This window comes from Trichoderma evansii (assembly GCF_050947405.1).
Source record: "Trichoderma evansii strain SZMC 28006 chromosome Unknown GGI43scaffold_6, whole genome shotgun sequence".
In the NCBI taxonomy this organism is placed as follows: domain Eukaryota; kingdom Fungi; phylum Ascomycota; class Sordariomycetes; order Hypocreales; family Hypocreaceae; genus Trichoderma; species Trichoderma evansii.
The window spans coordinates 663,109-889,406 of record NW_028145200.1 but is presented as its reverse complement, the minus strand read 5'-3'; the positions used below and the strand labels follow the sequence as shown (position 1 = coordinate 889,406).

The 226,298-nt window shown below is 47.2% G+C and overlaps 60 protein-coding genes across 60 annotated transcripts in view; 28 read left to right on the top strand and 32 right to left on the bottom strand.

Moving 5' to 3' along the window:
* Nucleotides 1-6,360: 6,360 nt before the first annotated feature.
* On the top strand, nt 6,361-9,017 carry GGI43DRAFT_401273 (bZIP transcription factor). The gene is made up of 4 exons (XM_083205553.1): nt 6,361-6,816; nt 6,939-7,448; nt 7,518-8,206; nt 8,266-9,017. The coding sequence occupies exons 1-4, from the start codon at nt 6,459-6,461 to the stop codon at nt 8,425-8,427; spliced, it is 1,719 nt and encodes a 572-aa protein (XP_083062163.1). The 5' UTR covers nt 6,361-6,458; the 3' UTR covers nt 8,428-9,017.
* Nucleotides 9,018-12,508: 3,491 nt separating this feature from the next.
* Nucleotides 12,509-14,146, top strand: GGI43DRAFT_401271 (thioesterase domain-containing protein). The gene is made up of 3 exons (XM_083205552.1): nt 12,509-13,038; nt 13,190-13,806; nt 13,863-14,146. Exons 1-3 carry the CDS (start codon nt 12,768-12,770, stop codon nt 13,968-13,970), a joined length of 996 nt encoding a protein of 331 aa, XP_083062162.1. The 5' UTR covers nt 12,509-12,767; the 3' UTR covers nt 13,971-14,146.
* A 1,128-nt stretch (nt 14,147-15,274) lies between these two features.
* On the top strand, nt 15,275-16,042 carry GGI43DRAFT_382385 (HAD-like domain-containing protein; the record flags this gene model as incomplete). Its single annotated transcript, XM_083203241.1, has 1 exon — nt 15,275-16,042. One exon carries the CDS (start codon nt 15,275-15,277, stop codon nt 16,040-16,042), a length of 768 nt encoding a protein of 255 aa, XP_083062161.1.
* Nucleotides 16,043-16,243: 201 nt separating this feature from the next.
* On the top strand, nt 16,244-17,611 carry GGI43DRAFT_333190 (uncharacterized protein). The gene has a single exon (XM_083202002.1). It carries the CDS (start codon nt 16,676-16,678, stop codon nt 17,393-17,395), a length of 720 nt encoding a protein of 239 aa, XP_083062160.1. The 5' UTR covers nt 16,244-16,675; the 3' UTR covers nt 17,396-17,611.
* Nucleotides 17,612-19,223: 1,612 nt separating this feature from the next.
* On the top strand, nt 19,224-21,213 carry GGI43DRAFT_333170 (2OG-Fe dioxygenase family protein). Its single transcript, XM_083202001.1, has one exon. It carries the CDS (start codon nt 19,807-19,809, stop codon nt 20,977-20,979), a length of 1,173 nt encoding a protein of 390 aa, XP_083062159.1. The 5' UTR covers nt 19,224-19,806; the 3' UTR covers nt 20,980-21,213.
* A 9,508-nt stretch (nt 21,214-30,721) lies between these two features.
* GGI43DRAFT_401264 (bZIP transcription factor) lies at nt 30,722-33,094 on the top strand (the record flags this gene model as incomplete). The annotated part of the gene is made up of 4 exons (XM_083205551.1): nt 30,722-31,494; nt 31,548-32,027; nt 32,081-32,730; nt 32,797-33,094. Coding segments are annotated over exons 1-4 (1,451 nt in total), but the record flags the coding sequence as incomplete, so codon positions are not given.
* Nucleotides 33,095-34,526: 1,432 nt separating this feature from the next.
* On the bottom strand, nt 34,527-34,987 carry GGI43DRAFT_382381 (thiolase-like protein; the record flags this gene model as incomplete). The annotated part of the gene is made up of 2 exons (XM_083203240.1): nt 34,527-34,813; nt 34,870-34,987. 2 exons carry the CDS (start codon nt 34,985-34,987, stop codon nt 34,527-34,529), a joined length of 405 nt encoding a protein of 134 aa, XP_083062157.1.
* A 1,031-nt stretch (nt 34,988-36,018) lies between these two features.
* On the top strand, nt 36,019-38,228 carry GGI43DRAFT_333142 (uncharacterized protein). The gene is made up of 5 exons (XM_083202000.1): nt 36,019-36,434; nt 36,489-36,869; nt 36,925-37,173; nt 37,221-37,709; nt 37,759-38,228. The coding sequence occupies exons 1-5, from the start codon at nt 36,138-36,140 to the stop codon at nt 38,146-38,148; spliced, it is 1,806 nt and encodes a 601-aa protein (XP_083062156.1). The 5' UTR covers nt 36,019-36,137; the 3' UTR covers nt 38,149-38,228.
* A 2,428-nt stretch (nt 38,229-40,656) lies between these two features.
* Nucleotides 40,657-50,091, top strand: GGI43DRAFT_433180 (amino acid adenylation; the record flags this gene model as incomplete). The annotated part of the gene is made up of 2 exons (XM_083209698.1): nt 40,657-43,155; nt 43,210-50,091. The coding sequence occupies 2 exons, from the start codon at nt 40,657-40,659 to the stop codon at nt 49,825-49,827; spliced, it is 9,117 nt and encodes a 3,038-aa protein (XP_083062155.1). The 3' UTR covers nt 49,828-50,091.
* Nucleotides 50,092-50,354: 263 nt separating this feature from the next.
* GGI43DRAFT_382378 (type I polyketide synthase) lies at nt 50,355-57,978 on the bottom strand (the record flags this gene model as incomplete). The annotated part of the gene is made up of 6 exons (XM_083203239.1): nt 50,355-51,224; nt 51,285-56,471; nt 56,524-56,636; nt 56,692-56,815; nt 56,894-57,407; nt 57,467-57,978. The coding sequence occupies 6 exons, from the start codon at nt 57,976-57,978 to the stop codon at nt 50,355-50,357; spliced, it is 7,320 nt and encodes a 2,439-aa protein (XP_083062154.1).
* A 1,686-nt stretch (nt 57,979-59,664) lies between these two features.
* Nucleotides 59,665-62,179, bottom strand: GGI43DRAFT_401255 (uncharacterized protein). The gene is made up of 5 exons (XM_083205550.1): nt 61,686-62,179; nt 61,246-61,626; nt 60,925-61,173; nt 60,356-60,844; nt 59,665-60,280 (listed from the first exon to the last, which is right to left on the bottom strand). Exons 1-5 carry the CDS (start codon nt 62,088-62,090, stop codon nt 59,882-59,884), a joined length of 1,923 nt encoding a protein of 640 aa, XP_083062153.1. The 5' UTR covers nt 62,091-62,179; the 3' UTR covers nt 59,665-59,881.
* A 260-nt stretch (nt 62,180-62,439) lies between these two features.
* GGI43DRAFT_401253 (class 2 aldolase adducin domain-containing protein) lies at nt 62,440-64,092 on the bottom strand. Its single transcript, XM_083205549.1, has 3 exons — nt 63,703-64,092; nt 63,288-63,532; nt 62,440-63,217 (listed from the first exon to the last, which is right to left on the bottom strand). The coding sequence occupies exons 1-3, from the start codon at nt 63,848-63,850 to the stop codon at nt 62,660-62,662; spliced, it is 951 nt and encodes a 316-aa protein (XP_083062152.1). The 5' UTR covers nt 63,851-64,092; the 3' UTR covers nt 62,440-62,659.
* Nucleotides 64,093-64,367: 275 nt separating this feature from the next.
* On the bottom strand, nt 64,368-66,381 carry GGI43DRAFT_333012 (uncharacterized protein). The gene is made up of 2 exons (XM_083201999.1): nt 65,675-66,381; nt 64,368-65,606 (listed from the first exon to the last, which is right to left on the bottom strand). The coding sequence occupies exons 1-2, from the start codon at nt 66,088-66,090 to the stop codon at nt 64,763-64,765; spliced, it is 1,260 nt and encodes a 419-aa protein (XP_083062151.1). The 5' UTR covers nt 66,091-66,381; the 3' UTR covers nt 64,368-64,762.
* A 921-nt stretch (nt 66,382-67,302) lies between these two features.
* Nucleotides 67,303-67,662, top strand: GGI43DRAFT_382374 (cytidine deaminase-like protein; the record flags this gene model as incomplete). The annotated part of the gene is made up of 1 exon (XM_083203238.1): nt 67,303-67,662. The coding sequence occupies one exon, from the start codon at nt 67,303-67,305 to the stop codon at nt 67,660-67,662; it is 360 nt and encodes a 119-aa protein (XP_083062150.1).
* A 1,637-nt stretch (nt 67,663-69,299) lies between these two features.
* GGI43DRAFT_401244 (mitochondrial carrier domain-containing protein) lies at nt 69,300-70,542 on the bottom strand. The gene is made up of 3 exons (XM_083205548.1): nt 70,456-70,542; nt 70,206-70,386; nt 69,300-70,117 (listed from the first exon to the last, which is right to left on the bottom strand). Exons 1-3 carry the CDS (start codon nt 70,471-70,473, stop codon nt 69,405-69,407), a joined length of 912 nt encoding a protein of 303 aa, XP_083062149.1. The 5' UTR covers nt 70,474-70,542; the 3' UTR covers nt 69,300-69,404.
* Nucleotides 70,543-70,645: 103 nt separating this feature from the next.
* On the bottom strand, nt 70,646-72,464 carry GGI43DRAFT_401243 (type 2C protein phosphatase PTC7). The gene is made up of 2 exons (XM_083205547.1): nt 72,149-72,464; nt 70,646-72,083 (listed from the first exon to the last, which is right to left on the bottom strand). Exons 1-2 carry the CDS (start codon nt 72,252-72,254, stop codon nt 70,933-70,935), a joined length of 1,257 nt encoding a protein of 418 aa, XP_083062148.1. The 5' UTR covers nt 72,255-72,464; the 3' UTR covers nt 70,646-70,932.
* Nucleotides 72,465-72,656: 192 nt separating this feature from the next.
* On the top strand, nt 72,657-75,061 carry GGI43DRAFT_332973 (dolichyl-P-Glc:Man(9)GlcNAc(2)-PP-dolichol alpha-1,3-glucosyltransferase). Its single transcript, XM_083201997.1, has 2 exons — nt 72,657-73,029; nt 73,106-75,061. The coding sequence occupies exons 1-2, from the start codon at nt 72,795-72,797 to the stop codon at nt 74,641-74,643; spliced, it is 1,773 nt and encodes a 590-aa protein (XP_083062147.1). The 5' UTR covers nt 72,657-72,794; the 3' UTR covers nt 74,644-75,061.
* On the top strand, nt 75,062-76,812 carry GGI43DRAFT_332974 (uncharacterized protein). Its single transcript, XM_083201998.1, has 3 exons — nt 75,062-75,573; nt 75,631-76,318; nt 76,406-76,812. Exons 1-3 carry the CDS (start codon nt 75,480-75,482, stop codon nt 76,599-76,601), a joined length of 978 nt encoding a protein of 325 aa, XP_083062146.1. The 5' UTR covers nt 75,062-75,479; the 3' UTR covers nt 76,602-76,812.
* Nucleotides 76,813-77,137: 325 nt separating this feature from the next.
* Nucleotides 77,138-78,047, bottom strand: GGI43DRAFT_401238 (ribosomal protein P2). The gene is made up of 3 exons (XM_083205546.1): nt 77,899-78,047; nt 77,572-77,739; nt 77,138-77,509 (listed from the first exon to the last, which is right to left on the bottom strand). The coding sequence occupies exons 2-3, from the start codon at nt 77,728-77,730 to the stop codon at nt 77,336-77,338; spliced, it is 333 nt and encodes a 110-aa protein (XP_083062145.1). The 5' UTR covers nt 77,731-77,739; nt 77,899-78,047; the 3' UTR covers nt 77,138-77,335.
* Nucleotides 78,048-78,482: 435 nt separating this feature from the next.
* GGI43DRAFT_332895 (uncharacterized protein) lies at nt 78,483-80,194 on the top strand. The gene is made up of 2 exons (XM_083201996.1): nt 78,483-78,600; nt 78,681-80,194. The coding sequence occupies exons 1-2, from the start codon at nt 78,595-78,597 to the stop codon at nt 79,722-79,724; spliced, it is 1,050 nt and encodes a 349-aa protein (XP_083062144.1). The 5' UTR covers nt 78,483-78,594; the 3' UTR covers nt 79,725-80,194.
* Nucleotides 80,195-80,456: 262 nt separating this feature from the next.
* On the bottom strand, nt 80,457-83,529 carry GGI43DRAFT_401236 (uncharacterized protein). Its single transcript, XM_083205545.1, has 2 exons — nt 82,080-83,529; nt 80,457-82,015 (listed from the first exon to the last, which is right to left on the bottom strand). The coding sequence occupies exons 1-2, from the start codon at nt 83,096-83,098 to the stop codon at nt 81,136-81,138; spliced, it is 1,899 nt and encodes a 632-aa protein (XP_083062143.1). The 5' UTR covers nt 83,099-83,529; the 3' UTR covers nt 80,457-81,135.
* Nucleotides 83,530-83,641: 112 nt separating this feature from the next.
* GGI43DRAFT_401234 (DNA-directed RNA polymerase III subunit RPC25) lies at nt 83,642-84,645 on the top strand. Its single transcript, XM_083205544.1, has 5 exons — nt 83,642-83,804; nt 83,867-83,965; nt 84,035-84,131; nt 84,191-84,341; nt 84,406-84,645. The coding sequence occupies exons 1-5, from the start codon at nt 83,793-83,795 to the stop codon at nt 84,626-84,628; spliced, it is 582 nt and encodes a 193-aa protein (XP_083062142.1). The 5' UTR covers nt 83,642-83,792; the 3' UTR covers nt 84,629-84,645.
* GGI43DRAFT_401232 (ER membrane complex subunit EMC3) lies at nt 84,646-85,814 on the bottom strand. Its single transcript, XM_083205543.1, has 4 exons — nt 85,623-85,814; nt 85,168-85,562; nt 84,951-85,112; nt 84,646-84,886 (listed from the first exon to the last, which is right to left on the bottom strand). Exons 1-4 carry the CDS (start codon nt 85,667-85,669, stop codon nt 84,711-84,713), a joined length of 780 nt encoding a protein of 259 aa, XP_083062141.1. The 5' UTR covers nt 85,670-85,814; the 3' UTR covers nt 84,646-84,710.
* Nucleotides 85,815-85,905: 91 nt separating this feature from the next.
* GGI43DRAFT_401230 (signal peptidase complex subunit SPC2) lies at nt 85,906-87,051 on the top strand. Its single transcript, XM_083205542.1, has 3 exons — nt 85,906-86,058; nt 86,136-86,419; nt 86,481-87,051. The coding sequence occupies exons 1-3, from the start codon at nt 86,022-86,024 to the stop codon at nt 86,811-86,813; spliced, it is 654 nt and encodes a 217-aa protein (XP_083062140.1). The 5' UTR covers nt 85,906-86,021; the 3' UTR covers nt 86,814-87,051.
* A 779-nt stretch (nt 87,052-87,830) lies between these two features.
* On the top strand, nt 87,831-88,974 carry GGI43DRAFT_401228 (P-loop containing nucleoside triphosphate hydrolase protein). The gene is made up of 2 exons (XM_083205541.1): nt 87,831-88,065; nt 88,118-88,974. The coding sequence occupies exons 1-2, from the start codon at nt 87,993-87,995 to the stop codon at nt 88,903-88,905; spliced, it is 861 nt and encodes a 286-aa protein (XP_083062139.1). The 5' UTR covers nt 87,831-87,992; the 3' UTR covers nt 88,906-88,974.
* A 1,517-nt stretch (nt 88,975-90,491) lies between these two features.
* GGI43DRAFT_332785 (Dos2-interacting transcription regulator of RNA-Pol-II-domain-containing protein) lies at nt 90,492-94,763 on the bottom strand. The gene is made up of 6 exons (XM_083201994.1): nt 94,308-94,763; nt 94,109-94,234; nt 93,979-94,041; nt 93,330-93,916; nt 91,584-93,278; nt 90,492-91,515 (listed from the first exon to the last, which is right to left on the bottom strand). The coding sequence occupies exons 1-6, from the start codon at nt 94,393-94,395 to the stop codon at nt 90,505-90,507; spliced, it is 3,570 nt and encodes a 1,189-aa protein (XP_083062138.1). The 5' UTR covers nt 94,396-94,763; the 3' UTR covers nt 90,492-90,504.
* A 9-nt stretch (nt 94,764-94,772) lies between these two features.
* GGI43DRAFT_401226 (ATP11 protein-domain-containing protein) lies at nt 94,773-96,139 on the top strand. Its single transcript, XM_083205540.1, has one exon. It carries the CDS (start codon nt 94,917-94,919, stop codon nt 95,904-95,906), a length of 990 nt encoding a protein of 329 aa, XP_083062137.1. The 5' UTR covers nt 94,773-94,916; the 3' UTR covers nt 95,907-96,139.
* On the bottom strand, nt 96,042-98,233 carry GGI43DRAFT_332820 (acyl--CoA ligase). The gene is made up of 6 exons (XM_083201995.1): nt 98,034-98,233; nt 97,488-97,960; nt 97,285-97,425; nt 96,814-97,233; nt 96,580-96,754; nt 96,042-96,512 (listed from the first exon to the last, which is right to left on the bottom strand). The coding sequence occupies exons 1-6, from the start codon at nt 98,128-98,130 to the stop codon at nt 96,178-96,180; spliced, it is 1,641 nt and encodes a 546-aa protein (XP_083062136.1). The 5' UTR covers nt 98,131-98,233; the 3' UTR covers nt 96,042-96,177.
* A 1,488-nt stretch (nt 98,234-99,721) lies between these two features.
* On the bottom strand, nt 99,722-102,989 carry GGI43DRAFT_401224 (Alpha/Beta hydrolase protein). The gene has a single exon (XM_083205539.1). The coding sequence runs from the start codon at nt 102,305-102,307 to the stop codon at nt 100,037-100,039; it is 2,271 nt and encodes a 756-aa protein (XP_083062135.1). The 5' UTR covers nt 102,308-102,989; the 3' UTR covers nt 99,722-100,036.
* A 743-nt stretch (nt 102,990-103,732) lies between these two features.
* GGI43DRAFT_332772 (AAA family ATPase peroxin 6) lies at nt 103,733-108,412 on the top strand. The gene is made up of 3 exons (XM_083201993.1): nt 103,733-103,986; nt 104,106-107,490; nt 107,558-108,412. Exons 1-3 carry the CDS (start codon nt 103,815-103,817, stop codon nt 108,159-108,161), a joined length of 4,161 nt encoding a protein of 1,386 aa, XP_083062134.1. The 5' UTR covers nt 103,733-103,814; the 3' UTR covers nt 108,162-108,412.
* GGI43DRAFT_332768 (uncharacterized protein) lies at nt 108,262-109,666 on the bottom strand. The gene is made up of 2 exons (XM_083201992.1): nt 108,854-109,666; nt 108,262-108,777 (listed from the first exon to the last, which is right to left on the bottom strand). The coding sequence occupies exons 1-2, from the start codon at nt 109,548-109,550 to the stop codon at nt 108,362-108,364; spliced, it is 1,113 nt and encodes a 370-aa protein (XP_083062133.1). The 5' UTR covers nt 109,551-109,666; the 3' UTR covers nt 108,262-108,361.
* Nucleotides 109,667-110,077: 411 nt separating this feature from the next.
* On the bottom strand, nt 110,078-112,865 carry GGI43DRAFT_401221 (S-adenosyl-L-methionine-dependent methyltransferase). The gene is made up of 4 exons (XM_083205538.1): nt 112,363-112,865; nt 111,648-112,134; nt 110,823-111,574; nt 110,078-110,766 (listed from the first exon to the last, which is right to left on the bottom strand). The coding sequence occupies exons 1-4, from the start codon at nt 112,477-112,479 to the stop codon at nt 110,548-110,550; spliced, it is 1,575 nt and encodes a 524-aa protein (XP_083062132.1). The 5' UTR covers nt 112,480-112,865; the 3' UTR covers nt 110,078-110,547.
* Nucleotides 112,866-119,418: 6,553 nt separating this feature from the next.
* Nucleotides 119,419-120,285, top strand: GGI43DRAFT_332740 (uncharacterized protein). Its single transcript, XM_083201991.1, has 2 exons — nt 119,419-119,785; nt 119,906-120,285. Exons 1-2 carry the CDS (start codon nt 119,592-119,594, stop codon nt 120,093-120,095), a joined length of 384 nt encoding a protein of 127 aa, XP_083062131.1. The 5' UTR covers nt 119,419-119,591; the 3' UTR covers nt 120,096-120,285.
* Nucleotides 120,286-125,344: 5,059 nt separating this feature from the next.
* GGI43DRAFT_332533 (uncharacterized protein) lies at nt 125,345-126,060 on the bottom strand. The gene has a single exon (XM_083201989.1). It carries the CDS (start codon nt 125,874-125,876, stop codon nt 125,391-125,393), a length of 486 nt encoding a protein of 161 aa, XP_083062130.1. The 5' UTR covers nt 125,877-126,060; the 3' UTR covers nt 125,345-125,390.
* Nucleotides 126,061-128,010: 1,950 nt separating this feature from the next.
* On the top strand, nt 128,011-131,239 carry GGI43DRAFT_401177 (uncharacterized protein). Its single transcript, XM_083205537.1, has 3 exons — nt 128,011-128,459; nt 128,539-129,246; nt 129,292-131,239. The coding sequence occupies exons 1-3, from the start codon at nt 128,214-128,216 to the stop codon at nt 130,801-130,803; spliced, it is 2,466 nt and encodes an 821-aa protein (XP_083062129.1). The 5' UTR covers nt 128,011-128,213; the 3' UTR covers nt 130,804-131,239.
* A 44-nt stretch (nt 131,240-131,283) lies between these two features.
* On the bottom strand, nt 131,284-135,308 carry GGI43DRAFT_401175 (mannose-ethanolamine phosphotransferase GPI13). Its single transcript, XM_083205536.1, has one exon. It carries the CDS (start codon nt 134,669-134,671, stop codon nt 131,471-131,473), a length of 3,201 nt encoding a protein of 1,066 aa, XP_083062128.1. The 5' UTR covers nt 134,672-135,308; the 3' UTR covers nt 131,284-131,470.
* A 440-nt stretch (nt 135,309-135,748) lies between these two features.
* On the bottom strand, nt 135,749-138,834 carry GGI43DRAFT_332480 (cytochrome b561 domain-containing protein). The gene is made up of 2 exons (XM_083201988.1): nt 138,539-138,834; nt 135,749-138,477 (listed from the first exon to the last, which is right to left on the bottom strand). Exons 1-2 carry the CDS (start codon nt 138,690-138,692, stop codon nt 135,980-135,982), a joined length of 2,652 nt encoding a protein of 883 aa, XP_083062127.1. The 5' UTR covers nt 138,693-138,834; the 3' UTR covers nt 135,749-135,979.
* Nucleotides 138,835-140,491: 1,657 nt separating this feature from the next.
* On the bottom strand, nt 140,492-143,805 carry GGI43DRAFT_401169 (Zn(II)2Cys6 transcription factor). Its single transcript, XM_083205535.1, has 4 exons — nt 143,671-143,805; nt 142,984-143,592; nt 141,646-142,617; nt 140,492-141,578 (listed from the first exon to the last, which is right to left on the bottom strand). The coding sequence occupies exons 2-4, from the start codon at nt 143,230-143,232 to the stop codon at nt 140,772-140,774; spliced, it is 2,028 nt and encodes a 675-aa protein (XP_083062126.1). The 5' UTR covers nt 143,233-143,592; nt 143,671-143,805; the 3' UTR covers nt 140,492-140,771.
* Nucleotides 143,806-145,547: 1,742 nt separating this feature from the next.
* Nucleotides 145,548-148,089, top strand: GGI43DRAFT_401163 (HeLo domain-containing protein). Its single transcript, XM_083205534.1, has 2 exons — nt 145,548-146,093; nt 146,167-148,089. Exons 1-2 carry the CDS (start codon nt 146,015-146,017, stop codon nt 148,017-148,019), a joined length of 1,932 nt encoding a protein of 643 aa, XP_083062125.1. The 5' UTR covers nt 145,548-146,014; the 3' UTR covers nt 148,020-148,089.
* GGI43DRAFT_401158 (uncharacterized protein) lies at nt 148,090-149,000 on the bottom strand. The gene is made up of 2 exons (XM_083205533.1): nt 148,760-149,000; nt 148,090-148,612 (listed from the first exon to the last, which is right to left on the bottom strand). The coding sequence occupies exons 1-2, from the start codon at nt 148,835-148,837 to the stop codon at nt 148,439-148,441; spliced, it is 252 nt and encodes an 83-aa protein (XP_083062124.1). The 5' UTR covers nt 148,838-149,000; the 3' UTR covers nt 148,090-148,438.
* Nucleotides 149,001-150,490: 1,490 nt separating this feature from the next.
* Nucleotides 150,491-150,889, bottom strand: GGI43DRAFT_332141 (uncharacterized protein). The gene has a single exon (XM_083201987.1). It carries the CDS (start codon nt 150,792-150,794, stop codon nt 150,573-150,575), a length of 222 nt encoding a protein of 73 aa, XP_083062123.1. The 5' UTR covers nt 150,795-150,889; the 3' UTR covers nt 150,491-150,572.
* A 1,251-nt stretch (nt 150,890-152,140) lies between these two features.
* On the top strand, nt 152,141-155,380 carry GGI43DRAFT_382348 (uncharacterized protein; the record flags this gene model as incomplete). Its single annotated transcript, XM_083203236.1, has 3 exons — nt 152,141-153,032; nt 153,107-153,204; nt 153,278-155,380. 3 exons carry the CDS (start codon nt 152,141-152,143, stop codon nt 155,378-155,380), a joined length of 3,093 nt encoding a protein of 1,030 aa, XP_083062122.1.
* A 333-nt stretch (nt 155,381-155,713) lies between these two features.
* Nucleotides 155,714-157,508, top strand: GGI43DRAFT_332092 (WD40-repeat-containing domain protein). Its single transcript, XM_083201986.1, has one exon. It carries the CDS (start codon nt 155,780-155,782, stop codon nt 157,280-157,282), a length of 1,503 nt encoding a protein of 500 aa, XP_083062121.1. The 5' UTR covers nt 155,714-155,779; the 3' UTR covers nt 157,283-157,508.
* Nucleotides 157,509-158,070: 562 nt separating this feature from the next.
* Nucleotides 158,071-159,317, top strand: GGI43DRAFT_421937 (uncharacterized protein; the record flags this gene model as incomplete). The annotated part of the gene is made up of 5 exons (XM_083208034.1): nt 158,071-158,088; nt 158,142-158,275; nt 158,399-158,551; nt 158,669-159,165; nt 159,241-159,317. The coding sequence occupies 5 exons, from the start codon at nt 158,071-158,073 to the stop codon at nt 159,315-159,317; spliced, it is 879 nt and encodes a 292-aa protein (XP_083062120.1).
* A 4,723-nt stretch (nt 159,318-164,040) lies between these two features.
* Nucleotides 164,041-166,038, top strand: GGI43DRAFT_332006 (insulin-induced protein-domain-containing protein). The gene is made up of 2 exons (XM_083201985.1): nt 164,041-165,305; nt 165,371-166,038. The coding sequence occupies exons 1-2, from the start codon at nt 164,415-164,417 to the stop codon at nt 165,749-165,751; spliced, it is 1,272 nt and encodes a 423-aa protein (XP_083062119.1). The 5' UTR covers nt 164,041-164,414; the 3' UTR covers nt 165,752-166,038.
* A 375-nt stretch (nt 166,039-166,413) lies between these two features.
* Nucleotides 166,414-166,709, bottom strand: GGI43DRAFT_382343 (uncharacterized protein; the record flags this gene model as incomplete). The annotated part of the gene is made up of 2 exons (XM_083203235.1): nt 166,414-166,427; nt 166,481-166,709. The coding sequence occupies 2 exons, from the start codon at nt 166,707-166,709 to the stop codon at nt 166,414-166,416; spliced, it is 243 nt and encodes an 80-aa protein (XP_083062118.1).
* A 407-nt stretch (nt 166,710-167,116) lies between these two features.
* Nucleotides 167,117-169,543, bottom strand: GGI43DRAFT_331983 (glycosyltransferase family 2 protein). The gene is made up of 2 exons (XM_083201983.1): nt 168,716-169,543; nt 167,117-168,626 (listed from the first exon to the last, which is right to left on the bottom strand). The coding sequence occupies exons 1-2, from the start codon at nt 169,223-169,225 to the stop codon at nt 167,313-167,315; spliced, it is 1,824 nt and encodes a 607-aa protein (XP_083062117.1). The 5' UTR covers nt 169,226-169,543; the 3' UTR covers nt 167,117-167,312.
* A 1,354-nt stretch (nt 169,544-170,897) lies between these two features.
* On the top strand, nt 170,898-173,207 carry GGI43DRAFT_331997 (glycosyltransferase family 31 protein). The gene has a single exon (XM_083201984.1). The coding sequence runs from the start codon at nt 171,401-171,403 to the stop codon at nt 172,946-172,948; it is 1,548 nt and encodes a 515-aa protein (XP_083062116.1). The 5' UTR covers nt 170,898-171,400; the 3' UTR covers nt 172,949-173,207.
* Nucleotides 173,208-173,873: 666 nt separating this feature from the next.
* Nucleotides 173,874-176,592, bottom strand: GGI43DRAFT_433170 (uncharacterized protein). The gene is made up of 2 exons (XM_083209697.1): nt 174,812-176,592; nt 173,874-174,757 (listed from the first exon to the last, which is right to left on the bottom strand). Exons 1-2 carry the CDS (start codon nt 176,525-176,527, stop codon nt 174,002-174,004), a joined length of 2,472 nt encoding a protein of 823 aa, XP_083062115.1. The 5' UTR covers nt 176,528-176,592; the 3' UTR covers nt 173,874-174,001.
* An 867-nt stretch (nt 176,593-177,459) lies between these two features.
* On the bottom strand, nt 177,460-179,392 carry GGI43DRAFT_401136 (PQ loop repeat-domain-containing protein). Its single transcript, XM_083205532.1, has 4 exons — nt 179,066-179,392; nt 178,986-179,008; nt 178,781-178,923; nt 177,460-178,724 (listed from the first exon to the last, which is right to left on the bottom strand). Exons 1-4 carry the CDS (start codon nt 179,122-179,124, stop codon nt 177,852-177,854), a joined length of 1,098 nt encoding a protein of 365 aa, XP_083062114.1. The 5' UTR covers nt 179,125-179,392; the 3' UTR covers nt 177,460-177,851.
* Nucleotides 179,393-184,126: 4,734 nt separating this feature from the next.
* On the top strand, nt 184,127-185,153 carry GGI43DRAFT_382338 (basic helix-loop-helix domain-containing protein; the record flags this gene model as incomplete). Its single annotated transcript, XM_083203233.1, has 2 exons — nt 184,127-184,751; nt 184,813-185,153. The coding sequence occupies 2 exons, from the start codon at nt 184,127-184,129 to the stop codon at nt 185,151-185,153; spliced, it is 966 nt and encodes a 321-aa protein (XP_083062113.1).
* Nucleotides 185,154-191,647: 6,494 nt separating this feature from the next.
* On the bottom strand, nt 191,648-194,133 carry GGI43DRAFT_331610 (DUF2841 domain-containing protein). Its single transcript, XM_083201981.1, has 5 exons — nt 193,726-194,133; nt 193,457-193,646; nt 192,937-193,389; nt 192,643-192,873; nt 191,648-192,580 (listed from the first exon to the last, which is right to left on the bottom strand). Exons 1-5 carry the CDS (start codon nt 193,942-193,944, stop codon nt 191,805-191,807), a joined length of 1,869 nt encoding a protein of 622 aa, XP_083062112.1. The 5' UTR covers nt 193,945-194,133; the 3' UTR covers nt 191,648-191,804.
* Nucleotides 194,134-196,485: 2,352 nt separating this feature from the next.
* GGI43DRAFT_331630 (uncharacterized protein) lies at nt 196,486-197,655 on the top strand. Its single transcript, XM_083201982.1, has 2 exons — nt 196,486-196,717; nt 196,794-197,655. Exons 1-2 carry the CDS (start codon nt 196,640-196,642, stop codon nt 197,277-197,279), a joined length of 564 nt encoding a protein of 187 aa, XP_083062111.1. The 5' UTR covers nt 196,486-196,639; the 3' UTR covers nt 197,280-197,655.
* A 9,275-nt stretch (nt 197,656-206,930) lies between these two features.
* GGI43DRAFT_331594 (ATP-binding cassette glutathione S-conjugate transporter YCF1) lies at nt 206,931-211,961 on the bottom strand. Its single transcript, XM_083201980.1, has 3 exons — nt 211,332-211,961; nt 207,343-211,273; nt 206,931-207,236 (listed from the first exon to the last, which is right to left on the bottom strand). The coding sequence occupies exons 1-3, from the start codon at nt 211,635-211,637 to the stop codon at nt 206,971-206,973; spliced, it is 4,503 nt and encodes a 1,500-aa protein (XP_083062110.1). The 5' UTR covers nt 211,638-211,961; the 3' UTR covers nt 206,931-206,970.
* Nucleotides 211,962-212,388: 427 nt separating this feature from the next.
* Nucleotides 212,389-213,758, bottom strand: GGI43DRAFT_401113 (uncharacterized protein). The gene is made up of 3 exons (XM_083205531.1): nt 213,261-213,758; nt 212,959-213,206; nt 212,389-212,902 (listed from the first exon to the last, which is right to left on the bottom strand). Exons 1-3 carry the CDS (start codon nt 213,609-213,611, stop codon nt 212,623-212,625), a joined length of 879 nt encoding a protein of 292 aa, XP_083062109.1. The 5' UTR covers nt 213,612-213,758; the 3' UTR covers nt 212,389-212,622.
* A 268-nt stretch (nt 213,759-214,026) lies between these two features.
* Nucleotides 214,027-217,554, top strand: GGI43DRAFT_401111 (armadillo-type protein). Its single transcript, XM_083205530.1, has 2 exons — nt 214,027-214,291; nt 214,342-217,554. The coding sequence occupies exons 1-2, from the start codon at nt 214,244-214,246 to the stop codon at nt 217,471-217,473; spliced, it is 3,180 nt and encodes a 1,059-aa protein (XP_083062108.1). The 5' UTR covers nt 214,027-214,243; the 3' UTR covers nt 217,474-217,554.
* A 38-nt stretch (nt 217,555-217,592) lies between these two features.
* GGI43DRAFT_331451 (NAD(+) diphosphatase) lies at nt 217,593-219,353 on the bottom strand. The gene is made up of 2 exons (XM_083201978.1): nt 218,581-219,353; nt 217,593-218,394 (listed from the first exon to the last, which is right to left on the bottom strand). Exons 1-2 carry the CDS (start codon nt 219,128-219,130, stop codon nt 217,712-217,714), a joined length of 1,233 nt encoding a protein of 410 aa, XP_083062107.1. The 5' UTR covers nt 219,131-219,353; the 3' UTR covers nt 217,593-217,711.
* Nucleotides 219,354-220,262: 909 nt separating this feature from the next.
* On the bottom strand, nt 220,263-222,281 carry GGI43DRAFT_331522 (uncharacterized protein). The gene is made up of 5 exons (XM_083201979.1): nt 221,523-222,281; nt 220,698-221,217; nt 220,578-220,634; nt 220,463-220,506; nt 220,263-220,402 (listed from the first exon to the last, which is right to left on the bottom strand). The coding sequence occupies exons 1-2, from the start codon at nt 222,183-222,185 to the stop codon at nt 220,744-220,746; spliced, it is 1,137 nt and encodes a 378-aa protein (XP_083062106.1). The 5' UTR covers nt 222,186-222,281; the 3' UTR covers nt 220,263-220,402; nt 220,463-220,506; nt 220,578-220,634; nt 220,698-220,743.
* A 1,356-nt stretch (nt 222,282-223,637) lies between these two features.
* Nucleotides 223,638-224,662, bottom strand: GGI43DRAFT_331447 (protein transporter TIM23). The gene is made up of 2 exons (XM_083201977.1): nt 223,843-224,662; nt 223,638-223,764 (listed from the first exon to the last, which is right to left on the bottom strand). Exons 1-2 carry the CDS (start codon nt 224,488-224,490, stop codon nt 223,702-223,704), a joined length of 711 nt encoding a protein of 236 aa, XP_083062105.1. The 5' UTR covers nt 224,491-224,662; the 3' UTR covers nt 223,638-223,701.
* Nucleotides 224,663-225,716: 1,054 nt separating this feature from the next.
* Nucleotides 225,717-226,298, bottom strand: part of GGI43DRAFT_401096 (succinate dehydrogenase iron-sulfur protein subunit SDH2) — a 1,475-nt gene continuing 893 nt past the window's right edge. Inside the window, exon 2 of the mRNA XM_083205529.1 lies at nt 225,717-226,141. Coding sequence (XP_083062104.1) covers nt 225,815-226,141 — 327 coding nt within the window. The 3' untranslated portion in view covers nt 225,717-225,814. The remainder of the gene's footprint in view (nt 226,142-226,298) is intronic.

Sequence of the window (226,298 nt, the reverse complement as noted above, 5' to 3'; positions counted from 1 at the left end):
TTTTTATAAAAATCTTCAAAATAAACATTTTAAAACGGTGTTTGTCAATTTTCCCTGTTTATTTAACCCCCCCCCCCCCCCCATCGCCCCCCCCCCCCCCCCCCCCCCCCACATCAGGCAGCTCCTCATCTCATCATGCTCCGACTCTATGGCTGGAACATGCATAAGAAAGGTATTTGGTAACAAAATTTAAGATTATAATACCGAAACCCGAAGTATAGCTGACCTATGTATACCCTAGTGGTAGTAGCGGTAATAGCAATAGTAGCAGGAGCATATGTTTCATCTTTCTGCCTGTCTTGTCTTCCTTGCGGAATTACCAGAGTGTTAGGACAGGAAGAGATGGTTAAAGTTATAAGTTGTTTCACTAGTTTTTGATACTTAATAATGGCTGCTAGTAGGATGCATCTCCCCTCGCTAATCGTTGCTTCATACTAAGGAGAAGAAGGGAGGAGAAAACAAGCTGCCCGAGGTTTTTTACTATGATATTTTTTTACTTTTTTTTTTAAAAAAAAAAAAAAAAATTAAATAAATAAAAATAAAAAAAGACTTCGGGTACGGTGGCATCTCCGCAGATGCAAGCCCGACTATCTTTGTTAATTGCCATATTTTATTTAAACAGCAGCCCAACTTCTTACGACAAGTATAGCCTCGAAATGTTCTCCGCAGTGCTACAAATAGCTTTAAACAGTCCCAGTCTAAATGTTTCAGTGTTCCTCATGGTTTACACTGGCTTTATACATGTACGTTCCCAATACATGCATGTTTCTCCCAAGTGACCCAGCATCAGCTCAAACATCTCACGTACTCGGAGCCTTGTTTGTTCGAGCCAACTACAAGAATATCCCGGAATGGCATCGTCCTTAGGCAAAGTCGTCTTCATAGCTCTGTATTCTAGTATTTCTAGGCTCTATTTGCGGCGTTATGCTCGGAGTGAGACAGTTGTTGTACGGCGATGGAATCACGACGTCAGGCCAGAGCCTCGGGGGCAGCCTACCCCCGTCCCATTCTAGTTTCGCAAACTAGTGCTCACTAATGCATTCGGATCGGCCCTTAATTCGAGGGACGTAAAGACAGATACGGAAGCTGTAGGTATGTTGATCAGCTCAAGCTAAGAAGCAGGTTGCCGCGGGAAGAATGTCCCCCCCTCAAGCTTCCTAGTGCTAACGGATGGCATAGTACGAATGTGGGGAGAATTTGTCGTTGTGAGGTCAAAAGAGACCCTTGGCAAACATATTCTGTCTCTTTTTCAGCTCTTCATGTATCCATATCTCGTGGTTTACCCATCACATGGACATATCAGGGCCTAGAACGCTTTCCCGCGTGCTTCTATGCAAGCCTCATTCTGAGGGTGGCAAATTGCCATCTGAGTCAATAAGTCTAGGCAGAAAACTGCAAAGGATCTATTTTTTTTATGGTGCAATAGCAGTCCTGGGTCACGGGAAGCCCGGCTGTAAGGGATATGGATCATTCACTGCATTGGTGAAGACAACAACAAATTTCAGCTGGTGCCAGTTTGTGTGGTATAATTTACCCTAGAAAAATTTCCTTCACCTTTATCTGGAAACGAAAAAAATAGGTACCATGCCACTTAAAACTACTGTAGCTGCTTCAAGATTCATGCTTCGGAGTGTCAATATGACGGTCATTGGGGGCGACCTAGATTTTCATGGAATTAGGCACTCTACGCTTACGCTCTGAAGGGATCTTAGTCTACTACATGTGCTTCAAAAGCTATACACAAACAAAACCCGCTCTCGAATATCGACTAGTTTGAGCTATTGCTGAAAGATATGAGGAGCATATTGAAAGAGCATAAAGCTCAAGGGCACTAACAATTACGAATAGCCCTATTCCGTGAAGTAGCGAACCAGAGCCTCTATAAACACAGATACAAGTAACTAGAGAGCTACTAGCTAATTATATGTAATCTAGGGGCTCGGCTGTTCACTCTCAGTGGTCTTTGTGTACTAATTAGTAGGCTTTATCACGGATTTTAGGCATTGATGGCGCGAGGAGAAAAGAAAAAAAGGAGGCGCCCGGGATTTTTTTCGCCGGTGCGCTATGCATTGCCGCCCGTCGTCGTTGTTGAATGCCTCTCGTTTATAAGCTGTGGCGTACGACATGAGCAATGCTTAGATCTTCCCCCGTCACTAGACCGGAACGACAGCATAAGCGCCTGGTTTAGAGGGGCTACATTTGTGCCAATTTCGATTAACATGATTATGTAACGCTGTGATTACTACCAAATCTGTGTGAAAGAGATGTTTTTGGCAAGAAAGTGAAACCAAGAATTGACAAGCCAACTTTCTCTCCCCGTAATTCACTACGTGGACTAGAAAAGAACGAGCTGTGAGTGAGACAGTTAGATACTAGCATTTTCTACTAGTTAATATTTATTCTCGATAAAGGCCAGAAAATCTGGCAAAAAGCACAATTTTCTCACGCCAGCCTGTAACATTGTCATGTGAGTGAGAGTTTCTGTATGTAGTTTTACAAAGCGAACAAGAGTAAGAAGAGGCCACCCCAAATACGGCTGCGATTTCTCTCATTCATCGCATACAGGGGTACTGAGATTCACTCTGCGGTCTGAGGGTGTCGCCTTCAGTTGTCTCTGCGAGAACCGATAGCTACCTGGGGCTAGCTGAGCTGCGTTTGCTGTCACAGACGATCACCTTAGAATGGGCTTGGCTGCTTGTTTGTGGATTCGGTGTTACTGTTACTGCGGGGCCAAGTTAAATAGAGAAGCGGCTGATGCCGTAGCGGCTTCTTAGCGGGGATCAGGAATCTCCCTTTCTCTTGGGGGCACCACCGTAGTGTGCTGATCTCTCTCGCCTCAGAGCATGGATTATGGGTGTGGACTCGAACGCTAATGCCCCAAATATAGGTTCGTAATTAGTCTATAAGGACGATAATAGTAGCTTTGTGCGAAGTGATACTGCTGCTGCGTGCTAGTATCAAGCAGTAGAAAAGGGCAATCGCTACAGCAGCATAAAGAGAGCACGAGCGGCGTTCTGGCTCGTTAGTGGCTCCTTCGTAAGTAGCCTCTTTGCCCTTCTTTCCACCACGTTGCATCCTCGGCCCACTCGCCTCACAAAGGGATAACACGAGTACAGTACATAGAAGCTGTACGAAGCAGTTAACCTGCTGCCACCGCCATACGCCATGAATGAGACATTGAGGCCCAGTCCTCAGAGGAACAAGCAAAGTGGAGAGCCGGGGCATCCTGGTTTAGCAACCGGTGAGAGAGAGTGGATGGCTCGGCCGCATCTAAGCGATCTCGATTGCTATAGGAGAAACCCACAGAGTCTGGTGGGCCTTGTCTGGCATCCCTTGGTGGTTCTATCGTTCTATCTAGATCATCATTATTGGGCTACGAGCAGCGCACCCGATGCTCATACAGTACGGGGGCGCATCGGAACCTAACAATGCGTATTATCGGTGAAGCTAGATGTGGTGTCACTTGGTGGCTTAATTATTATTCACTTGTCCCGAGCTGCTGTTGCAGTTCTTACCATAGGCCTCCCTCACCCTCTTCTCCCTTCCCTTTCTTGTTCCCCCATTATATTTTTCAAGCAATGAGGCTGGTTATATAAACTTTTCTAACCTGCGTATCAGCCATAACCTGGGTCCGAGCACCGGCATCATCTCAGCTGGCCATACGCACGAACAATTCACTTACAATGCCAGGCGGCGGCAATACATTGGTGTGTACCCTAAGACCGCTTTTCTTAGCTGTCTTACATTTCTTAGACAACTTTCATACTGCCCACCTCGCTTGATGCAGCCACAAAATGCAGCAGGGGAACCTAAAGCACCAGTAGGACGGACATTGATGCCTTCCGTGGGCTCCATGCCAGATGCTAGTTCCAGCTCTCGGAGCTCCTCATGCCGTAACCCTGTGTCTGGTATCAATCAGGAAACGCCTGCTTGAGATGAGGAGCTGTGCTGCAAGCCTTTACTCGTACCTGTGATACCATCCCTAAAGTCCCCAGGCACCATGGATGCGCCTGTAATGGTAAGGAGTTGGCTGAAGAAGCATACTACGTAGCATAGAGAAAATTAACGCTTTTCTTTTCTTTTCTTTCCTTTCCTCTGCCCCAGTTTTTCTCGGTAATGATTTACATTGTGTGTCTCTTAAGGTGGCGTGTTTTGCCCCCGAAGCCATCAACCTGGTGGGAACTGACTGGAAGCCATCATGGCTGCTCTATCCCATGGCCGATAGCACAAAGTTCCCACCCCGTCGTGGCATCGGAGGCGGAATATATTGGGCGAAAACACGGCTTCTATAACCGCCTCCAAATGCCATCCTTCGTCTCCTGCTGTGTAACCCGAAAGGCATGGACAGTAGTGCACTGACAGCCCGGCACTGCCTGAGGTTGCACATTATCTGAATAACTCTGGCCTAAGCTGGGGAGTCAAGCGCTGGATTGGCAGATTAAGTGGTAATACAGCCTCTCCCCATTCGGCGCTAGCAGATATGTCTTGATGGAGCGTATGATTTGCGTGACGGCATCCGTTTCTGGATGGCATAGCAAAAATGAAATGAATGCCGCCGTCTTAGGTGGCAGTGATCTCATATTAGCTAACCGCAGGCTTGGGAATGTAGTTGTACGATGAGTTCTGGATATGAGTCGCCATCTCACACCTAAAGCTCGCTAGTCCTGCGACATGCAGTTGACAAAGATTGTGCCGAGCAAATGCCAGCTCACTGCTTGGATACCGCAGAGCGCCTCTGAGCAGTTGCGACGTCACCCAATCACTGTAAGACATCAAGGGATAATAAGGAGGAAATATATGGACTGTGGGGCCGCGTGATTGAATCGGAAGAATCTCCGGGTTGGTCAATTAAAAAGGCGGAATAGATTCGAGATGAGACAGCATGTAAGTGGAAATTGAGTGGTGTCGGTGGCTAGCTGGACCAGAACACCCTTGATTTTTCGGTGTGAGCTGATCCAAAGACCCGGCAAATGGGACGTCGTACGAAACAGAATGGGTTGGATGCCCAGCTCTGGCAAGCAGAGAGCTAGACGCGCAAAAATGGACGTATAAAGTTCCAAAGAGATCGAGAGAGAAAGGCAGAGATTAAACAGAAGGAGAAAGAAGGAATCAGTAGTTGAAATGAGAACCAATTTCTACTTCTTTTGTTTTGATTTGCTTCATTCTATTTGTTTATTGAAGCCCCAGTGTTGCCATATGTAATCTGTGAAAGACTGCTTTTTGTGGAATAATGCCTCCTACTGTAACATTTTCGTCAAGAATTTATGAAATTCAAATCCAGTATTAATTCTAGCCTATATCGCTCTCAGATTTTTCCGATGTTCTCTTCTCCCAGATAAATTCTGACCAGCTAATGCTGCTAGATGCAGGACAGCGTGGGCTGGTATACTTGTAAGAGGCTGGTTCGAACACATCATCCGAACACATCACCGGAGGCGCTGATACACAGGATACAAGTGGACATGCAAGTTTACAGCACGGACAGCTACAATTTAGTGCCCTGCTCAAGCTATTTAAGCAGCTTTGTTCACTATACCCATATGCCCTGCAGGCCCTAATTCTGTGCCTGCGCTTGCGCCTCTTGCCACTCCATGGTCAACAACGATGGATGCCCAACGATGTTTTTGGAGCAAGAAGCGAGAAAAGATGCTTTCCTGTTCCGCTGTATGAGTAGTATATCCTTAATTTGGGACTAAGGTAGGTGCTAAGGCAGGTCCTACCAACCTATTACAGAATAATGCCCAGGTAGTCACATATCCACTGCGTACAGCAAGACATCTTTTGAGTACCTATGGCCATTTATGATTGAGTACCCCATTCGTGATGGTTGGGAAACAGGGCTTCTGCCGGACAAGGATATGTTGTGCCTGCCTGGTCATTTGAGAAGAAGAGGGTGTGGACATGCTTCTATTAGATCTACTAGTACCAAGAGGTAGTAGTAGTAGTAGATGTGCAGGTAATTCTCTCCGTGTGGATACATTAGTGAACACACACTTTTCTTGAGTGTATATATGTAAGGAGAGAGATGGGGGTCAATTTTCGCTACATGCACGCCATGAATTTCCCCTGGCCACAAGCTTCTGCGTACGCCCGCTAGCTGAGAATCATAGAGCGCGTATCTATACCTGATGGTTGCCTTGCTGTTTGCTTAGGCAAAGAGGAGCGCTAGGGTCTTGTTCCTGTACTGCGTACAGGAAGTTTGGGTACATGCATTTGCGCGATTCTGATAGGCTAGAAAGCTTGAGACGCCTGGCGTAGCCTGCGGGAACTTCACCTGTTTACCACTGCTTGAAGACCTCGTACTTATATCAGCCGTAGCCGCTATTCACTTGGAATCTGATCTCATTGACATCATTTTTCAAGGCTTTCTCGAGATATTCCATCTTATCTGATCTAATCCTACTTCATTATACCATCTGCTTTACTTTCAGCCTCCGTATAGCTCAACGGCGAGCAGTATGACCTTCTCAACGCTCGTTTGGGACTATTCCTCATCTTCTTCAGCCTCCCCTCCAGTCGCTTCAGCTCCCCCCACCTCAGTAACATCTCCTTCATCTTCACCACGCGACTCGGGCTACCAAGTACTGCCAGACCCCATGTCTTTAGAAATCGCACCAAAATACTCTACACCTCCAGATACGGTTGACCCTGCAGATATCACAACCACTCCCATTCACACCCCATTGGCCAAGAAGAAAAAGCAGGTAGTATTGCCAAACTACCCGGTATACATGCGAGAAGAGGACGACTGGACGAAAGTAAAAGACCCCAAGGAGAAGAAGAAGATACAGAACCGTGTTGCTCAAAGAACATACCGTATGCTTGCCCTGTCCTCTATATTCCCCTCTCTTATACCCATTGGCTGCTGAATGTTGACCCAAGGGATTACATTGGACATTAAATACGTTTTACTGACTGGTAATATGCTAAAATCACAGGCCACCGTATGAAGGCACGCCTTGGTGAGCTGCAAGCTCGTTTAGAAAGCCGAGAACAGGATAAACCCCAACAGCCGCTCCCAGAAAACAGCGAGTTATCCACTTCTGAGGGAGGGGTTCGCGGCTTTACGGCCATCAATCAAATGCCTGATACTGAGTCTCCTTCATCTCCTGTATCTCAGATCAAGAGATCTTCCAGCCAAATGCCTCCTTCAGTGCAGCCAGCCGTGTATGAAGAGCCCGCTGCTGATGGGATGGACTCCATGCTGCCACCAATGCCTCACAATGACCTGAACAGTCCACCACCACAAACAGAGACTCCCCCAGAAACTGGTAGCCTGCTATCTACACCAGACCAGCCCATAATAGATCAAATCTCCAGGGTGCCTCACGAATTTGTACTCGACTGTTTGCGTTTTCAGACTCACCTGCTGAACCGCCTTAATAGTCTTCAACAGCAGCTCAACCTCGCCCCTTCGTATCCTTCTAGCAATGGCGTACCCTCGCAAGGTGAGTTCCATCCTGATTCTTCTAGCCCTCCGTTGGCGAGAAGGGCCACGAGGCCTGACTTGGATATAGCCTTGGAAAGCATCACCCAAGCTGAGCAAGTTCCCTGCGTCGATGCCTTCTCGCCCGCCCATGGAGATGATATGGAATATTCTTTTGATACCAACGTGGAAGTATGGAAAACAGGTGCCATGTCGAAAATCCAGTCGCTATCGCCACCATCCAATGATGACAACAACCATGACAACAATAACAGTAACACGCTCCCCTACTCGGAACCTACCACTCCTAGCGCAGTTCTGGATTGCCCTGAGCTTACTGGTCCCGGTTCCAGTACTATATCGCCGCTACCTCAGCCAACTACGGAGAATATCTCTCTAGACGAGCGCATGGAAGGTATCATGGAGAAAGTTCGAGCGGCTGGCTTTGATAGCTTTGATGCCCTTGTATCTGCGTATTACTGTGGCAACTTTGGAGAGGCCTCTTTTCTAGCCAATGAACAGCGACTGAGCCGTAATAGGCGTCTACCTAAAGTTATTGACAATGTATTTCAAGCAACCAGGCAATGGAGCGCATGGGAGCGCCGTGGCTTCCAAGAGGAAATACTCAAAACAGCCGAGTCTATGCTGAAATCTGAGGCTGCTAGCGCCCACAATCCTCTAATGGCCAAGATTGCCCCTCTTCTCGACTTACACGAGATCACTAACCAAGCCTCCACTGCCGAAGCCCTTGTTGATTTGAAACGGTCTATTCAGGACCAGGTGAGTAAATTTGTGATGATTGTGTAATACTTCATAAATACAATCTAACTTTCATCAAGTTACCCAACTCATGGGCACTAGGGATGGCCCTGTCATTTGATAGCCGCAATTCATGGCAGAGAGACCGCTCAAATACAGCACTTGCAACAACTCTCCTCACCAACTTCTCAGGACGAATACCCAATGCCCAACTATTGCAGATTATTGGTGCATGTCTCTAAGGTAATAATGCGTACCTTTGACTTTGCTGTCTCAAAGTCTCATCTTGTTTACCGCGGTCGGTTCATCTGGCTATTCTTGCACAAATCGCGATGCGTCTCTATACGCAGTGATCTCAGTTTACGGCTGCATCCAACCCTCGGATCTACTTTATAGATCTCTCCCAAGCACAAAATATTTGATGATAGCGATATTTTTTTTCTGTTCTGCAAATTTTTTTTTATTTATGTCCAAAGAAAATACTTTTTTCTCTCTTCATCTTTGGTATGGTGGTACGCATATACACAGAGGCAAGATGTCTCGGAGACATCGCATTTAGGCAACTTTATGGCAAAGGTTAATGGTCAGGCGATATTGGGAGAAGTTTTGGTTTTTCACCTCTTTTATTTTAGTTAATATTTTGCAATACTAATTGCTATAGCTGAAAGCTAAAAATGACATCCTAGATGGGTTATTGTGGGTACAATATGGACAGGGACATTGGTGTGAAGCGCTTATAGGCAAGCTTATAGGCAGGCTTGCCATGCTATGGGAGTTTCAGAATATTAGTATGGAGTGGTAACGAGAAAAAGTGAGATTAGCTATTTTTAGCCAGTATTTAATTTATTATATATTCAATATAATCGGCCTTGTCTAGCGATCTATGCAAAAGAGAGCCACTCCATACTTCCATTCCATCACAGGTTATTGTAATTTTCGCCAAGAAGCCACACCAGGTTAGATGTATATTAAGCACACTGAATTTTATACTCTGCGTATGTGTAGCGATCCGTTATACCGTTAAGCCAAACAGGGCGAAAGATTAGGCCAATAATCGCTATTGTAGCAATTACTGTAACCGAACCAGCTGCTTATAAGGGATTCTACCTGTTACGCTAAATCAGGTCGTAACAGTATGTTATGAAGTGGTCCAGCCTGCCAACGGCCAATTCAACCTCGTGCCCTTCATACTTGTGTATATGATACTTATTGAAATACCAGCCTTAAAAGTCCAATCACACATACATAGATCAATAATATGCGAGTGTTTGACACTTCTTTTAAGAGCTTATTCTCCTTACAATTGAATATTGACCTACTCTATAACTTAGTATCAAGGTCTAAACCAAATGATTCTTAGATAGATATCTCACAACTGATTCGATGGATGGTATCTCTGAATCACTCGAGCTCGTTTTTATAATGATAATACGTACCTTTTTATCACCCTGATCTGGAATGTTCTCTCATAAACATTTTATTTTCTATTAATCCTAGCCCTAAGAAGTAGCGGAATGTATAATCCAGCGTAGGCTATCTAACATGTTGAGCGATGTCTTTTCTAGATAACGTCTATTATGCTCATAACGCCCTTCAAAGCGAATTTAAAGAGATGAACGAAGGTCCATTAATTGGCATTTTTGGCCTAAATTATGTAAATATGAGTAATTATATTGCACGATATATGCAGGCATATGACTGCCTATTTTGTCTATTCGCCACTGCTAGTTTGAGCAGAACAATTGACAGAGATATTAATAGAAAGCTTGTAAAGTCAAGAATATTGTTCTGGATTCTAGTAAGTAGCTCGAAGAATTGATATTAGGCTATTACTTGGAACTTGATCTACTTCGAGAGCCAACATTATCGCATCTTATCAAGGCATCTATTATGATAATCTGCATTAAGAATGTTAACATGTATTGGCCTCGAATGTATAGGATGGTCATTATTTGGATAAGTCATTAATTAATATATTTGGAGGTTTAGATTGTGAATAATAACGTTTTACAAGTAATAGTTGGTATTTTCGGTTGATGAGCGTGTGACCCTTTACTCTGGCCTAGAAGCCTCTAATCTTTTTAAAATACCATATATCGCACGCTAATATAATGAAACAGAAACATGGGAAGATTCAAGTGCGTGTCAAGCGACAGCTATGTCTATTAGCTTCTATGTTTTGTTTTAATTTACGTTATTAAGCTGATATCAGTAATAGAGGCCGATGTTTTGTGTAAGCGTCCCGTAGGCAAACGACATGACAACATGTATCCCAAGGACTACATGTATCAATTATTTGCAACATCCTGTAAGTATTTTCGCTGGTGGCCGCTGGGAGTTTGTTCTTTACCGTCTAATTAATACAAGCCGATAGAACTTCGATATATTATTCTGGAGGGCGGGGTATCTGGATATATACAGGCAATATAGATCTATTTAGATGGCTCAACTCGCTGATGAGTATTTGACATTATAACCTTGTTGGCTCTCTTCCCTTGCTTGAATTATGTCGTAAGAGCCAATATAACCTGCAGCCCAACCTCAATCCTTTGTTCCCTTCGGTACTTGCTCAGCCCCAAGTACAGCCGTAGACCCAAAGAGATATCACATTACTCATATGGCGGCGTACAATCTGAGTAATTCCCAGTAAATAAGGCTTAGGGCAAATATTAAAAGAGGGGTGGGTGACGTGCCATTCTCCCTTGTCTGCCCCTGCTCTCCTTAATCCTAATTAGTGTAGCGATCGTTGCGGGAAAAAAAGGAGATCTACGCCATAGTCTAATACTACTACATTGCTACTGCTGCTGCATAGTATCATAGTGCACTGCATATTCTCTCGTACTACGGGCTATTTTATACCATTCAATACTATGGTTTTCTCCATATTTTTGTCTTGCTTCCGACCGTCCACTTTTACCTATCGTGGAAGCAGTTTGAAAGCAGATGCGATGCAACCTCGTATATGCACAAGGAGCGTGGCGGTAGTTTTTGCTTGTGCCTTTTCTCCCTGCATATACACTAAGAACGTGGCAAAAGTGTAGGCAATTTCGGTACATGTAGGTAACGGATGTGGAACAAGCGAGAGGGCGCGAATGCAAAATATTAGTCGTACGAGACAATCACTTCTTAGGTAGGGAGAGGAAGCCTCGATTTTTTTCAAAGTTGCTATTGGCAACACAGAGCGGCCCCGAGCCAAAGGCGCACCTTAACACCGTTTTGAGACAAGACAGCAGCAAGGGAGAGTGGTTAGCCGGCTCAATAGTCCATGTTAGCCAAGCTGGACAGCGGAAACGAACATCAAATTACGGATCTTAGGATAAAGTGATTACTTGTCAAACTGTCAATCTGCCTGAATCGCCGATCGCGATTGAGGCAGGTTAGCTACCTACGGGATGGCTGACGATGATGGACACTAAAACTACTGGGCCTAGCTACTACTGTAACTGTTATCTGCGTAATGCGTTGGTGATGGGATACTATTCTGACTGGTATGAGAAAAACAGCCATGCTTTTGTATTATTATTCTGCCTTTTTTTGGTAGCAACGCAACATACTTGTCGAGACCAAGATTAGCTACATGTCTCTTCTTATTCTCCGAGTTGCTCTCTTGGCAGCAATTACAACTAAGTCGTAATTAGACTCGTTTCCAGCCCATTTATAGCGGAGCTCCCGCCCATCTGATCGCCGTGGCCACTTCGCTGACTTCGCTGGGCTCCAATTATGGTTGACTATACCTAGGTAACTGCTTGTGTCTCAAAATACTGTGCGCCTCACAGTGCATTTTTTATTTTTCACTAGAAATACCCTGCCAAAAAATAACATCCAATAACTTTAACCCAATTAAACCTTTATGTCGTAGCTGTAGACCCACTGTTCAATATCTTAGGTAGCCTTTTTAAATACAGTATATATTTGAAAATTTACACTATACGCTTGAGCTGTAGCTATGTGATTTTATAGCTATTTTTCACAGCTGTTTTTTTAAAGTAGATTTTTACAGCAATTTTAGTAAATATAGCAAAAGGAGGTGTTCAGTGTTTATACTATAACGAATATTATATATATAGTATCCATAATCAATACTATATTAATCCCCGTAGGGGTGTTTTTGCTTTTAGCTATTTTTATCAGCTAGCTGCGAAGCGTCATCGTAGCCAAAAAAAAGTTTTGAGACAGAAGTCGCTATCGTCAACCGTAGCGACCACTATCACGAGCGGCTGGTGTGTGAATATCGCGGATCCGCAGCGCATCCGCAATAATATCCCTGTATTTGATCATGGACTGTGGAATCTAGAGGGCGCGCGGGCTTACATAACTTCTATTGCTATTACTGTAAGACGACTGTCCCTTTGTAGAACAAGAATCTACCGGGATGGAATAGCTTTCGTCCGGTTAGCGATGTGGGACGTCAGACAGAGAGGAAGCACTTTGGGCTGCGGTTGCGGAGAGCCCGATAGATTGATGACATACGTGTTTTAAGAGCGTACGCATTAATTGCTCGTCAGTTCGCCTATCTCCATTGTTTAATTTTCTCTATTCTGTCCCTTTTATAAAATATTTATAACAATAGCGTCTCCTTATAATGCACGAAGACGGCCCCAACCCCCAGCAAGTCCAATTCTCGCCGGCTTATAAGCGAGCAAATCCGTCACCACCGCTGGTCTTAATTCACGATGGAGGTGGCACAACGTTTGGCTATTTCATGCTAGGAGATCTGTATCGCGATGTATGGGCAATTCATAACCCTCATTTCTTCGATGGAGGTGCCTTTGAAGGCGGCTTAGATGAGATGGCGCGGCTGTACATCGGATTTATGAATGATGCAGGCATCAAGGGTGATATCTTGCTGGGCGGTACGTGCACACTGAGCGACGCGTGCTATACCATACCTGCGCACATTATCCAGTGGGATTGCTGTCGGGTGATTGGTCTTAATGCGCGCTGTAATCCGTAACTCTCTAGTATCCCATCAGACTAACGTCTCTATGTTATTCTATGTCACAGGCTGGTCTCTTGGTGGATATCTGTCCCTGACTATTGCGCGCTTCTTGGCTGAGGACCCTGAAGCTCAGATCAGGATTTTGGGTATCGTTATGATGGATACGCCATATCACTCTCCATACAGCCAAGAAGAGGGGCTTACCGATGACCCAGTCATTGAAGATATCCCAGAGGTCGTGCAAAAATGTTTCGACCGCTGCGATGAGATGCTTGAGGACTGGGAAGTGCCTAAATGGGACGGACCTGCATGCGGTGGCAAATTTGTCTTCTTTGGTGTTGATGGAAGACGTTATTCTGTTCCACCTGGGAAAGTGCTTTATAAGCCCCTCAATGGAATATGGTCACCGATTGAAGTGCCACAGTCTAAGTCGTTGGAAGAATCACAGCCTGAAAAGGAGTCGCAGCCTGAGAAAGCATCACTAATAACGCCACCTACAGTCTTGCTTCGATGCACTGAGCCTATGCCTCTCCCTGAAGGCAGAACTGAACCGTTCTTAATAGACAAGTTTCGCAATGATCGTACGCTGGGCTGGTCAGGAAAAAGACCAGAGTTTATCAGAGCAGTAATTGATGTACACTCAAACCACTATGAAATGTTTGACAAGAGACATGCCACACGGGTAAGGATACTGCCTCTCTGAAGAATAAAATATCATATCGCTAACGTTGCATATAGATCAAAGATGTTACATCGCGCCTAATCCTGGCTCTGGAGATTTTAGATAGCATTGGTAGCCCTGCAAAGCCGGCTTCTGGGAACAAACCCACATTGGACTATTTTTAACCAGATGTCCAATGTGTGGTGGTGGCATCGTGAATCATAAAATCTGAGTCAAGTTTAATGATAAACCTATAAAGGCGCGAGCGGGGAAAAGTAGAGGCCATTGGATTATTTAAAATACGGCTCTTTCAAGCCTGCCATTCCATAGTGAATAGATTGAATAGATTATTAACACGGCATATAATCTCACATGTCATAACATTGATCATTGTAGCTTATTAACCTGATTAGAAATGCTAGATTTCGTACGCTTTGAGAGACTACTTGTGCAAAACGACCTGCCGAGCCACAGGGTAAAGGCTCAGGCTATAGTTTCAATTGAGAGAGATGATGTCTCCAACCATGATAGTATCTACTATCTCTACTCATGCGTAATGTGCTTTTTTTTTTTTTTTTGTATATCTACATCGCATGCGGTTAGACCTTCCATACGCTTTTCATAACGTACACGTTTTACTTAACACATTCCCTTAAGGATCTGCTTCCTGTTATCCTTTCTATCTTTCTGGCTCATAGATTTAGTTCAAATTCTATGTGACTGAAGCTTCTTACTATTGGGGCATCACAGCCGGTTGAGGTGTCCAGGTGCGCGTACGTAGCAGTTTGTTCATGCTGTCGTGTTGAATAGATGTATACAACACTACACTAGGGGCGGATATCAATGAACGCGATTGTATTCCTCCGGATGTTCTGCCTTTGCCCAAATTTTGCCCAAGTTTTACACAAGTTTTACCCAACTCGAGATGTAAGCTTATAGAGTTTTGTCTAACCTTTCCGCCTTGAGATCTTGGTAGTCGCATGCTACTTGTCTTAGTCTTTATATCTAAAGCTTCAATTAGATATATACTTCCACGAAATATAATTTTTGATAGCTAAAAGTATTATGGAAAATATTTAGAGCGAGAAATGATAATCCAATGGCGGTGGCCGCTGTTTTGGCGAGTTCTGCGAGCCACAGCGGGAGGCGTAATATGACTTCCCGATTAGGAATTGCCGTTTACAGCCACCCGATAGCCACATTAAATACTCAGCGCGCTATCATGGAAATAAGTCTAGAGAACGGCTTGAAAGAGCTGCCCCGCACTGAATACCCCGCGTGGCTCACATCGTCTACAGTAGAAATTGTAGGGGTATGATACAGTACGGCCCAAGGTTCATGCGATTACATTAGAGGGGATAAATAGCACCCACGAGTTTGATATCCTGCCGAGCTAATTGAGCAAAGGCAGTAGTTCCAATATTTTTCGAACCCGTAACCAAAAAGAGACGAAAAGATTGAGAGAAATAAAGAAAGACGGAAAGAAAACATGGCAACGACACGAGCAATCAACACTTTCAAGGCTCTCACATTCGATTGCTATGGTACTCTTGTTGACTGGGAGTCTGGTATTTACAACAACCTTCAGCCCTTGTACCAGCAGCTTGACGACTCGCACCCTCTCAAGAATGACCGTCTCGGATTGCTTCGTGCTATAGTTCGGCACGAGGGCCTCGTTCAGACTGCCAATCCGACCTACCTCTATCATACCGTGCTGGCTGAAGCTTATGGCAATCTCGCCGCTGAGCTAGGCGTTGCGACCGACGAAGAGGCTAAGGTCAAATTTGGGAACAGTGTTGGCAGCTGGCCCATCTACCCAGACACACACGATGCCCTAAGTCGGCTGCACAAGCATTTCAAGCTGGTTATCATCTCCAATGTAGATCTCGATTCATTCAAGCGCACTCTGAAGCAGCAGTTTCTGGATTTTCCCTTTGACGCTGTATATACGGCGCAGGAGATTGGCTCGTATAAGCCCGACTTGAGAAACTTCCAATACCTCATTGAGCACTGCGACAAGGAGCTAGGTGTGAAGAAGGAGGATATTTTGCATACAGCACAAAGCTTGCATCACGACCATGTGCCGGCGAAGCAGATTGGTATAACCAGCGCGTGGATTGAACGAGGGGAAGAAATTGAGAGTGTTATGGGCGGAGATCCGAAGGAGTATGAAGGGAGGGTCGCATATTCATGGAAATTCACGAACATGAAGGAGATGGCAGATGCAGTTGATGCTGCTTCTGCAAAGAGCGCCTAAAACTATCCTGAGCCTGGATCCTATTATAGTAAAGATAGAAGAACCAGACATATTTAATTCTAGCTATCTTATTTTGCATATTATCTTATTGTTAACGACCACAAATATGATCTGATAGGTATCGGCTCATTTCGTGGTTTATGCGCCGCAATTACCTTGGCTACGGCAATCCCCATTAAACCTGGCGAGGCAAAGTCAATCGTTCGATCATACATAAGCTTACTGATTCTACTAACCACCCTTAACCTTATTTATTTAGAATCCACGAGCTTTTCTTGAAAAGCAGCCAGATCTGTGACGCAATTAGCTTTGCAGTGTGGCTGTGCGGCGATCCTGCTAGCCTTGATGTGGCTCAACGCCTCGAACAGCGCTGCGTATTACCGCATTCGGCAACCATGACGGAGCTTAGGAGGAATTGAGCGTTTTCTTGCCAGCGAGGATGGAGAAAAGCGAAGAGTATATAAAGCAGCGATCTTGGAGGGAAGTCTGTTAAAATAATTTGCATTGAAAACCTCTTCTCTCTCAATAACATCATAACAGAATACGAATTGATTGATACTACCATTATATTTCTCATTTTACAATAATAGCACAAACCAGTACTGCACCCACTGCCAACTAATACCAGCAATCATGGGTGGCGCCGAGTCAAAAGCAGCCCACCGGAAAATTCACGAAACCACCCTTGCTGGAGTTAGATTTCCAAACACCTTTGAGCTTTACTACGAGCCCTCATGGAAGAAGCTTAAGCTGGGTCTCGGTCCCGATCCTTCCCAGCCACTCTACACCTTCAACCTGCCAGAAGGCTGGTGGGGGGATCTCATCATGTATGACGGCCCTACTCTGGAATACCCGCCACTGGCCGCTGTGCGCAACACTGGCAAATTGGGGATGGGAAATGCCGTCACGCTGCCCCCTCTTGGGCCAGGCCTAGAAGTCCTGGATGAGCAAATGTCTCGTCGAAGAAAAGGCCTGATGGATGTATTTTCCTTTGCTGCGGTTGTGGATGTGAGAGAGGGGGAGAAAACAACGCGACGTGTCGAGAGGTTTGAGTGGGTGGGCTCAGGACGCAAGGAGGTGAAGGATTTGCACGAATGGAGACACGGGTGGAAATTACGGCGAGTAGTTGCGACTGGTGCGGATGAAGACGACGATGAAGCTGCGAATGATATCCCAGCTGGGGAGGTATTGGCTGTCTGGGCGGATTCAGCTACTATGAGCTTGAGAAAGGCTGCCAAGTTCCAGTTCCTTAACAGTGGGGCGACCGGTGAGCTGGGGGAGGCGTGGGCCCTTATGGCGGTGATTACGTTTGTGAGGATATGGCAGAGATATATGCAGGTAGCAATGACATAGCGCGGAGAGTTGGAGGGACGAATACCGGTGTAATAGGTATAGGTGAGGGCGCGAATCCTGAATGGATAGATGGATGGATGCGAGAGCGGATGGTGACCCGGCTAGGTTCCCAATGGGTACTATATGAGCTTATGATAATATGGCTTTCAGATGACTACAGTTGTGCCCCACGCCACGGCACTTTTACACTAGTATTACTACTACAGTAGTGCTACAACTGCTGCGTCTAACATCCTAATAGCTTCATGTACAGGATGCTGTATCACGCAAAGCAGTAAGTAATACAGAGCAATTTTAAATATTTGGCCTGTTTAAAACCAGCTTCTCGATATGCCTTCGGTTTACAAAGGTATAATTCGCAGCATCGTCATAGCCCTATATAAGTATGCTATCAATCATGCCACAGCGCTTAATCCAATATATTGAGACTACATGTACGTGGGCCAACCAACCAGGAGAAAGAAACAAAAAGCCAGTTCATTTATTTCGTCCCCAGCCACCAAATTACGAGCCCTCTGTGCTGCCAAGAACTTCGGAATGCATACATTCGGTTGCATCACATTGATCAATAAAAACGACATTTACTCTCAAACAGGCACTGAGAATCGCTTCTCCTCGGCTCCAGCGTGCTGCATCACCCTTGCGCCCCTTATATGTCTAGCCAGAACGCCATGTTGGCGTACCGGGGCTTACATGGTATAGTGAGTGAACCAAGCCGCGATGAAAACACTGTAGTAGAGTGATTCACCTGCACTATGTCTCGGGCTATTTTTTAGTCGGTGAAGTATTTACTACATGCCGCTGAGCTACTGCAGTATGTGCTCACGGACATACAGCAGTGCGCTGTGTAACTCGGAAAGAAAAGTTGAAATTACCCGCGTTTCATCTCCATTTGGAAATAGTCCACGTATGTAGCTTGGTGATCAGGCTTGGCCGCTAGTCTGGTGATGTACCCGCGGGCATTAGAGGCCTTCAGCTTCAGACGCACTTTTGTCTCCTTTTAGAACTGCATTGAGCTAATGCACAAAACAATTTAGCGACGTTCACCGGCTGCCTGTCCACCGGCTGAGGCACCGGCAAGGAAATCCATTGGTCTGCCCTTGAAGCCACACAGTAAGACAGGCCTGCATGCTCCCTCGCGTGTCTATATCGCTATACCGGGGTGAGTGATGTCGCATGTGAAGTGTATGATGTATTTGCATCTTGGTATCACTTTTATTTTGGTCTGAGCCCATGATACCAGTAGCATACGTGGACGTTGAAAGCAACTGATTTGTTGGAGTTACTTGAAACATATGCGGGGTAGGTTTTCTTGTCTCGTTCCGAGGTGGACCCCATTGCATATTACTGATGAGAGGGACGGTCTCGGTAAAGTTCCAACATGATAAACCATAGTCCATAGATTCCATCGCCTCGCCTTGCTTCGAGAGCCGTAATATTTTATCCTACAGGTACAACTAAACGACCTAGGATATTAAAGTAGAGATACAAAGTAGCTGGCAATGCCATGCTAAAGCTGTCCAACTCTTACCCCTGGTTTGTGCTTGTAGTAAGCTGCAGTATTGGCAGACCAAATGCTTGTGCGATGTCTCGCGTAGACAAGAAACCATCAGAATACGACGCTAGTGTGTTCTGAGGCTGGCTGAAAGAAAAATACGGAGCTATTCCCAGCATGTCTCATTCAGGAACTCTGCGGAACCTATGAAGCGATGCTACTATGGTACTAGTACTCTCTGTGTAAGAGTACTCCCAAGGATTCGAGCCGAGGATCATGGTGTTAATGAGATTGATTAACACCATCCCCTCCTTGCTTTCGTCTTCCCATCATGAGCCGTTTGTCTCACAACCTCCTTTGCTCTGGGTGTGCGCCTTTGAGAATAAGAAGGCGGTGTTTCCCACCTTCTCATAGCCCATCTCATCTCCTAAGGTCTTACTGAAAGAGAAGCAAGGCAAATTTATATTTTTGTGCTCCTTTTACATTATTATTTTCTTCTCCTCCTCCATTAACATCTACCAGTTTTCAGCGTCAACATCATAAAGAGGGAGCTATCCTAGATTCCTTTTCCTTTTCTTGTGGAAGAACTTTTGACAGAGCAGATAAACAATTTTCTTTTCGTTTTTATTTATCTACTATTGAGGGCTATCCTGAGCCATAACAAACTCAAAATCCTGATTTCCTTTTGTTCCAGAGAGCTATCCTGAGCTACTCTTCAACTCCTGACAGAGAGCTATCCTGAGCTACTCTTACAAATCCTGATAGGGGGCTATCCTGAGCCACTCCTGAACTGACTCCTGATCATTAAAGATTTTTTGAAATCAAAATTGAAGATCTATTTGTTTTACAAATTTAAAGAAGAAAAAACAAATTCTTCTAAACTTTTATTTGTTATCACCCTTGACTCATCACCATCATGTCTACATTCAGGTATGCGCAGCGAACAGTCCGTGCTTCGGCACCTCTGCTTCGTTCTTCGCCTACCATCACCAACCGCGGTAGCCAACGATTATTTCATGAGTCCAGCAAAGCAAAGGCCATCGAGGCCATAGCCACGCAGACACCTCTGAATAATGGCCCGCCTCCTCCCCCAAATATGGCCCAGCAGTTACAGCAGCATCAACAATTTCTCGCAGAGCCTTTCCCCCAGCCGGAAGGCTACACCCAGCTTAATGTCAGGGAACAGGCATACAATCCAAAATTTTACGAGACACTTGGCAAGATCATGAAGCTCCGCGAGAAATACCTCCGTGATCGCTGCATCTTCGTCGAGTCTGATGATATGATCGATATTGTGTTGGGCCTTGGCGCCAAGGAGGCTGACCTCCCTAAGATGGCGAAGGTCTCAGACAATTTGTATCACGACCCTACTCTGCCCTTCCGCCTGAGTCGCAACAGCCGATTTTGCCTTGATTTTGATACTCACACTATCCGCCGTCTGGAGTTCCAGCCCTTTGTCCTGACTGTTGAGGAGGACTTCAATCGCTACGACTCTGGAGCCATTCGCCGCTTTGACGAGGTCCAAAACGACCTGCAGCTCAACTCAGTCTTCCAAGCGTTGTTTGCCTTCAAGGCCATGATCATCCATGGCATGCAGATTGCCCACCGTCCCAAGTTGGAGTATGGCATCAACAAGTGGGTGTGCACGCTGTTTAACCTTCGTACTGTCACCACACCCAACATTTTGGGAGAGCCTGCACTGGAGGGTGTGCACTCTGATGGTGTCGACCACACCATGACAACTTTTCTGGGGAGCTACAACATGTCGGATAACAGTGCCGCCACCTTTATGCACGACATGGATGAGAAGACAGGCATTCCCTTGGAAGAGATTGAACCTAAGCACTTGCTTGCGCGAGTCCAGCACAAGAGACTTCTTGATACGCTCATGATTGTCGACCATGAACGTAAACATAGCCTGTCTGCAGTTTATCCTGTCGATAAGACCAAGGAGGCTCATCGAGACATGCTTGTATTCTTCACTCGCAAGCCCGTCGAGCGTACTCATGTGTCTGGGTCTATTGACTCGCTCACACCTCACAAAGATCTGCCCATGGAGGTTCCTCTTTATCTCCCTGGTTCCAACTAATAAACACAAATACCATACTCATCTGGGGTTAGCCAAAAGATCATACGCACTAGGGGATAGTGCCTATGTATACAATTAAGCGGATGATCGCCTTCGATCTCATTAGTCGCATCGACCAGCGGGTCTCAGAGTGATGTGGGCTCTGCATAGCTTACTCGCCCCTCTTTTTCACTTTATTTTTGCCTACTTACCCCCTGGAGCATGAATTTTGAGGGGACACAGGGCAAAGATACAGAAGGGGATCCCTTGTTGGTTCTGGTGTTAGCTCGCAGGCGAGAGGATGATGGGTTGGATTGCTTTTACTAGTATGCCTTCGAGGCACATTCATGTCTGATGAACGCCGGGTTTATTTATCTATTTATTTTTCTATATTGAGTTCCAATGATGGACTAGAGTAGTTGAAGGGCTATTTTTTATTTATTTATTCACTTTTTTTACGATATCCACAGACTCGGTAGCTGCTCTCACTATAGCTGATAGTAGGATCTTTTATAACACCCAGGTACAGTCAGACAATATACCACGGATCGTAAATTAGTAGGCATAAAAATAGTAATTTTTATAGTAAAAAAAAATAATGTTATTAATACGATTTGCCCTGACTGTATGTATATGAAACCTAGCATTTTGTTATAGAAAAGAGAGAGCAGAAGGGCTTGGGAAGGCTTCACGTCTGGGGCATCGAAAAAACCCTGAACGATTAGATAAGATTGGTGACAACCCCACCATATATCATCACTCTGGTTGTTTGTCTTGGCAACTTTAGGTACATGTGCTAATTAATGTATATGCTTCGGACAGAATGCACATGAGCTTTGCAATGCTTTGCAGCGCGTGCTTTGCAGCTTTGCAGCTTTGCACTACTTGTATGCAAGCAATATGTTGCACGGTTTACAGGCATGAGCATACCATTATAAGCATATTTGGAGTATCTAAATACATATGTACTCTGTAAGTCAGACTAGTAGCTAGTCGGCCACCCCGGCTAGTCGGCCACGTGTTTTAGGAATTATAATACTAACTTCGCGTATATAACTCGCGTATTATTTATTTAGTTTTTATTTATTTATTTTATAATTTATATTATTTTAAAAGGAAATACCCTCTTATTTTAAAAATAATATTACATTTGTAATTAAAAATATATAAAATAGTATTTTATAATAAAAAGCTGCCTAGCGCTAGGGAATTTTATAACTAATACTATAAAAGAAATTAAATAATTATGTAATATAAAATAAAATAAATAAATATAAGTAATATTTTTCTAGGTATAAGAAATTATATTTTATTTAATAAATTTTATTATAAAAAGCTTTAAATTTTATTTTAATATATTATTAAATTAAAAAATTTATTATTTAAATTATTAAAACTAGTAGTAATAAAAAATTATTTAAAAAAATATAAATAAAAGATTTTTTATAATAAAACTTGGAAATTAAAATTATATAAAATAATATTAAGTAATAAAAAAACTAAGATATAACTAGCTAGAAATTAACTATTATTTTTTAAACTTAAATAAATATTTTATATTATATTAATAAACTTTATATTTTTAATTAAAAATAAAAAAATAAAAAATTTAATATAATTAATTAAAAGTTAATTATTATAAAAAAAAAATATAAAAAAAAAAAAAATTTAAAAAAAAAATAAATAAAAATAAATATAATTATTTAATAATACCTAGTAGTTATTTAATAATAAAAATACACTTAATTTTATTTAATTTTTTGTTATTTTTTTTATAAAACTTAACTTATAATAATTTTATTTTTTTTAATAAAAAAAAAATTAATAAAAATTAAAATAAAAATTTAAAATAAAAATATTTTATTATAAAAAGCTAACTTTAAAAAAATTAAATAATAACTAGTGTAATAGTTTTCAAAGCTTATTAAAGCCTTATTTAATTATATTATAAGTAAAAAAATATATATTAAATAAGTTCTTATAAACTTATTTAACTAATTATATAAAGCCTTATAATTATAAGCAAGTAAAGATTGAATTTATAATATAACTTTCTTTTATAACTTCTTATAAGCCTTATTATATACCCCTTAGCCTTTGCTTTAGCTGCTAACTACTAGCAGCTAAATTTGCCCCTGTAAGCCTAGGTAGTTTTAACCCAGGCTTAAACTTATAATTTTAAGTAACTTATTTAATTATAAAAAATTAATTTTAAAAAAGTTAAATAATAGCTAGTGTAATAATTTTTAAAGCTTATTAAAGTCTTATTTAATTATATTATAAGTAAAAAAATATATATTAAATAAATTCTTATAAATTTATTTAATTAATTATATAAGATTTTATAATTATAAGTAAGTAAAGCTTGAATTTATAATATTTATATATATTATAATTTACTAAGTTAAAACCTGTTATTTTTAATATATAAATAAATTTTAATATATATAAATTTATTTTTATTTTAAAATTTAATAAAAAAAAAATTTTTATAAAAATAATTTAATATAAAAATTAATTAATTATAAAAATTATAAAAAACTAATTTTAAAAAAGTTAAATAATAACTAGTATAATAGCTTTTAAAGTTTATTAAAGCTTTATTTAATTATATTATAAATAAAAAAATATATATTAAATAAGTTTTTGTAAACTTATTTAACTAGTTATATAAAACCTTATAATTATAAATAAATAAAACTTAAATTTATAATATAACTTTCTTTTATAGCTTTTTATAAGCTTTATTATATACCTTTTAGCTTTTATTTTAATTATTAATTATTAGCAGCTAGATTTATTTTTATAAGCCTAGGCAGCTTTAATTTAAGCTTAAACTTATAACTTTAAATAAATTATTTAATTATAAAAAATTAATTTTAAAAAAGTTAAATAATAGCTAATATAATAGCTTTTAAAACTTATTAAAGTTTTATTTAATTATATTATAAGTAAAAAAATATATATTAAATAAATTTTTATAAACTTATTTAATTAGTTATATAAAATCTTATAATTATAAGTAAATAAAACTTAAATTTATAATTATTATTATTATTATTTTTAATTAAAATATATAATATATTTAATATAATTAATTTTAAATAATATAATAATAAAAAATTAAAATTTAACTTGCTATTAAATAATTTTTTTAAAATTAAAAAAATATATAAAATTAAAAAAATTATAAATTATAAATATAATAATAAAAAATATTTTTATTATATTAAAAAAAAAAAGTTATTTAAATAAAAAAAATATTTAAATTAAAAAATTTAATTTTATTAATTATAAAATTTAAAAAAAATATAAAAATTAACTAGCTTTTAATTAATTAAAAAAAAATTATTATTAAAAATAATAATTTTTAATTTTATATTAAAAATTTTAAAAATTATAATTTTTAAAATATAAAAGTAAATTTTTAAAATTATAATTTAAATTTTAAAAATTATAATAGTTAAATTTTAATTAGTTACTAGCTAATTAAAATAATTTATTAATAATTTATTAGTAATTTAGTAAAAAAAAAATTTAATTAAATTTAAAAAAATAAAATTAAATTAATATTAAATTAAATATTAACTTTTAATAAAATAATAGTAAAATAATATATATTTATATATTATAATATTTTATTATAATTTTAAATATTTATTTAAATTAAAATTATTTTAAATTTATTTAAATTTTAAATTTAATTAATTATAAATTAAATATTAAAAACTAGTTAAAAACTAATTAATTTATTATTTATTATTTAAAATTTCTTTTAAAATATTAATATTTTCTTATTTTTTAATAATAATTTTAATAAATTTATTTTAAATTTTATATTTGTATATAATAATATAATTAATTTTATAATTTTATAATAAATTAATAATTAGTTTTAAATTATTTAAAAATTATTTATATTAATATAAGTAATTAATTTATAAGTTAAAATAAATAATAAATTAATAATATTAATATTAATTTTATAAAAGATATTTATATAAATATTTTAAATTTATTATTATTTAATAATTTTTTTACTAGTAATATATTTAATAATATAATTATATTTTTTTTTTATAATTTAAACCTGCTTTTATTTATAATACTAATATTTCTTAAATTTAATTTAATAAAAATTAATAATTAGTTAAAATTATTAAATTTTAAAATTTGTAAATAATAAATAAAATAAAAGCGCTAATAAAAATATAATTTTTATTAAATAATTTATAATAAATATATTTTTTAAAAATACTTAACTAGTAATTAAAAAAAAATTAGTAATTATATTTTTATTTACTTCTATTATTAAAATATAAATAAAAAAACTAATTTAATTTTTTTTTTTTATAATTAAATAACTTATAAAATAATATATATAATAAATATAAGATATATAATAATTAAAAAATAAATTAAAAATTAGTTTTTTTTAATTTAAAATAAATAAAAAAATATATTAATTAATATTATTAATAATTTTATTTTTTTAAAAATTATTTTAAAAAAATATAATAATAGTTTTATAATTAATTAGTTACTAATATAAAATTATTTAAAAAAAAATATATATATAAATTTTAATTTTATAAATATAAAAAAAAAAAAAAAAAAAATTATTTTTTTATTTTAAATTTTAATTATAAGAAAAATATAATTACTAGTTAAAATAAATTTATAACTAATAATAAAATAAATTTCAAGTAAATAATTATAAGTTAGCTATTAAAAAAAATAATTAGCTATTAAATAAATAAAAAAAATAAAATAAAAAAATTTATTTTAAATTAATAAATAATTAAATAAAAATATTAAAATATTATTAAAAGAAAAAAACATAAAAAAAATATTATAATTAATTAATATTTATATTATTATTTTTATTTTTTTTTTTTATTTTTTTATTTTTTTTATTAATTTTTAAAATCTTATTTTTTTTTATAATATTTTTCTTATTTATAAAAATATTTTTAATATACTCTAGCTTTTTTAAAAAATTAAAATAATAATAAAAAAAAAGTTTAATTTTATTAATAGCTTATATATAAATTTAATAATAAATTAAAAATAAGTTATAAGTAAAACTAAAATAATTTATAATTAAAATAATAATAGAAAATATAAGTATATTTAAAAAATTTATAATATTAAAATAAATCTAGTTTATAAAAATTAAATAAGCTTTATTATAAGAAATTAATAACTTAATAAAAGTTACTAGAAATTAAAAATTTAATTATTATTTTTTATTTTAATTTTATTATATAATTCTTATATTTTTAAAAAAAAAATTTAATTTTAATTTATAAAAAAAAATATAATAAATTAAATAAAAGTTAATAATAAAAAAATAAGAAATTAAAAAAAAAAATTATTATATTAAAAATTATTTTTATAATTTCTTATATTAATTAATAATATATTATTTAATAACTTTTATTTATAATTTTATAATTTTTTTTATTTTTATTATTATTAATATTTTTTATTTAAATATAAATAATATATTTAATATTATTACTTAAATAATAATTAATTTAAAATAATTTTAAAAAAAAAATAATATAAAAATAAATTTTTTATATAAATATAAATTAATTTAATTATCCCTGGTTTTTAATATTAGAAATAATATATATAATAGTAACAAGAGTTTTTCCTAGTAGCTTATAAAAAGCTAACCCTAAAAGAGTTAAATAATAGCTAGTGTAACAGCTTTCAGGGCCTGTTAAGGCCTTATCCGATTACACTATAAGCAAAAAAATATATATTAAATAAGTCCTTATAAACTTATTTAACTAGCTATATAAGGCCTTATAGCTATAGGCAGGCAAAGCCTGAATCTATAATATAGCTAGTTAATATAAAAATTATAAAAGAATTAAATAAAAATATATATTAATATATTATTAATAAAATTAATTTTAAAAAAACTAGCTTAAATATTTTACTTGCTTTTATTTTTAATAGTAAAATTATATATTCTAGTTATAGTAAAACTATTATTTAATAAAAAATTAAAAAAAGTAATTATTAAAAATATTAAAAAAAAATATTATAAATAAATAAAATAAAATATTTTATTTTATATTAATTAAAAATAAAAAAAAATAAATTAATAAAAAAATTATTATTAAATTATATTTAAGTTAAATATATTTTTATAATAAGCAGTTATTTAATTTAGCTTTTTTTATTTATTATTTTTAAAAAAAATTATATATAAATTATAAATAATACTAGGATAATATTATAAAAAAAAAGTAATATATTAAATAATAAAAAAACTAGGATATAATTAATTAGAAATTAGTTATTATTTTTTAAATTTAAATAAATATTTTATATTATATTAATAAATTTTATATTTTTAATTAAAAATAAAATAAAAAAAAATTTAATATAACTAATTAAAAATTAATTATTATAAAAAAAATATATATATAAAAAAAAAAGTAAAAATAAATATAATTTTTTAATAATACCTAGCAGCTATGTAATAATAAAAATATACTTAATTTTATTTAATCTTTTATTACTTTTTTTATAAAACTTAACTTATAATAAATAAGCTAATAAATTTATTAGATATTAATAATACTAGAGTTAAAATTATTAAGAAATTTTTTTAAAAATTAAATATTTAAAGTATTTAAAAAAAATTAAATAAATAATATTATTATTTTTAAATAATTATAAAAGATTTTTATTTTTTAAATAAAATTAAAAAAATTATTAAAATAATTACTTATTATTAATAATTATAAAAGTTATTATATAAATAATTTTTTTTATAAATATTATAAAAATAATATTTATTTATTATTTTTATTATTATATAATTTTTATATTTTTTAATTTTTTAATATTTTAATTTTTTTATTAATTAAAATATATTATTATTAAATTTTTATTAATTATTTTAATTTTAAAAATTTTATATTATATAATAAAATAATTTTTTTTATTATTATTATTAAGCCTAGTAATAAAATTTAATTAAAAAAAATATTTAAACTAGCTAACTAAACTTAAGCTTATAACCTTTTAATATAATTAAATTATTATTAAGTAAATTTATTTATTTTTAAATAAAAATTAATAAAATAATATTTAAAATACTATTATTAATAATAAAAAAAAAAATTAAATTTTATTATTTTTTAAATACCCTGTTAATTATAATAAATTTGTTTTATTATAAATATAATTAATATTATTAACCTAACCTAGTAATTATTATTTTATAAGATTAAAAGTTATTTAAATTATTAAAATATATAGATAACAGCTGTAAAAGTAAAAATTTAAAATTTAAAGTATTAAATTAATAAGAATAAAAAAAAAAAAATAAAAGGTTATAGAAAACTTAAATAGTTAATTTATTAAGATTAAGGATATAATAAATATAAGGGCTTAAATAAAATAATAATTATAACTAAAAAAAGTATATAAGTTATTAAATTTTATAGAATTTAAAGATTTTTACTATGAATGGCAGCTATAAAAAAAAACTAGGAAAAAAAATAATATTATAATATTGTTATATTAATTTTCTCCCTTGACCTTGATCCAGATTCTGACCAAATTAGGTGGCCGACTAGCCACTAGTCTGACTTATTTAGTGTCCCCTGCCTTGCATTACATTGCATCCATGTAAGTGAAACTGTAACCCTGCCTCAATGTCGCCTAAGCTAGACGACGTGGCAGAGAGGCTTGCTGCACGTTGTTTGCGGCGTTAGTCTGCTATTTGTCCACGCAATTGCTGTGGCGTATTGTGAAGGATGCAATGTATAATATAGATAGAAGCACAGCTTCGCCGCTTGTTTTAACACTGGCTCGTGATTATATAGAGCTGTATCGGCTATAATAAGTATCCGTAAAGTAAGGAAAATAGTAACTCATTTGACTGAACATGGCTATGAGATAACTAGATTTAAGTTAGGCCTCAGAAATAATAATAAAATAATAGTAATAGTAGAAACACTTGATAGTAGATAGCATAGTATGATAGATGTGAAAAAGCTATAGAGCTCAAAAAGCAAATTGTTAATGTATCCCTTATTCTACTCTTTTTCAGAACAAATTTTTTTTGACAGAACTAGATACCTTGTAACAGTAGCATCTAATCCCCAAATTGAACACACTCTACAGAGCTCTCCCGGAAATGCCTCAAGGACCGGGCCGATCCGACGTAGACGACAGCGAGAGCCTTCAAAGTAACCCGTGTCATAGGAACTTTTAAGCGGCTCTGTGAGCACCCTTTATAGCTTTGGCGTTTAACTTATCTAAGTTAATAATGCCTCCAGCACCCATAAACTCGAGCACGCTAATATTAACAACCAGCGTGAGGCGCCATCAGTTACGAATCTCAATATAAACAAGCAAATTATAAACACTTAACTAGATAAGGCTAAGGCTAAAGTCCAGATCCTTCACATATCATAACATAAAGTTATAAATGCATAAGCCAATTTAACTTGTCAAAAACTCGAGATTAATGGTTTTTCTCCCTTGTTGGGTGTTGGGCGTGGCTCACAAACACCATTGATGATGAGATCTTCGATACCTTCTTAGAGGCGCGGATCGGACGACCCTCGTTTAGTAATATGGACACCAGGCTCGAGCAGCTCCGCTTTTTTGGATACCAAATAAGCCTGGTTGGATGCCGGATAAGCCTGGTTGGATGCCGGATAATATTACTGTAAGTAGTCTCTAAAGAAAGGCTGTCAACGTTGTATGTGCTGGGATATCAAGGAACCCCAGCTTCAAATTCGAGATCCCGATGTCGTACGGAACCGTCGACCTTCACCCTGGCCTCGCGCTTCGCGCCGGCCTCGCCTTCCAAAACCCTATGCGGTTAAAACCAAGAGCCGATGATGGCGAGGAAGATAGCCAACAGCAGCAGCAGCAGCAGCTAAAGCAGTAGCCTCGTAGCACTGGCTGAATCCTAAGGTTCTATCACAATTCGAGGTTGAAGGCGATATAGCATCACGGTCCTCAGGGTACATGGGTAGACGAGCCGGATGAATTAGTCGTCTGGTGATATAAATAAAAAAAAATGGAATGGCGCTTTTAAACGAATTAATCCTCCAATAAGGGATATACAGGGGAGGCTTTAGTTATATAGCGCACCTCAGCATTCTAGACTACTCCACTAGCCTTGGCCTTGCTAAATCCTATATGTCAGCAGGGCTGTAAATGAAGTACTAACTTTTTAGTAAGGAATATTAGCTACAGTTTTGAAGTTCCGGGGGTGAAGTGTAATAATAGAATGGATCTCTTATGATAATATCAAGTCAATACATAAAACGTATTGCTACCAAGTATATACTGTATTTATGTTACGACCTGGTTCAGCGTAATAGATAGAATCACTTATTCCGTTACACTAATTGCTGCAATAGTGAGTATTGGTCATGTTTGGCTTAAGGATATGACAGGTGGTTGCAATTTAATATAAAAATAAGAAATTATTAAATATGTAATAGATTTTAGCTGTCTAGCTAGGAATTCTTTTAAAAAAAGGGGTTTTAATAAAACTAGTATTATTATATATAAAAGAGTAATAGGTTTATTTGAATAAATAAAAACTAAAAAAAAAAAAAAAAATGTATATATAAAATTTATATATATTTTAAATTATAATGTAACTATAATAAATAAGCTGGCTCTTTTTATTAATTATATAATTTTGTAATACGCGACTTGTTATTAACTTTGTTAATCTGTTACTAGTATAAACCCAGCAATTAGCTAAGTTTAACCCCTGAGAATTACAAAGTAACTACTACTTGCTGGGGTTAGTGCAGTCGCATTGATCCGTCGGTATTTCGGCACGCAGCGCTCTCGAAGTCCGCGACGAGGGCTGGTGATTCGCTGATCAAGCCGGCGGTCAATTTAGTTCAAACGCTTGGTCCAGTGCTTAATGGTTAAACAAATGTCTATCGTCCTCCGATGAAGTATATCACCCCCGAATTCTGTTTGCTAATTCCACTGTTATATTAGCAACCTTGCCGCCCAGTGGGGCAGAGTTTTTACATATTCACACACTCCTGCAGAATCATGATCTTACCACTACTCAACGACAGGCCCTTTCTTGTTGGGCAGCGTACCAAGTATTTCTCCTCTCCTTCCTAATTAAATGATTACTATTCCTTCTGGCGGGCGTAGATCGAAGCAAAGAGAACCCACCTTTTATTGACATGTGTTATGGAATAAAATTCGAAACTGAGAGTATGGAAGGACGATGCATGAGCTACTGGTTTCACATAATATTTCGCTAGTCTTCTAGAGATCTCGTTTATGTTGTCATAATTTTCTCATTATTACTCTACGGATCTGCATTCGCATTTTAATCTTCATTAGCCACCACAACCATGCAGTCTACACACCCATCCATAATGCCAAACGATAGCAGACAGTATTCACTGCTGCATGATAGTGCCTACGGTAATAAAGAAGATTGGTCTGCGACTAAAGATCCTAAGGAAAAGAAGAGGATGCAGAACAGAATTGCCCAGAGGGGTTATCGTAAATATGTCTGTTCGTAGAAACTGCGGAGGGAATTACTAACTAAGGCTTAGGTAAACGTCTAAAAGCACGCCTAGAGACACTCCAATCAAAAGTTGACCACCACGAGCGAATGGAATTGCAATTTGTCAGGGAAGATGGCAATGCGTCTAAGAATGGAGTTCTCAATACAAGAAACAACCATGCTCCAACACTGGTTACGACAGTAGAGCCTTTAAAATCGAAATTACCACAACAATCACCGCGATTACATCTGGTACAACCAAATTATTATGCAGACACTTCAGATGAAAATAGCAGAAATATCTTTGATCCACGTACTATGGCGGTTTTAAATAACCAGACATCTGCTCAGTCATTACCTCGCCCTCTTCAACTACTCCCCGATCAAACAGACACACAAAGAAATGTGCCGGAGAAACTATTCCTAGACTATGCACGCATAGCAAAATCTACGGAAGAAAAGCTGGATAGCGAACAAGAAGATACAGCATGCTTGAATATTGAACTTCAGAGAGAAGACGTACCAACAGGCAAGTTACTGGAATACCTTATTTTATGTGACAGTAAATTAACAAGGAGGCAGATCTACGTTCAGTTGGTCGAGCAGAGCAAACCGCCCACTCACACTTATTCACGCCTGAAGGTAGCGGAAGTATGGAATTTGATTTCAACCATCCTCCTGATGTCTGGAAAAACGTCATGTTCACACCAACATCACCCCACACAACACATTCATTCGAATCGCTGAGCTCAGCCAGGCAACATAATACATCAGCTACCGCTAATAAGACAAATACCAGAGGCAGTGCTTCTCCTTCAGATATCTCGGCGGACAATACATCACTAGACGAAAACTTGTTATTTATCCTTGAATGTGCCGACAGTTTAGGGTTTGATAACTTTGATTCGCTAGTAACAACATACTATAACGAGAGATTTTACGAATCATCGCTATTAGCTAGTGAACAACGACTAAGTCGCAATAGAAGACTACCAAAAGTGCTTGCAGAGATTTTTCATGCGGCGGGCAATTGGAGTGACTTGGAACAACGAGGATTGAGAGAGGAAATATTAAATCAGACGGAGTCCATGTTAATCCTTGAGGGTAATGGTGCATTTGATACATTACAAGCCAGTATTAATCACCTTCTTCTTCTTAACGCTCAAAGCGAAGTTAATTCAACGTCTACCACGCAGACTATATTGGGTGTAAAGAGAACAATTCGAAATCAGGTATTAAATAACTTGAACATGGCATCTACGGTTATGTGGTTTAAGACCGTTACTAATATAGTGCAGGTTCCAAATCTCTGGTCTTTAATGTTGGCTCTAGCGAGTGAAAATCGTGCCTTGCGAAAGGAAGATCGCTCTAATACTGTTCTGGCAGTTATTATTTTATTGGAATGCTCAGGATATATGCCCATCGACCAGCTGCATAAGCTACTTGGCATGTGTTTAATAAATAAATAAGGGAATTGGCATACCGGAATGACACTTTTAATACATGACTTTACACTAGACTTGAAGCGAGGGAACTGAAAATCAAATTGTAATATAGCTCGTATTTAGATATCTCCATGAGAATTAAGACACCTCCAGGCTGAAGGAGTTCTTTAATACCATCTAATGTTCTCCAAATCGATTTGGTGACATGCACAATGTCGCAAGCAAGCACCAAGTCCTAGGCCCCAACTTCAAAACCTTGAGAAGCTGCGTCTTTTTCAGTATAAAAGATCCTGTAGTTTGTAATATCTGAAAATTTTGATAATTTCAATTTAGCAGCTCAACGAAGCCACGTGGAATATCAGTGAAGTCATATTTTGATGCAAGATTTCTGTCGTTAGAACCGAGAGCCTCTAGAAGTGACTCAGTGGCACCACTTGTACCTACACCTACCTCAAGCGCCTTAATGTCTGAGTTCGGAAGGTAGAACTTTTGAATATATTTGCCCATTTACCTATAATATTGCAGGCAACGCTCGTCAGTGTAAAGTCTCGACAGTAGACAGTCTCTGTTCAGTAAATCTAAAAGCTCCACTTCTCTTTTAAGGATATAGGCCAGATTAACCCCGATTTGGTTGATGGCGTCACCAGCAGGGCATAGAATAGCACTGATATCGGATTCAGACATAAAGGGTAGCTCGTGTACATCGTGTTCATGATCTGCCATCCAACCATACCGTTGCCGATGGTACTTTTCAATCACATGCTCCAGGGCGATCTCTTCTACTGCTCTTCGGATGTGTGACAACACAAGCACGTTCATTATACTGTTTTTTCCAGCAACTGACCCAAGAGAAATGGACAGCCAGCAAAAATCATAAAGCGGTTTGGGGGTCATTTCTTGGCAATAAGTTACCCACCCGATAGAGTGGGCAAGCTCGCGAGTATTAGAGTTAAGAGTAAAATCCCCTGGTAACTTCGTGGCAGACACGACCCCAGCCCGCAACATAACTTGATCTGTATCAGTCAGTTTAAGAGTAACTACTACATCAAAAGCAAACGGGTCATCTGTCCTAGTTACATCACATGCCAGGTGGCAAATCATGAGATGCTTATTGCCACGATAAGATCACGACAGTGTTCGCTTCAGCTTTGATCCGATGCTACTGTATGGATCCAAAATTCCACTCATGAGTTCGAGGAATTGCGTGCTGTTCGCGGTTTTAGCCAGAGCGAGAGGCAGATTTCTTGCTCTTTCATATCTTCGGTAATAATGACCGCCTTTCCAGAGCTCACGTTGTGAAATTCATAGCCTGTGATAATTAGGGCTCTAGGAGTTAAAGTTGCATGCTAGTTGATGGTGTTTAAATGCCTAGAGGTATCTATAATAATATGAGTATTGGTACCGCCATACCCGAAGCTGTTGCATATTATAAAACTTAGGCGCCAGTTTATTTCACTGGTGGATATCAATTACTAGATGACAAACCTATTGATAATACTCGGTTACGTTCTTTAGGCTCAAGTTTCTGGGGTACCTGACCATAATGCTAATTAAGCAGTTGAGGTCCATTTTGGAAGAGGCGTCTATACCCACATATTCCAATCATTAAGAAGGATCTTAGGATTGGCTTTCTGGAAGTTGACTAGGAGAGATATCATGTTATTCTCGAGCATAAAGACGGCTTTAATCAGGTCTGCTAACCCTATTGCGCCTTCGGTGTGGCCAATATTCCCTTTGATGGGCCTGATGGGAAGCTTTTCGGCTTCTGCTTGAGGTGAAAGTGCTGCGGCGATAGTCTCAAACTCGATAGGATTACCGACAGCTGTTTCTGTGCCGTGAGCTTCGACGTAGTTGGCACGTATCTGAAGACCTGTATCGTATCAATATATGCCTTACGGATGGCTTTCTCTACCCCAACTTAAAAACCCAGTTGCAAGATTTTTCCATAATTTTTGAAGATCCAAGGCCCTGCCAGGATATCTAAAGCCAAGCTAGATAATGGCAATCGGCTCAAGGGGGCCAGCGTAGGCCTCATTAGACGCATTGTTTACGCTAGATCATGTCGCAAGTTCGCTTTTAGCAAGTTCATATTCTCCATTTTGGATGAGGGCTGCTGAAGAAGTACCGTTTGATCCACATAGGCGAATGCCGCGAAATGACACCGCTGTTTGGCGAGTAGGTGAATACAGCCCAGACGCAATGCGATTCTCCGAAAATCACGGATAGTGCTTCACTAGTAGAAAATATGGTTCGCGTTTGGCAGATACAGAATCTAACTGAGCGAGAGGGAAAATTTTTGTGATCAATGTAATAGGAACTTCAGTAATGTGAATATTGTTACTCCTCCAGACTTATATAATGCCCACTAGATGCGAGCGGGTTCGTTTTAACATATTAAATGGTTGAATTATTGACTACATGGTATAAGAGTTATGATCATAATTTAGATTAGTTAAGTTTTTTTTTAGAACCAAGGACTACCTTACAGTAGGCTCGCTATTAATGGGGTGTTGGCCTTGTTCGTAATTGTTTGTTGAGACAAGGGCTTTCCCCACGTAATACAGCTAAACCTAGTCCGATTCGATAATGCTACTTTTCTAGCCAGATTAAGCCCTTTGACCAGGCGTTGGCTGACGTGAAGCGGTACCCAGTAGGTGAAGTGGTGGATTTCTCTAAAGCCTAGGGACACCACAGACCTGGATATAATAGGAAACAAGCCATTGTGCATTGTAGAGATTATTATTTTAAGATAAATATGTATATATTCAATGATTTAGATATACCAACAAATTCTGAGATATTTGTCGGCCATCGCCCCAATAAATCTATCTACCTGTTAATAAATAAGCTGCGTTACAGTGTTGCTAAGTTATGTAGAAAGTTGTGGAGAAAACACACGTGAAGTGCCTCTAGGGTCTCACAAAGCGATAATACATGTACGTAAGCCCAGAAATGAGTTATTGATATGCCGTACGAGCCCTCAGCTGACTCATATTACAGGCATTTGCAGTGTTGATCCGGTTAAAATCCAGTACCCAGCGTTTTACACAAGACTCATTCCTGATGGCGTTTCTAGGGCGGTCTTAGGTCGCGTTAATAGGCACGCACATCTAAAAATCTTAAATAAGAATTAACAACCACGACGCAAAGTTCTTGCTCACTTCAATTATAGGCTAGGCTTCGATCGCTTGAAAATGGGGTCTCAAACATACTTCACGTCTCCTTCATATATCCCAAAGCTTCCATTTCCGCCTCCTGATTCAACCCCTGTCCACGAAGTTTTATTCGGGAACGACAATAGCTATGGACGCTACCCAATATCTTCATCCAAGCCACCTTTTACATGTGGGATCAGCGAAAAGTCGTATTCAGTCACGGAGGTAGCGTCCAGAATCGAGGCTCTGGCTCGAGCACTTGCAGCACGACTCAGTTGGTGCGTGAATGAAGGAGATGAATTAAGCAAGGTCGTGAGCATATTCAGTCTAAATAGCGTAAATCCAACCCATGTTCCCGAAGTAAGACGTACCATTGACGTGGCTTTCTAGATCGATACATGCACAGTCGCCTGGGCTACGCATCGTGTTAATGGTGTCGCCAACAACCTCAGTGCGAGTTTTACAGCTTTTGAACTGGCTCATCAACTGAGGAGCGTAAATGCCAAAGCATTATTCACATGTATACCATTGATCGACATCGCTCTTCAGTCTGCAGCCGAAGTTGGAATCCCAAGAGACCGCGTATTCCTTCTTGACGTCCCTGTTGGGACGTCGGAAGGTGCAGCTGTAGCCCCAGAACTTACGACAGTGGATGATCTCATCCGTGAGGGTAATACACTGCTCCCTATAGAGAAACTACAATGGACAAAGGGACAAGGTTCCCGCCAGACGGCGTTTCTCAGCTGTTCAAGCGGCACTTCAGGTCTACCTGTAAGCCTTCACTTCATCATGAAACGATATAAGAGCTCACCATCAATTCAACTAGAAAATTGTCAAAATCTCGCACTGCAATGTCCTTGCCATGCTTCTTCAAGCATATACCTTTGAGAGCGTCTATAAAAGCGTGGAACCAGACATGTCACTTGGAGTGCTTCCTATAAGCCATAATTATGGATTGATTGTAGTTTCTCACTTTAGCATTTACAGAGGTGACGGCGTTGTCCTATTACCTGACTTTGATCTTAATACCACTCTGAGAGTAATCGAAGAGTATCGCATTCAACGGCTTTGGATGGTGAGTAAGCTTATGTCATCAAACAAACTGGGCTAATTTATGACCAGGTCCCTGCCATGATCGGAGCCATGTTAAAGGCGACTGCACTCGTCAAAAACTATGACATAAGCTGTATTAAAACTGTGGTTGTCGGAGCATCTAATCTCACAAAGGAAGTTGCAACTCAATTCGTTGATCTTGTTCAGGGATGTACCCTTATTCAGGGATATGGATTAACTGAGACCACGGTGGCAGTCACTTTCGAAAATCCTCTTGATATCATGTTCGGCTCATGTGGCCATCTGTTCTCAGGGTGCGACGCTCGTCTTATTGATCCAGATGGTAAAGATGTCATGGATTATGACCATCCTGGCGAACTATTGATCCGTGGCCCGACAAATATGATGGGATATCACAACAATAAAATTGCAACCGAGGAAATGCTCATTGGAGAGGGTTGGCTTAAAACAGGAGATTTGGCTATGTTCAAGAAAAGTCCCAATGGGCATGATCACCTTTTCCTCCTGGATCGTGTCAAAGAGTTGATCAAAGTCCGCGTAAGTAATAGATGCTCTGTATTGAATCTTAATTCTAATCAAAATTTAGGGCCTGCAAGTATCTCCAACCGAGCTGGAAAGCTTTCTTCTAAGCAACCCGAAGATCGCCGACGTCGCAATCGTACCTGTCCCGGATGAGGCTGCTGGAGAGCTTCCGATGGCATTCATCGTTAAGTCTGCAGCTGCCGAGAGCCAAGATGAAAATGCCCTGAAAGATGAATTTCGTTCGTTAATAAGCGAAACATTTTCCAAGCATAAACATCTTGCTGGTGGTATTGAGTTTGTTAAACACCTACCAAAATCACCAACGGGAAAGACTAAGAGAAAGATCGTGAAAGAGTGGGCCGCCACTGCTGCTGCTGCTGCGGCTGCTGCTGTGGAGGCAGCCAGGCGGTTGGAGAAGCCCATAGTTACGGTTGAAGTTTTCGACTTTGATTAAGGGCTGAGATCTGTGAATTAAAAAAAAAAAAAAAACTTCTATGAAAACTGATATTACATTAAACCATATCGTACAACAGCAGAGATATATTTAAGGCCTACTTACTTAGACTGTGGCCTCACATCACGTTCAAGATAGATAATGTTATTACAATCTAAAATTTACTATCTATAGCTTTATGTTAATTACTACGGCTATCTATAACTTGAATATGCAGGAAATCTCTTACAAATCCACCAATTGATTGACTTATTTTGATCACTTTCTCCGGATAATTAATACCGTCAGTCTCTAAAGTCACTCCTCAATCACTCAACTCGGCACTCGACTTAACTTGGTGTGTCGCTATGTCGCCACACATCCATGTATCAAAGTGCTCAGTCCCGTTAATTATCCCATGATTGTGCCTTCTAGTTTCCTATATCAATCCTTATTCCTGAAATATACGGGATTGAGTCTTATGAGATGCCTAATCATGCGTGTCTGCTTATGTTGTTGACTCATGAATCCTCTGAATAAGCTCAAGTTAATGTATTTAACATTGAGTAAGTTTATTAGAACTATTTCTGACCATCCGGGCATCTTCATCTTTAGCCTATAGGGAACGAGGAAGAAGCTCCCCCCAGATGTATTAAATCACGTCCGAATCGACCTCTCTAACCTTGAGTGTCGGATAAAGCTATTCTAGACTTAAGCAAGTTATGGCATCATTCTGTTAAATAACTATCTACAAGAGATTTATCTAGAGAAGAGGGCATGGAGAACCCAACTGAGTATCTTGTCAACCTCTTCCAACAAGCTATTTAAGCTACTCGAGGAAACAGCGCCTGACTGGTTGCGCGGCCCTGTAGAGAGAGATTGCTCATAGCAAAACTGTATATAAATCGTATTACGGAGTAAGGTCCAGTTATTGCAAATGTACATAGGAACATCAATGGCGAAAAGAGCCCCAATCATTTCATCAGCATCTAATCCCAACAGCCCACTGCTGAAAAGTAAGATTGCTCCTAAAATAAAACTCGTTGGTTCCACTTTTAGTAACTAACGGGTAATATTGGTAATATTAAACATGAGAATACCACGTCAGTAACCTAATTCAGAAGTAAATATAGAGCTAATTACTTGATTCATTTACTGTTGCAAAAAACCGTCATTGGTAGCTGATTATCTGATTACTTTTGATTGCCATCCTGCAATCCTTCAAGTTTAATCAGCGTTAAATTGGCAATTCAAGACCCTGGCCTAGTGAGATGTTTGCCTCTATACAGTATTATCTGAGGTAATAAGAGCTTACTAAGATACGTCTTTACATAAGACGGGGCTGTCTCATAAGAAAGCCGCATTCGAGGCACACATGAGGAGCAGCAGCGCTCTATCCCTATTCTAGAGTAATGCGGAACGATTTTGTGAGCAAAAATTCCTTCCAGAAGGGCTATCGTATTAAGGTGGCAGAAGCAATTGTCTTGTCCTTTTTTCTCAATGAGTATAAATGGCTAATTGCTTTGTGTCCTGAAATAAGTGATAATATAAGCACCTAAAATCGTGCCATACAATAGACAGCGGCGGTCCAAATTTGTTAATGCGATTTTAGTCCGAAAATAAAGGCGCTTTCGCAAGCTTATATAAGGAAAATCCAAAAACTTCCCTACTATAATGAACAAGAATTTTAAGTAACATTTTAAATAATGAGTTTTTTATTTATATAAATTATAATAATATTCTTAACGCATTTTTATATATAATGTTTGTAGAAAAAATCCTATTCTAACTTTAACTAAAGACTAAATTAGCAGCCCTGCTTAGCATATACTCTTTTTAAAAACGAGCCCAGTTTATGTATTTAGGGCTGTAGCTCAAGAGTGGGGTACGAGCAGCTCTCGTAAGTCGTCTCACTTCAGCCACTCCTGTAGAAGGTTGTAGCTGAGGTGTCTATCTAGGTAGTTTTGAGCCATACTGCACTTATGCCAGATGTGCCCAGTCCTTAGCATTATTTCATGGGCTTTGACTATGCTAATCTGCCAAAGCATGCAACAGCCGCTCAAGCTGTATACCACAGAATATTTACCTGTGTTATTGAAATGTTACGTAATTCCTCACAGTGATATCCTTACACTCCTGTACAAGGCACGCCTCATCTAGCCACAACCGTACAGATAGCAGATTAGCTTCCATTGCACTAACATTAATCTAAGCTCCCTACTTTTCAGCCCAGCTATTATCCTTGGCCGTTTTCTCTGCTCCATTGTTCCTACTGGATATTAACGAAATTTCTCGTTTTAGGCCATCTTGCCTCTCACCTACGTCAGGAATTGTGTGGTTGCTATCTCCCTGAAAATCGTATGGTTATTTCTCTATTGTGTTTTCATCGTTTCCTATACAACAGTGTGCGATAATTTGAGAATACACGAATTATACTCCATTGCTAAAATCTCACTTTGGAGCTGAAAGCCTTTGGCTGTCTCATTCCCATCTTAAACCGCTAAGAGCATGAGAATACAACAAGCGAAAATGGGGTCCATCGATCAAATAAGCAGTGCTCAACTAGAGCAATACTTGCTTCAGAATACTACCGTTAGCCAGGCTAGAATCCTTAATTTGTCCACGGATGATAATCAACCTCAATGGGTTGTTGCTTTAGCTCTCACAAAGACTAACGGCAGCGAGCAGCCGAATAATGTGGTTGTTAAGCATCTCCGTGAGACTTTGCTAGAAAAGTTTGACGGCTTGGAGAGTGTGGCTGTGGTTCCAAAGAAATGGATTCTACTTCCCCGATTACCGATTGCTTCGTCTGGTAATATAGATGATAGCGAGCTTATTCAGCACTTGATGAGTCTAGATTCTAACTATGTTAATTTATCAATGCAAGACAAGTTAAGGTTAATCCTATCAAAGGTTTTGCGTAAACCAGTCGCTGACATTCCACCATCGGCATCCTTCATACGGCAAGGAGGTGATTCGATTACCGCAATCGAATTCATGTCCCGCTGTTTGGAGCAGAAAATACAAGTCTCCGTTCGGGATCTCATGAATTGCGAAACCTTGGCAGAACTGGCATTGTTGGCGACTTTTGTCAGTGAAAATTCCAGTGTTATCGATCAAGCAAATCGAAGAGTATCTGAAGATACCGAGAGGCTATACTTGGAATGTCTTGCATATTGGGACCTCTCAGGGCAACCCCCCCAGTCTATGGAGTTGACAACCCACCGATTTGATGTGCCTCAAGAAACCGTGGAGCTGTTTCTTGAAGGCTCCCCGTTAGCTTCCAAGATGGCACCGATGGAAATTTTGGTGGGAGCTATACTGGACTCATTTCAGAGAGTATTCTCTGGTCGCAGCACTCTTGCCGCCATTGTTACTTGTACCCGCCCTGTTGAAAATCTATTGATCAATTTCCCCCTGGCGCAAAATGACGATTTTAAGGGCACCATGCGCCGTGCCAAGGACTCCTTTGCCCTTGCTCGAGCTTCGCAAGAAGTTCTCAATTTCGATGATCTATTCGCCGAACTAGTCATTAATTACAATGACCAACGTTGTCTCAATGGCCAAAATAACGGATATGCTAATGGCAAGCTAAATCACAACGAAGATAGCTTTAATGACGACAATACAACTCTTTTTAAACATAGCTCAGCGTCTCATACCCCTAAGAGGATACCGCTCTTTGAGATCAACATTACCGTCTCTGATCGAAATTGTCTTGCCGTGGAATTGGATTATATGCGGAAACTCAAACGTGGCACGGACATTTTGAGATGGATGGATACTCTTGGCGAGGTTCTGGAAATTAGTATTCCATCCCTCGCCCAATCTGGCCCAATATACTCGCTCTCTGATTTTCCGCGCCTTCCACTCTCTTACTCCAACATCAATTCATTCCTCAAATCTATTAGAGAATTTGGTTTTAAAGACATTGAGGCTGTGTACCCGACTTCCGCCGTTCAGGATGGTATTCTGCTATCTCAAATTCGAACTCCGGGCCTGTACAGAATCGATCGAATATTCAAAGTATACAGGAGAGGCGAATCTCAATGCAATTTAACCCTGGACAGGTTTGAAAAGGCCTGGAATGGTGTGGTTGCACATAACTCTGTTCTGCGGACTGTGTTTGTAACCTCTGTCCGTGATAATGGGCCATTTGACCAAATCGTCCTACGGAATGTGCGCCCAGATATAAAACATCTCCGGAGCTATGCCAATGGCAGAATGGCGACAGATGCATTGCGTGCCCTCGAGCCAGCTACATTCCTAAATGAACGTCCAGCGCATCGGCTGAGTATTTGCAGCGTACCTGGAGGTCACATTTACTGCAAACTGGAAATAAGTCACGCCATCGTTGATGGGATGTCAGGAGAGATGCTATTTAAACAGATTTGCCAGGCATACGATAGATGGCCACCGAACACGAAGACTGTTATGTTTGGGGACTACATCTCCTTCCTCCAGACTCAGTCCAAGGCCAAGTCCCTTGAATTCTGGCAAAACACTCTTCATGGGACTCAGCCCTGCCTTTTCCCATCGCTGGTTAGCCGAATATCGGAACCTGAGACGATGAAAAAGATACCAATTGATATTGGGTCAATAGATTTTAAAAGCTTTTGTATGGCTCGCGGTATCACTGCCGCTATGCTTCTTCAAGCTGTTTGGGCAGTTGTACTTCGTGGATATTCGCTGATGGACGACGTATGTTTCGGCTACCTTGCTTCTGGCCGAGATGTGCCTATGGCGGGCATAACGAAGTTGATTGGACCTCTCATAAACTTGCTCATATGCCGGGTTAGATTCGACCAACTAGAAACCTTTGAAGATCTTCTCTTCGATCTTAGAGACCAATTGCGGCATGCAATGGATAACCAATACAGTTCTTTGGCTGAGATTCAGCACACCATAGCTCCCGGCCATCGTCAGCTATTTAACACGCTTGTCTCCATGCTGTACTCGGAACCAGAGCAGCCAGTGTCTGAAAATGAGCTTGACGCTGATATAATAGACGATCGTGCTCCCACAGAGGTAAGGCAGGGCTGATTGCGCTTGACCCTATTCTGCTAACTTCTTGAATTTCAGTATGCCGTTACACTTATCATTCAGGCAAAAGCTAGCCAGCTCAACGTCTCACTAAACTATTTCACATCAATCATGTCTGATGAAAGGGCTGTTAGCCTCGCTGCCTCCTTCATCAAAATCTTGAATAAGATACTCGTAGACCCCACGAGTCTCATCTCTGAGGTCCCGGTTATCAGCGATTTAGATATGAATCGCATTTGTGCCGATCAATCTCAACTTGTCGCAGTCGAATCTTGCGCGCATTGGGAAATCGACAAGCAAATCCAGCTACTACCCGAAGAGCCCGCCATAGTCTCGTGGGATCGAAACCTCACATATGCCGAGCTGGGAGACTATGCTCGTCGTTTAGCCATGAAGCTGCAAGAGCTTGGAGTCGGACCTGAAGTACTGGTTCCTCTGTGCTTTCCCAAGTCAACATTCGCCGTTGTGGCCATGGTTGCCATTGCGATGGCAGGCGGTGGCTTCGTCCCACTGGATCCCTCTGCGCCTCGTCTCCGTCTAAAGAGTATCCTACAGGATACAAAAGCAACCTTGGCTATCGTCGCACCATCTTGTGAGGAGATACTACGTGATATGGGAGTAGAAATCTATGCTGTTGATGAACCGACTATATCTGCATTGCCAGCCCCTGTAACGGCTTTAACTTCGCTGGCCCGCCCACGCGATGTAGCCTTTGCTATATTTACGTCGGGTAGCACTGGAGAACCAAAAGGCATGATTCACCAGCATAACGGAATTTGCTCTACAGCAGCTTCATATGGAGGAACAGCACTTCATATCGGCCCTGGTACACGAGTTTTCCAATTCTCAGCATATACTTTTGACATTGGAATCCTAGACGTGCTAGTTACGCTTATGCGCGGCGGCTGCATCTGCATACCTTCAGAATATATGCGTGTCAACGACCTGATAGGAGCATTCAACACCACCGGAGCTAATTGGGCCTTCCTAACGCCTTCCGTGGCTGACCTTTTATCTCCAGCTGAGGTGCCTTACCTGAAGACACTAGCTCTTGGAGGAGAGGCAATTCCAACCAATTTGGCAAAGAAGTGGAAAGATGCAGTAGAATTGCATGGAGTATATGGCCCGGCTGAAGCGTCTTGCTGTGCATGGAATCCGAAACTAGGCAAGTCCGGAAAGTCTACTAACATCGGGCAGGCCTTGTATAGCAATTTTTGGATCGTCAACCCTGGGAATCCTAGGCAGCTTGTGCCCGATGGATGCATTGGCGAGCTTCTTATCCAGGGACCTATGCTTGCACGCGGATATATTAATGTGAACTCAAAAGCGGCAGCGAATTGGCTAGAAGATGTGGATTGGTTACCCAGAACCAAGCTGAGCCGCGCATATCTCACAGGAGACATAGTATGCCGCAATGACGACGGTTCCTTCGAATTTAAAGGTCGCAGGGATAACCAGGTCAAGCTACATGGCCAAAGAGTCGAGTTGGGTGAGATAGAGATTAAGTTACAGGAAGTCCTACCGCAAAACACGAGTGGAATCATCGATATGTTGACGACTGAGCATAGCGAAGCTGGCAGCCTGTTGGCTTATCTCTGGTTTTTAACTGAACCTAGTTCTGAGCGAGATAGCTTCCAGCTTGTTCAGATCGTGACAAAAGAAATGCAGGATACAATCTCAAACATACATTCATCTCTGAGCTTGGAACTGCCTGCATATATGATACCAGCAGCCTATCTCATTTTCACAGGTGCAATTGAAAAGACCACCTCTGGGAAGATTGATCGTCGTCAGCTCGCCAGACTTGCTCAGGGCTTAAGCATAAAGAAGCGAATGAAATTTTCTCCAGGAGCCGCAATCAGCGAGCCACCAACCACAGAGATGGAGTTTAAGCTACGAGATATTTGGAGTCAAGTGCTGAAGGTTGATACTGAGTGGATTGGAAAGAATGATAGGTTTCTGCAAATTGGCGGGGATTCCATGACCGCAATAAAACTAGTAACGCTAGCTCGGCAGCAAGGGATTAACCTAACAATAGCTCAGATCTTCCAGGACTCACGCCTTTCATATCTAGCCGCGACTGCTTCCGGAGCAGAAGATGTCCCAGAATACGAAATAGAGCCATTTGGACTTCTGCAGGAGGGCGAAAGTAATATACTCAAAAGTTACATTCGGAATGTATGCCAGTTATCGAGCGAACAAGTGATTGAGGATGTTTATCCTTCTACTAGCCTCCAGGAAGGACTCATGGTTCTCGCAATCAAACAGCCGGGATCATACATTGCAAAATATGCGTACAAACTTTCTGATGATGTTGACCTTGCGCGATTTAAGGCTGCGTGGGCACAAACACTGGAGCTCTGTGGTAATCTGCGAACGAGATTTGTCCAACGGGATGGAGTAACGTTCCAGGCTCTGGTCAAAGAAAAGCCATCATGGGAGCCCACCGAGGACCGTGATCTTCAATATGTCATGGACACCGCGAAGGCCATGCGGATGCACTACGGCTTGCGCTTATGTCGCTACGCCCTTTGCAGAGGGAAGGGCGGCGAATGGCATTTCGTGCTAATCATGCACCATACAATTTTTGACGGCTGGAGCTTGAAGTTAGTCTTGGATATCTTGTATCGGGTATATACAGGAGTTGAAATTCCATCACTTCAACCGTATTCCAGTTTTATAAATTACATGACAAATATTGATCAGGACGAATCACGCCATTATTGGAAAGAACAGCTTGAAGGCGCTCAGCGAGCTGCATTCCCAGAAACAAAGCACACGACTCACATGAAAGCCGAGAGCCGTATTATGAAAACGAAAATCTCGTTTCCTCAATCGATTGAGAGCTCCATTACGAAAGCGACGGTTATACGTGCCGCGTGGGCCTTGGTTCTTGCACGCTACTGCGAGACTGACGACGTATGCTTCGGCATCACTGTGTCTGGCCGCCAAGCGCCTCTGCCTGGCGTGGAGAGAGTGTCTGGCCCGCTCATCGCCACCGTTCCCGTACGAGTACGACTACAGGGGCAGCAGACAGTATCCCAATACTTGGAGGACACCCAGAGGCAAGCGTCAGAGATGATAGCCCACGAGCAGTTCGGGCTGCAGAACATCTCCCGAGTCAGCGCTGACGCCAAGGATGCTTGCGATTTCTCGAATCTGCTGGCTATCCAGCCCATGGAGCATATCAATCTCTCGGGCAGCGGCGACCAGGATGCGATACTGGTCGACGTGGACGCCGAAGCACTTGGGCTAGAAGACGTGCTGGAAGGATACTTCACCTATCCGCTGGTCCTGCAGGGGCTGTTGTACAACGACCACGTGGAGCTGATGTTCATCTATAAGCAGGACATCGTGTCTGACGCTCGGATTGAGGCGCTTTCTCATCATCTGGAGCATGTCCTGCAACAGCTACTGGTGCAAACTGAGGCGACAGTAGACAGCATCTCGGTTGCAGGTGACTGGGACCTACAGAAGGCTATAAAATGGAATTCCCAGGCAGAGATTACGGTAGTGCGAGAGTGCGTACATGATATGATCTCGGCGGCTGGCCTTCAAACGCCTGACAAGGAAGCGATTTACTCATCCGAGGGCAGCTTGACCTTTGGCGAGCTAGATCACATATCTACGCAGCTCGGCATTCACCTTGCACAGCTCGGTGTGGGTGTAGAGACCATGGTTTCTATTTGCTCCGAGAAGTCGATGTGGGTGATTGTAGCAATGCTAGGCGTTATGAAGGCAGGCGGCGTGTTTGTTCCCCTGGACCCGTCACACCCGACGAGCCGGCGATTGGCGTTGGCGGAAGAGATTGGTTCGCAGTTTACGATTGTATCGCCACAAACGTCCAGACTGGAGCATGCGGCAGGCCAGGTGGTGGAATTGTCGGCATCTCTCATGGCGGAGCTCTCACGAGGAACCATGACAGCTACGACAGCTAGAGCGCTGCCCTCCAACGCTGCGTATGCCATTTTTACATCCGGATCAACAGGTACGCCCAAGGCCATCGTCATAGAGCATCATGCGATATGCACCAGCATACTTGCACACGGAAAGGCCAGCGGCATGAACCAAGACTCCCGCATGCTTCAGTTCGCCACCTACGTCTTCGACACCAGCCTGTGCGAGATACTCACGACTTTAGTCCTTGGAGGCACGGTGTGCGTCCCATCTGACGCACAACGGCTGCAGGACATCACGGGCTTCATCGCAGAGGCCGAAGTCAACGTGGCCATGTTGACTCCTTCATTTGCCAGCACCTTTGGGCCCGACGATGTGCCCACTCTCAAGACTCTGAACCTCGCAGGCGAGGCTCCGACGCGAGAGAGCCTCATGGCGTGGTGCGGGCGTGTCAGGACTATTAATTCATACGGGCCGGCCGAGGCCTGCATCATCTCCGCTTCGTATGATTTCCAGTCTGCAGACGAGTGCCCGACGACGATTGGGCAGGGGGGGATGAACAACGCGTGCTGGATCGTCGATCCGAATAATCACCAGCGGCTGGCGCCGATCGGGTGCATTGGTGAGCTGCTGTTTCATGGATCGTCTCTGGCTCGCGGATACGTGAATAGTCCGGAGGCGGCGCGGCAGTCGTTCGTCAAGAGCGTGGAGTGGCTTCCATCCCCGTTGCCAAACGACGAGCGCCGGTTCTACAAGACGGGCGATTTGGTCAAATATAACCCTGACGGCACGATGCAGTATGTCGGGAGACGAGACACGCAGATCAAGCTCCGCGGGCAGCGAGTTGAGCTTGCAGCAATCGAGCACAGCATCAGGAAAGCTCTGCCAGGGATTAAGCATGTGGCGGTTGATGTGATGCAACGCGAGTCGCGTGAGTTGCTGGCGGCGTTCATCGACTTCAGCACCCTCGCGATTAATTTAGAGGTCGATGAGGACGCAAGTCTCCCTCAGAGCGTTCTCCGAATGAACGAGACGCTCCAGGGGGTGCTGATCGCGGTTCTGGGCGAACTGAAGGACACGCTGCCCGGGTACATGGTGCCGGCGTTCTACCTGCCAATGAGGAGGATGCCCTTCCAAGTGTCAATGAAACTTGACAGGAAAAAGCTCCGAGAGCTCGCGAATGGCCTCTCTCAAGAACAGCTCGTATCCTTCTCGCTATCTAATCAACTTGGAGTAGGTAACCAACGATTGCTTTGGCAGGATTGCTCGAGTGACATTGAATTATGGATTCGAGCCAAATGGGCGAGTATTCTAAATATACCTGAAGAGACAATCAGTCTTCATGATAACTTTTACGACTTGGGTGGTGATTCCATACGCATTGTTACCGTTTCAAAAGCCATTTTCGATGAACATAAAGTCCCTCTGAGTCTGTCTCTCCTCAACAGCAAGCACACCACCATTAGCAATATGGCGAATTTTATTGGCAATTCTCGTAGTGGGTCTGTCGCTCACCTGCCTGTAGCATCTGGCATCAATCTTGAGGCCAAGATTTCTGAAGAATTAAGCCAACCCTGGGTGGCGCAGCTCGGGGGTATGAGCAGTAATCCAGTTACTACGTTGCCTGATCAAGCTACCGTGTTTCTCACTGGGGCAACTGGCTACCTCGGTACGGAAATTCTCAGACAGCTTCTGGATAATGATGCTATCGCCTCCGTTATCACCCTCGTGCGCTCAGAGTCGGCTTCTTATGGGCTACAGCGCATCCAAGAAACGGCACAAAAAACAGGATGGTGGCAAAACAGCAACAAAAAGAAGATTGAAGTCTGGACTGGCGACCTGAGTAAATCAGGGATGGGCCTTGATGCTATGCAATGGGCTCGTCTCACTGGACAGTCAAAGAATAGGTCCAATGTCGATCTAATCATCCATAACGGCGCCAGCGTAAATTGGAATGCGGATTACGAGAAGCTTCGTTCCGCTAACGTCGACTCAGTTGTTGACCTCCTTAAGGCCGCTACTATGTCTCTCGTTCATCCAAAATTCGTTTTTATTTCTGGAGGCCTTAAAACCGACCCAAAACGTAATAATGCTGCTATTGCTTCGTACCTGAACAACTCTATGGGCTATATTCAAACTAAATTCGTAGCTGATGGCGTTGTTTATGGCGTTATTAGCAAACTTCCGCACATCCAGAATAGAGTCTCTATTGTCAAGCCCGGTCGAATCATTGGTTCAACAAGAAACGGTATCGCCAATGTGGATGATATGATCTGGCGTGTTGTTGCCGGCGCCGCCGCCATACATGCGTACCCTGTTGAGCCATTGGAGCATTGGATACATATAACTGATGTTTCGAGCGTTGCATCAACTATCCTCCAGCAGAGTTTCACAAACGGTGGCATATCACCTTTCGTTTCAATCGAAGGAGGCATGCCTGCACCAATCTTCTGGGATCTCGTCAATGGCGAATTAGAGATCCCTTGCAAGCCTCTTTCATGGGACTCGTGGAAAGAGCAAGTTTTAGCGTCTGTCAATGAAGTTGGCGAAAGTCATCCTCTGTGGCCTGTGCAGCATTTTCTTGGTCAGCTTGGTATGACAAGGACCGATGAGGAGAAGGCTACTGAACCCACACATGAGCAGTGGCATGAAGTAGTCAAGAGCAATCTACGGTATCTTATCAATATTGGATTTATCCAATCCTCTATACACAAGTTTGGTAAAGCAGACCAGAAAGCTGCTATCCACCGTCAGCATTAAGATCCACACACTGCTCAAGTCTTAGGCTTGCTATTAGTTCATACAATTGCAGTGTCATATTGTGAAGGGTGTAAGTGATGATAGGTATAGAGAGAATGACAGTTCTACCGCTTGTCTTCACGCTGGCTTGTGATTATATAAAGTCATATTATAAGGTAACTAGATTTAAATTATACCTAAGAAAAAATAATAGTAGAAATCATTAGTAGTAAACGTCATATTATGATAAGAGAGATTAGAAAGAGCTATAGAGTTCAAAAGCAAACTTTTGTTTCACCCCTTATTCCACTTTTCTTTAATAATAAAAAATAATAAATGAAAAAAATAAATGAAAAATGAAATTAAATAAAATTAAAAAAGCTGCTGGAGCTGGATACACGTAACTTTTAATGGTATCATTTTCATCCCCTAACCGAATACACTCTAAAGAGCTCTCTCTCGGAAATCCCTTAAAAACTGGGCCGATCCGACATAGACGAGAGATACCACGAGTCTTCAAAACTACTTAACTCATACTATACGAACTTTTAAGCGGCTCCGTGAACTTCCTTTATCGCCTTGGCAGCCAATTTGCCCAAGTCAGTAATGCTTCCAGCACTCATAAACTCAAGCGCGCCAATGCTAACGCCCAGCGTGCGGCGCCACCAGTTGCGAATCTCAATGGCGACGAGCGAATCAACGCCCAACTGAATGAGGCTAAGACTCAAATCCAGCTCCTTCACATCTCGTGACATGAGGTTGTAAATGCATAAACCAATCTGACTTGTCAAAAATTCAGCATTGCTCGGCGTATCAAGTAGCGAAGGAGTGGCGTGGACGCTCTTTAGGAATTGGCCAAAGTCCTCGGAGCCTCCCTTGCTGGAAGACGTGCCAGCATCGTGAAGATGTGCTTGGGCCATGCGTCGGTCACGCTTCCAAATACAGCGATTATTAGGATCAGAGAGTGACTTTGTGCTCTTGAGACCAATAGCAAGTTCGGATGGGTTGTAGAAGCCATCATCCGAAGAGGAGGCTGCAGGGTGCTGGTGAGATAATGTATACGTAAGAGCATCAAGCAACTCAGTTTCTCCCAGAGTGTAGAAACTCAGAGCGCGGAATTGTTCAAGGAGAGCTGGGTTCTCAACGACATATCCTACGTCGTCTACAACTCCGACATTCAGTACGCCAGCTGGTAGTCCCTGCTCGTGGCGAAATTGAGTAAATGCTGTGAGGTACGCGTTCGCCGCTGAGTAGTTTGCCTGGCCAACCTGTCCTACAATGTAGGATATGGAGCTAAACAAGGTGAAGAAGTCCAAATCGCAATGTTCCAGAGCTTGATGAAGATTGATTGCGCCGTCAACTTTGGGTCCAGCCGCTGTGAACCAGTCATCATGAGAGAGTTGTAAAATACCGCGGTCCTAAAGGTATATATGTTAGTAACTGAGGTTATATGTGACAGCCATATGTATACGACTTACTCTGAGAACCATCGTCATCAGGAAGACACCTGCAATGGGTTTCACTGCTTGCTTCACTGCCCGACAAACATCTTGCAAACTGGTAACGCTGCCCTTGATAGCCTGTACCGCACACCCTTGCGCTTCAATTTCTTTGACGAATCTCTTATCTTGCTCAGAATCTCCAGCAGATCGAGACAAGTACATAATATGCTGGGCACCGTTTTGTACCATCCAGTTAGAGACAGATTTGCCTATGCCCCCGAGGCCACCAACTAGCAGGTAGGTTTTGTCACTTTTGAACTTTGCAGTATGGGGTTTTGCCGCAACTTGTAATTTAGACGCATCTGCAGGCATAGACACTACAATCTTGCCAATATGCTGTCCCTTCTGCATATATCGGAACGCCTCGATAATATCAGTAGCCTCAAAGCGCTTCATAGGTGAGGTAGGCTTGATGGCTCCCTTCTTGTAGTATTTGTTAAACTGCTCTAAAATTGTTTTGCACATACCAGGTCTCTCCACGGCCATTTGGGACATATCTATGCCGTGAAACGACCGATTTGACTCAAATATTTCCATACCAAGCTGTCCTCGGCCGATGAAATCGCGTTTACCAATTTCAAGCATTTTGCCGAATGGGGCAACGCATTTCCATGACGTGTGTAGAAGTTCTCCTGACAGAGAATTAAGCACTAGGTCAGCACCTCTGCCATTGGTGGCTGCCATTAGATGCTTGTAGAACGAAGAATCGCGGGAGTTAAAGATGTTCTCTCGTGAGATGCCAAAGTTATCCACCAGATATTGGACCTTGTCAGCATTTCCAACAGTGGCATATATCTCAGCACCCATCATTTTACAGACGTTAAGTGCTGCTATTCCAACGCCACCACAAGCAGAATGAACGAGAACTGACATGCCTTGATGTATCCCACCCAGATTAATAAGGGCATGAATTGCAGTAGCATATACACATGGAACTGTAGCCGCTTCCTCAAAGCTCAGATTATCAGGTATCTTGACCGCAAGGCTTGCGTCTGAAATGAAGTTTGTTGTAAAACAGCCGTGACCGATAGCCATGACTCGATCTCCCGGTAACAATCCTTTGACGCTGCTACCAATCTTGCGGATGATACCAGAACACTCAATGCCGAGACCTGGCTTGTAACCTTCAACAATGCCCATAGCAACAAGAACATCTTTGAAGTTCATGCCGACGGCACGGGGTTCAATCTCCACTTGATCATCTTGCAAAGGGATAGTTTCATCCTCTGTCCACTGTAAAGTTTGAAGTTGGCCCATGCGTGCGATCTCGAGCTTCTTCGGAGAGTTGGATTTAATATGTGCTTCTGCTCCGCTATGCTCCGCGATATCTATCCATTGATATCTCGGGATCATGACTCTACCATTGACAATAGCGTACTCCCACTCAGGATCAAACGCATCATCTTTGACCCTGTTGCAGAAATTTTCAAAGACATTGAGAACATCTTCTGCATCAAAATTCTTTAAATCTAGCTCAAGTGTCGCAAAATCCAACGAAAGCTCAGATCTAATATTACGAGTTGCCCCAATGGTAGTGGCGTATCGAGGATCTTGTGATCCAACCTGGGCGTGGCCAGTCACCCATAATAGCCCCTTTTCACCGGGAAACTTGCCAATATAGCGCTGCCATGCATCGAATGTATTTTCAGTCATCTCAAAGAACATTGTGTCATGCAGATCTAACAGAGATATAACATCTGCGTCTGGATCTGGCTCTTGGTTAAGGGTACGGAACTCAACCTCATAGCCTTGTGAACTAAGAAGTTCAGAAAGACATTGCGCATGATCTTCCAATTCGTGATGGCCAAGAAGAGTGACCTTTCCATATTCCCGTAGAGGATTAGCTATTGAAGTAAGAATATTTACTGTGATATTGTCTTCGTCCATAGCCAACCCTTCGGTGCCAGAAAACCCGGCTTCCATGAGGAGATTATCCCACTGGTGTGCCTCGAACAAGTACTTGTCTTCACGGCCGTCTTCTTTCGCCTCCCATCGTTCAGGAGAGAAGCCCATTATAAAGTTATAAAAGTTCGCACTGGGTGATAACTCCTGAATAAGCAGTCGGCCATTTGGCTTGATGAGCTCGCGGATGTTTTTGAGAGCACTCTGAATATTAGAACAACGGTGAAAAGCTTTAGTGGCAATGATGAGGTCGAAAGATGCAAGCTCAAAATCTTGCGCCTTAAGATCTTTGGTGAAATCAAGAGCTTTATACTCTACATTTTCATATTCTTTTAGCTTCTGCCGAGCATTGTCGAGAGATCCTTCATGGCGAGCTGTGTAGACGTACTTGCTGTAGCAATATTCGCCAGCTGAGTTAGTGAGGCCTTTCAGGATTTCTGAGGAAGTATTGGAAGCCCCAATGCCAAGTTCTAGTACTCTCATTGTTGGGTTTGCATGAGCAAGCGTGCTAAACAGTGGCGAGAAGTCACTTCGACTATCGATGTAGCTGTATAAGCCATGAAGGTCACTGCCATCTTTGAGTACATCATCTATATGCTGCTCGCCCCGGAAGATAGCCTCAGCGCTTGTAGCAAGCTGATCAATAATAGTAGCGACCTTAGTACAGCTAGTTTGCAAAAGGAGCTCCTTCGTATGCTCAATTTCTGTTTTAGCCTTCTTTGGGCTAAGTTGAGCGAGATGCGCGCTATCTGGCACATTTTCATACTTGCCTTCAAGAGCTTTTGTTCGTTGCCTCGTAAGCCATTTGCCGAAGCGTACATAACGCTTAGGAAATTGGGCTCGCTCGAAACGCTGAAGAATAGATAATTGGTATAAAAGAGCCAACCTTTCAATGTTCGCTATTTCATCTACACCTGGTAAGGGACGAACTGAGTGGATGAGATTATTCGGCGAAATAAAATCGATATGAGGCTTCCAGTGCAAATGAGCGGCTGGCATGGGACCGGTCTTGTCCGCATCACTGCTTTCTAGAGGGCTGAATTCTCCATTTCTTAGGCTCAAAATCACCTTATCGTTGGCCATAATAGTGGCTGAGCCGCGAATTGCCCCAGTTGCGCTTGATGCAGCCGCAGTGCCAAGTCGCATCTCAGGCTGGCCATTGCTGATATATAGCTCATCAATATACGTTGGCACACAGAGTTGTCCAAGTTGTCGAGTTAACCCGTCAGCAATTGCAACAGTAAACGCCTGAAGCGCAAGATCTATGATACTTGGATGCAGGGGATAATAAGGGCCAAGTGTTGGATCGCGATTTTTGATGGTGGTAGCAGCAGTATTGCGTCCAGGATAGACCGAAATGTCGGATAAGCCCTGGAACTCAGCTCCATAATTCAGTCCTACTTTCTTCATGATACGATACCACCCAGTGGTAGAAACCTGACGTGGCAGCTGTCCAACATCCTCACCACCAGCACTAATTTCTTTACCTGATCTCACCTTGCCCACGCAGTGCTTGGTCCAAGAGGTTCCATTGAATGATGAAATAGAAAATTCGTACCACGTGGAATTTAGTTTAGAAGTCAGGCGAACAGGGCGAAAATGTGTTATAATTTCGTGCGCTTGCTGCTCTTTTAGAATTAATGCATTTTGGATCTCTACTTGCTTTAGAGATGCATCTATCTCGCCGCCACCATTGAGTTGTCTAAGAGCCTCAATAGCCATTGCGATATAAGCCGCAGCAGGTAGAACAATGTCATCTTGAATTTTATGGTCTCGAGCCCAGGGAACATCATCCAAACGAAACATGTTCCTCCAAGCGGGTTCCAAGTCATCAGACTCCAAGATACGGTTTCCAAGGAGTTCGTGGGGAGGGAATTTGCGAAGACGCCAATCTCGTGAAACTCGGCTTTCATACCAATATGCAGTGTCATGTTGCCAGGCATAGTTGGGAAGATTTGTCAGTACGGTACGACCTGCTGTTGTAGCAGCAATATCAACGGGGACAGCTTCTTGGTACAGTCGTCCAAGGGAGCTGAGTATTGACTTGGGGCCGCTTTCCTTTCGAATGAGAGTAGGAACATAAGTTGATGCAGTCGACGTCTGCACAGATTTGAAGATATCTCGCAGTGGACCAGACAGAGCAGCGTGAGGGCCAACCTCAAAGTATACGGTATCCTCGACTGCAGAATGCATCATGAGTTGCACTGCTGGTGAGAATAAAACTGGGTTTTCCAAATTTTGCCTCCAGTAGGATGGCCCTAGTTGGCCAGATCTCTTGATTTGTTTTGCGGTAACGCTAGAAAAGAAAGGAACGGAAGGCTTTTTATCTTTCACGAGGCCATCTAGTAGCTTCTCGTATAAACCGCCAATTTCAGACATGTGGTGTGAATGATATGCTCTTTCAACTCTCAGCTTGCGAGCAAAGATTTCTGGTAAGTCCTCTTTTATATGAGCAATAACTTCGTCTAGGCATTCGACATCTCCTGATAATGTGACGCTCTTGGGACTATTTTCACACGCGATAACAACGCCTTCTTGGAGGTAAGCGGCGGCTTCTTCGCGACCAAGGCCAACAGCTGCCATGGCACCAATTCTTCCGTGATTCTGAGTGACTTGTCCGCGATAGTAAGCAATAATGATGGCTGCCTCAAGAGTCAGAGCGCCGGCTGCATACGCAGCTCCCATCTCGCCACTGGAGTGACCGACCACGGCCGCAGGAGTGATACCCCATCCCTCTAATAGGTTCACAAGGCCTATCTGAAGCGCAGTGCAGATTGGTTGTGAAAACTCCGGCTGTTGAATCTTGCTCTCTGCTTCAGGACGCATAAGCTCCTCTTCTATTGTCCACTTGGGAGGATGCGGCAGTTTCTTAAGAGCAGCATCCATTGTGTGAATAGTGTCACGAAATTTGGGATATTGAGAGATGAGGTCAGCCCCCATTCTGGCCCATTGTGCGCCTTGCCCAGTAAAGACAAAATTTACTCGAGGAGGATCTTTAGGTCTGACAATAGGGGAGAGCTCAAGAGGGTTTGTACCATCGTAGATGGCGAAGGCGCGCTGGGCTAAATTTTCTCTTCTGCATCCTAGAGTGTATGAAACGTTTGGCAGTTGATCAGGATGCCGTTCAACGTAATTAAATATCGTGGCAGCCCTCTCCTTCAAGGAGACCCCCTGGTGGGCAGAGAACACGAGCAACTGAGGGCTAGGGTCAAGCACAGGCTGTTCTTGTGAGATGTAAGATTTCACCGAGTCAATAATTGCCTGTTTTGCTGTTAGTGAGTACACCTGAAGAAATTAAATCTGTGAGACTTACATGAGCATTGGCGCCTCCCACACCAAAGCAGTTCACCGATACACGCTGTAATCGGTCCTTCGGCCACGGCGTGGGTTCCGTTGGAACTCTCAGGTTGTATTTGTCCCATTTAACTGTATAATTTATTAGTATTATTGAACTCTAGTATCAACTTAGGTGTATCTTTACTTTTTGGACTAGGATTGCAAAAGTTGACTTGTGGCGGAATAGTCTCATGTTCCAGAGACAATACAGCCTTGATCAAACTGTTCAAGCCAGAAGCACCCTCTCCATGGCCAATGTTTGGTTTCACCTAGAAGTAACCTCAGTGTTAGTCTGACATTCATAAACATAAGAATATTAGTGAACTTATTGCTGGAAAAGCACATACAGATCCAATATATGTGCCTCGATTACCAAAAACGCGGCCCACAGCTCCGGTCTCCATGGGATCACCGACTTGTGTTCCTGTCCCATGACATTCAACAAACGCTGTGTCACTGATATTGGAAATCTTGGCCACCTCGTAGGCTCGACGCATGAGAGTAACATGAGCCTCTTGATTGGGGTTAGTGATTCCAACAGTCTTGCCGTCAAAATTGGTAGCTGTGCCTCTGATAACACCGCGGATCGGATCTCCATCGCGAATAGCATCTTTCAGCTTTTTTATAAAGATGGAATTGATTGCCTCACCGCGAGCATAGCCATCTGCTTTGGCGTCAAACGTCTTACATGATCCTGTTGGTGAGAGGACTCCCTGTTCAGACAAAGAAATAGTCATAGTCGGCGAAAGAAAGAGACTGGTTCCAGCAACAATCGCAGATTCACATTCCCCAGTATATATAGCTTGACAGGCCTCATGAAGCGCGACAAGGGAAGATGAGCACGCAGTGCGGATAGTCATGCTATTTCATGTCAATTTTTGGAGCGAAAAATTCGGAAGAATGTTCTATTATACACATACCTGGGACCTTTCAAGTCATATTCGTAAGATGCCCGATTTGACAAGGCAAAATCACCTCCTGTCAAGATTCGGTGCGTGCCTAAATGTTGAGGATCTTTAGCATATAGATCTAGCCAATCTTCGCCAAATACGCCAACATAGCAGCCAATGTTGCGGCCACGCCAATTCTTCTGTCCGCCAGCCTCCATACATTCCCATATAACCTCAAGCAGTAGCCTGTGCTGTGGATCAAGCTTCTCAACTTCGGCTTTACTCATAGAAAAGAATGATGCATCCCATTTTTCCAGGTCGCCTTCCAAATAGTGCCCATATGTGCTTTTCAGCGTACCCGGTGTCCCTAATTTGCTTTCGAAGGCGTGCGCGCCATATCGGTTATCCGGGACCTGTGTTTGTGTACTTTTTTTGTTTATGAGGAGATTCCAGTATTCTTCAGTTGTTGTAATACCGCCAGGGAGCTTCAAGCCTATTCCTACAATGGCGATTGGCGGCGGTGCGCCATCGAGAGGCTCCATTACGGGCATCTTTATTTTTCTGTATGCATTCGACTTCCACTGTCGCTGTTGATATGTTTGAGCTCCTCTAGGGCTTACCAAGCAACCATAACCACTATTTTTCCATTCGTTTCTTTTATTCTTCGTAATAATTTCGCCCGCGGTCTCGTGAGTTCCCAGTAAAATATACGATGTGTTAAGAAGATTTTCTGTCAAAGAAGATGAAGGTGACCCAATAGAGAGCAAACGAAGACAGACAGGAATGAAATCTGCTGGTAGAAGGTGAATATACAAAATACTTTTGTTTAAAAAAGATAATTATGCGAGGAGTACAGATTGCAGTTTAGACAATGAAAGGAATGTACTGGCGAGAAAATCGTTATTCGTTGTCGTATATCCCTTTATATTTTCTTCTTGTTGGACATACTTTCTCCGCTTTCCATGCTAGTACTGCAACTACTTCATTCAACTGATTCGTAAGTCGATTTTCAAGACACGGCATTTTCGTGTCTTACCTATCCCTAGCCAACACAGTCCTCCCGTTGCGCGTAATGGCGGATGACCTCCCTAGTATACAACATAGCAGTATGCTATTCAAAAGGCCTTATTCGCCCTTAACTTTTTTATACCCCTACAATTTAGTATTGTTTTTAGTGTGCCTCAGACATATTTAAAGGTGATTCTCTTAACTTTGCATAATTAGATTTAAGTATGGCATATCAAGGTATCGATGTGATAACTCCGCGGTATCCCGAAGCACTCCGTTCATCATCAATGCCAGGAGTCTGGCCTCATGGTCCATCACATTGAGTTCGCACACACATCACTCAAAATATGACAAAAGTAAGAGAGGGGGAAGTCAAGCATGACGCAAATTCATCGACGATGGTGTTGATTCGCGTGATAAATGTCGCATTCCATCATTCTGTCTAAGAGGGCACCAAGAAAAAATGCGCCTTCAGCGCCACAATGCTTCTCATCCAAGTATATTGGATGTCTGGAAAGGTCTTTAATCCTCTTACAAAAGCCACCTGCAAATGGAGGGATATATGTATGAAACGTTGTGGGCAGACTGGGGAAGAGGATCAGCAGGCCGTTTGAAGTACACGCACGCGTATACGATGCAAGGGAGAGGAGCCAGTCAGTTTTTACGAAATGAGTTAAAAGGAAAATTTCATCATAGTTCACAATTTTTGCTATACTCATGCGTCATAAATACGCATACTCCTCGTATTGTAACGCCATGACAGTGCTCTTTCAAGAAAACTTCACTTTCGTCTTCTTTCGGTGCAGAAGGAGCCAGATTTATTGCTCGGTGGCTGATGATGCGTATCGTAGGAACAGTGCTGTATCGAAATATTTGGCGACATAGAATTTGACGATAGCGCGACTTGTAATTTAAGCACTCTCTATGCTGTAGACTCAATAGATCCTCATAGGTGGCGGATTGTATCCAGCATCAAAGAACTTGAGTTGAATTTTAAGTACATTTGTCATATTGAACTTCCAGGCAGCCTCGCTTACTATAGGCCTCGGGGTAAAGGTAGTCTGGGCCCTCCTGCAAATGTCTCTTGCGGACATCATAACTGGAACACACAATCCATCCAGAGGTAATACACGCAGAGCCGTTGAACATGTCTCATGTCTTTAAAAAAAAAAAACATGTGGGAATCGTACGATAATATCATCGCCCCTCTCCATGTATGAGATGATGTGAGCACTTAATTTACAACGCTTTAAAGCTTTTGTATGAACGATGCCCTAGGTAAAGGATTGTATTTATGAGTACTTGGCATTCATATAGAGAAAATAAATATAATGTCGCTACTGCTTCGGATAATATAATAAGGAACAGTACTAGAGCCTTAAATACGTCTGACCAAAGTGGTGAACGGAGAGAGTAGAATTAATTTTTACGAGATGTTCACTCATCATCGTCACTATCGTCATCAGAAGAGGTCTCATATACAAATACCTCCAGCACCTTTGGTGTATTCTTTGCCTTGCTCAAATCAGCCATCTTTTTGGCTCGTTCCTTCATTTCCCCCCTCTTTGTCTTTCCGCTCGCTGACTTAGGAAGTGCTTCGAGGAATTCGATACCTCCAGCCAAGTGCTTATAATCCGCCAGCTCTGCATTGACAAATTCGTTGATTTTCTGTTTTAGTGCTCGCTCGTTTTCCTCCTTTCCAGCTAGTGTCCGCACAATAAATGCGAGCGGAAATTCGCCGGCGATGTTATGAGGAAGTGGAACAACGCAGACATCTGCGACACCAGGATGTCTAGAGAGGAGAGCTTCGATTTCGGTAGGAGAAACTTGCATGCCCTTAACAAATATTAGTGCCCAAAACAAACGGAGAATACCTTTGGCGACAGATTCTAGTAGCAGAAGCTAACTTACCCTAACTTTGATCAACTCTTTCACTCGATCGACGATGAAAAGATGTTCGTGGCCATCAACGCTTTTCCGGATTTCCATCAAATCGCCGGTCCGTAGCCACTTGTCGCTTGTAAATGCTTCCTTTGTTTCTTTTTCATTATCAAGATATCCCAGCATTATCGTGGGCGATCGCAAAAGAAGCTCTCCAGGCGTGTCTAACTCTGTCACCTCCTTGCCATCGCGATCCACGAGTCGGCCTTCATATCCGGGAATAAAGTGGCCGCAAGAGCCAAACATGATATCTGCTCTGTTCTGCATAGAAACTACTACTGAAGTTTCGGTGAGGCCATACCCTTGGATGAGTTTGCAGTTGGGGAAAAGGCGAGTAAACTCCTCATTAACCTCTTTTGTTAGATTGGAGGCGCCAACCACAGTACTTTTGACGTGTTCGAGATTGTATTTCTCAGTGACATCCGAGTTTTTGATCAAGGCCACGACCATGGGGGGGACCTTATAGCTCACAGGTTAGCCTAGCTTGCTTATGGTATATTTTCACCAAGTGAGTGACGACAGAGATGGACTGTTCTTACCATCCAGAGGGTTTCTATGTGCTGCTTTTGCACTGCTTCGAGCACATCAATAAGATCAAATCCGGGCAACACAACCGCATTGTAGCCTCTATACACTCCAGCATGCCCTGTGACAATCAAGGCGTAACTGTGGCTCATGGGGAGTACAGCAAGTAAAGCCTCTGGCTTTCCACTCTTATAATTCGATTCGTATGTGCTGATTTGTAGGGTATTAGCGATAATATTTCTATGCGAGATCATGACATTTTTCTAGGCGGCATATGTCAGATTCGATAAATCTTAATGTGAAAACAGCGCCAGCAACAAGAAATGAATACTTACTGGCAGCCCAGACGTTCCACTAGAAGAGCATAAGAAGGCTGTCTGGCGGGCACCTTGACCCTGCGACCATTTCAGCTGTGGCAAAGGAGCCAACTTCTTTCCTTCAGCAACAAGCTGATCGACCGACTTGATATCAGTAGGCACCTTGGCGCTTTTCAGTGCTTTCTCGGGAATTTCTAAGAGGTATACGTGCGCCTTGGGAATGCCCGCTGCGAGCGCCGCTTCGAGGGCCGTGGGAAGGAGTGTTGCACACGTGAAAAGTGCTTTGCATTTGACTGTCTTGAGCTGTCTCGTAAGCTCAGCTGTCGAATATGAGGGGCTTATAGGCGATGAAATTCCCGAGAAGCGATGTGCTGCCCATGAGACGAGCATGGTATCGATCTATTTGATGCGCATACATGTCAGCCAGAGCACTATTTATCCAAAATCTTATTACATACCGTATTGAAGCCAAACAGCCCTATTACTTTATCGAACTCGCTCCCATTATTAACATCAAAGCCCAACTCTAATGCCAGAGCGGCCGAAAGCCACTCGATGCGATCCCTCACATCAGCGGCAGAATGAAATTTCCCAGTAATGCCACAAGTAAATGGTGGTAAAGAATCTGCAATTGGGTATCTACCGTACTTATTTCCATCACTGAAGAGAAATTCATGGATTGGTACGGAATCTGGAGGGTCGAGAGGAAGCTTGGGGATGTACGACGGAGTTGTGAACGGCATATTGGTGAAGATAGCAGACAATAATTCTGATGGACAACACTGGCGAAAACGATATTCTAAACGAAAAATGAACAATTGACAAACAAGAGTGCATAGGTCAAAAACAACGTATGGCACCATCTATCCATTGATGGCTCCCTTCACACTACTCTCTCGTCTAACTACCTCCTATGGGTACGAGTACTCTAGCATAGCTAGCAAATCCACTTTATCCACGTGATTTCTGCGACTAATAGCACTCCTAAGTCTCAGACATATTACGAAATAAGTATTTAAAAAAGGCCAACGAGCTTCTGAAAGATAACCGAGCGACATGAGAGTGTATCCCTTAAAAATGCTGGTCTGGAGTGCCCCACCAAATGTCGCGCCTCTCCCTGCCACCATGCATGCGTTGTAATACCAAGCAAGGGGTTATTGGCAAACACAACAAGTTTGAATACCAGCGAATCACTTTGAACATACAGCATTGTGGCCTAAAATTGCCCATTTGTTGGACAGCAGTTTCTACCTAACGCCTAAGAGTACACTTGTAGTGACTTAAAATCGCATCTTCTAAATTGTATGTAGTGCAGCTGTACTACTTAAACACCTATCCATGAGCTTCATAAAATGGATGTAAAGAATAATTCGTATCTAAATCACGCGCAAACAGAAAAAAAAAAATGTTTCGGCTTATTTCTCTGCCATCTTTATGGGGTATCAATTTTCACATCATCCAAGCCCCGTGAGATGATCTCTCCCGCAAGCTCAATCTCGAGCTGGATATCGGGCTGAGCTTCTTCGTAAAGCCAGTGCTTTTCACCTGCCATATTAAAGTTGTTCATTGCGAGCTCATGTGGGATAATACTCTTCTTCAAGTTGGGATTACCGGCGCAAGCAGCTTCAACCCTGAGCTGGATCTCGCAGCTGCGCTCCACTAAGCCCAGTAAGAAGGAAGCTTCGTCGACAGTCTGTCCCACAGTGATGATACCATGGTTGATCAGCAGGGCAGCTTTGCCCTTGGGGCCAAGAGCCTTGGCAATCTGCCTACCCTCTTGCTCAGCAGTAACGATTCCTGAATATTCAGTATCCACAGCCAGTACTCCGTAGAGGTCACAAATGTCTTGGGTAATCATTTCAAGTGGTTTACCAAAGGCACACCAAGCACGTCCTGCGATGGTGTGGGCGTGGCAGATGGCATGGATGTTATGGCGTGCTTTGTGTACCTCGGAGTGAATATAGAAGCCTGGGTTGTTAACAGGACGGGACTGAAAGCACCAAGTTAGCCCTGATACTTCAAGCCAATGGACACGGATGCTGCCCTGATCAAAGACATACTCTATTACCGCCAACAATATCACCATCACTGATCCTTAGGCAGAGCATGTCACTGCCATTCATGAGAGCGAAGTGCTTGCCAATAGGATTCATCCAGATAAGACCGGGAAATTCTGGATCGCGGACAGAAATATGACCAGAAATCCCCTCTGTGTAACCATTGCGAGCCCAGTTGCGGAAAACGGCGGCCATATGTAGCACAATATGCTTACGGTGCTCGTGGAAGGAGGGAAAAGTAGGGATGCCTGGTACAGCAGCGGTTAGCAGAGGTCTCCCTGTGCCATACTTGGATGCTGGGTTAAACAACTAGGAGTAGATGGAGCTTTGATCGGCAAAGTTGGCGGCAATCACACTATTTCTGATGTGGGAAGAAACGACTCGTGGGGAAAATATATGTAAATTTAGAAAATGGTACCTTGTAGAGGATTGGGGCCACGGCTTAGGTTAGCTAGCCGGGATTCCATTTCTTCCTCTTCTGGGGCAGCAGCGGCAGTGTTCATCTTGATAACAGTATGCTGCTGCTTCTCTTCTTCCAAAGTGGCAGTGGCAGTGGGAGGCGCCATTGTAACGGCTTACACAAGTAGAATAACGAAGAAACAATGATGCTCTAGGGCCTTGTGGCAATTGTAATGATAGCGAGTGAGGCAACTAGACTCTTGATGTTCGTAGTGTAAGCAGATAGAAGCTTTACAATTTCACAAATCCCAGATCTCGTTTCCAATGGGCTTTTATACTGCTTTACGGTCAGGCACTGACGCCAAAGACATCTGATTCGAAGCCATTTATGCTACTAGAGGGCGCAGGCAAAGAGTGGAGAGGCTTCCGATGGCGACCAATAATGACGGCGCCCGTGTGAAGCCGCGCCTGATGAGAAGCACTGACGTAAGTTGGGTAGTCAGCCAGATTCGTCGTGGACTGCCTCTCTAGAGCTCCTCAGACAGTCGATGGGGTAGCACTTGTATGCACTAATCAAGGCGCTAAATCCCCGCAGCGGGTGTACCACTATATCCGTGCTTACCCTTTTAGTCTCTCAAGCCAGAAATGGAAAGTATACAGAAACACCATAAGTCGGTTCGTCTTTTATCGTTGGCGTTGTTACAGAAGCTAGAAGGTTATCTGGTGTGACGCCCTATTTACAGATCAGTAAACATCGGTCCGGTCTGTTTCCAACACAATGCTACATCTATACGTATTTTGTCATGGCCGTTACAGTTGATCTCAACGCCATGTTAGATTTGTCGATTCAAGATTCATTGTAGGTATAGTAGAAGTTGACTAACCAGTACACAATATATGTGATTCCACTCGCTGTTCACAAATCATTACATAAGTGACGACTTTTAGTTCACGACAGTCCTTGTGATGCATTTCTCTCGTGCCCTGAAGCTCGGCTGGTGCGCCTTCTTTAGTGATAATTATATGCTAATAGAACAGATACTAAAATACTTGAAGCTCATTATATAACATTGGCTAGCTTATTTCATAGATGTCAGTTTGAATCCTCCCCCATACCTCTCATTAAACTCTGTATCTCGAGTATCTCTTCCCACTTCGCCTGGCGCTGCAGGGGTAATTGAGCGCGGCTGCAGTTCTTCGTTTTGGATATTCCGAATGGTAACAGAAACCATGTCACGCGATATCGCCCGCACTGTCTCATTGTCCATGCGCCCACCAATTTGTCTCGACCTCCATCCAAGTCCTCGATTCGTCCCGTGGAGAGTCTTCTCATCAGTGGCCACCATGACCTGCATTGCGTCGCCCGTTGCGTGGTTCTCTATAACGCTTGCCTCATTCTCAAGATAATTATTTGCTTTTGATAAGATATCAATTGACTGGAAGGTTGATTCCCATTCATCTCGTAATTTTGCAATTTCTCCAACTTCCTCAGGGGATGTCGTTGAAGCCTTCATCTTTTCCGTCAATCGGCTAAAGAGCAGCTTCTCATGTGCTCTCAGCTTTTCCGCCATACGAGAAAGGCTAGATTTGCACTCTTCTAGACCTTCATGAGTGATTTTTTCGGGGATAGAGCTAGTATCGGTACTCCCACCAGCACTGGGGGCAGGATTTGTCACAAACTGGAGTTGGTTGATGTGCATGGACAGCTGGGCACAAATTGCAAGACTCTTTTCCGTGCTTAGCTTCTCTTCTTTGATCTGCATCAGCTCAGACGTGTTTGGCGTAGAACCCGCGACGCTTTTGCCTAGCATAGCGTCCAGCTTCTCGTTTATTGTATCGAGACGTTCCTCCAAGTCTTCTCTGGCACTGTTGAGGAGCTCGTTGTAGCCCTCTATGGCTTCAGATGTAACTGCGGATCTGCGGCTATTCAGGGTAATAAGTCAGAACTGTCTTGTCCAAGGCACATGTAAAAAAAAAAAAAAAGCACTTACAGGTTGGCATCTGTGAGGGCAACCGTGATGGTCATTTTATAGCTGGCCAGCAGCCTTCTAAATCCATCAATGTCCTCGCCCATATACTTGAGCTTCGCCCAATCGCGAACGCTCGCTCGAGCACCCGTAGACCGTGATGAGACTTTCTGTATTTGTTCTTCAAACACTTGGCAAGCCTTGCCACATTGTCGCAGAGGCATCTCAAGGGAAGAAAGATCAATATCAGTTGTAGCCTGGACTGTTTCGACCAGCGAACCCAGCACGCCACTAAGTGCGCTTGCCTCCTCCGCAAGGTCACGAACTCGCTGCGTGTGAGACTGATAGCTACTGATTGTCTGGTAAAGCGCAACACTGGACTGGAAGGCAAATTGGCCCAAGGCCAATAGCCCGGAGGCTACTCCGATAGCTTCTGCCATGATACCGACTTACTTCAACGGTGTAATGATTTGCAGAGGATGCGGGGAAACGAGATTGATGCTTTCCGCCAGGCCAGCCCATGGAACACCGAGGGAATATAAGAGCTCGTGCAGGAGGACCCTAGGCAGCAGCGCTTCTCTTGCTAAACGCCGAGGATGAGGCTCTCATATCTTACTGGCAGTGGAAGCGCTCAGCTTAAGCGCTTAGAGAGGTTTCGAATCCACCTTCATGGGAATGAAATTGTGGCGAGGATTGGCTTATTAATTTTAGTAGCCCGTTAGCTCAAGAACTTGGCCGGCGGACAGGCGGCGGCTAGTCAGTTAGCCATGTCCCCGCCCTAGCATGTGGCGCTATATCTACGAAGTAGTATATCCGTCATTTGCTGTTGTAGTTTTAACTATCAACACCAGTGCATATACGATTACGGGTACCTGGGTGCTGAAGAAAGAACAGCTCGCAAAGTGGTCAATGTGGCGGCAGCAGCCGAAGCGCATCTCTCCCACCAACAGCTCCCAATAGGTGCCGGCTGATCCAAGCGTCAGTTACACAGAAGGGATTTGCTAAGCTGGACAATCCCCTTACACCGCCCAGCTAAGCTCGGCCTATTCGAGCTCTTGTGAGATGTTAAATTGCTATCACACCGTCGAGTACTGTAAGTCGCTCGAGAACAAAAGTCCATGTATACGCGGCGGAGTTTAAAAAAAGAATAGCGGGGCGCTTAAATCTCAACTGTTGCTTCATACCTTTGCCGAAATTGTAATCATCAGATCAATTCTTTACACTCGTATCTCATAGTATGAAACACGAACTGTCTGGCGGTAGCGACCAACTGCATATATAGATATATATATAGCATTATTTATAAAAATGACCAAACATGATTCGTCAGCGACGTAGAAACTAACTGGCCCACCCACAGCGACTACAACTTCTGAGCCTTTTTCCGTCCAACAAACTTACATGCTACATAGGCCTTCCAACTCTAACTTCACTTTTAGCTCCCCAGCTCACAGGATTCACATCCAACATACATCCATATCTAAAAATAAATGGCACAGTCGCATAACCAAGAAGCCCTTCGGCTTTGCGTCAGTCTCGCTCGCGAAGCCCTTGAGGCGGGTGACTCCCCATTTGGGTCCGTCCTAGTAGATCGAAACGACAAGATTATTTACCAAGATCGCAATCGAATCATCACAGGCGAAAAGGGTGATATGAAGGCCGATGCTACGCTGCACCCTGAGCTTACTCTTGCACGGTGGGCGCAGCAAAATCTGACGCCAGAGGATCGAGCATCTGCTACCGTGTACACGTCTGGCGAGCACTGCGCCATGTGTGCGGCTGCGCATGCGTACGTCGGCTTGGGCCGCATTGTGTACATTACTTCCACAAACCAGTACAAGAGCTGGATGGAGGAGGCAAACATTACACAGGGCGCCGTTGCAGGTCTTCCAATAAACACCGTAGCTCCACATATACCTGTTGAAGGGCCAATTCCTGGCTTGGATTTGGAGGTTCATGCGCTGCATCGGGAGAGGTGGCAGCGGAAAGGCTTAGGCAGTGTCTCATCATAATGGAGCCTCTACTTCATGTATCGGGGACTCGTTGACGGTAAATAGCTCCACTGCATCGGCTCTCATATTTTAGCACATACACAGTAACTACACGTTGTGAGTATTTCAGAAATTAATATAAGATCATGTACGTATACTGCCCTCGCTATCAACGCCATGGCGGCACAGAAGCGTATCCCGCTTCCAGTGAAATAACATGAACCATCGCCGACAGCACAGGCCTCTACTACTATACCGTCCACGATGTATGGACAGCTATAAGCGCTACGGATGTCGGATACGCTATTACACTTGTGGCAATACTACAAGAGAATATATCTCCCTTTTCTTGCTCCTGACTTAAAACCTAGCCTATCAATACCAAGTCAGGCGAGTGTCATTCTCTTGGCTAGTGAAATCTACCCCAGTATTCAGCTTTCAGCTGGCAACGGTGTATACGCCCAGTTATGGGGTTTGGCCTTTTAGAGTAAAGCTCCGGGGGCGGTTATGCGGGATCTCGGGGACGTTGTGCTCTAGATCGGAGAGTATCACATAGCGTCGTGATGAATAAAGGAATGAGTAGACAAGGATCATTAGAAATCTATTGGCAATTCATATCACTCTCGGCGAGCTATTTAAACACTGCATGCTGCTGTGCTTTCTATAATGAGTCGTCTTTACTTACCTATCTATTACATTAGACTGGAAACGCGGCAAACTCACCCTGACACGTTATAATCAAACCATTATCTTACCAAGATGTTGTGGAACAAGGTAATTACAAGATGTATAGAGTCACTTTTCAAAACGAACATGCACTAACAGTCATAAGATCAAATTCGCCCTGGTAATTGCCGCTGTTGCGACACCCAGCTTAGCTAGGACCGTGAAAATTTACGCAGAAATTATCGACGACGAAAGCCATTCCACCACTTCTACCAATGACTTAAATACATTAAAAGATGTCGAACGGATCTTAGATAATCAACAAGTCCTACATAATGCTTTGCAGCCAGCAAAGCTTGTGTGCAGCACTCAGTCGACGATGGAAAAATGTCTGTTCGCTGGCTGCAGCTGTACATCAGATGGCAGAAGGTATACATTCAGCTGCAGGAAGAGTGATGCCTACAAAACCGCTTGTAAGACAGCGTATGACGTTGGCGAATGTTTTTGTGTGAATCGTTAGAATATTAGAATGGAACTGCTGCGATTTATTCAGCCGTTTAAACGTTTGAACTCGATCCGTTTCCTATGGAACTCTTGCTCGGTTCTGTGCCATACTGTAGTCAGACATTTGATAGGGGATCTTTGAGAAAATCTATTTTCTTTGCTTTGGTTCTACGCATCGACACCGCAGTAGCCTACGCTATTTAGCCGTCAAGCAGAAATATCAGTAATACATCTCTCTTTTAACATTTCATTATCCCCAATCACAGCACATCTACCTGTAACGTAGAAATATTCTTTGTCAACAAGACTTTATCAACACGGAGTTGGGATGACTCAGCACTTGGGCATGGTAAGCAGACAATCGTAGAACTGGACGCTATCTCTATCTCACTGTGTAACATGCTTCGTCGTGAACGTAAAAGTTTGTAGCCCTCAAAGCTGAATACATGTATTTTCATGCCTTCTCTTTACATATCATTTTTACGCAATTTTATTAGTCTAATAGAATGTCCCATGTTTATCTTGTAATAAATAGTCTACTTTAAATTAACAAAAGAATTCTTGCGATTTCATCATACTGATCAACGCTTTTCTCAATCATCTGCCTGGACTCCCTCTTCGCCCCCAAGCCATAATTTCGCGGCATCATACATGCCTAGATATAAACCGCTGCCAACTGCCGTCCAAGCACAACGAAATGCTCCTCCTCGAAAGAATCCTTTGACCCCCCTTTCACGCCAGATATCTTCCATGACTGTGATTGCTCCCCTACGATGCCGCTGAGCTTTGCTTCTTTCATCGCCAGTGTCTGTCTTCACCATCATTCTGGTCTTAATCACATCACTTGGCGTTGTCACAAATGCAGCCAGTGACCCGGCTATCGCCGCACTCGATCCAGCTACTATACCCGTCTCCATCACACCTTTCGTCTGATCCTTTCTAGGACGCAGTCTCTTGTCCCACAAGCGCCCTCTTGCGTACTCAAACATGGGAAATTGAAGGGCCGTGAAAGGCAAATTGCGTGCGACCAGCGCTGTGTAACCTGAAAACAAGCTCCTTGTTGTATTTCCCGCCCCAACTATGCGACGGAATGCCGCCAATGATGTGGATTTTTGCAAACTTGATCCCATAGATTCAGTGCGTATCATTTGAGCATTCTGCTTTATTACTTCACCTGGAGTGAGGACGAGACACGATGCCATCTCAGCGACAGCTGAGGCACACGAATGAACCATAGGCTCCGGCGCAGACAAATGCCGCCCGAATATGTCCTTTGCACTTTCATACGTGGCGAAGAATACGCCAGCTGGGAAAATAAAAGTCAGTTTACACTTGGATATAGATTATTTGCAATACACAGTATAGAGGAAACAAGGGCTGGTATTATGCTGTACATGCTGGAAGGGTAGCCAGTATCACGCTTCCTATGCCTTGATACAAGCCACGCAAGGCCAGAGGCTTTGAGTTGGGCGATTTTGCATTCTTTGGCATGAAATCTTGGCTCTGATAGCGCGTCTTCAGCGTATCGAGAGGATAAATGAGCATATCGACGGTGAAAGCCGCTGTGGCACCGGCCTGTTCAATATCGTGTAAGTGGCAGGGATTGCAACGCTTGCAGAAAGTGCGCGCGAATAGCAACCTTACCAGGTATATTTCTTTCATTATGATCCTTTCAAAACCATTGATATCTCATATGGCTCTTTGTTGTGAATGAAGATGGCACTGTAACAGTGGATGAGATGTCAATCTTTAACTCAACAGGTCGATGACATCATAAAACCTTCAACCCATCTCCAACCTTCAATCATTTTTTTTTTTTTTGCTAACACTGCTGCAAAGTGTTTAATGAGTTGAATTTGCTAATGGATAGACCCTCATTCTATTTGCTATTTTTTTTTTCTCGTTTCTATTGATTTAATTATTTGTTTGAGCTTGTTATATAATGTACATAAATAAACAACCGCGTGAACTCAATGCGACGAATTGCTAGCAAAATAACCCAGTCTTCATCCCATTTATAAGTCCAATCCAATCTCTCTCTAACCATATAGTCCATGTGCTTGCCTTGAGCATGTCTAAATTCTATTCATTCAATATTGCGAATCGATTTGCTCTGGTATTTTAGAGCTTGCTTTTGATGCCAGCTGCATCTTCCGAAACAACGGCGATGACAACGCAGATATCGTCTACTTTACCTCCATGCCAGTTTTCATGGGGATAGTATTTCTTTACCTCTTTGGCAAATGGTCCATCTCTCTTTGTGTTTACACTTGCCTGCTTAGCAGCCAACACCAGCTCAGTCGCAAGTAGACTTTGCAATGTCACGGCTTTCTTCATCTTGCCATCTGCTGCATTATTCTCTGGAGATCCCGTAAGACTGTCCAGAGAATCAGCTACGGTGACCGCCTCGTTGGCAGCCATATTCCAGGCGCCGCTCGTCGCCATGACTCGACTGGCGATCCGGAGGATATCCTGATTAAACAAGTTGTCCAGCACACCATCGGTAGCAAAGACTAGCACATCTCCATGGCGCAAGTGGTGGTGTGTCACATCAGCATCCCGCGGCAAATCACAAAGCTGCGATCCGCCAAAGGCTGCCATCCGAGCGGCAACACTTGGCGGGACGACTGAAAGCTGGAATGGAGTGTTGAACGCGTGGGTTTGTGGTTCGGAGTACGTATGCACCGCGTTTAGTCGCAGCTGTAGAAAGCCCGAATCGCCAAGGTTTGCTACCTCCAAGACGCCCTCGGGTTTCGCAATCGCAACACAAGCCGTGCTGCCGCCAGCGGGCACATTTGGATCCTCGCATACCTGTTCGTATCCCTTTTGCATGAGTGTCCTTGCTGTGAGAGGCATACCGTTTCCAGATGGATATTCATATGCCACAGCGGCCATGTAGTCGCATAGCCCGTGTGAGAAGTCAGCCGGGTCGACTCCAGAATCCACCCAGCCGCCTACTCCGTCTGCAACACCAAACGCTACAGAGCCGGACTCATTAACTCGGCTCACGAAAAAAGCATCGTGGCCAGACTCGGGTCGCGAGGACTTTCGACGATGTCGGGGAGGCTGGATTCGATTGTACGGGTTGAAGTGGAATACGTGAGTTGAGGGGTCATATGGACGGTCCTTTGCGATAAAAGACGCGGCGATGTGATATGAGAATTTTGGAGACGAGGATAGAGGTGCGCTGGAATAAGAGCGCAGTGCCTGTGACATGGATTTATAGGCTAAAGTCTGCGACGCCTGGCGAGGTCTGGACGCGCGACTGGAGGCTATCAGGTCGTTAGCAAACAGGGTGGCGCTGAGCAGCAATATCGAGTCAATCAGGGCTACAAACCGTGATACAGCGTTCGCAATGGCGGCGAGGCAGCAAATCTGCTAGGGAGAAACATGGCCATCTGGTATATGTCGGCTGCGATGAATTGTCGCAAAGCAAAGGGCATTGACAGGCGACGCAGTCCGTAGCGGGCAGCGCAGTCGCCAATCAGTGCAGTACTTGAGATGGACTATCTCTTCGCCATAATCAGCAGAAATTCGGATTCCAGGGCAGTGCGGCCACGGCGAGAGAGATCCGCCTGCGCCGAAACAAAAGCCGAGTGAAGCGTGGATGACAATGGAGGCTTTGTTGGCGTTGTTTGTTCAATCGAGTTTGCTCTCCCCCCACCAAAAATCCCCAAAAATCCCCAAAAGTCCATGGAGAAAAGCGTTAATAAACAACGTAATGATTAGCTAACTACGGCTTGGCGCGTGGCAGTCTTTCCGAGCATCTGCCGGTCTGCGTAGCCGAATTATCTATCGCTATAGTGCTATCAGCTCTGTAACGGCGCCCTTTGCACTGTATGTCTGGCAGCTAGACTCCCTGGAGCTCCACTACATCAGTTTCCCAATATGGAGATGCCCTGACGCCAAAGCTCCAAGTGTCCATCTCCATCTGCGAATATCACAAGCATTGCGGGCCACAGTCTTCATCTCATGCGGTGACAATGTCGTCCTCAAGCCCAGCGCCGCACAAGCCTCGGCGGAAACCCAAGAAATCCGACAATGACATCGACAAGCCTGTGCGGGTGCGATCCGAAGCCCTCGTGCGCACGCCGTCGTTCCCTTTGGCAGCCTTTCTATGGCCAGCGCGCACGTCTTTGTCCCAATGGGAGGTGCTGCCGCTGATATTGATGGTAGTTGGGCTGTTTCGATGGGCTGCCGGGCTCTGGGGATACTCTGGTGAGACTTGCGAAAATGGCGATGCGATGTCTGCTTTCCTCTGATCAGTGGCTGACAAGACGGCGTGTTATAATAGGATTCCAACGACCGCCCTTGTTTGGCGACTACGAGGCCCAGCGCCATTGGATGGAGATCACTGCGAACCTGCCCATTTCCCAATGGTATTTCCATGATTTGGAATGGTGGGGACTCGACTATCCTCCTCTCACGGCGTATCATAGCTGGGCTCTGGGCAAGATTGGAAGCTTGATCAATCCAGAGTGGTTTGCCCTGGTGTCCTCGCGCGGCACCCACGATCCAACACTCAAGATTTTCATGAGAGCAACTGTCATTGTCTCCGAGTTCCTCATTTTTGTTCCCGCCACGACTGTCTTTGTACGACGATTTAGCCGACTCAATGGGGTGAATACTTGGACGAGCAATCTGGCCCTCGTGGCTATTCTCATGCAGCCAGCTACGATTCTCATCGATCACGTTCACTTCCAGTACAACACCGTTATGCTTGGCTTCGTGGTGGCCAGCATGTCGAGCATGCTTGCTGAGAGGTACATGTGGGCAGCCGTCTTCTTTGTGTCTGCCCTTGGATTTAAACAGATGGCACTCTATTATGCCTTTGGTGTCTTCTCATATCTTCTGGGAAGATGCATCACCACAGGCATTAATCCCAGCAGGCTATTCGGTATCGCACTAGTCACCATCATCTCTTTCGGTGTGCTGATTCTGCCTCTGGCGCTTGGCGTGCTCTACGACAAGCACCGCGGCATTGACGCTATGCCCGAGCTTGAAGGGTCTGTGGCACCACTTCCCATTTTCTCATTCATCACCAATTACATTGATACTCAGCACTTTTACTATCCGATTGTTGAGCAACTAATCCAGATGGTCCACCGGATCTTCCCTTTTTCCCGTGGCCTTTTCGAAGACAAAGTTGCAAACTTCTGGTGTGCGCTCAACACTGTCATCAAGCTGCGCAATTTCCCTGTGGAACTCCTCCAAAAAGCCGCTCTCGGCATGACTCTTCTTGCCATAATCCCTCCCAATATCATTCTGTTCCTACGCCCGCGAAAGACGGCTCTTCCGCTGGCCATTGCGGCCACCGCATGGGGTTTTTTTCTCTTTAGCTGGCAGGTCCATGAGAAGAGCGTCCTTCTACCCCTGATGCCGATGACGCTGCTGCTAGCCGGCAAACAAGGGATGAGCGGCGAAGTCCGTGCTTGGGTGGGCTTCGCCAATCTCCTCGGAGCTTGGACATTGTTCCCTTTGTTACACCGAGTCGACCTAAGGGTGCCATATACAGCCCTCACTCTCCTCTGGGCGTACCTTTTAGGCCTCCCTCCATTTTCTTGGAGTGCACCCTTCCAAGAAGGACAATCTGCTCTTGTCCAGTGGGGCACAGCTCTGCTACAAAGCACCTTTTACGTCGCCATGGCGGCGTGGCATGTCCTGGAGGCTTTTGTCATACCGCCACCTGGCAAGCCAGATTTATGGGTTGTTGCCAACGTAGGCGTAGGCGCGGCAGGTTTCTCGATCTGCTATCTTTGGTGTTTTTGGAGGTTATTACGTGAAACCGACTTTTTGCCAAGTGGCGGCAAGGTCAAAGCGAAAACTCAGTGAAGACGGCTACAGCCATAGCGTATTGTTAGACTAAGAAACAGAGTTGGAGAAAGATAGAGCTGGCTCAGTCGGACGTTGCCATCAAATTCTTCATAAAAAGACTGCATAGAAGAGCTGTCTGTCGAATTCTTTATGCGAGAGAGATTCTTGTCACTGGAGATTGTAAACAAACGAGATCCCTTGTTTGCCTTATCTGCAACTGCCGAACCAGGTAGTAACGGAAGCGGCAAACAAACGGGAAAAAAGCAAGGGGTGGAAAGCAGGGGTGGCGGCAGACTATCTAATACTCAGATATCCCGATAGATTACCATCAACCATAATCATATTCTACAATTACTACCTTAAACTTCGGCATTTTGCTATATATAGACTTGTTCAACTGAGATATCCTATGCAGATGCCGAACATCAGGTAGAACCAAGCTTTGACGACAAAGGCCGGCAATGCTCTTAATCTTGCTCTCCGATGTTTGACAGTATTGCAGTATTCCAAATCCGGCCTTCTACCTCTTACCCACCCTTGATTCAAGATCGCGCAAGGCCATCAGGTGGTCTTTCCACGGCAACAGGTATTCTCCATTCTCTCCGATGAGGAGAAACAGGGTATTCGGTTCGGCAGCAAGCTTGCTGCTTTCTTGCATCCGATCAACGCCATGGCCTTTCGGAATCTTTCTTTTGACGCTGAGATCGGAAGCAAGTCCGAAATGACAGCTTTTCTTCACCTCTTCCCCCCTCATTTAACCAAGCTTCGCCAACATATTCTCCGATAACATCATTCTCCAAAGGTGTTGAAAATAAGACCTGCTTTTTTTATTTCTTCAATACTACTTACGTGCGATGAGGTGCTTCCAATTGGCGGCTTTTGTGGCCATGGTGTTTGGTGACAAGGCTCTGTGCCGGGCGATAAATGATGGAGCTTCAACGTCTGTTGGTATGTATCAATGTTCAGTGGTAGCGTGGATAATCGTAATAACAAAGTAATCTCAAGCAGTCTCAGCCAGATCATCAATATCCTCTTCTACCGATTCCATTCGTACCGCATCATTTACGACAACGTCGTCGTCGTCGCCATTATCATCTCCTACTCCATCTTCCATCTCTTCCTTGCCATCAACATTTACAACTTTGCCTATTCCACCATCATCATCACCATCGTCATCCACTTCTTCTACGACTCAGGCTCAACCACCAATAACGGCCTCAAGTTCGGCATCTCCTGTGACAACGACGACAACTCGTATCACTACAAAACTTTCAGACACCAAAGGAGAAGAAACAGCTACACATCCACCTACAACACAGCCCACCTCTGCAAATACCACAGCGCAAATCGTCGCCATCGCGATAGGAAGCTCCGCCATTGTCGGCATCGTCGCAACCTTTTTCTTCTTCGCCGGCCGCCGCAGCAACCGCCGCCCCTCCATACATAATATTACCCCGAATCTTGGATCTTTCAGAACAAAGCTCGATAAACGCTGGAAGAAGAATTCAAATCAGAATACACATTCGGTACATGCCCCAATGGCTCCCGCTGAGCTTGGGACTACGGCAGAAGTTAGAGAGGTTTCTTTACCTCCAGAGCGGCCAGTCAACAATCAGCCCTACTTTTATCATCCTGTGACGGTGGCGAGCTCTCTTGCAAGAGAGTTGGATGGTAGAAGCATCATATCATACAAGTAAGTCATAAATGTCATACATGCTCTTTCACTTCAACCGTGTCATATTGTTTTCAGCCTGTTCGTATCTAACTAACAGTTTGGCAGTCCCCCACCTGCAGCTCGGCTACACACCCGACAAAGTGAAATTCTGCCTGCCGAGTTGCCTACCTCTTACGATGTGGGAAACTCGCCGCCAGAGTACGAGGAGCTCGATGCAGCGAGACGGCATCAGATATTCTCCTGGGCAGCACCTGAAGCGACATATCGTCCGGATAAGTTTGCACCGAGTAATATGATTTAATAGATAAAATTTCATACTGTCTATTTCTGTGTCTGTACAATTAGAATGGGAAGATTTATGCTTGTCTACTGGAGCAAAATGGAAAAGTGCTGTTTTGACGACTTTAAGATCTTTAGGGGGGTAGGTATCTATCATGGTTTCTTTTGGTAAAGAAACCGAATCAATGTAGTTTTTACAAGTGTATCATACAAACAAATATTAGCATCAAAATACTCTAGTTATTCCATAAAATGATACCAAATTGAGCACACCATTAATGCTCTTCATTGAGCAAAACCGGTCGTGTAGGGTAGTCCAAACAAGTCACTTGGATGAAGTACACTCCAAGAATGAGACTAGCTAAACCACTTGGTGCCTTGAGAGACGAAGTCGGTTTTTTTGGAGGCTTGATACTCCAGCTTGGAGGGCTGATAACACTTCCCTTCATGTACGCTAAAATCTCTTATGCAGAAAAAAGAAGTTAATACGGCCTATGCCTGAACTACAGCAAATCACGTTGGAGCCAGCATCACATAATTTGAGCAGAGGAACAGATATTCGAAAAAGATGGCAAGTCGTCAATTTCCATGATTGGACCTATCAGTTCAGCCTATAAAAGCCGCCGCGCCATCCATGAGCAGTTAATCCTCCCACGCCACCAGAGCCATGAAAGGCTAACCGCACAACATGCTCGTAACTTTTCCGAAATTCGTTGAGGCTCGTAACTTTGCGGATCCTGTTTAGAAATAGGTCGCTTAGTCGAAGAGACCGAATCCCATATCCTCGTCGGACTCCTCCTTCTCCTCCTCCTTCTCCTCAACGGCCTCAGCGGCGGCGGCACCACCGGCAGCAGCGCCACCAGCAGGGGCAGCACCACCGGCACCGCCAGAGGGAACGGAAGCGAGCTTCTCAGAACCAGCGGCGATCAGCTAGAAGAGAGAGATTGTTAGATTATGCCTGTGAGAAAATTTCAGTGGGGGTACAATCATACCTCGTTGACGTCCTTGCCAGAGAGCTCAGAGATGAGCTTCTCAAGACGGTCGCTCTCGGCCTCAATGCCGACGGAGCTGAGGACAGCCTTGACATCCTCGGCAGAGGGGGAGGCGTTGCCGCCGAGGGTGAGCAGGAGGTAAGCTGCGAGGTGCTTCATTTTGAATTTCTATACGAGGGGGAAAATTGTTAGAAATCTTCGAAATTTTTTCCCAAAGGCGGCAGGTATGTGGAAGCAGCCGATTCTACAAACTCGATCGAGCAGACAGTGATATCCGGTATCGAGTTCGATTCAAGCGACGTAGCTATGAAGAGAGAGGCGACTCACTTTAGGAGGTTCGAGAGGAACACGAGATATCAATCACTTTAACCGCGAGTTGGGCGGAGACTGAAACTTCGAGTTCTGGTGGTGATTGACTTGATGTCGAACAAAAGTTTAGAAAAAAAGTTCCCACAAATAGAAGTACAGGGCATTTTACATTGTGGGCGCTAAAATTGCAGCTAGCCGAAAACGATTCGCTTTAGGGCGTCGGGTCTAGCCACATCTCTTATCGCACCGCCACAGATAATCTCTCACTGTCACGTGGATATTTGCCTTGTTCTATAGCCGTGTGGCGTCAGCCTGTTTTCTAGCCGTAGCTCTGCCGGCATAGGCCAGCCTCTCTTTCTTAACGCTTTTTCTCTTGACTTGCTGTGGTCCTTGTTATAGATACCCGTTTTATTTCATTCATCTTCGCTGGCTAAATATCACTATATTCGATTTACCTTTCATTTCCCCTTTGAGCACGTCTCCTCGATAACCACAAGGGGCGCATCCAGTTCGAAAAGCGCCACATCAAAGGATTTTCGCCTCTTTGTTTGAGGAGAGCGTGCTTCGGCGCCGATTCGCTTCCTCTGTGCTAGATGAGCCGAGGAGCGACGTTATCTATGCATCGCCGCGTGTAATCAACTTGGGAGGGCTACGTGAGAAATTTAGCTGGAATATTCTCGATTTTGAAGGACTAGGAGTCTTGCGATAGACACGATGCCGGTAGGTCGCCTTTTTACCCTTTTCTCCCCTCTAGCCATCTTCAGGCATCAATAGGCACAGCAGCTAATCCATATTACCAGATCGGAGATCTTCTGGCCCAAATCAGCGGCGGAAAGTCCTCGGACAGCCCTGCGCCAGCCGTGCAACGACCGCAAAGCGCTTCTATCAAACGAAAGGCCGATGATGATCTTATAAGGAATGACTCGAAGACACCGCGTCTATTTGCACAGCCTGCAAAACTACCACAGCGACCCGCGGCATCTGCTCTGCCAAAACCGCTGCCGATCCCTTCAAAGCCTATCAATGTTGCGAGTCGACCGGCCAGACCAGTAGTTGCCAGTAGACCGGCAGCACCACCCCCGGTTGACCCAAGCAAGCCTAAAGCTCCTCCGAAGAAGGGCTCATATGCGGAAATCCTTGCACGAGCCCAACGGGCACAAGCCGTAATGGGCCAGGTTGGAAAAATTCAGCACAAAAAGGCTGAGGGAGGAGCCATAAAGAAGGACAAGGAGAGGAGTGATGTGAAGGCCGTACCGTCGGGTGCTCAAGGCAGGAAAGCCCCTACTGGCTACAAGGGATCATCGAAGCCGGGGCAACGCAATGGCACCAACGGGAATGCATCCTCAAAGACTGATCGGAACGGCGCTGCTCGACAGCCTTCGAAGGCTGCGGCACCTTCCAGGAAGGCTTCTGTGCCAGAGCCAGAGAAGAAAGTCAAGAAGGCGGCGTCGGCGACTACCGGCTACACCGGAACAGCACGTCCCAAGCCGGGCGCTGCGTTGAAGAAAGGCAACGCCCCACGAGGCGGAGCGCTTCTCAATGCCCCTCCTCCCCGATCCAGCTCATCCAGACGATCACGGTATGAAGACGATTATGACGAGGACATGGATGACTTCATCGATTATGATGACGAAGAAGACGACGGTCAACGCTATGGTTATGCATCGGATGGATCATCTGACATGGAAGCCGGCATGGACGACATCGATGATGAAGAGCGGATGGCGGAGCGAATTGCCCGGCGCGAAGATGAGCGGGAACAGCAGCTCGAAAAGTCACTCAAAATGGCAAAGGAGGAGAGAAAGCGCAAGGCTCTTGATTCCCTCCGCGCCAATCGACGTTGAGCAAGGGTTTGATGGCTTCGAACAAAAATGAGAGGAGAGGGCGACTTTCATCCACTCTCTCGGCGGTATACCCTTTTTCAAATGCGTGATTCTCTTTCACTACGACATATTCTCCGGCTATTGACTTTTCATTTTACATTTTTGGAGCGGAAACAAAGCTCGCTACTTGACGATTCGAAACGCGGATACTGAGCAGAATTAATGAAGAATGGAAGAGAGTGGGCGTTGGGGGGGAAACAACAAAATTGAAGGAGAATGAGCGTTGGGCAGCGTTGCAACACAAGGAAATGGCAGACCGTTTGTCCAAGTCATTAGCGACGGAGTTTTATCATTAGAAAAAGAAAAGTTTTGTGGTATTCCACAGGCTTTTTGGTGGATTGTTTCTGGTAATATTTTTTTCTCTCTTTTTCTCATTCTTTTCTTCTTACTTTTCACGATTTGCTATTTTTTGCTCTTTTCTCTCTTCTCTTTTCTTCTTCTTCTTTTTTTGGCTTTGATTTTCTGTCAGCGGTGTTTCTTGGAGGACTGGATTTGCATTCAAAGGCGCAAAAACAAGGACCTGACTATAGTGTCTGGAATTGGACAATATCTGAGTTAGAGCTAGCTTTTTATTTTTTTTTTATTTTTCGACAAGGAAAGTTGACCAATGTGTATAATTTGTCAATCATGCTTCTCATACATATTTTTAAGCAATATCTTTATGGAAAAATAATTGTATTGACTACCGTGAATCTATGAAACATATCCACGAGCAGCTAACAGTAGTATATTCGAACGAGAAGCATAGAAAATAACAATTTCACCAGCCTTTATAATAACATATAGTAAATAACAGATTTATCCTTGCCTTTTTTTTATATTCCTTTTTTTCGACCCAATCAACCGAATCCTATAAATGGTTAATTAGAAAGAGAGTATCGTTAGTCATTGTGGAGGCAGTTAACTTCTTGTCTCTCCTCGCAGCCAAACGAGTTGAACTCGAAAGAAAGACAAGCAAACCTTCATGGAATCACCAGACCAAATATTGAAAAAAAAAAAACACGAGTGGTGTCGATGAGAATGATGTGTGTGAATAGTCCCAGCTGGGTTAGAACATTGCTTCTCAAGGCATCCAGCCGAGCTCATGTTCAAGATCCTAGCAGCCAGTTGGCGCTGTCCCTTTTTTCCCCAGGTCGACGTTTGTCACACTTGCAAAACTGTCAAGCTAACTCCGCTCAATGAATATTTTCTTTTTGTAAGAACAGCAAGCACACTTTGAAGCAGGAACAGAACAAAACAAAATAAAACAGAAAATGCATATGGTTTGTAGAACCGATATCTTATATCGTGTTGACGTGTGTATAAACATCCGAGTCTGGCTTGTTCAGATACTTCAAAGAAAAAGAAATGTATGCGCACTCAAACAATCCAATCAAGGTAGATCGTCGCTCCGTGACTGCTTCCCACTTGAGCTTCCGTACGGTTTCAGGAGCCAGCCCTGATAGTGCTTCAACCCCTGAGCGCTGATACTATTAGCGGTGGGAATGATGGAGGGAGGCGGATTGCTTCTGCGAGGTGGCTCCCGCTTAGCGGGCTGTGGTGGGATAGCAGGAAGGCTGGACGTAGAAGGTGGCAGCGTAGAAACAGAAGTAGGCGCAGATGTCGACGTGAGCGTAGATGTGGGCACTGATGTGGATGTGGAGGTGGAAGTAGACGCTAGTTTCTTTTCTTCATTATTGGGGGGAACCGCCGCTGAAGCTCCAGCGGTATTCATGAGGCCTTTCTCGCGAAGATATTGAATGGATTGGAGGATAGCCAAGTCTTCTTGCTCTTTGTCGTTCAAAATCAACCGCTGCTGGATAGTCAAACGACCATTGTTGGCCTCGCGTTCTTTGATCGCCGCTTCCCTAGCTTGAGGATCATGGACGAAGCGGCACTTGCCCTTCTTCCCGCAAGTTCCACCAGTAGAGTAATATTTGCAATGTCTAGTAATATCAGCCTTTTTGGCTGAGGAAGAAGAAGAGGGAGGTGGTGCGGTTTGAGTGCGGCTGGACATGACTTCTGGCTCATCATCAGACGAGTCATCAGAGGGCTCCCGCATCTCATCACCCTCATCACCCTGCTCTCGCTTCCTCTTAATGGAAAACTCGACTCTTCGTAGTTGCTTTCTCAGTCTATCAGCTTCTTTCTCTAGAGAGGCAGCCTTGTCCTCTTCTTTTCGCGCCAACTCGGCGGCCTTTTTGGCTTCGATGCGCGCTCTGGTGGGGAACTTTTTCTTTCGTTCGGCGATAAAAGCCGCAACATCGCTAATACTAAACCAAGTAACCGTGGTTAATAAGGACATGGCACATGAATATTAAAGATTAGATTACTCACTTGAGAGTTTCTTGACCAATTAACTCGGTAAGGGTCTTTTCCTCTCCTTCATCATCTTCTGTTTCCGAGTCAACTCCAGGCGTTAGGCCCAGCGTATTGGTCTTTCTCTTCTTCTTTTTACCAACCGAAGGAGACTCGGACTTGTCAGGCTTTGAAGAGTTATCCACATTGTTATTGGGTGGCTTTGGTGGACGTGTCTTATCGTTGGCTCCATGATGATGGGAGTGATGACTACCCCGCCCCTTGCCATGGCCGTCTCTGTGCCCACCACGCCCTCGACGAGGATACTGGCCGTGTGAAGAGTCTTGGTGGCGAGCGGCAACAGGAGGAGGTGGAGGCGCTGCATAAGCATATTGTGGTGGAGGGTAATGCACAACTCGAGGATCAGGGGGGTACGGCTGAGGGAAACCACCAACTATCGGAGGAGGTGCCGCATCATATTCATGGCGGACGGGAGGCACGCCCTGAGATGGCTTGTGGCCTCCACGGTCACTATAGCTTCCTCCGCGACCTCTGCTATTCCCATATGTCTGATGGGTTCCTTGACCGCTCCACTGGGCCTGGCTTGGTGGAGGAGGGGGAGCTTGATAGGGGTAAGGTTGAGGGGCGGCATAAGGGGCCTGCTGGGGGTATTGAGACGGAGCATAAGGCTGGGGGGCATAATTTGGGTGATAGTTTGTTGCAGACAGCGGTACAGGAGCATGCGGATGTGCGTGATGTGCGGAAGCATGGCTATGGTCTGGAGCCCACTGCGGCTGGGCAGTTGGGTAGCTATTCGCCGGCGGATGAGAGCTGCCGTATGGGACTGCGTGTTGGGCAGGATATGGCTGCCCAGTGTATTCGTATCGCGGTTGCGAGCTGTGATAGTCGCCACGGCTTCCATGGTAATGGCCGCCTCGACGACTGCCTGATCCGCCACCGCGATTCTGGCCATAAGGCGTCGAACTCGACTGCCCGTAGCTGGCGCCGCCGGACGTAGGGGGCGGAGGGGGAGGTGGTGCGTAGTTGTACGTCGACATTTTTATGGATTCATGTAGAAAAGAGTTGAAGCGGTTCTGGTTTCGTTGGAAGAAGGTCAAACAATGTCAGGCAGCATCGGCTGCTGGAATATTCGAGCAAGAGGCGGACGCAAAAGATGGCGAAAGTGTGTCGGACTTCGAGACTTCTCGGATTCGACGGGGAGCTTGCAAGCAGGAGGAGGAATTCGACAATGATAAACCAGATAAGAAATCAAACTGAGAAACGGAGAAAACGAATTGATACGGGCCAGTGAGATTCCAGGCGGGAAATCGTCTCGACCTGGACGTTGGTGGCAAAGACGCTGCTCAGGTGCGTCTGAGATGATGGAATCGACGGCAAGATGTTTGACGATGTCTGACTTTCCCAGAAAATGAAATGCTACTTGGGCAAAAGGGTGCGCTAGTCTAGCAGTAGAAGGCGGTGAGATTCGATCTGGAGCGAAGTGCCGTGAAGCTAGCCATTATAGGACTAGCGTATATTTATTCAGCAAGCATTTCGCCAAGCTTTCTAACTTTTTTGTACGTACTTCCAGATTATGAGATGCACACTCGATTACTGGTGAGAGCTGCTATTCAAGACGCTGTAATGAAATGCATCTGATGACAGCATCTCACCCGTGATGGTTTCTTATTTTCGTCGCCGCTTATAATCACTGCTAATAAGGCGATTGATCCTTTGTGAAAATCTAGAAACATGTTTATCCTAGTATGTCGTCTTAATTTATGAGTACGTATTTCGTATAGCATCACTAACCCTCAGAGTCATAGACCAAATTTTCCGATCTGGTGCAGATCTCTCCAGAAGACTTCTCAAAGCACAGCATCGTGGCAATAGAGGATAACATTAATGCGAAATACGCAAACAAGGTCAGTGTTTGCGCTCCATGTTTGGGTGGCAGCAAAAGCGGCAGCAGCTAAACTCATCTTTCGGTACAGGTGGTTCAAAAAATCGGACTATGCATATCATTATACGACGTTTTATGGACGTCAGAGGGTCTGATAGGCCATGGAACAGGCCTGGTCAACGTTAATGGTATGATGCTCTGGCTGAGGTTCCTTTCACATGTCCTAAATATGCTTACACAAAACCAGTCGAGTTTCGAATGATAGTCTTTAGACCTTTTAAGGGAGAGGTCATGCTTGGCAGAATACGCAGCTCGACTCCTTCTGGAATTCACCTAAGAACAGACTTCTTCGACGACATCTTTGTGCCGTATGAGGAGCTACCCCAGGGAGCTGAATAGTGAGCCTCATTCTCATTCGTGACTCAACCGTCGAATTGTCATAGGTGCTAATAATACAAATAGTAACCATAGCGAGCAAATTTGGATATGGAACTTTGACGAAGAACGCCTATTTTACGATAACCATGAAATGGTTCGCTTCCAGGTTATTGACGAGGAATGGCACGACCAAACCCCGGCCGGCCCTACTGCAGCTGAAGACACGCCGGCAAAGACTCCCTACAAGATCAAGGGCAGCATGGCCGCTGAAGGTCTCGGTGTATGCTTATGGTGGGATGGTGCTTAATGGTATGATTAGAGGCGTTTAAGGGGTACAAATTATTTATAATATTATGTTCGTCTTTCTTAAAAAAAAATCTACAAACATTCTAAACCTTGATCCTCTCCAGGAGTCGCTCCTCGATACCGTCCAAGACAGAGTAGTGCTCAATGACAGCCAGGTTTTCAGCCTCGGCCTTGAACATCTTGCTAGGATCCTGACCGGGGGCCATGGGGCCCATGGGCATCTGTTGGGCCTGCATCTGCTGGGCGATTTGGCTAGCGGCTGGTGGGTTGTTAGAGACTGTTTCAATGTAGCTATTACAGGAGAGAATTGCGTGTGCACTTACCGTTATCGCTTCCAAGGAGGAATACATAGACAAACTGGAGACCAAAGATGCACAAAAAGTACCAGCTGATACTGGACATCCAGCGAGGGTCCATGTCTTTGGTCTGAACACCAGCCTGCAGCATGCTCTTGAACTTGATGGTGATGGGGAAGGGCAGTTTCACTACGCGTGGTTAGCACAAAGAGTAATCACTGCTGCAAGAACATTAACGACATACTGATGACATATCCGCTGAAAAAGGCATTGACCCAGCTCATGATCAATGTGTTGGGAATAATCATGGCCATATTGTTCTTCATCATGCCCATCATGCCCTCCATAGCATTCGGATCCGACAGTGGGTTCGCCGGAGGCTGGCCTTTTTGCTGGGGATTCTTCAAGTATGCACCAGATTCAAATCCGTCAATCAGGAAGTCTCGGCGAGTCTCAAAGGCTTTGCGTGACAGAACGTGGTAGTTCATCTTCAGGTTGGCGCCGTGGGCGAGGGCACGCTGCTCGCGGATGGTCTTGATGTCGGCCTTCTTCGGGGTGGTTGCCATGAGGACAGACGCATAGTGGCGGAGGACGCCTGTCAGGACCATGACAATGGTGATGGGGATAAGGATCCAGTAGCTATGAGTAGGAGCATCACGTTAGCTGTGCCAGCTGGAGCTACGCCGCGGGGACACGTACAATAGCTGGGGATCCCTGTGGAGGGTCTGAGCCGGAATTTGCGCCATGATGGTGGTTTGCTTGGCTGCTCGGCCGCAGTCGAATCCAATGCGACGCCGTCAGCGGTTAGCAATAGTGCTGCTATAGAGGGGTGAGATATTACGAGGTATGCAGTCGATGGATAGCTGGGAATGATGAGGTGGAGGACAGCTATTACGGAGTATCCTACCGCCGGCAGCCGTAGAGCCCCATAATTCCGGCACAGCTGTCGCCTTGGAGCCAATTGCCATGAACACCCCACGATCGGCGCGCATCACTAAAGTAGCCACTACAAAAGTAAACTACAGGCCACCTCTGCCTTAACTTACACCAGCTCCAGCGCCTCGCGATACTTGCGATTCTATCAACACAACCGAAATCATGGCTGCAGAAAAGATTTCCCTATACAACCTCGCCGGTAAGATCAAGCTTGCTTTATGCTGCATTTATTAGCGTTCAATTGGTAAAGCCACTATTCTGACACCGTGGCCACAGATCTTAAGAACACGGCCGACGATGCGATTCCCAACTACCTCAACTCTTTAAAATTCAAACAGACACATTTCCTGAGCGATGTGCGGCTAGGACTAGGATACACCGCGTTCCTCATTTGCGCGGCATGTTTCGCATGGGACTACAAGCTGGGCTTTGAGGACACCAAGATCTACACAGCTATCGCGGTAGCCATCTATACTATTCTAAATGGTGCTCTGACATTCTGGATGATGTTTGTCGAGAAGGGTGTTGTATACCAGGGGACTACACCATCTGGAGAGAAGGTAATTTGGAATCCAGACCATGAGAGACGGCAATGCAGCAGCTAACAAGGGAATCCAACAGCTCACAGTAGTCAGCACAACAAAGAAGCTGGATCCCACATATAGACTCTCCATTACCGTCACAGATAAATCCAACAAGTCACACATAATCGAGGTGGCCAAGCCATTCGCCTCCTTCTTCGACGAGAGCGGCTACTTTGTTGCCGTACCATTCCAGGAGATCCTAGCCACAGCAGTCCCCGTAATCGGCAAGCTGGACCCCAGACGCATCAAGTCAGAATCCCAGGACATGCTGAATGCGAACCCTGAGCTGTTGGATGCGATTCTTGCGGCGAACAACGGTACATCTACGGGAGTAGACGCATCAGAAGGTGGGAGGCAACGAAAGGTGTAAACAAGAGGGTTGTATGGAAATGGCAATGGCTAGAAAATGTATTTCAAGAATTAAAAGGAGCTAGCGCATATCTAATTATAAAACTTGATACCATTTCCCCTCTATTTGGGCAAGAATGCGGTTGTGTTGAGAAGATGCCATGTGTCTTGTAAGTAGCATTCCTGTTTGCTATGTGTAAGCCAAGCTTGTCTACGAGAATACAAAATCAAGCAAACAAAGCGCTAGAAGTAATATGAGCTTCATTTTTATCAATAAATTATAAGGACTTTTTCTTCTTCTTTTAGTTGATTATTTATTAAAGGCAATAATCTCAAATTGATTGGGTCTTTTCATTTTCTACGTCGACGTGTTTCTAAAATGCCATAAAGACCATTAGAGCCCACCCTAGAGTAAAATCAGTAGCGCATACATCTAGATATTGTGAAATAAGAAAACAAGGCTGAATAATAATGATAGCTGGAATATGAATCAAGAAAAAGGGAAAGAAGTGGATAAATTTACTGCATTCACATGTTCGCATATCCCTTTACAAGCATCTCTGAAGCACACCTCGCGTCTCGCTGTTCGGGTCATCGCCGTGGGGGCCTCGGCCATCCGCGACTATAAGCCGTATATATGAGCAACCCAGAAATCCTATACGACGATGAAACACTCGCAAAAAATAGAAATAGTATAAATATCTCATTTCCCACCAATTATTCAACGTGTTTCATAAGACTTGAAAGAGAGTACTACATGCAGCCACCCGAGTAGCACAAATGGTTGTAGTAGGATCGGCCCGTAAGCAGCAAATGTTCACCTCATCAATGCTCGGTCCCGAAAAGCTGTAGTGCTACTACTATCTTACACCGGGCGATTGCATCCCGCGCGTTTCGGCTCGTGGCAGCGGGAATATCATACTGAATTTTCGCCGTTTTACTGTGTAAAGCATATATCCCGATCCCTGTGGACTGCGGGTAGTGGCTTGCAGGAGATCGAGATATTATCTATTAGTGGGGGAAAACTTAATTAAACCGACTTGCCTAAATGGGATCTCTGTTATCAATAAATGCTCCCCTGCTGCGACAAGAATTAAATGCAACTTTAAACTATTTCTCCTTTTTTATTTTTCTTTCGTATTAATTAATATTTGTATCTCACTTTCTCGTACACTTGTTATTCTCTGTAGATCATTCCGCCATGGCTAACTCGCCAGATCGTGTCGTTCCCATGCGAGTCATCGTATGCGGCGTGCAGCGAACAGGCACCCTGAGTAAGTCACTTATCAACTTGATTGCACCACGATGCTAACACTTATATGCCAGGCATGCGAATAGCTCTACAGAAGCTCGGCTTCAATGACTGCTATCACATGCACAACATCATCGAAAACCCTCAGCAAGAAGCCCCAAAATGGGTCCGTCTCATCGAAGCTCACTTTGACGGCAAAGGCACAATCTCAAAGGCCGACTTCGACGACGTCCTCGGCCACTGCCAGTCCTGTGTTGATGTGCCCCCAGCGCTCTTTGGCGTCGAGCTCGCAGCCATGTATCCAGAGGCAAAGGTCATCATCTTGAAGCGCGATCCGGAGGGCTGGTATCGTAGCGTGACAGAGTCCATCATGACGTCTGTGAATCCGACATCGCGATTGGCCAAGCTGGGTATGCTCTTCTGTTTCGTATTTGACCCAGCGACGCGCGCTTTTGCGAAATTCGGCAGAGCAATGTCTGGTCTTGCATTTCGATATGATCACCGTAGGGAAAAAGACAAGGCCATTGCTTGGTACACGAGCACCTACCAGCGCTTCAGGGATGAGATACCCGAGGATCGTCGCATCGAGTACCAGATTCAAGAGGGATGGGGCCCTCTCTGCGCGTATCTCGAAGTACCTATTCCGACGGTCCGGGATGAAGGGACGGGAGAGATGGTAGAGGCGCCATTCCCGCGTGCCAATGACCGAGAGACATTTATCAAGAATCAGGCCAAGGGCAGGGAAAAGGCTATGAGGCGGGCAAGGAACAATTTACTACTGGGAGTCGGCAGGATAGCGCTGATGGCGGCAGTGGGATATGCTGGATACGCTGTGTGGAAGAGGCGGCTTGGAGGGAGATAAATATCAAAGATACTATTCTTTGTATATTTTTAATGGTATATATTACAATGACAGCACTAGATGTTATATGCAGTGTTTGTTTGGATTTGACTTATACAGAGCTTCGTTTGCTTTTGGCTCGTATTTGTAAAGGTATGTAACTCGTATGCATATACCCGCAGCGCATCTATAACAAGTAAAAAAGAATACATCGGCAATACTAATTGTCCACCAAAATCACAGTCGTGTCATCCATCCAGCCCGTAAAATAGAAATAACGACATTGCCAAATCGTCATCCAAGCCGATCAGTCCCCAGTGCTCAACAGCACAAATACCCGGCCCCAAATCCGTCGCCTCGGATAATGCACACTGACATCATCGCCCACTTATACCCCCCATCAACACCACCATGTAAATCGGCCTGAACCAAAACAAGGCCGCAAAACCAATCCATTGTCGACATGTGAAAAAAAGACTCTCTTCTCGAGGAATGTATAAAAGTCGTAAAAACAAAAATAGAATAAAAAAAAAGGTAGATGATTGTAAAACATCATCGCATCGTTCCAAGGAATCCCGATCCCGAATGTGAAGGCCTCGACACGCTCATCCTTCTCGTCGCAGACTCGTTACTGCCCCTCCTCTCCAGCTCGAGGTACGACTCCCTCTCAGGGCTACCGCTCAATTGCTGCTGCTGAGGAGAGCCCTGGTGCTGCCGGTGCTGCGGATGGACGTGATGGATTTTCTTCTGACCAGCAGCATAAGCTGCGGCGTCGGCGATGTTGGCCTGCGAAGACGGCGAAGCCTCGTCCATGCTGAGCGAGCGATCCATTTTGTGTTGCCAAACGATCTTTCGAGGTTGTACCAGAGATCGAATGCCAGATGATCGAACATTGGGCGCAAACCTTCTTTTTAAAAGGTAAAATAGAGACAGCTCCAATTATAGTTATTAATCCTTTTCCCCAATGAGCCCCAATACAGTATTACCGGGGGCCGGCTCTTCCTGTCCACGCCTCTTTATAGGCCTATATGATTCCCCCGCACGTTGGAATGCCGGACAATCCCTCCCATAAATGATCAACGCCATGGCCTAAAAGGCTGGACTAGAACATGTTCCATCCAATCTGGTAGATTTGCCGGCTCTCTGCTGTTGGGCTTACTGGGCAAACAATTGGCTGCGTCCCCGCATCTTCACGGGCTCATGGCTTGGATGAATGCGGTGCTAGAGAGGAGAACAATAGGACACTGATGGGTGATGGATGCTGGAGAAGAGCTAATTGAGTTTTGCGTGGGCGCTCGGATATTGATGCGCACCTGATACTCAATAGTGTGCTAAAAAGAGACAATTGCGACATATATTCCATTTGATGCGCCCCTCAGACAAAAGCTCGGTAAGATCGTCTATAATTGCTATCCATTCTGAATGCGTATACCAATCGGATGGCGTAACCTTCTATATACACGATATGTATCTGATCCCCACGATCCAACACCAGTCAATGCCATCTACCCAAAGAAACAATCTCTTTTGTTTAGAAAATTCTATAAACATCGTCCCTGTCCCTGCGCCATTGTTTTGTGCATATATGTGTTAGTGTACGTTTCACCATGTGTACAACCCTTAGTTGATTTCCGTCCACGCCTTGCGGGCCACTCTCGCCAGTCTACGCACGTCCCGGACTGGATGACCGCATGCCAGAGACAGCTCCCTCCGTACTTGTGGTATAAAGGGCACCACGTAGCTCGATTCAAACAAACTTGGTAGCGCACCGACGATTTCCAGGGCCAATTTGCCACATTCGGCCTCGATGTCGGGGCGGATCTTTGCTGGGAGGTAGCCAGACGGCAGCCATTCTGGCAGCTTCCGCTCTGCTGCGACCTTGAGAGAAAAGCAAGGCAGCGAGATGTTGATCAAGCTCTTGATATAATCTTGGGCTTTTTCAGAAGACTCTGCCAATATGGTCTTGAGGATCTGCAGTGCAGGCAAGGTGTCGGGTCCCGCGCCCAAGGTTTGAGACAACACTACCGATGCGCGAAGGATCTCGACACTGTCATCTTCCCAGATGGAAAATGGCATGTGCTTGACCACAGACAAAACAGCGATTCTGTAATTCGTCTTGATGAGCTGGCTCTCAGCCTCGTCTTGGCTTGTAGTAATCTCCAGCATAGGCTTGACCAATTCAAAATACAGCTTTTGTGTCCAAAGCGGCTTCACCACAGCGAAGCTGTCCTTTGACAAAAACTGTTGCGGCGCAACAATCATCTCCATTCTGCGAGCCAGAAGATGGCCAGTAGCTGCATTTCGGGGGGCATCGCGCAGTTGCTGAATTAAACCTCGGGCTTGCTTGCCGCCTGGCCGGCGTACTATACCACTAACAATTGCGTAGATGGACGAAACTTGCTCCAAGTAACGAGAAGCATCGTCGCTGTCTGAAGAGTTCTGGGCATTATGCAGAGCAGAATCTAATCGGCCCTCCAGCCTGGCCATCACGTAGCTGAGATCCTCTACCTTGTATTTATTAGCCAGAATTGTCAAGATGGACCTCGTCACAGGCCTTGTGATTGGGTTCTGAGTGATTGAGGCGCTCAATGTGCTGCTGATCAGAAGCTCTTGGGCGATTCCATAGTCAAACTTTATAAAGTGTTAGCCACATGTGGAAAGAGAGAATGAGAGAAAAGCAAATTTAGAAGAAGACTCACAAGCTTTGCAATAACCGACGGCCTCATAGCCTCCAAGAGACCGTAATACAGAGTGTTGACCGTCTTTTCAGTCAACCAGCCCCATGCAGACCCCCCTTCATCCGTATATTTGTCTAAACTGAGCCTTCTTCCCTCCTCTGGGAGGGTAATGGGAACTGGTATTATTTCATCCTGGAACAAGTTCAAAAGGTAATGGTCAAGTTTAAGTGAGACTTGCTGAGTTTCGCTCATCTCGCGAAGAACGAAACTAGCATAGTCAGAAACCAGATGAAGATATCGGTATTCAGACGAATCATCCAAGCCGGACAAGCTATCGCAGAGCTGAAGCGCGGGCTTCGTAGACCCAGCAATAGGGCCAACTGTAGTCGTTGCTCGGCGATAAAGGCCTCGAACAATGGCAAGACCAATGAGCAAAAAGTCATTGCGAAGTGCAGTAACAGTTAGTTCCTTCAATGGTGATCCAGTATCATAACTTGGTGTAATGCCGTCTTGCTCTTCCTTTTCTTCTACAAATGCTTGCAGTTCGGGGAACTTGTAGGTAACTCGATACAGCCACATGGTACCATCGAATGCCTGGTCTTTCTCCGGGTTATGCTTCAAGCAGGCGTCGTTAAAGTAGCGAGAAGCTGTCTGAATGCCGACAACTAGCGCACACCAAACCTTTTTGCTGGCATTTGTTTTGATCGCTGTTTCCAATTCCGTAGTCATGACATGAATAAGATACAAGAAATGGCGTCTCATATCGATGGGTGATTTGGATAGCTCGGAACATCCGACATAGGCTAACAAAGCGGCTACCTTCTGGATCTTTTCGCTGGCTTCGTCGCTTCCATCTTGAAAGCTGCCGTGGATGACCGTCACGAACCAGTCAATCAGAGGCCTGAAACCTGCTGGGTGAGCTTGGTTGATCCTAAACAAAGCCTTTGCTGCCTCGTTTAGAAGATCATCTGAGCCCGAGCATGGATAACTGCTGTCAAATCCATGCAGGGCAATGTAAAAAACATACAGGCCAATTTCGGAGCACAATGCTTTGGGAAGAAGCAGTGCAGTGTCGGTATCGGATCCAATTTGAATAGCTCTTTGGGAGACCAGGGCACCGACTCCCTGAACAGCCTCAACGGCAATTTTGATATCGTCCTCGCTGGCACTCTTTTCGCTTGAAGTGGTAATGGGGTGGCTATACACGTCGCTGTAAAGATTCTTAAAGACGCCATCAACAGCAGCAAAATCGCTCTTTTGCTCATCTGTCATCTGGGTCTGTGATAGCAGCAATCTCGTCTCTAGGATGACATTGAGTATCTTCAACAGATCTTGCGTATGAGTCGCCGACTTTGGACGCCGGAGGTTCTCCTTCAGGTGTGTAACAGTTGGCGCCACCATGAGAATAAACGCGTTAGGGTTTGCACTGAGAACACTGACGATAAGACGGCCAGCCTGGGTCGTGTACATCGGGTTCGATAAGTCGGTAACGCAGTCACGCGTCACGTCTAGGGTATAGTTGCGGAGATTATCATCCTTTAGCTTCGTCGCGAGAGTTTTCAACACTTCAAGGGTGGCCCAAATGGCATCTTCGATTTCTCCATTTCGGACTTCATATTTGAGGCTGCCCCAGATCCGGCCAACATATGGGATGATGGACTGTTCTGGGTTTGTATATTCTTCAAGACACTCTCTTATAGTTTTCAAAACATCGACCTGGAATGAATGAGATTTAAGAATCCAAGCAGGAAGTAGAGGTCAACGTACCTTGACATTTACCGTAACGCCATCTCCTTGGTCAAGTTTGCCTACCAAGAAAGGTATAGAGTGAGATGAAAGACGGTGTGTTGATGAGAAGCACTTTCGAAGTTGAGACTTGAGATCCTCAGGGGTAATACCGCTTTGAGACAATCGCGGTAGGGTGATGGGGTAGTACGCCTTGAATGCGGCAAAGACTTTCTCAACAACTTCATCTGAAGGGTCGTACTGCTGTAGAAAGTTTCTCAAGATATCAAACCATACGATTAAGCAGTCTGGATCTCTCTCATTCCGGCACAGCTCCAGCAAATTGAGCAGATATGTGCTTGAGGCACCGTCTTTTTGCTGCAGGTTGCTCGCAACTTCAGGAGCGGCCAAGAGTGATCTCAGCAGCTCATAAACCGCAAGACGAGTCTTGGGAGTCTGTCTCTGGAAGTCTTCTTTCATGGCGCATACTTTCTCGATGATATCATAACCGCTGTTTGGCTGAAACCACTTCATTGCTATGATCCGAGACAGGGCTGAAGCCGAAGCTAGAACGCCTGCTTTGTGATCAATGTCAAGCATGGCGCCGAAAAAGGCAATTAATAGCTTCACTAAAAATATTATAAGTAAAAGGCAGGCGATAGTACTGGAGTTGCCAAAATGTCTCGCCTACCTTGGCTTGATTTGAAGAGATCTGGCTTCACAAAGTCTAGTGTATGAGACAGAAACTCCAAAGCTGAATAGTGCCACTTATTAGCATGCCATTAAAGGATTTTTAATCAGAGAAAGTGGTTGATTCTCACCCTTGGCTCTTGATGTCCAATCTGGAGTTTCTTGTGAGTCTTCAGTCTCCTTGTTCCCGGGCATCCATGGCTGCACAGCCTCTACCCACCGAGCAACAGGGTTGGAACCAGCTGTGCTCTCGAGTTCTAAAGCAAGAATAGACGTTAGATATTTTGAAGTCTCCAGTCACAAGTAGATTCACAATTCATCATAACATACCCTTGGCCGCCTTCTGGGCCAACGCTGTTAGTTTAGCCTCATCATCTTCGAGGACAAAGTCGAGGGCCAGCTGCCGAAAGTCGGCCATGGCTCTTCTTCTCGCAGACGGTGCTTATTCAACGATAAAAGAGTATGTTGAAAGATGCGAGGCCAACAAAAATGAGATTCCGCCAGTTGTTGATTCCCCCTTGACCTGATGCACACCGAATGGTTTCCAGTATGGCGGGGTACGTGAGTAACACCAGACGCTGCTGCACAGGGAATACACCGCCTCTTCCTACTCCACGGACAAGGATTGAGCTTCCTGGTTCCAATTTTCTGTCCCAGCGGTGTCGTTTCAGGCGTTCTCAGCCAAGTTAAGCTTGAAGACTGAATGGAATTGTATTTGTAAACGTTACACCAACCGCAGGTGAAGCCAAAATTACGGTCCCGCCAAAGAATATCGGCCATAGTGGGGTGTTTTTTGCTTTGTTAAAGATTCGGGGCCCACTTTTTGGCGATGACGGAAGAATCCCGCATATCGATTTGAGGACCTCTTAGAGCTTCGCCAAAAAACTTGCAACTTTGCATGACCAATTGGTCTCCAGCTTCATCACACGCTGCCTAACCATGATTCGAATACCGACACTACGACACTTTGCAACCAGGTCGGTGCGCTACGCTGCTCGCGGCGCCGTCCAGCAGCGTCGCTGGGCGCAAGTCCACGATGTTCGATTCCTGACGACGCAGCCCTCACAAGTGATTCTCGAAAAGTACCGAGAGAAGCTCAACAAAAAGGCTTCGCAGGAGGGACATGGAACCATCGATGACCTCAAGGCGGCATATGCGGAGAAGATACAGGAGCAGCGCAAGAAGGACGCCGTCGAGCTCCCCCTCATCGTCGAAGAATTAACAGGAACGGCTATTCCCCAAACCGAGGGCACACCAGTCTCACAGCCCAATGCGCCCTCTACCGCCCCCTCAAAGCCTGCTCAGAAGAAGGCCTCCTCTGGCGAAAAGCAAGCCATCAAGCCTCTCGGCGATATCCTCGACCTCGAAAAAGTCGCTGAGCTGCCTGAGAAGGAACTCACAGCCATCTGGCGCCTTCGCCACGCCTCCTCGCCGCAGACTCTATGCGCCGTCATCCCCGCGGCTGCATACGAAGCAATGGAATCTCTCGCTCGCAGCAACCCCTACTTCGTCCTCCCAGTACCACACGAGAGCCAGGGCGCGGAAATGCACTTCATGCAGTGGACCTTTGACCCGGCATCCAAGACCAGCACCGTGCTATTCACTCAGCTAGCCGAGTACAAGACCAGAGGGGAATTTGCGCAGCCACACACCACTGTGACGCATCATCTCGATTTAATAAAGGATAAGGGCCTAGTTTTGATGCAGGGACAAGTCATGGAGGGAAGGAATGTTCAGCCGGACCACGCAAAGTGGCTGGTGATGTGCTTGCAGCGATTCTACGGTGGATGGGAGCAAACGGGCGATGAGCTAGACGGACAGAGGAAAGAGAGGGCGGAAGAGAGGCAAAAGCTATTGGAGTGGTTTACCAACGGTGATCCGAGATTCAGCGTTGAGAAGCTGCTAGAAGAGGCGGAGAGAATGGGATAATTTTGACTTTTCAAAAATTAGACTGACGACATCGACGTCAGCTGTATACTCTTATGGGAATATTTACTACTATAAGCACCAGGATATATTCATGGATAGATGAGACGGGATCTCATTCATGTGGGCTTGTCGATAGTTAGACATTGGATGGGGCATCTACTGGGTCATATACGACCCAAATGTACAATTAAAAGTAAGACTTTAAATAAAATAAAATACATGATATATGATACACAGCCCTTCCAACGCCCGCTTTTGCTCGCACACCCACTTATAGCTTCGCCTTTGTCTCCGCCTCTTCCTCCTTCTTAACCTGATCTCTCAGAACTCGTCGCAGAATCTTGCCCGCCTGCGACTTGGGGATCTCCTTGATGAAGCGCACGCCTCCGCGTAGCTTCTTGGGCGGCGCAACCTTGGCATTGAGCCACTCGGTAATCTCTTGAGCCTTGGCCTCTGTCTCCTCGACGCCAGGCTTGAGGACGACGTAGGCGCGCGGGATCTCGGTGTGCTGCACGTTGTCCCAGACGCCAATGACGCAGACGTCGGCAATGTCTTCGCGGCCGTGGAGCTTGGATTCGAGCTCTGCGGGGGGTACTTGGAAGCCCTCTGGAAGTGGCGGATATGGTTAGTTTGAAAATGTTTCACTGGTTAGTTGGATCGAGGTGAAACTTACTATACTTGATGAGCTCCTTCTTTCGATCTGTAATGTAGAAATGGCCCTGAGAACAGCGGTAGAAGATGTCTCCTGTCTTGTACCAGCCATCTTCGGTAAAGGTCTCTTTGTTGAGCTCAGGCTTATTCCAGTAACCAGAGAAAACATTTGGTCCCTTCAAAAGAAGCTCGCCAGACTGGTGATATTCATGTCAGTAGGATGCCTTAAAATCCAACAAGGATATCCTTCACTCACCTCATTAACACCCAGCTCCTTACCGTCCTCATCCACAATTTTCGCCTCCATGTTTGCAAGCAATCTTCCGACAGAGCCCTGGAACTTCAGCCACTCTTCTGAAAGCTGCATCGCAACACCAGGGGACGTCTCGGACAGTCCATAACCCTGCCTCACGCCGACCTTCAATCGCTCCCATACCGACATAGCCAGCTCCTTGCTCAGTGGTGCAGCAGCCGAATTGATAAACCGCAGCGATGAGAGATCGTACTTTGACACGACGGGGTGCTTGCCCAGGGCGAGCACGATGGGCGGCGGCACGTACATGAAGGTAATGCGGTGGTCCTGGATGATTTTGCAGCATTTTTCGATGTCGAACTTGGCCATGATGACGCATTTGCAGCCGGTGGTGATGGATGAGCCCAGCACAATAACAAGACCCTACAAAATTCAGCATGAATCAAGTTGATTTGGGGGCTCGCGCAGACTTACGTATATGTGGAAGAATGGAAGAGCGCCCAGCTGAGAGTCAACATCCCAGTTTAATGTCCTGTCTGGACGTTCCATCTGGGTGGCTTGAGCAACCAAGTTGTAATGAGTGAGCATCACGCCCTTGGGCAATCCAGTAGTCCCCTAAGAAGCAGGTTCGTTAGCCTTTTTGTTACTGTGCTCCAGTCTTGTAGAGCTACGCTTACCGAGCTGTACACGAGATACGCCAGATCCTTCTTTGGGTCGATCACGGCCTTCCGAGGCTCAACTTTGGCCCCTGCAGCCGTAATATCCCTCCAATGCCTGTGAACGCCCGTCTCGTCCCGTCCCTCTCCCAGAAGCAAAATCCTATCCGCGGGCAAGCCTGCCAGTGCCGCCGCCTTGCGAGCCTGCTCCAAGAATGGTTTCTGCGTGAGAAGCGCCTTTGCGCCAGAGTCCTTGAGCTGGAATGCCAGCTCCTGGGCCGTGTAGGTGGGATTCGCAGGACTGGCAACGCCGCCAGCCCAGTGGATGGAGAAATTCACGATTGGGACGTCGATGTTGTTGGGCGTGTAGAGGCCCATGACGTCGCCCTTTTTCCAGTTCAAGGAATGGACGAGGCCTTTGCCGAATTCGTAGGCCAGACGTCTAATGTCATTGAGAGAGTAAGAGCTGCCAGAGTCACCATCGACAAAAATGGCTGATTAATTAATATCAAGTTGTTAGCTACCTTTGTGCTAAAAGAATGAATTCGCAACTTGATATATACTAACGTTTGTCGGTGGGATACTTTCTCGGCGTATCCATGTAGTACGTCCATGTGTCTATGGCCGGAATCTCGACCGTCGCGTGTAGTGAAGAAATCGGCATGGTGGCGGTTGGTGATGAGAACGACTACCTCTACTACGTGTGTATAAAGTATGAATGAATAGATTCGCAGAGATCTGAAACAGAAAAAGAATATATTAATAAACGTAGTAGGAGAAGAAAACCAGCGCGTCTACCGCCTTTTAAAACCTTGATCGCGAGACAAGAAATGGAACTAAACAGGGGTGACGTCTCTTTACTTTCTTAGTTTATAACAAACAGATAAGCTGATCGCAATAGCAAGCAAGCCAGTGGATGTCTCGCCACGGCGGGGGGAGGGTATTAATATTATTAGCATAATGCCCGTGGGACGAGCCAGACTCGCCGTATACCCCAGCTCTCTCAGTTGCTCCAGTATGCATGTACCTGGTTGCTGCTGGCCAACTCCATACCGCCGCATTGGCGCAACGGCCTCGCACATACAGCAGGATTATACAGTACATGACGTTCCCGAACACACTAACACCACGGCCCAGCACATGGGCCACGGAACACAAGCTACCTGGCTAGATTTTCGTTTTGCTACTAGCCTCCTGCTTAGCACAGCGGAAGCTCGGGGATACCAGGGTGGTTACGGTGGAGTCGTGCGTGTATTGGACCTCGGCGCCGTGGCGGGCCCTGTGGAGTAACGAGCCGGTGCTGGTTCCAGGCGGTAGCGCTGTTTGCCCCTGTGTCGAGTTGAAGAAATGCGGGGAAGTTGTCAAGTTGTAACGGGAAATTTGGTTGTGCGAGTTGCGAGTAATGGGGACTGCTTGATGAATCATCTTGGGCACAATGCTCTGTTCACAATGAAGGTAGCATTGCATTCTTCAAATATCCACTGCAAGCACACGTATTCCCTCTTTTGGGCGGGTGCCATCCGGGCTTTGTGTGCCGGGTCTCAATTAGTAAGACCTCCGCTTGGGAGCTACCGCACTTCTGAGTTCGTGCACCAGCATCTCGCGCTTATGAAAGTGAGAGTCAGAAATGGAGGGGAAGGGCGAGACAGCTCTGGCGAATCAAGTGGCAATGGTCTCAGCTCCGGCATAACACATAAGCCTCTAACCAAATTACCAATCAGTCAGTAGAGACAAATACAGTAAATTGTTCAAGTATCAGAACTAGCTTGTCCAACCCCCAAAACAATTCCACATATTACGGATACAGTAAGACCGTAAGAAGATTTACCTACCTCCGAACACGCATACGCGGCATTTCAATGCGGAGTTCTCTTCCCACGCCAATCTGTATGCGGTGTACGTGCTTATGGTAAACCCTCCGACGGCTATTCTCAAGAAAAAGTCCGCGGATTTACACATCCATCTTGCTTAGAACGTTAAAGTCCGTGCAGCTACATATGCTATAAAGTCCTGAGTGACCCCAAAATAGATATAGATACTATCGCCTTGCATGCGCCAAATATTGGCTGCCACACTCTGCCGGTATTATCGCTTCTATCGGTACTGCCGCTATTGCTATTGGTGATGCATGATGCATGTGCTTACCATTTGGCATTTGATGTCAACCGATTTGCTGATTAACCATATTAGGATATCCAGGTGTTGCTACATGTAGCTAGAACAACAAGTGCAAAAGCTGTGAATAAAAGAATTAAAACATCACAGACTACGGTTATTTGAATACCCATTTAAAACATGATTGTAAAATGGGCTTGAAATCTTCTCACAATAAAGTGTATCTTCGCTCACTAAGCTGACCCTATTTGCAGCATCCGTTCCCAAACCCAACTCCTTTATAATACACAAAACGCCCCCCTTTTCGTGCAGAAGCGAAAGCGAAAAATAGCCCAAGTCGAGAATAGAACAGATTGACCTCCCCCAGCCCATCAAATGAGTCGCGGCAAGGACTCCAAGGTATCGTACCAAGGTAAAATGCAGACCTCCCAAGGTAAAAATCAATCAACAGCTCCCTATTCGCTGTTGCTGCCACTGCTCGACTCCATCAACTCCATCGTCTCCACAACCTCGGCTGGTACCCACTCGGCCACGGCATCACAACCCTCCGGGATCCTGCAAATCTCCCGAGCATCGCACGTCTTCCATAGTACCTCTCGGATTTCTCGAAATACCTGCTCGGCCGCATCCATTGCCCAGATGACATCCAGGTGTTGATACTCTGGAATCACCTTGCTGTGCACCACCTTGACGTGCGGCTCGCGCCCAGAGTCGAAGCGCTTGAGCAGCCGCTTGCCGTCCACCAAATGATCGTCGCCGCAAACCCACAGCGCAAATGGAGGCACCTGCTCGTTATACCACGCTGTGGAACCCTTGATGTGGCGCCGTCGGTGCTGCTGCTGCTGCTGCTGCTGCTGGGCTTGGGATGACGGCGAGGGGGATGAGGATGAAGATGAGGGGGCCTCGTGAGCTTCAGCTGGTGGCGGAATTGCCTTTTCGTCGCCGCGTTCAAAATCCGGATCCGGCACCTCGTTATCCATGCTCTCTTCGGCTTTCAAAATCTCCTTGGTCGCCAATATGCACTTGTGCTGCGCAAAGCACTCGCGCCCAAGCCACCACCGCATCGATTCAGCACTGACATACACCGGCGCAAACTGGAACATGCGATCCCTCAGCCCGCGATCCCAGCGCTCGTCCGTCCAGTCGAACAGGAACGAAAAGACCTTGTAGCCCAGCCAGCCGTACAGCCGCGGGTCTAGCAGCGCGTGCATCTGCATCATGAAGGGGATGAAGGCGTGGATGCCAAACATGAGCCTAAACATGCCTGGCGATATGATGCGCATAAACTTGAAGTACATCTTGCCGATGAGGGGGCCGGCGTAGGCAGCGGGGGCCAGAGCGCAAAACACGGTCAGCTTCTCGCCCAGGTCGGGGCGTTGCTCCTTTGCCAGGGCGACGAGCGTCTGTGTCGTTCCTTGCGAGTGGCAGATGAGGCCAATCTTTTGGAAGCCGGTCTCGTGCAGGACTCGCGATACGAGTGCCGGCAGGTCAAAGACGCCCATCTGCCGGATGTTCCAGCACCACATGCGCGGATCGCTATATTCAAGCAAGACGTGCTTTGGCTTGAAGCCGCAGCGGTTGTTGCCCAGCCAAACGTCGAATCCCGATTTGCAGAGCCAAAAGGCTAGGCTTTGGTCATCGTTGCAGCAGTATGCTCCCGAGCTCTGCAGCAAGCCGTGCATGAGTAGCACAGGGAACTTGCGCTTCTTGCCTGAATCTCCCGCGCCTGAAGCCGAAGCCTCCTCGAACACTGTTGGGCCGAGTTTCTCTCTGCTCGCCTTATCCAGCGGGGTATATTCCTTGGGATCGTAAACGTGCCAAAGGTCTATGATAAAGCCATCTTCAGTCTCGACCTCAAACTCCTCCACGTCGAGGCCAACTCTGCGCGCATAGTAGCCAACATCACAGATGATGGGGTCCTTGCCACCCTCTTTCGGCGGATACTCGTCCACTATGGTCTCATTTTCAACATCAATCTCTCTCTGGGCTCCTGTTGGCTCCCACTCGTTTTCCTTTTCTTTTCTTATGGCAGCGTTTTGGAGCTCCTGCTCATAAAACGGCCGCTTCTTCTCCTGACCCGGCAGACCCGGCAGAAATAACCTTTTACAGAAAGCAGGGATGGATGTAAACAGCGAACCGAGTACAATCACACCAAGAAATTCCAGGCTCAGAACAAACGACGTTGCCCTAAAGAAATAGCATTGGATATTCCGCAGCAGAGTTGGCGGTCCATACAACGGCAAAGGTGGAAATAACGGGTTTGTATGCGATGGAGGCATGGCCCGCTTCAACGTTCCTTGCTCCGCCTGCGGCCAAGACGATTCATCTTGGTCCTCCGTCTGTTGATCAACTTTTCGAGCTTCTTCTTCATTGTGATGACCCACGGCTGGGCTTGACACTTTTTCTTGATTCTCGGCTCCTTGTTTCGTCTCTGCTTCTTTTGACAGTCCTTCTGTCAAATCTTCTCGCAACACGTTTAACTTGTGAGCTTCATGCAGAGGTACGGCTGGCAGACGATTGCCATCCGAAGTGACTATGACGGGATCCTGTGGTGTGACAAAATCTGCCTTCACAGCGACTACCGGCGAGGGGTCCTCCAAGCGTTGATGCGATAGTTTCTCGGCTTGTTTGGTGTATTCAGCCGCCTGCTGTGCGACTTCGGATGCTGTCGACGGAGACGAAACAACGCCGCGCTCTGCTGTGCTCAAAGGATCTTCGCGGCCCATTTCTAACCAATTGGCAGCTATTAACGGTGAGGTACTTTGTTTGTGAGTTTTCTTTTGATTTCTCTCCTTTCTAAAGTGAGGAAAAGAGTCTTCTTTATTGGGTATCGTTATTATCGTTGTAGGCTTCCTCCAGCAACAGCAGAGAACAATGACATCAATGCGTAGATCATGCCACTAGCCAATCTCTGCTAAACCGGTTTCTATTACTCTGTCAAGGTGTAAAATGTACAAAGAAAGAGATTTGTAGAGAAAAATTATGTCCGTGGGTAACGAGCGTATAGACAGTAAGTTCATACAATTATTCTTAGGAGTGCAAATAGGACAAACTCCAATATGCAAACATCATGAGACAATGTGTAAATGCGGTGAGCGGAGAGGAGGAAAAAAAAAAAACAAGATCTAAATCTAGGAACCCCGTAGAACCGGTTTCCGGAATTTACCTACATTGGAAGTTATTTAGATGTGACGCAATCGAGTTGCGAATCAAGAAGAGACGATCCCTGTTAGCGAGCTCCATAATATCATTCCCCTTTCTCCACGCATTGTGTGTGTGTGTTTTTTTAGCTTGTGAATATCACTGATATTTGGTACTGTTTCGCCTCTTTGGTGGCAGTGCTAGCTGGAATAGGGAGTACGTGTATTGCGGCGAGTCCTGCGATCTAAATTTAAATATCCATACTGGACCTCTATAATAGCACTGTATGTAGGATAGAGAATGAAATTCCATGATGGTTAGTGGCTTATATAATAGATTAGATCTGTTTTCTAATAAAGCTATGCAGTTTATGTATAAACTCCATCTGCTTCTGTGTCCTCGGTTCCGGGTATGGCAATTGGCGCTAATCGCTCTCGGTGTACCTTGTAAATATTATAGTAGACCTGCCAAACTCAATTTTACTACGCTGTCATACATGCTATAACGCCGCTGCACTTTTACTACCTACAATTAATACTAAATACCAATATCATGCCGTATGAATATATAAATGGTTTATTATTCGCTGCCCGCAACTTGCCGCCAATGCCTTGGCAACGCGGTCTCGGTGGAGCTGCTCATAGTAAGGAGAGCTGAGCGGCGCAAATCTGGGGTTCTCAACTCCCCCCAATGCCGAGGCTGCCACGGCTACAGCCGAGCCACTGGCTGCTTAGTGGAATCTGCAGGACACGAACACGCATCTGCAGCTGCAGGCCGGGCTTCTGATTCTCAGCTCAGCTCAGCATCGCAACGCAGCGCGCCGACCACGCGCCGACTCCAATTGCCTGCGATTCTCTGCTGCTCTTTTCTCCTCAGCATTGCGTTCAATCTTCTTGCTTGTGTCTCTTCTCTGCTGCCAGCGCCATGATCCAGCGGCTGCGGGGTGTTGTTTAAACTGCGAATCTTAGAAACCCTCCAACTCCTTTCTACAGCTACGATCCACGGCTCCTTGCGCCGACTTCGCCCCCTCGAGCCGAACCGCCGTGCATCTTTCACCAAAAAGCCCCAGAAAGCCCCAGAAACCGTTTCAACATGGCTGTCTCAGACGGAGCGCCTGTCGTGTCGCACAAGAGACGGAACCGCAGGCGGCGTCAAGACAAGCCGGCCATCACCGCCAGACTCGTGCTCGATGACCGCACCAAAGGCGATGTTGGCTTTTTGTCGGACGACCTGTTCTCTGACCTCTTTCCACATCTAGCAAATGGTAAGTGAAGAAAGCTAACTGACGGCAATGCGCATTAGCAAACGAAGAAATCCTCTTCCTGCCGCCGCCGCTGCTGCTGTTGCTGTTTAACGAGATCGATTCTGACAGTGAAGCGCCAGATCCCAATGACGAGCTCGTCGACGATGTCCACCACATTGCCGTCGCGCCATGGGCCCCGAATGCGAATCCCATCGACATGGCCTGGTCTGTTGTTCCGGTACTGCGATCCGGCGATTTATCCCATTCGACCATCCAGTTCTCGCCCTCATCTTCGGCGCTTCAGAGCTTCGCCGTGACCCTGCAACAGGTGGCCCCTTCGAAGCTGTCTAGCCACAGCCGCAGCGGCATTGAGATCCTCGTCCTCGACGTTGCTCCCCTTCCGCTAGACACGGTTTTCGTCAACCTTGAGAGCGAATTGACTAAACGGCTGGAGAGCGGCGAGGGCACCTTTTACAAGGACCACCCGACGAATCCCAATGCCAAGGACGTTGCCAACATGACGCCCGAGGAGCGTGTAGCTACGGCGCTCAGGGCAGCTCTCAGCACACTCAAGATTGTCCATTCCGGCGACTTGTTTCCGCTGCCTCTGCCGCCGCATCCCGTCACTCACCTACCGCCGAACCCAGGCAAGATTATGCTTTGCGAGCCCGTTGCACAGGGCATCCTGACGGAATCTACAAAGATTGTGCTGATGAGAGGGAGAGGAATCCACCGAAGACAGGCCCGTCCTGCGGCATCAATGACTTCTGATCAGCAGCTCAACGGCAATAACGACGAGGATGGCACCAACGACCAGTTCTTCTCAGCTGCCGAAGAGCGCGACCAGGCCGACGCCGTTACCGACAGTGCGGCGGTAGCTACAGAGGAAGACACCGATTTCTCGGGCTCAGAGCAAGATGAGGAGCTTTCGGATGATTCAATGGACGAAGTCATCTCCTTGGAGGCTCCTACGCTGCCCACGACGAATTCGATGAACTCGCTGGGGCCTGGAACGCCAATGACGGTCGGTACTCTTCGCGGCAGAAAAACCAACGGCTTGGCTACCCCGGGCTCAGTCTTCTCCAACTTTACATCCACTACTGCTCGTCCTGACCGGTCGCGAGGACGCCTATTCAAGGTGCACGGCCTCAGAAAACAGATTCCTTCTGGCCTGCTGCATCCTAAACCATCTCCTGAAGATGATGAGGAGGCGCGAATCTACGTTGATGTGGGCTCCCTCTCCAAGATTGGATGCTTCTCTGGCGACTGGGTCCGCATTGAAGCCGCAGAGGAACCTCCCCTGAATGGATTTGGCGCATTTGGACTGGGCAGCTTTAACCACCCCGACTTTGAAGTCACCAATTGGCGACCTGTTCGGGTGTATGGTCTGCCTGAAGGCTACTCTCAGCGTCCTGTCACTCGCATTAACAGTTCAAGAAAGGGCGACCGACGGACCTCCTTTTTCGAGTCGCAGGTCCAGCGGCCTTCCAGCCCGGCAGCTTACGCCTCGCCAATCTTGATTGCGAATATCGATGGAGCCTCATATTTGCGCATATCGGCACTAAAGAAATCTACCTATCAAGGCAAGGGTACGCTGCCCAGGTTCGCAAGCGCCTCCCAGCCTCCGTATGCCAAAGACATTGCCATTCACCACATAAGAACCCCCATCTCCGCCGAAAGAGCTTATCAAACGGCCGTGCTAGGCGGGCTAAAACGCTATTTTGCGCATAAGCTGCGCCTTGTCCGACAGGGAGACTTGATTGCCGTGCCAGTAGATGCGCAGCTGGGTCGAGCACTCCAGGAGGCTCCAGGTGCTGGCGGCTCCGAGGTTGACGACGTGGTGGCACTAACAGCACGATCAACCGAATCTGGAGGAGAAGCTGTTTCACATCTCGACAGCGTTGCTTGGTTCAAAGTTGGCCATATCCAGGTGCAAAAGTCAGACGAAGACGAAGACGGGGCTGAATCCATGTGGGGGACTGTTGCTTGCATTGACAGCACGACTGTTGCCATGCACGGCTCAGGATTCGAGACGAGCCGGATCCCCGGTATCAAGGACAGCACCTGGCCTTACTATCTCGGCCTGAAGAAGACGCCGCAACGGGGACCAGACGGCGGCCCTCCACAGCTGGCAGACCGTGATCAATTACATGTTCCTCCTCTAAGACGCCAGCTACGAGAACTTCTGGCCGCAGCAACGAGCGCGAGGGCCGTTCACTTGAAGATGCCCCCCGTTGTCATCTTGCTTACTTCCTCGCATCGCAACATTGGAAAGACAACAATGGCAAAAGACGCCTGTAGCGACATTGGCCTGCATACATTCACTATTGACGCCTACGACATCATAAGCGAAGGAGGTGGTAGCGGAAGCGACGTCAAGACAGAAGGCTTCCTAAGAACACGTGCGGAGCGAGCCATCAGCTGTGGCCCAGAATCCTGTGCGCTCCTCATCCAACACATTGAGGCGCTGACGGCCGATAGAATAGAGGCGTCACTCAAGGAGATACTGGAGGACGTTCGCGTGCTCATTGCCACCACCAATGAGGTCGACAAGGTACCCGATGGAGTCCGCGCTCTCTTCACTCACGAGCTTGAAATGGGTGCCCCTGACGAAGCCGAGCGAGAGGCTATCCTAAGAGCCGTCATCGAGGATCGCGGTGTATCTCTCGAGCCAGCCATCGACCTCAACGCCATTGCTCTCAAGACAGCTGCCTTGGTAGCCGGCGATCTGCTCGATGTAGTCGAACGCGCCTCTGTAGCCAAGCGTTCCCGTCTCGAGGCGCTCTCCGCGAAATCCGGTCAAACCAGCTCAATGGCAGTGACGGTGCGAGACGTCCAAGTTGCCGGTGGTCCATCAGCGCGCTGTCTCACCGCCGCCGATTTCGAAGTCGCTGTCGAAGCAGCGCGCAAGAACTTCTCCGACTCCATCGGCGCCCCCAAGATCCCCAACGTCACATGGGACGACGTCGGTGGTCTCAGCAACGTAAAGGACGCCATCACAGAAACCATCCAGCTGCCTCTAGAGCGCCCCGAGCTCTTTGCCAAGGGCATGAAGAAGCGCTCCGGTATCCTCTTCTACGGCCCCCCCGGTACCGGAAAGACCTTACTCGCAAAGGCCATCGCCACAGAGTACAGCCTCAACTTCTTCAGCGTCAAGGGCCCTGAGTTGCTCAACATGTACATTGGTGAGTCCGAAGCCAACGTGCGTCGTGTCTTCCAGCGCGCCCGCGATGCGCGCCCCTGCGTCGTCTTCTTTGACGAGTTAGATTCCGTGGCGCCAAAGAGAGGAAACCAGGGAGACAGCGGTGGTGTCATGGATCGTATTGTTTCACAGCTGCTGGCTGAGCTGGACGGCATGTCGGGCGGAGAGGATGCCGGAGGCGTGTTTGTCATTGGAGCGACGAACAGACCTGATTTGCTGGATCCTGCACTGCTGCGTCCTGGTCGATTCGACAAGATGCTGTATCTTGGTGTCTCTGACACTCACGAGAAGCAGCAGACCATTTTGGAAGCACTCACTCGAAAGTATGTTATGCCCCTTTCATGCCTCTCTCCTTTATCCTCTATAATAATACTAACCATTCCCTCACAGATTCACCCTCCACCCATCCGTCTCTCTCGCCTCCGTCTCGCAGCGCCTCCCATTCACCTACACCGGTGCCGATTTCTACGCTCTTTGCAGTGACGCCATGCTCAAGGCCGTCACGCGCCAGGCCGCCGCCGTGGACGCCAAAGTGCGCGCCCTCAACGCCGACCCGGCCACCAAGCACGAGGTCTCGACAGCCTACTTCTTTGACCACTACGCTACCCCCGCGGACATTGCCGTCATGGTCCAGGAAGAGGATTTCATCGGCGCGCACGAGGAGCTGATTCCTAGTGTTAGCGCGGGCGAGCTGGCGCATTATGAAAAGGTCAGGGCTCTGTTTGAAGGAGGAGCCGATAAGCAAAAGCAGCAGCAGCAGCAACCACAGCAGCAGCTGGTGGATCGAGGCAAAAGACCAGCTTCTTCGACGAGATCAGGAAGTGCTGGTAGGTCAGCATCTTCCAGCAAAGGCAAAGGTAAGGGAAAAGCAATTGCGACGACAGATGACGAGCTCGAAGAGGAGCGCGTCAATGGCAAAGGCAAAGGCAAAGGAAAAGCAGTGATGGGATTCCAGGATGGGACAGCCAGTGATGATGAAGACTTGTATGAGTGAAGAAAGATGGAGGGAAAAATAATCTAAGATTCATGTAGGAGGGTGGTTTTTAATGCTTCTACACTCACATACATACATATTCATATATAATGGTGAAATCTTCTATATAGATGGAAGAGAGGGAAAATTAAAATAAATCAGTGCATACATATATACATACATTCTGGTCATTAATCATTATTGTTCCTCTACAAACTCACTTACTTCCCCTTCCTCGCATCCACCACAGCACTCCCCTTCGCCGCCATCCCCCCCTCCGGCCCCTCAACCCAAACATCCCACTCCTCCTCACTCTCCTCAACCCTCTCCTTCACCCTTCTCACGCAAACAGTCATCTTCTCACCAACATACAGCGGCGCATAATTCCTATACACTATAGACTTGACCGCCCCGCCTATCCTGTCGCTCTTCCCGGGAGCAACATGGTCGTTGAGCACGCGCAGCATCAAGGCCAGCGTCAACGGCCCATGGACGAGTATCGTCTTGTGTCCGTCTTGAGATCTCGCGTACTCTGGGTCTAGGTGAATGGAGTGGGCATTGAAGGTGAGTGCTGAGAAGTGGAAGAGGTGAGAGGGCGTGGGGATGAGAGAGATGGAGTGTGTGGGAGGATGGGGATCTATAAACAGTCTTTAGCATCAGTCTCTCTCTCAAGCTTTCATTATGAAAGATTTTACTGTTTGTTTCATACTCACATTTGATGACTCTTGCAGCAGTTGGTGATGCTGCCTCCTCTTCCGGCTTCCTCATAAACAACAGCGTCCTCCTCTCTTCAATATCCCACCCCCTCCCCTCTCCAACCTCATGTCCCAGCCCATATCTCCTCCACAAGTCCACAAACACCTTCTCATCCCCCCTCCCACCCCCCTTCACTTTAACATCTCCAATCTCCTCCTTACACACCCACGCCCTCCCATCAAGCATCAACCCCATATCCTTATCCTCCCAGTCGCTAAATCGCACCTCCCCGCCAGCCCACAACCTCTTTGTAAACTCCTCACTCGGCGCATGATCCTGATCCGCCCCATCAAACGCCAACTCCGACGCCGCCGTCTGTAGCGGGAAATATACCAGATGATGGCCCTGCGGAACGGCCCTCTCCGAGGACATTAGTACCGATGACGCTGGAGGTGGCGGTGCGTGGAGCAGATCTGAAAGCGTAGTGGTGAGTAGGTAGGAAGGCATGGGAGTGAGATAGTCGCGGATGACTTTGGGTTGTCTGCTTTTCATTTCTTGGACGTCGACGGGGATATATTTAGACGTTGAAAATGCGTGCGATGATGATACTGATGGCCATGATGAAATGGCCGTTATAGAAGAAGAGATTGGCGCCTTGGATAGCCATTGGCGGCGGAGCAGCGGTCCTGCCACCCTCAAACCTCTCAGCTGCATTGTAAATATATATCTGTACGAATTTATTTATATATATTATATGTTTATGAAAAAAAAACCCCCCCTTTTCTAAATTTGGCAGAGATAATGATTCAAGCTGAGTAAAGCTACAGCTAGAGGTAGCCAAACATGAAAGTCCATCCTCCTTATCGATACCAAAACACCTCGGCTTAAACCAGCCAAAGCATCATAGCGGCTATGAGCGGCACCTGCAGGACCATTCATCCCATCTTACACATCTAATCTCATCTCGCTACGGCCCCCTCGTAAGCAAATAGAGATCTGTAATCATTCATTGCAGAAAAGGGAAACCATTGCGCCGTGTAAGCCACGCAGTGGATTATTTAAGAATCTGACCATGGGCGCAAAGGGCGGGTGTGTTTCCAAGCAGCGAGACGTCATGTGAAGCAACCCGCACAAAATGTATCCCGACTCAGCCAACGACTCAGCCAACAACTTGCGCGTCATACAGTTAACCACATTTGTTCACATACACTTGCTACATATGATCACGCATACACTTCGCCTAAAGCAGCAATTCTTTCAAGTTTAAAAGCTAACTAAAGTCTAACAAGCTGCAAGTCCCCAGAGTCTGGGTACCATTTTTTTTTCGTTGCAGAATCATTCATTCTATTCATACTAACCCTGCAAACTCATGTACACCCCATGGTGAACACAAAAGGTTTGCATTTCCTTTTTTTTTTCAATACCCTTGAATAGCCCAGACATACCATTATTTTATCCGTTTTGTCCCATAACCATTCATAAACATAAAGGTCATGTCGTGACTGTCATTAGAACAACTGCTCGCCCAACCTAAACCAGTCCCATACGAACCAGCAGATATTCTCCAGCTCTAAATGAAAAAGGAAAAGGCTCCAAGACACCATTAACGTCACCCAATGACAAAAATTTCAATGCTTCTGTCCAAAAGAGAAAACCAGCGGTTTGAAAGTTGAGTCTATAGAGGGACAATCATCACCATTTCTCCATCCATCTAGGAGGTGAAGGCGGTGGAGGAGATGACGTTGTTCTTTGCGCCCCACGACTTGATGTCAGCCTCAGAGTTGTCGTAAGCTCCAGATAGGGCAAACTGGCTGGGGATACCCTCAACACGGTGAGTCGAGTTGATGTTCTTCACCAGCACAATCTGGAAGCAGGTAGCAGAGCCCTGTCGAGAGATGATGGTAGAGTAGGCCAAGAAGTACTCCCAAATCTGTCATCATTGTTAGTATAAGCAGTACTCTTGTGTAATTGATAGTCTAAACTTACGCGGAACCATCGCTTGCCGTACTTGGCCTCAACCTTGTCACGGTTGCCCATCCAGTTGCGGTACCATTTCCAGAGAGTAGAAGAGTAGTGAACACCAATGGTATCAACATTCTTGACCTCAAAGCCAGCACCCTCCAGCTTGTCAATGACCCAGCCAAGAGGAGTAGAAGCATCAGCACCAGGGAAGACGTATTTGTTCATGAACAGACCCCAGATGAGATCCTCGTACTGCCATGCCTTTCGGAGACCAGCAATCTGAAGGAAGAAGACACCGTCGTCCTCAAGCATGTTGTAGACCTGGGTAAGGAAGCTGCCAAAGTGACGGACACCGACGTGCTCAGCCATCTCAAGACAGGTGATCTTGTTGTAGCGGCCCTCAGGAACAGGAATGTCACGGTAATCCATGCAGAGAATCTTGCTTTGCTCCTCAGGAACGCCAACCTTGCGCATGGCGCTGTTGCCCCAGGCAGTCTGGTTGCGACCAAGAGTAATACCGGTAACCTTTGCGCCATAGTTCTCGCTGGCAAATCGGGCGAGAGTACCCCAGCCACAGCCAATATCCAGCATTCTCTCGTCCTTCTTGAGCTCAATCTTCTCGCAGACAACAGTCAACTTGTTGTCCTGGAGTTGCTCGAGGGTCTCCTCAGAGTTGATGTCAGAGATGATACCAGAGGTGTAGATCATACGAGGGCCGAGGAACCAGCCGTAGAAGTCATCACCGCGGTCATAGTGGTCTCGGACCTGCTCCTCATCTGCGTGGTGGGGAAGAAGCATGTTAGCGCATGTTTAATCTTTGTTTGTTTTGCCAATCGTGTAGAAGCTTACCCTGAGAACGAGTGTGCATGATGAGCTCGGGAATCATTCCCAGCAAGAAGTACTTGATCAGGCTGACGGTGAAGCGGAAGCTAGCCCAGTCGTGACGGTACTCGAGGACCTCGAGGCAGTCGCCCTTGAAGTCGACGTCACCGTCAAAGTACATCTCGTGGAAAGTCTCCATGGGGATCTTGTTGGTGCCATGGTACTTGAGACGGTCGGCCTCCTTCTTGAACTCGAGGTAGTACTCAACGGGACGGCCGGGGTACTTGGCCTTGGTGGTCTTGCGGGGGGAGATGGCGGAGACAACAAGCCACCAGCCGGCCAGGATGGGCAGATCAAAGATGAGAGCGAAGAAGAGGAAGGTCTTGAGGCCACCGCCAACCTTCCACTTCAGCCAGAAGGGAACACCAAACAGAATGGAGAACAGGATCTTGTTGTTGAAGGAGTCGGAGCCTGGTCCATCAGCTGGGAGGGGAGCATTCTTGATGGAAGGGTACTAGGTAGAGGGACAATCAATCAGCTCACTGGTTCTTATCTCTAAACAGGGCAGTCTGCTGCGAATTGGGGAGGCCTCAGATGAATGTATACAGAGCGAAGAGTGCAGATTGCAGCAACAGCAGCAGTGGCAGTGGCAAGCAATCTCTTTCTCCGTTTACATACATCTTGGCTGAGAGTTTCACCAATCGCAGAGCAGAGCAGAACACATAGTGCAGTCAAAACATACCTTGGTGGTGCGGACACCGCAGTCCTCCTCCTTCTCAATGATAGGAGCAGTGGGCTTGGGAGTCTCAATGAACTCGAACTCGCTCTCACTGCCCGTCACACTCGTGGGCTTCGACATCTTGACGTTTGTTGCCAAATCAATTGGCGATGAAAAACGGTCAAGAAGGATGGTGGTTGGTGACAGAGTTGCAAAGCAGAAACAAAGAAGGGCAGGAAACTTGGACTTCTGGCCAGATCCTCTGTTGGCCAAGAGCGGTGGAGCAAAAGGGCAGAAAAAAGGGCCTGAAGCGGTGGGGATGCTCTATCTCCTCCACTCGAATAGGCACCGCTTCCAATTGGGATCTGCTATCACAATCTGTCTTTCGTATCTCAGCTCTTTTTTTCGTCTCGAGGGAGGGGAAAAAAAGCCCGTTGTTTGAGCTTGGCTTGCTTAGCGGAGGGGCGGTGAGGGGCAGCAGCGGCTAGGTGGGCGGGCGGCTTGCACGGAGGCTGCGCGTACTTTGCATGTGCGGCGCAGCAGCAGTGCGCGTGGCACGGCTGCCGAGGAATAGCAGCTGTGCAGCGCTGCAGCGCAACCGCTAACTCGCCCAGCTCCAGCTGACGCCACAGATGCGACTCGCAGCGAACAGCTCACCTCGAATAACAGAGAGGCAAAAGAGCCCGAACAGCTCCGCATGAACCCCTCAGTGCTGTGCACTTGCCGGCTGAGACTCGCTCGCTATCCACTCTCCCCCCTTTTTGTTTATCTGTCTCTACTTGTCTGTATATACCAGACATTCTCTCTTCTATGGCTGGCTGTGCCGTGTCCATTGCATGTGGTGACGTTGACGCACCATGTCACGAACCTGCATAAACAGGAATGGCTGTCTAGCACGCTGCAAGTTTTCAGCTCCTTGCCAAGCTCCGACGCCGAGGCAATGAACGCAATAGCGAGCAAGATGCCCCATTGAGTTAGGTTATCCGTCCTTATCAGGCCACTTCATCCTCGATAAGCATCTAAAAACGATCGCGTCAACCGCCCACCTCACTTGGCCGTACCATTATAGAATAATAAAAAAAGAGAGAGGCCAGCTACCTGTGATGCCCAGAATATCGCATCGGCTACAGACATATGGTTTACACTAATCACAACGCCTTCCATCAGAGTTTTGACCCAACGGGAAACTCGTCTCTGCAGGCTTCGCCACTTATATCCCTTAAGAATGTAAGTACTTATACTATCTGCATAGGCTAGTAGCATCATGTTGTGAGTACAAGAACATACCCATCTCGATGCCAGCCATCAGGGTCCACCAATAGTTCCCTTCTTTTAATTATTTCCTCCCACACTGACATCCGTTTTAGGATCTTGGGGGAAACCACTTTATTTTCTTTCTCGTGACCTCTTTTCAACGGATAAAATCCGTTGATATACACTCACCAAACTACGACTAATACGTAAACCCTGCTCGGCAAGTCTGAAGCCGCAAGGGTTATTTTGCTATTGGCACTCCTACCTTGTCTCCGTACCGATACACTGGTAGACGAAAAAAGACGAAAAGAGGGCAAAAAAAAAAAAAAATTGGGTGTTAATGGCGTCAGCTTTCAAAACCTCTCTCTTGTGTCAAGAGAAGTTGTGTGTGTCACGAGGCTCTTTCCAACCTGGTAAATTCCTTTATATGTAAGTAAGCCTACCTATTTCCGAATGGTTCCCTTTCGGGGATCGGATATTGAGCAGCTCATCGCGAGATGGAGAACTCGGGATACCATATCAATGCACACCTCTATGGCAAACAGAGAGGGCTATTCCGCTGGAAATATCCGTTTTGAGGCAACGGGACATCCCCTCGAACGGTTTTTTTGGTCCTGCTGACATACGAACACGCATTTTTCTAAAACCCCCAGTCATATCACCCCCAAGCAGGGTAACATCATGAACTACTTGAATTGTGGCTAGGCAATCCGCCTCTTGGAAACAGCAAGGTTCAGAATTCGGAGAGGTCTTGTGATGGAAGGGACGCACACCCCGGTGAGACCACCGGGATTCCTTTATCTCTGTGGTGAAAACCCCCATTCAGCCGTTAATCGCCAGCCAACCAAATCCGAGAATCCTCGTTGATACCGCCCGGTTACCAGTTCCCGCCCGGAGTCGGCCGCATCCTGTCAGATTTCCGCACAGGCACTCGCTATCTGAGGCACTAGTTAGTACTGTGTCAATGCATAGAAGAATGCCCATTATTCAGACGTCAAAACATATAGATAACGGCATTAGGACTCTGTCATCTTGGACTAGGATTTATACACCTGAAGATCCTCGCCGAAACCCCCTCATCCCCGGATTCCGGGTATTGAGGCTCCCAGGAAAGCTGGCAAGCGGGCGATCATGCTCCGCTGTTTCATGCACACCGTTGCATCCTAGAAGCGTTGACTTTGCCGGCAGCAAGGAGGGGGTTACTTCAACCCCTCCCGGGGCTCGGCTCGAATTGCATCAGCAAAGCAAAGCGCGGCATAGAACTCCGTACTATCAAGGTGTGTTTCCTCCCGCCTTACCAAGCCTTGTATGAAGCGAATACCACCTTGTAACAAGCCCAAAAAAGGCAACTTTTGCGCTGCTCTCCAAGCAGCAGAGGTCAGCTTCTTCGGATCCGGGTGTTTTTGCCGTCAGCACTGAAAGATGACTCCATATCAAGTAGCTAGTACTCAATAACAAAGTCACACGATCCTTGATAATGAAACAAGAACAGCCGCTGATTCGATATCAAAAGAAAGCTGAAAATTTGTGTAGATTTGTAATCGCCTGATATATCACTTTGCTGCAGCGAAGCCTGGCCGGCTAGTGAAACGGCAAGGCAAGACTGCCTGGCAGGATATTATGCCGAGCAAAGATATTCAATCTGCGAATCTAGAGATCTGCTTTCAGTATATTTCTTTACCCGGACATCATTCCCCTTTTTGATCATGTCATAAGTTCTCCAGATAATATTCTCGGAATCCTTACGTTCTCTTTTCACTTGGCCAAGAACCTCAAGTAACTTACAAGTAAATTCCAATTAGCATAACTCCTTCATGCAAGGCCGTATTACCCTCTTATTCCGTATTACCCTCTTATTCACGAATTGTATAAAATAGTCAGCAATTATATAAGCAGTAATTGACGACTGCCGGCATAATTGCTCACATTCGGCAAGCAAGTGCATGGGTGTAAGAGCACCATGACTTACCTTCTCCTCAGCCTTGAATTTTTATCCCACTTCTTCTCCTTGTACATTACTAGTATTTCTTTTGTAAGTCATATGTCATGCTCACTAAATGCGAGGGACCAGCATGACTTTACGAAACAAGAAATGTGGCCAAAATACGAGACATAGCAAGACACTAGCGTGTAATCGATATAAACACCAGGCACTCTTTGATAGATTCAGACAATGCGCGGAGATAACGTGTAGAGCCGAATTCCAAGGGCATGCATAGGAAAGCGTGTTCTTGTTTCTGGGTGGACTAATAAACACGCTTCCCCGGTATGGTACGAGAGCTAGCTGAAGGCGGTGACGGGAAGTGAGCATAAATCAAGTATAGCACTTCAAAGTAGTAATAAGATAAGCATCAGCCCGGGAGGCCGGGAGATTTTCCCACATCGCGCGCGTTCCGGGCGATTACGTAGGTCCCCGGGAGAGGGACGGGACGGGACTCTTTATTTGAAAACATTTGAACGGCGGCTCGCAAGGAAGACTATTGGCAGCACTACCTTACTAGCCTTGCCTGCCGCTGTTGTCTATTAGTCGCGCTTGTGTAGCTCTGAAACGAGGCGGCCGCCGGCGGCAAATAGGCGAATTGCTCGACAACAGCTTCATCTTGTTAGGGCAACAATGTATTGGGAAATGAGGTAGAACAGTCTCATTACCTACTTGTGAGAGGATATAAGCCAAATCATATAAACCAAGCCGCTTAAATCAAAGTGGCAATACATAGATTTCATGCCTTTTCCAAGCACGGAGACAACCCAATAATAGTACTCCACATTGGGCCGTAAAACCAAGTTGGAGGAAGCTTGACGTATGATATCAACCTACATAGGTAGTTCAATCAGTCCTTAGCCAGCATTAAACTTTCGGAGTAGACCTGCAGTATCGGGTAAGTGAGAGTATCATCGACTGTCTTACTCCATTTCCGAGACTGTAATCTTGTAAAGACGCCGCTTTTTTTGGTTTTTGAGCCATTTTCTTTGGATGCTAAAATAAATCGAGGCGGACCAACTGTCCCGTGTGGCGGTATGAGCCGGCTGAGCCTTTCAACCTCAACCAATACTGTTGCGCTGGAGAGGAAATATTAGGAGTTCAGCGTCAAGTCAACATATTCGTGCATCGTTTGACCTCGCCTGATCTGGCCCGAATTGGGGAGGGCGTGAGATGAGTAACCAGGCCGGGGGACGTCGTAGCATTGGGGACAGTATGTAGCATGGGTGAGTGTGGTGCGGCTCAGGCTATGACAGGTATGTACTGGTACAGCCGTGCATAAGGACGGTCGCTCATCTGGGCCACGTCAAATGCATGTAAGATTGTCGATGGGTTAGTGATGCAAAGCGACCTGATGATGGTGAGCTTTTACCACTGCGGCTCTCACCATCAAAATCCCACATGGCTTATGTCCTTGCATCGAGGTTGGCATTGCATAATACACTATATTTAACTGTTTGCCGATTAACTGCTTTGCTGAGATATCGCCCATTTGAGTAGTTTGAGTGGCCCAAGAGGTTGTCATAATGCGAGGCTTTCCCAACATTCAATCTTCCGGCTGGATCGTTTGGCGCCTCAATCCTTCAATAAATTTTCTGGCTATTTGAATCCTCTTCATTTTACTGTTGCCGATTCTTCAAAATCCCTGTTTTTAGCATCCTAATGCATTGCATTCGTTGGTTTTATCATCTACCAGAGCGGTTCGTTGAGCCTGATCCTTTGTGATCTAGCCAGAAAATAGATCAAGGGGTTAGATGATCCAAGAAAGCTGAGCCATGGTGGCGTCAGGGGTAGATCTCCTAGATCAGGAGCATTCAATTCAATTCTCAGCCACGGCTTGTATAAGCGTACAAAGCGTCTGGCAGTGTTGTATTTACATAGACATATTCTATATGGTCGAGAGCGCTATGATATGGAAATCTGCCGCAGACGTATCCGCATATTATCCATGCAAGCTAGGATCGCGCAAGATGCTGAACATCAACCATGATTAGAAGATCTATGTCAGCATACGAGACAAAGGCTGGGGTATCGGCAAGACGATGCCGCCGCAGGCAAGATACGCCGCCCATATAAACCAATTAAAGATTTATTGGTAAAGAGTTGTGTAAGTTGGTTGGCCTTTCCTATGCCTTTTTCGGGTTTGAAGCAGAAGTGACGTTGTCTGTGGTGAGAGCTTCAAATGTGGTTCGAGAAGACAGCAATGATGACGGCCAGCACTTAATAAGCTCAGCATCCTGAAACCCCCAGAATAACGCAGCCAGGGTCTACGTCTCCACACAGGTCGTTGCCGCGAGTACGTTCATGAGGCTCTAGAAGCAGTCAGCAACAGAAAGTGTTGGCAGGAGACGCTAGGGAAAATATTGAGACAGATCATGGGGTCCATAGGGGCGGAGTCAGCAGCATAACATAAGAAGTAGAAGATTGCAACCGCTGCCAGGGTAAGACGGTACACGCTTAATACCATTATTAGCATCTGCAGGTGGTTAGATATTATACGCACATGCCCTAGATTGGTATGGCAGCACCCATGGGTTCGTCAATATCTCGGGCCTGCAAGAGCCATGGGGCTATGGTGTAAGAGCGAGGATAGTACGGAGTAGAGGGTAAGGCGTAGGAACCAATCTCTCTTGCTACCCACACTGAAAACGGCACTTCAGGATCCGGAGATCTGCTATTACGGCGGCGGCAGCGGCGGCGGCAACCCTGGCGACAGCCGTAACGGCAGGGCGTGCATCCTCGCTAAGTGAACTGGGGTTTTGGTCAGCACCTTAGCCTTGTCTTGTTTTTGGGTTGTTGGGAGGGGTCCTGATCGAATGTTTGGCGATGCCTTGGTAGTATTTCGTACCTACTTGCAAAATAAACGAGAAGTATGACCGACATGGGCAATGCGAGGCAAGGCGGAGGAGCGACCGTATGCATGCAGGCGTATTGTCGGCCTTTGCCGCTTTTGTTAGACACATTGCTCCAAACATGTTTTTTTTTTTTTTAGCTAGTCCAGTCCTCTGAATACAGTAGTTGACAGCGGAAGATGTGAGTTGGTACTCGGCGCCTATAAACCTGTTTATGCTCGTGAGATGTGGAGGGCGTTTGTGTGCCGGTACCAGTGATCCTTGTTTACATGGCCCGAGTCATTTATAGCTCGTCCAATCACATAACATAGAGCATCAAATGCGGATTCTGAGGACGGGCACAAGTTCCAGAAGCATCGCACAAGTCTATCCTAGCCAGAGACATTCATTGATTAAAGCATCAGTAGTAGCTGCTCGGAAGGTCGGGTATCTGCGCATTGTTGTGATTTGCATGCTTCGAATCTTCAGCCCTGTAGACGAAATAGCTCAGTTGGCTAGTGTTGCTTTCGAAGTTCATGCCTCGATTCGCGCCGGTGTTGGTTGGCACTGGCATTGCGGCATCGCGGCATCGCGGCAATGCCGTAGATCAACGCAACGCCCGCATTCACGGGCAGGCTGGAGAATGATCAGAAGAGGCGCAGGGGTTCGGGTAGCTGACGATGTGCGTCTCGCATCAGCGCGCGTTGACCTGCTGTACTTCGTATGCACTAAGACAGGCACAGCATCTGAATGGGAACTGGATATGCAAACCGCCCTTCTGTTGGTACCGACAGCCTGGCCCAGAAAGCCACCCGCAGGCTCTAGTACCAGCTTGTCGTAGTTGGGTCACAAGCCTCGTCGTCCTCGCATACTAGCCCAGTATTGGCTTGTGGCCAGGAATAAGCCCGAGCAGAGATGGCGAGAATGCGATAATGCGGAATCCCGCAGCCGTCGTGCGAACTCAGGCGTCCAAACCCCAAGCTACCGAGTCAGGGCATCAATTAGTTGTTTGGGCTTTGAGTCATCAAGAGGCCGTGGGAACGGAAGGCGTCCCTTCTAAACCTACAAGAAGTATATTGCTCAGATAAGCAGCAGTTGCCTCAGTTTCTCGCTTAGTAGAGCAGCCTTAGTAAAGCAGCCTTAGTAAAGCAGCCTTCCGTTTTGCATATGTTGCTACTGCCATTGTTATGCGACACCTAAGACCTAAAGTAGGAATAGGTAGCTGTTTAAGGCATCAACTGGACCCCAATTCCTCCCAAATACTTCGTGGCCCAGCAGCATTCTTCTCATCTTTGACGCTATTAAAAGCGCATGCCAAGGCAAGTGATCTGGCAGCTGCGGCCGCTGAAAAGCACATCCATCAGGCTGTGTCGTCATCAGAGTCAGTTGCTTGGCCACCCGGACCTCCGGCGGCTCTCCTCCGATCTTCAACTTCCCACCTTGTTGACCTCTCATCTCTAACTTCTGACTTCTGATTTCTGATTTTCTGCTCTGGATTCAGGAGCCTGTATCCCGCCGTTTTTTCCCAATCTTCAATCCTTCTTTTGCCTTCCTTCTCTTCTGCTTCTGCGCCACTCGCCTCGCCCCCGTCTTTTTTCTACACCCAGACGTTCCGCAGCATCGCTTCTAGAAGGACGACAATCGGCTGCGTGGGTGTGAAACATGCAATGCGACGACGGTTCCGCCGTTGAAATGGGGGTCACTTTTTGCGGAGGGGCTTCGCTGAGTCCCGTTGGCTTGCTGAGAAGCCCGAAGCCCGCACGAATCCACCGGGAACATGCCTAGTAGTAGTATCGACTATCGGGACCGAGCGCGAAAATCGAACCTCTCCAGCCCTGGATAAGCACAGCTGAAGGGCAAAGCCTGTCCCGGCCTCTCCCATTTGGGAGAAAGATGAGGAGAGACAAAGGCATTGGCTCACAAAGTATTGGAGCACTTTTCTAGGTAATACTCCATGTCGTACGGTCAAATTATGCCCGGATCCGTTAGATACCACACGAACCGCTACCTCTACCTCAATTAGGTTAATGGCGGACAGGCAGCGACTACGTCTAGAAAGAAAGACGCTTCATGCTAGCTAAAGCGCATTACACAATGGTCAATAGATCTACTCAGTACCGAGTACAGTCTCACCCCTGATATTTCTCTTAAAACGCAATTGCAGGCGGCCGCGAGAAACTGACTGGTCCTTTTTGCCTTCCTTGGGGTAGCCTGACGGAGCCCGCTCCGCGCCATTCCCAACCTCACCGAGCGTTCTTCGGCTCGGCAAGACAAGGAATCCTTCTGTGCCTGTCTCGCTAAAGCTTTGTTGCGGCGCCATTACTCCATGCCTTCAGCCGGCTTTCGGTCGGGCTGTTCGTGGCATATTCGGGATAGGGATGGATGGATTGCGTTCTGAATCGGCAGCGCTCTCGTACTAGGCTGCCCAGGAGCGTTAACTGACTACATGGCACCCCATTGGCCGACGATGGAGACTGCATATCCAATTACTTTTAGCTACCACCACCCAACATCGCCCGAGGTAGGCGAGTCATAGCCAGTGCCGCGGCGTCCTCTCTCCATCCTTGAGCAGACCATTTGGCTTAAGCTATCCCTTCCTGATCTATCTGTGGTGACCCAGCCCTTCCCAGTCTGGCGAGCCCGGTGAGGCGGCTCGCCTCATGCGTCCTTGCTGATTGGCTCGGGATCGCTTTGTGGCTATGAAATCTAAGGATTTTGGCATTGATGACGAGCTCCTCCTACGAACGTGACCTAAATTGTAAAGCTTCTCGTACTCACCACGGCGCCACACCGTCAACTGTCTCGGTCTATGAGTGGCAGACGTATATGCAGCTAGTCTACAGGACCTGCTTTGACCGTCTGTCAGAAATCGAGGGGCATCTAAAAGGTGCCCAAGGGGGAGAGTGTGCCTTTACGAGCGACAGACGCAAATGGGCCTCCCGAAAAGAGGGGAGCACGAGGAGGGGTGGTGACTAGATCCCCTTTTGTCACATCACGAGCATCACCCAACGTATGTGCAATATGCAGCGATACCTCTTGATGTACGTATTTGGCAACAGCGTTTATGAGCTGAACACCCTTATCAAAGAGGCTGCTGCCAACCCTGTCTCTAGCTCGGAATAATCCTGCTACCCCAGTATAATCAACCACAGACCCGGATCCTCGTCCCCTCCAGGCATCTATATTCCTAATTTCCCATTTATCAAGGCGTTTCAAACGCCAGGCGGTACGTCACAGAGGCGTGGATTTGACCACGCAAAAGACGCCATAATGGAGGGGGGCGTGCGGCTCCCGGAAACTCTCATGCACACATCACACTACTTTTTTTGCCTCTCTCGGCCTCAATTGCGCTCGTCTGTTCTCACTCGCTCTCTCGCGCTGATTCACATACACCTACACATATACAACCATGCCCACACGCCGCACCCACACACAGATACAGATACCAGGGACCCGGTTGTTTACACTGTCGCTCGCGATGCCGAAGCCAGCATGGATCAGACATCAAGTTCCATCACTCAAAATTTTTTGTCAATGCTTTCTACACTCCTCTCACCTATCACACTCCCAGACCACTCTGCCAGCCCTGCTCCTAGTCATGCTCCCGGTCACTTGCTTCGGGGGCCCTCTTATGTTCTCAGCCCTACTGCTGCTTCCTGCAAGTGGAGCTTGACAGATTGCTGTACTCCGTAAGAGCTACTGTTATTAGCATACGTAAACAGCCTCGCTGTCTATTGTTGATACAAGCGCCCCGGCATGTGCTCATGTGCCCTGCCTACAACCTTTCCGTCTACATACCCTGTCTTTCAGATCCCATTTGTCGTTATTAAGGGCCGCTGGTTGTCATGTATTGCTCTTGAAAACTTTAATAAAGCCAGTCATATCCCAAGTTCTCTCAACCAAAGTCGCCAACACGTCTCTCGCTATATGTGCTACTAGCCCATTGGATGTTTCTGTTTTGTTCCTTTGTCCCCACAAACAATCGGTCTAGCATCTTCTGGAACGTTCCCCATCTACTTGATTGTTCAAAAGGTCTCTTCTGTGTACTTTGTACGCACGCTGCTATATTCTTTTGGAACTAGGAAGGCGAATTAGCAAACCAGCTAAGACCCCAAAGACCTATCATATCACATCTTTTTTTTTTTTCTCAAAATGAGAATCTTCGAGACAGACCTACATCAAGTCATACCACCAACTTCACCTCTGCTGTCATCACACGGGCCAATAGAAGGGGATGCTCGTATATCCTATGACTATGGGACCCTCCCCCCCGGCATTCTGTCATTGTCAAATAAGAAATGCGCTCATGCCGTGACGCATGATTGCCCGTTTCTAGCTGACTCCAACTGCTCCCTCTGCACGTCGTGCGCCTACGCCGTTGCCAACGGCCAACCATGTTCCTAACACGGTGTCGACGCTTGCCCTCCTACCGGCAAAGTTCTCATTACGACATGACAGAGCCAGAGAAAGAGAAACCTTCTCGTGGCGGTGCGTGTCTAACAGAATTGTCTTTTAGTACGGAGGGCCATTGAGCGGGCCCTGGTGGGACTGACATGAAAGGAAGCAAAACGGTTAATCCCGGAAACCATTAAATCGCTGCCGAGACATGCGCTGGACCACAAACCCGGCTTGATTATGTCCACCTTCGGGACCCCTCCGCCGCCAAGGCTTGTCTAAAAAAACACGCATGGGTGCATAAACTCTGAGGAACACGCCGTAAGGAGCTCCGCGGGCAAAGAGGGGTGGTTTACGAGAATATCTGGGGAAGATGTAAATCCCAGTCGGTGGATTCTCTACGCTTTTTCCTGCCCTCTATTAACACCTTTGTTGGTATACGGCCACTTGCTCCAGCGCATTCTTAATGCCTTCTTCTTCTTTTCATTTCCTTTCGTTCTTTCTTTCTTCTCTCTGTACTTCCTTCTGTTTTTTTCCCCTTTGGTTAGGATATATGGAAATCTTGGGTTTATTGAATGTCTTGCCGCAATTTTTAGACTTGCGTGCGCCTTGCAAAAGGCACATAGTGGAGGAATTCGGGTGTTCATTGAGGGGCATACGATAAAGGAGATACGATGGATATTACGATGGATACAGAAGCAAACGGACCCCCTTATAGTTTCTTTTACTTCATGCCTTTTCTCCATTGCGATTCTCAACTACGAGGCCACGAATACAGGACAGGTTGGAAGACTCCAGCCCCATTACCAGACACGAACAAGAAGAGTAATGATGAAACGGCCGGTAACACTCTTTTTCTCTTAAGCTTTCTTCTTGCGTTGCTTGGAAAATGAGTGTTGTTCGACAATGTAATATATAGATGCAAATTTCTTTTTATAGGATAGTTAATACTTGTGATATTCTGTTTAAACAGCTGTGCTCCTTGACTTTGTCCCACTCCCTTGCTTGTTATTTTAATGTCCTTATACCGAGATATCTTGGTAAAGTAACATTGCTTTTGTTTTCGTACCATGCTTAAGAGAGGCATATCAATGGTAACGTGCCTAGGACCCCGCGTATGCGTTGAACCACTCGTATCTCCATGGCACCCTTACCAACTGACTCATGCTAGCTTTTTCCTCACAGTGAAGTGATTTGAAATTGCCACGCTGTTACCAGGAGTCTTCGGGCCGCAGGCAACGGTGAAGGGACAATCCCCTGCATTTCAACATTCTTTTACTCATGGAAAGCGGAGTAGTGGAGTATAAATTCATACTTGCAGTAGCAAACAATATGGGGGAGGAAATTTCGTCTAAAAGACCCCTCCCCTGTATTTTCTCCGGAGAAGTTCCCAGGCTGTCAAAATTCGAATGTCCCCTCTTTTTTCCTGGCGTCATTCCTTGCATGAACTCCGTACGCCGGGCATTAAATGTAGGAAATAAACAATGTGGTGAGAAATAAGAGAATAGAAACTAAACAGCCGTCGGATTTTAAAGAGGGTCATAATACACAAAAGACTGATGGGCAAAAGCGGAAAAAGCGGAAGAGAAAAATGCTAATAAATTGACAAATTTCGTATTGAGAAGGGGGAGAAGATCGTCGCTTTTTGGCGGCCATTATATATCATACAAATTTCAGAAGGAAGAGCTTTAAGCGGTAGTCGGTATGACCGATTTGGCTACACCCCTTTTTTCCTTGAAAGTCTAAAAGTTTATGCACGTGAAGAGAATGATAATTCGTCGTTTTTCGTTTAGAGTGACTAATCTCGGTGTAATTTGCATTGGGTGCTCTTATGAACTGATGTTGAAAAGCTGCGCAATATATTGGGGGAAGCGATGATGCCGTAGGGTCGATTGGAAATAGCGTAGTGTTTTACTATTTCGAGTTAAATATCTCAGCTGGTTACGCAATCGCCAAAGGTAACGTCATACGCAGCATAAGCCTGCCATGTAATGACTTTGCTATGCAATGGACAATCAAATCAACGAAGACTTTCACATGCTTCCTACCCCAAGAGGTAGAACCCCATAGGTACAAGACGTAGAATACAGATGGCGCAAGTCATAGCTCTCAGCTTCTAGGTTTACAGTTTAAAACAGTCACGTATACAACAGTTGATGGCAGTAGCACAAGATTATCATGACATGTGGGATTTTTATTGAAATGCAAAGGTATCAGAAATGCTTTTGTTCATGTCTCGTCCTAAAAAGACGGCCCGGCCTAGGCCGATCCCAAAAGAAAAATAAAAGCGTTCGCCGCGGTCAGGGCACCTAAAAGCCCATGCTGCATCCATGCGCCCATCTGGTGCTTCGACAACTGTTTGTCAAGAAGCACCAGCCCGCTCATCCAGAGCGTAGAAGTGAAGTCCAAAAAAACACCGGGTATCGACCCAACTCATTCGTAATCTATTCACCGCGTATCCACCAATTCAAAAAAGACACCAAACGTCCTTCCCCATAGAATAAAGTCTTTTGCAAGATAACGAGTGACAGAATAGAATATTCAAAAGCTGTGGAACTTTGGGGCTCCAACCAGAAAAGTAAGCTGCGAGCTTAGAAGACCAGGGCAAAAGCAGCGGCGACGGCAACGGCAACAGAACCAGAGACCATCTTAGCGGCACCGCTGGTAGGAGGACCAGCGGGAGAGCTAGTGCCAGCGGGAGGAGCAGCAGAGGGGCCGGTGGGCACAGAGCCAGTGCCAGTGCCAGCGGGAATGCTGACAATGGTGGTGGGAACACCGGTGCCAACGGGGTTGGTGCCAGCAGCAGAGGTGCTGTTGGAGACAGTCCAGACGCGGGAGTGGGTGGATGTCGGGGCAGCAGTGGTCTCAGCGGCCGAGGTGGTGGGAGCAGCAGAGGTGGTAACAGCCTCGCTGGTGGTCGCAGGAGCGGTAGGAGTGCGGTAAGGGCAGTTCGTGACGGTCTCAGGGCACTGGGTGATGGTGTAGGTTGAGGTGGTCGTGGAGGTCAGAGTGGAGGTGCTCTGAGCAACGGCAACGGCAGCACCGGCGGCAAGAGTGAAGAGAGTAGAGAACTGCATTTTGGCGGTTTGAGGTTTTGATTCGTAAATTGATTACTGAATGAAGGCGTTGGGCAAAAGAGCACCGGGCTTATATGCGCAGATTGGTTGGTAAGAGAGGGTGGGTTTGCTTGTAGCAATGTCGTCAAGACAGCTTATAGTTGGATTTAAAGAGAGTGTGGTGAGTGATGAAGAAGAAGAGAGAAAATCGCCAAGAGAGCAGGAGGGGGTCTTATTCCCTTTTGTCTTGATTGCGTGCAGGCTGGAAATCTCTGACAGTTCCACCAGGCAGGCGGCCACGTAGGAAGCCAAGGGATCTAACGGAGCCTGGGCGCGACCGGTGTGCCTGGGATGGTGTAGACCATTGAGCGGCATGTGGATTTTGCTCTATGAGCTGGCGGATGGCGTATCCAGGCACATGTTGTGATTGGACGCTGCCAAGTAACAAAGACCCGATAGTGGACCGTGAGCCAGCATCTCACTGGCCACCTCGCGGTACCTTGCATAAATGGCCTCCGGAAGCGCATCCTAGATCCATTGACCCTCCTTTCCGCTGGGCTATTCTGACATCCGCGAGCCGGGATTGGCCATGTGCTGAGCTCGATATGCCTCTTCGGCAGCGCTGGACTGATGCAACCTCAGCACCTATTGTTAGAGTATTACTCCGAGCAGGGCGCAGAAGAAAAGTTTTTTTTTCTTCTCGTCGCTCTCATTTGAGGCTTTTCTCCCATTGGAGCTCAATCCTTGAAGCTCGACACAGTGTGCATGTATGCTGCTGCAGTCACACATAATCCCTCATCCGCTTAGGCCTTGCCATCTGCTGCTCTCACGAAATTGGCTTTGGGCTAGAGCCGTGGCCAGGGACGTCGTTTGCGCGTTTCAGGCGCACGTAGCCCGAGCCTGTGCAGGGAATTAAGGGCGACCTCATTTCGACCCCTAATCTTTAGGTTTGCCGACCCCTGGCCTCAGCCCTTTGCGCGCGCCTCGAGCCAAACAACGGCGCCAAACAAGACGAGGCCAGACCACCGACAGTGAAATTGAGGGTTTCGAGGCCGTTCATCCCCCACAGGCAATTAGAATTTGTTTCCCCGCCCGCTGAGGCCGTGTTGTAAGACGCACGACGCTCCTGGTTGATACTGTGTTGGACAGTTAGTCTCTGGAGAGTGGCGTTGCAACGCGAGGCTAACTCAACGAATGTGGTGGCTGACTCGGATCTTTCAGCTTCTGCCAAGGCACAGAGCTTTGGTCGCCCAACTGCTTGCAGCTAGCAGCGTAATAATCGACGCCACCCCAATTGCGAATTTTTCGTTTGGTGGAGATGACCCGACCCTGCATATGCTTGTGGTGGCGCGATGTCTGCCCTGCTCCATATTTTTCAGGCCTAAAAGCGGTGTGTTTTGTCAATGCACGTTTATTTTGCCGGCTCTATTAAAGCCTCAGGCACAGATTACTAAGGCCATTCTATCTTTACCCGGCAGTATTACATACTGTACTCGTGGCTAGTGGGAGAATTAGCAGTATTAATAGCAGCATTCCATAAATAGAAGCGCTGCTCTTTTACCAGAGATGGAAGAAATGGAAGAAGCAGCTCTACTATAAACAAAAAGAAACCGACGACAATTGTGCTGTTTCTTGTTTCTTTTCTGGTGCAAGCCGCATGTTTATCTGCTATTTACCCGTAATTACTCCGCATTATCTTCAGCAATTGCTTGTTGTTTTACTATCAGGTAGCTACTTGTTAGTCGCCAACTATTGTTTCGTTCTGTTTTAACTCCGATACCTTAATTATGCCTCTTCCTGCCCGCTGTACTAGCTTGCTTCCAACGCAGCTGAAAAAATAATTACAATAAGTGAATACGAAGAAAAAAGAAACCAGCTTGGAAAGACATGTCCAAATGGGTAATGGCACCAATATTCCGACATGGTGAGAGCGCCAGAAGCGTCCAGTGCGAGGCCCAAAGCGATGCTGCAATTTACAGGCCCTTGCAGGCCAAATTACGGCCCGGCTTAGCGCTGCCCATCACAGTTTCCCGCTGGAATCGACCCCTTTTTGCCCGCCACAGCGCTCTCGATCCAGCGGCTGCTGCTACAGTACAAGACTGGAACTATAGTAGAACCCCGCCCCCACAAGCTTGCGACTGTAACTGTAGCTTCTCCTGTGATGCTCCACAGCCAGTGCTCTGTCCTTTGGCCTTGTCTGCAATCGTACTGTAACAGCTGATGCATCTTGTACCAGCATCAGCATCAACCCCTCAGCCTGTATCTGTATTCTGAATTCAAAGCATCCTTTCGCTTAACTTCTCTGTAGCCGCTTTTTTCTTTCAGCGTTTGCGTGTTTGTTTGCTGAGCACATGCATCATGGCGTCCTACTCGACTGATCCCGCGCTGTACATCTACACCTCCCTGACTGCGGGCTCCTCACACATCGTCACCGCGACATCGCGACTCGAAACGATTCTGCGCGCCAACCGCGTCCCGTTCAAGGCCCTCGATATCGCCACCGATGAAAAGGCACGCATGCTTTGGGGCCGCCGTGCCGGCAAGGACGAGAACGGCAGAGCGAGGAAGTTCCCTGCGCTGGTGCAGGAGGGGCTGGTTTTAGGGGTAGGCGGCATTATTTCTCTGCCTCTGCTTTTGCCTTGTCTTCCTTGCGCAGCTCTTATATCTAACTGTAAAACTATAGGATATCGTAGAAATCGAAGAGTGGAACGAGTATGGCGAGCTGAAGCAGCACGTCAAGATTTACTATGACGAAAGCACGATTCCCGATATCGAGCACAAATATCCAGAGCCGGTCAAGAAGAAGAAGACAGTCAAGAAGTCTGCTGTTGCCAAAGCTGCTGCGGCGGCGGCCAACGAGGCCAAGGCTACTGCTGATACAGCTGCCGCTGCCGCTGCGCCTCCGCCTCCCCCTGGACCAGTTCCCGAGCCCAAGGTCGGGTCAACCCCGAGGGCCAGCGTTGATACTGTGCGATCTGTCGCCGATGAAGCTGCGGCAAAAGCTAAGGAGCTTCGCCTAAACGCTCTTCGGGAGAAGGTACACGGAAAGAAGACAGAGGAGCCGAAAGAAGAGGCAAAGGAGGAGAAGACAGAGGCGAGCGAAGAGATCAAGGAGCCAGCAGAGGAATCAGCCAAGGTCGAAGAGACCAAGGTAGAGGAGACTAAAGAGCCAGAAGCTGAGAAGATAGAAGAACCAGCCAAGGTCGAAGAGCCCAAGATCGAGGAGACCAAGGTTGAAGAGCCCAAGGTTGAAGAGACCAAGGTAGAGGAGACCAAAGAGCCAGAAGCCGAGAAAGAGGAATCAGCCAAGGTCGAAGAGATCAAGGCAGAAGAGACTAAAGAACCAGAGGCTGAGAAGGAAGAAGAGCCAGCCAAGGTCGAAGAGACCAAGGTCGAAGAAAACAAGGCTGAAGAGCCCAAGGTTGAAGAAACCAAGGCAGAGGAGACCAAGGTTGAAGAGCCCAAAGTTGAAGAAACCAAGGCAGAGGAGACCAAGGTTGAAGAGATCAAGGTTGAAGAGATCAAGGCTGAAGAGACCAAGGTTGAAGAGCCTGAGGTAGAGGAGACCAAGGCAGAGGAGACTAAGGAGCCAGTGGCCGAGAAGAAAGAGGAAGCTGAGAAGGAGGAGGAGGCCAAAGAGGAGGTCCCTAGCAAAGACGAAGCAGAGGTCAAGTTAGACAAGGCTGAGAAGCCTGAGGTTGAAGACAAGAAGGAGGACGAGAAGGTTGAAGACGAAAAGGCCGAGGAGAAGGTTGAGGAAGAAGCGGCCAAGGAGGCTGAGCCAGAAACCAAGGAAGCGGAACCTGAAGTACCTAAGCCCGAGGAACGCGAAGAACTCGAAAAGGTCAAGGAAGAGGACGAAGAAACCGAAAACAACCACAATAATGATAACGATACCGACTCTGCCGATGAGAAGGAGAAGAAGGTAGAGACAAAACCAGTGGAGGAACAGACAAACGAGAAGGGTGAGCATAAATCTGAAGAGGGAAGCGTCACTGCTTCACAACCCGCCCCGGATCCCGCCCTAGACGCGTCCGCCACATCGGACGAAAATGCTAAGAAATCGACCAGGAATGAGAAGAGCAAAGGTAAAGATTCTTCGCCTTCTCCTGCTGCTAAAGAGAACAAAGCGCGAGACCAGGGTAAAGAAAAGGCGAAGTCTCAAACCAAAGCCTCAATTCTAGTTTCAGCAATAAGAAAGCCCGCTGCGTCTGCATCTTCGGCCAAGAAGCCCGCCGCCTCCTCTTCCTTATCTTCTTCAACATCCGTCAGAAAGGTTTCCGCTTCTTCTTCTTCAGCAACCAAATCTACTTCTTCTTCGGCAGCGAGGTCCGCGTCGACGGTGAGATCTTCATCAACGGCCAGATCAACATCGACGACGAGGACTCCCTCTGCAGCTAGATCTACTTCAACAACGAGAACTCCCTCGGCAGCAAGATCTACTTCAACGACAAGAGCTACTTCAACGGCGAGATCTGCTTCGACAACTAGAACAACTTCAACAGCTAGATCCACGTCAACAACAAGGGCAACTACAACAGCAGCAGCGAGATCAACTTCAACAACAAGGACACCTTCAACAGCAAGATCAACCTCGACAACAAGAACGCCCACTACAAGATCAACATCAACAACTAGAACACCTTCTACAGCGCGGTCCACGTCAACTACAAGAACACCCACTACAAGGTCTACTTCTACAACGCGAACCCCCTCAGCGGCAAGATCTACTTCGACAACAAGAAAGGTGTCTTCATCTACTGCTGTCCCGCCCTCTCCTTCATTAACAAGAAAAACAACTACCACTGCAACAACACGCTCTTCGTCATCAACAAGAACCTCTACACTTTCCTCGTCAGCCAAGAAACCTGCTTCTTCAACATCGCTTGCCTCAAGGCCAAAAGAGCAGAGTAAAGACAAAGACGGGGATAAGCCAGCTGCCTCATAGCAAGAGAGTTGTTGACTTTTTTCTCTCTTTTCCTTTCTATTTTTTCTTCTCCTTGTGTCTTCAAAATTTCCTCGCTCCCAATGCGAATAACAATATCTTTTTTTTTTTTCCTTTTTTCCTTTTCTTTTTTATAATGCTATGTCTAATGGATGGATTCCCTACGAAAGGAGGAAAGAAAGAGCATATACCTACATATGTGCGTGAGGTGATAAACTCCGTACAAGCTCATGTGTTGTACGATATCCCGGGAGAGTGCCGCGGTCTGACTAATTAATTCTTCTTATATCCCTTTTTTTTTTCCAACTCAGAAAAAAATTATTTGTGGTGGATGGGGGGCGTTTTCATTTCTTCCCCTTTCTTTCTCGCTCTTCTTTTTTATCATTGTACTTTATATATCTTATATAACATTCTCACAATGCAGTAATTTTTCAGGCCATAATTATTTTCGATTTGCTAAAGTGGCACGTGGGGTTTGAATTGTAGTGATTTTTAAATGTTTTGATTAAGTTATTTTATCTACCCTGATCAACTAATCGACACATGCTTAAAAGCCTTTTTTTACCCTCCATATATCCAAACCTCCACACATCAAATTGACAACCAAACTTCCCCATCTCTTTAAAGAGACACAGATACTTATTAGATAGTAGTAGTAATTCAACTTCTTCTACTCCACCCACCCAAACACCTCGCAAACAGCCATGGTATTCGTCCTCACACCCACCAACGACACCAAAACGCCCACCAAGTCCATCGCCAGCAGCAACAGCGCCGCCAGCATAAATCTCGGGCAAAACACCCGGTACAGCATGAGGTGTCTCCTCAGCCAGCCCGCCCAGCTCATCGTGGCGAGGGCCTCGACGGCGAAATACGCAATGAAGACGCCCAGCGCGCGGGCAGACTTCTCGAGCACGCCGCGCTGCTTGGGGCCGACCTTCCAGAGCACGACGAGGGGCACGGAGGCTGCGGCAATGATCTGGCCTGCAAAGGTGTTGAGGCCGACGGCGAGAGGGGACCAGGGGTAGCGGATAGAGAAGAGGGGGATGAAGGCGCTGTCCCACTGGATGCTGGAGAGGACTGCCTGGTGGCCGGTTTTGAAGAAGTAAAAGTTACCCAGGATTGCGAGCATGACGGGGCCGATGGCCTCGGACTTGAGCTGGTTGAGGTCGATGATTTCAACCAGGCAGAGAATCTGCCACATCATGAGAGCCAAGGCTCCCGAGCCCATGGGCTTAGTAAGGAGAATGCACGCGGCGAGTAGGTTAAGCGGTAGGTAGAGGTATCGCGCACCCATAGCGTTGCCGTATCCGAGAATCGTCACAAGCTGTCCAGTCTTGGCCTGCGTCGACAAGATGGAAATGTTTGGCGGTGCCCAGGCAAACGACGTCGATCCGACAATGAGAGAAAGCGCCAAAATAGTCTGGGCCAAATAAACCCCGCTAGATTTGAGAGTGCTCTCAGAGAATCGCTCGGCAAGCCATCCGCCGTTGTTGGCAGAATCAATGGTACAGTATAAAGCAGACAGGAATAAACTGCCGCGGAAGGCATATCCAATCCATGTAGGTGCCAGGCTCTCGTATGATTTCGAAGGTAGGAGGAATGCCTTGATGACATCGGGGAGGATGATGAACACGGCGAAGGGGATAACAAGCTGCCATGGGGCCGACGTAGAAGATGTGACAGACGAGTAATAGGTCGAAGTGCAGTAAGGCATCTGCTCCTCACGGCAAAGCTTAGAGTAGGATGCCAGACGTGCAATAACGATGAATGTGATTGTGTGGTAGATGGCCATTGTGCGGTCAACCTTGGATTCGATGCGGAAGGAAGACACCAGCACAGCCACTCCAAAAGTTGCAATGAAGAACAAGAGAATCGAGTCCTCCCAGATGGTGTACGAGTTGGAAGCAAATCCAATGGAGTGGCTGAGGGTAAGGATAACAGACAGCCAGCCCCAAAAGGTCTTGGGGAGAATATTGGCAAGTGTTTTACCGGCCGTAGACAGCGATGAGATGACACCCGTGAGCAACAATGTCACAGCCAGAGCCGCGACGCCATCCAGTGGCTGCTCGCGGTACACTCCCACGGCAACCAAAACACCCACAACGAAGAGCACTCGAAGGTCGGCCAATCCGCCCAAAAGACTGCGGTGGTAGCCCTGATCTGGGTGTTCCTCCTTGTCTTCTTGGTTCAGATTCATAAGCTCCAGCCGCCTTTCAGCATAGTCGAGCTCGGCATCATTAGCCACTACGAACTCCTCATCTGCAGGCTTCGACGCGTACATGACAAGCATCACAAGGCCAACAGCAGTTAAGAGGACACCAGCCACCATTCTAGGAACGTCAAAGCGAGCCCACAGGCCCTTGTAGACCTGGAGAGCCTCATCTTCAAACTTGGTGAATGCATCATAAGCGTCCTTGTCCTTTAATCCGGCAGCGTTGGCTGATGCCCAGAGAGCAGCCGGGGAGCCTGGCTCAGTTGTCTGGTGAATACCGCGAGCCTTGAAGTACGACTGTCGGTATCTTTCGATACCAGCAGACGCCAATCGCGAAACAGCAGCAAGATTAGCCCAATTGTTACCCTTTTGTCCGGCAAAAGCCTCCTCAATCGGCTTTCCGAGGTTGTTGAATGGGATGGGGATACCCAGAAGCAGCGCAAGGGTCGGCACAAGATCAATCTGGTTAATGGGGCGAATCTTGGCATTAGCCGGAGGAGTGACAAACTCGGATGATGTTCGGCCGAAAAAGGGTTTCTTCGAGTACATCCACAGAGCAGCCTCGACCTCATCGTCGCTCTCACCTCCGTGATCGCCTTTTCCGTCCATGCCGTGGTCACCCATGACAATGAGAAGCGTGTCGTCGTCAATGGATCCCGCAACCTTGGTGACAAACTCATTCATCTGCTGCAGCTTGGCAGTCATGGCAGAGTGATCGGGACCATAGCGGTGTCCAGCATGGTCAACGCCCAAGAGGTGGCCAATAAGCAGATCCCACTGTCCATCCTTGGACGTCTCCAATAGCGGAAAGATGTTGTCAATGACTCCATTGTCGACGGTGTGCAGATCCCAAACATTGAAACTGTCAAAAGGCTTGCTGATATTAGCCTCGAAATGGCCTGGGAACAAAGACCACCAGGTATCGTCTCCCAGATGCGCAATCTTCTTTCCCGAGTCCCTCAGTTGCATCAGCAAATTGTCCTCGTCAATAGCAGTTCCAGCAAAGTTGCTGCCCGCATCGATAAAGGTCGGCAGAGTTCCAGTCGTCAAGCCCTTCAGCCTCTGAAGCGTAGTCGTCGGCGGGTCAGCAATAAAGGGCCGCAGGAAGGCATTCTGAGGTGTCTTGACAGCCGTATCGTATAGGAAGGGCAGCGAGTTGTGGAACGCGTGCGCCGCGGCGGGATCCTCGGGAATTGTAAAGTCGTAGCGAAGAGCATCAATTAGAATCACCACGGCGCGGTCAAACTGCTTCGGGTGCCAGCACCCCTTTTGCACATCCAGCGCGGCCTGACTCGCTGCCAGACCCTCGACCGGCGGCGCGGCACAGCTGGACTTGTCCTCCAGCACCAGCCTCGTCAGCAGGAAGCCGCTGGAGAAGAGCCAGATGCCCACGGCATGGACGGCGAACAGGAACGTCCAGAAGCCAGTCGTCCACCACCACCGTCTCTCGTATGCCTTTTGTCTCTTCTTGTTGAGCTTGTCCCGCTGCGCCTCGAGGATCGCAGTCTGTTCCTTCTCGGTAGGCTGGCCCTTGGCTATGGCCTCAGCCTCTTGCGCTTCCCTAGCCTCCCGGGCGGCTTTGACCTTGGCGAATTGCTTTGAAATGGCCTTGAAGTCGAGGCCATCGGTGGCGGCCTTGGAGCTTTTCGGAGGCATGGCTGGTTGATTATCTGCAAGTCGCAGTCAAGACTCAGGCCATTGGCCTCCTCTGAGGAATTTGTGCAATTGACTGGAGAGAAGAGGAGGTAGGGAGTGACGGAATCGACGCAATTGAAAAGAAAAGGAGACAAGATGGATTATATAGATTAAGAATGCTTGAATATCAGGAGAAGAAAAAAACGAAGATGCCGAGATAGCCTTTAGGTCGAGCTACGGTGTTCCCCAGCAGAGCCACATTAAGCTGCTTAGCGCAAAGCGGGTTGGCTGAGAGCTGCTGTGGAGCTCGAATCAAGATGAGAGGCGAGTGGTGAGTGGTTGAATTGCTCTGCAGAGCCCTGAGACATTTTAAGCTTCCAGAGATTCCGGCAATGGCCGGCGCTATCAATCAATTGCCTCGCAGCCTCCGTGGACAAAAGAGAGAAAGCGGTGACAATTGGACTGCTGCAATTGGGCTGGTCAGGTTACAGCCGGAATTGGGATCGAATTTTTGGGATTTCGTGGGATGACGTCTTGGGCATGGATTTGTGAAGAATCGAGCTTAGCTTTTGCCGGCAGCTACGTTACTAACGGTACGCCATCCACATTACGGTATTAGAGCAGTCCACCAAATATTTGACAGCGGAAGAGGCACAGAAAGATAACTACCTAGTATTTCATAAATAGATTGGCGCCTACTTGGTTGGAAACGACAAAGAGTAAAGTCATAAGAATAAGAATAAATAAATAAAGGGCGTATTTCATTCGTAGCGTGCATGCTATCAATAAATAACATAAAGCCTCCCTCCCACCAAAAACTCTTTCTTTCCTCCTCCCATTCATCTGTATTTTCATCTAAAATATACATTCATATACGTAAATTTGCCTCGTCTCTAGCCCAATCATCCACCCATCAATCTTTGAAAAAAGAAAAAAAATATCCCATTCATCTCAGGCGTTCCCATCCCATCCATCCCATTCATCATCTGTTCATAGAGAAGTGTAACAAAAGGAAAGAAGAGAAAAGAAAAGAAAAGAAAAAAACATTACCAATCAAATGCAGCAAAATGCAGAGTTCTTTAGAATGCCATCCCAAACGCCTTTTTAATAAGATAAGGAAAGGTATCCTACGACTCATTGCACATATATATGCAGCATCCCCCCAAAGAAAAGAAAAATCGCCAAACACATTCCACTCAGTCTTGTATATATACGCAAGCATCAACGGGTATGTTCTTAAATTAACGGAAGCATATGCGCTCTTTTTGCCATATCACATCACCCCAGATGAGCGAGAAATCGTAGTCATCGAGATACTATTCTGCTCCTCTAGAACCCATCATTCTCGTCGTACGTGCTAGTATCGTACGTGTTCTCCGTTCCGGAAGGGCGACTGCCACTGGCTCTTCGCCGCTCCGCTCGTCGCCGCCTTCTGTTGTCTGCGGCGGACTCGTTGCCCTTATCATCAGCTGGCGGCGGCTGATGCGGTGTGCTTTGTGGCGGGTAACGAGATGGGTTTTGTGGCGGGTTACGCGGTGCGGTTGGGACCTCAGTTGAAACGTCGCTTTCCATGCCACTCCAAGTACCATGGCTGCCTGCACTAGTGATTGAAGCATTTGGTAAGCCCTGACCGGGCGGTTGTAAGAATGAAGGTCCAGATTGGCTTGGCTGGCCGGGCTGCTGGGCAGGAGGCTGGCCCGAAGGCTGGCCCGAGTTATAACCTGAGTCCCTACCACGTCTGACCTTGGGGTTGGAAAGTGATGGGCCAGGAGGATTTAGCGGTCCTAGTCGGCTGGCCTCATCTTGGACCCTGCTGTTGCCGACTCTGCTGCTTTCGACTCTGCTTTCAGCCGCCGATTCCGCCCTCCTCTTGCTGTCATCCCTACGGTATCGGCGATTCTTGGTAGGAGACTCGAGCGCCGAAAGGCTGGATTGCGAATTTCTTCGACCACGGCTTGTCTGTGCCAAAGTCTCCTCCTCAGTAACCTTTCGCAGTCTGACTTGTTCCTTGTCATCGCGAGGTCTTACGGGCCCGCTCGTCTGGCTTGATCCGCCGCGTCCTCGCTGTTCTCTGGCTGCCAGACTACTAGCACGGGCAGCTGCTTCGGCTGCAGCTCTCTCGCTATCCATTTGCCGTCTTGAAGGATGGCGCCCCTGAGGTCGGTCGGCAAGCGAAGTTATATCGGATTCACTTCCAGCGCGGTGTAATACACCATGAGGATCACTGGGCATGGCAGGCATAGACAGACGCTCTCCACGTCTCGGTGGCGACATTTCATCAGATATCAACGCAGAAGTGCTGGGTCGTACTCCAGCAGCCGTATTCCGCGGTCCCTTTGGAGGCATAGTGGAAAGCTCGGTTTGGGTGTCAAACGAAGACTCCGTCATATCTGAATACTCGGTTCCTGTCACGGTGCTGCGCCTTTGAGGTGGACGATGAGAGTCCCTTCGGATTGGAGATTGGTATTCAGTGTTGCTGTACCTGGAGAACTGAGTGCCGGATCGCATCTCCTCTTCCTCTCTCAGTCGATCCTCTTCTTCCTTTTTGGCACGTCGGTCCGCAAACTTCTTGGCGAACCATCCAACTCCCAAAGCACCAAGCACTCCCTTGGCAAAACCGCCGCCACCAGAAGGCTCATCGTGTGGTCGCCGTGATGGAGAAACGTAAGACGAGTATTCGGATTCATCCATCATATCTCCTCTCGAAATGCTACTACGGACGTTGGAACGTCGTGGAGAGCGTGGACCGCCATAGGCAGAAGTAGTCTGAGTAGGAGCAGGGGCGCGCGAGGGTGGAATGGTTGACACATCATCGGTATACTCGCTGTTGAATTCGCTTACTGTCGCGGCGCGTACAGACCTGTTGCGGTGAGGAGTTTCAGTGGATACAGCAGAATACTCTTCATCTCGCTGGTTGCGACGGTCCATAAAGTTTGAAAAGATCTTTCCAACACCAAAAGCAGCAGCAGCGCCCCCTAATGCCTTGGACAAACCTCCTCCACCGCTTCGTTGTGCCGGAAGATCAGAGTACTTTTCGGAGAAGTAGCTTGGCCGCGATGAGATTACCGTTGGTCCACGACTTCGAGTTATTGATGTTCGGCTCATTGATGGCGATCGTGTGCGAGCTCGGCTGCGGTCGTCATCATGATCCTTCTTGCGTCCTCTCATCAAGGCAAATATTCCTGCACCAGCCGCCAGGGGTCCCAGCCATTTTAGATTCGAATGCTCGTGCTCCCTGTGATCAGAATAGTATTCGGATTCCGTAATGCGAGTGCCAGCTTCAGAGCGACCTGCTGGAATGTATCGCTCATGATGTCCCTCGGCCCGGTAGTTGAGGACAAAGTAGACTGCGAGAAGGAAACCCATCCAGACAGCGTACAAGATGAAAAGAACCTTTGGTGATCCGTAGAGGGTAAGTCCGAGAGGCACCTGGACAATTCCGAGGAGGGCTGTAGCTCTGCCTAACCACTTGTGAAGCGTTACGCGAAGGGAGCGACTCTTCATAATATGCTGAATCAATCGACCCGCCAAGAGCTGAACAACGAACATGACGAAGATGGCAACTCCAATTCCATGATGCGGGTTTGATAGGGATCGTTTTGGTCCAACAGCGAAGAAGGGTAAAATGAAGGCTGCTACCAGAAGCAAGCCGGAGAAAACGTGTAGTCGCGCATGGTATCGAATCGCATGAGCCGGTTCTCTCGTGTAGAACCTCGCAAGCATCACAGAAAAGGGTATCAGGAACAGAAAGACCATGGCGGCCATAATGCCGTGAGCCAGAATGATTGTATGATACTGGTGAACGGTGGAGAAGCGATTTCCCATTCCTGTGCCAAAATTGTTAGACAAGCGACTCCAAGACAGTCCAAGACTATTTTCTATTCTAACCATTGTATCTCATTGTGTCAAAATCAGTCCCTTCCAAGGGGGGGAGAAGGAACGTGTTTTTGGTGAAATCCCACGTTCCATCCCCCACTACCATGGTATCGGAGTCATAGCTCACAGAACCAGGCGAGGAGAGTTGGTCTGGTGCCGGCGCCATGACGGCGGCGACGAAAAAGTAAACGGCAAGTTTTGGCGATCTGACCCAAACAGAGCGCGATGAGATTATACCAGGCCGACTGCCTGCGGTGTGGCGCCTGCGATCTCCTCCGCCTTATGCCTTATCGTCCAGCCAAAAATATCGTACTTGTCGCGGGGTTTCGCGGGATTGTCCGTGTCGTGCGATCAGGCACCGCGAAAAGGAATGCGGAATGTCTGTAAGTCGTTCAATGTGGGGGGAAAGTCGCGAAGACCAATATGTGTCGCCAGCTCGGAGCGGTGATATCAATCAAATCGAGCGAATCCCACACCACCTCGGAAAGTCGCAATCCAGGCTTCAAAAGACGGCAAAAACAACAGGAAAACGGCCTCCCGCGCAAAAAAGGATGCAAGATCAAGAAACGTCTCAATTGCTGCGATTTTAGCAACCTGCAGCTCTTTGGCTAAAGGGACCAGCCACCCATACGAGGCCTGGCAGGAGCAAGGGCCACCCCCACATCGGCGCAGCTTCCCGTTGCACGGGGCGACGGGATGTACCTTTGTAGATTGCTGGCGGCGCAAAACAGGCTTGGATAATACAACTGCAGCGCTTTCATTGGACGGAGGCTCTCAAAAGTCATGTGACTGCACCGCCTCATCAGCAGCTAGCAGGTACGAGGAGCCACTTTTCCGTCAGCGGGAGGCTGGTGTGAAGTTTTAGCTCTTCGCCTCGAGATGCGCATCATTTATTGTTTCTTTGTTTTTAGCCGCGCGTTCAGCTGCATGATCCCACGTTGTTTTGGACAAATGTAGCACTGCTAGCACTACTGTAATTCCAATGTTAATTCTATCAAGACTAGTATCCATACTTCTAAGTTACTACTACCCTGTTTATCGCGTCGATTTTGACATCTGCAACCGATCCAATGGCACGGCGCCACGGCGTCCCAAAAACCCCTACTTCGTACACCGCGTGGCTTTTCTCTGTTGACAAGGGGAAGAGTCCACTCTTCAACTAATGCTGCTTTTTAAAGAAGCAGATTTGTGATGCTAGTCCATCCAGCCCCTCGCCTGTTCCTGCTTTTCAGCTCAAGCCATTCGCGGCGAGCTAATAATAGCCCTCGTCAATCATAAGCGGTAATGCTCTAGAACTATCTGTGCTGTCTATGCTCTCTATTTATGCTGTCTGCTTCTACATACTTCGTATCTCTCTCTTAATTGATACTGTATCAGTGCTGTTAGCCAAGCGGCAAGCACGTAAGACGGCGGCGGTGACTTTCATTCCCCGAGGGTTGTCTGCTCAAGGGGTCCGATTGGCGGTCTAAAAAGCACGGTCTGCCAACTCATTGATCGACTCGGTGCATCTGTAAAACAGGAGAACTGCTTGCTTTTGCCACCTGGATTGTGGAGCAGCTGATATGTACTATGCAGACTGTAGTGCATACTTCGTACATTTTGCTAGACACGCATAGCTACACAGCTGTTTGCTTACTCGTGCATCAGAGTCTACCCTATATCTTCAACCACCACTACTGCTGCTAAGCATACGAGATTCCTACCTAAAGCTTGTAGAGTATAACGATAAAGTTTAATCTTCAATTCTAAAACTCAAAAGCTGTCATTCTCACGTCCTGCCAAGACTACGGGTTTACTAGTAAAAAGTGACAAGCTATCACTCCCGCGATGACATATAAAAACTATAAATCAACAACTTATGCATAACCTTAGCTTAAAACAACGCTACTACAAATTTACGCTTCAAACAACATGTTCTGCTTTTGGGCAAAGGAGAAAAGAAAAAACCACTACATATGATCAAAATTGATAAAGAGACAGCCAAATAACATTGTCATTCATAGTCGTTAATATACAAACTTGTCCTAAATACCCAAAATATATCCCAAATAAGAGGCCATCATTACAATGACGCCTCGACGACCAACGCTCTTGAGCCCTATTCAACGCTTTTTCTTGTGAAATTTTCAAATTTCCCCAAATGCAGACCTGCTTGGTTTAGCTGCCAGGTAGGTATTCTTCCAACTAATGCCTTTGACCAAAAATGGCCCATCATATCTACGCGATAAATTTTTTTCTTTTCGAATTAACCTAGCAAATGAGGTGGTGACATGTTATCAAAGTTGCTGATAATAGATTCATCAGCAGCAATACTGTTGATAACATCTTCTTGGGTGAAGCCAAGCCAGAACTGCGGGTTCTTCTGCTGCTCCTTCTTGATGTGATAAATCTCCTGGGCAACGCCCTTGACCTGTCCTCGAGCTCTGTCTGCAGCACCCCATACCGCGGATAACTCATTCAAAGCACCAATGTTGAGGCGAATCTGCTGTCTCAGGTCGTCATCGTCGTGTTGGATGAAGAAGAGTGCCCACTTGTTGAGATGCACAATGGAAGAGAGGGTGATGACGCAGGTGAAGAAGTGAGTGTGAGAAAGCAGCGGTACTCGGTGTGTAATCAGCTTGCTGATGCCGTTTGCTGATGCTATTGTGTGCTTTGTGTGCTTGTTGAAGAGGTCTCCGGCCGGCACGAGCTGATACGGCGCGCAAGACGTGATTTTCTGAGAGGGCGAGGAGTCGAGCTGCGAGTGAGGCTGGTGAAGCAGGATTGATGTGGCGTACATCATCATATGCGCCTGGAACATCATTTCATCCAGCTGGCCGTTGGCTTGTAAAGAGTCCTTCTTATCCTCTGGTAAATGGAGCCGCCAGTTGGTAAGAAGAGTCTCAATCCGCGCCAAGTTTTCATCCTCTGGTCCATAGATTGGAGGTGTTCTCATGAATCTACCCAAATTTCGTCCACAGAGAATTCTATACGAAAAGGAGGAGAATCGGCGCTCATCACCAGAAAAGTCCCGATCTTCTAGCTCTTCCAGGGTCATAGGTGGAGGTATGTGCTACACAAAACGTTAGTTAAACAACTCTCCAATTATATAGCAGGAAATAGATTAAAGCAAAACTCACCCCTGCGAAATATTGCGACTCCTCGCATGGAAGGTTGACATCCGTGGGGACATCATAGAGCAAGAAATTGGTCATTCGATGAACGCCGGCAATCATGCCGTCAATGATGAACAGATCCCACCATGTTCGCCGCCAACTCTCCTCCAGTACTGGGTTACCCCGCCCATTTAGAGAAGCAAAATGCCCCTTGTTAAGACCAATCTGAAGGGCCAGTGTCTCGGTCCGGCCAAGCAGCTCGGCTGCTTTGGTGTTTTCACAGCAACCATCCAGGGCAACAATGGACAGCATCATGGCCTGAACCTTGAATCCGTCCTGAGGAAAGCTCAAATCGTCCAGCAGACGCATGGCGTCATCGTACAGACCCGGCCTGGATTTGCCGACATCGATGAACAGCGATCCAACCCATCGGATCACGGCCATCAGTGGGTCAAGAGCTGTCCCATTGGCGAGCGGGAGCAGGTGCTCCTTGGGGAGTACAAAAGGGTGTGATCCATGAAAGTAACGATAGAAAGAGTCGATGCACCTCTCCTGGAGGGTCTGCATGGGAAAGTGAGCGGGGAAAGGGAGGTGGGTACCCGTCACCATGCCGGTCGGCTCAATGCCGTTGATGCTACAATATGATCTGTACAACTGAGCTTGCGAGACGCCCGGGGTGCCTTGGTAGGATGCTGCTGGAGACGCCTCGGGCATCAAGTTGGGGCTGAAGCCGTGGATGGACATTGGGTTCGACGGTACGGGCACCGACATGGCGCTGGAGACTCCGGCGCCCAGCAGCATGGGGCACTCGGACGGCGCGATGCTGATGGAGTCTGTGTCCGGAGGAGATGTGGCATGGCGTTTGTTTGGGTTCTGAGCGGTTCCTCGGCGTGGGCCCTTGTAGCCGCGTCGAGAAGCTACGTAGATACACTCAAAGTTGGAGCCCACGCATCGCGAGCATGGGGACTGGCCATCGCATTTGAGGTGTTTGCTCCGCTATGCAGCCGAAACGAGTAGCCTGAGTTAGCAAATTTCTGGTCCATTATGCAAAGATGCAGGGGAAACAAATGGCTGGATGGGTTTTCGTTTCTGTCTCTCTTCTTGGTAGCAGCTTGTGAAAGTGATAATCGGGACCAGTCAGAGTTTCTTGATTGGAAGCGATTGCACACCCCCGCGCATTATACTTTTTTTTTTTTTTTCCCTCGACACCACGTATTACTACATGACTGCATCGAAATGGAGCTCTGCAGCTATGCGCGGCCAGTTGCTGCTGGGGGTTACAAAGCCAAAAAAAGCAAAAGCCGTCATGGTGTTTCCAAGCGAGGTCGGCGAGGAATAAATGAAGGAGGATCGTCCACTTACGCAGGCCAAACACGCTGCAGAAACAGCTGATTCGCGAGAGGGGCCGTCGCCGTCGTCTTTAATATCGGAGGCCTTGGCTGGGTCTTCGGGCTTGCTGGCGAGGCCAGTGTCGGGCACGTCGGCGACTGCTTGAGCCATCCGGACTCCATGCGTCGGGGAAATCGGCGACTGAGATGCGGATGACGAAGAATCAGGAGGCGACAGGGTACCAGCAGGTGGCTGCTGCACGCCATGGCCATTCGCCATCATGGTTAATAAATAGCGATCGCAGGACGAGCTGGGAGTTTTGTTTTGTTTTCTTCGCCTTGATGCTGGCAGCGATAAGAGAAGAAACAAGAACAGAGAATGAGATAGTGCTCGGGCTGGTTGAACGTCTACTCAGGGGAGGAGGTTCGCTGGGGTGGGGAAGTCTTATGGTTCAACGGCGCGGGCAAAGGATGCTGCGGCTAAGTCCAGGGACTCCCGGCTCTGCAGCTCCGCAGTAGCAGGTACCTACAAGATGCAGAAGCAGCTGGAAACGGGACGGATTTGCCTGGAAATGCTACCGCGTTGCTGCGGCACACGGGACAATGGGTGGTACTGGCGGCTGCGCTGTAGGGTTGTTTCTCTCTGTTACAGTGGTTGGTTGGTGGGTAATAATATATGGAAGAGAGTGGAAGGATTCTGCCTTCTGACAGGATGGCCTACCTAGGTAACTAGAACTCAGCGCCAAAGCTGGGCAACTGCCTTTTGTTTTGCCGTTGATTCTCACCGCTTGGACGAAAATCAACCGTGTGTTAAGAGAAAAGGAGAAAGAAGAGACAAAAGAGAAGAAAACGGAAAAAGAAAGGACAAAAAACCGACGGCTGAGACACAGGTAGAGGGTACTGTGGCGTATTGCGTAAGATGTACCTGAGACATTAAAACAAGGTTGGGCGATGCATCTGGTGGTTTGGTTTGCTAATCTCGACCGGCTCAAGTGCTGTTGGATCGCCCAGATTGCAATTGCTGCTTAACAAATACGTCCGCCGAGCCGCGGGCCAATTTCGCGTCTTTCCGTTTATCGTTTCCTCTATAGCTACGCTTCGCCCCAGACACCAAAACAACCCGCAATACAGGTCCTGCTGCCAGGCAAGTGCCTGGCCGTGAATGACATGCGACCCGGCAATTGTAAGACAGGGCCAGGCTAAATCGCCAGAGGTGCAGAAGTTCGCCCTCTTGGCTGCGATCTAGCCCCATGCAGCACCGCCGCCCTACTTTGGTTGGACGCCGTCGCGGAGCCATCTCCGCAGCATCAAAAAGGCGTGCGTGAGAACGCTGGAGCGAGCCTGTCGACCGTTGCGCCTGTCAGATGTTAGTCGTTGGGCCAGATTGAACGAGTACACGCAAGTTTTCGCATGAATAAGCAGTGCTTGCAGTGACTGTATAACTGGATAGGCACCCAACACGGCTGACGAGGCTACAAGCATCTACAACTGAATGACGGACATAAGACGGTAGGCGTCAAGCTCCGGGAGAGCCCGTTTTTTTACAGTATTATATTCAGCTGAAACACTCGTCTATATGGAGAACATCCCTTTTATGCTACCGGCGAGTCCGCGGAGTCAAATGAGGTCGAGGCAAGATGAAAGACGGGACTATCAGAAGATAGTCTGTGCTCATACCTACAGCAACTACAGCCTCAGAATAGTATGGATGTACATTCAACCTACAGCATCTGTGCTCTCGGCTCTCGGGGTCAGGCCCTTCTCCGTAACGGGCACTGCTTTGACGGCCATCCGGGGGCGCGGAAGTGGGAGGCCACAGCCACATCCACCACTATCTGCGATTTACCCCATAAGGCATGCTAGGCTACTGTATCTATCAGTGACGGTCCATACATCCATGCAGGTCTGGGACCAGCTGCAGGGAGCACAAAACTATTGAATACAGCAAAAAATTAACAGAGAGGAAGAGAAGTGATTACCTATCATTTCAACAGCCCGTGTCTCCAGACTAATGCAATACGTGAAATTAGATGCAGCGATGCCGCCTTTCCAGAGGCCAATGGCCGCGCTGTATCGTCCCGAACGCGAGTGTCACCGTCTCACAGTGCAATTTCAGCCATGCAACACACCCAGACGCCGAGGCGTGAAGCGCAACGCCACATATTACTAGCCCTCTGGCTACGGTTTATCCGTCACAGAACTAGGAGAGTAGCATCAGCGGTAGTAGCAGAAGGATGGAGGCGGCTAAGCCTTATATACTGCCCGTCGCAAAGAGAGAATGAGGGGAAACACGCCAGAGAGGCGAATCGAAATAATGCCCATTCTCTAGCTACACTGAAGTCCCATATCTCACTTTTTGGGAATATGCTGAAGTTTGGCCGAGGTACTCCATACTGTAGTAGAATAGCTTACTCCTTTTATGATTGATCAATTGTGCCTTATGCCAACGAGATCGTGGCTTGGTATGCCAACTAGTGATTGTTAGGGGAGATATCAAACAAATCATAGACGAGATAGACGAGACAGCGCGCCCGCAGCAAAGCTGTGCTCTGAGAAACCTTGTTTTATCAATGGATCTGTATTTCCACCTATCCTCCATTTCTTATTTATAGAGCCCATTACTATATACTACTGTCCCCCCTATTCCTCATTATCAAGCCTATTATCCTTACCACAACCACCATCATACCAGTAGCACCCGCTAGATGCTCTAATACTGTATATTCAAAACACTCGCCCCCCTGTTCCTTGCCCCGTCCATCGCATCGGTTCGGTCCACGATTCGCCATGGCTCGGGCGCGGTCCTCGTCCGCTCCAATCCCCACCCAGCCCGTCTCGTAGGCCAGATTGGCTAGCCCAGGCCACTGGCAGCCAGGCCAGCCCTCCCCTCACACACAGAACATAGTAAGCATCGTAATCCTATACCAAGTAGCGCAGCCTCCAGATACTACCGTCGCCCAACAACAAGCCACCCTGCGCGGCACGCCATTTAGGGGAATCTTCCTGCGGCGGCATTGCAGAAAAAGGAGATAACAAAGACTGCCAAGCTTTTTAAGAGATCCAAAATGGATCCCGTGTCGGCGGCGGGCCTGGCTCTTGGTGTTGCGTCGTTGGGCCTGCAAGTCTATACCGGCTGTATCCAAGGCATGTCATGGCCTATGTAGTTCACTTTATGGTTCAAACCTGTTAACATTTTATTTTTAATGCTGGAATTAAGGCATTCAGATGCTTGTAACCGCCCTCGGGTATGAAGACGACTGTAAACACCTCAACCTGCGCCTCCGCCTGGAGCAGCAACGCCTCTTTGCCTGGAGCGAGACGTCTGGCCTCCTTGATGTGAATTCGGAGAACCAGGAGCGCATCTTAAACTCTAACGTCTTCAATCTGCACCGCCAGACGGTTTTGGACTTGCTAGTGCAGGTTCAATGCTTATTTGACGAATTCATTGCGTATCAGAACAAGCATAGCCATCTGACTCCTGTTCGTGACGATAGCGACTTTCTCGTCTCACCCGAGCTGGATGCCAAGCAGGCCAGCTTCCCTATATCAGAGAAGAAGCGATTGTTTATCAAAAAGGCCATGATGAACCTCAAGCAAAAGTCACAGGAGGGCTTGAAGAGATTCAAGTGGGTGTCCTTTGACAAGGAAGGGTTTGAGCAGCTGCTCGCTAAATTTACACTCTTGAATGATTCTATGATGAACATTCTGGATCACTCACTGCAGATTGAAATCCGTCACACCGTCCAGGATACGAACCGAGGAGTCTTGCTGCTTCACCACAAAATTGCTGACCTCAGTCATCTTGTGCTGGCCCTCAAGGATCAGCTCGAGATTAGGAATCTTCCTGGTGCGCCGTCACGGACACGACTATCTAATATTGAGAGAGAAGCGAATGTGGCCGAGCTGAAACAGCTTTCGCGATTGGCAAAATTTAAAGCATTCAATGAAACCATTGACCCCAAGTCGGATACTCCGGCTCTCATAGATGATGCTGTGGCGAGCTTTCTTGAGCTGGCCAAGCCGGGTGAAAAGTACCTTGTCCAGCTCCCCAAGTATCTCATCGAATTGGACCCAAGCACGGATGAATCTGAGGATCCACGGTGCGAGGCCATCTTGAAGACTGCCGAAGGAAAGAAGAAAGTATGGATTGAATGGAAAGACTACGATAATGCGGGTAACGCTGGATCTCTGTCCAAAGCAGAGATTGTCGACAGAGTGCGAAAGCTGGCCTGTCTACTCAATCACAGCCCCAAGCCAGAAGCGTTCCGAACGCCTCACTGCATTGGCTTCTTCGATAAAGCAGACCCTGAGGTCCCAGAAGACGATGTCGATATCTTGGACCGGCGATTAGGTCTGATATTCGAACGACCAGACAGTGAAGATGTGCATGACACTCTACCGCCGGTATCCTTGCGAGAATTGCTCCTGGACACCTCGGTACGCAAGCCCAGAGTCACCGACCGCATCAAACTTGCGCACGCCCTCAGCAATTGTCTGCTCTATCTCCATGCGGTCAACTGGCTGCACAAGGGCCTCCGCAGCCACAACGTCTTGTTCTTCAAGACAAAGGCGGGACATGTTGACTACAGCCAAGTCTATCTCTCTGGCTTTGACTTTTCCCGCCCAGGCGGTTTGGAGGAAGTGACAGAAATCCCTGGCTTCGACGCCGAGCACGACTTATACCGCCACCCAAGAGCACAGTCCAACCAGGGCAAGCTCCGTGAGCGGTCCAAGAAGAGCTTCGACATCTACAGCCTGGGCGTCATCTTCGTGGAGCTGGCGCACTGGAAGCCTGTAGAAGGCGTGCTTGGCATTGAGATGAGGCTTGCCAAGGGCCAGTCGGACGTGGTTCGACAGGTGCGCAGCGATCTGCTCGCCACTGAGCGGGTCGCTGATGTCGGCGCCGAGATGGGAGAGAAGTTTGAAGAGGCGGCGAGGCGATGCTTGTTGGGCGAGCGGGAGCTCGGGCTGGAGCCCGGTGACGATGAGACGGCTGACGAGATGGCTTCGCGGCTCTCGGCGAGATACTATGACGATGTGGTTAAGAAGCTAGCAGAGATTGTGGTTTAAAGAAAAAGGTACTAGCATATGATAAGAAGGAAAAAAGCACGGAAAAAAATATGCTTAAAAAAAGAAAACATGTGACATGTGAAATAGATGTAATTTCTTGATATTGTAAAATGTTATTGGTATTTGCTCTATTCTCCCTCAGGTTGAATAGTTTGGGGATATCACATCATTAAAAATGGACCAAAACGGCGCCGAACCGTGGCCAGAAAGGAACAGCTCCTGAGTTCTTTCTCATGTCCCACATCAATTTATTAATCATTCATTTGAACCTCCTCCTCTGCGTTCCACCAAATCGCGTTTTCTTGATTTCGGATGGGCGCTTAGCAGCAGCATTCGCAGCAGTCCTCAGTGCACTCGCAGCACTCGAAGCAGGCGAGACCGGCGCAGATACCGCAGCAGATGGCCTAGAAGCGCATGTGTCAGACGATTATTGTTTTTTTTTCGTGTTGTGAGAATATAGCGGATGGATTGTATAATAGGCTTGGTTTTGTATAGGTAGGATTGAATAGAAGCTTGGGGGGACTTACACCCTTCTCACCCTCACCACCACGCATGTTGGGAGTGTTGTCCATGCTCATGGGCTGGACGGGACGCTAAAAGAGATAAAAAAAAGCCAGGGTTAGCAGACAAATTCATGAATTCATTTCCATGATGCATATGAAGTCTTTTTGATCTTTTTTTCCTTCTTTTTTCTATAGATCTTGCTTCGCCTATGCAGTCATGTCTTGGCAAACACATACCGGCTGCTCGGAGCTAACGCGCGCCGGGGCCTCGGCAGTCATCTGCTGGGCGGTCATCTGGGGCTGAGGAGAAGACATTATTGCGATTTGTGAAAAAGCGAGAGGCGTTAAAACCCTAGGATATATATGAAGAAAAAGTAACGAAAGTGTTTTCTTATGCTTATTATTAGCGGTGAATGAAATTAAGAAAGGGAAAAAAAAGAACGGCCAAGTGGGTGGAGGGCCCGGGGCTCTTATAATTGGGAAAAACAAACCTATCGTGGGAGGGAGTGAATAACAAGTCCCTGTTTTTCCCAAATAGCATCACACAGACTCACGCAGGGGCGCAGCATCAGCTTATTGCTAGTACTAATGCCAACTAGCCCAGCAGGTTGATCCTCAATGCCACCAACATGCCATTTTCGTTACAGCAAAGTACTGGTTGTACACATGTACGTACATGGCACTTGTCGCGGAATGGTTGCTTTATTCGCAGCTGGCGGGAAAAAAATACCTGATAAAAAAGGTACGGGATCCGCAAATGCTACGTAAATGCTACCTCTTCGCGCCTAGCCGAAACAAAACTGCGTCAGCGCCTCCCCAGCCATGCTGGAGGCATTTTGGGCGATTCAATTGGGAACTGCGCGCGGTGGGCCAGGCCGCTGGTTTCTGGGACACGACGACATGGGGCTGGCGGTTTGCACGGCACGAATAAGCCGAGCGGTACTCAGCATGCGACGAGCTGATTGGCCGCGGGCGGCTCTGGAGATGATCGATACGGGGGTTGGTTTGGAGTTGGGCTAGCGACGTTTGGGAATCGAGTGAAAGAAGCGTAGAGACGGTGTGCTGGCACGGTTTTGGAATGGAATCGGCTTTGAGATTGGGAGCGTCTGTGATCTGAGCGGCCTCCCGTGATGACGAACGAATATCAAAGTATATCCATGTCTTCCCGTCTTTGACAGGCAATCCACATGCCGATGTTCATTACAGGCAGTGGCTTTTACGATACAGCTGCGATTAGTGCTCGGGATTCCTGCTCGTTTCTAGAAAGACAAAGAGGCAGCTGAAGGGCACCGCCATCCGTCCAGGCGCGCGCTCAAGTCGACGGATGATGTTGCTTTCAGGGGCAGCGCGTACAGTATATCCAATTGCAGACAATGCGACGTACCGCCACGTATACTTCGTCTAAAGGTCACAGGAATAAAGATCTGATGCTAAGCAGCAGCCACAACGCATACATCACGCAGGCTAGTAGAAGCAGAGAGCCCACTAGTAGCTAATAGTCGAGAGAAAAAAAAAAAAAAAAAAAAAAACCTTGAATAAAGCTACTGTGGAGAGAGAGGCGGGCTGAATGATAAGGAACGGTGAGCACATATCAAGCTGGCAGTGTCTTTCTTCTTCGCTGTAAGACGTCTCGACCGCATGGATGGAAGCCAAGCTCGGACATTAATAGGATGGCGCTGCGTTGCATCGGACATAAAATAAAAAAACAAAGCAAATCCCTGAATAATATTTATCCCTACGGAGTACACGATGTTACTTCCTCGGGCGAAGGTGCCTACCTATGTACTAATGTACTATCTGAAAGGCGTACAGGTAGCAACGGATCCAAAAAAGCTCCATCGAAATGGTGGCTATGTGCTGCCGGCCTCTCGGCATTGCGCCGATGAGGATCCGACATCCTTTGTTGTCTCAATCTTGCATGTACGTATATACCTACGTACACAAAAGTATATATTTCATTGATGGTATAAGATACGGGGAAAAGACCCTTTAATGGGCTAAAAAGCAAGAATTCATGACCTGGGGTTTTTGATTAACTTCACAACTTACGTCAGGGAGGCAAACTTTGACGTAAAAATAGCAGCGGGTTCCTGATGAAAGTATGGAGAGGATCTGCTGCTCGCGTCGCCACCGATGGCAAAGTCAAAAGAGCCATGCCTCTGACACAATGTACGTACCTGGCAGTGCTTTGGAACATCTCGGACAAGTTCCTGGTAAGCAATGCGATCGCATTCAGTAAATATGGTAAATATGCCATTCTCCGTTTGCGCATTGAAAAACTACTGGCTGCTGCGTAAATGATGCCCGCGGACCCTGAATATCACACATTTATCTGTGACGTCGCCAATTAAAACCTGGGATCGTCATCCAAAGAGGAAGGGAGAAGACTGCAGTTTCACATGCCTCATATAGGCATCTAAGCGATAGCAGCTCCAAATTGGAAGTACACTTGCGTCCTCAATTTATTTGACAAGCGTAGCAAACAGGCTTAAAAGTCCTTTTAATGCATCTCTCACAGCTCGTGTCTCATTAATCGACGTTATAAGTCCAGCCTTATAGGCGGCTCTTGAAGGATAGTTTACAGAGTGGGACGCAGCAAGCTTTGATTTAAGATTGTCGAGCCATCGCCATTTCATGCTTAACTCACTTTCATGCTTAAAAAAGCCAACACACGCCCCCTTGTTAACGCTGCCAGCTTTGCCTACGACACAAGTTGTATCCATCTTCTACCATCATGTGCACTCACTTATAGCGATACGCGGACCCAATAGAAAAAAAAAGCCGCATCTAACTATTAGATCGCCATCGTGACTTGATCTCTAGACGTTAACAAGCATCAACCCACCAAGAGTCCCAGATCACGCGAACCCGGCAGTAGACCACTTTTGCTATCGTCTTACCCAGTTATGGTGGTCAGCCATGGTGCCAAGCACCTCTCTTCCTATCTTACCAGCGTTTCCCCATCTTTCGAGTTCCCCTTGCGGCGCGCTGGCGACATTCTCCGCGATCCAGGTTTGGCAAGGCTCGGCCTCCAGCAGGCTTCAGCACTTGATATGGACGTGGCCATGAAATGATGAAATGACTGAAATGCCCGGATTCAGTGATGCCTAAATGCAATATTAGAGGCCACGTCCCATTCACTATGGCGCAACTGCCGGTACTGAACTGCGCCAGCGATTAGCCGACAAAACTCCGATCGCATCTTCAGAAGCAAGCGTGGTCCACCCAGGGGGTCCTCTATGGGGGAGAAGGCTACTATCTTACCAGCGTCTTAAATCTCCAGGGCCGAGTGTCCTCGCCACAATCAAGGAACTTTCCTCACGGCCTGTGCGCCTCTTTTTCGTGATAATCACTCTTGGGATCTGACAGAACCGACGTCGTCTTGTCTGGATATTGTATTTTCGCCCGCCAATGTCTTGATGGTACAGCCCTCTCTTTACAATCGCGCCCCTCCGCTTTAGTCCCATTAGCAGCGTTCCCATAACGTCACCCCCCGAAGGCAGCAGAAAAGGGCACGCTGGGCTTTTCCCTTGCAACCAACGAAGCTCTCAGGGCCCCCGGGCTTTGCTCCACGAACATCATCTCGGGAACCGACAGACGAGCGGTTGATCCTCCAGAATGGCTTCCCACGGCCATCGAATGGCCGCCCCAGTGGCTCATCATCCACACGCTGGATACCAAGCTGCGGCGGTGATGCCACCGGCCGGCACCTTTGCCCCAGGGACCAAGATCCAGGTCGGCAACCACCGAGTGCAGATTCAGAAATACCTGTCCGAAGGAGGCTTTGCGCACGTCTATCTCGTCAAGCTGCCCAAGGCCGTCGACGGCACCGATCTGGCCGTCCTGAAGCGAGTCGCCGTACCCGATAAGGAGGCCCTGCGGGGCATGCGAACCGAAGTCGAGACGATGAAGCGACTAAAGGGGCATGAGGCCATTGTCACATATATCGATTCCCACGCGTCAGAGCTGAAAGGAGGGGGATATGAGGTGTTTTTGCTCATGGAGTTTTGCGATGGGGGCGGTCTGATTGACTTTATGAATACCCGACTGCAACACCGCCTGACCGAGCCCGAGATTATCAACATCTTCGCGGACATCGCCGAGGGCGTTGCCTGCATGCACTACCTCAAGCCCGCGCTGCTACATCGAGACTTGAAAGTCGAAAATGTTCTCATCACTACTGGCCCCAAAGGCAAGAGATTCAAGCTTTGTGACTTTGGTTCCGCCGCCCCCCCGCGACCGGCTCCCACGACGGTGGTCGACTGTCGCCTGATGGACGAAGATATCCAGAAGCACACAACATTACAATACCGAAGCCCCGAAATGGTAGACGTCTATCGAAAACAGCCAATCAACGAAAAGTCGGATATCTGGGCGCTGGGCGTTTTGTTGTACAAGCTCTGCTACTACACGACCCCCTTTGAAGACCAGGGGCAGCTGGCCATTTTGAATGCGAGCTACAGATATCCCAGCTACCCGGTGTTTTCAGATAGGCTAAAAAGCCTGATTGGTATGAACCAGCCGAATCTCTTGACCTTTTCGCAATTTTGAATAACAACTCACTGACTCGAATTATAAATGTAGCCATGATGCTGAAGGAGAACCATCAATCAAGACCCAATATATATCAAGTCTTGAAGGAGGCTTGCGCTATGCAGAACAAAGAAATACCGATACAGGATGTCAGTCTTTTTTCTTCACCATCAAAATAAAAATCAGATAATTGGAAATAGTGTCGCTAACAAATTCTTTTAGATCTACTCGGGACGGTCGAGCGCAGAACCCAGAGCTACCCAAAAAGCCGTCGAGCCGAAATCACATCAAGCACCCGTCGTTGGTGCTGTCTTTGCGGCGCCCGTCAAAGAACAACAGGCTCTTCCAGATATCATACCAATGAGGAGAGGCCGCCCGAACCCTTCACCATCTCGAACACCTGTCCCTGCAAAGGTCAACAGTGGTGACCCATTCGCTGCCCTGGACTCAAAGGCTCACGCAGCCGCCGCGCCCGTTCGCCGGGCGGAGCCTGATGAGCTCTCAGCCAGATTTCCACGTCTGGATGAATTCTCCTTGCTCTCAGATCAAAAGACTTTCAATTTTGATTCTACGCCAGTTTCGCCCCGTCCTCAGAGAGACTTGGGGGCAAAGGTCGCTGAACGGCTGGCTGATGAAGCATTTGCGTCCTCTAGAAGCCCCGCGCCTGCAACCCCAGTTCAGAGACCACACTCTGTGGCGCCAATCTCATCTCGCCCTCCTCTCGATATATCACAATCCACTCTGGATACCAAGCCTCTCCCCAAAGTGGTGCCCTTGTCTGCGACACAGTCTGGAGTTAGTCGGGCCCAGTCAATCATAACAAGCAACCCTGAGCTCAAGGCTATTGCCAACAAGACTGCAAACTCTTCATATGTTTCTATCGGCACAATGACTGAAGTATCTCCTGAAAAGGAGCGACAAGTGGACTTTGACCGAAGTAGACGCTCTCTTGATGTGGAAACTCCCCGCGCAACACCTCGCACGGCCGCCCTTACAGGGCAAAATACTGCCAAGCGGATTTCTGGTGGCAACTGGGCGTCAGCAAACACAAGGTCTTCGTCTGTCCAGCCACGACTTAGCCAGAGCACAGTTGCTTCGTCCAGAACATCACTGGATATTCTCAGCTCCGCAGAGGATTTAATAGATATGAGGTCTTCTGCTGGAGACCTTGGTCTCAAACAGCGACCTGTCAGCTCTACGTTTGAACCTAGCACTTTGGAATATCTGCGCGAAAGGGAAAATGCATCCAAGCCTCCTAGTCGCCAGTCTTCAACTAATCGACACTCATCGTGGCACCTCCCTCTGTCAAGTTCCAACACGGGTCGTAAAAATGATGACGGCGGCGTAAGCTTGAAAGAACAAGCACGAAGCTCGAGAAGCTTTGAAATCGATCAAGATCGATTCGTGCAAAAGCCTGAAGTGACTGCATCAACGTCAAAAAACCTGCTTTCTGGCAAATTTGGTGGTGCTTTCAAGAAGTTTGAGAATAATGCTCCATCTGAAACTGAGACAGATTTTAGACCATCATCGTCTGGCAAGGAGCAGGGACGTCGTACGCTGACGCCCATCCAAGGCTCAGAAGCAGCAGATGATAGGAGCGATACAGATGGAGAAGGCCATGGCCATATGACAGCTGAGATGCGTCGTGAGATGGAGCGTCGCCAGCTGGAAGAGGAGGAAGCTAGAGTAGAGGCTGCGCAAGCAGAATACCGACGAAGGGTTGCGGAAGGCGGTTCGCCGTCCAAGACTAGACCAGGTGTGGCTCCCAAGCCTATGGGAGCGGCTCGAGCTGCCAGTATACAAAACAGGGTCCAGAGTCTGTTGAGTGAAGAGCAGAAACCTTCAAACGTACCGCGCACTGCCCATGGTTATGGCAAGTACACGGACTCTGAGCCAGCACCAGGTGAGGCGGAGAAGCCGCGCCCTGAAGTAAAACGCAAGCCAATTGTAGCTGCGAAGCCCGTCGTGGTGGATCCGCGACGAAGCGACAGCTCTCTGGTCGATTCTAGACAAGCCACGGGCTCGACATCCGCTTCTGCGGGTTTGTCGGGCAAGAGTCAAGCCAAGCCGGCAGCCCCCAGAAAGCCCGTTCACCTGAACAATATACCCACGGGAGGAGGACGGCAAACCTCCTCACCAACCAAGGAGAGAGACGAACAATCATTTGAGCGCCTGATAGCAATTGATCTCCCTGGGCAGCCAATGCTAGAGATGACTGCAAACGACAGGGACGACTACGTGGAGGACTTTACGAAGCGCTTCCCTAGTCTAAGTACTATAGAATTAAGCCGAGATGGCGGCCGCGAGAGGGATGGGCCGCACTGATAGAGATTTGTTATTTTGTTTGTTTCTTTGACTTTTACTGTTTCCACTTTGTCGAGCAAAAAACAGGCATCGGGTTCGAAATTTTTTGCAAAGCTGATACAACATTATATATTCGAGCATATACGGGAGCATTACACCGGCTATGGAAATACAGTATTTACTCTCTTCCTCTTTTTCTCTCCTTTTGGAGTTGTATCATCTCTTTCGTAGAGCGTTCGTACGAGTGACATGTAGAAATATGCGTTAAACCAATATTATGCGCTAAGAGCGAAAATGATGTGGCTTATCTTATCGCACGGCAGGTACCCATAATATTTTTTTTCCCATTGAGAGGCAGCGTCTAGATTTTGGATTGAATCTTGTTTTGTAAATCATACAACCGCAACACAACGACACAAGATGGCCAAAAGAAAGAGACAATCAGCTGCCACCAGCGAACCGGCTGTAGAGCCTATATCCACTAAGAAGACAAAAACTGTGGAGGAAAAGACGAAACCTACAAAGAGCAGCATAAAGGCTAAGGCCGTGGAAACAAAGACGAAGCCAGCGAAGAAAAACACAGCCTTTGTGGAGGAAACCATTCAGATTGTCGCGGGATCCTACGACCGAGTTCTTCATGGACTGACCGCCGCAATTGGCGCCAAGGGCGACGTCGAATTTGCGGATACGTTCCTCTTCAATGCGCATTCATCAGCCATTCGATGTGTCGCCGTGTCTCCCCCATCGGCTCCCAAGCCGGGCCAGACGCAAAAAGTCTTGCTTGCAACGGGTAGCACGGACGAACGAATTCACGTATACAACCTGTCGGCCTATCCTCCGAGCAAGAAGAAGGGAGATATGCTGGCTGGCGTTGCGCCGAGACCGATCCAGGAGAACTCCAAGAACAGAGAGATAGGAACCCTGCTACATCACGACTCTACGATTACGACATTGGCATTTCCTACGAGGTCAAAACTGCTGTCGGGCAGCGACGATTCGAACATTTCTGTGACACGTACGCGAGATTGGTCTATGCTGAGCAGTATCAAGACGCCGAAGCCAACTGCACACGGCCGACCAACCGGTGATACCGCGCCGTTTGGAGGCACACCGTCTGGAGTGAACGACTTTGCCATCCATCCGAGCATGAAGCTCATGATTAGCGTCAGCAAGGGCGAGAAGTGCATGCGACTGTGGAACCTCGTTACGGGAAAGAAGGCAGGCGTGCTGAGCTTTAGCAGGGAGATGCTGAGAGAGATTGGAGAGTCGAAGCACTCCAGCGGCGAGGCGCGGAGAGTGGTCTGGGGAACTGCGGACGGTGCGGATGAGTTTGCTGTTGGATTCGACCGAGATGTTGTTGTCTTCGGCATGGACAGCGTGCCCAAGTGCCGGGTTATGCCGACGATAAAGACCAAGATACACCACTTTAGCTATGTTACTCTGGACGAGGAGACGGGAGATGCGCTGCTGGCTGTGGCCACTGAGAATGGCCGCATCATGTTCTTCTCGACAAAGGCGGACGACCTGTCAAAGCCCGAGGAATCATCAGAGGCGACTCTCCCCGTGGCCAAGTTTGTAGGCTTCGTCGGTGGAGAGGGCGTCTCTGGCAGAATCAAGGATTTTGTCACGATACCTAGCACAGCCAACCCCGGAATGCTGTACGTAGTGGGAGCGAGCAGTGATGGAAAGATCCGATTGTGGACGGTGCAGGTCGACGAGCTGCGAGAGCTGGCAAAGGCGGAGAAGAAGGACAAGGCAGAGGAGCCTCTGGGTGCGTTGAGGGGAACGCTGGTGACACATAACAGGGTTACTTGCATGGCGGCGTTTTTGATGCTGGAGAGGCCGGAGGGGGTGGAGGATAGCGAGGATGAGGGGGTTGAGGAGGAAGAGGAAGAGGATGATAGTGAGGAGGATGATGAGTGAAGGGGTTAGTTGATCTGTGGGAGGAGGAATACTGCAGACTTAGTATGCAGGTTATATATAATGCATAAATAGGGGTGGAGTTTGTTGAATACCTAAAATGTTTTTTTTACGATTACAGCTACTACAGTCTTTCATCGTGGACGATAATTTGTTCGGAGGATTCCATAACGTGCCTAGTAGAAGCAAATCTTGAAGTTTACTCATCTGACAGTTTCCTTTGGCCCGGACTCTGGCACACAGCCTACACAGCGGACCATACTAGAGGTCAACATTCCAATATCACTTCATGGCAATGTTCTGTTAATTATTATCATACTGCAGGCCAAATCACTTCTGGAAGAAACGGATCATGGGTCTAGTAGCGCAGTTAAATCTTGAGGCAACCACGGATGAAGATAGGTATCTGGTTGTTGCTTCCAATTCTATTATAAACATCTGATGTCACGTTAACTATTGCGGTATATAACTTCTTCTGATGTAAAAAACGCGTAGGCTTCTTTTCTTGCTGTATTACATCTCTTCTAAACAACATTTTCCCATGCGTCACCAACTTTATACATGTCTTAAGGGGAACTATTCATATTGAAATCACCCTCCAATGGCAGGCGGCTTTCTATCTTTGCCAAACGAGCTCGTTGAGAAAATATGCAGTTATAAATGCAGGCACTGTGTAGACCCAGAGTCATGGCTTGATTCTCCGTTTGAACGCAACTGGGTGGGAGATCTGAGGGCTCTCAGCCTGACATGCCGGCGGCTTACCTACACCTCTCAGCGGATCATGTTCCACGATGTCCATCCCAACCGTGGTGTCCTGCCTCTGCTGCGCACGGTTGTTGCACGGCCAGACCTGGCCTACCAGGTGCGAAGCTTCAGCAACGATCTATGCATGGATTCTCTGCCGACAGAAGAGGATTTCCAGTCGTTTGAGCGCTTGGCAGCCCGTTTCCATCTTTTTGAAATCGAAAAGTGGATGCAAATAATGCGGGAAGAAAAGTTTGCGCGAGAACTTTGAATCTTGGAATTTACCGTCGCTCTCCTCCCTACCGTGCTGGCGTTGTTCATCACTTTGCCTACATTCCATCCCGAATACGGACAGGCCCTTGGAAAATTATTTAGGAAATCCGTAACGTTGGGCTCGGTAAAACGCCTAAGCTTATATGACATTGATTTCGACAACTGCAAGATTGATCTGGGCCACCTCGGTGACTTCTTGGGTATGATGCCGTGTCTGGAGAGGCTGGACGTGAATTTCTGTGGAGGCGCCACGCAGTTTCTGCCTCTCCACGAGCTTCGATCTCTCAATTTCGCGCAGAGCAATATCAGCGCAGCGAGCTTGAAGAGGCTGGTCATGTCCTGTCCGAAACTGGAGCGCTTCGAGTAGTGCAGCCCTGAGGCTAACCGCAACATTAATGACTCGGCGGATGAGGACGCAGGAGAGTTTTTGTGGGAAGAAGTGCAGGAGATGCTGGCGCAGCGGAAGAGCACGCTGAAGCATGTGAATATGGAATTCCACAATTACTTTCCTCTTTTTGAAGGCAGCCTGGAATTGTGGAAAGGCCATTTGGGCAGCTTTATCGAGTTTCATGCACTCGAAAAGCTGTTGGTGCGAGTGTCTAGCTTTGACAAGCCTCTTGTCGCCAAATTTGTCGACCTACTACCCGAATCGCTCACTCTCCTTGGATTACGAGATATACCGCAAAATTGGGATGGAGTAGAAAAACTGGCATATGCTGTTCGGAATGGACGCCTCCCAAGGCTGAAAAAGGCGGTGCTGGATCTGGGCCAAGATGAATTCGAAGTGGCGCGAGCGCAGCTGGATCTTGCTGACGTGACTTGCGTGAGATACGACTATGATTACCATCCTTTTGGGCGACATTTTCCGTGTAAGTAGTATTTGTTTGTCGTTTTGTTTGAGAATTTGACTGGTAATGATGATTAATAGTAATGAGATTTTTTAGTCTTCATATACCGATTTTTTAACCGCACACTTGCGCATTTGACTACAGATTCGCCTCCTACTCCTCTTGAAGGGTAAATTCTGAAGATGTCTGATGCTCAGAAATCTCATTTGAGAGACTGTTTGTTTGTAAAGCTATTTGAAGACGAGAGACGGGCGAATGAGCATGGCTTGATATTTGATAATGTGTCTATGGCTTCGTTTAGACATGCTTATTGGGCAACGAATGGATTTGTTATGGAAAAAGCGATTCATAATAAGTGAGGATGGATGCACAAAGAGCATAGGCTAAGATACTTGAGAGAGAAGGATCAGCCGGTCTTGGTGGCTGTAGGAGCGGTCTGCTTGCTTGTTTGCGCAGAGATGAAACTTGTTGCAAGTTCTCTATGGCTATCTGCTGCTGATGCTTTCATCTGTTCTGTTTCCCCCATGTTGTTTTTGCGGCTTCGATAGAAATTACAGATATGGTTTCCATTCGACCAAATCATGTTTTACTCTCGAGACACAAAATAATACGTATATGCCTGTCTTGCATCGTTTCCAGTATGTGCGTACATTGTATCATGGCATATCTTGGCCGCTTCTCTCCTCTTCTTGATACGGACGTAGTGGAATGCAATAATCATGTAGTGGTGGTACAAATGATTGCTTCCTGCTAATGATGGAGTCTGGATTCTTTTTATTCGTCATGTTTAAGGCTGCCTTTTTCCATGCAAGACAGTGAACTTGAAAGCACTGGGAATATGAACAACTCCTTTACAAACTTGGTATAAGCAATAAGACAGTGTCTTGCAACGGGTCGGCAAGCATGAGTCAAGCTGAAAACTCGGCGAATGACGATGAGAGCAGACTCTTGGGGCCTCACATTATAAGCCTAGTTCCCATAGCGAGGAGTCTCTATCTGCGATATCTGCACCAAGGAGCTGGCTGAGACCTACGGCGAAGCACCCTGCTATTGCTATCGCTATCGGACCGTCGGAGATCATAATTCGTAGAACAACGACAATGACAATGATAACGAGGAGTCAAGTTACGTGCGGTGAAGTTTTCTATATATGATAGGAAGAGGGGGCCAACTCAAAGCCGGACATTGCATAAGTCGTTTGCTCTGGAACCTGATCAGAAGTATGAACTTGGATGCTCCTACTCATCTCTTTGTGCAACTAGAAAGTTCGCATGTGCTTTGCAGAGCCACGCTAGAGCCATCAAGTTTGGAACTGGAGAAGTGTTAGCATATAATGTTAGACATGACAGACGTCATTTGTATCAGGGTGCTAAAGCACGGATCAAAACTGCTTCCTTTTCATATTTCTACCTTTTCCCAACAGGCTAAAGAATATATTTGGAATTGATATTTGGTTGATCTCATGCTCGCTGTGTCGTGTCTCATGAGGTTTTAGTCAAAAAGTTAGGACTATTCTGCAATAGTATATCTAATATGTCCGTACCACATCACGAGGCATACATGTCTTGTAGAGTTGGCTAATTTGAGGTAACGCAAAGAACATGGTCTCTGAAAAGTAATCTCAGCCCGGTCTTGGGGTTCAAACGTAAATGTACTTACGAGGTAATTGAGTGTCTTGTGAAGATATAGCTTTCCCTTCTATATGATATGACTTTTCAAGGATTTGAACTGTGTAACTGCAATGTGAGCAAATGTTCTGTCGAAATACGTCTTATTATGACCCATATTGTCCATTGGGAGGTACTACAACTTTATGCGAAGACGTGTAATCTGGATACCTAGGTACACAGCTTTTTAGCCTTTACTGATGGATACCATTTGCTTCACTGCAATGGCACCAGAAAGGTTAGAAAGCTACATGTAGCCCCTACACAGATGTGGGAGTACATGTACCTTGTCTGGATATTTTCCAGATTGCATCCATGGATATCTTGGGTTTCTCTTTTACAGGTCCCCGTTTAGGCACAAACTTTGTTTTGAGATATTGCAGGAGTAACTACATGTACATAGGCAGATTACTGTAAATATGTTTATGCGTGCACTTTCAACTTGGGCGGACGATTGGAATCGATAGACATGATTAAGCCTCTCATCGCGCTGCACATTAGCCTCGACTGCTCAATATATTTTGAACATTTTCTGCAATAACCATGAGCTCGCTTACGCAGGATTTAATTTTCCTTTTATTGAAGCCTGATTTAGAAAGGTTAATAATCTTTAACGAAGCGCCACGCCCGCACTCAGGCACACGACACAAGGGTTCGTTACGAAGGATGGTGTTGGCCGGGGTGGGTGGGCATGACTTGCAGATTGCTAGTACCGGGTGGCGTTTTTGGAGAAGAGACAGAGAGGTCGCTTGGAGCTATGTAACGGTAGTAGTGTAATAGTGTTTGTATACAGCATTGCTGGCTGCTACAGACATGCTTGGAGTCTGTTTTATCGTTTATGCTCATGACGACTTTTACATGCTAGACGGCGAATATGCAAGCCCTGGGAATATCAGCAGATGTCGTGTCTTACTGGTATGCAGTGCTTGCAAAAAAGCAGCCAACCAAGGCCAGTTCCGATGGCCTAGACGCAGTCTTCCGAACAAACCAAACTCTGATGACTGGAAAATGCGGGGTGTCACATGTCACACGAGCAGCGTGAAAATTGAAAATGCAGCGCTTCTGACTCGTCCAGCTCAGAGGGAGGTGGAGGGGAGCTAAAGAATACGGAGCCATTACTAGCTGCTGGGTTTATGTGCTGTACCTATCAATTCGTGCCAAGCGGCGGTTCGACTTGCATGCAGAGGTGCAGAGGTGCAGCTGAGAAGTGAGGAGAAGATGGTAAGTGATGCTACCGCAGTTGCTACTGTGAAATATTGAAGCTTACTTGTGTACTATTGAGAGTTCGTCGCTGCAGCTCTCGATAAACTATCTCCTGGCTAAATTCCTGGGCGTAAGTTTGGGTTTATTTGCTTTTGCCGGCGGCAACTTTAAACATCGAGCCGTGCTGACTTTTACGTGAGGGAGAAGCGGGAAGAAGGCAGCGCCGGAAACTTGCCTAGTGGACAGTCGAACCGTTCGCTGAGGGGGCCTGAGCTGCGGTTCGTGGTGCGGAGAAGATGCAACCCAGCTGACAGAGGTGTGTTTTGTTTTATTCGAGGGGCGATTTTTGCCTTTTTGTTTTCTCGTCTTTATGCGCGAGGCACTAGTACTGCAAAGTCTGGGGTAAATGCAGTTTCAGCCGTTGCGGTTGCTGAATCATGGGTGCTGTCAAGTTTTTGTTTCAAGGAGAGTAAAAGAAAAAGATGCTATCTATATCTAGACGCTTTTACAGTACTGGGGATGGATTGATTGTTTACTTATAGTAAGAAGCTATTATAGTAAGACGTGAGTAATATTGTAGATCCTTGGTAGATCACTCGGATGTGCTGACCTGGGCAAGAGCTTGAGGTCAAGGATGGGCGCCTAAAAGTGCCCTAAAAATCTGTACTGTGTAGCTGTGAGAGACACCTGCCGCTAACAGAGAGGTCTGGCCGCTTCGGCCCTATGCGTGGGTATATCCAAGTGCCCAAAGCAGCTGTCTCAGCGGCCAATACTACGGCGATTACTATTACTACTACGGATGCTGCTATCAATATTGATGACCTGTGAACAGGTGGGTGGCAAGGAATGGTGCTTTCTATATTCATCTACTGCTTTGCATCCATAGAACCATTGTTCGAGCAGTGTCCTAACTCATGTTCAAGCAAAGAGATAGATGCTCTATTGCAATACTAATTCAATACTCTGCCAATTCGCACTGTCCTTCAAGGGTCACCCGCCCTGAGCTCGTGAAGGAGGGTCTCCAATATTGCCCTCCTCGGCCTAGTCACATGTGCGGTGCCTTACGCCTCAAGTGAGTTGTCACGGTTCGGGTATTTTTGTTGAGAGGGCAGACATGGATGGGCTGGATGGCATGGATAGCTTAGGCGAGAAAAAAGAACGCAAGCGGGAATGGGTGCATGAACAGGACAGCGAATGCGCTGCGTTCCAAGGCGAGACAAGAGACAACAGAGTTTCATTACGAGCCATTGAAACACGCGGCACGCCGGGCCAGGCATTCCGTTAAAGCTGCCCCCTCCTCCTCGCTGTCTCTCTTTTTTCCTTTTACTCTTACTTTTGATCTATTGACTTGTCCCTCCCTTGATTCTGTTTCTCATTTATTGCTTGCCACTGACTGCCTGCCTTCGGCATCTGACTCACTTCTGCTTCAGCCAATATCAAATCCCGTACAGTACTGCACGCTCTCCACGTGCATCGGGCACTGTAGGTCGCACTACCGCCTAAAAATAAAATCGACTCCGCCTGTCAAAACAGCAGCGCAGCAGCCTCCATCCGTCTGCATCGCATTTCAGCTGCATTCCCCACGGAAATCTATCCGCCCCCTGTGCACTGCCGCCGTGCAGCACTTTTACGGTGCACAAAGCCAACACTGAACAATTGGTAAGTAGAACCAACATTGAAAGCTGGGAAAAAAGAAGAAAGAAAAAAGACCCAAAAAAAGAGCGGGAACAGAAGATGAAAAGAAGGCAACGGAATTCAACAAAATGCATCTCGCATTCGTTTTCGGCCATCTGGTTGAGATGGATCCAGAAGTGGGAATCGTCAAAAAAACTGCCCACTGCCGGAGTACAATTCTTCCCATCATATCAGAGCCACTTTTTTTTCCTTCTCTTTATCCAGCTATTCAATTGTCTAGCTTCCGTTTTGGCACTTTCATGTGATGGATTTAGCCTAACCAATTTTTAGGTCACAGTATTCGCAGCGTCGAAAAAAAAAAAAGAAACACCAAAAACATCACCATCATAACACCTGCATCATCCGATCCCCTTTTTCGCCTCCTCGGATCCACCGGCCCGGTGCTTAATCAGACCATTGCATTGCACGCATTCGGAACGCTCAACAACCCTAGCCTTAGCGGTGGAGCTGAAGCTGAATCTGGAGCTGGAGTTGCATCAAGTAAGCACAGAGAGGCAGAGCAAAGAGTCACGGGCACCCTTGACTTGGAGGATTTAGAGGCGCTTTGATCACTCATCTCAGCTCAATTCCTCTCCTTTCAATTGCTTTGGCAGCTACAAGCTTGAAAATACTACTATTGCATACGACAAGCTCTTCTTTTTCTCCTTCAACCCTCTACAGCATTTTCTCGCCAATACCAGTATTAACACCAACACCACTACCGCCATGGATACTGCAGAGGCTTCTCGGGACGGCCCTCCCTTGCTTCGACCCATCCCTCGCCGGCCCTTTGTCTTCGACCTCAAGTGTTCCACGCCGCCACCCCGGAGCCTCACACCGCCTCAAGATGACGAGAGCGACAGTGAAGAGCAGCGCCGAGAAGAAGAGATCCAGCTCGCCCGCTTCCGCCGCGAATTGATCAATTCTGGCCTCCTCGGCTCGCGTCCCTCGCCGCCCGACTCTCCGCCCGCCCTCACCCAGTCACAATCCACCGCGAACCTCAATACCTCGACATTGGCTGGCATATACGATTGTGAAGACCAAGACGACGTCTTCAATGGCGTTCAAGATGGCGAGGAGCTCCATACGCCATGGGGGACGGGAGCAGAGACGCCGGTCAAGCGACGAAAAGAAAGCATCAGCCAGGCCACCTACGAATTGATGCGCGATCGATCAAACCTCCCGCGCCGACGAGCCATGTCGTACAAGCCTGCGGAAGCGACATTGAAGCAGTCTGTGACACCTGCCGGTGGTGCGGTTTCACTGGCGTCGCGTGCCATGGTGCTGTTTGTGCTCGGTGCTGGATACGGAGTGCTGGTTACGCACCTGCACCAAGAGTCCCGGTTACTCCAGCTGACCGAGGCCAGCAGCATCATTCCGCAATACAACGGATCATATCTTGCGCTGTGGGGCTTTGGACTGGCCGGTGTGGCTCTCGGCGCGCTGCAGCCTTGGTTTGACGGCCTGTGGGACGGCCTTTTTGGATCCGAAGACGAGCAGACTGTGGCAGAATCCGAGGCGCCCCTGCCAAATGCCGCCAAAGAGACTGCGTCAGAGACGGATTGGGCGCTGGTGATGCGGGCAGTCGGCGTCTTTGTTGGCGTCGCGTTTGCAGTGGTAAGTTTCAAACGTGTCATTCGCTGTGGGGTCGTATGACGTACTAACATGTGATTGTGGTGCAGCGTCGTCTTGCGTGGAGCTCCAGCATGCAGCTCTCAGTGGCCGTGGCTCTTGCCAGCTTCGTGCTGTGGTGGCTCATCGACCGATCCATCTCTGCCTTGATTCTATCTACGGGCGTAGGCCTCGCCGGGTCCATCCTCGTTTGGGGCGTCAATCCGGACATGATTCCTGCGCCTGCTGCACACAACAGCAGCAGCAACAGCATCCCCTTTGCGGCATCTTACACAGATTTGGCGACAGCACTGAACAGCATTGCCAGCCAGGAGACTATCGAAGTGAGCATCTGGATGGTTAGCGTGTTGTTCTGCACCTGTCTTTGCTTTGGCAACATTGGACGACGATTGGCCAAGAGCAAGTCAAAAGGTCGCTGGGGTGGACTATAAGGGCGAGAAAGCAAAGAAGAGCAAGCATTATTAGCAGCCATCTTTTTCACAAATGTGCAATATGTGCTGCTTTGGCTTTCTTTCTCTTGGCCCTCCTCTTTCATTACTCAACGGTGTTTATCTCATACTGGAAATGTCTAACGGAACTTGACTGGAACTGGATCTCATAACGGACTTTTAGCGGAATACTCGACGCGGCAATTTGTTTTTTCTATTCTTTAGCTTTGGCTCTTTTGGAGCGGCGAGATTGGCATATATGCATTATAACGATACCATGGGCGTTTTTCTCTGGTCATGGACAATTTTGGTCATTTATCCTTTATCATTCTTTCCTTCATTTTGGAATACTTTGCATATCGGCGCTTGTTATTGGGAGGAAATTGGTTGGACTTAACGTGGGAGACGATCTATATAGATGTTTTAGCACAGAACTGATGAGAGCAATGATGCCTCCAGTTCTTGAAGAATTCAACTCTTCCTTTATGATCTTCTTATTGCTTGAGATGTGTACCTCGTAATTTGAAGTATGATCTAGATGGATGTTTGTGTCATCATGGAATAAACGTCCTTCTGTTTATGTTTTTATTCCTCTACAGAATATGGTATCTGTATCATGCCTGCCATTGAACATGTATCCGTTTCTGTCATCTATCCCATTTATTTCAGGACAATTTACCTTTTGTGTAGATATATATATATATGTAGAAAGAGAAAGATGATTAAACATACTAATCTTAATCTGCCCCGCATGCTTAAACTGATACCCTGGCTGCTTAATGCCCTCCACCTCGGAAAGCATATAATCGGTGCGCCTGACAAAGTCCCAAATGTGAAAGAGCCCGCCGCTGGCCTGTGGTGAGTCACGGTTGAACCCGGGGCTCGTCTCGACGGCGAGGCTGAGGAGGGTGAGCTTCTCGGCGATTGTGACGAGGATTTCGGGGGAGGGGACGGGAGCCATTTTTTTTTTTTTTTTATATCTGTATGATGTCTGGTGATGATGATGTAGATGTGTGTGTTGTAAGTGGTTTTTTAATGGACTGAGATGTAAATCTGTCAAAGTGGGGAGAGATGGGGCTGTTTAAGGCGAGTGAATTGAATCGAGGGGCAGCATTTATAAGTAAACAATTACACTACTTTGCTGCGGAAAATTAAAGACCAATCTTTTGCCTCTATTCAATTCTTTGTATGGAGCAACTCCATATATTTTCGCATGCTAGTGGGTTGACAGCTTAACGCGTCCTGTGACGTATTTACGCGATTCAATTAAAACAGCTACTAAGCTACTTAACGCGCAACTACCACAAAACGCCAAAACTTTATAGCACCAAATTCTACAAGTAAACAGGAAAAGACAACTATTATAAAAAAATAATATTATAGGATATTAATAGCATATATCTAATATTACATAAAATTCATTTCATTAGCTCTACAATCGTAGAGATTGCCCTTTTTATATGCTCCCGTCTATGTCTATATCTTCGTCGTACTTTGTACACGTACTCTATATGTATTATATGCAATCCAGGCTTGTAAATCAAAGCATTCATTCGTCCACCCATCATGACATTTGGTAAATGGTAAATCTCCACGCCACCGTCGCCGCCGCCGCAACGCTCACCACCATGGACAAAAACAGCCCTCCGCTCGACAGCTCGTAATACGTCGCCAGCCATCTCGCCACACAGCCAGCAACGACGCCCATCCAGGCCACGAAAAAGCCAGTCTCCCACCAGGCCTGTCTGACGCTGTCCTTCTTGGCCATCTCGCTGTTGTTGCGCATGCTGGTGCCCCAGCCATCCGCCGTCAGTGTAAACAAGCTCCAGACGTGCACGCCAGGCAGCGGAATGTGGTAAAAGAACATGCCCGGGATGATCCACTTGAGAGATGCGCGTTCCAGGCGATGAGGGTTGCGGAAGAGGTTGTATAGGGCACTGGCTATTACGCGCACGAACAAATCGGCAATGAAGACGATGATGAGCTGCTCGCCCGTGATAAAATACCACATTGTGGCGATCAGCGCAATAAGAGGGCCGAGTTCACGCTTGCTCATGCTGTAGAAGAGCAGAGGGTGTGTAATCAGGTAAACCTTGGGTTGAAGCAGGGACTCAATGTGCGTGGCACGCGCCCAGCGGACTTGTTGCTTGAGCCAACGGGCGAGTGTCGTCGGTGTATCCGTGGCCGCGAGGACATCTGAAGCAAATACGACACCCCAGCCGCGTTTAAGAAGATTGGTGGTGAGATGGCGGTCCTCGTTGATAATCATGCGTTTGCCAAAGAGAGTTTGCAGGTACCAGGGGATCAAGATGGCCGGCAGCGCAGCCAGACGGAACACGGTGCTAGGACCGCTCTGACAGTCACTCGTTGCGGTGAAGGCGGGTGAGGAGCGCGTCAGATACAGCTCGCCCCAGTAGACTGTGGCGGCCAGGTTTGTCACGGCAGTCTCGTATCCGTTGTGCACAATCAGACCAGAGCTGGCACCTCCAATAGTTGGGTCTTGAGCAATAGCATCAACCGTTTTGTGGATCGAGTTGGGCAGTACCAGAGTATCCGAGTCCGACGACCACAGGAACTCAATCCCCAAGACGTCGGCGATGACCAGTGCAAAGACAAAGGTAGTGAACATGATGCCCTTCTTGTGCATGTGTCGTTGGCGGATGCAGATGTTGCGTACGTTGCTGAGGTTGACCCCCTCCTGTTCGAGGATAGTCCGGGCGAGCTGGAAGCAGTGTCTCATTGCAATATCATGGCACTCTTCCATGTTAACGGGTTGGCCATTTTGCTTGCAGACGGCAATATGCTTGGCGAGGATCTGTTCTGCCACCTCACCTAGTGGCTGAGGGACGTGGATCACTTTGGATTGAGTGGGAAATACCTGTTTCAATCTTGTTAGCTAACCTTGATCTCTTCTATATCACATATACTAGGTGTGTATATATGCTTATATGCTTGTTCAACACTTACAATGTTAAAGACGTCAACCATGTCACGATCAGCCACGTCATCTCCGTCAATGCCAATCAACATAAAGGTACAATGCTTGGCGTTCTTGTAACTCTCCAAAGCCCTGGTAAACAGAGCAGGATCTTCACGCCATCCCACAACAGCAGCCATGCTGTCCAATCTTGACTGCGGCACAATCTGCGATTCCATAAAGCTCATCTTCTTTTCATCGTAAGGGCTAGAGCTGTAAGAGCTGTAACCCTCATCTCGCGGAGGAGGAAGAGGCTCAGGAGACTCTTCTTCGTAAAACTGAAGCCTACGGCCTTCGTTCACCAGCCGGTTCAGCTCAGTCAGGAGGATTGTGAAGACCAGATCCAGAGTAACAGGATAGTGACAGTGCACAGTGATGGCCCAGTAGGCAGGGATGCTAATCAAGCAACCAATAACATTGATTGCCATGCGAAGCAGCGTTGTATGGCGTCCCTTGGTCACGACTTGGGGACCAGGCCCATCCTGGAAAGAGTCCATCATGATGGACAAGTTTTGAGAGAGCTAAAGGCTGGATAGCCTAAGCCGAGAGGAACGAGCGTCTAAGCGAAAAGACAAGAGTAGAATAAACGAGTGACTGAAGAAACTTCAAAATGCACTTTTCAAGTCTGAAACAGCAAGGGAAAAAAAGAAGGGAAGAGGAGAAAGATATGGAAAGGGGGGAAAGCAGGTCTGTCAAGAATAGACTCTGCTCTCAAATGCCGTGACGATGACAAGTCCCAGGCAACCAAGGTCAAACTAGACAATGAGTTGAGCTGGACACCCTATCGACATAACATACCACCCGAGTCCTCGCGTGCTAACAATGGTGATGATGATTAGTCGAAGCGAGCAACTGACCTACTCCAAGGAGCAACTACTATTTCAAAGAAAAAAAAACCTGCTTACCTCGCTGGTAATAAGGCCGAGGTTGCGTTAGCTTCTCAATCTGGATACACCCAGCTGAGGCTACAGCACCTTCCCGTCAGCCTAGCTGGGTTTTTTCTCTTGTCTGTCATATCTCTTTTGGTTTGTATTTCCCTTCACATGGCCAGATTCTTCTTAGTCCGGGGGGCGCTGCTTCCGCACCTCCGTATAATTTCACGAGTAGCGTCTTGAGCTCTCTTGGCCGACATGCAAACTAGAGCTGTCTTTGGCCTAGGCAATGGGGCGCTTCCAGGGTTGATCCCGAGGGATTTTTAAGGGTCGACAAGAAGCGTCTGCCGGTAATTGGTGTATAAGTTGGGCACCGGCCATTGCTTCTTCCAGACGATGAGGGATTCCGACCCCTGCACTGCATGCTTGGCCTCATCTGCTCACAGCTTCGTTCGTCTTACTTGCCGTGCTGTTCCCAGCTGCTTGCGGGCAACACAAGACTAATACTATTTGCTTGGTTTAGAATAGTACTAATGCGGCAGCTGAGCGGTGCTCGAGCAGGATTCTGCGCATCTCATCTCGCGGACTGCATAGTCGCCTAGTGGACATACAGTAATCTGACAGCGCCCGTGCAGAGACAAGGTTGTTTCAGATGCTCCGTCCTGGCGCTGGTGATACCGGCGTTCGTATCTCGATCAATCGGACAATGCTGTAGTTGGTCTAGTTTGCCCCTAAAAAGCATCAACGCTCAAGCTCCGCCATGCAAATTTTCAACCTTATGCGCGCGAGCACATTAAGCCAGCCAGGCAGAAGACGGGCTGAGCCCACATTGCGAGAGATCCTCCAGAAAAAGGTCCTCGGAGAAAAAAATTAACACGAGAAGCCAAGCGCCTGGTTGTCGCTAGGGAATCCCGTGAGACCCATGCCCATCTCCCGAATGGACCACTGCTAGGAAGTGTGCTAGAAGCCATGTTGTGGAACACTCAGACGGTTTTCCACTTTTCGTACTTGTAGTGGCTTTAGTCGTAACGTTAACCTCGTCCTGGCCATGCAAAGGGTAAGCAGCTTAAATCAGAGAACCGTCTGTATTCCCCCTTTATAGGTAACTCGCCAGCGAGATATATAATCACATGACTAAACAATAATCAAGATGTCTCTGCAAAAGAAAGAGAATAGAGAGTCTCTGCGTCCAGCGCCGTTGTGGCCGTGGATCGCAAGTAAGTCGGCAGCGGCAAACTTCTGACGCCGGCGCCATTTGGTGTCAATTCGACTTAGTCAGGGGGGGCTTAGCAGGCCTGGGTCGGCAGTTACCTGAATTGGCAATCTGCTTAGGAGCATCCTAGGGGCTATCCATGAGGCTGACAGGTATTGGCTCTCTTGCGCTCGAGTATCAAGTCGTGTCCCATCGCATTCTGCTTGGCGCGATGGGAGTCATGCACGCCAAAGGGGGCTGTTTTTGCCTCGTATTGTAGCAAACAATGACTGCGTGGAGACGCTCAAATTAGCATCTTGTTAGCCTGCTGGTGCGACTATGACGGAGCTTGCTCAGCCGAAGCCCTTTTGCGCACATGCGAGATTCCCGAGTACTTATACAGAGTAGTTTATGTGTACTAACAGCAAATTGGACGATCCGGGCCGGGCCTGTAACCCCGAAAAGAGATCGACAAACGCCTTGAATTCCCCTTTCCTGCCACTGGCTTTTTATCTTTTACTCTCTTCTTTATTTTCAACCTTCTTTCCACCGCTCGTGCCGCAACTTTTTCTCAATTGAGTTGTGCGGCTGGTGGCGGCGAGCGTGACACAATGTTGGTAACATACAAGAATAACCGGTTGATACCGGCTCTCATCATTGCCGCATGTTTTTTTCTGTTTTACTGCCTCATTGACCCCTCGTTGGAGAACTATGGACACACTCCATACGCTGCTAAACAAAAGGGCATCGTAGTTGAGGAAGTGGAGCTTGCTGATGGCGAGCGGAGGGTGGTCGACCTGGGCACAAAGGCAGAAAAGGTAGAGGCACCAAAGGTAGAGACACCTGCTGCTGAAAAGGTGGAATATGTTGCCCCAACCAGCAGCAACAAGGGCCCTGCCAAAGACAAGCCGGCTGCAAAGGCCATTTCATACAATGGTCTCTCAACGGATGACGTCCTGCTGATTGTCAAGACTGGCGGCACAACCGTGTGGAAGCGCATGCTGGTGCACCTCACCACTACGCTCGATCATGACCGCATTCCCCTGGACAGCACAGTCATCTATTCTGATATCCCCGAGCGGATTGGCCCCTTCAACATTATTGACGTCTTGGCAAACATGTCTTCCACTGCCAAAGCTCAGCCTGATTTTGACGTCTACCGCCAGCAGCCCGAGTACATGGCCAACAACTACTATGTCGAAGCTGCAGGAGTCAATGGCGATGAATGGGGCCCCGTTGGAGGCTGGATCATTGACAAGTACAAGTTTATTCCGCTCATCCAGCATGCCGGTGACAACTGGCCAAAGGCCAAGTGGTACATTTACATGGAAGACGATGCATACCTCTTCTTGCCGGGTGTTTTGGGCTATCTCGCCAAGTTTGACTGGAAGGAGCCTCACTATCTGGGCAGCTATGCGGCCAAATCAGACGTCATCTTTGCCCATGGCGGAGCAGGCTTTGCGCTATCCAGGGGAGCATGGGAGCAGTCCTTTGGAAAGCAGGGCAATGAGAATGGAGGACTGACGGAGGAGTATTACCAGTACACGGCTGACCACTGCTGCGGCGACCAGGTGCTCGCTCACGCACTGCGCAAGCATGGCGTCAAATTTGGCGAGAACGGCGGCGATGGCAAGTTCACCTTTGGATTCAACCCCGTCGTCCACTGGGGCTTTGCTTTTGCCAGCGCCAACTGGTGCAGCCCGCTGCTGTCGTGGCACAAGGTGCACAACCGCGATATCGCCCGGTACTATGAGGTGGAGCAGCGCTGGGACTGGAGCAAGGGACCGCTCCTGCATCGCGATTTCTTCAACGAGATGATCCTCCCCAACATCAAGGAGCACGCTGAGTGGTGGGACAACTATTCCGGCGTCTTCGAGGTCGCTTCCGGTAACCGACAGTGGGCTGCAAAGCCAGGGGCCGACAACGGCAAATACGACGCGGCGCTCTGGGACAAGGCGTGGGAGTCGGTCGAGGCATGTGAGGCAGCTTGCCAGGGCTGGACAAAGTGCATGCAGTGGAACTTTGTGGAAGATTTGTGCAAGATGGACGACAAGATTTACATGGGACAGGGCTATGCGCCTGGCATGTCGCAGAGAAAGACATCCCTGAAGCACACGAGTGGATGGATGTATAAGCGGTTGGAGGATTGGAAGTGCTAAGAGCGTCGTTGGACATTTTTCTTGAAGATATGACGGTTTCTTGCTTGTTATATTTGATTTGCTGATTTTGGGATGGCTCATGGTATTGACCTCGTTAATGAAGTGCTTAAAGCTGGGCGCATAGGCGTTGGATGGGGAATTAGTTGGTGGACTTCCTTGCATGGATAGATTAACGTTAGATATATGATATGCTGGGTTAGGCCATGACGAGAATCTGGAATAGAAAATTTGCTTGAGATTGAATGAAAATGAGGTTGCCTGTGAGAATAACTTGGTATATCCTGTGCTTGATGCTCACCTCGTGATTCTAGCGGTTTGATGCCAACGCCGAATGAATTTTACGCTTTCTATTGCTGTGGTTAATGACATCATATAATAAAACGGCATAACCGGCAATAGTAGTGTAAAGACTTTGACTCTATTTTTAGTTCATGTTGATAGGAGAACGCTTGAACCTTCATTTTCATCACTTCGGGGAAATTCCGACTTTTGCTGACAAAAGAAAGGAGTGTTCGGCATCTGCAATTTCTCCTTTGAACACCTCGGCCCAAGCTCTCTCGAAATACGGTGTTTTATTCTTTACCCGGAGCATAGGCGTAAGAACGCAAGAAATACGAAGTCTTGGATATATCCTGGTCATAGTTGACAGGGGTTTGGACGCGGGCTGTCTCCTTTCAAAAGGACCGCATCATCGTATTCAACTGAATATCCCCGGAAACTGATTCACCGCGGGTATTAACTATTGTAGAAGAATACACAAGAATAATTGAAGTAAGCAATGTGAAGTAGTTGAAAGGAATTTGGTAACTTACCTAGCCTAAGTTTGTAGTAAACATACAATTCACATTGACTTATTCCTAGCTGTCAAGTTGGCCAAATGGGAGGAATAAAAGCCCCGGAGAAGATTAATGAATGGTAAATTATCCCAGATCCGTGAATTAATCCCTAGATGCCCAACTTCAATGGCCGATCTATTTTTAGATCTTCAACGCACATGGTCCAAGTCGCCCAGTCTAGCTTACAGATGCACCATAACAACTCCCTTCTGCCGCTTCACCAATCCACTTGTCCACCCGTATTCGCCGCCATACTTGGATCTCCCCACGCTGGCACCACCGAGGGAGGCTGATACTCTTGCCGCGATGGATTCACAAACGCCGCTTGCCCGTCATGCTCGGAACACCAGCTACCCGGCATTTTGGACTGTTCCTCTGATGAAGCTGTCGTCACCACAACGGGGGCAACATTGTTATCAATCATAGCAGGAGTTGGATCCTTTTCTACTGCTGGAGGACTTGACTGCCCTTGATTTTGGTTACCGTCGTTGCCGCTGTTATCGTTCGTTTGCTGTTGATTGTTTACCGAACTATCGCCCCAGGTACCGCCAGTATTTGCATTATCGCCAGTGTTCCAAGCATTTTGAGTATTCTGGTCATTCCCAGACCCATTCCATGCTCCATTATTACCGCCTCCCCATTGATCGCCACCCGTGTTGTTCCACTGGTTATCATTGCTTGTTGCATTCCATGCGTCTCCTCCACCGCTACCGCCCCCAGTACCCCATTGATCACCACCTCCTGTGTTGTTGTTCGTATCAACGGGAGCAGCATCACCCCATGTAGCGCCGCCTTGATTACTACTATTTGCCCACGCTCCAACGCTTCTACGAGAAGCGGTATCCCAATTAGGGGCATCATCCTTACCATTCTTTGAATTTCCAGAATTTGATGGCGGCTTTCCATTGGAAGGTGATCGGTTGCTACCCATGTTGCTAAACGCCGACACTCTTTTCGTGTAGTATGGATTCGGCTTCACAAAGTTAGTATTTTCCAGACGAGCGTGGCAAAGCGGATTTATTCATACTTTTGTTACCTCTGGCATGACATTGTTGTCTGGCTCTTGTGATTTACTTTTGCCTCTTTTGCCATCCGGAGTACCATTCATGTCAAGTGCACCTCTACCTTGCTTGTTGAATTGTTGTTCATACCAAGGCGGCGGCATCAAGCCCCCGTAGTAGTTGTAGGGTGGGTATCCGGGAGGCGGTACCATGGCGTTCCAGCCTGGCATCGGCATACCTTGAGTAATCGGCACATGCTCATATCCATGAATAGGTAACTGTTGCTGCTGTGGTGGTAGTGGCGGCGGCCCAAGCGGCATTACATTGTTGTAACTAGAGTAATACGGATTCTGCATTTGATGTGACATGTCGGGGTGATGTGGTTGCCCGGATGTACCTTCTCGGTTTGCAAACATATGCCGTCCATTTTGTCCATACACTGAGCCGTGATATACGCGAACTACGTTGTGGAGAGCATCGTAGTATGCATTCGGCAAAGGATCATCTTGCGTTTCGACAACACGCTCCGTATGCATCATCTCAGCGCGGATAGGAGCAATAAGATTAGGCGGGCGAGCGTGTGAATAAGGATGGCCGTCTGCGTACTTTGTCGCATAAGGTAGCGAAGTAGCCTCAGCTGTAGGCTTTTTTGAGTCGTCGGCTTCCTTATCCTTGCCTTTGTTCGCTTCGGATTTAGCTGTCTCTTCTTTTTCCTTCTCTGCATCTTTTTTGGCTTCTTCAGTTTTAGTCTCTCCTTCATTTTTGGAAGAATCTACCTTCTTCCCCCCTTTTTCATTCTTATTCTTTTTCCTCTCTTGAGTTTTTTTGGGCACATCTTCCTCTTTTGCTGATTCTGAAGTCTCACCTTCAGTATCAGAAACTTCGACCTTCTTTTTTCCTTTCTTGTTTTCTTTTGCCTTTTTCGGTGGCGGAGGTTTCTCGTCGGCTGATGATTCCGCTTCAGATGCTGACGTCTCGGATTCTGGCTCGGTCTCAGGTTCTGCCTTTTTCGCGGATACGGTCTTCTCATTCTTTTTGCACTTTTTCTTTTCACAGACAGGCTCTTGCTTGCGCTTCGTCCTCTCTGTGGTACATTCCTTGCATTTACATGTAGGGTGAGGGTCAGAGTCTGCTTCACTATCTGAACTCTGAGCTGGCTTCTCTATTTTCCTGCTTTTGGGATATTTTTTTGACCTTGACGCTTTGACTGCCTTGGAAGATTCGTCAGAGGAAGTGTCTCCAGCTGAAGACGTATCGGCAGCAGAGCTCTCATTTGAAGAACTAGCGTCTGGAGTCACTTCTCCCGATGAAGCAGAGGTAGATGTAACATCTCCACCAGAGTCTGACGTTGTCTCTTCTTCTTCACAGAAAGTCACCAAAGTCTTCTTTTTCATGGCGGATTTCTTCGGCATTACAGCTGCAGATGAAGCAGGTTCTTTCTCAAATCGAACTTTCTTCACCACTTCCGTTACCTCGGATTCAGATCCAGGGTCTGGCGCTGCAGGCTCTGGCACTGCAGCCGGCGTTTCCTTGCCTTGGTTAAGCCGTTCATATCGAGGGTATGTGATTGTGAGGGTATCTTCACCAGATTCATCATCTGTCGTTACATGGAGCTTGATGAGGTCGCGCTTCTTTGGTCTCGGTTTGGGCTTTGACGCTTTGGGAGGAGGTCCAAGAGCGGATTGAATACTCGTGCCAACCATCCACTCGCAGAGGAGAGAAGGGCCCGCCTTCTTAGGCATACTGGCGATTCCAGTAGCAATGAATTATGGGTTCAAAATAACTGTAAACTAGATGCCGATGTTATGGAGCGCAGATTAAGCAGAGTGAAATCAGAGACCAGCACGAGTGCGTGGTTGTCGAAGATCATATAACTTGGAAAAACTCCTAGAGATGTAGAGCACAATAAACTCCAATTGAGACACCCGGTGATAGTCAGCTGTTTATTGAGATGAGAAATTAGAGAGAGTGTGTGATGAGGAGAAGAGGGCAGAGGTATAGAAAAGCACGAGTGCCAAACTTTGGGTGGCAGATGTCCAAAATCTCATGTCAGCTGCGTCCGTCTGACCGCCCACCGGATATCGATACTGGCTGTAATGCCTTTGCTTTCTCTCTTATTTCTATTCTCATTCCTTCTCTTTTTTATCTTTTCTTCTGCCCTTCTTTTAATTTCTTGGAAGAAAAATTCCATCTTCCTATTCGTTATCTCCCCTCATTTGCCCCATCAGTCGACCATAGTTCTCGCATGTAAATGAGTCTTTTCATATCACAGAGGTGCACATACGTACTTGCACTATTTCAATATTTGGTGCTATTAGGTACTATTAGCTGCATCTGTTGATCTACAGGGGATTTTGTTCGCTGCCTCGCTGCCAGACAGTGTCACCGATCATTTCATAGATTAGACGGCGATGCTGAGTAGTGCTCAGTAATGAGCTTCAGGTGAGTCCTGATGTATGGGAAACGGTTACAGCTGGTGAGGATGCACAGCGAAGAGCAAACGAAAAAGAAAAAAACTCATCGCGCATCTCTCGTATTGCCAGTGCATCGCGCGCTCAAAATCTCACTAATATTCGCTCTTAAGCTATTATAATAAATAGATGTCGATTGCAAGTGTGTAGCAGGGACGTCATATGCTTTTAAAGCTAGATTACGGGTATAGTTATCTTATATATTTTATATAATTGATCTTTTGATTTCGCGTAACTGGTATTCACTCTTTTTGCCTTCTCTGAGATTTAGTTATTTCATTAAATTTTTTAAGCTACTAAAAGCTCGCTAGTAATATGAAGCCATCGCATTTTGTACAAACCCCCGTCCATTATGTTGTCCTGTTGACCTGCTTGATCGCTATGTTGCCATAGCCCATATCTTGCCTAAAAATGTTTCCATACATCAATCTGTCTGTATCCAGCAAAATTCTAAAAATAAAAGAAAAAGGAAAATGAGTTAAAAAAAAAAGTTATACCAGAGACTATTACAGCAATGAAAGATGACATTGATCCGTTCCCCCCTTCTCCAAAAGGAAGCGACTCCGATACCGAGTGTCAAGGTTTGGGACGTTTCTTAATCACCCCGGTCAAGCAGCGGTCTTTGATCGTAATGCTCATCAATAGCACTGTTGTCATCGCCGCTACGGTTCTCGTCGTCCGAAACGTCCTCTTCTACCCTATACAAAAAGTACTGGATAAAAACACCAAAGTCTAATAGGAGCGTCATAGCGCTGCCAGCGAGCCAGCTTAGATTCACGAGAATGTAACGGCCATAGAGCCGCCTTGCTTCATCTGGAGTGCAAGCTTCTTCGCCACAACGTGGTGCATATACGACAATAGACAAGACATAGGTGGCGTTTCCTAGACAAGCAAACAGGAAGAAGAGCATGCTAAGGCCTTCTGTTGTCTTGCGTCTCCAGTTAAGAATAAGTTGCGGCAGTCGAGAAGCAATGTATAAAGCGGCGCAAAAGTATCCAAACACTTGACCCAAAGTGTTGAACTCCAGATTATCACTGCTATCAGCAGGAGACTTTTTATCGCCAGTGGCCCTCTCGCCCAAGAACCATCCAGCAACGCCAGCCGCGCACACCATGAGGATCACAATCGAGTTCCAAATCGTAGTTTGTAGGGCAGTTGGTGGCGGTTGCGGGGTCGTTGGTGGCTCGGGAATATGCGGTACTGCTGGCGAGAAGCCAGACCAATCTGATCCGCGCCGACCACGGCGGTCATGGTGGCTGTGGTGGCCATGTTCCTCTACTCTCGCAATCAGAGCAGTATACTCGTCCACATTGGCCGAAGTGGTCGCCAAAGTAGAAGCGTTACCGTTACCATTTGTCTTGGGCGGGGATGGAGGGGTCGGCTCATCGCGCCACGTAAATCCACGGTAGTAAAAGAGTTGGCCCAGCAGCACAATGTCGGCAATTGTGTAGTATATCGCCAGAATGATCTAGAGACGGATAAGTTAGCTTCCTGTAGAGGTCACGCGAGCAGATGGGAGCGTACCATAGTGGGAAGAACTCCCTGTAGGACCGCTCCGAGAATGTTGAAGACATCTCCCAAGAGCCAGATGATGATGAATTGAATCGAAAGAGCGTCGGCGCTGCTTCGCTGGAAGTTTTGTATGATTTGCGGAGAGAATACGACAACTGGAAAAGAGTCAGTCAATGTTCCCTTGAAGAGGCCGTTGCACAACGGCGATGTCACTAACCCCAGCAGGCAATGGATATGGACCTGGATGGGAAGACAAAGTCAGCAATTGAATTGGTATTATGCAACATTGAAGCTCACCCGCAAATGCCAGAGATGGCTTCAACGTCTAGGTTGAAAGTCTGCGTTGGAGGAGCCATGGCTGCTGAAGTTGGAGGTGGGCTCTGCTGCAGCTTTCCACGCCAGAGTCAATGACGACGATGCCGCGCGATGTCCGCGGCGTGAATGGAAAATCAAGGTCGGGACGGTGTTTTGCGGTGTCCAGAGTTTGCAATTGGGAGGTCCCTTAGACGCGCCAATGATTTCTTCTCTGAGGCAAGGGATGCGGAGAGGAGATGATCATCCTTGAATCAAGCAGCGATTTCTTCCTCCGTCATGGCATTGCCGCAGGCAAAAACTTGGTTTGACCTTGTCTCACAATTGCAGCTAGAAGGAAATTTCCCAATGTAGTTGCTGCCGGCACGTGCCCATAAAAAGCTTGAACCTTTTTGGAGTCCCCACAAGCCAATCATTGCATGAATATTGCTTGCTTAATACGACTGTACCTTGTCTATAACAAAAGGGACTGAAAATTATCGAGAATTTGCATTAGCGGCGGTTTGAGCATGGCAATATCTGGTGTTTGCATTCGCCAATTTTTGTATGAATACTCAATGCAAGCAAAGCAAAAGCAAATCAAGTTGCTGCAGCCAATCTTCTACAGCTGTACGAGTAGCTTCAAGTTGAGCTACACGCTACTAATTTTAAGTGGGAACACTGCAGCTGCAGCTACCAGGCTTATATTACCTTAGTCGTAAAGTAGCAGCCAAACAGTTGAATAGTGTCATGCATAATGCATCGCTGAGAGCTTCACCCATCTCAGACATCCCAGAATATACACCATATCTACACAACTCTGCCGTAGAGGGTTTGCACTTTGCTCTAGAGGACGTTAAATATGCCTTTGAAGATGAGATGACGTCAGTCGGACAGTCTTCGACTAAGCTCAAATTAAATATCTATACCGTTTACTGATGAATGAGGTTTGATACGAATTGTATCACAGCCGCAGCCGCCACCAACCTTTATTAAATAGGCACCTAGACATGAAGTATTGGCTACTTCTTCAGGGCAATACTACCATAATTTATTGGAAAATTAATTGAAGAATAAAAATTGCAGGAATTACCGTCGATATACATAGCGGAGACCTTACTGCTATTAAAGAGAAGCTTTTGCATTCGTTAATTGCAGAATAATCTATGCATACCTGTTAAAGGAGTGACCTCAAAAAGATTGTAGCATTTTGAAGATGATAGTTTCTCAAAGGCAGCCTGAGAGATTGGTTGGAAGCTCGGCCTCTGCTGAGAAATTGAGAGACGTTAGCTATATATGCATCCAATAACGGCGAAAAATATAACGAGTCCAGCTCGCCACACAGCAAAGTAGCCGGATGCCCAGACACTGTGTCTGGAATGTCTCTCGGTTAAGCAATAATAGTTTAATCGGGATGGGTCTGATATCCATAGCAAGCCGCCACTAAGGAAGGATCTGGAGCCATTGACGCGGGAAGTTTAAGATGCTCTACTGCGTCGAATCCCATCGTTTGATCATTGGTAGAACCCCAACAAGGTCTTTACAAAAACTTCCAAGCAAGTGGCTTCATTGACGAAGTCTATTTCACAAAATGGGTCGCTCCAATTTTACGAAATTGGCTCGGCATCCACTCGATACAGCAAGATTTAGCTCTAAACCTAAGGGAAAAGGAGGCTATGACCCAATAAGAATAGGGAATTGTTATTCAACGCCCCAATTTCGTTATCCAGCATCTACTGCCTCTACTATGTTTAAGTGTTATATACTTCTTAAATGCATATATTCGCTCATGATTTGGCAATGCGAAGCGCGTATTAGATCAGACTAATAATGCATTCATGTCTATTGGTGTCTAGTTCGGTGAAGTTAAAGAAGCAAAGAATGGATTTGCCGTCAGCATATACAGGTAGTTATAGTAAGGAAGGTGGGCCTCGCGGGCCGTACGGAAAAATATCGTTGAATATAAAAGGTAACTTTAATGAGACGTTACTTCGCCGTTGAATATTGCTACCTTGATGAGGAAAAAAAATGGTTATGGTGCCTGTCTCTGTATTTGGTGTATACCTAGTATACAGCCAATTCAAATTTAACTTTGCGTAACCGGTGTCTAAAATGAAAAAGAAAAAAAAAAAGTCACAGCAATATCTTGTATGCTAAAAATAAAGCGGTACTAGAAGCCACATTGTGTACAAGTTCAGAGTACTTCATATGCAATCTTTTAGCAACGAAGCGATTACTCAAAACTACATGTATGATCATCAATAGTTTACATTTGACACACCAGCCTCCATGCGACGGACGGGATGTATAACAAATAACCGACTACATCTACTGAATTGCAAATTGTTGTTCTTGTCAGACTGCGTTCTCTAGTAAATGTGGCGTTTTATCCCTGTGGCTACTCATGTCATGTGTGATAGGATGTGATTCACTGGAAGGAGCGGGAGAAAAAGACTTACCAACATGATAAATGACGAAGGCATTTTCATGGGCGAGAACCATGGCTTTGACAGCATGCTTCAAGTTAAGCATCTCAGTCCATACACCAGCATCGAGTCTTGAACATTTTACACCCGCCTCATCCTCTCCCTTTTCTCTCATCTTCATCATCTTTGTCGTCGTCATCAAAGTGCTCGTTCTCAACTCATCAACCACCGTCAGCTTGGGGGCCGCATGAACAAGGGTCTCACCCGCCCACTTGGGTCGAATGCTTCTCCGTCAAGTGATTCGTTGCTCTCATCAGATGACTGCAGGGAGGTTCACGGCGTCTCTCAAGGCGCTTGGGACGGTGAGCAGTGCGGTGAGGCATGAGAGGCATGAGCGAGTACATCCGAGTACCTCCGAGCATACGTGCAAGCAGGCATGCTGTGCCTGGGTGTTCCGTACCAGCCGGTATTCCTTGCATCTTGCAGCCCTCTCTTACCGTGGGCAGCGTATAAACTGCTAAGGTGAGGTATAGAGTACTTTAGGCATGATGCGAGGCTTATCAGCCCCAGCAGGTGATACTTGGGCGGTGCGGGAGGCGTTCCATATGCCCCGCCCGTTGAGAAAGGTCGACGCGGCCAGAGGGTGGGAGGCAGCTTGATTTAGCTGTTGTTGGCTGGTGTTTTGTTTTAGTAACAGGTACTGGGTACAAAGCATGCTTGTCGAGCTTATCGCAAGCTCTGCTCTGAAATGGCCAGCTTGGGGTGGAGAGCAGGCACTGCGGAACAGCAGCTCCTGCTCCCCGTCGGCCGTAGTTTGGCTGATACTACCTTGGAGTTCATCCCAGAGGCCACCGTTAAATCGCTTGAAGTACAGAGTACTCGCAGCTCGTACTCGGCAACTGCAAGCACTTTGCGTCTATCAGCCGAGCTAAGAGATACGTACCTATTCAGCGCAAAGACAGGTAACAAACAGGTTAACGGCACTCTAAAGTGAACTCCTGTATCATGCGCCGAATGCCTTGTCAACATGGTTTCGCTCATCCGTCCAATCTCCAGCGTTTCCCGGCACCCATGTGCAGCGCAAGCCCAGGCCAGAAAAGCGCCGGCGCTTCTCCCATTTGCTGCGCCTGCGTGCCAGGCCGCGCGTGATGATTGGCCACCACCACTAGTCCTAGGTACCACTAGGGAACAGGTGCTAAGTGCTTGAGTGCCTGCAGCACACCTGGAAAATCCAAGCCAGGCTCCTGCGCTGGCATGTATCAGGTACCTGCGTTCTCCTCTCTTTTTGGTGCTATTGCCTCCCGGGTTTCAGCCTCAGGCCGCAATCCTCAACTAAGAGTATTTCAGTCATGCCCCCTCGCGCCTGCCTTCACGTGTCCCCGTGATCCGACTAGCAACTCAGTCTCTCTTTCCAACGTAGACAGAACGAGAGCAGGAAAAATTGCGCCTTGTAAGAATAAGGATTTTTGTTACTTGAGGCTGTCGGCTACGGGCGTCGCGACACTCTCCTTCTTCATACCGTTTTTTTCTCAACTTTTTTATGCCCTCTGATGCGGTTTTATGAAGTTGTCACCTTGACTTAGACCGTCGCTCTAACGCTATCATCACGAGATTTTCACGTGAGGAGCGACCAAACAGAGCAGAGCCACATATTCATCACGTCACGGTACCTGGTAAGTTCTATATGATTTTCTATATGCAATCCACGTCTGTTTGTCACGATGGCTTCAAGAGCGAATGTCAGCGATGTTTTGGGCGCGCGGTGTACTGGCAACACGAGAGGCGCGCGATGAGTTGTTTTCTTTTTCATTTTGCTCTTCGCCGTGCATCCTCACCAGCTGCAGCATCACCGCCCGTTTCCCGCACGTCAGGACGCATCTGAAGCTCATCAATGTGCACTACGCACATTCGCATCGACTCTATCACGCCCCATTGCGCTCTGGATTTTGCCTTTTGCTTTGATTGAGCTGAATCACCGTCGCCGTCGTCGCCTTCGCGTCTGCCTGCACCTGCACCTGCACCTCCACAGGTTATGAAGAGTGAGGCATCGTCGCTGCGACTGCAATGATGCGCCCGTTCACTACGCCCTGAGCTCAAGTGAGCCGCGATGAATGAGATGCGCGGCCGTCAGCAAACGGCTCGCTGCCTTTGGATCGCTTCCGGTGTCTCAGCGCACACGGCAGGAGCTGCATTAGCATCGTGCAAGTCGGTCTCGGTTCAGTGTTTGAGCGAATGCGCGCCTGCTGCTGCTCGACTTCGTCCGTGGCCAGGCTTTGCACCCCCCGAATCTGAACCCCCCTTGCTCATCTCGATCTCAGCCTTGCATTACATCTGCCACCATTGTTGTCCAGTGATATGAGTTTCCGTGCTGGGCATGGACAAGGGCCTACATGCCAAGCTGAAACTTTTCTTTTTGGCGCTTCCTTAATATATGCTTGCAAGCATTCGTATTTATAGTGTCTTCGTCTAACCAGAGTTATAGGCTTAAGGCTGCATGTGCTTCAGCTCTAACCGTAGACTTTGCAGCTATTTGGACTTTCGACTATAAAATTCTCTTGGCCGGCCAAAACAGCTGTCAGGACTACGCACTCCTCTCGGTGGCTCGCGACAGTTTTCTCTCACCCACTCGAAGAATCAAATGATGGCCGATACACTTGTAACGGAACATCCTGATCTATCTGGCTTTCCCGGCTCTCCTGGGCAGAAACGAAAGCGCGAACTAGAAAGCCCCAACCTCGGACGCGCAAAGCGTGCTGCTCCTCCCGCAGCCATGTCAGCCTCACCGGCGGACACGGCCGCCTTCATCGAGAGCGCCATCGAGGCCTCGCAGGCGGCCGCGGCCAGTGGCGTCAATGTTGCAGATTTCAATGCCCTTCAGCAGGCCGCAGCTGCGGATCACACCGACGCCTCGGACCCTTCCAATGCTACTAGCACAGCTCAGGCTGCCCTGGGCATGTATCCGACCCTCCACGTACCGCCATCAACCGAGGAGCAGTTCTCTGCTCAGGTGGCTGTTGACCCTGATCACGGCCATGAAAACGCATTCAAACACGATACCCCTTTCAGCACAGATGTCACGCAGCAAACCGACCCCCTGATGGACTCAACGGTCAACCAAAATCCACCACCTCCCCCGAACGGAGTTCAGCCTCACCCTCCGCCTCCTCCACACGCCAGATATGTCATCCAGCCTCCTCCGTCTAATCCCAAGCCGAGTGTTGGATCAGAGGAATGGCACAAGATGCGCAAAGATAACCACAAAGAAGGTAAGAATATAAAAAACTATTGGTATTTGGTGGGCTGGCCTTGGGGACTGACATAAGGTAGTGGAGCGTCGACGTCGCGAGACTATTAATGAAGGCATCAACGAGCTAGCCAAGATTGTACCGGGCTGCGAAAAGAACAAAGGCTCGATTTTACAGCGGGCCGTTAGCTTTATTACCCAACTCAAGGAAAACGAGCAGCAGAACATTGAGAAGTGGACGCTAGAGAAGCTCCTCACAGAGCAAGCTATCACGGAGCTCAGTGCATCCAACGATAAGCTCAAGCAGGAGTGCGAAAGACTGTATCGCGAACTGGAAACATGGAAGCGGGTTGCGCAACAAGCTGGGCTTGAGCCACCAGCTGCGCCAAAGGAAGAGTCCAATCCCGCTATGCAGTCAAGTTAGGAACCTGGGCATGCATTGGTGATTTTCCACCCTCCAGCATCTCTCACAGGCTCCCTTTCAAGCTTTTCCGAAGCCTACTACGTTTCGCAGCAGGCCAAGACGCAGCACGAAAAAGACGACAGCTCTTGAATCCTCCTGTTTTCCCCCTTCTCTCTCATTTGCAAGGCTATACCAATGTTCATGCCTTTTGCCGGCTTCTTTTTTTTTATTACCCACCTCTCCGCTTCGGCAATGATGATGACTACGTTTTACATCGTTTTCTTTTTCATTTACCAACTCCTCGATTTCTATCTAACCATTTCTCCACCCCCTTTACTCTGATTTCTTTTATACTCTTACTAGGCCTAGCTTTAGGGCGAGATACCATTTCTCAACTGGAAGAATTACTCTTCCAGTAGCTTGGCGTTTGGTAGGATTCATTTTGGAGGACCACAAGAGGGGCAAGCTACATGACCATTTTTGGACCGCGTCGGAAACGCACAAGACATGGCTGGGCTTTGGGCTACATGGGAAAGATTCTACGTAATTAGCAAAGCTTTTTTGTTGTTAGCGCTCTCCGATTTTACGGACCAAAGATAATGTGTACGATCCTTGATGATGCCCAACCTGTTTTCGCCCCCCTTTATTCTTGCCTCTCCTTTTTCATGCTCGTCTTCTGTTTTCTGCGTGTTTCTCTTTCATCTGTGTGCTTCTCTCTTCCATGTGCCTCTCACTTCAACGCGTTTGAAGATATGTTGACCGGGGGTGTGCCACTAAGCCCTCCTTTTCACTACAAGGCAATCTACAAGCAAGTAACTATTTGTTGGGGGGCTCATGGCGGAAGCAAAGCTTGCATTTCCGCGAGTCTCCTAGGATGGACGCGCCGTGCATTGCATCTTAGGTAACTGGCATCCGTCGACCGCAGCCACCACGACAGAGGATCGAGATTAAGCGATTGGGTACTGGACCCTGTCCATGTCTCACCTTAGCAAGTGTTGGCCGAGTGCTTTTTTGGGGGCCGACGAAGACGGCATGCAATGAATAACAGCCCGGCGAAGCTAGTGGAAATGACAAGGTGTGATTGTCTGCCCGAGGCGATGTGTTGTGACAAGAAGATTGGACATGGGGGGATGGTTGCTTTAGAAAGGAGGCGAGAGCTGCTGGATGGTTGTTGACTGTAAGACATTTTTGCCTTTTTCCTTCTTCTTTCTCAGGCTGACCAAGATGGCGCCTTTTCAGGTCTCGAATATTCAGGAGAGAGAGCTGGCTTATTCCCGAGCTGCATATCCATGATCCATGGCTGGTCTTTTTTTCTCTTTTCTTTTCTGCTTCCTATTTTCAGCTCGTTTGCACCTGGAACTAAACATGCGGCGCCACCACCGTACGAATAATATTATGCACAGCCAGCACGGCTCTTTTGACGCAGGCGAAGTGCATTCAGAGTAGGGCTGCTTTTGGATATTCCTACAGTAGCCGCGTTTCATGAGGCCCTATAAAGAGGGAGAGAAAAAGAAAATGCATGGCGACGTGGCTGGCTGGCTGGCTTGGGACCTAGAGTCGAGCGGCTGAAAGAGGGGAAATTGATAGGATTACCTATTTTTGCAACAGCTTCACTCGCCTTTCGGGTTTACCCGTAAAACGAGGATGAGGATGAATCTGTCGCTTGAGCTTATACAAGGGGCGATGTAAGGAGTCGTTTGCTTCTTCTTCGTTTATATTGCAGAGGGTTATAAGGGTTAAATACGAATGTACGATTACACGAATAGAAGATCAAATATAGTACTTCAGCCGAACAGGACGAGACATGAAAGCAAAAACAGGTAGGGCAAAAATACCACTACTGTACGAGCTGGCAGCTGCTAGCAAGCAAACACACGCACACGCACACAACTCCCAAGCCGTGTCGCACGCAAGCAAGGGACAAGTAAAGAGACAAGAAGCAATGCAATACAACCCTCCACCTGCTACCAAGGGAGAAGAAGGAGGGGGGCCAACAGCGACTGAGAAAACGCGGAGCCAGCTCCGACGCTGGAACTCGATCCATTGGCCAGCCTCTTCGTTTTTTAGGGGGACCTCGCTGTTTTCTCTCTTATTTTTGCCCGCCCTATCCCATTTGTTTTATTTTTGACAAGGGACAGGGGTTTTGAGAGAGAGAGAGAGAGAGAGAGAGAGAGAAAGGCAGGGGACAGGGGCCATTGGCGTTACATGGCAGCGAGGGAAGAGCAACATACCGAAAACTGAATGGATTAATATAGTAGCCCGTTATTAGTCTACTATATAAATGACACAACATATACGACGGTGGCATTGGGGACATGGGGTTGAGGGTTGACTTTGTCTTTGCTTTTTGGCAGCTTTTTCATTAGTGTACGTGTAGATTTACGGGGGGCCCGCTGCCAAGATTATGGACATGACTCTCTGTCAGTGTGTGTGTTTTGTTGTGTGTTTTTGATTCGGTAAACATGGGTTAGTTGCAGATCTCATTGGGTCTTGCTTGATACGCACACAAAAGAAGGAGATGGGTGCCTTTCAGCTGCTTGCGGTCACAGCCTGCTGCGTATAGCCAGCATATCTACTTTGTTCACATGTCCTTTACTCTTGCAAGTACGATGAGTATGGTGATGATTTCACTGATATCACCTCATGTATAAGAGCTATCAATGATGTATCTAATTATAAATCCAACCTTTACCAGCTCGCACGGGCTGTACTCACAACAGGTGCTAAATACTTGAACGGCCGTAATCATGCAAGGAAAAAGCCAAGCCCATGACAAGGCCCCAAGTTCGGGTAAAAATCCGTCATCAGGATTCCGAAACAAGACATGCCACTATTACCGTATACTCTCGCAAAATTGGACTGTGGGTATTGATGGAAATCCCTCCACTATTTACTATAATCAGTCAAGTGGTTACTGAAGACAGCTACCCTGATACTTTATAAAGAAAGACCCACAGTCCAATTAGAGTATACGGTATTATATGGGAGCTTACAAACGAGCGAACTTCGCTTCCTTTTTCAAAATCTCTCCGATTTCCGATGCGCGGAGTATGCGGAGCAAACCGTTAACTCCCCAGGGGTTTGTAATGAACCATTCTTATCAAGCCGTTACGGATGGACAAAATTTCGTAATGAGGTTTTTGCTTCTTTTTCCCACCTATCTTTGCTCTTGGCTTATACTATATATGAAGGGTGTTTATAATTAGTAGTTCTAAATTATCCAATTAAACATGCAGCTCGAAAGTAAGGTGAGACGGGCCAGACCGCTGGATTTATACTGCTTAAGGGTGTAGTTTTGGACGTCGCCAGATCTAGATTTGTATCAATTTACCGGTAAATATGGCTAGGCAAGTGATATACGACAACTATTGCTACTACTGCAACTTCTCGGTAGTAGAAGCAGTAGCAGTGGTAGCACCACTACCGTCTTCGGTTCCATTACGCGAGCGGCATAACCTCTCTCTCGCCAAGACTCTGATATTAGTGCACATATTTGCCAATACGACTTTAACAGCGATCTCTGCCCCACATCAAGTTACTGCAAGTACAGTCATATAGCGTCTGGAAGGCAGGGCGTGGATTCCCAAGCAATCGAATATGCCGAGATGACAGCATAATAGCCGTGTTCCGTAAAAAAAAAGGCTACTGTACAGTTCCATTACCCCCCCGGTCAAAAACTGACTGATAGACAAGGTTGTTAGGGGGCCTTGCGCTGCCTGCCTTACCGATGGATACCGGCACTAACCTGCCCAAGGCAGAAGCATCAAGTACAGTACTTGCTTTGCCTTTTAGCAGTGTTACTACTGTGCTAATGCACGAAAGCACGTTTGTTGGCCGCTGGGGTTTGGGTATAGTTACATAAGTACTATCTGCAATGATATCCCTGACCCAGCGGGCTATGGGACCCGGATTGCCGTGGAATTCAGTTTTCCCGGTCTTCTGTTTGACCCCTACCCTGACAAAAAAGCTAAAGCAACTTGTAGTATAGAGAAAAAAACGCCTTCTTTTGTACCCTCTTGGCGTAGTATATCCAACAACCAGGCCATGTTTTGCCTCTCATAATGGGCGGCTTCTCACCACTTATACAACCTATACAACTACATACCACAGCCGGACAGCAGTCTGCCGGCGCAAAATAACGTCCAGCCTCTTCTTTTCTTGCTTCTTCCCCCCCCCCCTTTTCCTTCCCCTTTCTTTTTTTTTCCCCCCAAGTTTAGCTGCCATGTACTTCAGGAAGCAACCCCAGCCAGCTGAACACACTGTTGTGCCCTTTTCGCCATCCAATCCCAATCTGCCATAGACCTAGTCCACTCACTCTTTGCCCGCATTACTCAGACATACATGATTAGTGCTATATACTACTACTAATACGCATAGATACAAGCCTTGGCATACCTTACTCGGGGCGTACCTGTCCTTTTATCCATGTCAACTCCAACTTGCTCACCTTTCTTTGCTTTGTTCTGTACCTGTTATCTGTATTGCTACTTGCTATTCACGTCATTAATACTCATCTAGTTGTGTATATCTACATACAAGAAGCCCCCAAGGTTAGCCTAGATTACACTTCTTCCCCCTCGCACCCAGAAAACATGACACATCACTTTTTTCTCTCCAAAGACTTCTTAAATCCGGCTGCCTGATCCATCTCCATACATACAAGTACATATATATTCGCAGAAGTACTACCAAATACGTACCGGAGGAATAGCTCCATACCTAGGAAAGCTCCTCGTCTCCATAATCAAGCCACTAGAAGATCCTCCTCCTCTCCACTTATGCCTCATGAACCCAGTGCCAGCGCTCCCACAAAATCAAGGTTTCGGAACTTCAGTCACTTGTATCATATCATAATCGTGCCATATCACATCACATCACTTTTCCCATCGCTTCCGTTCCCTTCTGGGCTTGCCCTTCTTTTCCCCTTCCCGCCGATCTGATCCCCAGACAAGGAGGGAACTAGTGAGAGTAGTTCGTGGCACTTTTCTGTCCCCATGTCAAATCTAAACATATGCTGGTAGCAGTACTTGCTTCTACTGCTTCTAGTAATACTCGTCGCTCATCAACTCGGCACTTCTCCGTGATAGCTGTACCTCATATACATGTAGGCTTTTCAACACACCCTCTCCCCTCTACCCCTTGCGCACTACATGTCTCTTGCCACCTCCATCCGGTTTATACACCCCCCTTTTCATACTTTATGACTTCAGCTGCAGCTCAACACTCCTATCTACCTATTTTACCCACATTCGCGCGCGGCTTCTCGCAAATTGCCACTTCACCGATGTTGCTCTCTCCCCCGGGCATGCTTTTAGCCCCCGTTGTCTAGCTAGCATTTTTCAGTCCTGCATAAAAGAAAAAAGGCTACAGCACCCACGCAGGGCGAGAATTTACACATCTATTTCTCGTTGGCCGAGAAAAGTGATCCGCAGTTGCATGGGTTAGAAAAAACCTTCGTATACCATCGTGTAGCCATATACAAAGCCATATTCAAGCAAATACAAAAGCAAAAGGAAGGAAAGAAGAAAGAAAGGGAGATTAAATACGGACAAACAGACAGAATAATAGATTGCTCATATGTTTACTACGTTTTTTTAATACGTGTAGTTGCTAAAGACAACATTAATTATCGTATATATAAAGGAAAAAAAGACACTCAAAAGTTCTCGCTTTGCTAGCCTCAACCTTTCTCCCCTCCCAATCAACATAAAAAGACAATTTTCTTGCTAAAGAAACGCTAACCAACTGACTGACTGCTAGCCTCTCTTGCCATAAGAGAAAGAAGAAAAAGGAAAAAAGAAAAGATAGCATCGCTTGCTTAGTTCGCTATGCCTGGTTCAATCTACACAATTCCCTAAAAACGACACCAGATATCCCCAGATTTCCATCTTGCACCCACGTACATAATTAAAAGACAGAAACAAATGAGAAAAGAACTCCGTGAAAAAATGCCCCCAAAAAGAATCCCTAAAAGTCTCTCCAAGTATTGCTATTCATCAGGCGTTGGTTGGTTGGTATATACTCCAAAGTTTCCAATAACCAGGCCAAAAAAGAAAGCTAAAAGTCGGAGGCTATGTGAATCGCCGGGAGACTTGAAAAGTTGCAAGAAAGAAGCAAATCTCATCAAAAGTATTGCCACTGGAGGCAGTAATGTTCATATCCACTCAATGAAAGGAGATACAGCCGCACAAACAAATATGCCAAACATATATCAAAGATCAAGAGATAAAGGGCAGTCTTGCCAAGAGCATCATCGCCCATCCATGCCCAGTATATTTCCCTTGGCACGCTACTTCAACCAAACATCGCTGTCCTTCCAGGAGGCTCACGAGAAAAAGAAAAGAAACCTCCAGGAATAAAGCATAAGCAAAGACCGCCTGTATCGCCTGCGACATCAATCGTCAAAGGGGAACCCTCCCCTACAGGCAGCTAAAAAGTCCACTGAACGCCAAAAGTAGACAGACTTGATAACAAGCAAATACAAAAAAAAAAAAAATAAAAGATCCAATCACATTAATGGTCAATATGCGTTCCAGTGCGTACCGCGCTCTGTATTGCCGAGACCAGGCCCCTGCACGTAGCATAATACGCATAAGCTAGGCTATGCAGGCTCGCTTCCTGCAGCCTGCTGATACTGCTAGCCCATTTTGCTCTCGCTCTCTCTCTCTTTCTCTACTGTAGGGAAGGGCGATGTCCAGCGGTATTCACAACTTGGGCCATGACTCTCATTCCACGCGCATCATTGGACATTGCGTAATTGTAGCCTTGCTGTTGGTTAACGGGAGGTGTTTGTGACAGGTCTCCCGATCGGAATATCGCGTTTCCGTTTGGGTCGTATTCATTGCGATGTGGCGCATCAAAAGAATTCGGCATAAAGGGCTGGCCGGGGGTGATGGACACCCCAGAGCTCACAAATGTTGCTGGCTGCGCAGCCGTTTGCTGCTGGCTATACTGATACATGGATGTTCCACTTGTGGCCGCCGAGGCCTGTGGCCACTGTTGCGGGTATAAGTTCCCTCCAGGGCTAGCGTAGTCGCTGAACACTGATGGTCGTCGGCTGGCATCATGAGAGGTGGCAACCAGATCAAGAGTAAGGTTACCAGTAGCAGCTGCGGCTGCAGTGGTGGCAGTGGCCACTGCTTGGCCACTGTGGACCGATAGTGCGCTGCCCTCGACAAATGTATGCTGCTGCTGGGGCATGTCCGAAATCATCGACTGAGGGAATGTATTAGCCCGTGCTGTTAAATCATTAATAAAGGCTGGTCCACGAATGCTCGTGGCGGAGCTGGGCTCCGATGCTGGATGCGGCAGGCCCTGAGAAACCGGAGGTTTGGACCTGGATACATCATGATCCTCTTCGTCCTTGATAAAGCCAACATCCTCAGGGTCCGAAGCGTAGCTCTCTGGCATTTTATCTTCCGCCATGACGTAGACTTCAGTTGTGCCGTCTTTTTGCCGTCAACGTCAGTACTAGAAACTTCTGTTTGGTCGAGAAGGGGAGCCAACTTACCGATTTCGCCGTTCTTGTACCGTTCTTCCAGCCGAGCTACCTTGAAGATTTCAGTAAGAAACGGCTTCTTCTTGGCATTTGCCTCGTTGTCCATGAAGAAGGACGACAGTGCCTCATTCGTAGTTTCATCAAGCTTCTTCACATTCAGGCCAAGCTTCTGGATTTCCATATGCTGCTTGTGGTTGGGTTCCACAACCAGCCTGAGGATGTGGGCAAGAAGGTGGACACGCTCTGTTTCGTTGGATTAGCACATTTGAAACCGCTTGTACGTGTTCTGGGAAGAGTTCATCTAACCTCGCTTGTATAAATGATCGGGCTCTTTATGCCGGACCTTGTCGTCCTTTGTGGGACCCCATGCTTTCGGCCACCATCCTGGTGCCTTTTCGTCGCTACCAGTGTAAGGATGCGTTGATTGCTTCTTGGGCTCGACAGCCTTGACCCAAGCCTTGGCGATGAGCTTACAGGCCGTCTGCTGGCAGTTTTTAAATCGCTGTTCGTAAAAGCTCCACACAGCAGCCGAGTCGCCAATCTTGATGCACCTGCGAGATGAAACAGTCATGGGAAGATCGTCTTCATCATTTATAGCCCGTGCTCCTCTGGCGCGCTTGCGGCCTTGACGAACAGGACTGCCACTCCAGTCTCCAAATGCAGAGTTGCGGCGACGGTCCATCCGATTGCGACCAAGCCCAGCGGAGCGGCTATAAAAGCCGTCTTCGAGATTATAATCGTCCAGCATAGGATCAGCACCTTTTTGATGTGCTAGTTAGCAATCAACCGGCAAGGAAAATTATATTGTAGATTAGAAAGCACGAACCTGAATCAATACGGGCCATGACCTGCCTGTATTTGGTAGCATCAAAAAACTGGCGAATCGTGTTGTCACTCATCCCACGCCCAGTGGTAGGGTTGAAAAAGGTCATGGTGGCGCCATCTTCGGTAATGGCAGTGACAAAATAATGTTTGGCAACAATGCCGCAATGCGTTCGAAGTGCATCGTCGATTGACTGTTATTCATGCATTGTCAGAAAGAGCTACAACACCAAAGAAGCAGGGATGCCTTGTTAACGCTACGAGCAAACTTACCATCAAATGGCGGCGCGAGTCGTTGCCATCTTGAAAACGAGCATTGTCATTTTCTACGCCAACGCGCTCCTGGGGGAAAGGGTGGTGTCGCTGAACGACTTCGGAGGTATATCTTTCTGATGAAAAAGATTGATGTCGTGTAGTCGTATCAGCAGAATAATACTGAGGTTGAAACGTCTGGTGACGGGGAAGTGAATCCCGCGTCCAGTCCTGAACCATGGCTGGTAGTAATAGAGTGTTGTCTAGGTCGTAGCAGGTATGAAGAAAGCATACGCTGACAAAAGAGGTAAGTGAAGAAATAAAGGCTTCCAAAAGATCAGCGCGGTTCAACACCCAGTTCGGTTCTGCTTGGTGCGACTCCGGTTTGCATAGGCCAAGAAAGCGGATACCAAGGAAGCGGAAGTTGACGGCAAGAATTAACCACCTTGTACTATCGTCAACCTCGTTGTGGAATCAAACAGAATCCCTCCGGTAATGCGGTACTACCAGTATCCTGCTGCAAAGGGACGGCACAGCTAAATATCCAGTCTGTGCTTCGAGTGTAGTGCAGAAAGCTGTAGAAAAGGACAGCACAGCACGAGCAAAGTGGCGTATAGGTATGTCGAAAAGAATTGCCAGGCGATCAGACCATACGTGGGGATTGCTGTATGCCGTGAAAGGCCAGGATCTCTTGGGATGGCGCTGCTGGCACTTGGGGGTGTGTGCGAGGATGCTGTTATACCCGATAATGTATAAATCGGCGATGCTGTGTAACAACAGTAGCCGATGTGGTGTCGATGGAGAAGACAAAGGGCCGTGCGATGCCGACCTGGGTCGCGTTGAATGTGTGGCAATGTCGACGATGGCTTCTGGCGTCAAGCGTCGAGGCAGATATAGTGAGCAACAGAAGCTTTCAATCAACTACCTTTTTTTGATGTCGAGAGTAGCCAGAGGCAGACGGTACTGGCCGGCAGTGAGCCGTGTTCGAAGACGAATTTGTGCAAGGCGCAGCCGATCGCTTTATAGAATGGACAATTGCGTTGGGCGAATCAGACCAAGACTAGGGAGAGGTAGGGTGTCGTTGGTTTCCAAACACGGAACTGCTCCAAGCCGGAAGAGAAATATCAAGTAGCCGGGCAGATAAGCAAGAGTCGCTTTAGATCGGTTTTTGTCGAGGGCACAAAGAGATCAAGCAGTGGGCGTCATGTGTTGCAATCCCTAGCTATCAGTGGTATTGCCGAGCACGAGTGCGGCGCGGTAGCACGGCGACAGGCTCAGAATATCGCAAACGCAGAGATAAGATTTTCCACTTTTTTTTTCTTTCAAAAAGGGAAACGCTACGCTGAATCTTTGGGACTCTAAAAAAACCACCAAAGGAGCACAAGAAGAAGAAAAACTCGGATCCGAGGCCGAAGCAAAACGAGAGTCAAGGTGGCCTGGGCAGCAGCGGCAGTCACCGGGAGAAGTGCGTTCCCAGGATGAAGAGCAGAGAGGGCGCAGAATCAAGGACGTGTCGGTTGATATGAGATCCAAGCGGCAGAAGATAGGTAGACACAATTGGCCCAATTAGTAACAGGCCCAGACACCACCAGGAAGACGATGGCAGCTGCGGGCCCCGCACAAGACAGCGGGTGTCTGTCTCTCTTGTCGCTTTCTTACTCGCGGCCGTTTTGTGGTTGTTGGCCAGTCCACTTTGGACGGTAGTCTCCTCTTGGGTCCAACGGGCTGGCGTGTCAGCAGCGTCGCACGTCAAGAAGCAAAGACGGCCAATGGGGAGGCGAGCAGGGACAGAAGGGAGAGCGCGAGATGCAGAGAGCAGAGATGCAGTGAGGAGAGCAGAGATGGAGCCAACGAGGCCAGCAGAGGATTGAGTGCCTGGTTTGGCGGGCAAGGAGAAACAGAGGCAGAGGCAGAGGCAGAGCGAATGGGAGAGTGAGGGCGAGGGTGAGGGCGAGGGTGAGGGCGAGGGTAGAGTGGCAGGTACATGTAGGAAAACGCAGTTGAAGTGCAGAGCAGTCCAGTCCAGTTCAGTTGAGGCAAGGCAAGGCAATGCAAGGCAGGCATGGGGCATGAAGCCTGTCCGCGGTGCCTGTAAGAGCAAAAAGGCGGGCTTGACCTGAGATTCTGATGCAGGCAGGGAGCCAGACAGCAGCACCGCTGGGCCAATTGCCGAGCCTCTGTGTGCGGCATATGCACGCAGCCCGGGACGTGTGTCTTATTTTTTATATGCATCTCTTTTTATTCATGTTTTTATTCATTCCCTTTCTTCCAGTTTCATCGCTATTCCAATTTGATCCCCTGTCCCTTTTTGACCTTTTTCTGTTTTTCTCGGCTACTCGTTGAGAGAGGTCAGTGCCTCAAAAGCTTTGGGCAGAGGCAAGAGATCGTCCGGCCCGCCAACGTGCTCGCCGCTGAGGCCCCAGAGCCTAGTAGAGCCACGAGCCTAGAGCCACGAAGCTGGGGTTCTCGCCTGGCGCGATACCTGGAACGTCTCCGGCTGCAGCTGGGGCTGCTGCTAGTCCTCCGTGCGAGCTTCGTAGCACTGCTGGGCTGGCGCTAGCGGTCGCTGGCGTCGCTACCGGCCAAGGCACAGCACGAAGGTTCACGCTGCCATCCACTCGAGGCATGGCAGCACCACAGGCTCCGGTCCCAGCAGCAGCGCCAGCAGCTTAGCGTCCGCCGGTAGTGCGCCAATGCCACAGCACACCCACCTGGCCAGGGCCTAGGCCATGCTCAGCAATATCCACGCCGTCCGTCGGTCTTCCAGGTCGGCATGTCACCCGCGCCGGCGCCTTTTAGCAGTCGAGGTGACACGGGCTGGCAGGGGACGAGCTCGTGGAGTCTCCAAGTACTGGGTACGACTCGTACCTGAAGTGGCACAGGCATGCGTGTGGTATACCTAGTATGAGCATCACTGCGGTGTACCAGCAGAACAATGCAGGTAGGCTGCCGGTGGTTGGTGAGCGCCTGGTCTGCGCAATGTGCAGCAGCAGAGGGCGAGGACGGAGCACAGGTGAGTTTGTTGCTGGTTGTACAAGCACCCAGCTGCAGATATTGCGTCCAAGATTTAACCTCTTAGCCCCGTGTAGCTGTGGAGAGAACGCGCCACGAGCACGGATGACCCAGTAAACTCCGTCCCCAGGAACGCACGCCGTGCTCTACTCCGTTTAGCAACCACTGGACGCCGAGCCGTTGCTGCATCGTCAAGAGAGGGAGCAAGAAGTCGAGAGGCGGCCGCTGACATGCTCGACTATACAAGGCCTCCGGCCTTGGCATGCTTCAGCCAACTGCACAGCTCCATCAGTGTACAGGTACGAGCATACGGACTTCGGTGCCGGTATAAGCTGCGTAGCTTTTACCTTAGATCCGGATGTTCATCCTGTCCCTTGGCCGGCAGTCCATCGGCCAACAAAGGGGGTCGGTCGTCTGTATGGTGTATGGGGTATCGGGCGCACAACAAAGGAAAAGGCCCCAGCATCATCACAGTCATACTCGTAATCATCAGACAGGCAAGCAGCTATGTACTATTAGTCCATCCCCGCGCATCTGGGGAGCTTCGCAGCGCGCTCTGCTGATGGCTAGAAGCGGATATTGGACACTTGAGCTGCGTGCAGGACACTAGAGGCACTGCACCGCCTGGGGAGCATCAGAGACAGCCCTTGATCCCATCCCATCCGGCACCCGAAACAAAGCTGTGCGGCTCATGCTCCAGCAGCATCATTGACCAGCACGAGTACCATAAGAACACCAGTTGGTACTAGTACGAGACAAGTGGCAGCACCACCTCCTCAGGGAAGACCAGGGAGATGACGGCAAAGTCGCGTGTCTGCACAAGTAAGGCGCTCTACCTGCAGCCGAGCGTACTAGTGGGATAGAGTTCAGTTGTCCGTACCGAAGGAGGTTCCCCTCAGCAAGGGTGTACAGTAGTCTTTATTTTGCCCAGGCTCGAGCCAAGCATTGGCCTAACCACAACACCATGTTCCAGGAAGAGCTAAACGCACAAGGCCAGCACTTCCTGCTGAGGACAGCGCGCGTTGGGACGGTGCTGACGCATCTCCTTCGATTTGGTCACGATCCTTGCGTCGTGTAGCGTTGCCTCTAGCCCATTCTCACCAAAAGGTGTTTCTACACGCACGAGTCCAGTATCACCTCTCTTCATCTCCGTATGGGGTACAACAAGTAGTGGTCCTCGCACAGGTGCCACCAGCAATTCACTCGGCCTCATTGGCCGCTTCTTACTCCGGAGCACGAGCAGTTCGGAAATCTCCAGTGTATCCACCCAGGTATCGAAGCAACGCGCTTTCTGTTTCCCCTTCCCTCTCTCAGATGGATACCAAGATAGATGGTAAAGCGTTTTCGTTGGTCAGCATATACCGAGCGTACCTGTGCCGCATGGAAGCTCGGGAAGTTAATAGCGGCATTCAAACCAGGTTACCAGGGCTGGCAGCCCAGGGTGACAAGCGGCAGCTCCAGGATAGCCCTGCTCGGGCCAGCGAGGATTGCGCCGCCCACGGGGCTAACGGTGAGACGGAAAAGGGAAAAATTCCAAAATCAGGCCAAGAAGAAAGCAGATGCCAATTAAATGCGTCTCCAGACCTTGGTTTTTGCATAACTTAAATAACATTAGCATCGTTCTAAGTTAGTGCTCCGAACGGAGGACTATCTGTTCAGGGAGAAAATGGGCTGTGGATCATACATAATTGGTACGAAAAACGGAGCTTGCAAAGTAGTGCGACCATTCCACAGCTATCGTCTCCAGACCTCGCTCTGCTAGTGGCATTTTACCCGAAGCTCGTGTGGACGAGCACTGGTGACAGTAGTGCTCCATGTTTATAACTCTACTCTGAGACAAGACATGGGTTGAGTGTTTGATTTGCAAAATTTATTATGCCGTCAAACCCATTCCGCTGCCAGCAAAAGAAGTGAGACATACCGCAACTCTAGCTCTACGCAATATGGAGAACAAAGAAGGTGGGGTTTCCAAGGGAATGAAGGCTTGGAGCCAGCATCAAACATCGCATCCTGCTCTGCGGGCTAGACCAGCTGCCTGCTATCTCACTGGATCTCTCTAATCTGATGCTGATTAGGTCATAGCTCAAAACACAAGCAAACGCCGTGCAAACGCCGTACATGTGCAAGTTATCGATGATGCAAATGACTTACCTTTTGGGTCGTCCGCATACAAGCAGTGACGGCAAAATCCATCGGCTTGTGACAAGCTCACACAATATCGCATCATGATACCTCGTGAATAGCTGCCCTCTTTGTCCCCCTTTTTTTTCTCCCCCTCTTCGGTAGCCACGGCCAATGGAATAAACACCGTACAGCTTGGAAACAAAAGAGCGTTCGGCCTGCGCCCGTTGCGAATTGGCCCAATTAATCCACCTTCTTAGACCACGTTGCTATCGGCAGTACTACTCGTGGAGTATGCCATGAACCACTGCCGGCTTTGCTAGTCAGTGACTCCGGGCAAGGGTAGAGATAGTTTCAGTCCATCTTGATACAGCCGCGCTGCGAAGCCCTCTCAACAAGGCCATACCTCTATGGGGCCGTGAGGTAATAAAAGACTGCTCTTTAGGGCACACGCACGAGTAGATCGTCGCCAGGAACAAGAGGCAGGGATGGGCGGCGGTTTTGGCTCGATGTCGCTAAATGCTGTTGTATGCGCTGATCAGCAGGCGTGCCCCGTCACGAGACCCAGCTGGCTCCATCCTTAGCTTAGAGAACTGGGCGCCATAAGAAAGCCATTGCATGAAATCGCCTCTTTGGAAGTAGTGCGAGCATTGCCAATGCTTCTTGTTTGTGCCAAAATTCTCTCCCTGCATTCGATTCTGGCCATTCTCGCCAGGCTGTCACCAAAGCTGAGTAGAGGGTGGAGGGCAAATTAATAATCTGAGACGCTAGATTCTGTGACTTACTCCCTTGATGCCTCCTATTGGGTGGCAAGTAGTTACGGCTTTGAACGAAAGAGACTCTCTGCACTAATAACCTCGGGGTAACTGCGTTCTAGAAGGGAAAGAGACCTACTCCCAAGGCAGGTTCAATCCCTTGATGCCTGCTTCATAGTACCACCTACTGGGTATAGCGAAAGAGCGTGCGTCCGGGGAGTTAGCACTCGTGCCTTACGAGGTACTTGGCTAGTACAGCTCAGGGCCAACACGTGGGGTAGAGCACGTTGCGTCTGCTCGAGTCTCGGGCTGGTACTGCAGAGTACCTGCCCTGCGCCCGAGAGTTGCCATTCCAGCAGCTCGGGGCCAACAGGAAGGAGACAGTGACAGCGGGCTGGGCAATGGCAGGGAGGGGAGGAAGGTGCTTGGAACCTGCTGCCCCGTACCAATACGATATTGGCAGTGCCATCCACTAGTAAGAGCCAGACTTATTGGATGTTTTAGCTGAGGTGATGCACCTCTTACTGGGAACACTTGTAGCAGTACCTACTTGGACACTTCAACTCCTCAGCCCAGTGCCATCTTACTCAACACCAACGCCTTCTTCACAAGATTCGTTTCCTAAAGCAGGCACGTGCGTCAAACTAGTAGCCGCCATGGAGCAAAGTTTCGCAAATGGTCGGCTTCTTACCAGTGCAGCGGGCTAGATCTGGTGAGGAGCCGCATCCTCTACTGGTTTCAGCAACTCACGGCGGATTCTTGCCCATGGCACCGGCGCCGCCTGTATTACGAGCCTTGCTTCTATTCTTATCCGAAGCCGCGGGACGAAGTTGGCCGACAATATGGTTGATATGGTTGGGCCAACGGGGAGCTGACGCTTATTGCCGCCATCGAGCACTTTGGGCGAAAAGGATTCAAAACTTGGACAATACTGCTCCACGGGAGTCTCTTTAGAGATCCTTGCGCATCTATCCGCGGTAACGCTGAGCACGCAACAGAAAAGAGGCAAGCCTGGCAAGCGCATCGTGACAGCTTCTCACAGGAATTTGGATTTGGCTCGGAAATGCCGCTAGGACTGCTCGTTGTTCATTAGTTTCTCCAAAGTGGTCACTAATAACGGATCAACAATTCTAGTGGGACGCGGTACGGCTCGAGCTCCTAGTTTGGCTGGCGGACGTCCTCCACATAGCAAAAAAGCCATGAAACGCTTTCCGGTAACCGAGGCGCTCTGTAGCCGGGCAAACGAGGCTGGTCCTGGCCGCAGTGCTGTAGCCCGCAAATCGAATCCATCCGAGTTGAGACAGCTTCGTCATTAACTATCGATCATGACCACGGCTAACTAGATATCCGTGGCGGTGGCTGTGGCGCTCCAAGCTATACCGCAGAATTTGTTACCAAATGACTTGCAATGTCTCGCGGGTGAGACCTGTCAATCCGACATGGCGGTTGAGCCAGTGGATGCGGGAACCATCTCTGCCACCAGTGAGATCCAGGCTTGCAACACCTGGCTGCGCCATCCCGGACAACCGGCAGCATATCCTTGCTATGTTTCAAGCCACTGTGGAGACTGGCGCCATGACTCCAGGATCGCTACTATTCCCAGCCTTTGCGCTCCTATGTGGGGGGCTTTAAGACAATACTAACCAGGAACACGACGACCGCTTGAACACAGCTGCTGAAACATAAAACAAGCCCTCTGTCCGTACTTGGCATCGTGCAATCAATTGGGCAAGAGCCGCTGTCCTCATTTCATCTTAGCGGCCTTTAATCATTCAATAGTACCGCTCGCTACTGTTGCTTATCCATGGGGTTTCAAGAGGGGAGGCGCCCTGCGTCGTACTGTACATGGACTGAACCCCATCCACCACCTGAGGGGAAGAAGTTGGGGGCCAGCATCGGTAGTAAAGCCCGTTTGTAGAGACAGTTTAGAACATGGAGTCCTCTGCTAGTATGCATTACTAGTATTACTGGACGACCTGATGAGCCGCATTGCTGGCTTGATCGTCAACTTATTATGTCGCATTTTGAGGCAAACTTTATGAAGCGAATCCCATCTTTCAAAAGGTAAAACTCATATTACCGACTCAATTAAGGAAAGCAGGGGTTTTCAAGATCTGCGCACGTTCCATACTGTACACTCAAGGGCAGAGGGGCATCCAAGAGGGGCATCCATTGCCTACCCTCGTTGACAAAAAGACCATGCTTCATTAGATGCTGATGCGACTTTTCCAAAGTATCACAGCCCATCATACGTGTTGGTCCCGGTCAGTTTCCACATCCTTTAAACACCGCCGGCGTTTCAGCTCCAATGCAAAAAGAAAAGAAAACAATGCAATTGTTAGGGCCAACAGCAAGGTTACCATCGTTCGTGGATAAGGTAGTGACGCTGGACCTCCTGTGCTGAATTCTAATGCCTTGCGTCGGTGATGTTCTACCATGCTTATAAACTCTCCGATCTGCCATGGTTGGACCAACTCAACGACGTTCCCAATATTGCGCTGGTACTGTTATATATCTATAAGCTTGAAAGCGGTCGTTTTCTTTATCTCCTCTTTTGAAGATGAACCCTCCCGCTTTTGCTTACTTGATAGCATATACGAACACAGTCGCGTGAGTATAGGCGATACGTAACTGTTAGTGTGATGATGGCACCAGGAAAATACCGACTAGTTCAAGCAGAAGTATAACTTTCTTGCACATGGTGGTTAACTATTCAGCTCTTCCCAGTACGTTTATGCTAGCGAAGCCTGGCAGCCAGATGAAGGGCATCATGGATTAACACCCGTCTTCTCTCCAAGTCGAAATCTTGCCATGTCGACAGACGCATCAGCATAAGCTAAGTCAGCTAATGCCTACCCTCGGGTGAAATCCTTCCAGATGTAATATCGGCTGATAAATATTTTCTATCCCCAGATGTTAAGCCTAGATGTTTTAGTAATCTCACTTCGGCTTAAACATGTCACCATTCCGGACAATATGGCGCTCTGATATATGGTAGATAACCAACATAGCCTTACTTGTGCCAAGTAGGCGAGGGCTTGCATGGATGTTTGGTACGGAATATATCCCCCGACATGCTTTTCCGCTAGCTAACAGCACAATTTCAGCTAAATACACGAGGGTACAAATAAATCGCTCCTTCGGGTCACACCGAGCCTTTGGAGCGACAGCTGAGATCTGTCTGGGCAAAGAATGATCTGCTGATGGAAAGGGCAGAGCAGCAGCTATTATTAGCCCCGGTCACTTTCTCCGCAGGATGAACAAGTCTAAACAAATCAAGTAGATTATGCATTGCAAGCTCAATGCGGAACGCTAGGAGCACTTTAACCGCACAACTACGGCGTACGGCCCGCAGAGAGCTTGGCCAATAGTCAAAGAAGCACCGCTAATCCTCCTCCGTGCTGTTGGACCAGGCGGCCAACGAGAGATGGCATGTGTACTCCGTCAAGCTGCAGCTGCCAGCATCGCATGAAAAGACCCGCTCTCCATTTGCCATATTTACCGACAAGTCGCCTTAAATCTTGTTTTGAGCACTAATATGCATTGATTTACACGTAATAGCATTATATTGGCCCAGAACATGAGGCGCAACTATCTCCCCATGAGAATCTGCCACGAGAGCACGACACCCGCAGAAGCATATCGCTTCGGCCTCCGAATGCGCCGCTAGAACGTTAGCACCTCCCTAGACTCTTCTCCCTACCTAACGAGTGTTGGAACTAGAGAAGCTACTAGCCCTACCCATGGCTAGTCCTGTTCATCATTCGCTAGTTTACAAATGCTGGAACGCTTTGACTTTATGTCCCGGCCAGCACCACTTCAGCGCGGCGCTGGAAAGCGACACAATATACTGGTATAACAATCGTTCAAGATGAATTCTGTATGCTAAAGAATGGTGAAGATGTATGGTCTCTTTGAAAACACACCGCCAGAAACTCATAAAGCGGAGCGGAGTATAGTGTCATGTACAGGCCGCTACTTTTATCCCTCTCCTCCTATCGACATCCTTCGACTCGCCATTTTGGGTTTCCCACATAATACACCTCTGCTGGCACCACGGGGTGTGGGTAAATTGAATCACTAAACTAGCTCTATTCCCGATAACTAAAGATTGCCTTGCTTGGCAAACGGTGAGTACATGGAAGAGCTTGGCAAAGGGATTCCCAGTGCCACTTTGCATGAGTTGATTGACTGGAAATGGATCTAAGCTGCAGGCTTTATTTTCCTTTGCAATGATGCCTCCCCAGAATGGACATCCAGCTGCCTTTGAGACGCTTTGTCCACTCATTCGCCGATGCGGATTGAACACGACACAAAAGGTCTGAGAAGCCGAGTCAGCTCTTCGCATAGTGCATCGCATCAAGGATTTCGCCGAGGCTAACGTAGAGCCGGAGGAGATGCCTATTCACAGCTGTTCAAATCCCTATTCTGTCAATAGACAACGGTGCAGTTTGCCGCATTTGCTAGCATGTGTTTTTTCTCCTGTCCGGTTTAGGCTGTATTATGTGCTTCATCCTTCAGGACTCACCTGTAACCGTACAGCTCCAGCATTGATAGCACGTTGTGCGCTCTGTATACATACGGAGGAGCCTCGGAACTATCGTCGGGGCAGCAGGAATCTCAGGGGTGGCAGTATGGCTGTTTCCCATAGTGACCAGCCAAGGGGTATTGCAGAAGCACACAACTGCCGATATCAAATCAGGCCAGCACGGAGCGTGGCCTATTCCCGTACACGTTATTCAACCGCGGTCTTGCCAGTACGAGTGCATGGCGATATGACCCCGGAAGCGAAGGGGTTTGGAACTAGCGCAGAAGCACGAGTACGGAGTAATCGCTTGGCACGTTTACTCATCTGTCTCCTTGTCTGGCGAATCCTGTCAAAGAATCCTTGGCTGTTAATATCGATGGTCGTGCCAGCCCTAGTCGCAGGCACAAGGAAACGAAAAGGAGGGCGGCAACGGCTAAACGGGGCCTTCTCTTCCCCCCAGAAAAATAACGGTCTCGGAATCAAAGTGCTACCATCCACGTCATGTGTCACTTCTCACACAGATAGGGCAATCATTCTACGGAGTACAAGCCGATACTGAGATGTACCATGCATGCACCAAGGTACGTAGGGACCCATTTCGTCGCCCTCCACCCATCCATTTCACAGAGTACATATACGCACTTACGCTACGTACACTCGTAGATCCCAGGTAAGCAGTCTATCTTCGTCACAAACCTGTCAAGCGAGGCTGTACGCAGATGGATCATGCTATTGCTTGTACACAAACAATAGGCCTTCTCCTCCTCCTCTTCTTCTTCTTCTTCTAGTTAACAGTATGTGGAAACGTACTACTATCTATATTGATGCTATGTCTGCCATTTTCTTTTCCCTCCCCCCTTCCTACCCCTCGCAGACAGAGCGTAGCCGAGCTGAACAAATGATGGCTTCGAGGTTATCCCGCCTAGCATTTAGTGCTCTGGACCAGGATTCCCCTTGGCGTCATGGTATTTCGCTACCCCACATGGTATGGCTTAGATGTTATCATTCTTCATAAACGATGGCTTGTATACATCGCGCGGATCGGTTGTAAAAAGCGGATTCACATCAAGTCCCAAAAGTATCTGCAGGTACGAAGTACTGTACCAAAGCAGCCTTTTCAAAAAGGGCAAATTACTATCATTTCTCCATTTCCCTCTCGCACACTCTCTCCCCTCTCTCATGACTTGTTGAGACTTTCTCTGGCAACAGGCCGCACCATCGCACCGAGTCATGTAGTGGCTCATCATCATTCACCAAACGCCGAGGAAATTCCCATCCGACACGAAACGGCACACAAAATTCCCGAGCTGTACTGGCTACAGTAGTTTAGAATCTTCTCTCCCCCGCTTGTTTATCCATTTTGCAAGGAGAGCTACCGGGGAGGGTCCCAGGAATTGACCAACACAAACCCGAACTTCACTTGGAACCCTGAAAATCGCCTGATTTTGATTGCCAGGGCCGCTGCATGATAAGCAACCTACCTAAACGCTCCGCAGAAGAGGCAGGGACTGCAGCTGAAAATGAATAAATGCGTACATGGCAACACAAGGAGCACATTTTTTTTCGCAGAGGAAGGAATTTGCTACTGTGCTGTACATGATTCATTCCCATGCGTGTATTTTTTAGTTTCTTTCCTTTTTTTTTCCTTTTCATTAGCGGACCATTGGAAACGCACTTATATAGTGACCACCACCCCACAGAATACGCCATTTCGTTTAGAATGGAGTCGCATTAAATGTCACTCCAGTCGTAAATCTTCCAGGGGGGGTGCCCAAAGCATGAATTGATCTACAGCTACTGCTAATGATAGAATATCAAATATGATGAGAAAACAAATATTGATAAGCAGCACTAGTAGTGCATAGTATCTATCAGAAGTAGGGAATATCAAAAGGCAAGTACCGAAGCAGCCGTATTTAAACCTATGTTATTTCCATTCAGTCGTACGCAAGGGCGGGCTGAAAGAAGAAGTAAAGGAACAAAAAAAAGGCTCAGGTCCCCTAGAAATTTTAAGCTTGGTCGAAAAAAGATGGTGTACCAATTTACCGAAATGTACTCAAACGGGCTCGTGGATGAGTGATAATTTATGCTACTACTACTCTAAACTACCAACACACACCGAATATACTCCGCGTATTCAAAAATACTCTTTTTTGTCCCTTTTTTTTTCTGCTCTTGTTGATATGGCTAAAATCCGTTGCAGATAACGCCATACGACTAGCTAGTTAAATAATAATAAAAATAGGCATCGTGAAAACGGTTTGAGTCGTTTTCATCGCCGGTTCCCCCCTTTACATACATCCATATTGAGCATCATAATACCCTGATTAACCAAGTAATGTTCTCTCTTCAACATTTTCCTTGAAAAATAAAAATAAAAAAATAAACAGTATAAATAGGTAGCAAAGCAACAAATGTTCAGATAGACAGCCTTATATTAGATTCGCAATATTCAAGAATCAATCTCAAGACCCGCCTGTTTCATGAGGTTGTAAAAGATACCCTGCTTCTTGAAGAGCTCGCTCGGTGTATCAAACTCTGCCACCTCACCCTTATCTAGCACGACAACGCGATCGCTGTCCAGAATGGTGTTGAGTCTGTGCGCAACCGTAATGATAGTCCGGTTCGCAAACAGTGGAGATCGCAGCGTGGCCTGAAGCATGGCATCCGTCTCGACGTCGACAGCGGCAGTAGCTTCATCCAGAACCAGAATGTTGGACGGGGTGAGCATGGCACGGGCTAATGACACGAGCTGTCGTTGCCCCTGAGAAAGATTAGAGCCTAAAGTAGTAGTCACATAGTCAGCTTCCGTTCGCCCTAAAATGAGTATACAGCGGGCGTTTGGTCTTATTAAACCAGCAATATGACGAAACATTTGGCAAACGTGGGTAAGGTGCAAAAATGGGCCAATCTAGTTTGACACGAGAACGATATCCGCATCAAGAAAGTGGTGGAGACATGGATATCGCTCAAATATTGCAAACAGATAGCCGGTAACAAACAATCGTGGGCAATCATAGAATCAGAAAATAGAGTATTAGACTTACCCCCTTCGTTAATCTTGGCTTCAAGGCCACCATCCATGCTGGCCACATGGTCCTTCAGACGGGCATGGTCTAAAGTCTAAGAGTTAGCAAAAAGTCCGGGCAAACAGACAGCAAATAGTTCTGCCTAGCAGCAACACAGATGGCAGAATACAAATAATGCACAAATGAAACTTACCTAGTACGCTCCAAAGTTCGCTGTCATCGTGTACGTGGCCCGGGTCTAAGTTGTCACGGACAGTGCCCTCGAAGAGAGCTGCGTCCTGTGGGATAATGGCGAGACGGCGTCGGAGATCCAATAAGCCAATAGATGAGGTGTTGAGGTTGTCAATGTCGATTTGGCCAGTGACTGGCTCAATGAGTCGGAACAGAGCCAGTGTCAGTGAAGACTTGCCGGCACCAGTTCGGCCAACAACTCCAATCTTCTCATGAGTCTTGATATCAAGATTGATGTTCTTCAGAACCAAGTCCAAGCCCTCGCGATAACGAGTGCTGTAGTTCTTGAAATCGACCTCACCCTGGGCAGGCCAAGAGACAGCCGGACGCTTGCTGGGGATAATCTCGGGGGCTTCGCTGGGTAGGCGCGCGTATTCAAGTACTCGCTCGACAGATACAATGTTGGTCTCGACCTCAACTGTCTGACGGACGATCCAGTTGAGAGAGGTTGTAATCTGCAGAGCATAAGACATGGCCAGACCAACGAGACCAGCACTAAGGCCACTATGGCTTGCAACAGAAACGATGGCAAAGCCGGCGGCAGCAAGAATGACTATAGCTCCAATGAACTCGAGTCTAACAGCCAGCCAACGGTTGGCACTGATGGAAGGGAAATAGGCACGGAGGTTGGCATCAACTCTCCACTCGTTTTCAAGCTGGAATCTCTCAATTTGACGGTAGGCACGAATTGTGGTGACGCCTCCAAGCGACTCTTGGAAGTGAGCATAGATAGGACTACGGCTAACACTGTCCAGACGCTTGAGCTCACGTGAAGTTCGGAGGTAGTAGCGTTGAATCCAGTAGTATGCCAGAGCAATGGGGACAATGAGAGCGATGAAAGCAGGAGTCGATACGGAAATAATGATGAGAGTGAAACCAGACTTGGCAACGTTGACGAAGAGCATATTGAATGTTCGAGCCAAGACTTCGTCGACACGGTAAATGTCACTAGAGAATCGGTTCAAGATTCGACCAGCTGGAGTAGTATCGAAGAAAGACATGGGAGATCTGAAAATAGCATTGGCCATGCGCTCGTGGAGCTTTCGAGAGGCTTCAATGGAGCAGAAGATCCACAGGATGAGCGTCTGGAGGACTGTCAAGAGGGAAGAGCCGATACCAAAGGCAAAATAGATACCAATGTACTTTCCGATCTGGTCGTTGGCGCCGATATACTGGTTCTTCTCGGCCCACTCCTTCAACCAGACTGAGCCACCAATGTTGGCCGTCTGCGCGGCGAGGAGCGCAATGATGTAAATAGCCACAGCGTAAAGGTTGTTTTCCTTTGCATACTCGCCGTAGACCGACCACTTGACCTTGCCTTGCTCAACGTGCTCTTTGGTTTGCTTTGTTTTGGAGGCTCCCGCGACTTCTTCATCCGTAAGCCTGCCGCGAGGTCCCTTGAAGCTGGCTGTACTAGCACGTCGCAAAGTCGCCATACTGCTTGATCTTGGCTTGTCCATCATGGCGGACCCAGTCTTAATGGGCGCCATCTCAGGAACTTGCTCCTGTGCTTCTTCCAGTTCTTCCTTGTCTTGAGTGCTTAGAGGTTCAATGACAGTAGATGTTTCGCTAGATTCGCCGCTGGAGCTACCGCTAGAGGGGCTGGTAGAATCATGACCGGCAGTTCTCAGGAGATCAGCAACAAGTCCCTTTCTAGCAATGAGCTGCTCGTAGGTTCCTCTCTCGACAATTTCTCCTTCCTTGAGAAGGGTGATGTAGCTGGCTTGTTTCAAGACAGAAATAGCGTTTGTGGCCAGGATACGAGTCTTGGTAGAGAGTAAACCACGAGGTCCAAGGACATTTTCAATAATGTGTCGGCCGACATGAGAATCCACAGCTGATAGTACATCATCGAGAAGGTAGATGTCGGCTCTAGCATAGACAGCGCGAGCCAAAGAAACACGAGCTCTTTGGCCACCACTAAGAGAGATACCTCGCTCACCTACGACAGTTTCATCACCGTCGGGGAGTTGTGCGAAATCGTCAACCAGAGCACAAGCCTTTACAGTCTTTTCATAGAAATCGGCGTCCCATTTATATCCAAAGACGATGTTTTCCTTGACTGTAGCATTAAGAATCCAGCATTGTTGAGAGCCGTATGCAATAGTTCCCCTGACTTCCGCGGAGCCCTTGACCTTGTATAAACCACCAAGCATACTTTGCAAGAACGAGGACTTGCCAGCTCCAACTCGGCCGACAACGCAGGACAGTTCTCCCTTGTAGGCAGTGAAGTTGATGTCTGTCAGCGCGTTTCTATCTTCGTGGCGGTTCCAAGAGAAAGTACCGTCTCGAATGAGAACGGTTTCCTCGCCCATCTCCTGAGGTGACTCTCCAACAGTAACGGCATCTGTCTGTAGCTCCTCAGCGGTGAGGAAGGAGGTCAAACGGCCAACAGCAACGGAAGCCTCCACGATGGAGGTGATGACCATGGGGAGCACAGCCAGCGGGAAGGTCAGGAGGTTGAACAGGGCGAGAGCAGGGAAGACAATATCCGTAGTCAGAGGACGATCCTGGGTGAGAACGAAAACGGTAAAGGTGGAGCATGAGACGAAGAAGGGCGCAGTGTTCCAGGTGAAGTTGGCTACGGCTTGGGTCGCGCCAATCCTGCGGAGGTTCTTCAACTCTTGCTCGTTACGGACAAAGTTCAACTTGGCCATAAAGGCAGAGCCCCAGGCATAAAGCTTGATGCTCTTCATGTTGTTGATGATTTCGTTGATCAATCGACTTCTGGCGTCCTTGTTCTTCATCTGATCCTTTTGCAGGTTTCTCATCATTCGAGCGACAAAGCCTTGCACGGGCATCATGATGATCATGACGACGATACCTGCCATCATAGACCATCCAACGAGGTTGTACAAGGAAATCATGCAGATAGTGATTTGGAATGGCGCCGACCAGGCTTGCTGGGCGAACTGAGTAAGATCTTGGAGACGTTGGGCATCGACTGCCATGTAGTTGACAATATCACCGGTAGACTTGGTTGATCGTCCCTCGTTAGACAGTCGCAATGACTTTCGATAAATTGTCGAGGCCAGACCACCCTTGATACGCATACCAGTGACGAAAGCGAGTTGGAAATATTGGTGAACCATTGTAGTTTGGAAAACGGCACAAGCGAACATGGCAAGCGCAATGGAGGCACCCTTGATGATGGGCTGGGGAGTCTCTCCCATGTTATAAGACGCGACAAACGCAATGAGGAGACGGAGGAGCTGCGGTTGGATGTATTGTGCAACGTCGTTTCCAGCCTTGAAGAAAGCGGCAGTGATGTAGGGGCCGCCGTAGGCTCGGAACAAGGCCAACCAAAGGTTTGGTGAGTTGGGTCGGTGCTTGAGCTCGTGTTTCCACGCATCTTCGAGAGCCACGCCCGTGTTCTTGGTCTGATCAGCTCGGGTGAGGCCCCAGAGATCGTTTTCGGTCAAGAAGACCTTGTAGCCGCGTCTCATCAGTGGTGTCATCCAGGAGAAGGTGAGCTTGGAGAAAACGGTGGCGTATTCTTCGGGGCACTCCTCTTCCTCCAGGATAGCATCATATCCATTGTCCAGCGAACGAGGCCACAGCCACTCGACCAAAAACTCGACCACGGAAAGACCGACTCCAATAGTGTAGGTAATGAAATACGGGAGGCTCTTGGTATAGAGCTGCTGTGAAACCAACGAGCGCTGCTTCACCGCGAACGAGATGATAAGCAGTAGCCAGTAAAATAGCACAACTCCGTTTGCGTTCCTCAGGCGTGAATGCTCCAGCCATTGGATTGTAAAGATGACGAATAAGGACAAGACGAGGGCAACAGTGGTCCAAGCTCTGAAGTCGCGATACCAGATGCTTCCATAGCTAAGGATTTGGAAAACGAATTGAACGATGACGTCGGCAATGATGGCGCCGAGTAAGATCTAATCAAGAGTTAGTTATCTTTGCCACGCCCTCGCAAGCTAAACAACAGTTCCATACCTGTTTAATCCAGAAATGCGCATTCTTAGATGTCGATAACTCCTGCTTCTTCTTCTTAAGCCACCAGATGGCGATGGCGCCAAAGAGGATACCATATACGGAAACAGCAGCGATCCAGACATCGACGAAGCACGGCGTGAAGTCATATCGAAACGGACTTAGGGGGCCCCATCCCTCTTCGTTGCCGCAGAAATTGTTGCAAGAGGCGTTGGCGGCGAGATAGTTGCTGCCCAGCTCTTGTTGTGGTCGGTAACCGGTGAACGAGCCGGTGTGCAGCAGCACCTTTTGCTCGCTATACGGATCCATGATTGTGATCCAACTCTTCTCTTCTTCGAACGTGTATGTGAAGTCGTTACCGCATGCTCGACGTCGGCCTATCGGTGGATGAAGCTAAGGCGCAACGATGATGTCGAAGCTGCTGCTGTTAGTCGGTCAGTGACGCAAGGGGTTCTGACACGGCAAAAAGGACCAATGCGTCGGCGCGCTGCAAGGGATTTTAACGATTGATGGAGGCTCTGCCGATACAAGTCCTGGCGATAAAAACCGATGAGGCAGCTGGACGAAGAGCATAAGCCTTGAGCTCAGAAAAAAAAAAAAATAGGCTGCCCGAGCGAGCGAGCGACCGAGATTGAACGGAAACGAATGATACCCACTGGATTTGGATGTGGAGACCTGTGCGCAGCGCCGAACCGCAGTGGCTTCTAGTGGTGCTTTGTCAGCTTGTGCAGGTCTTTTCAGCAGGTACCGCCAAAAGGCCACTAAAGGGGCCGCTAAATGTTCCACAGAGTCCCCAGCTGTTACCAGGCACAGAGCTGATGACGAATTAGAAGACTTCTATTACCCCGTATGGAGTGCATTAGCAGTGACCAGACCACCACTTCCTTAAACAGGCGCTGGGGTTACTATACGAGGCTGGCTCTAAATCCGATATACCCATCTCCCCAGTCGGCGGTATCGGACGTCATTTGGCCGATCGCCGTAGACTGCCGCTTACCCTGGAGGGTTATATATGCCGATGATATAATTTTTTTTTCCTTTTCTAGGGAGATTGTTGCAATTTATCTCAGTTATAATTATATTTGTATTGCTCTCTCTGCATGCTTTATTTAAGCTAGGCTGACATTGAAACCGCCCCATTATATGGGGCATTCATGATGCTATGTGCTAATGGTGTGACTTGTATGAGTGGTACAGAGTACAAAGTTGCTAATAAGCCTCCCTTGCTGTAATTTTCCACATGCTGTAACTTTCCGCCACAAGCCATTCTCGTGGTGGATGAAAAAAGCCAGGCTTAAGTAATGGTGCGAAGAAACTCGATAACCTTTGCCGCTAGCCATTCTCGAGCTTCCTCTTGCAAGACAGTGTGACCAGTTCCGGGAATGAGGCCAGATAGTGGGCTTACAAACGGACTCGCTGCCTGATACTTCTTGTTTAACGCAGCTTGATCAACCGTTTCTGGTACAAACTCATCCTTTTCCGAGTGTAGCACAAGCACAGGTTTGTTGAACCGGCCCCAAAATCCGAGTACTGTCTCGGAGTCAAGGTCGGAAGAAAAGTAATCATCCGCGCCGCTATTCAGGTTAATTAGCATTGATTACTTTAGCGGTCTGACAGGTGGCCAACATACCCTTTCGCAAACAGGTCGTGGAACCTGTTGGCGGATATCGGTGCGTTCAGCATGGCAATCGATTGCTCAGCGGGCAAGCAGTCGCCTCCCTTTCCCTCGGCAATCATTTTTTCAGCATAGTCAAGCTTGGAGTGCCAATTCGGAATAAAGGTGTCCAGAGACTCTCTATCTGAGACAGGTGCTTGAAGAATGAAGCCATCTACGGGACTGTTGGCATATTTTATGTAGTTTGTATACTCCATACAATCCTAGATTCGTCAGTTCTCTGGATCTGGATTGGTGTGGATGATTGAAAACAATACCTGGCATCCGGTTGAATGCCCAAACAGAATGATCTTTTCTCGACCAATGGAGCGAAGATACTTGACAAGCGCGGATATATCTTGGACATCGTGTGCCAAGGTTGATGTCCCAAAACCGTCAAAGGAGCTTCTGATTCGAGTTTCAATAACAGAGTAGCCAAGCTCAGGGGTCTTTTCCAGGTGTCTGGCAACAGTTCGAATATATGGCGTCGAATGAGGGCCGTCTTTCAGACCTCCAATAAAGACAAGCGCGTTCTTGGCAGACGTATTTCCCATCTCGTAGGCGACAGCGCCTCTAGCCGGGGACCTGTAGGGGTGGGCCAGCAGAGGAAAAGGCCCTTCAGACGCCATTTTGGTTGTTTATATGTCCTAGTATGGCAGATGTGAGACTGGAATTGGAGAATAGGCAAGTTAAGGGTCTTGATCTGCTCTGGGATCTATATAAGGTATGCAAGGCAGCTCTGCATTTAACTTTCCCTCTGATGAGGGGCAACTGCCATTACGTAGAGGTGCCATGGTGGGGGAGCTTTGGCGGGGATTTCAGGTGCCAGAGAGCTGCGAGAGCTGCAAGCCCGGCTAGAGTCACTGACCGAAGGCACAGTATCGAAATTAATTAGCAGCTGCAGCAAGTAGAGTAGGATTGATCCTTCACTCAGCCTCCACTAATCCTCCCTCGTTAGCGCCCGCCTTGCATACGGCTTAGGCTGCCCGGAGTGACAAATACAGTATATGGATACTTTAGATACGGTACTCTAGGCAAGCTTCACTTCATACGATTCGTGCTGTCTCCTAGCCTGTCGTTCTGGCAAAACCAGCCAGAGGTTCTAGTCAACATTGAAATTGCTACTAGCTGTATTCAACTTTCTAATACAGGGTTTCAAAACATCTTTACTCATTCCCAGCATCTGTAACTGCACAGACAGAGGGCGATAAGAGACCATGTGCAGGTAGCTGCTCGAAAAGCTTTGCTGTTTTAGTGGACCATGGAGACAACCCCAGCCGCAAAAGAACGAAACGAGCTGTTTCAAAAAGTAAGTTGCTCTGCATATTTTCGACGAATATGAGACCTAATTCCATGTAGCTGAAGCCATGTTGTGTTAAAGCGAGCCAGCTGGCCATACGGGAGCCTGAAGACCCGAAAAGCCATCAAGAGCTGCAGGAGCTTGTCAAGCAGATCTTCGACATCTTAAATGAGCAGATCGCGAAAAATCCGCTGGCCCTTGACGAGAAACTGGCAGAATATGTCTCCTTTCCTCTGTCTCACATCTTTCGCCATCTGGAACGATATCCCATGAGTCTGGTGGAAGACTGCGTCAAATGCTTGACTATTCTCATCGTTAACGGCTGGAAATCCAAGATATCTGCCAAACTTGTGCAACAGCTATTTAGTTTCTTGATATTCATTATTGATGGCGTTCCGGGGTCACCCAAGAGAGACGTACCCGAAGAAACGGTGCTCGAGGCTTTTCGTGCCGAAACTGCGCTGCTGACTATCGCAGGCTCATCCCTTGTGGCCGCAGCGGGACTCTCTGAGCCCGAGTCAATACCAGTGCTGGGCCATGGAATTACAGTCATCTTAGATGGAGTATCAGAAGGCGCAACTCCAGAAATCCAGCGTGAGGCACTGAGGACGTTGGAGGCCCTCTACGGAGCTATCAAGGAGCACGCTGCGCTGGCTAGCTTTCTACCAGGAACCATCTCGTCGCTTGCAAAGGTCTTATCAAAGCCAACTCGATATAAAAAGCTGGTAATAGCGAAATGCCTTGGGACTACGCAGGTTGTCTTAACAAAGGTGCTATCTGACATGCGAACACGGTCTATTCTCGCCATGGAGACGGAAAGCCAGAGTGACGCCGATAAATCCAAGGTGCTTAGCCCTGCATGGCTGAAGGCTACTGTAGCCCAAATTCAAGTGGCCTTGTCAGTGGTGATGAAGCTACGAACTCATGAGGCCTCCGAGGTCCGTGAGGCTCTAGGCAAGCTATGCATTACTTTGCTGGATGAATGCCACACTACGCTGTCAAATTGCACATCCATTCTCGTCGAGACGTCGATAGTCCTTGATCAAGGGTCGGATCAAGATTTGATGACGGAAACAAATTTGAGATATCTGGTAAATATATATCCAGAGCTGGGAGAAAGCATCAAATCGACAGTCTATAGTTGGATGTCAAGCCTCCCTCGGCTTATGCAGGCAAGCGATGAAAAAATAAAGGAGCAGGCAGTCTATAACTTGTCAAAGGGGATTGATTTACTTAAAAGTCTAAGGATTGAGTCTTCTACGCTCGATGATTCAATCGCCATCACGTTAAGAGAAAGCATACTGTCTATCGTCACTACGTCTAAAACCCAGCAACCTAGTGCCAGCAATCATGTGCTACTGCTGGAAGATGGGTCCTCAGATTCGTCCACATCGAGCCAGTCGCAATTCCAACCGATTCTATTAGGCTACGAAGGCCAAAAAAGACTGAAGAGCGAAGTAATGGGTCTTTTACGAACTGCTGGGTCAATGTCTCAGCATGCGAAGATTGCCGCCGACATGCTAGATTGTGTTCGAGAATCAGCATCAGTTACTCAAATGACTGCATATTGGCTCTGCTTTGAACTGGTCAAGGCAGCACATGCTCACTCTGAGTATACGGATGCGCTATTTGACCTATCAGCCTTTAACGACCAATCGGATGATATAAGTGAAGTATTTGACGAGTTATACGATTTCTCAGTCCAAGTATTGGACTCACATACCGAGAAGGGTGAAACTGATTGGCGTTTAGAAGCCATCGCTCTCGAAATAATAGCGTACTCTGCACACAGGTCAGGTGAAAAGTTCAGACCAGAGCTCATTGACGTGCTCTTCCCCGTCGCCACGCTTCTGGGATCAGACGAAGGCAATCTGCAACAGCATGCCATTGCTGCACTAAATAGCATGGCACTGTCATGCCAGTATTCCAGTGTCTCTGAGCTGATTATAAATAACGTTGATTACATGGTCAACTCCGTCTCACTGCGCTTGAATACGTTAGACATCTCCCCAGCATCAACACAGGTAATGAAAATGATGGTGCGGCTGGCGGGACCTCGTCTAGTGCCATTCTTGGATGATGTTGTCGAGTCAATGTTTGCTGCTCTGGAAAACTATCACGGATATGCGTCTTTTGTGGAAAGTCTCTTTTCAGTCTTGAAAGAGATTGTTGACCAGGCAGCCCAAGCAGACGGACGGCTTTTGACAGATGTCGAGCAATCATCTATTAACCACAGGAAAGAAGCACAGAAGATGGAAGATTTAGATACTCTCTTGGAGGTTCTCGAGAAACGGAAAGAGAGAGAGGAACGAGATAGGATAGAGATGGAAAACATAGAGAACAGAGGTGGACATCCTGGAGTACCGTGGACGAGCGATTTGGCACAAGGAAATAATGAAGATGACCAAGAGCAAGCTGAGCCCCCCAAGGACGAAGAAAAGCCGCCAAATTCTCCTACATACCAGCTTCTCCAGCGCGTGGCATCGCTCACGCAGCACTACCTGACTTCTCCAACACCGACACTCCGACGGTCACTGCTGGAGCTTCTCACAACGGCTGCGTCTGTCCTTGCGGCTGACGAAGACTCGTTTCTGCCCCTTGTCAATGCAATCTGGCCTGTGGTTATCGCTAGGCTACATGATCCTGAGACGTTCATTGTCATTGAAGCATGTGAAACTTTGTCTGGGTTATGCAAGGCGGCAGGGGATTTCCTCAGTACTCGATGGAAGACGGAGTGGGGGGACGGGCTTCGCGACTGGTGCCGCAAAATCAAGCAGCAGGCCTCAAGAGATAAAGGTCGCTCAAACGTGTCTTCAAAGGGTCTCTCACAACCTATGCCAGGAAAGGAAATTGTGATTCCCATAAGATCAAGCGATAGTCTCGAAGTCCAGCCATTGTCTGTCAAGTCCACAGAGCCAAGCGGAGGGCTTGGACAGCATGCTTCTCCGGTAAGAATATGGGAAGCGGTGGTGAAGCTCCTCACGGCCATCATATCGTGTGTGCGAGTCGAAGATGAGATGTTTGACGAGATTCTGGATCTCCTTGCCGATGCTATGGAGAGAAATCAGGAGGTAAGAGAAGCCCTTGAGGTTATCAATGCGGATGCGGTCTGGGCTGTGAGATATGAGCGTGGGCTTGTCGAGTCGACTCCAGCGCCAGTTTTGGAAGGGACTGTGTTTCCAGAAATGTGATATTAGAGAATCACCAAAAGAGTCGAAACCAAAACAAAGTACGGGTTGCTTAATAATGATCCAATTGTGATGAATCTGGCAAGTGATATCTACTTGTGCAAGCATTTATATATTAATACCGCTTGATGAAAAACAGATGATTTGACATACACATCGTGAGCTTTATCGTTTCTTTCCCTCTTTCTCATCCTCTGTCCTCCTTTGGTCTCTACATACAATTGTCATAAAATGCTATAACCTACATCTTGGCTAGAGGGTCAAAATAGCCATCCGCCACGGCCTGTAGCAGCTGATGCGCAATCGCCTGCTTCGGCGGCACGCACAAATCCCCAGTATATCCCTCCGGCGTAGGATCGCCCAGCGCGCTGGTGCCGTTCTTGAGCGCCTCGCGCAACTCCTCAAAGGTAAACCACTTTGCTGACTCCAGCTCCTTGTCCAGCAACGTAATCTCCTCACCATCCGGCAGCGCCTGCGCAATAGCACCAATCATCAAGCTAGAGGGGTACGGCCACGGTTGACTCGAGTGGATAGTCACACGGCCGACTCGCACACCAGCTTCCTCCCAGACCTCGCGGCGCACAGAGTCCTCGATGGACTCGCCTGGCTCGATGAAGCCAGCCAGGGTGCTGTGCCACTTGGGGGGCCAGCGGGCGGAGCGGCCGAGCAGCACGCGCTTGGCGTCGGCGGAGACGACGGCGGCGATCATGGTCGGGTCGGTGCGCGGGAAGCAGACGTTGGAGATGCCGTGGCGGGTAGGGCAGTCGGGGCGCTCAATGGGCGTGGTGCCGCCGGCGAGGTCGTGGGTTGGGCACACGCGCTTGTAGCCCGTCTCGACGGAGAGGTTGAGGTTGCCGCAGCCGGCGCAGTGGAGGTTGCGGGCGTTCCAGTCGATGAGGGAGCGAGCTTGGGCGAGGACGGCGGCTGGTTGTGATGTGTTAGTTAAGAGAAACTTGGTGATGTATGAATTGTATATATGAGCGTGTGATAAGATATGGTATAAGAGGAGGGATGAGAGTTGAGTTACTCATGAAAAGAAGTGAGCTTCTCATGAGATACTGTGTAAGATTCATCCATGCGAGAGCAACCAGAAGAAAGGAAACAACGTACCTGCTTCCGGATGAAGCGTCATCGTCCGCACATTCTCCTGCACTGAATATCCCTTCTCCTGGGCCTTCTTCAAAAACGTCTCCGCCTCCTCCGCATACTGGCCCTTGGGCGTGACATCCACCGCAAAGTACGGCTGTCCATTCACAACGCCATGCTTTGTCGTCTCCAGATCCAGCCCCTTGGCCGTGTTCGGCAGCAACCCCAAGAAGAGCAGCAGCGGGCTCGGCTTGGTCGAGTCAAAGGTGCTCTGCTTCTCCTGGTCGGTGCGCCCAAAGGGATCGGCCCCAATCAGCGGCCGCACGTCGTCGTGCCCGAAAAAGGCCAGCCGCGTCGGGTCGGCAATGAGCGGGTTGAGGTCGCGCAGCGCAATAAACTGCGTGGTGGGCGCCGTGGCGGCGCGGCGGATGAAGCCAATGTCGTTGCGCAAAAAGGAGAAGCGGTTGAGCAGGCCGCCGCCGTAGTAGTTGATGACCTCTCGGCCGAACTTGCGCGAGATCATCGAGTCGTCGTTTTCCAGTGACGGCGCACCCGGGGTGAAGACTTTTGACATGATTATTATTTTGGAGAAGGCAAGATGGGTTTCCTGGCAAACAGAGAAGAGAATGAAAGAAAGCTTCCAAAGACGGATTTCTTCTTACTGTATTGAACGAAAAAGAAAGAAAAGAAAGAGCTCCAATAAAAAAAAAGATTGGGGTGTATCTAGAAGGGCGTCGTTGGTATTTCGAGCTCGGTTTTCCCGTTTAGAAAGTGGATTTATAATAACGTCTTTTTAGCTTATTTCTTTATTGCATTCAAATATCGTATACTATAATCATGGCCTCTAGCGTAGGCCAAAGCTTCGGTTTTTGCTCAATGAGCAAAACCCAACCTTCAATCCGGGCTGATTAATATACATATATATCGGAATGATTATCCCAAAGCAAACTGCCCTCCAAATCCAGATGAGGGGTTCCAGAGCTGCCGCCGGAACCTTGCTCGCCATTCCCCCTCCATTACTCATCCCGGTAAGCTGCAAAACCTCGGGATTCGGAGTTTCTTCTCTTCTTTCTCGAATACTTTCTTCTTCAAGAACAAGAGGAGAAAAGTTGGGGTAACAGAAGGAATTCGGCGGCTGCAATGGATAGCTCTCGGAGGTCTTGGGTGTGTGGGCTGACATATGCAACGCCACTGCAAGCTAGGATCTTGGATAAAGAGCCCCCAGTCACAATCGGGGCGGCGGCGAAAGGGTCCATTGTTAAGTGGGCAAGTGTGCCGCAAACATGCCGCAGTTTCGGAGTCCAACTCTGAGTGTCGAAGCAAGGAGTGTGGGACGGCACGATATTGGACTGCGGACCCTTGCTCCAAAATAGCATTCGTGGAGAGATCTGCCGGGGACAGGACATTCGATCGGATCATTTAATCTCTTGATCTGAATCTTAGAAGTAGATCTGCTGGGCGACAAGACGTTTGATCAGATCAATTCACTGCTTAATCTGTATCTAAGAAGCAGCTAATGCAGCCTCGTAGTATTGCCAGTCAACTCAAAATGAATCTTTAAAAGAGCATGCTCCAGCTTTGTTGATTGGGGACATAAAAAGAAATATGCTTGGGTGGACATGACAAATGGTTAGGTAGTTCAAGTTGAGAGGTGAACAGAATGAGTGTATGGGGTAGTGCAAGCAGGCACAAGAAGCACAGCTTTACTGCAAAATCAAATTCCTCTTTTCAAATGGCCTACACGCCAGAAACTTATTATGGTCCAAAACTGCCCAGGTTTTCCAGCTATCATCATTTTATCGCATAGAGCTCTCTTCCGCCATGAATTCCGAAGCAAACTCAAAAGCTGCTCGAAGTATTAGCTACTCTCCTCTGTCAGACTAATGCCAAAAATACTGAGTTATACCTGATGACCGAATATATAAGCTTGTTTCTAAAGAAACAACTCGACTGGTATTCTGACGATAGGTTACTAATTATGTTGCTTTACTTGATATTGTAGTTTATAGGATTCAACTAACCTGTTTCGAGTTGCAGCATTTAGACGGAGTGGTAAGCAAGCGGGTTTACAAATGTGCCTATCTCAGCATCAGTGAGCTGCTCTGCTACCTGTCACTTAATGATGATGGTAGCAAACCCACATCTTCTTTTTTATTTTCTTAAGATTCCTTCAGTGTCGAATTTACTTTAATTGGGCATTCGTACGGCGTAGAACCAGCCTTCGTCGGTGACATACCATCGACAGTCACCCAGGTGGTCAATAGTAAATCGGTTGCGCTGGGTCCAATTACCGTCAACTTCGCGAACATAGTAGAAACGGGATGGGTCATCGTCCGACGGCTTAAACTCCTGCGGCTCGAACAGCTTGTTTGCATGCGCAAACTGGAGCTGCCGCACCGTCTCTTCTCCAGGAGTACGGCCAAGACCAGACACATCGGGGATTTGGCCACCGTTACCTGTAATGACGGGCACGCCGCCGACGCCAGACATGCCCATGCCGGGAACAGCAGCATGCATTTGATGAACGGGGATGGCAGCAGCGGCTGGCTGTCCGCCGATCATGACAGGCTGTTGACCGACGAAGGGCTGAGGGACGACGGCAGGCTGCTGAGCAACAACATAGCTGGAGTGCGCGACTGGGATGCCGGCAACGGTTGGCTGCTGGAGAAGAGAGAAATGTTAGCAGATGACTTAATATTGATGGGCTGTTATAGTGAATCAACAAGAGAGAGGGATGTGGGATGAAAGAGGCTCGCTGTGAGAAGCAAACGAACAAGCCACAGTATTCAGGCAACCAGCTTCTCTGGACATTGGAACAAAACAGAAGAAGAAGAAAAGCCATGTCGAGAGAAAGAATGCGCTGCGGGTCGACTTGCATAGTAAGTGAAGCCGCTGTTATAATAGTAAAACGTCTTTGGCATCACGACGGTGGTGGAGCATGCAGCAGGGGCGGAAACAAACTGTACCGAGGGGTGACCGACTTGAACAGCAGCAGGCACGAAGCCACCGTCAAAACGAGGCACGTAGACGTGAGGCATAGGCCCAAATGTGGTGTCGGGCACTGGGGGCTGGAAGTTGACGCCAGGGTGCATCGGCGCTGCGTTCTGGTTGTCGGCCATGCTTGCGGTGGTGAAATGATGCTGAGGCAGATGATGCTGATGCTGAGAAGGAATGCCGATGTAGGTGGTAAAGGGAGCAGAAACCTGTGGCAGAGGAGAAAAGGGGCTGACCAGGTGAGTCTGTGGTGGCGCGCAAGTGAAGCCAGCTGCGAAGCCAGGTGCAAAGCCTCCTGCGAACGGGTTGCCGGGCAACTTGACGCTCTGGGTTGGGTCAATGGACGTGTGCCACTGATCAGAACCAAGCGTGCTGTTTGGCGGAGCGCCGAGTTGAGGGAAGCTCGAGGGCTGGTTGTCGGGAGCTGGAGTTGCAGTGTTGACGCTGATGCTCTCGCCGTTGGCAGTGGTGGTGGCAGAGGAAGAAAAGGGGGCAGAGGTGGAAGAAATCGCGGGCTTGGTATCGGCGTTGCTGCCTGGGCTCTGGAAGTGCACCTGACGAAGGGGTTCGCCTCCAGTCTTGAGCCGTCGAGGAGTCTTGGGAGACTTTGCGTCCGAGGCAATGGCTTCGGGCATTTTTTGAGGATGCGAGGTAAGGCGAAGCAATTCCAACAATGAGGATTGCAAAGAGAGAAAGAGAAAAGAGGGATAGAGAGGTGAAGAAAGAAGAAGAAAGAAAGGGGAGAAAAGACGGCTGTTTGCAGAGTGGATGAGAGTGAAGTGATTGGGAGTGTGAGCTGATAACTAGCAGACTGGCCCATTCACTTGATCATCTGAAGACAGCTGCCAATATATCCATCCAGCTATGAGAGGCCAGATTCCCACAAAGGCTGCCCTGCTCGGGTTCCAAATCACTCATCTTTTCGAGAAGAGTTGCAGTTTCTCGAGACGAATGAAAAGGAGGGGAGAGGACACTCCAATGATGAATTGCGAAAACAGGAAAGCCATAATGCGGAATAAACACCAAGAGAGCAATAATAAACATGAATAAAAAAAAAAAAAAAAAAAAAAACAAGAAAAGATGATATGAAAAAGATTTCACACTCACACATCTCTGCAGAGACCAGGCCTGCCCATCATGCACCCACGCATGCTGCTCTGGCATCGAATCCAGCGGATCTTCGTACTCGGTCCACGTCCACGGGAAGCAAGGAAGACACATGCTAATGGTTCCAGAAAACTGTCATGAAACTCAAATTCAAGTCCAAGGACCAAGATGAATCAAGAAAGAAGAGTATTGCTGGTGTTATTGTTTTGGTACACTCGTTGTTATTCAAGAGGAGGATTAAGCAGCGTAATTGAGGGTTAAAAAATGGCCAACGGGAAGTTTCATACTTTTTTATTCCATCCCTGTTTTAATTACCTACGTCTGGCTGCTTGCCAATTGACTCGCACCTCTGGCAATGCCTGGTAGTTGACAGTTTCGAACCACTCCCGCTGTTTGCTCAGCTACCTTAGCAGTCACTCTGCAGATGCTTCTCTATTCCTAAGGCGGCTTTCACAGGCCGTGCACTATATGCACCTCTTCGCCCATGTCTTTAATCTCAATTTATTCCCCAAAATCTCGTAATCCATCTGATCAAATCATCTTGAAACTTCACCACAGCACAATCACAGGTTTTCGTCACAAATATATCCTGTTTCAAAATGCATCGCAATTCACTACTATCAGATCAATATACATTCATTTTTGAATCCAAAATTTGAAATTGATGACCAGACGCCCCCAGCCCTATATGGTCTAAATGCTTCGCTGACCGGTTACCCGATATAATGTACAGTTCACTTTGGGGAGGAGAGATCATCTATCATCACCATATAGGTGTTTTCCGTTTTTTTTCAGTCCAAACTCCTCTCGACACGTCTGGCACCAAGGTCGGAGGAGGCATCCCCTGTATTTTTTTTCCCTGGTTTCTTTTCAGATCCCCATGCCCCCTCCTACCAATTGCCATTCCCAGCTATTAGAAGAACTTTTTTTTCTCCCTTAAGTCGCCATCTTTTATGTGGTAGATTAAATAGTGGTTCGTATGTCGTTTGAAGAGTATTCTTCTCTTGTGTGCTATTCGTTACAATGTCTGTTTCTGTGATATTATTACAATGCGGCGTGCTCGGCATGTCGCTGCTCGGGGATGGGGAAGAATGACTGTCGTGTAATCTGTGTAAAATACCACATTAGCTATTGGTCAGGCATTTCATCTTACGGCTTATGCAGCCGTCATGCATGTCGACTTACCGCCCAGACACCGGCCAGGGAGGCCACCAGACCGCCGGAAATCATCATTGGTCGAACACCCCTGGTGCTCTTGAAGACCATACCGCTAAGTCCACCAGCGGCGATTGTGTTGAAAGCATCGTGCTCACCGCGTAGGAATCCAATCAGCGAGTTGATGCAGTTGTATGTGATGGCGACAACACCGGCGTTGTTGCCCAAGAATGGACCCCGCCTCGTCATGGCGTTGAGAACGGCATTGAGTCGCAGCTTAGGGGGCTGGCCGGCAGACCTCCGCAGACCTTCTTGGAATCCCCATGCACCTCCTATCGACAGTGCCGTCAGGTAAGTAATACCGGTGCCGTAGCAGAGGTCGTCGGTGAAACCTCGAGAGGGAAGAACGGATTGGCCACCCGGCAGGTCGGACAGCGTTGAGTCTTCGAGGGAGAGGTATTCCAGGGTGTCTCTGTTCAATCCAGCGAGGGGATGTAATTGTGAGGGATCCGCAAAAGCCGAGCTCTGCAAGAAGGACTCAACGCCCGCACCTTGGGTTGGGTCGTAGAGGTTGGTGGTAGGAGGGGCAGCATCGGGAGTGAAAGGCTGGTGTTGCTGCTGCTGCTGCTGCTGGGCAGGCTTGTTGCCTCCGGTGAATGCATTCCATAGAGAAGACATGCTGGGCGACTGGTTCTGGGCCGAAAAATGCTTCGGAAACGAGGGCTGGGAGGGTCGATGACAAGATGAACTCTCACAAACCTGTCGCAAAGCCGGAGGATCCTGCTAAGGCGTCTCCGACTCTGGCCAAAAAAATTTCGGGAACAAGCGCAAAGTGGTCCGTGCGCGGCTATTCGAATTCGGAGATTTCAATCACGTGACTCTTTTTTTTGGGCGTACGGAAGCTTGAAGAATCACATAAAGTTCTGGTTGGAATTATGGACTGCGCCTAAAAGCTCCTTGTTCGGCCAATGGAATTATCTCGCATTCTTTCACAGATAGAAAGCGGCATGCAACGGATGGCCAATGCATGCAGATTTGGATCAAACAAGACTAGAGCGGCATGTGCCTCTGTACCACAAGTACAGCAAGCAGCATTTAGCTCTTATATCGTCTGGGTTTTACACTGCCAAAATCTTTTTGGTAATTTTTTCCAGACTAAAAAGTAGGGTTGTAGATCTTTCAAACATTACGCCGTCCAGATACACAATTATCCCACTTCTACGTGCAATTCTTCCCACAGCATTCGAATCCAAATCACTCGCTCTATCAAAACAGAGAAAAATAGTAGAAAATATGTTGAGAGACACCCACAGTCACAGCCCTCTAGAGGCGTCGACTCGCGGCTGATAGGAAAAGTGTATCACATGGTATTTTATTTAGGAGGCCGGGAACGGAAGGAAACCCACAGAGAATCAGGTTAACCCTCAGCAAGCCGCTATGCGGAGCCGCCATTTGAATTATTAAAACACTTGACGGTGTAGGAATAACCCAACTGATGATGTAGGAAGAAGAAGAAGAAATAAAAAATGCTTCGCAGCATCTGAAGTTTTTATTTAACAACTAGAAGTGGGGCGAACGAGCTAGGCTGTATTTAGGTTGGCGGTATATAAAAACAGTGTACGCACGGTACCGCCTCCTCAAGCTACACCAATGAAATCACCCTATCATTGGTATCCAAGGAGTTGGCCGCTGAGTCCTCTATCGAGGAGGCATTCCTGTTTTTCTTCTTTTTTTTCTGCAGCATCGACGAGTTTGATCCTGGCCTCTACAGCCTCTACTATATCTACTTTATTTACTCTATTTACTGCAACTACCCTTACAAGTGTACATAGTAGTCAGATATTTATATGTAGACTAGACGTCTTATTATACACTATTGTATACTTCAAATACGAGCCACACTGTCACACTTTAATGTGTAATTAATTTCCTAGCTACCTATACAAGCTACTTATACAAGCTGAAAGAATGCGCCACCAGTTATAACCCAACACCTTTTTTTTTAAGCCCCCATGGACATCTGCTTCTTGATCTCGGCAATGGCCTTGCCGGGGTTCAAACCCTTGGGGCAAGCACGCGTGCAGTTAAGGATGGTGTGGCAGCGGTACAGGCTCATGGAGTTCTCGAGCTTGGCCTTACGGGCGGCCGTCTTCTCGTCTCGAGAATCAATCAACCATCGGTAGGACTGCAGCAGGATGGCGGGACCAAGGTACTCTTCGGAATTCCACCAGTAAGAGGGGCAGGAAGTTGAGCAGCAGGCGCAGAGAATGCACTCGTAGAGACCATCCAGCTTCTTTCGGTCGGCCTTGCTCTGGCGGTACTCCTTTCCCTGTGGAAGTTGTCAGCATAGCTCATTTCACATGTGAAAATTGGGGGGGGGGGGGGGGGGGGGGGGGGTGGGGGGTTGGGGGGGGGGTGGTGGGGGGGTGGGGGGGGGGTGTGGGGGTGGTTGGTGGGGGGGGTGTTGAAAATGGGGGGCCAAATGA

What these genes read in the sequence shown, in the direction of transcription:
- GGI43DRAFT_401273 (XM_083205553.1), top strand. Translation starts at nt 6,459, where the DNA reads ATGACCTTCTCAACGCTCGTTTGGGACTATTCCTCATCTTCTTCAGCC. An exon ending in TGTTGCTCAAAGAACATACC is followed by an intron (nt 6,817 to 6,938) that starts GTATGCTTGCCC and finishes CTAAAATCACAG; the next exon opens with GCCACCGTATGAAGGCACGC. An exon ending in AACGGTCTATTCAGGACCAG is followed by an intron (nt 8,207 to 8,265) that starts GTGAGTAAATTT and finishes ACTTTCATCAAG; the next exon opens with TTACCCAACTCATGGGCACT.
- GGI43DRAFT_401271 (XM_083205552.1), top strand. Translation starts at nt 12,768, where the DNA reads ATGCACGAAGACGGCCCCAACCCCCAGCAAGTCCAATTCTCGCCGGCT. An exon ending in GGGTGATATCTTGCTGGGCG is followed by an intron (nt 13,039 to 13,189) that starts GTACGTGCACAC and finishes TCTATGTCACAG; the next exon opens with GCTGGTCTCTTGGTGGATAT. An exon ending in ACAAGAGACATGCCACACGG is followed by an intron (nt 13,807 to 13,862) that starts GTAAGGATACTG and finishes CGTTGCATATAG; the next exon opens with ATCAAAGATGTTACATCGCG.
- GGI43DRAFT_333190 (XM_083202002.1), top strand. Translation starts at nt 16,676, where the DNA reads ATGGGTGGCGCCGAGTCAAAAGCAGCCCACCGGAAAATTCACGAAACC.
- GGI43DRAFT_333170 (XM_083202001.1), top strand. Translation starts at nt 19,807, where the DNA reads ATGTCTACATTCAGGTATGCGCAGCGAACAGTCCGTGCTTCGGCACCT.
- GGI43DRAFT_333142 (XM_083202000.1), top strand. Translation starts at nt 36,138, where the DNA reads ATGGGGTCTCAAACATACTTCACGTCTCCTTCATATATCCCAAAGCTT. An exon ending in GCGGCACTTCAGGTCTACCT is followed by an intron (nt 36,870 to 36,924) that starts GTAAGCCTTCAC and finishes CAATTCAACTAG; the next exon opens with AAAATTGTCAAAATCTCGCA. An exon ending in AAGAGTTGATCAAAGTCCGC is followed by an intron (nt 37,710 to 37,758) that starts GTAAGTAATAGA and finishes ATCAAAATTTAG; the next exon opens with GGCCTGCAAGTATCTCCAAC.
- GGI43DRAFT_401255 (XM_083205550.1), bottom strand. Translation starts at nt 62,090, where the DNA reads ATGGTGCCATACGTTGTTTTTGACCTATGCACTCTTGTTTGTCAATTG. An exon ending in GGCTGTTTGGCTTCAATACG is followed by an intron (nt 61,627 to 61,685) that starts GTATGTAATAAG and finishes CGCATCAAATAG; the next exon opens with ATCGATACCATGCTCGTCTC. An exon ending in ACATAGAAACCCTCTGGATG is followed by an intron (nt 60,845 to 60,924) that starts GTAAGAACAGTC and finishes GTGAGCTATAAG; the next exon opens with GTCCCCCCCATGGTCGTGGC.
- GGI43DRAFT_401253 (XM_083205549.1), bottom strand. Translation starts at nt 63,850, where the DNA reads ATGGCGCCTCCCACTGCCACTGCCACTTTGGAAGAAGAGAAGCAGCAG. An exon ending in TGGCCCCAATCCTCTACAAG is followed by an intron (nt 63,533 to 63,702) that starts GTACCATTTTCT and finishes CTGCTGTACCAG; the next exon opens with GCATCCCTACTTTTCCCTCC. An exon ending in ATATTGTTGGCGGTAATAGA is followed by an intron (nt 63,218 to 63,287) that starts GTATGTCTTTGA and finishes TGGTGCTTTCAG; the next exon opens with TCCCGTCCTGTTAACAACCC.
- GGI43DRAFT_333012 (XM_083201999.1), bottom strand. Translation starts at nt 66,090, where the DNA reads ATGGCAGAAGCTATCGGAGTAGCCTCCGGGCTATTGGCCTTGGGCCAA. An exon ending in GCCCTCACAGATGCCAACCT is followed by an intron (nt 65,607 to 65,674) that starts GTAAGTGCTTTT and finishes TACCCTGAATAG; the next exon opens with CCGCAGATCCGCAGTTACAT.
- GGI43DRAFT_401244 (XM_083205548.1), bottom strand. An exon ending in ACTGGCTACCCTTCCAGCAT is followed by an intron (nt 70,118 to 70,205) that starts GTACAGCATAAT and finishes TTATTTTCCCAG; the next exon opens with CTGGCGTATTCTTCGCCACG.
- GGI43DRAFT_401243 (XM_083205547.1), bottom strand. Translation starts at nt 72,254, where the DNA reads ATGCCCTTTGCTTTGCGACAATTCATCGCAGCCGACATATACCAGATG. An exon ending in ATTGCGAACGCTGTATCACG is followed by an intron (nt 72,084 to 72,148) that starts GTTTGTAGCCCT and finishes ACGACCTGATAG; the next exon opens with CCTCCAGTCGCGCGTCCAGA.
- GGI43DRAFT_332973 (XM_083201997.1), top strand. Translation starts at nt 72,795, where the DNA reads ATGTCGTCCTCAAGCCCAGCGCCGCACAAGCCTCGGCGGAAACCCAAG. An exon ending in CGGGCTCTGGGGATACTCTG is followed by an intron (nt 73,030 to 73,105) that starts GTGAGACTTGCG and finishes GTGTTATAATAG; the next exon opens with GATTCCAACGACCGCCCTTG.
- GGI43DRAFT_332974 (XM_083201998.1), top strand. Translation starts at nt 75,480, where the DNA reads ATGAGGTGCTTCCAATTGGCGGCTTTTGTGGCCATGGTGTTTGGTGAC. An exon ending in TGGAGCTTCAACGTCTGTTG is followed by an intron (nt 75,574 to 75,630) that starts GTATGTATCAAT and finishes AGTAATCTCAAG; the next exon opens with CAGTCTCAGCCAGATCATCA. An exon ending in AGAAGCATCATATCATACAA is followed by an intron (nt 76,319 to 76,405) that starts GTAAGTCATAAA and finishes ACAGTTTGGCAG; the next exon opens with TCCCCCACCTGCAGCTCGGC.
- GGI43DRAFT_401238 (XM_083205546.1), bottom strand. Translation starts at nt 77,730, where the DNA reads ATGAAGCACCTCGCAGCTTACCTCCTGCTCACCCTCGGCGGCAACGCC. An exon ending in CTGGCAAGGACGTCAACGAG is followed by an intron (nt 77,510 to 77,571) that starts GTATGATTGTAC and finishes TCTCTCTTCTAG; the next exon opens with CTGATCGCCGCTGGTTCTGA.
- GGI43DRAFT_401236 (XM_083205545.1), bottom strand. Translation starts at nt 83,098, where the DNA reads ATGTCGACGTACAACTACGCACCACCTCCCCCTCCGCCCCCTACGTCC. An exon ending in ATTGGTCAAGAAACTCTCAA is followed by an intron (nt 82,016 to 82,079) that starts GTGAGTAATCTA and finishes TACTTGGTTTAG; the next exon opens with TATTAGCGATGTTGCGGCTT.
- GGI43DRAFT_401234 (XM_083205544.1), top strand. An exon ending in ATGCGAAATACGCAAACAAG is followed by an intron (nt 83,966 to 84,034) that starts GTCAGTGTTTGC and finishes CTTTCGGTACAG; the next exon opens with GTGGTTCAAAAAATCGGACT. An exon ending in CTACCCCAGGGAGCTGAATA is followed by an intron (nt 84,342 to 84,405) that starts GTGAGCCTCATT and finishes TAATACAAATAG; the next exon opens with TAACCATAGCGAGCAAATTT.
- GGI43DRAFT_401232 (XM_083205543.1), bottom strand. Translation starts at nt 85,669, where the DNA reads ATGGCGCAAATTCCGGCTCAGACCCTCCACAGGGATCCCCAGCTATT. An exon ending in TTTCAGCGGATATGTCATCA is followed by an intron (nt 85,113 to 85,167) that starts GTATGTCGTTAA and finishes AACCACGCGTAG; the next exon opens with TGAAACTGCCCTTCCCCATC. An exon ending in CCTCCTTGGAAGCGATAACG is followed by an intron (nt 84,887 to 84,950) that starts GTAAGTGCACAC and finishes ACAACCCACCAG; the next exon opens with CCGCTAGCCAAATCGCCCAG.
- GGI43DRAFT_401230 (XM_083205542.1), top strand. Translation starts at nt 86,022, where the DNA reads ATGGCTGCAGAAAAGATTTCCCTATACAACCTCGCCG. An exon ending in TTCCCTATACAACCTCGCCG is followed by an intron (nt 86,059 to 86,135) that starts GTAAGATCAAGC and finishes CCGTGGCCACAG; the next exon opens with ATCTTAAGAACACGGCCGAC. An exon ending in CTACACCATCTGGAGAGAAG is followed by an intron (nt 86,420 to 86,480) that starts GTAATTTGGAAT and finishes GGAATCCAACAG; the next exon opens with CTCACAGTAGTCAGCACAAC.
- GGI43DRAFT_401228 (XM_083205541.1), top strand. Translation starts at nt 87,993, where the DNA reads ATGGCTAACTCGCCAGATCGTGTCGTTCCCATGCGAGTCATCGTATGC. An exon ending in GCAGCGAACAGGCACCCTGA is followed by an intron (nt 88,066 to 88,117) that starts GTAAGTCACTTA and finishes CTTATATGCCAG; the next exon opens with GCATGCGAATAGCTCTACAG.
- GGI43DRAFT_332785 (XM_083201994.1), bottom strand. Translation starts at nt 94,395, where the DNA reads ATGGCCGACTTTCGGCAGCTGGCCCTCGACTTTGTCCTCGAAGATGAT. An exon ending in TTGGACATCAAGAGCCAAGG is followed by an intron (nt 94,042 to 94,108) that starts GTGAGAATCAAC and finishes GGCACTATTCAG; the next exon opens with CTTTGGAGTTTCTGTCTCAT. An exon ending in CGTCGGTTATTGCAAAGCTT is followed by an intron (nt 91,516 to 91,583) that starts GTGAGTCTTCTT and finishes CACTTTATAAAG; the next exon opens with TTTGACTATGGAATCGCCCA.
- GGI43DRAFT_401226 (XM_083205540.1), top strand. Translation starts at nt 94,917, where the DNA reads ATGATTCGAATACCGACACTACGACACTTTGCAACCAGGTCGGTGCGC.
- GGI43DRAFT_332820 (XM_083201995.1), bottom strand. Translation starts at nt 98,130, where the DNA reads ATGCCGATTTCTTCACTACACGCGACGGTCGAGATTCCGGCCATAGAC. An exon ending in TTCCATTCTTCCACATATAC is followed by an intron (nt 97,234 to 97,284) that starts GTAAGTCTGCGC and finishes TGAATTTTGTAG; the next exon opens with GGTCTTGTTATTGTGCTGGG. An exon ending in GAAGGAGCTCATCAAGTATA is followed by an intron (nt 96,513 to 96,579) that starts GTAAGTTTCACC and finishes CGCCACTTCCAG; the next exon opens with AGGGCTTCCAAGTACCCCCC.
- GGI43DRAFT_401224 (XM_083205539.1), bottom strand. Translation starts at nt 102,307, where the DNA reads ATGGGCCGCGAAGATCCTTTGAGCACAGCAGAGCGCGGCGTTGTTTCG.
- GGI43DRAFT_332772 (XM_083201993.1), top strand. Translation starts at nt 103,815, where the DNA reads ATGGCTGTCTCAGACGGAGCGCCTGTCGTGTCGCACAAGAGACGGAAC. An exon ending in CTTTCCACATCTAGCAAATG is followed by an intron (nt 103,987 to 104,105) that starts GTAAGTGAAGAA and finishes GTGAAGCGCCAG; the next exon opens with ATCCCAATGACGAGCTCGTC. An exon ending in TTGGAAGCACTCACTCGAAA is followed by an intron (nt 107,491 to 107,557) that starts GTATGTTATGCC and finishes ATTCCCTCACAG; the next exon opens with ATTCACCCTCCACCCATCCG.
- GGI43DRAFT_332768 (XM_083201992.1), bottom strand. Translation starts at nt 109,550, where the DNA reads ATGCAGCTGAGAGGTTTGAGGGTGGCAGGACCGCTGCTCCGCCGCCAA. An exon ending in TGCTGCAAGAGTCATCAAAT is followed by an intron (nt 108,778 to 108,853) that starts GTGAGTATGAAA and finishes GACTGTTTATAG; the next exon opens with ATCCCCATCCTCCCACACAC.
- GGI43DRAFT_401221 (XM_083205538.1), bottom strand. Translation starts at nt 112,479, where the DNA reads ATGTCGAAGCCCACGAGTGTGACGGGCAGTGAGAGCGAGTTCGAGTTC. An exon ending in CATGCACACTCGTTCTCAGG is followed by an intron (nt 111,575 to 111,647) that starts GTAAGCTTCTAC and finishes CCCACCACGCAG; the next exon opens with ATGAGGAGCAGGTCCGAGAC. An exon ending in ACGGCAAGCGATGGTTCCGC is followed by an intron (nt 110,767 to 110,822) that starts GTAAGTTTAGAC and finishes CAATGATGACAG; the next exon opens with ATTTGGGAGTACTTCTTGGC.
- GGI43DRAFT_332740 (XM_083201991.1), top strand. Translation starts at nt 119,592, where the DNA reads ATGCGACACCTAAGACCTAAAGTAGGAATAGGTAGCTGTTTAAGGCAT. An exon ending in CAGGCTGTGTCGTCATCAGA is followed by an intron (nt 119,786 to 119,905) that starts GTCAGTTGCTTG and finishes CTCTGGATTCAG; the next exon opens with GAGCCTGTATCCCGCCGTTT.
- GGI43DRAFT_332533 (XM_083201989.1), bottom strand. Translation starts at nt 125,876, where the DNA reads ATGCAGTTCTCTACTCTCTTCACTCTTGCCGCCGGTGCTGCCGTTGCC.
- GGI43DRAFT_401177 (XM_083205537.1), top strand. Translation starts at nt 128,214, where the DNA reads ATGGCGTCCTACTCGACTGATCCCGCGCTGTACATCTACACCTCCCTG. An exon ending in AGGAGGGGCTGGTTTTAGGG is followed by an intron (nt 128,460 to 128,538) that starts GTAGGCGGCATT and finishes GTAAAACTATAG; the next exon opens with GATATCGTAGAAATCGAAGA. An exon ending in CCAAGGTCGAAGAGACCAAG is followed by an intron (nt 129,247 to 129,291) that starts GTCGAAGAAAAC and finishes GAAGAAACCAAG; the next exon opens with GCAGAGGAGACCAAGGTTGA.
- GGI43DRAFT_401175 (XM_083205536.1), bottom strand. Translation starts at nt 134,671, where the DNA reads ATGCCTCCGAAAAGCTCCAAGGCCGCCACCGATGGCCTCGACTTCAAG.
- GGI43DRAFT_332480 (XM_083201988.1), bottom strand. Translation starts at nt 138,692, where the DNA reads ATGGCGCCGGCACCAGACCAACTCTCCTCGCCTGGTTCTGTGAGCTAT. An exon ending in TGACACAATGAGATACAATG is followed by an intron (nt 138,478 to 138,538) that starts GTTAGAATAGAA and finishes ATTTTGGCACAG; the next exon opens with GAATGGGAAATCGCTTCTCC.
- GGI43DRAFT_401169 (XM_083205535.1), bottom strand. Translation starts at nt 143,232, where the DNA reads ATGATGGCGAATGGCCATGGCGTGCAGCAGCCACCTGCTGGTACCCTG. An exon ending in CTGCAGCGTGTTTGGCCTGC is followed by an intron (nt 142,618 to 142,983) that starts GTAAGTGGACGA and finishes TCGGCTGCATAG; the next exon opens with CGGAGCAAACACCTCAAATG. An exon ending in AGTCGCAATATTTCGCAGGG is followed by an intron (nt 141,579 to 141,645) that starts GTGAGTTTTGCT and finishes CGTTTTGTGTAG; the next exon opens with CACATACCTCCACCTATGAC.
- GGI43DRAFT_401163 (XM_083205534.1), top strand. Translation starts at nt 146,015, where the DNA reads ATGGATCCCGTGTCGGCGGCGGGCCTGGCTCTTGGTGTTGCGTCGTTG. An exon ending in CTATACCGGCTGTATCCAAG is followed by an intron (nt 146,094 to 146,166) that starts GCATGTCATGGC and finishes GCTGGAATTAAG; the next exon opens with GCATTCAGATGCTTGTAACC.
- GGI43DRAFT_401158 (XM_083205533.1), bottom strand. Translation starts at nt 148,837, where the DNA reads ATGTCTTCTCCTCAGCCCCAGATGACCGCCCAGCAGATGACTGCCGAG. An exon ending in GCGTTAGCTCCGAGCAGCCG is followed by an intron (nt 148,613 to 148,759) that starts GTATGTGTTTGC and finishes TATCTCTTTTAG; the next exon opens with CGTCCCGTCCAGCCCATGAG.
- GGI43DRAFT_332141 (XM_083201987.1), bottom strand. Translation starts at nt 150,794, where the DNA reads ATGCGCAAACGGAGAATGGCATATTTACCATATTTACTGAATGCGATC.
- GGI43DRAFT_332092 (XM_083201986.1), top strand. Translation starts at nt 155,780, where the DNA reads ATGGCCAAAAGAAAGAGACAATCAGCTGCCACCAGCGAACCGGCTGTA.
- GGI43DRAFT_332006 (XM_083201985.1), top strand. Translation starts at nt 164,415, where the DNA reads ATGGATACTGCAGAGGCTTCTCGGGACGGCCCTCCCTTGCTTCGACCC. An exon ending in TTGGCGTCGCGTTTGCAGTG is followed by an intron (nt 165,306 to 165,370) that starts GTAAGTTTCAAA and finishes ATTGTGGTGCAG; the next exon opens with CGTCGTCTTGCGTGGAGCTC.
- GGI43DRAFT_331983 (XM_083201983.1), bottom strand. Translation starts at nt 169,225, where the DNA reads ATGATGGACTCTTTCCAGGATGGGCCTGGTCCCCAAGTCGTGACCAAG. An exon ending in TGGTTGACGTCTTTAACATT is followed by an intron (nt 168,627 to 168,715) that starts GTAAGTGTTGAA and finishes AGATTGAAACAG; the next exon opens with GTATTTCCCACTCAATCCAA.
- GGI43DRAFT_331997 (XM_083201984.1), top strand. Translation starts at nt 171,401, where the DNA reads ATGTTGGTAACATACAAGAATAACCGGTTGATACCGGCTCTCATCATT.
- GGI43DRAFT_433170 (XM_083209697.1), bottom strand. Translation starts at nt 176,527, where the DNA reads ATGCCTAAGAAGGCGGGCCCTTCTCTCCTCTGCGAGTGGATGGTTGGC. An exon ending in TCATGCCAGAGGTAACAAAA is followed by an intron (nt 174,758 to 174,811) that starts GTATGAATAAAT and finishes AACTTTGTGAAG; the next exon opens with CCGAATCCATACTACACGAA.
- GGI43DRAFT_401136 (XM_083205532.1), bottom strand. Translation starts at nt 179,124, where the DNA reads ATGGCTCCTCCAACGCAGACTTTCAACCTAGACGTTGAAGCCATCTCT. An exon ending in GCCATCTCTGGCATTTGCGG is followed by an intron (nt 179,009 to 179,065) that starts GTGAGCTTCAAT and finishes CTTCCCATCCAG; the next exon opens with GTCCATATCCATTGCCTGCT. An exon ending in CATATCCATTGCCTGCTGGG is followed by an intron (nt 178,924 to 178,985) that starts GTTAGTGACATC and finishes ACTCTTTTCCAG; the next exon opens with TTGTCGTATTCTCTCCGCAA.
- GGI43DRAFT_331610 (XM_083201981.1), bottom strand. Translation starts at nt 193,944, where the DNA reads ATGGTTCAGGACTGGACGCGGGATTCACTTCCCCGTCACCAGACGTTT. An exon ending in CATGGCCCGTATTGATTCAG is followed by an intron (nt 193,390 to 193,456) that starts GTTCGTGCTTTC and finishes CACATCAAAAAG; the next exon opens with GTGCTGATCCTATGCTGGAC. An exon ending in GTACAAGAACGGCGAAATCG is followed by an intron (nt 192,581 to 192,642) that starts GTAAGTTGGCTC and finishes GACGGCAAAAAG; the next exon opens with ACGGCACAACTGAAGTCTAC.
- GGI43DRAFT_331630 (XM_083201982.1), top strand. Translation starts at nt 196,640, where the DNA reads ATGCAGGTAGGCTGCCGGTGGTTGGTGAGCGCCTGGTCTGCGCAATGT. An exon ending in AGGGCGAGGACGGAGCACAG is followed by an intron (nt 196,718 to 196,793) that starts GTGAGTTTGTTG and finishes AGCCCCGTGTAG; the next exon opens with CTGTGGAGAGAACGCGCCAC.
- GGI43DRAFT_331594 (XM_083201980.1), bottom strand. Translation starts at nt 211,637, where the DNA reads ATGGATCCGTATAGCGAGCAAAAGGTGCTGCTGCACACCGGCTCGTTC. An exon ending in CGCATTTCTGGATTAAACAG is followed by an intron (nt 211,274 to 211,331) that starts GTATGGAACTGT and finishes ACTCTTGATTAG; the next exon opens with ATCTTACTCGGCGCCATCAT. An exon ending in CGAACTTTGGAGCGTACTAG is followed by an intron (nt 207,237 to 207,342) that starts GTAAGTTTCATT and finishes CTTAGACTTTAG; the next exon opens with ACCATGCCCGTCTGAAGGAC.
- GGI43DRAFT_401113 (XM_083205531.1), bottom strand. Translation starts at nt 213,611, where the DNA reads ATGGCGTCTGAAGGGCCTTTTCCTCTGCTGGCCCACCCCTACAGGTCC. An exon ending in GGCATTCAACCGGATGCCAG is followed by an intron (nt 213,207 to 213,260) that starts GTATTGTTTTCA and finishes TGACGAATCTAG; the next exon opens with GATTGTATGGAGTATACAAA. An exon ending in CACGACCTGTTTGCGAAAGG is followed by an intron (nt 212,903 to 212,958) that starts GTATGTTGGCCA and finishes TAACCTGAATAG; the next exon opens with CGGCGCGGATGATTACTTTT.
- GGI43DRAFT_401111 (XM_083205530.1), top strand. Translation starts at nt 214,244, where the DNA reads ATGGAGACAACCCCAGCCGCAAAAGAACGAAACGAGCTGTTTCAAAAA. An exon ending in GAAACGAGCTGTTTCAAAAA is followed by an intron (nt 214,292 to 214,341) that starts GTAAGTTGCTCT and finishes AATTCCATGTAG; the next exon opens with CTGAAGCCATGTTGTGTTAA.
- GGI43DRAFT_331451 (XM_083201978.1), bottom strand. Translation starts at nt 219,130, where the DNA reads ATGTCAAAAGTCTTCACCCCGGGTGCGCCGTCACTGGAAAACGACGAC. An exon ending in GACGCTTCATCCGGAAGCAG is followed by an intron (nt 218,395 to 218,580) that starts GTACGTTGTTTC and finishes CATCACAACCAG; the next exon opens with CCGCCGTCCTCGCCCAAGCT.
- GGI43DRAFT_331522 (XM_083201979.1), bottom strand. Translation starts at nt 222,185, where the DNA reads ATGCCCGAAGCCATTGCCTCGGACGCAAAGTCTCCCAAGACTCCTCGA. An exon ending in TTCAAGTCGGTCACCCCTCG is followed by an intron (nt 221,218 to 221,522) that starts GTACAGTTTGTT and finishes TCTCTTCTCCAG; the next exon opens with CAGCCAACCGTTGCCGGCAT.
- GGI43DRAFT_331447 (XM_083201977.1), bottom strand. Translation starts at nt 224,490, where the DNA reads ATGTCTTCTCTATGGAATGCATTCACCGGAGGCAACAAGCCTGCCCAG. An exon ending in CCCTGGCCGGTGTCTGGGCG is followed by an intron (nt 223,765 to 223,842) that starts GTAAGTCGACAT and finishes TATTTTACACAG; the next exon opens with ATTACACGACAGTCATTCTT.